The following is a 282,315-nucleotide window of genomic DNA, read 5'->3' on the forward strand; positions in this document are numbered from 1 at the left end:
AAGAGAGTGAGAGAGAGAGAGAGAATGGAAGAATGAGAGCAACCAGAGACGGAGAGAATGAGAGAGAGAGAGAGAGAGAGAGAGAGAGAGTATGATGAGAGCTAGCGGGAGAGAAAGTGTGTATGCCAGCGAGAAACGCGAATCGGTGATGATGATGATCATGATGATTATAACGAAATTTTTTCGGTGATTAAATTGCGAAGAACGACGATACGACGATTGTTTGTCGTGATGATTGTGGCAATGATTACGGTCGCGATTACAACCGGATGAGGCAACAACGGTAGGCACAATATGTTCCCAAAAAGAAGAAAAGAAGCGATTTAGAATATAGCGAGAGAACGAGAGAGAACGAACGAGTGGGAGAGAAAGGGAAAACGAGAGAAAGAGGGCGAGAGAGAGAGAGAGCAAGAGAGTGAAAGGGAGAGAGAGAACGAGAGAGAGAGAGAGAGAGAGAGAGAAAGAGTGAGATGAAAGGCGCTTCGACGCGGCCGTGGCACGCTCGTCGATCGAGATCGATTATTGTCGACTGTGGTAAAGTTGTTTTTTGATTTCGGGGTTCGAAGGGGCTTGTGTGTAACGAAACGGGGTGAACCAACGGTGCTTCGATACTATTTTTGGCCATGATTCGTCGATAGTCGTAGGAAGAAATGGTAGGCTGTTGATGGAGACGACGATTTTCAGAGAGATGATTCTAAAAGTTATTGTAATTAAACGCTTCGCGGATCCGGGGACGCGCGACGCGTGCAATCAAATCGGTATCGCCTCGAAGAGAGGATCCCTCCGGATCGACGAGAACGCGAGCCGGCTCTGGATCCTCGCGATTGATCCTGGTGTCCACGGATCCGCGAATCGTTAAGTCATATCCGCCCACAAACACGTCGAGCTAACGAGTAAGTAGTAACTATCGGATGTACGTTTGAGGAATCGAAGAAATATTTGTAGCTTAGCCCTTCGAGAGCCAAGGGCGATGATGGGCTCGGCCGTCCCGAGGAGTTAGGCTACTTTCGTTCGAAACGTATCGTTTCTTCGATCGACGAATCAGGCGGCGGAGACTCGATCAGCTCGAGCGATCACGACTGCAGGGGCAGCCTGTTTAGTTAAGGACAAGAAAGTGAAGATGATGACGATGATATGAAAATGACGATGATGAGAGAGAGAAAAAAAAAGAGAACAACAAGCTGTTCCGCCCATGCACGTGCGCGTCGCGTGTATCACATGTCGCCTCATGACGCGCACGTGCGTACCGGTGTAACAGTCAGAAAAAAAAAACGAGTATTAAATATATGCGGGGGCCGTGGAGAGGAGGGAACCTTCCTTTACTCAAGAGAAAATCTGGACGGATCGTTCGCTCGATTCGTCCGATTGTTTCCCTATATTGTCAGGCAAATGAACGACGAACAACAAAAACGAACAAAAAGAAAAAGAAAAGAAAACATGAACAGAGGAAATGCATTGAATCCGTGTAACACTTGATATTTCTCCGTTTTGAAACGCATTCCCAGCAAACTGAACAAAAACGAAACAAGACAAAAAAAAGAGTCTCGAAGTATCTTACCGTGCGTTGTCTCTCCTTCCTATGAAATTGTACCCTCCCCCCTCCCTCCCTCCCTCCCTCCCACCCGAGGAGAGCTCGCGGGCCCTATATTGCAATATTTGTACTTTTCCATGTTGAAACCTCGATATACAATAAATTATATTAACAAACTTTGATCCTCCATTCTTTCAGCCAGTCGACCGATCCATCTCTCACCTTGGGATCTTTTTTTTTTCCGACCATTATCTGTTTCCGTTGACAATAGTAAGCAAGACTTGAAAGTAGGTACACCGGAAAAACTGTTTACAGGATTAAGGAAAAAAACGCCGGGTTAACGTCGTTATGAACACATTTATTCGTGAGCCGTAGTACAATGGTGAGACTCGGTCATTTGTTTTTGTCCTTCTGAGTATAATTTAGTTCGAATGAATAACGCGAAACATTTTTATAAAGGAAACATTTTGACGGCAGCTGAGGACGACGCAAGTCTTCGTAGCAACATGAGGCTCTTGAATAGGTAAGTGTAACTTTCGCATTCGTCGTTTTGTACAAATGTACACGTAACAGAGAAAAGCGTAATATTCAACAGCAATTGTCCATCTACTTTTTATGAGCCACTGGTTTTTTCGGGGCGAATTCCAGGCCCCTTATATAATTCTTTTTAATTTGATATTTTTCTGTAACAAACAGCGATATTCGTTAGACGAGAGCCGTACGAGTATTCATTTTATAAAAGTAAAATACGTTTTCTGCTTACCAGTGAGTAATTTGTACACGTAGAGAATTTGATTTCCTTGAACGAGAACGCTGGGAGTTTTCTTCCCCGGTTCATCCGTGATTGTTGCGCTCGCGCCAATGTTTTGGCACTCCTTGCTAAACTCTTTCGAGTTTATTCCGAAAGTCTCCAAGTTGTTTACTAACGTCACCTTTAATGTAGTAAGCACATCAAATTAATTTGATCATTTTCATCTGAAATTGAAAGTAATCTTTATACCTTTTTGCCGCCGGTTCGAACGGTAACCCTCATATCGATGGGCTCCAATTTCCCCGTGTGCAACAGCTTGTTCCCCGCTAGCATAACTTCGTGCATGTGCGTCATCCGCCCTATAAATTTATTTATTCCGTCCTCCATCGTGACGGTGACTTGATCCGCTTTGGTTTTCATAATACCTGCGAGTTGTGGGTTTAATTTCAGTATCCTGCGGAAAGAACGAATTTACAAGGATCGCGCGTATGAACTAGCGGCACGCAGGAATAGTACACAGAAAACGCTCGCTCACTTTCCGTCCTGTAGATTCTCCTGTTTCACGTAATCAGTGAAACATTTTCTGATCTCAGCTCTTTTCATTACGTCTCCTTTTCTGCAATCATCGTATGGGAGTAAAATGTACATAATTCGGATCATATAATACAGCATAATGGTATATGATGTAACGGTTGTAGACTTCTGCTCTGTACAGAAAATCATTCTCTCTGCAATTATCGTATCGCGGTGAAAAAATGGTGTCTCCCTAGGCGTGACGCTGTATACTCACTCATATCCGAATTTCGACAGTATAGGCACCACGTGAGCAGTAACTTTGTAACACTCCGAGACCACCGCCGTGTTCGACACGACCGATTCGACCGGTGCCGGTTTCTCTAAAACGACCAATCTCCTTATCAGTGGGTGATCGAACTGTAACAAACGGTATTTATCAATGCTTCTATCGTTAAACCCTTCGTTATTTCTGACGACCGTTATCGAGCCGCGAGAGATCTCGTCAAAAGATAACGGCAGAGTTGACAGGAGCGTCACGGTGCAAGGACGTTACCTTAATCAACAACAGGCTCTCAACACCCTTCGTGATAGAAGTATTTATAACACCTTTCGCTTTCATTTCCGCTAGGAACACGGATAGCTTTTTATATCGAGACTTTTTTATGTCTATGTTTTTATCGGGTGGACACGCCGCCATCAAATGATTTTTGAAAAAATTCGATACCAACATCGGCAAATCGGTGGGCTTCACGGACCTCTTGCATGCTTTCAAAAAGCAGTACTCCAACAAGTTGTCCATTTCTTGTACCGGGTCTAATACTGTCTCGGTCATTTCTATGGGTTCTTCCATGGTTTCCGTTTCGGCGGATTCTTCCGTGTTCTCCTCTGCATTATTCTGCAATGTTTTGCCCAATTAATAGGTTTCAAATAAATCTATTAGCTATTAATCTACTACAAATTACCTCGCCAGCAGATTCGTGCGCAAGGTTCTCATTGGAGACCCTTAAGTCACTCATTGTATCGATAAGCGTGTTATCATTGATTTTGTTAGCTTGCCTGGTGTCTTCAATATTTTCTGATTTGTCAGCATCGTCATCGATATTTACAGATGGTCCCAAGTTTGGTCTTTTGGGTGGTTTTCCCAATTGACAAAGCATGTCTCCTATTACATGCAGTATTTCTATACATTTCCCATAACCGCCGGACATGTACATGTCTTCGCTAGATAGTGCTGTAATTCCAACAGCTACCGACGCCTGAAAGAAATATATATATATATATATATATACAAACGACTACTACGCACGTATACGCTACGTATACTACTAACGATTAATAACAAAATCATTGTGCCCACAAACCTTATTATCATCTGTGTCAACTGAAACAAGTGTACCCTTTTGCAGTTTGCCAAACGAGTACAATGTCACTGGTTCTTTGATGACCACTCCAGGCAACATCAAGTTAGCTCCGCTTGCTAACTTTGAGATCACCGGTTGTCTTGTTGTGAAGACAATCAACAAATTTGGATGCTGCCATAAGGTATATATGGTTGGCAACAGCGGCAGATGCAAGCTGTCTACTTGGAAGAACATAGGTATTTTAGCAACACAGTACAGTTTGCCCAACTGCCCATTGTGAGTTATGATTTTCATAACACTAATCGCCTCCTTTTTGGGAATTAACAATTGCACCTCTTCATCTGTCAGGGTTGGATATGCTGCCAAAATCTCTTGACACAACTTTTTCCTAATTAAAGACAACGGAGAAATGTAACAGACATCCATCAGGTATAGCTTGCTTATCCGGTAAGAATCGCTTATTACTTATTTAACTGTAAAACTTCTAACTGTAAAATATAAGTTCTCATATTTTAAATAACATTATCGTGTACTAACCTCTCTGTACCTTTCAATTGATTGTTTGACTTAACTTTAAAAGGTTTAATAAACATCCTGATTTCACTGATTATTCGCGGCCACGCGTTTATAAAATGATTAATGATTCCTCAGCAAAAATGAACTCACTGTACTTCTCAGATGATAGGAGAAATATTCAGGCTGTCCAACCGTTTAATTTTTTATTTAATTGCTTCATTGTCTCGAGTTATAAATGTAAACGCTATGCTTTGAATTTCTTTTACGAAACACTAAGCTCTGTATTCGATGTTTCTTAACAATGAACAACCGAACACCACGATTTCAGAGTATGAAAGCATTTTATAAATATATGTGTACAGAGAGGAGAGTCCTCACGCCCGGGATTTTAGTGTAGATGCAGGTTAGTGTTCGGGATTCCTCCGCTGGGTGGCGCCACGTACATGTTCCGGCAAAATCTGCAAAAAGCGCCATTACCTCGTAGTGGCGAAACGCCCAAGCTTGTAACCGATTAGTATTCACGATTCCTCCGCCGGGTGGCGCCACGTACATCTTCAGGCAAAATCTGCGAACAGCGCCATTATCTCGTAGTGGCGAAACGCCCAAGCTTGTAGTCGATTAGTGTTCCGGATTCCTCCGCTGGGTGGCGCCACGTACATCTTCCGGCAAAATCTCCAAACAGCGCCATTACCTCGTAGTGGCGAAATGCCCAAGCTTGTAGCCGATTAGTGTTCAGGATTCCTCCGCTGGGTGGCGCCACGTACATCTTCCGGGAAAATCTCCAAACAGCGCCACTACCTCGTAGTGGCGAAACGCCCAAGCTTGTAGTCGATTAGTTTCAGATTTCCATCGCCAGGTGGCGCTGGCTGCTCCACTGTCGTAACTCGGCCGGTAAAGTTTGGCTAACAGTTTGAGCGTTTTGCCGCTACGGTCTAGTGGCGCTATTTTCAGATTTTTAGGAGCAGATGATTCCTGCCGCTTATTGCACTACCACTTATGGTAATATCGGCAAGAATCATTTGTTCTATTCTTTAGGGGTTAGATGTTAACAAAGTTAAAATGAGGGTACCCACGCCCGGGATTTAATTGTCAGCGTCAGCACACTCATTTCCTCCTCTGGTGTCTCACACAAAACAACTCGTTTGCTTACACGTTTAATATTGTAATTTATTTGGTGAAAAATAAAGAATATTATTTACAACAATCAATGTGTTCTTCTTTCTCTACCCTGGACACGAATATTCCAAATTTCGTGCCACCTCTTTTGCTATAATGTTCTCCTAGTAGAAATCCGAAAATTGCGAAAAATTTCGTAATTATTAGAAAATTCTGAAAATCGAACTTTGTATTAGGAGAACATAATATCAAAGGAGGTGGCACGAAAATTCAGAAGTATAAGTCAACGACAAGCCAGACGGCCAAAATTCGGAAAAATTTCGAAAATTCCGAAAATCGAACTTTGTATTAGGAGAACATAATAGCCGAGGAGGTGGCACGAAAATACAGTAGTATAAGTCAACGACAAGCCAGACGGCCGAAATTACGAAAATTTTCGAAAATTTGAACTTTTGTATTAGGAGAACATGATATCGAAGGAGGTACCCGAATTTCAGTAGTACCAGTCAACGTCAAGTCAGACGCTCGAAAATTCTCGGAAATTAAGTGGTACAAGTCAGCGACAAGTCAGACGGCCGAAATGACGAAAATTTCGAAAATTTTCGAAAATTTGAACTTTTGTATTAGGAGAACATGATATCGAAGGAGGTATCCGAATTTCAGTAGTACAAGTCAACGTCAAGTCAGACGCTCGAAAATTCTCGGAAATTAAGTGGTACAAGTCAACGACAAGTCAGACGGCCGAAGTTCCGAAAAATTTCGAAAATTTTCGGAAAATTTGAACTTTTGTATTAGGAGAACATGATAACAAAGGAGGTGGCACTATTTTCAGTAATACAAGTCAACGTCAAGTCAGAGGGCCGAAATTTTTCGAAATTTTCCAACATTCAGTAGTACAACTCAACGACAAGTCAGACGGTCAAAATTTTCTGAAAATTTTCGAAATTTTCCGAATAATCGCAATTTCTGTCGGGAGAACATGATAGTGAAAGAGGTGGCACGAAATTCAATAGTATAACTCAACAATAAGTGGGACGGTCGGGAAAAATTGAAGGTTTAATAATAAAATACGCAGTCTTTTCAATACATTGTCTTTATTGTCGATTTTTACATAAAATGATTGCGTTAATATACAGTATAAATGTTTCATGTAACGTAGATGTAAATGTAATGTAACTATGCGCACTATTTACCGAAAAAGTAAAATTAATGATATATTTACATAAAAGCGAAAATACAGAATATTTTCAGTACAAATTCGGTACAATAAATAATAAGAGAATAGCGATTGTTGATAACGTAAATACCTATTTTATCAATGTTATTAGTTTTCCATTTTACCGACAACATTGATATCGACTAATTGTAAATTTTGTTAAATAATTTTGGACACGTTCTAACTATTAATCCATTTGGCTGTGACTCTCAGAATATTTTTCTATTCTTCAAATCGCAATTTGCGTTAATAGTGTAAAGTGGAATAGAAGACGTACTAAATATAAGAAAGATACCTAAACAAAACTGGGACAGAATAATTCCTAAGTGCATTATTCATATGACAAATTGTCCTCGATAAGATGTCTTTCGTTGCAAACCACATTGTTAACTCCATTTGACTCTCCTTATTCATACTCAAAGTCCAAGCGGTAGACAAAGTCCAGACATTCTATTTTCTTCGATCGTATGCGATGCCCGTTTATTACCAATCAATTATATGCACTGCAATAACGTACAAACCATTATAGCACACAGTTAACTGATCGAAGTTTCACTCAGCATCAAATTATAAACCATCTCGCAAAAGTTAAAACATACCAACCACTCGAAGAAACTACAAAAGGGCTACAGATCGACTAGTAGTATACGTATAGTATCAGAGAGGATACAATTGATTCAAGAATGCAAGGTGCACTGAAGATATAGTCCACAATAACGAGCAATTGAAGGAAATTGTTCATCTGGCCCATTAGCTCAGTTGGTTAGAGCATCGTGCTAATAACGCGAAGGTCGCGGGTTCGATCCCCCCATGGGCCAAATCTTTTGATTCTTTTTAAATTAAAAATTTTTCCATAACACAATTCTTTTTTTCATTTTTCCACTGCACAACATAACTATTTACCTCAAATTTTCCTGCGGAGGAATTTGTACAGGAAAGTGACTCGTCGATGTCTCTAGTTGTGCTCATCCTCAACCATCATTCAAAAATGTAGACAGAAAAGGATTATGTCCTTCCCATTTTTCTAATTACATTTCCCCACTCAAGACCTCCGTATCCGCTTCGACGGCGTCTTATCGAAACGTATGAAATCAAGCGCGGTCTAGCTGTACGATTAAGCTAAAAATTATATCATTCGCGCGTTGATAAGATAATCTGGTCGCGCGTGTCGGGTTCAGAAATACTTTGGAAAAGCCGAGGCCGTTAATCTGAACCTCTCGAGGGAATCGAGTGAACATTTCAGACGATTATATCGAGCGATCTTTATTCCAGACTCACGATCCACGGTTTATCGTTCGCTCTTACGAGAAGATAAACCCGTAGAACCGTATTTTATCCAGGCTGGGGATTACAATCAATTTTCCAGTTAATCAAGCAACGTATCGTATTGCGCAGTACCGAAACATTCGTTCCGCTTGCTCCAGCGAGCGAACCGTGTCAACAGGCTGCGTGTTTGCTGCAGCTTCGCGGAACCGCTTCCGGTTCCTCGAATCCGTCACCCGTCCGCCCCCGCAATCGGAAACGGCAGGGCGGCTATGGTTAAAATCGCATCCGCCTACACGTTCGAGTAAAAAACGACCGCATATGCGGCAAAATGGGTTTCCACGACGTTTTCCTATGACTCATTGTCGGCAGCGCATGTGCACAGTTCGCTGTGCATTACACCCCACGCGGTTTCGAACAGTGCATGCCGGTTGGACAAAAGTAAGAGTTCAACAACCAACGAGTTCCGCCTTTCCTAATTTTCAATTGATGCAGATTGTATTCCGCGCAACAGCGTGCAGCCAATCAATAAATAATATTATTAGAATAATATTAAGAGCCTTCAAATTGCGGAAATGTTTGCAGCGCTAAAAACCAGGGTCTTTTATGCGACTATGTTCGAGGAGCGTGTAAGGGGTTGAAATCTGGTGTGTTACGAAACACAGTGCGCCCCTATGGGGTGGAAATCCTGCTGGGCAAGGCAAGGGCGGCGAACGTTGCAACAACGCGTTGTGCGCCTGTCCCTCGCGTTGCATGTCCCACCCCGAAGGATATGCAGCCAAAGCGTGTTGTCACACCACCACGTTCCTGGGAGTTATCGATCCCGCCGCAAGCTAAGCTACCTTTGGTCGAATCTGACGTCAACGGACGGCCGTTGATAGGCGGCATTCAACTGTGCCCAGCCGCCATTGGCCGGGGAGCCGGTATAAACGGTGCTTTCACGGTAACCTGTTCCAGTTGTGTTGTTATCCACTCACTGTACACTTGGTAAGTAGCGTACCGCTCAGCTCCGCTTTATTTTCGTCCGTCTCGTCTCTCCGGCCATTGTTTTCCTCGTTTTCTCAATTTTCGCCACCATTTCACTCGCCAAATATTTCACGTTTCCATCGGAAGTGAAACAATTCGCACCGAAAATGTCAATGTTCGTCGCCAAACGCTGTTGTGCTTTATCGAGATTCGTCTCGATGTTTCGAAAATTCGTACAACACCGCAAGTCTCATGAATTTTGCAACCGTTTTCAAGCCGACGATTTCTAAGTGAAAACCATCGGTTCCGGTTTATGCTTTGCTGTCCATTCAGCTCTCCGGCCATTGTTCTCATCGTTTTTCGGATTCCATTCTTCGGCTGTTTCGCGTCTTCGTTCCGAATTTGCATCTGCCTCGTCCACAATGGACTCGCTCTGTCGCGCGATCGAGAGAGATTCTGCGGCCGCGACATTTTGAAAAATTCGTGCTATATCGCGAGTCTGCTAAACCCGACAGCCATTTTAAAACTTGTGCAACAACCTCGTGCAGTTCCCGAAGGGGAAGAGTCGTTCTCTCGCTTCTCCGTCAAACTATTTCGGAGTTGTTTCAGCTCGAAGCAGTTCGAGCCGACCCTGACATTGGCAGCAGTCTAGGATTTGAATTATTCGTTTCGGCGAGACGGTGTCGATAGTGTTGACATTTCCGTCTCACCTTTCTGTCATTCCTGAATATTCTATACGGCTCGCGACGACGGAATCGAGCCGTCTAAACCTCTGACGTCCATTCTCGTCGATATGACGCGCGAGTTTTCAGCTGGTTTCTACATAATAGATCAACTTCGGCGATACGTGCGTGAAACTTCTGGTCGACGCATTCAAATTTCGACGTGCACCGCCGTTGCATTCGCATTGATTCCACTCAGAGCAGTCCCTTCGAAAACTCGGTCTGCTTTGTTCTCGTTCTCGAACAACAATGTTTTCTCCGGTCTTCCTCTCGCGTTTGAAAGTGCAGGAAAACCCTGAAAATTTCGAGAATTTTATTAGAAAAATGGATCCTGTCCGGTTTCCGCATCGAGGTTTTTATTTGTAGAAACGTGAGAAACTATTTCCGAAGAAAATTGCATCGTTCGTTCGCAGGATACGGCACGCTGCACTCGGTCCGCGTCAAGGATTAATCAATATGCTCGCACCTCTCGACTGCATACTCCTGCGCAAGGATAATGGCAGGAACGTCGTTTCGCCGAGGTTCGCCGGGGATTGTTAGAAAGGCGTTTTAATTAAATGCCCGTGACACAACTCGTCGCGGATTAATCCTCGTAAATAATCAGTGTGAAAGGACAACATGTACCGAGGCTCACTTTCGATCGCGCCATCTTGCAACCGAGATAAAAACACAACACTCCTTTGCGATCCTCGCGTAACTCCGATACCTACTGCTACTAGCTTAACTACTATTTAATAGATTCAATTTTTATTTCATTAGAATAAATCACTTTGGTCTCGTGGAATTGTTTCGGTTGTCGAACGGTACTTTTCATTTTTTATTTCAGGGGGAATAGGGTGTTGCCCAAGAATTACCATTTCTTTTTTTATTTTATTATTACCATTTAATTATTATTACCATATTTTTAAATTGTTGCACACGGAGTGCAGAGTGCAGTGGCGCGGGCGCATGGCTGAATTTCGCGATCGATCGCATTGTTCGCAACGGGAGAACGTGTGTTGTCGTAGCGCGTTCTCTTCGTGGAAATCGGCGACACCGGCGGCGCGGCGTGCGAGCAGGATCGAGCTACACAATAGAAATCGGCGGCCGAAGGTTATGGCAAGCGGTTCTCACCGCGTTAAACGCTGTCGGTTTTCGGTCGAAACCGCGATCCAAAACGGCGAAACGCAACCGGTCGACGAACATGTATTTTTCCGCAGACCGCTGCCCGCAAATAGAGAAAAAATAAGTGTGCCGGTCCCGACGGTCTAAAAGCGAGATAGACTTTGTCCTAATCGCCCGAGGCGACGTCGTCTTTCGCCTCGAATCACGTGTCGTTCTCCTGCTCCGTGAATATCGGACGCGAAAATACGCCATACAGGGCCAATAGGGCGGGGACCCTGTGGGGTAATTAATATTAATAACTGTATTAATTCTACTTATTTTTCAAGCATAATTTTTTCCATTCGGATCAGTTAATATCAGTTACATGTCTCTGTTTTAATATTCAGTATGCTTTAAAAATTGGGTCCCTTGACGTATAGCCAGAGAATATCATAGGTATCGAAGGGGAATTCTATATTTTATCTGTAAATTATTTAAATTGAACGCACACAGTCGTTTCTTCTCGCAACAATTTTTCATCGTCCCGAGAACAGCCTCGGGACCGAAATAACTGGCTAGGAATATACAGTGTGTCAAAAAGGTATTGGCACGTGTGTCCATATGGGCGGATGGGCAGGGGCCCTTGGAATTAGGTCGTCCCTGGTCCAACGCGTTTCTAGCTGGTTTCTCTCCTCCGGTAAACGTTCCGAGAGGAATGCCCAACGCACGCTCTCTAAATTGTTTGTTTTGCAAGTCCATCTTCGGGTCCAAAGAATTAGGAGCGGTTCTGGCAATTTTATCTAAGAACGCAATGGCGAACTGTTTAGGGTTAACCGGTCCGGAGAGCATTACATAAGGTGTAGGCACTTCGTACACAGATTTATCAGGGGAAAAACACAGCGCGAATAGTTGTTTGGCCCGGTGTATCTTGACCGTGCGTCACGAGACACGACGATGCTATCTTCCGAGATACGGGGGACCCTGAGTAACCGGAAGAGCCGTGAACCCCGAATGTCAATGTCTCGCACGCGCCTCGTCCCGATAGCGATTGATCTCGCTGGTTCGGATAGCAGAGATCTGCCCGCAACAAAAAATAAAATCGGACCATCCTAGCCTTGGCCGTTCTCCAAACTGTCTTATAGCGCGTTCTATTTTCGCGCGTGATCGACCCGAGCCCGTCTACCCACGCGTATAAAAACACGTCCGAGACACAGCATCGTACGTGGTCGAGTATGAAAATCGACCGTGGGAAACAGGCGATTATGTGACAATAATGATTTCCCCACGCAGTCGAGCCGAGACTGTTCCTGTTACGTCACCCCGTCGTCCGCGATTCTTTCTCGCGATAACCTTCCGCGCGGAGATAACAGCGATTTCGAATCGGCGATCCGTTCGGTGGTCGTTGAACTTTGGCTAACGAAACGCGTCGCGCTGTTGTTCTCGGCTGAAAACACCGATCCGATTCTCGAGCTTCTCGGGCACCGCGGAAAATTCAAAGGAAAGTTCAAAAGGTTTATATAAATAAATATATATAAATATCCCATGGCTCTTTTTCGTGGCATTCGCTGCGGCCATCCGGAGCAGTCCTCGAGCTGCTGACTCGATTTTTCGCAGCGCTCGTGGGACAATGAAGTTTGCAAATTTTGCAGAGAAAGCTTTTCAATTCGTTAAACTATCCCCTGCTTTAAATTGCACCCACTTGTTTTCTGTCACTAGTAAATGAGGTTTGAATGAGATTTAAATAAATAGGCTTCTAATAAGACTTCTACAGACTTCCAGTAGACTTCTTCGAATCGTGTACTTCTTCGAGGTCAACGCGGACCCCCTTAGCAGACCCGATAGGCCCGATTCGAGGCCGAATTTCTCGAGACCGCGGTCTCTTGTTTGAAATCTTATTCATTCGAGGAATTATCCCCTTCGCGTGCCATCGGATCAGGGCTGTGATCGGAGAATAATGTGTGAAACGAGGACAAGGCGGGCGGAGGGTTAACGAGGGTTGAAGACGGAATGGAAAGACGACGGGCCGTTTTGAATGGGCCGGTTAATTTCGTCGTGTTTCTCACGTGTTCCTTCGATTGCTCTGTTGCAGAAGAATAGTATGTATAAAGTACTTCACAATCAAGACATCAAACACGAGTGCTCGCGGTCGGGGGGACTGCACGCGTATCCTGATCACTTCAGGGAACCTAAAAAGCTCCGCCTCTAAGTCAGCCGTTCGCTCGATGATCATTTAAAAGGTTCCTGTCCTCTGGTAGGACTCTGTACATAGTGTACATAGCGCTTTTCTAACGAAGGATCTCGCCGAGACAAGCCGAGGCAAGCTCGGTGGCTCTAACATACGTTCACGCGGGTAAACGAGAATAACAAAAGAGAGAGAGAGCAAGAGAGAGAGAGAGAGAAAGAGCGATCCACTATAACATTCCCCCACGCTGTACCCGACGCACGCACCACCCAGAAGCACACGCATCGAAGCAGTTCTCAGGCAAACGCAACAAAACCGAACGAGAACGGACAAAGGGGAACAACAGAGAGGCAGAGAGAGAGAGAGAGAGAGAAGGATATGAGCACAATGAAGCAAAACGCGCAGGACGACTTCCCCCTCTGGGTGAAGTTCTTCACCGCGGGCACCGCGGCCTGCATCGCTGATTTGATGACGTTCCCGTTGGACACGGCCAAAGTCAGGATGCAGGTAAATCGATCCCCTTCTATTTTAGGTCATGAAATTTTCACCAAACCTCCGTCCACAAACCCCCATACTCGAAAATAATCGCACGACCCTCTACCCAGCTCGTTTCTAAAGGGTGGGACCTCCGCTTTCCCACCCTCCAACGAACCACCCTGGAACGAAATCCTTTCGAGAACCCCTTCCAAAATTGACCCTCGACAACGAGGCTGTGCAGAACCAACGTCTGAACCGAGAAGCAACCTTACAAAAAATTCTCTCGAATCCAATTCTGACCAATTGCAATTTTTCTACCAAATTAAATTAAATTTTCTACTTATTAAAATTCGTTACAGTCCAAAGCTTGGTCCAACCTTGAGATTAGTTGTCTTTTTAAAAGTGCCCGAACATTACCGCGACTATATGTCCCTATGAAACATTTTACTCGTTTATGAAACTTCGTTTCATGAAAAACGGTGTATGGAATTTTGCGAATTGTAAGCGTGTGCGAATTTGTTTAGATCGCCGGCGAGGCGCGTCCCCTTCTGATACCAAGCGCGGAGGGCGCGATGCTCTCGATGAGACAGACGCAGCCCGGTCTGTGGAAGACAGTATGGGACATCGTCAGAATGGAGGGAGCAAGGTACGTTGTTCACGATCCTACGCGTAATTTAAGAGAGGCACGGGGTAGGTAAAGCATATGCAAATATACATGATTGTACATAGAGATCGTTGCGTACGATTCCACCGATTCGGATCAGTGTATACATACGATATCTATCTATAATATCTATACCATTATGAATAATAATAATAAACATATATATATATAAATATATATATATATATATATATATATATATATATGCCGGGGGCGAGTCTTTCTCAGCCCGATCGACGATTCGATTTCAATTCCCGCGCTGGCCGATTTCCATTCGTAGGCTTGCTCGGTTTCCTCCCCGTTTAACGAGAACCGACGCAAATCTTGCGATCGGAGTCTCCGCGACGCTGCTTCATTTTCTTTTCCGGCTGATTTCTTCCCCGTGATCTGCCGGTCGCCGCTAATTAGCCGATCGAGGCCCCCGTCGCTGTCGATGCCCCACTAACGAACTAATTATACTCGCGACGGATCGCGACGGGCCAAACCTCTGCAGACGATCGCGTTCCGAACCGTCCTCGATCTTCAAAAACTGCAAATCTTTGATGAAAACAGAAAAAGAGTAAAAACGATCGTTGCCAAAAAAGGAGGAATTTTGAATCGAGTACGATGTGTATTTCGAATATCCGCGGTTTGTTGAGGAAAGAATCTTTGAGCACCGTTCTCGGAGCAGAATGGCAGAAGAGAACACGCGAGACGACAATGGGCCGGCCTATTGTGAAGCGAGACAGACTGTAATCCGATCGCGGCGTAATCGTACTATCAAATCGCGGAATTCACGCGTCCATTTCGAGCACCGACAACGACGGAACAAGATCGATCGGCCATAATCGCGGTAACGGAGTCACGGTATCGGGGAACCGATAATTTGCTACCGCGCTAACCACCTTGTTCGTTTATTCTTACTTCTTTGGACAACGCTTACGGTTCAATTATCCTTTCTCTTTACATCGATTAGAGTGCCATCGACTGTTCGTCGAACTCGTCGGTTTTGTTAGCGATGGGACCAACCCGAGAACAATCGCGATCGATAGTCGATCGGAGACTTCATTGAAAATCGATGTTCCAGATATTATCGTCGCAGACAGCACGATTATTTAATTACACTTGAACGAGGAGCGATTCATTCTCCGGATAGTAATTGTATAGATAACACACGCTTGGTCGTTGTTCCACTGGAATTAATCTGACAAAGAGAATCGCGTTCTTTTCTTTTTGTGGAAGTAAAGATCATTCGTCTTTGTACATTATGATTGATTTGGTTTTTTTTTTGTTCACTCGCGATACGCTCGATCCCATCGCTAGGTCGTTGCGCGACGTCCTATCGGCCACACGTGGACGACGGCTGTTCGATTAATACGACACGTCTATGGCACTCGCTTCGCCTACTTTATCGTTTCTTTCCTCTCACGCTCGCCAGCTGCCTTTCCCGGTGCTTGTTTCAATTTTAACAGCCAATCATTATTAATGGCGGAGCTGCGATAGATTAGAGCGACAATGCGAGCGTAGAATTACATTCTACCGTTTCGTACGTGTTACTTCTCTATATATGTCGCCGAGGCCTGGACTATAACCGTCGCGGAATTATCCCCACTACCGCGGGGCGCACGATATTATTGACAATGACGACAGCAACGGAGAAAATTGGCACGTGCATGAACGCCAACAATGCAAACGGCTGGTTTCCGTGAAACTTTAAACGACCGAGAACGTGTTAATTACGCTGCTATTACGTCACCGCTATAAACACGGGGAAAAAAACGATTTTTTTTTGTCGGCGTTTTAATCGACGCTCTCGCAGCTTTCATCGCAGCTCCGGACACAAAATTAAGCTCGCAATCGTAATTTCGTTGAAGGGAAAAGCAGCACGCGATAATGAGAGAAGCCTCTCCGCGCTAGGCGAGCGGAATTTTCGTTTCTCCTTTGTCTCTGCTTATTTTTCTCTATTTATTTTGTCTTTGATCAAGCCGCCTCTTTCTTTTCGAATTAACCGGATCGCACACCGGACCGGTGCGACGCATTCTTTGGTTTGCGCTTCCGCCGCGTGCATATCCGCTCTGCCATAACCGCGAGTATGCGCAACAGCTCTCTCGTCGCAAGCTCTCTCCCGGTCAAACTCGAAAGATTCGTTCTCTTTTCTCTCGTGCTCATCCGACGTTTCGGAAGACTCGACACTCTCGTCGCATTTGATCGATGGACTGACTGTACCGACGACTGTCGGAACTAACAATTATTCGCTATTAATTGGTTTCGGAAAATTGTTCGAGAAACCCCGAAGAAACCATCGCTCCAAAATAAATCCAAACGAAATGATTAGAAATTGTTATTGTTGGTTCGTAGGATCCATCAAAAAATGTTTAGCAACGGAGGCTTTAAAAAATTACGAAATAATTAACAAGTGTGTTACAATTCCTCATTTGCAAAGCAATTCGGTTCTGAGGGTAGCTAGTAGCTTCGCTATAAATGACAAACGTTCCGAGCCTATCATACAGCAAACGATACGTCAAGAAATCGATCTCCGTCTGGCGATCGAAGCGGTATCGAGATCGTGATCTCGCGGAAAGATAGCCACAGTCCATTGATCAAACACGCGTCCATTCGCCTCAGGAAGCTCGCATGTGTTCAATCTCATCATTCGAATGCAAACGCGTTAGCGAATCGACCTAAACGCGAAAGAGAAAGGGAGAGTGAGTGAGTGAGTGTGAGAGAGAGAGAGAGAGAGAGAGAGAGAGAGAGAGAGAGAGGGAGAGTGAGTGATCGAATGTTTTGAAATAGAGCTCCGGTAAAAGTCCATTCGAATGGAGAGCGAACTAGAGAAAGAGGTTATAGAGAGAGATAAAATGAGAGAGAGAGAGAGAAAAAAAAATCGAAAGATAAAAATTCAAAAAAAAAAAAAACAAAATCTACCCTGGGATACGTATGAGGGTAAATTGTGAGGGCGGTGAGCTTGAGCGAGGGTGGTTACAGGAGCCTGTACGGAGGTCTGTCCGCGGGACTCCAGAGACAGATGTGTTTCGCCAGCATACGGTTGGGCCTCTACGACGGTGTGAAGTCACGCTACGCTGGAATCATCGACGGTACATCCAACAAACTCCTAACTTTTTTTGATTACGCAATCCTATTACGATCGAAACCGAAGTAGAGACACGCGTGCGACACGGCCACACACGTCCATCTCTCTGTTACACGAATAAGCATTGTTACGTGGACGCGTAAGTAAAGGCTGGTGGTCACCATCGATCACCAACCAACCAACCAACCAAACAACCAACCAACCACCGAGTATCTCGGCTCCAGAAGATGCTCCAGACAACTCCTACCGACTCCCGTTTTCTCGGTGAACTATGCGCTCGCGCGTTTCCTCCATTTCTTTTTCTTTTTTTATTCTCATTTTTCCGCGAACAACAGCGTGAAAGGGTGAGAGAAGCCCCGAGGGAGGGTGGCCACGTCGATCCTGAAGAATCGATCGGAGGATTTTCTAGCCGATTTCGAGGAGACACAGGAATCAGCAGCAAGCATATTTCTGGTCCGTAGACTGCGGATCTTTGTGCAAATAAAAATCTTCTGCGTCTTCTCTTATTAATTCGAATCTGTCCAGAATAATTTAATAATGGTCTCGCACTTTTCTGACGCTTTTACACTTGCGCATTTCGCCTACTTATTTCTCGCACGAATCCGCAGTCTACTTGTCCTAAATTGAAATTCGAATTCTGAAATTAACGTTAACTCAGCACCTTCTACTGCTCAACAAGAATTATTCAGACGCATACTTTTCCATCTGGACGAATAATAACATCTTTTAGTCTCTCCGAGATTTCTTGACAAATGGGTTTCCAACCCCGAGCTTTGTTATATTTTCCGCAAAATGATTGCTCGCGATCCGATCGATTCGACGAGGCGCGAGCACCCTCCCCCGCGATCTAGCGCGCCTAACTAACTGTCGACACGATTTCCCGTGGCTTCGAATTCGAGCATGCTCGTTCTCTCGTGTTTCTGTATACTAATACGGCTCTCTAACCGGTGTGTCGCCATTAACGAGCTCAGTTCGCGAGTCCGGTCTCGCGCGCGCGAACCCAGAAATCGTGACGCGAATCTCGCGATTGCATTGGTCCGCACGTTTTCATCGTGATCTCCTCGAAGAACCACGTGTCTATCTCGGGCTTTGCGCACGCGAGATCCACGAGAGACACGCACACACAAAACATATCCCCGTATCTCTCGCGAATGGAAGGCGGACTACTACATACATGGAAAAGTAAGTCGAAAATCAAATATTCTCGAGATACGTTTTCGAGAACAGTTGACTGTGTGTTACGGTGTCGCGTGGATCTCGGGTGGATCTCTCCCGAGGAGTGTCCTCTCTCGAGACACCGTTCACTGTGATCAGCAAGGTAATCAACCAGCTAATAAACGTGATTAACCGCGCACTGCGCGATCCGTCCCGACCCCCGCATCCTATTACGATCATATCAAAAGAACGAAACAAAAATTACAAAAAAAAAAAAAAAAACAAACGAATCGACCGTATCTCGATTTCGAAAAAAAAAATAAACACACAGACGCCTCGCGCGACGCGGATGCGTTTTCATCGTGGACATTTCTCTCAACAGGTAATAACCGGAGCGGACAGAAGAACGTTTCTGTGCGAATCGCCGCTGGTATCACGACCGGCGCCATGGCGGTGCTGTTTGCTCAGCCGACCGATGTCGTCAAGGTCCGTCTGCAGGCTGGTAGCAACGGACGATCATCGGTGAGGTACAGCTCGACCCTGCAGGCCTACAAGAATATCGCTGCCGAAGAGGGGACCCGGGGTCTTTGGAAAGGTGCGTCTCTCTTCCTAGCCACGTTTCCACGTTCCCCGAAGGTCGGAGTGCGTTGCAGTTCGGTGAAAAACTGGTCTTCCGATGGAACTGCAAACGATTACAGACTTTACTACAGTATTCCCTCCGTAACTGTCGCGAGAGATCTCTACCGTAACTGTCACAGTTCTGTCCCCACTTCCTGGGGGATCCCCCTGGGAACCAGTCAAATGCTGGTAACGTGTCAACACGTGTAACTCGTTAAAGAGCAATCGGCCGGCAAGGTCGACGTGTAGCCGCCTAAACGGTCAGGGTGAGCAAACACACCAGGGAGATGATTGTTTAACGATTCCTCTGTGAACGCAGGTACGATGCCGAACATCTCGAGGAACGCGATCGTGAACGTGGCGGAGATCGTATGCTACGACATCATCAAGGACTTCATCCTGGAGTCCGGCTACCTCCGCGACGGGATTCCCTGTCACGTGACAGCCGCTGTGGCCGCAGGACTCTGCACCACGTTGGCCGCGAATCCTGTCGACGTGGTGAAGACCCGCTACATGAACAGCGCGCCCGGCGAGTACAGAGGCGCCAAGGACTGCGCCGTTCGCATGTTCATGAAAGAGGGACCGGCCGCGTTCTACAAGGGCTTCGTGCCGAGCTTCACCCGCCTCGTGTCCTGGAACATCATCCTCTGGATCACCTACGAACAGTTCAAGATCCAACTGGCCAAGAAGATGAACAACAACAACAACAGCAACCAGTGAAACACTGCACGATCGTCGCCCACGATCGATCGATCGCGCTCGAAATCGAACCGCAGCTTCGTCATCTGTACTCGAACCGTGTAGCTTAGGGATGGGAGGACCGACACCCCCCCCCCCCCCCCATTATTCAGACCTTCGCCATTAGAGCTCCCCATAGAATCGTTTGCCTGCCGTCGTTCGCGGTTCCCATGATCTTTCTTCACTGCTGCGCTCTCTCTCTCGAACCGTGTTTTCTCGATCGTTTATTGTTGCTTTCGCAATTGCGTTTCTTTGAAGATCGTTTTACATTCGAGAAGCGCGGGAAAAGAGTAAATTAATCACTAAGAATTGCCAAGGATCGCAGCAGGAAAGCAACTGAAACAATATTCTCAATGTTCTCCCTGAACTGTACACCTTGAAGTGTTTCATTTTTTTTGCGGAATTTACAAGTAAAAATTCACGCGATGCTAAACTTAATCATTTCTCCTCGCATAGTCGCAGGATAGTCTGAACGCGATTACGTTTCCTCGGCGGCGTTAGTATCGTTGCAAGCGACGGCAGCCAATCCTCCCATCCGTCGTTGTGTGCTCTTCACTTTCTTTTCGTAGACGTAAGCGCGCGTGCACTCGGCGTGTTTCGGTAAACGAAGACAACGGAAAATTCTGTAGATTCAACTATTTGGCCGCGCCGAATCGATTTAACTGAGAAAGAAATTAAAAGAAAATTGAAATCAGAAGATCGGGAGGATACCAGAGTTTCGGTGACCGCGTTTCTAGAAACCCTAACTCTGAAAATGTCCGCGAACAGAGTGCACGCGCCAGTATCTTAGAAGTCTCTCGGTAATCCATAACGAAACGTTTTCGGCTACGTAATTCAGTGTTAGAGAGAAAGGGAAAGAGACAAAGAGAGACGGAGTAGACAGTAGGAATTCGACGAGAGAACGGAAAGCGAAAAGAGGAGAAAAAGAGAGAGAGGACGTTTCTCATTGAATAGCTAATTATTAAGGATGATTACGCCAGACAGACAATAAGGATACGCAGAGCATTTGTCTCGACGATGTTGATGAGCGTCTGTTGAGGAACGTACACGCAACAGCTACGGATCGTGTCCCACAAAATTCCGACCAACTCTCCGCCACGAGCTAACGAGGATCCTTCGCCGATTAGACTTCTTATAGTTCGTTAAGTTACGGCGGGAACGTCGGGGAAAATCGGTATCCCCGTCGCGGTCCTTCGTCTTTTCCGGGTCAATTAACAGGGCACAATTTTCATCGAATTTCGCGATAGTTCTTTTCAACCCTTTTACTGTGCTCGCGCGTTCTGCTTTCGAGGTGCAGTGACTTCTCCGTACGTGTCGCCGAGACCTGGATGATAAACGTCGCGGAGCTATCCCCACTACCGCGGGGTATACGGAGCACTCACTGCAATGAGACTCTATAAAATATTCTACAAAATATTTCGTTTTTTCTAGAAAAAATTATTACAGAAGCTCTTGGTATTGCAACCGAGGAAGCTAATTGCAAAGAGGAGAAGATAATAAAACAAAAGGGAGGTTAAGAACCGAATGATCGAAGGCTCAGAGCTTTTCTACAATTTTTCTCTTTGCCAAGGGAGTTGTTAATTTCTAATTCGACAGTTCGACAAAGCGCGCGTCGATCGCTTTGCTTTTTCTTGAAAGCTGCTTGCCGATCCTCGCGAAACCCGCGGCACGATCGCCGACCAGTGTTCGTCGCCGGTCACGGGTGAAGATCGTTCGATCGGTCCTCGTAGACGATATTCGACTGCCCCCGGTTCTCTCAACAGACACTGCACGCGACGACGATGCTCCCAGAAGAGTATTACCTACCATAACGTTTTCTCTCCGAGTGCTCGGAATCCCATCTCCGTTTTCCAAACGAAAATGATTCGAAACGCTCGCTCGGCTGTTAACCGTATACTCAGCAGACTCGTTAGAAGCATTATACCAACGATTTTACCGTGTTTTAGACGATAGACTGCCGGTCCAATTATCTTTCAGCGTGGCCCCCACCGAGGCTCTCCGTAGACCGACTGAACATTTGTACCGCGAACTTCGATTTTACACATTTCTAACGTCGGAAAAAGCTGTTTTACACCGAGTTTCTCCTTTGTTCTGTCCGCGGAGTCGCTCGCGACCCTCGAAATGTCGCGCTTCGAGCTCTCGAAGCCTGTCGGAACCATTTCGACCGACGCACAGTGTTTCGAAAGACGCGTATTCGATATTTGTTAAAACGAACTCCGTCACCCTCGCGCGATCTTCAACGCAATAGTTGACTTTGCACTTTGAATCGACAAACTGTGTTTCATTTACAACGTCACGGCTCAAAGAAGTACATTTCACAGCACAAGAAACCAGCGGATTTTCTGTTCACGCCGAGGAACGTACGAGGGTGTTGTTTCCATGATTTTAACGAATTGTGTCTCCATTACGATTTTACAAGTTCAATTTTACAACGCGAACGATCAGACGATTTTTACCGCGCTACTGTTCAACCAAAGTACGAGGGTGAACAAATTTTACAGAATTGTACGTCGAGTGAAATCGGTATATGTTAAGAAACTGCTCAATCCTTCAGATCCAATCTGAATTGTTAATTTCGTCCAGGTCCGTGCAAATTGGAACACTGCGCGTCTGCGAGTATGAAATCGCTTGCTAATTTAACAGACCTCGCGCGTTTTCGTCAAACGACCTTGTAGAAGACTGACTCGACCCTTGGAGGAGGTTCAAATTTTAGATCGATCCGCGTGCGCATTCTTCTTTGCTCCAAATCTAACAGAAACAATAATCTTAAATTTTGACCGTCGAATGGTTGCGCGTTCGACTTCCGTACCCTCGATTTCGGTTTGCGAGTCTCTTCTATTCGGTTGTTCGTCGAATCGATCACGCTGCGTTACGTTCTGTCCCGAGTTCATCGGATTCTATAATAAGTTTAACCACACACGGTTATGTTCGCTGCGCGTCCTTTTCTTGTCCCCGATATTTCCCGCGGCTCTGTCACGCTCAAGATCAACGTTTCTGCGAATCGATGGCGAAGATGTTTAATTACGCGTCCGTATAGCGACTGGGCTTCTCGGTTCTAGGTAGGTTAATTGTCTCCGGTAGAAACTAGCTTGACATTTGTTACGAGTTTTAAATAAAAATTCATTAAAGTGTACAGAATATCTCCGCAGCAGTTTTATTTGTTCGAGTGCCTGTACAGCCTGTTCACGAGCGAGAGCGAATCTCGAGACCCATCATCGATCCCCGATCCATCATCTTTCGCCTCTACGTCTCGCAGTCGGACTCCTCCAGCTCGCAGCTGGACGACGCCTCGCCCTCCATACACCCTAATTCCTCGGGAATGCCTTCCCCCATTGGGATCCTGAAACGAGGATCAAAATATCAGAACCACTTTGCGGCCCGCTGCTATCTACCACAAAAAAATGCGGTTTTTCAAGCCCCAATATCTTCGGAACATCCGCCGAAATTAATTAGCCCCTTCTCGCATGCAAAACGCTCCTTTAATTTTGCTCCGGTAGCTTCTTTTCTCGATATATGTCAACAATACAGGTCTTGCCACACACTATTATCCTTTGATCCACCTGAACGTCCTACCCGACCCGTATTATGTTTGCCCCTCTTTGTTACCCCTCACGGTTATACACCGCGGTAGTGGGGATAGTTCTGCGACCTTTATCAGCCAGATATTTGCGACGTATATCGAGAAAAGACTGCCCGATACCAAGAAGATTAGACAATCGCAAGAGCGTTAATAAATACTTCTCGAACTAATGGAAGGATAGAAATTTTCACTGGATGCGACCACGAAGACCCGCAGAGTCTAACAAAGAAGCACAATATCGCGTTTCTTTTCTGGAAAATGATATACGGTCGAGAATAATGCGAACGTGTGCTGGACACGTTTGTACGTTTTATCGGGCGAGCAACGCCGCTCGTGAACATTTTCTTCCCGAGAAATAAACCGATACGGTCGCAAGTTTCGAGTGGCGAATTATTGTCGAGCGGCATTGTGTTCCACGGCGATCCGCCGCCTGCGGAAAGATTAATCGAACTCGTTTTGGTACAAGCCATCCGAATGTTCGCCGGGAGGATGTTAATATTTCATCGGTCGTCAGCGAATGAATTATCCAGGTACACACTACAGGGCTCCCGCGTGGTTGTTAGGCGGTTTCGGCTGGAAAAACGGTAATCAAGCTTCACACTCGCATACGTAAATCAAACCTTGCCTTAAATCGTCTACGTATTCGTTTGCTAAGGAATCGCGGCGGTATGGAACACCGCCGGTTTGTCCTGAATGCATTTCGAAATCTTTTTCGAGTTCTCGGAAACGCATTTCTGCGGACAACAGGCTTCCTCCAGCGACCTGCGTTCAAGAATCATTCGATTAAAAAACGACGTCCCAGCGAAGCGTTGCGCAGAAGCGAGGTGAAACGAGCGAACTTGGACCCTGCCACGTCACCAACTTTACCCATAAGTTCACTGCAATTATCCTGTTAACCGTTTCTACCATACTCTACTCAGAAACTTGAATGTCCGCTTTAAAATCTGTATCGGTACAATTTTACGTCAACTACTACTTAAATTATTAGTTCTCCTATTGGAATCATTTTCTATCTTATTCGAAGCGGCAGTTACTACTTTCCGATTAGACAAAGGGTTAACCCTGTTCCGGTAATTTCTGGCCAATTAGAATTTTCTGTAGGAGAGCTGACGCATCGTCCAGACCAACGGGAAAGTTTCAGCCAGAATTTCAGCGAGAAGCAACTTTTCTTCAGCATCCCCGGCCAGGTTTTCCCTCGTTTCGAAGCAGTGGTACCTGCGGGGTCGGCAGAGCAAACAGTTTATGGCTTGGCAACGTAATTACTTGTCAATGACCCAGTCTTGGCCGCACTCGTTCATCATGGACAGGGCTTGACAGAAGTCCTGGCCGACCGCTTTCAGGTGTCTGGTGTCCAGGTGCAATCCGGCCAGCGCTCCTTGATCGCATCCGCAGAAGCTGGTCTCCATCGTGTAGCTCCTGCGAAAGCGAACAGTCGTGTGTCAGACCGGAAGGAAGCGAAATCACTGTCGCGCAAGCGTAAACGCCCGGGGATCGACGGGTCGATCGATACGATCGTCGCATCGATCCTCGGCGTCGGACGCTTCGTGTACCTTGAGACGCCTAGCTGCCGCCATATGGCTACCCTGGCGGTGGACTCCTTGTTCCTCTCGACCTTGAACGAGCACAGTGGCAACGCGAACGCCGGGGATATCCTTTGCATCAGGTGCGGCAACATCTGAAACCCAGATGCATCAATGCGGGCCAAATTCGCGAACGCTATACCACACGCGAGAGGCCCTTCAACGACCTTTTCGCACTTTCGTGACGACCGGTTACGTTAACACTAGGTTTTAATTTATGAATATTCAGATTGCAAGGATGCATCCGTGTTAATACAGTTGCAGTTTCTGGATTAGTAGATGTACAGGGTGTGAAAAAATTATATGTCACGGCCACCATAGCTTGATTCTACACCTACGATTTGGTGGAAATTGACATAAAAAACTCCCTGCAAAATTGACTGCAACAATTATAAGAAATGCAACATCATTTTTTAAGAGAACTGTTGAGATGCGACCCATGGTTTCTTTCACAAAGTTGATCGTTATGACCAGTAGAACACGATTAAACAAAAAACAAATTGTTGTTTTTTGACCTTGATTTTCAAGGTCAAGGTCAATTTTGCGGGGAGTTTTTTATGTCAATTTCCACCAAATCTTAGGTGTAGAATCACGCTACGGTGGCCGTGACATATAATTTTTTGACACCCTGTACAAATAAAGGGTTTTTGAAAGGTTTTAACACCTCCCTTAAGTTTGTCGCTGCTGATACGATTTTTGGCTCTGCCGATTGTTGTCGGCCGAAAATTACCGGCGTCCTCGGGGCGCAGCTCGATGGATCGTGGATCGCGTCGGGTAGATCGCGCTAGATCACCGTTCGCGATGCATCAAGCCCGACGAGGACGGCGCGCGAAGCGGTGGGGCGATGCGGCGTAACGCTCGTAACGCTTACGATCTAAAAATACTACAGCTAGCCGGCGATCCTCTTTCGTCCCTTACCAAATACTGCACCGGCTGGTCCGGTTTCGCCCTGTCCGCGGCGCTCCAAGAACCCGACCTTGAGCAACCGAAGAGAAACACGTTCTTCCTCCGTGAATGGCCGTGGTAGTCGACGAAAACGTGGGGAGGTCGCTGCAGCACCCTCGTGCAGTACTCCATCAGTCCCTTCGTGTGGTAGATCACCGGATGGAGCACCCGGTTCGGGTTGCTCCATCGCCTGTTCAGATCCTCGTTAGTTAATCCGTATCGATTACTGTAATCAAAAGCGAAAGTGTAACTCGTTACCGTGTATTCTGCTACGCGCGCGCGAGATCCGATGGGAGAAGCGATCATTACACGGCGAAGCCCTCGAGATCGAATCGAGATCCACGGCCAGAAAAATCGCGAGATTTTTCCCCTGAAAACCGGGCGCACGGCCCTCCTCGATCGTCCCGATCTCTTCACGCATCTGGGTGGGAAATACGACTTTTTTCCGCCTAGATCGGTCATCGGATCATTTCTCCTGATATTTTTACGTTATAATTCCAGACGAAATTATCACAGCCGTGGGGGCCGTTTGAAAAATTGCTAAACAATCGCCGGGGTCGGCAATGTGTTAGTGGTCGCCCTGCGACCCGGTCGAACAATCGATCGACGGTGTGTCGCGGCTATTATCGTCGCGTTTACACCGCTTTTTACGGTGCGACCAGCGCGAAATGAACTTCTGAGAACCGAGGTCTTAGAATTCCCCGGACGGTTCGCACGCTGACGGCGTCGCACGTTGCTGCGGGGCGAAGAAAGGCCTCGTCAGAGATCGTCTTCATTTAAGGATTCAGCCGCGGTTAGAAGGACGTTTCCGGCGGCCGGAAGTCGGTCCGGAGGAAGTGACGCCTCCGCGTCGCGCATAGCTAATGGTGGGGCGGCTACCGTGGACCCCTGGCACAACTCTGGCAACGCGTTGCAAACCACTCGGACCTTTTCTACCTGTCGTCCCGACATCGTTCGAGATGTACCAGGTGTCCGACACCTCGAATACTAAGCACCCCTCGCGATTTCCTCGGAATCGATCGAAAACTCCACCACCCTAATTGCTCCCGCCCCTGGACGGTAACGATTTAAATTACATCTTATAGTCCCGAACTCTTATTCTACGTCGTTTACAATAATCGAGCCGTTCGCAGGTCAACTCGATTAGCTCCACTTTTCGAAATATTTGAAATTCATGTGTCAAAGTAATTCGTTCAGTCATATGTACATTGTTTCATCAGATTTCTCCACTTTCTGATTTACGGAGTTAACCCTTTGCACACGAGTGGTCACTCTGAAGCACCACTAGAAATTATTGTGGCATTATTTCACAGAAATTACAAAAAGATATTACAAAATATTTGTTACATCACAAAATTTGTATTCAATAGATCACTAAACATTTACATATTATATGTAGAAATCGGATCGGTTTCGTGCGAATAAATAGAAAATAGCGCCGAGTGCAAAGGGTTAATCGACCGGGGCAAGTGAGCGGCTCAATTGGTGGAATAGTACGTTATTTTGAAAAATCGCCGAATATCGGGATGAAAATGAACGAGCGCAGGTTCGAGGGGTTAAAAATAAGACGGATCGTCCGGTGAGACGGGAAGGAGAAGTCGCTCGGCGCGGTAGATTAGCAATCGTCACACGCGTTCAGGTGGACAGGAATCGGCGATCGTTCGTCCGATCGGGACATCGGCCACGTAACAGAAACATTAGCAATTTGACGCCTCGTAATCGCTTCCGGTGTTCGAGGTGTTAGTCGAATCGCGCGCGCGACACGTCCGAGATAGCAAGCTAACGATCGATATCGTCGCGCGCGGCAGATGCCGGGGAACAATGAGAGCAACTTAACAGCAGCGTCGCGGTGACGGTGCACACCTGCGGATAATGATGCGCTTAGGCTAGCCCCGGAGGGTCGCTCCTCCCGTCGTCGCGGACGTTCACCGGCGGCATTCGCAGAAACCGTCGAAAAACAAGAGTCATCGGAGATAATAGATTTCGTCCGGCGACTCGGAGAGGAACGTGGGACCGATGAAATACGTTGAGAGAGAAAGAAAACAAGAAACCCGAAGAGAACGCTCTTCTCACTCACTCTCTCCCTCTCTCTCTTTCTCTCTCTCTGTCTCTCTGGACACTCGGACACGTCTATTGAAACGGAACGATCGTGCCGCGCACGTTTTGCGCCCGCGAACGCCATTACCAGGGAACGATAGACACGGAACTTCTCTCCGTGGACGATCCTCTAAACACGGTGCCGTTACCTTTATCTCTATTTCGAGAAGCGATCAGTGCCTCGTCACGGATCCGTTCGAGCCGACGAAAAAGTTGCCGGAGATGAAGAAACCACCTCGACGATGACTTTTACCCGAGACGATTGGCATCGCGCGAAAGCAATATCCTTCCCGTGCAACAAGACTATATTTCATTGCACAGTTTTTGTTCGTTCCATCAGGAGCAATGCCACGGGCGATCGCCTTTTTATGCATACACGCTTTTCAGCACGTCGACTTGAAACGCTAGATTATGCTGCCACTCGCGCAACGATGCCACTGGACCTGAAGGGATGCTCCCAGGTTCTCGGGAACCTCGCATTCCCCCGTGCCCTTGAGATGTTGCATGGCTCTTGGAAAATATTCATTCTTCAGTATTCCTGTGACTTTTGCATTCCTGTGACCCTCGGAATATTGAGTGCCTTTTATTTCGCGTACCTTTATTATTTCTCGAATATTTCGAGTCCCTTTTTGCACAGTCTTATTATGTGTACCCTTGGAATGTGACTGTCTAAAGTCTCCCATGACCCCTGGAATATTGGGTAGGGATTTTTTGCATTCCCCTATGACCCTCCTGCATTCTCATGACCCCTGCAGAGTATTGGCTTCCCATGACCGGCAGGGGAACTTTTGCGTTCTCGGAATAATATTGACTAACCTCGAAAATAAGTCCTCGAGCAACCTTGAAACAACGATTTGACGCAACTGTGAATAAAAATCGTTTCCGACGTGCACGTTGAAGGTGGAATAAAGCGTGAGTATAATTCGGAATTCGTTGTTAAGGGAAATGTGCAGTCACCCATCTCGCGGTGTCGCTAGCATAACTTGGAATACCAAATGGATGACCTCAGCCGGAGGTATCCATCGAGTGCCGCGACTATTACGTGAATAACTTTTGCTATACCCGGTGCGCAACTTTTCTCTTCCGAATTTCGTGTTGCTTCGGCGTGAACGTAGCTTTGCAAAGTAAACTCGAACCGTGGAACATGCTCTCCCATAAACGAGCAAAAATGTTTCGCGACTAAAAAAAAAGAGGACGCAGGTGCACCGAAATCGTGTCCGGCACGATGAACACGATTTCGTCCGGTCACAAAAGACGCGGAAACCTCAGAGAGGGGGAGCAGAGAGGCCGGGGGTCATTCACGAGCGACAATGAGACAGAACTGCACGACGAATTTCTCGGCTGTTTTATTAGCCGGCCGTTGTAATGGGCAACATCAGTCTGTGTTCGTGCTAGCGGCCGATGTCAATGACTTGAACGGAGGAGCCTTGACCGCGAACTTCTCTCACCTCTTGGGAGATCTTGTACAAATTACACTTAACCGGCCCCGCTCGTCTCGGGCCGGGGCTCCGGCACCGTGAGATTTTCAAAGGTACCGACCGGCGCTTCGCGTATCACCGTTCCCGTAAAAAACCCGGTGAATTACTCGGTCCGCCCGTTGCGTCGCGATTAATCAGCGACGATCGAGCGATTTATCGTCATAACTCGATCGGCCGTAAATCACGCGGGAAACCTTGCCTCCGGCGGCGGCGGCGGCGGCTCCATTGTCATTCTCGGACTTGACACAAACCCCGAAGAGCGTCCCTTCAGATTTCTTCAGATTCTCTTCTTCTCCGGATCTCCCTAGTTCTTCGATACAGGACTCGAAAAAAAAGATTCCTTTCATATGGTAATCTCTAATGCTACTACCTGTTACGCAGCCAATGCAACGGAAAAACCCAGCGAGAAACTTAATGCCTCACCCCCTAACCGTAATTCCAAAGTCATTAGTTTATAGATACAATCCGGTTTATTACAGGCAAATTTTCGGACATTTCGTAGCCCCCAATAATCATAAAAAGGAGACCCCACCGATCGAGTAAATTCCGAGATACCTGGAGTTAAGGTTTTATGAGTATGACCCAGGTCATCTTTCACCCCATCCGGCAAATTTCATGGCAAACTTCGTTGTCAACCAGCCTGCCAATCAACACGGAAAATCACGCTGATTAGCTGTCCGGCGAAGACGAAAATCATTCACGTTTTTTACACGACCATTCCGCGACCACATACTGTACATTAGATTTTGTTAAAGTTTGAATTATATTCTGTTGTTCAAATCAGTCTGTTCTACGTCAAACAACCTATCAGCCCTATCCCTATAACCAGTGATAAGGTCCAACGCGTTTCGCCACAACGAAGAAAATTCTTCTTCGACTTCGGAAAAGTTTAGCCGCGGACGCGTTCGCGTAACACTACCAATTACCTAGTTTTTCATCTGTTCAGCCTTTAACGACTAGAACTACCGAGCCCTAAACGTGACTTAGACTTATCCCTTTATAGTAACAGCAAGATTGAGTTTGCTCAAGTTTATGGTAACATGTACTCCAAAGAAGAGATATATCAACCCTTTGCACTCGACGCTATTTTCAATATAAAACTAAATTTTTCTTCCGTCTTGGAATATTTTCGTTTTATTCATACGAAACTGATCCGATTTCCACATATAATATCTAAATGTTTGGTAATCTGTTAAATACAAATTTTGTAATGTAACAAATACATTGTAATATTTGTTGTAATTTCTTCGAAATAATGCCACAACAATTTCTAGTGGTGCTTCAGAGTCACCACTCGAGTGCAAAGGGTTAAAGAATTTCTCGTGAAAACGTTTTCGTAGTTTCAGCAACCGTGAAAGAAGAAATCGTCCACCGGTGAATCTGACTGGTTCGGTAGTTCTAGTGTAAATAATCAAGAAGGCAACACTTTATAGAAATATGTTGCTCCCACGGTTTCATTCTCACCGTTGGGTCCCCCCGAGCAATCATGCTCGGCCGCTTCGAGACGCGTCGAAAAAATCGAAGCGGCACGAATCTTCCGATCCGCCTCGCGTGTCGGAGCGGAGCGGTTCTCCGTGTTACGTCGCGTCGTGCATACACGTTCCGCCGCCTCCCGTCGCGTCGTTCGGCGGGAGGCGAGCGTTCGCGGCTAATATTTCCGAAGCTTGTCCGATTCGCGCGCGTTCTTCGCGAGGTAACGGGCCGGGCCGGGCCGGCGCGGCGCGGCGTCGGCCCGTGTTGCTAGGAAAGAGATCGTCGATCTGCGAAACGACACACTCGAAACGTTGTCGGGTCGGTGTCCCGTTACGCATAATTTTCGCCCGGGCCGGGTCTATCCGGGAGGAAACGCGCTCCCGCCACGACACTTCTGGGAACGGGCTGTCGGAACTCGGAAAAATCCTCCGGGATCGTTCTTGCGAGCGTAGAAGAACCGAGACCCTTGTGTTAGGTCTGGGAACGACGTTTCTTGGCTCCCCTTCGCCTGATCGTCTTCCACGTATCAACCGTCTCTTCCGTGAACTTCGCCTTCGCGGGTTCGCCCCTATCTTTTGTTTCATCTGTTCTTCTCGCCTCGCGGCATTTTCTCCGAGGTTATCCGGGGGTTCGATCGCGTGGAACCCGCGGGGTCCGCTCCGGTGAACCCTCTCTCTCTCTCCTTGCCTCCGATGTCCCCCGGTGCCCCCAACGGCACCCGGATCCGACAAGAAATCCATTTCCTCCGCCACTGAAATACGAGCGTGACTGAAGCCTCCGGTTGATCGGGGCACGCCGCGTAATAGCGATCCATCTGATCGTCCGCGATTTTTCCCCGGCTCCTAGAATATGCACAACCACAGCTAGCCGGAGAGAGAAATAATTCGTTCTTGCTTCTTCCTTTTCCTTTTCTTGCCCCAGTCCATTTCCACATCTCGTTTCCGCTCTCGCCTTCCACCACTTTTCCTTTCGCGGCACTTCGCCTCGGTTCTTTTCACTTTTTCGTGTCCCCCTCTCCTCCTGCTTCGAGGATCCTCATCTCGCCGCGCTTCTGTTATTCCAACTCGCGCACGCACTCCTTGCTCGTCGTCCCACGTGATTTACATTCCACGCGACGCCGCGCCGTTCTGCTTCCTTTCATTCACTGCGCTCCTGTTTGTGCGTCCGTGCTTTCTGCACAACCCGAACACCGTTCTTTTTGTAAAATAATCCCCCGATGTTCGTTTGTAATTTCACGCGATCTTTTTCCCACTAGTTATGTGTTTCTAACATCTCAATCGCCGCGAGCTGTGCGCAGAAGAAGCTCCAGACAACTTTTCTTACAATCATTCCGGGAGAAATAAAATCTTCCTCGTCCAAACGATTTATTTCGCTCGGAGTTCGACACGTCGGAAAGAATCACACGGACAGAATAATTCGCGCGAGCGGATTGCGCAATCTAAATGCGATCTTTCTTTCACAGGACCGAAGGATGTCGTAATATTGGCGAACGTGGGCGTACTCTCGTTGGTTTCGAGATGAGAGAGAGAGAGAGAGAATAAATCGAAGGATAAATTCCTCGGGTAAAATTGCCGCCGCAGGAGCGGAGCGTAGTTTTCCTCGAAAAGGCTAACGAGGTGATTCGGTCGCCGGTGGAATCCGCGCGGCGACGCACACGCGGGCGCTAAATTTGTCGCGACACATCCTCTTTTAAGCGTGCAAATTACCTGGACGAACACCTTCTTCCCGTGGCTGTTATCTCGAGCGTGTTCTCTCGCGCGTATCGGGAGCTGCTACGAGCGCCATATGTCGTCGTCACCGTGCCCGGAGCCCCGACAAGTGCGTCTTTATGGGGAATTCGCCCAACTACGGTCATTAGCATCTCATTAACCCTGACGACTGTACCCGAACTACGATATTCGATAACTACGTTATCAGTCCTTGGGTTTCCTAGTAAATTCAACTCGGTAATTCTCCAACGAAGCAGAAAAATTTGCTGATTGCCCATTAGAATACAGTGATTTTTCTCTGTACATGTCGCCGAGGCCTGGACGATGAACGTCGCGGAGCTATCCCCACTCGAGAATGCCTCGAGAATTCACAGAATTGCGGAGACTAATTTAGCAGCGAATGTTCAGATGATAGTTGGTTAATTTCAGGGAGGAGAATTGAATTCTCGTCGAGCAGAAGAGGAAATCTCGCGTGGTGATTTCAGCCGGGACACCCTGTATAGTCGGAAAGAAGCTCGCGCGTTCGATAGCAGGGGAACTCGCTTATGGGAGAAGCGCGCGCGGAGAAGGGCCGAGTGACGTTCGTTCCGCTTGGTGCCCGGCGAAGGGCTGACCGCGCGCATTAGAATACTCGTGACCGGACCCCGATTTACATTCCTCCGCGAAACGCCAAGGCCTGTCGAGGGGGGCCGTTCTTCTTCCGCGGAGGCCAAGGGGCGGGGGCAGAGAGGGCCCAGGCGGATTCATTCGCCACGCCGCGCCGCGCCGCGCCGCGCCGCGCCGTGTCGGGGGCCCTTCTGCCCGTCCCGGACGGAGCAAGCAGTTTCTTCGAACGGAAAGCAGCCCTTCCGCGCGCTCGTTCCCGCTCGGCTCCGCTCGCCCCCGCCTTTCTGGGCCCAACGCGGACCGAACGCGCGCGGCGCGGCGAGGGGTCGCGAGGAATGCCGGGGCTTTTTACTATGGCGCGATTGGTCGCGGCGAGCCCGCGGGCCCTCGTAAAATCCGCGTTTCGCAGCACGAACGACCGGAACGACGGATTCCACGGGATTAATAAAATAGGGGGTCGCAAATCAATCCGCTGCGACATCGCCGACCGAAACGCGCGTTAAGCCGCTCCTTATTTTGTTGCCGAGATAACGTTCGATTGGAAACTGGTCATCGTCGCTTCGCTACGAGCCGCAAACCGTTGAAAACCGCGATAATCGCGGTTGCACAGCACGACAACAACGAAACACCGTGATCTTCAATTTCAACGACGAGAACAATGTTGCGCGCGGCCTGTCCTCGCGGCTGTTTCTCGAATCCCGCCTCGTCATCCGCGCGACAGACCCGTCGCGGTTGGAATTCGTGACCAAGGAAATTCACGTTTCACAGAAGCGAACCCGAGAAACACGCTTCGCAAAAACCGCACGACGAGGTCCACGATTTTGTTTTCGCGATTCGATCTGGATCTTCTTCGGGCCGCGGAGCAGGACAGTTGGCGAACGTACACACACCGGCGCGCGATTACGTGCCCACGCCTTGTTACGCCGCGCCGCGCGCATATATTTAGACGGGCCTTCTTTCTTCTTGTTCCCGCAGGATTTAATGCGAGTACCACGGGAAACAGCGAAACTCGACGCAGGGAACACGTGATCCTGCCGCGTCCTCTAAATCATTGTTGCGTCGCGGAAACCGTCGGCCGCGGTGGTCGGAGATATCCCGCGGGAACGCGTGTGGGAATTCGGCGAAACGATGCACTCGTTCGCCTGCAATTATCCGCGAAAAATTCTTGTTTTGTTTCCCTTCGCTTTCTTACGACTCCCTACGAAAGAATTGAAACGGATCTAGGCGTCGCGCGCAGAATAATGCACGCGATACGTATGCAATAGTGTACACGTTATGCAATAAAATGAAGGCGACTCGGTTCTCGTAGGGCCGCGAATGGTTGCTAAAAATAAGGGCCTCGTTCAGCGAACGAGGCAAGGGTAGAGGCGCGCGTTTTCTGGCCGATGAGAACGCGGAGGCAACGTCGGCGCCGCAGTGCCAGTGATCGCCGATAGAATGCAGAAATGGATGATAATAACAGCCGTGGCCCGTGTACGACCATTAAATGCACCTTGTGCTGCCCACCGTTTTACTTATGGCCCCTGGTTCTGTTCTTGCCGCTGTTACGTGCCCCGGCCAGGCCCAACTGAGAGTGACCTAGAACCTGAAACCGTGAACCTCCGACGTTCAGGTTGCGGTTACAGGTCGGCTACAGACTCCATTTCTCTCTCTCTCCCCCCCCCCCCCTCTCTCTCTCTCTTTCTCTCTTCGTCCCCCTCTTTTCTGGTCGTCGTTTTAATACAGCGCGTATCATAAATGCAGCGGCCCTTTAAAATTGCTGATCGCTTAACCTTTTGAAAATAAACTACCCTATAATATTGCCTCCTATCGCTTGGCAGTGCTGTGCTTGCTTGCACTGTTGGCATCAGATTGCTAGGAAAATGTAATACCAGTTTTGAACCCTATCTTAACACTGGCTTTACGGAGCACTGAAAGCGAGTATTTTACATTACTTTATGAAAATAAAAATAATGTATTTATTCAAGTTTTTAGACATTTTAAAAATAATATATACCCAAAGAAATTGTTGAGTAATTCCACGTAGATGGATCTTCACAATCTCAACAACCGTAAATTAAAAATATTAGAACCCGTCGTTTTATACGGGTCCCGTAAACCTAGTGTTAACCCTTTGCACTCGGCGCTGTTTTCATTCTAAAACCAAATTTTTCTTCCGTCTTAGAGTATTTTCATGGTATTCGTACGAAACTGATCCGATTTACACATATAAAATGTTGTATTGTAACAAATATTTTGTAATATATTTTGTAATTTCTTTGAGATAATGCCACAGCAATTTCTCAGACGTGCTTCAGAGTCACCACTCGAGTGCAAAGGGTTAATCTTTTCGAATGTTTGAAGAAGTTCGAACACTCTTGGTACTTTCCCGTTTGATTACAGAATACCAGAGCATCGATTCTTGTATCGTAGGCGAGCCTGAAGAACGGCGGCCGGTCGCCGAAATCTTTTCTCGGGCCATCCGGACGCTGAATTATGGACGCGCCGGTATAATTATGATACGCACTGTATACATATAATTGAGAGAGGAGCTGCTTTGCGGGCAGATTTATGGCGGCCCGAGCATCCTCCGGCCGGCGACGATTCGTTTTGGCGGATTCGAAGGCAGTTAACCGTCCGCCGCGGCGCGGCGCGGCGTCTTGCCGGCTCTGAAACGCGGCGAACAATTAACCATTCGCTGGAAATCATAAAGTTTCCCCCGCGGCTCGATGAGAAACGATTGAATTAGCATTCCCCGTTCATTACACGCCGCTCATTTATATTCGTGGACCATGGCCGGCCGTGATTTATATTATTAGAGGGATCTCCGCCGGTTGCGGGAAAACGTTCCAACGTTTTTCGACGACCGGAAACACCGGGGGAAAAAATACGAGAAATCTTATTTTTCCTATTGTTCAAGTTCTTTTGTCGAATCTAACAAAAATATCGTTCAACTACGTTCCCATGTGCAACTGAAATACATAAGTCGAAAGCAAGGTCGAGCGTGCGCGGGGAGGACTCGCTCTGAACTTGACAATGCATTGTCAAGGTCGTCGAAACCGGCAAAGTGGCCACGACTCGAAGCGGTTAGCGAATCGTCGCACAGCTCGTCAACCATAAACCATAACCCGAGTCCACCCGCTTTTATGGAACGTTCCAGGTAACAGGAGCTATCAATTTGCTTGATCCTCGTCCTCGGGGGCCAGTCTGTCAAAGATTCGCTTCGTTAGCGGTCCTTTTAATTCCGTCGGAGCCGGTGTCCTCTTCTTTTTCTCCCTTTGGTTCCGTTCCAGTTCCGAGACCCAATTCCGAAAGCGTTCGGCTCTCGCTTCTTCTCTGATTGGTCGTATTGTATCGTATAGGTTCTTTCTCGGTATTTGCGCCGTTTCGCAGTTGGCTAGAAAGGGTTCCAGGGAAGAGCGTGGGTCCGGGACGTCTGGTCGGGTCTCTAAATTAAATCTCGAATCGGATAGCCGCGAAATCTATTCCTCCTCCGGCTGGCGCGGCCACGCTCGCCACGGGAATCTCTAATGAAATCTACATCCCTGCGACGACGCTGCAAGGCGACACCGCGCGACTCGCTTCTTCAAAAAGCTCGGCCGGTGCACAGGCGATTTGCATACCGTCGCCGCTGGTGGTGCGCAAACGTTCGAGAATCGCGCGAAAACGGCCCTCGAATTGTTTCTTAACGCATCCGCGCTCTACCAGCGGAACACTACTGGAATTTAGGTTTGTTTCTAGCTGGCAGGATTTTGCGCACGTCACTGTTATTTCGACTGGTAAAATTCGTTTCGAACCGGAATGTAGGAACCGGAGTCGACGCCTCGAGACCTCAATTATATCACGGTCACGTGAATCCGATTTCGGCACGACCGATGACGTCTGCGCTCCTTTCCTCCGGCGATTTCCTGGTCGATCGTCCTTGAGGATACAATATTTTCGACCGTCCGAACACCGTTATCTCGTTTTTTCTACCTTCGACAGAGATTAACGAGCGAGAATTGACGAGTCGATAAAAATTCGGCGAGAGGAAACCGTTCCTCCATCATCACGCGCATGGCGTGAAAACTTGTTTATAATCGCCACGGTCAGGGATCTGCGCTCCAGAGATTTTCTCCGGAGAAAATCACAATTTCTCGCGATCACAATTTCTCTCTCTCTGTTTCGTGGCCTGTCGCGTGTCCTATCATTTTCATGGTCGGTGGAAAGCGTGCAAGGTCGTGGCGTTCTAGAGTCGCAGGGCGAAAAGCGGGTGATCCTTTCCGCGGGTCCAGCGAATAATCGTTCGATCATATATCCCGCGGCCGTAGATCGCCTCGCCTAACGAAAGAACGCCGGGCCGACTGTAATTCTTGTCACGAGGCGGGATCGCCGACAGGTACGTCGATGGAAGCGGGAATGTTTTAAAAGAGGGGGCGCGAGGGTTGAACGCGGGGCCCGGCGAGAGTCCGTGGCGTTATACCAGCGGATATATTGATGGATATCGGCTGGCCGGGCCCGGCTCGAGGGGCCAGGGGAGTCACGAGGAGGCAAGGATGACGAGGATCACTGTCCTAGAAGTATCAAAATGGAAGAGTCGATGGCGCGTCGAAGCCTCCGGGCCAGTATGGCTCCGGCGATCCACTCGAACGTCGAGGCTATTCGCGGGCTAAAACCGAGTCTCCGCGACGCGAACAGCCAACGCGATCACCAGAAAGAAAGAGAAACACAGAGAGAGAAAGAGAGAGAGAGAGGGAGAGAGAGAGAGAGACACGGTTGAAAAGGGACTAACGCGGAGAAGAAGGAACAGAGGACTCCGAGGAGTAGGGAGAAAGATAGAAAGAACGGGGGCCTTACATAGCGATTGCTGGCAGGGCCTGAAATAGACCTCGAGAATCCTCCTGTAGCATCCTCTCTTGCTTCGCCTCCTCCGCCGGTGCGCCTCCTTCTTATCCTCGTATTCTTCTTCTTCTTCTTCTTCGTCTTCTTCTTCTCTTGGCTCTTCGTCGAGCAGAGTTGCCCGCAGCTCGAGCACACAGGGTTTTCTTGCTTTTGTTTTCGCAAAAAAGGACCAAGCCTCTCTTCTTGGCTCTCGGCTGTGAGAAGTTGTTTCTAGCGTCTCGTTCGTGCGAGCAGGACCGAGGGAAATGGCGAAAGAGGACGATCCAGAGAGAAAGAGAGAACACAGAGAGCGAGAGAGAGAGAGGTTGGCCGGTGGAGGATCGCTTGTTTATCCAGGATCGAGCTTCTGCTTTCGTTTCGTTCGCCGATATATGGCCACGAGAACAGACCAGGGCCCCGTAGGCATCGCCGGACCTAAGTGCACTCGACGAGAGAGCTCACGGACCGCATTCCCGTGGGAATGCATGCGTCGCTGGGAATCCGACCTGCTAAACTGACCTGCGCCAACGTACCAGCAAAACGTGACCCACGCAACGACCCACGGGGCTTGCTCTCTCTCTCTCTTTCTCTCTCTCTTTCTGTGTCTCTCTCTCTCCGTGCGCGCCTAGGATCCCGACCAGAGCTTTCTTTTGCTCCTGCGGCTCCCCAAGCCGATAAGCGAGAGTCGTGTTTGTTAACGAACCGAACCTGGTCGCAGTAAATTCGTGAGCCCCACAACGAAGCCCGTCGTCCGCTCGAGAATCCCCGCGAAAAATAATGGCACCAGCACACCTGACCCTGAGAAGGGTCCTCCCAGCCTCGCGGGTGCCATCGGCAAAAGTCGCGCAATTTCCATTCCCTTCTCCGAGAGTACGAGCTGCTCTTTTTCCGCTTCCGATAACAGCGAAAGTAACGCGAGCAGTAACGGAGTTTATCATCCAGATCTTGACGACATATACAAAGAGAGATCACTTTGAGAGAGAGAGAGAGAGAGAGATTTGTGCCCCAATGTATACAGTAGAAAAATAGTGAGGGAGCGACGACCGACGGACGACTACCCCGAAGACGTCTCATTCAGGGGTGGGTAACGCGGTTGCGTACCTCCCGGGGTCTCGCTGTGGAAAATGAGACGGCCCCTGATCGTCGATCATCCATCTTTCGAACGCGTCTCGCGAGGTATCGCGTCGGATTCTCGTTACAGATCGAATCGATCGGCGCTGAAGGCCTCGAAGATTGCACAGGCTCCTCTCGAAGCCCACGTGCGATTCTCACGGGAGTCGCGTTCGCCTCTATTTACGATCGACGGGGTGTTGGTGTCCCATGATGAAGCACGCCGGCTCCCGTAATTCCGTGCTCGCCGCGCGCGAACCTGTCCCGGCGAGTTATCGTGCCCCTAAATCCGGACCCGCCGCGCGTCCACGCCGGGAAAATGCCGGCTCTCGGGACACGAGACGATACGGAGGGAGAGAAGAGGGTCTTCCGGATGTCACGCGAGACGACGTTCTGGCTGCTCGCGCGCAAACGACGATGATCCTGCGACGTTACAGGATACCGGCGACGAGGAGACACGGTTCTTCTTCGGTACCGGTTGCCATCGTAACCGAGGAGAAAAGAAAGAGAGAGAGAGAGAGACAAAGAGAGAAGAGCCGACCGCGGGAAGACGTATCCCGGGAGCGGGTGATCCCTCGAGCGAGAAGACGCGAGCGGTCAGAAATGAAGCCTACCTTGAGCCGCGGGGCCTTTTTGCGGCCTGCCGATACGGTCCCGCGCCAACGGCCCCAGCAAACGACCAGCTACGCCGTGGAATCTCGTCGAGAGGAGTCGGCGAACGACGGGCCGTTTCCTTAAAATAGACGGAATCGATTGGGGAAAATGTTCTCCAGTCAAAATACCTCCGAGTGCAAAGGGTTGATGGGAAACTCGGAAAAAATTGCAGGCTCCCAGTTTACCGGTCGACAACTTCTGACAAAGGGGTTCTGCCTGCGAGCCTTCCTTTAATTCTTGTTATCGCTGGAGTCCTGCAACGCGAGAGACACGTTCCACGGCATAGCGATCTCGAGTTGTGCGAAACCAAGAGCGCAGAAAGTCGAATAAATATCGTCTCGGTGTAAAAGAAAACTAACAAAAGCCTACCAGAAGCTCCCAAAATCGCCCTATTTGCAACAAAGAACGTACAATTACCGGATTTTTGCGACCGTGGCCCGGGCGGCCATATTAATAACGTGCCAATGGCGATCGGGATTCGCGCTCGTTCCCGCGAATGAAAATCGTTCGTTACGAAGGGAAGATACCTGGGATGGGAGCCTTCTCGGTATCGTAATGGCGGTCTACTCGGCCGAGATTGGGGTAATTAACGCCGAGGACCCTGAACGAACCTCCCCTTGGCCTCGTCCCCCTAGCCTCTCGAGCGCATAGCCGCGCATTAAACGCGGGAAAAATCCGCTCCGTACGCTCGCTCGTTCGCTTGCTCGCCCGTTCGCTCGCTCGCTCGCTCGCTCGGATGCGTTTAAACGATTGCGAAACGATTATACGTTTTTCTCTCGGGGGATTTCTCCGTTAATGGGGGAGGGCAGATAGAGGGCATCGGGGGAAAAAAACTAAGCAACGGAAAGAGACCGAGGAATAAGAATAGACGGCGCCAAAGGCTTAACAAGGGAACCGGTTCAAACCTCCTCGCGCATCGGCACGGCGCGAACCTGCGCGCCGACTTTCATGGAGGTTCTTCCATCGCTGCACCGTGCACCGCGATGCAGAGCGTTCGGCAACAGGTGGGAATTTAATAACAATATCAGCTGAAAGTCCGCTGTAAAATGGCGGTGACACCCGTGATATATTTTTCCAACCGTTCGGCCAAACAACACCCTGTATGCATACCGAGCGGCGCGCGCGGATCGCTCCCGTGATCGCCGTGATGATGCCTGATGATGCCTATGCCTGGCGACCGCGGGACCGTGCGCCAGCCTGTCCGAGTAATTAACGGCCGGCCGATGGAATTTATAATGTCGCCGGGCTTAGAGGAAATCCGGATGGATCCGAAGGGAGCGACGCGATCACGTCGACGCGTTCGCGATCAGCAATTTCCCGGAAAAATGCGCTGATTCCGACAGAGTAATCGCCGCGGACGGCCGCGGATCGCGGTGTTAATTAAAGGTCATCTAAGACTGTAACAACGTCGGATCCGGTGTCGTGCTCTCCTCAACTATAACTTCTATTAAAATCTGCTTCTTATCAAACTCTTCGCGTACGAACCCTCATCCGCCGAATCGATTTGATACATTTCCTTCTGATCATTACTGAAAATAGCTCTTCGTACTACAAGCTGAATGATCTCATTCTAAACTTATCTCGTTTCGCCTTAAGGTTCGATTCTCGAAAAAGGAAATTGCAAAGTTGATCGACCGTCTTTCTATTTACATTGATCTTTTACCATTGATAAGTAAAATTAATTGAGAAGTCCAGGGACGGTTCAACGTTCTTCTCGAAGCGCGTGGATGGAAATTTTATACGTTGGAAGAAATTGTTTGCGATATTGTTTGCTATGCATATGAATTTACCACTGTCGAGCACAAAAGGTATAAAATTGACACACGTTAGAGAACTGGGAAGATTCAATTCACTCGAACTTCGTGCGGTTTTCATTGTAACATGTGCTGAAGTAAGAAGGTCAATTCAATCATGTCTAGTCTAGCACTTAACACTAACCCTACCGAGCCTTAAAAGCAACTAATACATGTCGTCTTGAAATCGTTTCAAAGAATCAAAATCATATCATATTAAAATCAAATCATGTCTCGTCATGTTTATAAGACGACGATTTCCCACGAAAGCACTTTTACAATTTCAGTGATTGTAAAATAAAAAATCTGGAACGATCGTTTTGACCGACTGTGGTAGGTTTAGCGTTAAGAACCAGTGCAATTAAGAGTACTGTCAGAGACTCGCGAGGTGAACGCGTTCGAAGCGCGAGGGGAACGTCGGCGGGACAGTTCCTGAAATTTCGAAACGATGTTTACCGATCTGTGTTTCCTTTTTGGAGAAAACCGCGTTGCTCGTGCGCGATGACTTAACACGTATAAATAACGCGAACGCTGGTCGAACAGCGTCGAGGCGTCGCGCTGTTGGATGGCCGACGACCTTAACCAGCAGCTAACGACGTCGTTCGCGATCCCGAGGATTTTGAGGGATGGTATGCGGCTCGGTGCGGCAGCGCGTCCGCGGGCACGCTCAGAAATGAAGTCTACCTTGAGGCCGGGCGTCGTTTTTGCCCGGCCGGCGTCGATACGATTCCATTCAGGACGATGAAGACCGTGAAGAGACGCCGCCGAGCCGCGGCGAGATTCTACCCGCCTCTCTCGGGGCTCTGTTCGCCGCAAAAACAAACTAAATGACAGGACCACGTTATTAATAGCGTGCACCGGCACTCCGAATAGATTGGTGTTCGCGGGTTCCCCAACAAACGATCCTCGCGAGAGCTGCCTCCTCGTAAATCGGCCGCGGGCTCGCTCGAAAACGCGCTTGCCGATCTCGGATCAACCTCCTGGCTTCCATCTTGTCAAAGTCGATCCCCTCTTTCGCTTCCACGATGTCGAGAAATCTTCGATCCTTTCGATCGAGGAGAGAGAGCCTTTGTTCTCGAACTTTGGCCGGCCGAAGCGCTTTGGATCGCCGGCGAGCAAAGTTCAAGCGTACCCGTGTCAACGAACGCACCGCATCATCATCATCATCGTCGTCTCCTTCGGACGTTACAACGCGCTTGGCGTTTTTTTTTTCTTTCCTCTCTCTCTCTCTCTCTCTGACTCTCTATCTCTATCTTTCTCTCTTTGGTTTTCTCGCTGCGGCGAATCCTGCCACCTTTCTTTCCGAGAGCCGCTCTTCGGCAGAAGCAGAAGAGGAGGACGAGGAGACCAAGTCGATTACATTTCGGTTCGTCCCGTGTATCCCCGACCGGCTGTGTGTCTCTCTCGCTGTCCCACTCGTGTGCCCGCGTCCCTTCGGTGGGCTGGTTCGCTCTTCGCTCGTCCTGCTCTAGGTTAGCCAGTGAATCATCTTCAACGACCCCCTCCTCTGGGATCCGGGCAGAAGACTCTTAAGGGGGCCCACGGCGCAGCGCGAGGCCAGTCCGAGAACGCGACCCTAACACTAACATCCGGTGTATTCCGAGAGTCGGAAACGGAAACGGCTGCTTGATCGATTAATCGACACACGGCAACATGAAGATCGCTCCTCTGCTGCTGCTGCTGGCCGTCGCGGCCTTCGCCTCAGGTGCGTACCAAACATTCCGAGCACGTTATCGCTATTACCCGCGTATATCCGATTTTAACCCGTTCGACGCGACGCGACGCGCCGATCCACTTTCCGAATTCGCAATTCATTCTCGAACTCGAATTCTCGTTCAATTCGCAATTCGAACTCGAAAATATTAGAAACGTGCCGCGTGTCAGGATTCGGGAGACTTCCTCTCTCTGATAAAGCAGTGTCGCAACCTTTGACTCGTTCCAAGAACCTTTGCTCGAGCATTGTCCTACCGACGCGTCTCGGCGGTTAGGCGATTCCTTTCCCGTGCAACTGCACTCGGACCGCCAGAATTGCCTGCTCGGTTTGCCGTTTGACTGTTTGTTGCTCGATTATCTCGAGGCTTTGGACGTCTGCCAAGATAGCTTCCTCTTCGAAGGGTCCTTCGACGAGTTCGCCATACTCGTTCTAGATTATTCCTCTGGGATCCCTGGATCCGACGATTATTTCTCGAAATTCGCACTTGAAATTCCGGTCTTCGTGGCGGACCGTTGTGTTTAGGCGATTTCCATTGCGACTGTGTTGCGTGGTCGCACGGGGTCCGGTTAATTGCGGCGCAAAGTGGCATAATTCCTGAACGCGCAACAACGATCCGCCGCGTCTGGCGGCTGTCTTCTTTCGCGGGAACACTGGCCCCGGCAGACATCTCAAGGCCTTCAGGTCGTTTACCGCCACCTGCGCCGCCGGCTTCGCGATCCGGAACATTTTTACGCCGGACACGCACCCTAAGAACCACGCGCTCCGCGCTTGCGATTTTAATCCCGCGATTCCCGAAGGTTCGCGAATTAACGCGGCACTTCCTGTCGTTGTTCATTCGACCGTTTTTCGAATTTCTCGATCGACCGCGCTGATCCTTTCAATTGGCCGTTTAGCACCGCGCCAATCCTAATTGGAGAACCGTGGAAAATTAGATCTTCCTACGGAAGCTTGAAAATTCCAACTTATGCCAACCAACGGCCCTCTTCGTGCGCGAGGATTCGGAAGCTCGTATGCAACTGCACCGGAGTGCATTCTTTGCCATTCCCTGGAGAGTAGTCGGCTTGGAAAGGCGTTCACCGATTTTCTTAACGTCCGTATAGTAAAATGGCGCTGCAGTCTGAATGTTCGAGTCGTTACTGTTCGATTTATTCTCGCAAAAACGGCGATCGAAACGAGTCGGCTCGGTAGACCGGCAGAAATTCCGTGGCGAGGCCAGCGGTTTTCAGCGACAGGCAGCAATTAAGAAGACTGCTGGTCTCAAGGTTACTCGCGGGGGTCAAAACGGGTCGTAATCCACACGGGTACTGTTAACCAAATAACCGTACAAGTTCAACGAACCCTCGCGCCGGAGAGCGCGAGAACTGCCGAGTGGCCATTCCGGCTGAAACGGACCGCGTCAGTGATGTGTACACAGGCAAAGGTAAATTAAAATCGCGTTAGAGGGAATGATTCGGCGCTGCGCACGCGTCCCGTGCTCGACGGCGACTGCCACGGCCTCGCAAACAACGTTCACTACGAAAATTCGAATTCTCCGAGGAACGTTCAAATTGCAATTGTTTTTTTCTTCTCCGTCTCCTATCGAATGTTTCACCGTTTAAAAATTGTCCTAGCGATCCATTGAGCGGCGTTCACAACGGAGACGGTTCGTTCGAACGAGGAGAATTTCGTAGAGAAAGGCTCGGAAGTTATGGTTCGAAGCGTCGATCCACCGATGAGATTATTTAATAGTCGACGACGCGCGTAACGGTTCGACGGTGAAACGGGACACCGGGTAGATTAGGATTCACCGGATGATTTTTCCCGCGTCTGGGACTGCCATTTGCGGCCCGGTCGGAAGTCAACGGTAGAGAGACGTGCCTCGATGAGATAATACTCTAGGGGGTGGGGGGCAAGAAAGGAATTTCCTTCTTTGTTCAACTGTCACCGGTGGGGGGGGGGGCCGCCATCGATAGATCACTTTTGTGCTACGGTGAATCGATGGGAACACCTGTACAGATATCCTCGCGACGATGACATCACCGACGCGACGCACGAATATATGCATGCCTAATTCCGAAACTAATCATCCTTCGAGACAGAAAGTCTCCTAAATCGAATGGAACGTATATTTTCTAAGTCCAGCGGGACGAAGCATTAATCAAGAATTAATAATCAATCGATCCTTTGATATCAATAGTTTGAAAAGACTTGTTTCAGTCTTTTCTTATTACGGTTAATAGTGCGAGTAGAATTGCGCCCATAAGACCCAGCATTCTCGAAACTAGGTGTTCCACACCAGCAAGGTCCACCGTATGTAAAACTGTCGTTTGATTGCTCGGGCCTCGGCGGGTCGGCGGGCTGCTAGGAGGCAGAGTGTCGGTTTACCCGAGGGAATCGGGCCACGAATCACTTAAGACTAATTTGCAGCTCAAAGGATCACGACGATCCAGCTGGACGGCGTGCAGTACTTCGTCTCGAGGATGAACCCGTACAGTCCCGAGCTCAACTACTTCCTGGCGTACCAGTACTGTCGCTCGCTGGGCCTGCAGCTGGCCTCCTTCGAGACGAAGGAGAAGGCCGACACGATGGCGCAGTACCTGAAGAACGCCGGCTACGTGAACTACGACTTCTGGACATCGGGCAACAAGCTGGGCACGGACATGTTCCTCTGGATGAGCACGGGCCTGCCGTTCAACGCCACCTTCGACTACATGCAAAGGCAACCTGGCAACAGACACGCCGACGTTCCACCTGGCACCGAGCCTCAACGAGTTGCCCGCGAAAGGTAACCGAAAAACCCCTCCTTCGAATTCTCGCTCGCGATCAACTTAATTAATATATTAGACCATCGCATATGGAAATGTCCGATTTCTCTATCTGGACGGGGTCAAAGCACTCCGCCGCGAGACTGTAGGAGAGGTGCGGCCGGTGTTCGCACCTGTCCCTGAACTTGCGGGGGTCGAAAGCCGCCGCGCAACCGGAAGTCGGCGTCACAAGTCCGCGCGGACAAAGATGGCCGTCTCGACCGGAAAGACAATAGACCGACACGACGTCCCACCGTCACGAACACGACAATTATCGGTGTTCCCCGCGTGTCCTCGCCCGGAAACACGTGCGCCGACTCGGCGAACGAATCCCGACGCGCGTTGCTTCCGATCGAGAAATTTCGTGACACCTATCCGTGCGAGCTGTCTCGACTCTGCAACCGAGGCGTTCATTCGTCCTTCTATGCGTACGAAGTTTATTGATACATTGGTTTCAAATTTTTAAAATAGCTAAAACGCGAAACATATATTCAACTCCTATTTCTATTCTTGCAATCACCGCAGAAAAATTTTTATTTCGCGCAAAGGTCCCCCCCCCCCCCCCCCCCCCCGCCGTCTATTTATCACTCGTACTTGCGACACTTCGATCTTTAGCAACTCCTTGAATGCAAAAATTGTTTCGAACAATAGTACGGCATTTTTAGTGATGCCTGAGAGTAGTCTTAACACTAGGTTTACGGAGCACTAAAAGCGAGTATTTTACATTACTTTGTAAAAATAAGAAGAATGCTTCTGTACAAGATTCTGTTGAATAATTCCACGTAGACGGATCTTCACAATCTCAAAGATCGTAAGTTAAAAATATTAGAACCCGTCATTCTGACGGGTCCCGTAAACCTATTGTTAAGAGAATGTCGCCCCGAAGCTTCTCGATCGGGAGTGAATGTTTACCGAGCATTTAGAACCGGAAATCGCGTGGTTTTCCAGCGGCAGCAGCGGAAGCGCGGAAGGTTGCGTCGCGATGGTTGCACCGAAGTTGCTCTGGGAGGCGCAGGACTGCACCCGGGTGAAGGACTTCATCTGCGAGCAGACAAGATGCTACTACTACAACTACGGCAGCATTCCAGTCTCTGCGACTCAGGGGTAAGAGGTGAGATAATACCTGTCACAGAAATACACGAACCTGCCGAGACGGTGAGAGGAGAAGGAGAAAGAGGGGTTTTTGGAGGGGCGCACCTCTCGGAGGACCTTGGACGTAGTGTCCCTCCAAGCGATGGACGCCGATGGCGCACGGACGAGAAAGAACTTGAAATTCGAAACGAGGTCATTGCCGACGATAACGCGCGCGATAATTGCTCGCACGTTTCGCGGAGGACGTGATCCGTCGCGAGACGTGCACCTCGAAGACGGGCCTCTTCAGCGCAAGATTTCTTTTTCACCGTGCGACTCGCGCGATTCCACGAAACCCTGATATACTTGCCGCTTCTCTCTGGGATAACGAGAAAGTAAAATAGACGTTGGGCTAGTTGGGGAACGCGACGCCTCTCGGGGCGTCGCAGCTTGGAATTAATACGCTTCTCTCGCTTCTCGCAAAAAAAAAAGACGTCAGGACACACACGCGGTGGAAGAGTGTGGACACACCGCTGGACCCGCTGTCTATCAGCCAGCAGGGTTCGTTCCAGACTGTTCCCAGCGTAACGCTACTAACACCACACGCAATTAACACCGCTAACACGATCACAGCTGGCGCGGGCATGGATCCGAGGATCGAGAGCGAGTTTCTTTCGCTCTCGAGCCTGCGCGTAGACACGAGATATATTAGTCAAGGTCTGCTTCGTACTCGAAAGGTACGTTTACGTTCGAGCTGTCTGCAAAAACTTGGGGCCTGAAGCCGTGTAGAGAACGGTAAGGCGTCGACGCATTGGCACATTCGTAGATCGCGGAAGCAGGAAGAAAGAAACGAAACGAAGACTTTCTTCTTTCTTTCGCTTCTTCCCAACGTTGACATGGGCTTCTTCGCGGTTATGGTAACGCGTTCGTAATTCGGTCGAGTACATTCGAGGGCGTTTAGATTGAAGCAGGGAGCAAGCAAAGCAAAGCTTAGTAGACGAGATCGGATTTAATCGCCGCTCAACCCGAACCTTTTTCCACTAGCTTCTATCGCAGCCCCGACGTAAACGTACCCCAACGAGGCTGACTCCGGGGCCCGGAAATGCTCCTCTATCGAAAGAAAAATCAGCGCCGTTCTTCTCCCATGCCTGCGCCGGCCAGACACGCCCACTGACAGAATTTCGAAACCGTCCCCGTAAACCGAAACAAACACCAGCAACGAGCCCCCGCACACCACGAACGAGGGGAAGAAGTCTTTCCTTCCTGTTTCGTTCGAAGATCTACGGCTTCGTCGGTGACCCTCGAGCCGCCAGGCGCCTTCAGTCCTGCCACCAATTTCCAGAAATCGCAGACCTTACGTAACAACCACCTCGGCGCCAGCCAGCGACGACCAGGTCGACGACCACGTGGAGAGTAGCTCGGTGACGAGCGACCGGGCGCGCGAGGAGGAGGAGGAAGAGGAAGAGGAGGAGGAGGAGAAGAAGAAGGAGGAGGAGGAGGAAGAAGGGAACATCGACGAGTATCGAACACCGGAAGAGAACAACGGTAGCTCCGTCGTCGACGAGAAACCGTCCGAAGACCCGGTCGTCAGCAGGCTGATCACCTCCGCCGTTTCCGCATCCGACAGGCAACCCTCGAACGCTCAGACGACGTCCTCGCCGGTCGTCACCGAGGACATCCGCCAAGATCCGACCGACGATCAACTGGACAACACCAGGCCGGATCATCTGCCGGACATCGCGAGCCTGTTCACCGACAGCCCCGCGGCACCGCAACCGAGGAAGGACAACGTGTTCGAGGGACTGCAGACCCGCGAGGTTCACCGTTCGTCCCTGCGATCCTCCTCCGACATGAAGCTCGAGCATCGCGAGTCCCCGGACTATCTCGAGACTCAGTCGGAGACCGAGTCGCCGAACAACGGGCTCGAGGACGCCCACACCGTCGGACCGTACGACAGCGTGCACGATTACTATGTCAACGACCATCCGGAACCGGCGGCCGAGCTGTCCATGATGAAGGACCAGGACGACGACAGCAGCACGATCCTGCCGGAGGCGGAACCGGCCTACAGGTACAACATTAAAGTGCGCACCAACGGCAAAGTATTAGATCCTCCGTCCAAGTAACGCTTTAAAACACTTTAGGCATCCGTCTTCTCGCGTCACGATCCACGTCCCAATTGCATATCGCGCCTGCACACCGAACGCAGTGATCTCTCTGTATATGTCGCCGACGCCTGCACGATAAACTACCGAGATGCTTTAGATCTACCTGGAGATGCCTTGGAGTACATCACCTGGATGTTGCACGACGCTCTGGCGACGACATATATCGAGAACTCACTGCGGTCGAACCTTGTACGGTGGACGACATGTACGATGCGAAATTTGCCATAAAACGGGAAGTGGTGGGAGACTTCGGAAACGAATAGCTTCGCGAAATTGTACGTTTGTACTTCTGAGTACTCTGTTTGGAGAAGGAAGGAGACACGTTGTCGCCGCGACGTTCAATTGGGACGCAGTTTTCTTCGCGGATAAGTGACCGGAGAACGGTAGAGGGAGAGCCGAGAAGCTAGATGTATTATGTACGTTTTTATCATGTGTATATCGTGTCAACCCGCGAACGGTCTCGGTCGCCGACGGGACCGTTCCCGCACCTATCATCGCTCATCAATTAGTTCCGATCGAAGGAACTCGCGCGCGACAGTGCTCGCTCGGATCCCCTCGGGATCCGGCTCGGCGGAGAAGAAAATAAAAGATGTTCGGAATCGTTCGAAAAAGACGTATATCATGTTCGCGAACAATTTGCTCAAGCGTTGTATAATTCGTGAGAGACCAGCCGTGGACTCTCGACGACAGAGAGACATCGTTTCTTCTCGCAGGGGCATTTACGCGATCGATCGATCGGTCCTTAATCTTCGCACATAACCGTGGCGCTGGCGTATCATGTAAAATCTCATCGCATCGCATCGAATCGAATCGAATCGCGCGGTATCGATCCTTCTCACCTTCGGCCGGTCTTCTATCGTCGGAGTTATGGAATCTGTTATTAGCTGTTTCGCTGATTAGTAATATAGCTCGTAGGACAATTAAACGCGCGAGGACTCGTCCGCGTTTGGGATCTCAGACGTCAACGAAAAGAGAAACGCCGCGGCCGGGCGAAATGTTTATCATTAGCGTGGCTAGCTGAAACTCATTCTTTTTTTTTCTTGGTGTTGGGTTGGGAGAACACCGCCGGCGCCACCGATCATCGTCACACCTACATACACGCAAACACACACACGCACGAACACGCACACGTATCCAAGTAATCATCATGTTAGGTAACGTTCATTCGTACGTCCGCATGACGGAACGTTTCGGCGGTGGATCGCGATCCGGCCCCGGGATCCTCGTTCGGAGACCGGAGAGAGGATCGTTCGTCGATCTATCTCGTCGGTGTCCGAACGGGATCCATGGATCCCCTCCCGTGACTGGAGAATAGGCACACGGCTTGGAAACGTTTCGGTCATCCGGACGTACGGCAACCGACGCACGCGTAGTTTCGAAATGATTCTTTAACCGGTACGATAAAGCGAGATCGTGTCTCACCGTGGATCATCGGGTATCATTGCGTAAACACGCCGCGGAATGTGTAACTTGTGTAATTTGAATATTAATAAAGGTACGAGTACATTCTTACGCGCACCGGCGTTACCATTCATTCATACCCACTCTTAGATTAGAATGCGAGCTTATACGTATACTCACCAACCGTTCACCACGCCCTCGATGTTCAGCATAGGCACGACCTTGAAGACGTAGTCGTCCCGAAGGCTCGACGCGTACGCGTTGTTGCTCAACAACGCCTCCAGAGTACCGTGCATCACCCAGGAGGCGTTGCTCTCGCCCGGATGGACCCTCGACGTGAGGAACACCACCTTCCGATTCTGAAAACCAAAATGGCAAACCGTCAGTTGACAATTTCAAGTTTTCTATAAAAGATACTTCTTCTTGATAAGATATTTCTTCTCAGAAATGGAGATAGTACAAGAAACTTGCGATTCGTTGGTAGAATATGTAGATTGGAGCGGTGCCTATTTTCACCAACGGATTTTGTTTAGGAAAATGTTATATATTAGAAATGGGACATTTCATGTTCCACCGATCGTTAGATTCTAATATACTCGAGTAGGCGGTCCAACGTAGCAGCAAAGAAGAAGTGCCTCGCGGACCATTTTGTCAACATGCTCGTAAAGGGTTCGCAAAGGTACCGACCTGCACGGGATTGCTCTTGGAGTCCATAGAGGTGATGGTCAACAAAGGGCTCTCGTTCCCGTTGAGGGTCTCGCAGAGAGTCTCCGCGCGGAAGTAGGTGTTCGGAGGGACCTTTCTCGTCCACTTCCATATGTTGACCATCAGCTGCGTGTACGTGTAGGGGAAATGGTAGGCCAAATAGCAGATATCTTTCTCGTGCTGGAACGTCACCGAGAACGAGATGGTGAAGTAATTCCTCCCCTTCGCCGGCCGCTGGTAATAGTTTCGGTAGTAACAGATGTCGGCGCCGGTTCGCACCCAGCCTGGCCTACCCAGCTCAGCCTCGGTCACGCTGAACAGTATCGGCTTCATGCCGAAGTTGAACTGCGAGTTTGCCTTCTCGCAGTTGATGATGTTGAACGTGTACGGCACGTTCGCGTCCATGTTCGCCACCTTGAAGTAGAACCACTGGTGCCTGGACCCGCTGTTCACGTCCGGCGTCAGGATCAGGTCGAACTCTCTCAGGCCTATCTACAAGAGACCCGATTCGAAAGAAACGCCGCTGGTTCATCATCGTCTTTCCTATCTCCTGCGACCTCTCGACACCACCGATCGAAAACCCGGTTCAATTCATTCTCAACAGTTTTTAACGTTCTTGAAAAACTTTACGTATCGCCAGAGGCGCGCGAGAACCCGAATATTCTACTGTTCTCCGGAATAATCCTGAGAATTGTCCCGAACTCGATATTTTTGGGATCTCGCACACCTCCGGTATTGATTACGCGTCGCGAGCCATGTTTAGGTAGTGATCGGTTGTCTCGGGCAGGATCCAGGACCAGCGAGAATAGAGCCAAAGGCAGAGCTTGCTGGATCTTTGGAACACCCGCAGAATTGTACCTGAATAGCTTTCCTCAGGTTGCCGCTCTCGAAGGCGGAGAAGAAGTACAAGGACTTGGTGTGGCCGACCGGCAGCCCCACCATCACCTCGTCGTAGCTGGACAGTTGCTTCTTTTGCGCGACCTTGCAGTCATCGTTGGGCGTTCTTGTGGCGATGGCGTCCAGGTCGTACACCACCTCCTGCATCAGGGTCCCACCATGAAGGCCGCGTTCCACGCAAGTCAGAAGCTTCGCGCGACAGATCCACCTGTCCTTCTGGTTCAACGGCTCTTCTTTCCCGAGAGCATCGCCACCCACCAAGTCAGGGTAAGCGACCTCTGTGAAATCGATTATGCTCTTCACCCTGCTGGCCAGCTCTCGGTAAGCTTGCTGGTCCGGCAAGCTGTTCGGCATATTCTCGAACATTCTGATCCCCTTGGTCCCGTCCTCCAACGGGACCGTGCTCGCCCCTTCTCGCATCGCCTCCTTGATCGTGGTCCTGCTGCTCTTCGACCTCGAATTGAACTTGTTGTTGCTCTCCGTAGGTTCGCCGATGTCCAGCTTCTCCGAGGAGGACTTGCACAGCTGCGACAGGTTGCCCAGCTCCTTGAAGAACTCCGTGTACCTGCGACGACGAGGAAGATTTATATGGGACGTAGCTACTACAGTGAAACCTTGATCCAAGCGCAACTCAAGGATCTAGAACGTACTCGTGGAGCTCCTCCTCGGTCCTCTGCGAGGTGAACACGCCCGCGAAGAACTTGCTCTCGTCCACCTCGTCGGCGGTGTTCGTCCCGGTGTCGTTCGACCTTGAATTCTGGCTCTCCTCATCGTCGCCAGAGTCAAGGTCGCTGTAGAGCCTTCCCAAGGACGCGACGCTGTTCGCCTGGAATCGATTCGAGGGTTTCACACAGTTCCATCGGATGCGAAATGAAAGCAGGGTGGAAAAAATGCAGGCGTTTTCGCCCGGCCACGGTCCGAGTGTAACGTTTCACCCGTTACATCACCCCGGCCGACAAAAATACGCACCTGACTGTCGATGTCGCTGCCGCTTTCAGCGCTGTTCGGCCGGACGTTCGTCTCCGGCAACGCGAACCTGTAAAAAATCCGACGTGCATCGCGACGTTCTACCGTCGAACGGTCTGTCGCACGGGACAATCGAATTCGCGATCGAGATTCTACAGACGCCGCGGTCCACGTTGCACAACTGGTCCAGTTTTCGCGGGAGGAGGACGCCTCTCGACACACTTTAACGTATGATTAAAGACCTGGCAGCACGAACAAGTAGAACGGCTCTTCGTTCTCAGTGTCAGCGAGCCGGGTCTCTGTCGGCGTCAGGATCATCTCTAAATTCAAACTTGAACGAAACAGCCGACCAACAAATTTCGATTGTCGTAAAGCTCCGTGCACACGCTTTCGTGTCGTATAAAATCATTTCGAGACAAACTGGACCAAAGTCAAGGTTTTAAAAGAGAATTGTTAGTGGTCTTTCTTTCCAAGTGGACCGCGGATCTTTGTGCAAAGCAGACAATTTTCGACCAGCAACGAGGTAGAAATTTATTTGGCCCTGGACGGATTCGTTCACCTTGCCGGAAACATTTCGGCCACGGGCAGCTCCTTCTCCAGACACTGATTGATTATCCCGCATATGCGCGACAGAAGGCAGTCGTACGCTTTATCCTCGGGACAGTTGCAGCAGAACCGGTACAGCACTTGCAGGCCATTGTTCCACTTGATAGCCTTCCTGCCTTCTTCTGCAACGAGCAAAAAGAGGGCGGTGCGTGTAATGACCGTGCGCGCAACAAACCCCCCTAGAGACATAAATTCAGCGTGCGCGCCGTTTAGGATCGTATACCGCGGAACGTCTCCGCGTAATTGGTGATTTTCACGACTCGCGATACCAGCACGGCGAAGCGTACAATGGAATTGCGTTCGCGAACGCGCCTCGACGAGCAACAAAGATCGGATGCAAATGCACCAGCGAGAGGAAACGTCGGCGCGCTCGGGTTGATCGACGCGACCCTGTCTGGAGTTGTCTAACAAGCCGCCTAAGTGGAACACAACGATTTTAATGAAATTTATGTAGGATACAGTTTGTTGAACAATTCTAGACACGCGTTCTTTTCGTCTGAAATGACGCGTACCCTAAAGGGTGCGCAAACGGCTAGCTGGGGGACGAATACAACAAACTGTATCCTATGTAGATTTCATAAAAGTCGACGCGTTACGCTCGAGCGACGTACCTCGCACGTCGTCTTAGGATACGTTAATGTCGTAGCTGCGATAGACGTTGCAAGAGCGGCGATAAAAGCTGGTCATCTAATAGTCGACGCTGCGCGCTCGGTGCTCCGACGCTTTTATTATCAAACAATGGGGAATGCGTTTCTACGTTGCGCTCTCGTGATCGCAGCTCCAACAAAAAAACATAACCTGAAGTTGAATGAACTCTGTCATCTTCTAGCGTGAAGAGCCGCCGACATCCGGCCGGATATTGCGACGGCCGCGAGGGTGAAAGGTCGTCGCCGATAAACTCACTCGTGACGCAGAGATGTTGGATCGTGGTGACCGCGCAGTTGCAGATCTTCAGCCTCATGTAGCCGTCGTGACGCTCCCATTTGTCGAAGATTCGCATCAGCAGATACATCATCCCCAGCTTGACGAATTTCGTGCAGAGCAGCTCTAAGTGTTCAGAACGTAATCAATCCGCGTTCGTTAATCATCGGACAAAGGAGAAATTCGTTTCGGCGAAAATAGTTTCACGCACGTACTGTTCGTTGTGAAGTGTTTGAAGCACTCTAACAGCAACCTCAGTTTCAGCTGGGGCCTGTAACCGACCGAGACGAACGTCTTCTCGAACGTGCTGGCGATCCCGTCCTTCACCAGCACTTGAAGAGTGTACGCTGATGAGAAGAACAAGATTCAAGAGTCGGATCGATATACGCGTCCACGGACATTTCTATACGAGCGATAAAGTATCGATCACGCACAATTTCTGGCGAGGCTCTTCAGGATCCACAGCAACGGCATCAGGATCTTGCTGTTGTTGTAGTGCTGCCTCAGCGACGCGTGGTACACCTTCACCGTGTTGAACAGCTTCATCTTCGACGCGAACTTCGGGTCCCCCTGCGCCACCTGTGACAACAATCAGAAAATTCGATCAATCGCGGACCGTATCACGTTACTTAAAATATTGCAACTATGAAGACAATATTGATATTGAATATTGAGACTCACCTGGCCCAGTAACCAGACCACTTCCTGCGTGAGGACCTCGCTCGAAACGGTGTCCGCGTGTTGCAGATTGATCAAAAGCTTAACTAGGACTTGCGTGATGCCCAAGTTGACCAGTTGCATCACTGCCATTCGACTGCTGGATTCTGTGAAGGGTAGCAAATTAGGGGTGCTCGATCAATCGTGCTCGATCATGCAACGGTTCCAGCTAAACGCGCTCGCGAGCTACGCGAAATTGGCTTAACACCGTTCACGCTGTCCTGCGATGCACAGCGTTCTTTCCCGTGCATCGCATGCGGTGCATCGCGTTTAATTCCGCCGATTGCGATCGGTTTCGAATCACTTTTATCCGTTTTAGCATTTTAAACCCTTATCTCAATAACTACAGTTCTAATTTCTTTTTTAAAACATTCGAGGCGTAAAAATATGTGCCGGAAGGACACGTCGTTGAAGGTCGTCGAGAATTTTGGTTGCTGACATAAGGGTTGAGCGGGTGAAATCGGCTGTTGTCGGTTACTTGTGGCTTTGCTCTTCGGCACTTTGGTCTTCCCTTTGGGGATGCGGGACGCGATGCACTCGTGCAGTATGCTGGCGATGCTGTAGCTGATCACGTGATCCTTGCAGTTCTGCGGCAAACAGACACGCACGCCTGGGTAATTTCGAAAAGCTCCTCTCTCCGGTGTTTCCTCGCGGTTATTTGTAGGAGTCGGGGGATGAAAAGCGGAAACGCGAGCCAGACCGAGCCGGAGCGGCCGAATTGGCTGGCGTTTGCGAGACCGATCGAGAGATAGTTGACGCGCTTAAATGCCACAGACCATAATTAGGCCGTGCGTGCAACACTTATCAGAAAATGGAACGCGAACAGATTTCCAGTTTCGCATGTTGCGGGAAGCGCGAGCGCGCCCGTCGACCAGATAGACAACGAGGTCCCCGCACGCTTATGCGACTTAACCACGCTATTCCGTGCACGTCGTAGATCCCCGACGCGGTTGTCTGCGGTTAATTGGATCCGCGAAGTGTCGATTAAACGTCGACTAAATTCGGCGAATCCAGGACTCGATTCGCGGATATAAAAATCAACGACTGGAACTTTTAACGGATCGCCGAATAGCACATAATTTCTTTTGCGAATTCCTAGCGTGATTCGAGCAGTGATTAACGGTGGTTCGCGATGGAAATTATGGGTAAAGGGGAAGCAGGCGACGATTCAATTAAGTGCCACCCACCTTGAGCGACGCGACGAACACCTCCATCGCCCTGGAATTCTTGCGCCATAGTTTCTCTATCGTGCGGTCGCGGACTCGTCGATCTGAAAATTATAGTCGTCGCAGACTGAAAGCGTTCGGGAAAAGTCGTCTGCGGATTGCGGATCTTTAAACAAATTCTCGTGTTTCTTTTTCTTTTTCTCGGACAGTTCGATCATTAGCGATCGAACGCACAGCGAGAATTAATGATCCTGTGCAAGTTGAACGTGGACGTCGGTATTTTGTAATTTGTAGTACACGAGACGAACATCGAGCCACCGAGTTGGCAACTTTCTGCGACAAAACAATCCGTGCTCGAAAAACAAGTTAATTCGACTATCTGATTTCACGGGTACGCGTGTATTTATAATCCCGTGCGTCCCGAGAACATCGATTTTTCATTCCGCAACAGACATCACACGCCGGGTGTATTTTAATTTCAAAGTCGCGACCTTTAGCTCGAGAAGAGTGGCTGCTCTCGAGTGTCCGAAAGTCGATCGACAAAACGGCCGTTTGCGAAAACAACGGAACGAAGATGACAATCGAGCAGAAGATAAATCCCCGAGGGACTTCCCAGTGCCAAACGTTACAGCGACCCTGCCGTAATAAATAACGGGGCGAGAGCAGGTGCGGGCAGCAACAATGCTCTCCGTGCGGTACCGAGCGCGGATTGGCATAACGCGCGCGCGGCTCCCGTTTCAAACTTGACGCGAGGCCAATCGCTCCCAATGCCATGAACACTATCCGGCAAATGAAAAAACTGGACATTGAATCATTCACGCCAAATGGTATTGGCTGCCGTCGCATCACCGGTCGATTAAACGCCTCACGTTCACAAGTGATCGTGTAATTAACAATAAGCCATCCCCGAGCATCGACGCTAAACCTACCGAGCCTTGAAAGCAAACGTTGCCTCATGAAATTGTCGAGATTGAGAATTATAAGAATATGCTCTTATAGTTTCAGTAATTGTAACATGAAAAATCTGGAATCATTTCGACCGGCGGCGGTAGGTCCAGGGTTAATTACTCGAGTCGATTACTCGGCCACCAAGCCGATACGTACCGCGTCTCGGTTGCGACACGGAGCCGGCGCGACGGGTCGGTGCGATGACACCCAATAATGCAGAAATATCGAGCAGCGGGACAGAGGGCTCTTATCAATTTGGCACGAGCGCAATTCACTTCGGGACGATCGAAGCCGCGGTGGTATTGTTCGGCTTTGCGGTCCGTTGGAGCTTGTCCAAGCGATTTATCAGCCCGAACCGAAACCCCTTACGCAACCGAAGTGTGGCATCGGCTTTTTCGAAAAGAACGACCCGCCACGCTGGCTCGCACACCTGTTCGCCGGAGTCCGCTTCGCGGGGCTCCGACACCTCCTCCGCGTGCGCGCGCGCGCGAGTTCGAGCTTCCGGCTAGCGATCCGCCGCGCGATAAATAAAACCGAGGCTAAATTTACGCGTTACTGAAATCCAGTGTCGATGATCCGCTGAAGATAATCCGGTCGCGCGCGGGCGACCATACGGCTGGGACACGTTTGTCAGAGGCACGGATGCCTCCATTGTTTTACCGATCCGCGCATTCGTCTCCAGCCAAAATCAAAATCAAAGGAGTTGCTGGACGTTATCCTGAGCCTGGTTATCCCAAGCTAATAAAGATTAACCCTTAGCACTCGAATGGCGACTGTAAGGCGCCACTAAACATTGCTGTATCATTATTCAAAATATTTTTTACACTATTGTTTGTATTTCATAAATTACTGAACATTTCGGTACTCTACGAGTAAATTGCACACTATTTTCGTATGTACAGCATTAAAAAATATATATAGAAGGGAAATATTCTAGGTCGGGAGAAATGTTTCGTTTCAGAGTTAAAATGGCTTCGAGTGCAAAGGGTTAACAGAATGCGACAATCGTCGTTTTCTGGGCGATCCGGCGAGGAAAGTTGTTACGTGACGGGTCGTCGGAAGGGTTCGACAGGGTTCGGTCGTAACGGCGGAGACCGGGCACTGTTCGTGCGGCTGCGAATTAGTCCGGTTCCGATTGCGACACGGCGAACCAATTGCGAAACGGGGCCGGAAGTTAGCCGAGCAGCTCGGCGATGCCGGGTTCGCGAGACCGCAGGAATATTGTGCAAGTTTTCTGGTGATTAGTCCGGCGAAATGGAAGCCAACGTTCGCGGTAAAAATAGCGATTTAACGGCACGAGCCCGAGTCTTAAAGTGTCCAATCTGGTTCGGGACTCGTGCGGAAACTTCGCTGCCGCATTCGCGAGCTTCCGCCGCGTCCTCGCGCGAACTCCCCTGACGTGTAAAGCCCGAGTTTCCGGGCTGGGTAGTTGTAGCGTTAACGACGCGTTCCCTGCCGCCTGTGCCATTTTATTAGTTCTGAAATGAATCGAATTATAAAGCAAGCAGCAAGGTAGCGGAACCCGTGAACTATTTTATTCCGGATAAAGATCCGCAGTCCACCAATCCGGTGCCACATGAAACGGAGCATACGCCCGGCTTGTTTAAGTAATAATTCTAAAAACAGCTATTAGGTCACGTAGCAGACTTTCTGAATTTGTCTCTCTCACTCTCTCTCTCTCTCTCTCTTTGATAGAGATCAACGTAGGCCTCGGATAAGCGAGAGAATCGTGAAGGGGCGATCGTGATCCATACCTGTGGATGTGACACGCGCGTGGATCTTGGCGGCAACGTTCCTGAACGCCTCGCTGTGCGGCTTCGAAGCGCAGGTGACCAGCTTCTCCAGCAGAGCATCGTTCGCAGCCTCGTCCGTGCCTTTGTTGCTCGGTGACATCACACTAAACCGCAAAACCAAACAATGAAAGCTCAATTATAAGGGGACACGGGGCGACGGGGATGCAGGTGTCAAGCGGGCGTTAGCGTAGATCATGCGAGCAGACTGTGAGAAACAAGCAGAACAGATTTCTGGATCGTGTTCTTCGTCGACGACAAACTAAGACACAGTTCGGATCTGTCGCGTCGGATTCTGTACGTACCACGGGAAAGACGGCTGGCCCCTTCAACCTCGAGTTTACCCTAATTTCGTCGTAGTCCGACAGAATGAGCGAAAACATTGCCGAACTCGAGAGCTTCGTTGCAAGGAAGTTCGGGGTTGACCTTGTTGCTTGATCTCCACGTTGCAAATGGCTTTTCTAATTCGGCAACTCGGAACCAATCGTCGCTGCTAATTTTGATTTTAGCTCGAACCATTTTTCGAAAGAAATTGCGACGATCGACTCGAGCGATGAGAGGGGCCTGCCGGGAACCCGAACGGGGGCAAACCATAGACCATTGTGATCATTGTACTTAACCAAAGGATCGGGCCGCTCGTCCTACTCGTTTCCTACGAGACACTTCGAATCTGCGATACAAGAATACAGTAATGACGAATCGCTTTTGAAATCGAGGGAAGGGGAAAACGACTGGATTCGAACACTTCAGATTAGGCATACAAACGTCTTCCCAAGGTCTTCCCAATAAACTTCGCGCAATCTATTCAACGTGTCACGATCGTGGGAAGCAAGAGTGAAATAAAAATTGATTTCATCTCCTGATAATTTCAGTTTCAATTCTTTCCAAAATCGGATAGGAATCGACTTCCATGCCCAATTTATATTGAACTTGATCCCACCCCTAATCGACAGTCCATTGGCTTCCGGCCAGCTCTGGCATAAGGCTAGTTAATCTCCTTTCGCGAGCAGCTTGGTCGCCGACACGGCCAATGTCAAACGAGCGAGAATCGAACACGTTGGAGAGCGAGCCGTGTCGCAGCGCGGTGCGTCGCCGTCAACAGTCAAGGTCAATTAACGCGGCCGAATTTCAAGAGGCGCTCGAAAATAAAGGGCGCCGACCGCGTTCGCGTCTCACGGCGATTGGATAATTAGCGTCGCCGCTCTCCGGGAGTTAGCATTATCTCCCGCGTTCTCGACCATTTTCCATTAACTTTGAAAAACCCGAGCCCCTCGAATAGTCTGTCGACGCGCACGTGTCCTGCCCGATTTTCAATTAATTATTCGTCTCTTCTCGACGAGACTGCGACGGCTAGAACGACCAATTAATCGATCTCGTTCCGACTGTATCGAATTTCCCACGATCGAAACGAACCGCAGAATTTATCGGCTATAAATATTATTGCCGCGCGCTGTTGGTAATTTACACATCCAACAGCGTGACACGCCGTGAATTTTGGCCGGAATCGTGTCGCGGCCGTGCCAATGCAGATTTTGAAATTATCCTGACCGACCGGCCAAGAGTTTAGAGAATACTGGAACATCTGTACGCATTGTTCCTCGAAGACGCGACCGTCGTTCGCGGAATCCATTTCCCACGCGGCTTCCAACGCTTTGCACTGCCAGATCGCTCTGCTCTTGAAAATTCTTATTTTTGTAAGAACAATTTCGGTAGATCGAAAGATCCCTTAGAGTCCATAAATTCGACAATTTTTCCCTCGAGGAACAATGCTACATTCGCTTCGTTTAACACTAGGTTTACGGAGCACTAAAAATTACTATTTTACATTACTTTATAAAAATACCGTGAATGTATCGATCAAAGTTTGTAGCCATTTTTTAAATAATATATACCCAAAGAAATCAATTTGTTAAATAATTGCTCACGGATGCATTTTCACAATCTCAATATTCGCAATTTAAAAATATTAGAATCCGTCATTTTGACGGGTCCCGTAAATCTAGTGTTAATACGACTGAACTCCTTAACCCTGTTGTATTCAGCGCCGTTAATGAAGATAAAGAAAAGTTTTCTCTCTACAGAAAAATTAGCGTGAACGCCGTAGGCGAGTGACATTCTCATCGATCCGACTCTTCTGCATCTAGAAATATCGTTTGATACATCTCCAGCGTACACGGGGTGATTATGATTCGCGGTACCGTGGTTTATGATTGATTGGTTTGCCAGTGACTTGTTTAGCATAAATTAAATTTTCTGGGCACCTCGCCTGTAATTTTCGAGCTTCGAAATGAGCTGAGAATTGTGTCGTACCGATTCGTTTTTACGAGTTCATAACAATTTAACCCTGAGCACTCGAATGGCAACACTAAACATTACCGTTATTCACAATATTGTTTACATCGTTAAATTTGTATCCCATAAATTACTAGATAAATATTGTATGACGTATTATATCAATCTCGCATGCATGATAAGACAGGTGCGACACTTATACACTTTATAGTACTCACCGTGAGGAGCGAAGAATGTTTAAATCACCATAGAAAGCAATCCTTTCTCCGTAAAATCAACGCTTGTTTATTTATTACCGTTCCCCCAACACAATGAATGCATACACTCCGTAGACGTGACCGACGATTTCTGCTGCACGCGTACCTCTTGCGTTTAGAACCCCATGTTTACGCGTACCTCTTGTGTTTACAACCTTGAACTAATGCTTCCCCGTGTCCGAAGCGAAACAATACGATCACGACATGGAACGCAAATAAACAATGAAAGCTGATTTTACAGGAAACCGATTGCTTTTAAGACCTATTTACATTTTTTACTCCCCCGTGAGACCTGTAATTATCGTACCCTTTTCCCATCACTCTCTGTACACCACATAGAACGGAAATACTCTACGTTTGGAAGAAATGCAGTGAAAATAGCTCCGAGTGCAAAGGGTTAAACATCGACGACCTTTCACAGATTGCGTACGGGTCACGAGATATCTCGTACGGGTCACAAAATAAATAATGCTTCCTAATACGCGCGTATCGGCGACTCTACAAACAATTCGATCTAGTTACATGTTGAAATGTCTACAATTTAGAATTTATAAATTAAAAAAGTGCTCGTACGCATTAAAGTATTTTTCGCGCGATCAATAGCGCGCGTGCGAATCAGTTAAAAAATTGATTGTTCGAAGGCTGTTTGGGGTGAGCGATCGGTACCGCGAAAATCGTCACCCCGCGGACAAAGGGGTGAAGCGTGCGTGAATCGAGACGGCTGTAGAGGTGCGTTCGGAACGGGAACCGGAAACCGGAAACCTGACGCAGAGCTGCGGGCACACGCGCGGGACGCGGGCGCGAGCGTTTTTGTTAGTGGCGGGATTTTTACTCTTCGTCCTGGTCATCGTAGTCGGTCTCGTCGTCGGCCAGCTGATCCGCCTCCATCGGTGGCAGACTATCCTTGTCGCACTCGGTCGACGCACTTAGCATACTTTCCTGGGCCGTCTTCTTCGTCGTCTCGATCGGCACTCGCGAGAAAACGGTATCACTCGAACTCGACGGCGTTCGCGATTCAAGGCGCCATCCTCGACGCGGACGCGGCGACTGGACGGTGCTCTTTTTCCCTCTGCTCGAGGATCGAGGGACGATCACTGCCGCGATCCCGCTCGGTGATCAAAGGAACAACGCGCGAGAGACCCGGCGGCTCGAGAGAGAGAGAGAGGTTTTCCGTGAAATTCGCGGCACGATCCACGCGCTTTGCCACTCCGAGGCGGTTTGACGTTTCGCGCTGCCAAAACTATGTTTAAAAGCATAGCACGCACGCACGAGGCGCCTCTATTTATAGTGACGGCCGCTTTCCGAAAACCGCGCCCCTTTATCTCATATTTTCGATCCGACCCCCGCCCCGCCGCGCCTCGAGGTCTCACCCCCCGGTGAATCGAACCCCGTGTTCCATGACACCCTCGCGTCTCGCGCGGTCAAGGGGGAGCCAGGTAGAACGGCGTGTCCTTTTTTTGCATAATTGCCCTACGGGTAACCGTTCTTGATAATGTCGCCGGTTGCGTGCACCTTCGAGCTCTTTGTTCGTTTTCGGTTTATTTTTGTCTTGCGAGGTTTCGACGGTCTCTCGGGCCTCCAGCCTCCAAGGATGCCCGCTGCTCGAGGTACTCGTCCTTCGGGGATCGGTAGGTGATTTCGCAGAAACTTCGCCGTGATTCGTATGAATTCGGGTCGGTGAAAGATTTTGTTTACCGCGCGAGACGCGGCACGACGGAAACTAGACCCGGCTGCCAAAAAATTGAGAGAAACGATCGTTAATAACGAACCAGCGGAGTTATGAAAACCGAGGAAGAACGTGAAATATTAGCGACGTCGACGGGAACATCGTCCCGGATTTTCCTCCGACGAGGAACGCCAAGGATCTAGCGAATAGATCCACCTTCCTAAGAAAATTCTTGACGGTAACCTTCGCCTACCGTTGCTTTTCTTCGTGAAATGATTTCTTTAGGATTTCTTTCCCGCCTAGGATACTTAGGCACTCTTTGTTAGTCGCAATGTTCTAGAGGGAAAAGAACATGCCTTGTCCTCCTGTAAGCATTTTCTCTAACGGCTGAATGCTGCTAACAGAAAAATAGAATTTTTCGGACAGAGATTAATGATATAGACGTTTAATGGATTCGATTTTACGGGGCAAGAGGTTAACCCTTTGCACTCGAAGCTGTGGCAACTCCAAAATCATTTTTTGACCAATTTCCATTCCGTATGATTCTATTACTCGTATTTCCAACATATATATTTTTAGCGATTTTTTAGACACGAGCATAGTAATGTAAAAATTGTTTTAAATGTTCGATTTTTAGTGGCGCCTTAGAGTCCCCATTCCATTTTTTTTTTCCATTCCATAATTTCAATCTGAAAATATGATCTCTTAGATACAAACATAGCAATGTAAAAATTGTTTTAAATATTCGATTTTTAGTGGCGCCTTAGAGTCCCCATTCCAGTGCTAAGGGTTAATATCAACAGTTTGTATTTGGGACCTGGACGTCAATTCTAACCTAATTTCAATCTGAAAATATGATCTCTTAGATACAAACCTAGTAATGTAAAAATTGTTTTAAATATTCGATTTTTAATGGCATCTTAGAGTCCCCATTCGTGTGCTAAGGGTTCATACGAACAGTTTGTGTTCGCGAACTGGTCGTCAATTCTAACCTAATTTCATTCTGAAAATACGATTTATTAGATGCAAACATAGCAATGTAAAAATTGTTTTAAATACATATATGTCGATTTTTAGTGGCGCCTTGGAGTCCCCATTCGAGCGCCAAGGGTTAACAAACACCAGTTCGTGTTTGCAATTCCGTGACCGAATTGCCCGTCAATTCTAACCTAATTTCATTCTCAAAATACGGGATGCCCGAATTTCTTCGCGACCGGTCCTGCTGGCGTCTCTAGATTCGCGAACCACCGCACGGAGGAACCTCGAAGAAGGTGGAGGCCTGCTCGAGATGTCATAGACTTCTTGCGAGAGAAGCTGACGAAAGATGAAAAGCAAAACGCCCGCGTCCAAGGCCTGGTCCGCGGGGGAACCTAAAACTGTCAAGCGTGAAAGCACGAAATCGCAGTTCCCCTCTTTCCAAGATTCCCCGGTTCGAAGAACGAAACGTGACAAGATGGAACACGATCTCTCAAGATAAAAATCTCTGATTAAGACGAAACGAGCAGATCCGACTATCCATCAAATGCGGGAACACCGAGTCACAGTTTCCACTTGCTCCAACATACTGATCGTGGCAGCCTGAACCTCGTACGAATCACCTGAGAAGAGAGCTAACCTAGCTTCGGTGACCCATGCGTCTCCGGTCGCATGGAAGACACCACGTCTGACAAATCGAGTGTGCTGCGAAGGGGTTAGGGTGCCTCGGAGTCCTCGAGAGATCACGGGCGAAACCTTAGGGGAGGAGAACGCCGGGGCGAGAGCGTTATCAATAGAGTTGACTTTCAGGAAAAAGAGCGGAAAATATATGAGAAGGAGGTCGGTGTCCGCGGGCGAAACGGCCTTCGAACGCACGAGGAAAAAGCACACGCGAGCCAGGCGGATCCTATAATCGCGAGCCGTCGGAGGACACACCGGAGGAGAGTCGACTCGTCCTCTCGTCAGGACCCCGTGTCCGTCAGGATTCCCGTCGGTACGCGACCCGTCACGCAGCAACACACCGTCGAGCCGACGGAACGCGACTCGTCACGGAAGGGTGTCGCGCGAATCAGGTGTATGCGGCACTTGTTGATAGACACGAAGCCTCTCACGAAGCGGATTGATTAGTGGCCGCGCGAGCACCCACGAGCATAGTCGACGCCTCACGAGCCTCTCCGTCTATCGATTCCTGAAACGGCGCTCCGGTTCAAACTGGTCCACCGACCACTCCTCCGCCATTTTCCCGGCCTCGATTCCCCGGCAATTTTTACCAATTTTTCAGAGACAATTCAATCATCGAACGTCCTTGCTGCTAATATAACTTGCAAATTAGTGGCACCGTACCTCGAAGAGTCCTCGCGACATCTTTCCCAATCGCTCATCCTCCTCCGACTGTCACCTCGGCCCTGTCCGATCAAGTCTCGCCGTCGGAAGTTGTCTTTCGCATTTTTGGTCAGCCAACCTCGCGAACCATCCTTCGATAGGCCACGATCGGTCACATGAAACGATGAGAAAAACATTTTCAAATCCGCCAGGCAGCCAGCCGACGAACGGTCATAATTAACGGATTCCTACCAGCTGCACGATTCCTCCCAGACCAGAAAAAACGAGAAGGTTATCCGCAAGCGTAACCAAAATTACGTCAGCGACTGCTTGAAGTCAACTTCGAAACCGACTGATTACCCGCCGAACAGCAAATAAATTCGATATCGCGTCGCACAGAGGTCCTTACCGACAGCTGTGACCACAGGTCACAGATTCCTGGAACTGTTTACGGTCATGATATTGATGGCGCATACTCTAACACTGGGGGCCCGTCACAACGGCGGGTTCTAGTATTTTTATGTTAGAATATAATATTATTTGTATGATTGTATACCGTGGTGTTCTCTTTAAAAAATGTATTAGAGGAAAACAGATTAGAAGTTATTAATTTTCTCCCCACTTCCCGGAAGAGCTAGAACACTGTACCAGAAATCGAGTGACGATCGAGCGACGACCTTGACGCGCCGGATCAAAATGGACCCGGGCACCGACCACGCCACGGTCACCGATAAGCTCGTTTCCAATATGATTATGAACCTGGCCGGGTTCAATGTACAAAGGTACCGCAAGATTACCGATCAAAATCGAAACTGGCCGGTGCCATCACCGGAGGACATCAGAAATGCAGATTCATATTCCTATAGCTCCGCTCCCGATTATTGATCGTTCGCTGGAAACAATGAAAAAATGGTCCAAATGTAACAATCGTTCGCGGAACACTCGGATCCGCTCAACCGGGCGTCCCATCCTCCGTGTCCGCCATACTTTTTTCGCGCGACTCTCCCGTGAAAGTGGCCATGGAATATCCAGTTCCGAGCAATCACAAAAATGAACACAAAAATCACAAAACTTTGCAACCCGTAATCGCTAGTCATACGACAACCAGTTCGAATTAACAATGTAGATTGTCGATGTATGCAAAATAAAAACTGATCCCGACGAATCGAAGTTCAATAAATATGTATTTTTCTTCTTCTTCTGAGTTCCTTTTACATCGTTTCTCCTGCTTTTTGTTGTATGCGATTAATCGACAGGTAAAAATGAGAACGGTACCTACGGTACCTACAAACGCAACTATCAAAAGGTTGCACCGTAAAGCCTACTTCCGTTTCGCAGACCGGATAACGTAAAACTCGTATCGGTTTGTTCCAAGCAATGAGGAAAGTGTCACAAAGAAATGAATCGTCTGGACTGACCAGGAAAGTGTCGAACAGACTAATTTATTTATATTAGGTCCGTTCAACTTGCGTTACCTCTTTCGCGAGAGAAAAAAGAATCCGTACCAGGCACCAGGTATCCTTCGGATGGCTCGGGAGGAACCGGCGCGGACGAGTTAACGTGAACGAAAAACAAAAACCATTCACGGAGTGGGGGATTGCTCTTCAAGATCAACATATAAGCCGCGGTTAGGGCAGGAACTTCAAGTTAGCGCAGATAGCTACCCGATCCTACCACGAAGTTGTTATCACGTACCATGCAGGTAAGTCTTTTCATCGACGCTTACGAGCGAGGACAAAAGCCTCGGATTTTTATAAATAATTCCCGGGAGGAACCGTTAACTCGACGAAATCTGTTTCCGCGTTGCTTGCAATTCAACACCGTGTTCGCATGCGGGCCACGATCCTCGCGCGCCGAGTTAGTATACCAAATCAAAAGCGTCCGCGTCGTTGGTGCTGCTTCGTCATTCGATGCAGGCCGCGATCAATCTGTATCGGACTACCGCATTGTTTCCATCGTGATCTTCGCCCGGAGTGCTCCTCGAGGAGACACCCAACGTTCCTCTTCTCCGATCCTTCGTTACCCTAATCGATCCTCGGCGCACCGAGTTTTCCGCACAACCTTACGCTGCAATTGTAAGCAATTGCGATTATGCGACCCACCGTGGAGCAAAAGACGCCCACTTTCTTAGACCTATACAACGACGTTTTTTCATTTTCGAAGGTCCACGCCAAGTTGCTCGGCATCGCTGCGATCATGGTCGCGTCGATAGAGTCGAAACCGATGGTGTCTGACTACATCAGCAAAAATCATATCACCGATGACGCAGAATTGAAGGAGCCGATATTTTACGATTACCACAACATCCTCTCCGGCTATGATGTAAGAAAACCGTTCACGTGACGTAAGAGTTAACAGCAATACGGACAGTACCTCGATGACGCATCGATGCGGTTCCCGCGTGCGTTTAGTTAAAAGACTTTTGAAGAACCAGCCAACCTCGATGATCGATTTTGTTGCAGCATAATTTGATTACGTACGTTGTTCAACAATTTGGGGAACCAGAACCAACCCCTCCGACGACTACCACCGCATCACCAACGGCAGGGGATGGCCACGAAGACAAGCCGGACGACAAAGACCAGTTGAACGACGAAGACGAGCCGGACGACAGTGACGAGACGGACGACAGTGACGAGATGGACGACGAAGACAAGGTGAACGACAAAGACAAGTTGAACGACAAAGACGAGCCGAATAACGATAACAAGTGGATCTTAAAGTTCTTCTCTGTGGATGAGAGTGCCCCTCAAATTGTGCGAGAATTTCTAAACTTAGGCGCTGTTTACGTATAATTATAATTTTCTTAAAATATTGGTCAACATTTCGTTCGTTCGTATTCTCCGCGTAGCATCGTCGGAAAAATTTAATTAGCGATTAATTATCATCGGTGGACTAAACCACGGGACGTACGAACGCTTGTACGATTTTATCGTAACTCCTCATGTATTCGCTTCGATCATTAACGTATAATAAACTCGACTCTCATTTTTCTAGCTGGCAGTCGTAGAACACGGATCAAAACATTCGTCATTCCAAGCATTCCTTTTCCCAGATATATCCGATAAACGAATCTTCGGGTCGACCTAGCAACCGGGGAGATTAGAAAGTAGGCTATCCCGAAAGCAGATTATTCTTTGCATCTCCGTCGATTGCAGTAGACGTTCCTCCGCGTCCGCCTCGCAGTCGCTCGATCTTGACGCCGTTTCTATACTTAGCTATCATGTTATGCACACGGCAACGAGGGGAACTTTGCCCGGAGCAACGGCAGATAAATCGTAGGGTCAAAGATGCATCGGCAGTCTTCTGGCCGTCTTCATTCTCGCGACCGATCCCACGAAGATCGTGACGATCCACGGTAGAACGATCTCGACGACGATGAAGGGCGCGTGTCTCATCAGTGTTCTCGTGATGATCGCCTGCTTGGCGGAAACGCGGGCGTACGTGAGTTTCGATCAGGTGAATCCCGACAACTCGAGCGTGTCCCCGGACGATCTGAAGAAAGCCGCAGCGGGAACAGAGAAACCGAAGCTGATCCGCGTGCCGTTGGAGCGGCGGTCTCGTCGAGCGATCGATGGATCCCTGGCCACGATCAACGAGAACGATGGCGAGAAACCGGGCAGAGCCACGATCACGGAACGACCCGTCCCGGAAGACGTCGCACCGGACGCGCGGCAAGGCGCGAAGAGGAAGCACAAAAAGTTGAAACTGTCGCAGACCCAAGGTCGGAAGAAGTCGAAGAAGACGAAACGATACATCGGCAACGCGGCCAGGCAGCAACTAACTAACGGCAACCAGAACCGTTCGGAAACTGTGAGCTTCGATAGTCACAGGGATGAAAGATACTACGCGCAGAGGAAAGCCATCTTGGACAGGTTTCACGCGAGGAACCGCGAAATCGCCCGGAAGTACCGAGATCCAGCATCCACCATCACCACCACCACCGAAGGACCCTTCAGGTACACTCTGGGCTTCGGAGGTCTTAACACTGCCACGGAAAATCACCGGTCCCGATTGAGAACGACGGTGCAGCCGCCGAGATTCACTCCACCTCCTCGGGTACTCGCGAGCACCAAACCATCTACGATGCCAACGATGCACATCCTTCAAGGGAAAAGAAAGGCGTTACTCGATGACGATGACGCTGGAGGCTACGATGACAGTCCAGAAAACGACTCTGAAGATGAGATGGATGACCTGGTCACGAATGAACAGAAGCCCGACCGCGGGGATGCTACTACAACAGAGCCGGTAAGCGTGACAATATCTGGGTGACACAGCCAGCAAAAAAGTAGCAATAACAGTAGCTTGAAAACGTAGCAAAGAATTGTCGAATCTGTTACTAGTTGCATTGTGTTAGATCAATGGACAAGATCGTTCCACTAATATTTTCTTGAAGTGTTCTCGCTACGCGCATAGTTCCGCCAGTGGAGTAAAATTAGAGCTGCGCTTTCGTTCGAGACACAGGGTCCACGAGTTTGCAAAGAATGTCGTTCATGTTTCAGACAACAACGATCCAACCTGCACAACCAGAACACCACAACAATCAGAGTATGGGTAAATGCAAGCCCTTCGAGAGTCTGAACATGTTGTACCAGCACAACCTGGTGTTGGACTCTAAGAAAGGCATGTCGGCCACGGCAGAGATATTTATGCCGACAGAGGAAGGGAACTGCGTCGTCTGCATCGTCGCGAACAATAAGGCCGGAAAATGGCAGAAAGATACCGACCTCAAAACTGCCATTCTAAAAGTGAAGGGTGAACTGAACGCGCAGGTTTCGATTAGCCTACAATTTTACACGGCTCCCGCGAATGGTCTCCCTTGCTTAGACGTTCGATCGATTAGGTGCGAGATCTTCACGTAAAATATACTGTAACACAAGCTTCTAGAGTACAAGTTTCGACGCGTAACAGTCGACCATAACGAATAACGGATTTTATACGGTTATGACAGAAATGTGTGATCACTCTGTGTTAGAGATACAAATGTGTGACATCAAATGGAAATCAGTAAAAACGTTCAAACCATTTCTGTTACACTATTTTCAACCGATAAGAAATGAAATGAACGTCTGTTTGTTCACGAATCAATTTTTATTTTACATAAAAATCATGAAATTCATGAAATTATGCTTTCGTTTATTCAATACCCTCCTAAAGCAGACGAGAGATTTGGCGCATCAATCGTTGGAAGCTCGGGAATCGCACGGAAATAAAATATAGAAGACCAAATCCCAAATTCTGCGTCCGCTGTCTGTCCGATCTTCCGGTCCGTTCGCAAACTTCTTCCTTAGAAGAGTTGGCGGAACGAGTCTTTGCACTTCCCCGTCTACCATCGGATTCCCAGCGAGTCTCTGCATTAGGAGAATACGTGTGCAGCGATTGTTAATCGGGATAATGTGACGTCACGTGTTCTTCTCGTGCGAAGAGTCGCTGGGGGAGACTCGAGCGACGTTTCATGGTAGAGGGGGAAGCGTTTAACGGGGAATACACATCGTTTGATAACAACGCTGGTCTTGATAGACGACCACGATGACGCGAATCGGTCGGGTCTCGACGGAACCGATGCTCCCGAGCCAAGCAGCTTCAAGAATTTTTCGGCGCGGCTGTCGGAAGAGGCGGCGGGGGTACGTCGGGTACTTTCGGCCTGTCGACCTTGCCGGTGTCCTTCCTTTCTTCGTGGTAGCCGGGAAGCAGGTGTCCCGGGTCTCCGTTCTTCGGCGTGGACGCGGGAATCGGGTCGAGAGTGCCGTAGGGTTGGTAGTCGATGTAATAGGTCCCGGGGACCAGGTGAGGGTTGATTCCGCTGTACGTGTAGAAATAGGGGTCGTAGTAGAGCGACTGGTAGTTCGGGTAGAAGCTCAGAGGCTGTTCCTCGTGCCTGTTCCTCGGGCCGGACTTCGGCTGGCTGGTTTCCTCCTCCGTCTGCTGCTCCCTTTTCACCTCCGGGAAACCGGGACCCTCCGGGACCTTCGAATCCTCCGCTGCAACCTCCGATTGCATCTCGACTGCTCGGTTGCTCGGTTTCGACTCGCTCTGCGGAAGTTGCACCAGCTCCGGGCCGGGAACTTGCGGGGCGACTTGCGGGTAGTAGATCGGCGGCACGTAGCCGATCGCCGTCCTGTGGATCACTGGCTGGATCACCGGGAACGCTCGCGACGGCGACAGGTTCTGGTTGCTGGTGATCACCGCGTTGTACACCTTCGGCACCTTCAGCAGACCCGGATGGCCCGTTGCTAGGGCCACCATTGCAAGCAGGATCCACAGCTTCATCTGAAACACGTACAAGGCTTTTAAGAATCGTTCTACACCGCTGGATCGAATTACGAAACGGAAATTACTGGGAAAATGAATTTCTGGGTCAAGTGGGCTTCGATACGTCGCTTCTAGGATCCGATTCGTGTAATTCTAAAATGTCCAACCTGCTCGGTGTGACGCAACGGTAACGGTAGCACATGTAAAAAAAAAAACGATCGAGCTGGTATCTCATAGTCTCGATCATATCGACGCCGAAGCGGATACACGTAAACTGTCGTGTCGCTTGAGAAATTATAGCGCGTAGTCCTCTTAGTCCGGTACCGGTACAGTCGACACGTACACGCACGCGAATGACCCCAAATTGACACGCGAAACGGTCCCGACTGTCAACCGTGTTAACGCAGAAACGACAGATTCTGACGCAACGTGCCCACAATGCGGCTATAAATCCCTTCCTACGAGCACGTCCTTGAAAAGCGCATATGTCGAATAAATGAATCGTGTCGCCGCACGCTATCGGACCGTTTCATCTAGATAAATCTGCGCCGGGCTCGAGTCCGACCTCGAGGTCCTTCAGGAAGAACGCATGTTTAGACATTAATTTGTTTTAGCACGTTGTCGAAACGTTTCGTGGAGAGAATAAGTTTCGGACTCGAAAACTCGGCTGGAGAAAGCCCGATTTTTCCCGGAGATTTCGACAGCGCGTCCTGTTTCTGGAGCGAGGATCGCGTACAAGGATCGAGGGAACGCATACGAAACAGCCGCGGTAGAATCGTGCACGGAATATCTCCTGCGTCTTCGTCGTAGGCGTGCCTAGCGAAATTCTTCGGCTACGATTTCTGCGAATTCTCGAATTCTCGCGCAATTCACGAAGCTTCCGTATCGATCGATTGTAGCTGAAAATCTAAGAGTAACAATTGGCTGCAACGAGGCGACAAAGAAACGGAAACGGTGGCAACGTTCGCCAAGGACGACGAGCGAGAGAATTGCAAAGCCGAGGAAGGTGCGATCGTTATCGTATAACGTTCGCGATCGCGAGGACGCGCATGCCGCCATGATTCATCCCATCGACGCACGCTCGATCTCTTCCGTTCCGCAGGATCCTCGGTTCTCGGGCACGGACGACTGTGTTTTCGATCGACGCACGAGTTTCGAAATTGGATCAATGATGCTTACCTTCTGCTTTGATCGGCCTCCCTCTGCGGATGCGACTTCACACTGGAGCAAGGACCGTCGAGAAGCTGACACCAAGTAGCAAGAGAGCTGCATGGGACCGTTGTATATATGGCTCATGGGGTCCCAGGGTTCAAGTCCCCTGGCCCCCCCACTACGAACGCCACTTGGCGAAAGTACTCGCCGATCGGTAATGTAATGTTCGACTTCGGGCCCGGCTGTACCACCGGGCAACTGCATGCAGAAGGACAGTTTACCGTGTGCAGGATCCCAATGCACCGCATACGACCGGTAAACCGTCCGGTAGCTCGACCGCGAAAATCCCGTTCACCCCGACTCTGCAAGAGATAACGTTTGCTCGAATTTCTCTGATAAATATTCCAAAGTACGTTTTCGTTTACTTACACCGTTCATTAGCCCTCATTATATGGGCTGGATCTGTAGATCCACGAAGAGAAACAAAGACTGTCCGAATTAATTGCAAGATTCGGGGACTATATAGACACCCATATTTTTAACAATTTTCATGGGTTGGAAATAGCACGACGGTATATTTCACCGCTTTTAAACGTTCTCTCCGTTTTGCGGTCGATCTACCCGTTTTTATCGTAGATGCATAAAATCCGCAGTCTAGTAATATAACTCTACAGTAGCGAAAATCGGTAACAAAAAATCTAGGGTCACATAAATGCTTCGATTATAGTCGTTAGGACTCCTTTATTGTTGGGATTGGAGCGGACGGATGCAGAAGACAGTAGATGTCGAGACACGGATTTATTGGTGACAAATTACCGTACGATTCTCGGAATCCGACCACAGAGCTGACCCGAATTGATCCCAGCCTACCCTTAACAATAGCTACGACGAAAAACGCGACGGTACGACCACGAAAATTCGATCAGGTACTAAGTAGTAAGGGAATTATTTCCTCCCTCTGTTTACAAAAGAAATGAGCGACGCGTTTTTCGATCGACAGACCAGCCCAGTCACGAGTCGCACATAAATTCAAATCTTCTGGAAAATAGAAAATATGACAGCATGAATGGGCTGCGGCTGTCGGATCTTTCAATTGGTGGTTAGTAGGCGAACACGTCTGTCGTTGTGTCGCGAGACCTGGTTTCCGAAGGTAAGTGACACATTCTAATCATCCGCTCCAATCATTCATTCATGCCTCGCGAGTACCATTAATCAGGGCTGTAATTGACGCGGTTGCGCGACGAAGAAACGGTGGAAACGTTAGCGGGCGTGTTCGAGCTGTCAATTTAAACGGCGCGCGCTAATTTGGCCGCCATCGGCGTCTTTCGGCGGGATATTCGAACCGGAGCTGTCACATTTGGAACTGTCATTCAAATTTCTTAAGGTTCTGGCTTCTATCGATTTCATTTCCGATTTTACAGGACCGACAATATATCGGTTATATTATATACAAGGTATATTCTATTCTACATTCTGTATAATGTTAAAACCAATATGTAACCGTTATAGAACCGAAACCGACACCGTTATAAACCAGAACCTTTCTCGATTGCAACTGTTGACTTAAATTGTCAACAATGTATTAAATTGTTAGCGTAACAAAATGCGATCCAGGACGCGACTGGGGCGATTCGAGGAGTAGCGTCCGGTCGTACGCACACAAAAGAGTTTTTCTTTCGTGCAAACGGCCAACGTAATTTACGACTCTCGTTCGACGAAGCTATTTTTCAGTGGACACATTTTCCAGGCCTAGTCGACGCGCATGTTTATTAGAGTTGTGTCCCGAAGTCCTCAATAGCAAACAGAGACCGTCGTAAATTAAGGGACGAACTGAAGGGCACTTGAAGCAGACCCAACGGTCTATCGACACGCGGGTCAGGCGTGGGTGACCCGGAGGAAAGTCCCAGCATCCTCTCCGATCACCTCGCCGTTCCGAAAACAAACAGGCCAAGGGCGGATGGACCAGGGGTGAGACGAATAAAAAGAACAGTACTGATTGGAAGGACCCAAAGCGTGGGTTAGCCAATCAGGGTCGTTCAGGATTTTTACCAGGGCAAACGAAGGCGATGGAAGTTAGTTGTACGGAGAGTCAGTCGAAAGTCGTCGAGAGACATACGTCGGGTATTGTACAAAGACAGTGGTCGAGCGTCGTCCATAGATACACCTCGAAAATTGTAAAGACGCGAACATTAAGTGTATATATAGATTAAATCAAGTGTCAAGTGTCAAGTGCCAGTACAAGTGTCGATCATTCACAATCAGACCTTACCCACAGAGATTTTTCGCGTTTCTCGCGACAAGCAGTTCCGGGTTCGGTTAGTCGAGGTTTCGGTCGGGTCCTCGGGATCGTCTCGCTTTCGCGAATCGCGTCCCGTTACAAATCGATGTATTCGGCGGTTCGCGCGTGCCGCGGGAGTGTCAGAATGTTGGCAACGGTCGCGAATCGCGTGGCAATTTATCAGAACGTCGCGCGAGCCGCTTAGAATCCCGAAGAAAAAGCGGCCCGATAACCTCTCGCGGTCGCGCGAATCGGTAATATTCTTGGAAATACCAGGGTGCGTGGTTTAGCATACAATAGTCGGGGGTCACGGCGTTTCGTCCGGCGAACGATATCCCTAATTATGCGAATAATTTACATAGTAGGTGGGACGAACGATCGCGGCACTGCTGACGGGACGCACTCTAAACTTTATAGGCGTACTTTTGATTGCGCGCTGGAAGACCTACGACCCGTGCCTATTGTTCGAGACCATAAACGGTCGAACGCTCGCCCAGGTTAATCGCCGTGACGAGGAACGATTAATTCCTTCGTATAAATAATCCTTGTCGATCGATTCTCGCACGAAATTCTTAACAACTACGGTAAAGTAATACTCTTTACGGAATTAATAAAATAACCATGTTCCGGACTCGTTGAGCCTTCGTGATCCTTCACACAATCGACCACGGTCATATGTGACGTTCACAATCTTACGATTAATTTTATAAACTCGCTTAATTTTATTCCCCTGCAATACATCCCCGTGATGTTAGGACTTTGTGAGCGCCCTGATCATTTTCGTTTCGGTTGATCGAAATTTATGTAGTGGGTTCGCGTTCGAATTGTGCGAAGGGAGACGATGGCGGTAATCACAGATCGGTGGATTGTTCGTCATATAGACTCGATGGGAATGTAGCACATCCTCCTGAACAGCAGGATCGGGAAGTTCGGCAAGAAGACGACGAACAGCAGGACCAACGGCGACAGAAGCAGCAGGATGCTGGCGTACATCACCAGCCACCATACCGACGACATTCCCAGCACCGGATCCAACATCGTGAACGCTGGTCAATCTTCAACCAAGATCATCGTACATCCGGTTCTGTCGTCTGACGATCGCAGGACGTCTTATCCCTGAAAAGGACACTCGTTAGTGGTGAGCTCAACTACAACATTTCAAGCAGCACGCATGCATGTTTTTCTCAACGATAGCTTTTTTCAATTTCTTTCGGACCAATTCAATTTTGTTGCCTGAACTGTACAAAGTTTCACAGAATTTTTACGAACATTGTGCAACTCGTGTGCGTCTGAAGACTAATTTTTGACTATCCTCGAAGACGTGGAATATTCATAGAATCTTCCCATCGTTTATGATGGTATTGCGACAATCTGCTGGAATAAAAGTCACGCAAACTTTCCCGTCCCCAAGTGGATAATAACAGCGATTGTCTCGCGTCGCGTCGGATAACTCCGCTACCCGTCTATCCTCGGCAGACAATGGGCGTAGCGCGTTCGAGCGCAACAATGCTGCCGGGTAAATCCCATTTCCATCGTGCCTGGAAGCGCTCGCGCTTTACGAGCATACCTGCGCACTTTCAACTATCATTTCGACTGACAATTTCTCTGGGTCTCGAATAGAGGTAGTTCCCCAACCTTCCTCGTCTTCGGGGCGAACCCGTAATGAAGCTCGGCTCGAAGTCTAAGCAACCGGGAAAATGTCCTGGCCATTCGACGGCGGGCGATAACCGATAGACGGGATTTATGCGAACGTTACCGAGCCCCACCATGCTAACCTAGACTTTCGCAGGACCCGGTCACCGAAATTGAAACGGGGCTTGTGCGGCCGACCGGGCAACCTTCTAATTTTCTCTCGGCGCGTAAAAGCGTCTCGCGCTGGCTACTGGTTTCAAGGATACTTCTTGCCCGTTGCATCACGCCGGGAAAGGTGAACCAGTCTTCCGTACAGCGTGCGGAATAATGGTCGTCATATTGCGCAGCGGAGTCGCGTCGCAGGCCACGTGTTACGAATAAACCGAATGGCCCGTTGTTTTCCAGGTAGCTGTCGCGCGCGTTTCACGGCGAGGCAACGAAACGCACGCGAGCCTTCGAGCTGCTCGCTCGCTCGCTCGCTCGGTTGCGCAATCCGGCCACCGGTTCCTTTTGTAACGATTGTGTAACAGGACATCGCGAGCTTCTCGCTACCAACTAACGTTCGAGAGTTGGCGCACAGTCCTAACTATCCTGATGTCTCGGTCCCGAGGCGTTTCGCTGTCTCTGTCGCTCGGAGGTCAACGCGTGCGATCTTTAACAAGGAAAACACGGAAACATTATCCGACGACGATGATTTCGTAATTTTTGAAACCAAGGTCTTTCCCTTTAACCCTTTGCACTCCGAAAGTTTGTAAACACCTGTTAACCCTTTGCACTCGGCGCTATTTTCATTCTGAAACGAAATTTCTCTTCCGTCTTAGAATATTTTCATTTTATTCATACGAAACTGGTTCGATTTCCAGATATAATATTTAAATGTTTAGTAATCTATTAAATACAAATTTTGTAATGTAACAAATATTTTGTAATATTTTTTGTAATTTCCTTGAAATAATGCCACAACAATTTCTAGTGGTGCTTCAGAGTCACCACTCGAGTGCTAAGGGTTAAATGTCGGCCTCAGCCTCGACATAGAAGCGCAAAGGGTCAAGGGTCAATGCATACCTCAGAGGCCGGCAAGCCTGGCGGTTTTTCCCGGTTTATTTAATTCTTGAAACATTGGACGTCCCAACGATTTTACAAAGCGTCCTAAAAATGCAGTACTTGAGAGCTTCCTCAAAAATTAATGATCTCAGCGCCTTTTAACATTATTCCTTCCGCGACCGGTCAAATGACCGTTTTTAAAATTTCGATTAGAATTTCCTATATGCAACGTAATTGAGTCGCCTTTAAACTTCACGACTTTTCCTAAAATATGCGTATAATACATTTTTCAATATTCACTTCTTTTTTTGTTGTTTATTTTCTGAGAAAAATTTGTGGTCTGTCTTACCTACCGCGACCGGTCATTTGACCGGTAGAACGATTTATATCTTTTTTTTTAGACAATTCCGAAACTATAAAGTCGTTACAAACGAAAGGTAATGCAGTTGTGGCATGATTTTAGCCGAAAAGTGCCTTCCAGGGACTGCTTTACGGCACTTCAAAGTGTTTACAGTTCTCACTCGCCTATCGGCCTCGCGGTGTTTATTTGCCTGATTGATATCCGAAACGGTTCAGAACCTCGGATTTTCTTACACCGTCTTATCTACTATGACCGTAAAATAAATAAAATCATAGCCGAAGGGGATGCCTAGACGTCTTCTCACGAATTCAAATCGGTAAAGTCTTGTGACCTGAACAGAGAGCATCGAAACGTGAAAGTTACAAGGAGCATATTCGGCAGTCTTTTACTATTTTGTATTTTTATTCTATTATTATTCTACTTTTGTTTTACATCGTATTACGTGTTATAAGCGTCATTTTCAAAAAAGTGAACAAACCAACAATACTTCGTAGTAAGTTTCACATTTTATCTTTTGTTCATTTTTTTATCCATCTTGATTCACATTTTTATATTTTAGTTTTCATTTTATCCCTTGAATATTCATTCCCAAAATGTCAAGACGTTCGAAGAGTGTAAATTTATTATCGGAGAAAATAAATAATATTGATGAAGAGTGTTCCGAAGATGATCAGGAAATTTTCCATATCGAAAATGACAATGCGGAAAAGTATGATCTATTTGAGACCGACTCGAACACCGATGAGGACGAAGAGGATGTTTCGAACGTACGCAGAGGACGAAAGAGAAGGAGATTTTTAGTTAGTTCCGATAGTGAGAATGAGGAAGGGGTAATCGAAACTGCTGTAGACGGAACTGTTTGGCAAGAAGTAAAAGAAGGGTCTAATCCTGGGAGAGCACCTATTCATAATATTTTTATGGGGACATCAGGCCCAACAGGGTATAGTAAACGAAATATTATGCGGTGAAAACGAATAAAATGTACATTATATACTCCTAAATAGAAGAAACTATATTTTATACTGGCAAATTGGCTATTATCTTCATTCTATATTAAAAAATATCGGTAGGAAGGTCGCGGTAGGAACAGGTATACTTGAAGTGTCGGTAGGAATAGTGTTAAAGAAATATGACACTTTTGGGACAAATCTGTCTCGAATTAGAAGCGTGACGGGGGATCGGGACCGATCTGTAATCTGAAGTCCAACGTTCAAGGAAACCGCCGCTCGTTTGAGAAAGCACGCGTCGTCGTCCTTGCGCGCTAAGTATGATCGTGTGATAACGAGGGGACCGGTCGAGCCAGAGTGGTTACGAAAAAACGTGACGAAAAGAGTCGGGAGACCCGAACGCGGGAGCAACGATCATTCGAATCGAAATCACGGTGGATGACCGACTGGGTGAGCGCTCGATGATTGCTGTTCGCCAATGATCTCGCGGAGCACGCATCCATCGCGCTCGAATCCACGCTGACCGCGATTCCACTGCGGAAAGTGAAATTTCCACGATTGCGTAATCGTGGCATAATACTGTTATCCGGCATAGGCGGTGGGCACACGGTTACGGAGTATGCCGGCCATTAATGAAACTCCGTGAGGAGAGATGTGTAAGTACTGGAATTATGCGGACGATTACCGCTTCTCTCGACTCTACCTTCGATTCTCGACACTCGATTCTGTGAACCTTGAATCACTCTTTTCAGTGATAACCGTAGATAACATAATTGCAGAAATCTTGGCAAATTTCTAATCTCGGATCAACCAGTTGCCCAACTAGAATGGCCACAGTCTCTTTCGACAAGAACTCCACGGACAGTAAACCATAACTTTGCGGTTAATAAATATTTTTATATGAGAAAATTATGGAGCACACTCTGATATGAAACAATTTAAATACGAAAACGTTTTCGAAATATGCCCTCCCGTTTCTTGAGAAAAAATTCCCAAAAATCACCCTTTTCCAGTCTCTTGCAGATATTTAATCCTTCGAGAAATCCGTTAATCTCTGCTGCAAATTAACAACCGTTGGAAACTACTAAGATCCCGGACCTCGTCTAAGTGAAGCAAGCGTACACCGGAGACCAAGAAACTCGAAAACCCGGTCGTTTCTAAAAGACATCAAAACCTGTATTATTTAATACCGACAAACGCGCGTAACACTTTCTCTGGAGACTTTAACGCCCGCGCTTAATTGCCGCGAAAACCTCGGAGCCATTGATCTCTGGATCACGATCCGATTGCTCCGCGAACTCATCTACAATTTGCTACATCGAAGCGTTTATATTGTTCATTGTGAAATGGTACAATACCGGTACAGCGGGAACGGCGTGGACGTCGATCAGATTCGCGCGCGAAAAATCCGTTTTCCCGATCGATCGGGGCCCAACATGCAATTATTAAATCCGTCGGAACGGCGTTTCTAGGTCAAAGTAAAAGTGTGGCCGCAGGCCGGCGAAACGGACGAGATTTTCGATCCATTCTCCGCTGCGTCGTCGTCCTTGGCCCGGTAAAAATTCACGGGATCGGCACGCTCGCGCCGAAGCACGAAACAAACATTTCGACGCCTCTTTCAATTAGCACAACAACTGCAAAGTTGTAACTACGAAATTAACCAATTTCGAGCGAGGAGCAGGAAGTGACTTCAAATCCCTTACTCGTCTGCTCTGCGATTAATAGACCGGGGACCTTCACTAAAATATAAAATATAATGTCCTTACGGAAATATAATAATTGATAATCGTCCAATAATTCCCTTTACAAGAAGAAATCAAGAAATTAATCACAGCGCGAAAAGAGCAAGAGATTTGCGCGAGCAAAGATCACCAACCATCTACTGAGAGTCCTGATGCTTGGCAGCCATCTTGCCCCTCACCCAAAATTATTTAATTTCAGAGTTGGCAACGTAATTTCGTTGAAACAGGGTATCCCCGCGGCGAAAAAAAACCTCGTTGAGGATCTTCCGCAGGTCGCTCGCGAGGCCTTCGATCAGCTGGTGTCGGATCGTTAGGATGATCACCGTGGTGTCTCTCGTAGCGTCCTCGGTCCATCGAGTTTGCCTACCTTTCCACGATCCGGCACGATCCACATCACAGAACAACCGGCCGACGCTTCGGTCTATCGCGCGCGAGGGCTGCACTAGGATAGACTCTGATAAAACTGCACCGCCGTTTCCACGAATAATGCGCGATAGATCGGCGCGTGTGATCGTTTCTCGCGTGCGTTTCAGCCGCTTTCCGCGGACTGAGCGCGCGCGGCAAGCGCCCATACTTCGACGTCCCCAGTGTACTTTCCCTTTCTTTGGCGCTTCGAAACCGAGTTACGTCGGTTGAGTCACCCGGTAAACGCTTCGTCGGCCTCGGATCGATACGATCGCCACGCTACAAACAGCGAGCGATTGTCTGGATCAGCCACACTCAACCTGCCACCCGCCAAGCTCATATGTCCGTCCCGAAACACTTGGATTCATTATTGGGCAATTATTTGAACGTCTGACTACCTACATTTTTACGCTACGGTCGAGAAAAGAAGATTCAGCATGGCTTGTCTTGATCGTTCAAAATTCTCTCATACAGTCAAAGCAAGGGGAAATTTCGAATGACGAATCCAAAGATCCGTGAATAAGAATGCGAATAGTCTACCTGATCTAATGGCGAATCAATTTAAATTTCCAGAGTGTTATCGAAATTCTTTTAATTCGGAAGACGTCTATCCAAAACTGCATTATTTGAGCTTTAATTTGAGCCCTCGAAAGTCGACACTTTTCAACGGGGAGGCATTGAAATACTATTCTTTTTTTCTATTGAGAGAGAGCGTTGGATCGTCTCTTGCGAGAAAATCTAATGACGCCATCTTTGGAAGGTTGTGACAAATTCGGGTTCATTTATCGGTACCATTTGGCTAGCAGTTTGAGCGTTTTGCCACTACGTAAATTGGCGCTGTACGGACGTATCGCATTTGCCGCAAGCGGCGCCGCTATCGTTCACCTACACACGTCCAGCACCTTAATTTTTTTAAAAAATTATCAAAGTTTTCCGTCTGCAACATTTGACTACCAGTTCGAGCTCTCGGAGATTCTTTCGGTTCTCTGTGGAACTATCTAATAATTGCCGAGATGTAAAGTTTCGAATTTCGCATGTGCAATGTCTTCTCTTTCGTTCAGAAGGTTAGAGCAAAGAACAGCGATGTCATCAATTCAGAGAAGTGGCAAAAGTGTAGGTCTAAACTTTCGCGGCCGTGAATATCGGAGTTTCAGAAAAAGAAGATCAGTTTATGCAGCATGGTGCAGATCAAAATGATACGCTATCGACGGAAAATTATACTTTGCCCACTGCGATCAATCTTTGTCTCTGTACGCTACACTGTGAACAAGCTTGCACTAATCTAAAAGCGGCAGTATGTTTATCAAGTTTTTTGGCGGGACCCCGAGTCATCGGAACAACTAGTGCCATTCCAGATGAGCAATTGAATTTGCGAATTATATTTATCGTACGAAAATCGAATTTTTTACGATATCCCAATAAAATAGCTGTGACTAACATCTCGCTTCTTCATTGACCAGAATCATTTTTCTGGTACAATCTTTCTCACTAGCATGCAGTTCTACAATATAAATTGGATACTACGATTTGTTCAATAAACATAAAAATTCGAAAGACTTACACTGAACAGTTATCGAGTTAATCGATTCGAAATAAACAGAGTTTTCCTTCGTTATGAAATTGTTGGCCCTGAAAAGGGCCGTTATAGTTTGGTCGATGAACAAGGAGGAATTTACGCCTTCTTGTCGGTCTTCTTCGGCAGAAGAACAGCCTGGATGTTAGGCAGAACACCACCCTGGGCGATGGTGACTCCGGACAGAAGCTTGTTCAACTCCTCGTCATTCCTGATGGCCAGTTGCAAGTGTCTCGGGATGATTCTGGTCTTCTTGTTGTCGCGAGCAGCGTTACCCGCCAATTCCAACACTTCAGCAGCCAAGTACTCCATCACTGCCGCCAAGTAGACAGGAGCACCAGCACCCACGCGTTCAGCGTAGTTGCCCTTGCGAAGAAGTCGATGGATACGACCCACGGGGAATTGAAGACCAGCCCGGTTCGAACGGGACTTTGCCTTTCCCTTGATTTTACCACCTTTGCCGCGACCAGACATGTTGTCGAGTTAGACGGAAAAAAGATTTCAACAAAACAAAAGTAACCTCGATGTTCTCTCTGATGAGACTCGGCGAAGAATGATGCTCTCAGCCCCGAAATATCGCCTTTTATGCGCTGGCGGGGATCCCAGCGCGCAGCCAATCAGCGTGCGAGTTGGAGTCGCCGGCTGGCGATTGGAGCGCTGTTGACCGCCACGCGGACAGATGCTTCGTCGAGTTACCGCCATTTTATTTTGTAGCCAGAAAAAACATAGAAAATTGGAAATATTGAGAAAGTTAAAATAATATGACGTCGGTACTCGAAAACGCTTGTCAAACAGACCCGCGCTCTAGACAAAATATAGCAAAACCTCGTGCCGGGGTCGTTGATCTCGACGAGTACACAACAAACACACAGAAAAAGGACAGACGTACAAGTGATTTGTAAACGTTGTTCATTCACAACACCTGCGTGTAAACAAGATAGTCATTCAGTCTAACAAAAGATGTAGGTGTAACTCGTTTCGAATGACACAGAGGCGAGCAGAAGCTGCCGCTGAAATTGGCGGGAACGAGATACAGATATCGACAACGTGTGCTTCTCTTCACGTGGTCTGCATCTGTTCGTTCCCAGGAAATGCCATGAGTAAATAAAATCGACTTTCGCTACGAGAACTTATGCATTTTTGTTCTTCTACGATAGTTATATACGTAACTTCTAATATCGATCTCTGCGTATACGGACGTTCTGCTATAACTACTAAATGAACTTGCCATAACCTCCAATGCTTCTTACTTCGTTCTTTTCTATTACTATTTATTTATTCATAATAATGAATATTTTTGCTTATTCCCTACTAGATTTTCATGCATCCTTTAGACGATTGTTATATGATGTTATCAAAAACAGAGGTTTACAAATAAGGATTAAATGTCGCGGAAAAATAAATATTTGTAGGTAATAATATCGTCGGTTAACTGTATATAGTACAATATATGTATAAAGCCTGCTTTGGTACTATTACGTCTAACCTTAAAAAACCAATATCATTTATACGCAACATAGCAGAAAATGATAGATGCAGGTATGAGTAACGGGAAACGCGAAAAGAGAAAACAAAACGAAAAAGGGGAAAGAAGAACGATCGTCTAGTTGATCATTCATTCGTAACGTTGTTTTCTCGATAAAATCGTGACGAGCATACTTCCGACAATCCCCTTTTTTCTGTAAGTAGATACTTAGGTTTATACATGGAACATGAGTCATTCTAACCTATAAGTTTTAATGGCACGGTTAATATTAAAACAATTTATTTGTTCGCTTTCTTTCCAAGTAAGAATTACGTATAAAACTTTTAAACTTGTTTGGTTAGGTCTGTTACTGTTTGTTGAAACATTTCTTTGTCATCGTAAACGAATGAATCATATTGTTAAGATAACAAGAAATGCTAGAAGTTTATCTTCTCTAGTATCGTCGGAACTGCGAGAATTTTCCTGAAAAGTCATATCTTGGACGCATAATCATGCGGCGGGGGACACCTGTGGAAAAGGACAACAGCAAAGCAATCGACCGTCGTACCAGGACAATGTTGCATCTATTCTAACAACATTTCTCAACAACTAATCTCACGGACATATATGTTAGTTTACTGTTAAATGTTTCTTCGAAAACGTTCGAAAAATTCAGTTCTACATCTTAACCTTTAAAGCTATAGGATGTCCCATATGTAACCGCCTAGCAAGGACGTGAACATTTTATCTTTAGCGAAACGATGATAATGATTAAACTAAAAAACTATCCATTTAGGATACCCCACGTTTCCTAGAACATTCCTTGGACGAAAGGACTCGTCCCAGCTTAACCTAAACAGCCTCGTTAAAAACACATTAACCTATACTGATCAATTACGGTATTATGCCAAGAAACAATCCTAATGACCTACAAAGTTTTTTACTCGACTCTATCAGAATTAGACTTACTAGTTAACTACAGATACTTTTCCTAGAAGTACAAAATGAACATATCTATAAACTACATTGATTCTTATGAAAATTGTTGTCTCGAGGCTGAAATCAATATTTAAAAGTTCGAATAGAAAGGGCGCAGGGAGATATAGTTTGTGAATCGGAGAGTGTTCCTTTGTTATAGATTTTGTGGCCCTGAAAAGGGCCAGTAGCTATGAATCGTGGCGAAGCGATTACTTCTTCGCGGCAGCCTTGGCTTTCGGTGATTTGGCGGTCTTCGGCTTCGGGGTTTTCGTCTTGGCCGCTGGAGCTTTGGTAGCCTTCTTGGTTTTCGAAAGGCTTTTGGTCTGGGCAGCAGCCTTCTGTTTCGCTGCTGCGTCGGCTTTCTTGGCAGCAGGGGTCTTCACCTTCTTCGGCGATGCTGGAGCTTTCTTGACTGCGGCGGGTTTCTTCGCAGCTGGCTTCTTGGCGGCTGGTTTCTTCGGGCTAGCTGGTTTCTTCTCGACGGGCTTCTTGTCGGCAGACTCCGCCTTCTTGGCGACGCGTTTCGACGATTTGCTCTTGGTCTCGGCGGTGCCCTTAGGGGCGGACAGCTTGAACGAACCGGACGCGCCCTTTCCTTTCGTCTGTACGACCGCGCCGGAAGTGACAGCGGTCTTCAAGTACCTCTTGATGAAAGGCGCCAACTTCTCACCGTCGACCTTGTAGGTTGACGCGATGTACTTCTTGATGGCCTGCAGGGACGATCCCTTGCGATCCTTGAGCTCTTTGATAGCGTTGTTCACCATCTCGGAGGTCGGCGGATGCGACGACTTGGTGCGCTGCGGCTTCGCCTTCGATTTTCCCGCCTTTTTCGCGGGACTGCTTCCCGACGACTGATTCTCGGCGACGGCGGTGTTACCGGAGCTAGTCTTGTCCTCCATCGTTAACGGAATTCGGTAAAGTGTTTCTTTGAACAAAAAAAGAAAACAAAAGTACCAACGTTGACTACTGTACAACCGTGTGTCTTTAGCAGATGGCGCTGAACGAGCTCCTAATTGTGGTTGAGACCAACACCGGCGTATTTGTAGCGTGAGCGCGGACCACGAAGAGAGGCCCCTACTATTATTCGAATATCGCGTTGCCGAGAATCCGAGACCGTCCGAGAAACTTTCGTTAATTAAACGATTATGCGCCGCGTACCCGAATACTTTTATTCACGGAAATGATCGATTATTGTTCGCCGCGCATTATGCAATCGTTAAACCAAGAGATTCTCCCCGGTTTCAGTCATTAAAGACGTCTCGAACCGCGCGAACACATGGTTCTCTCGGGCGACGGATAGACTAATCCGAAAAATTAAGTTAAAAATGGAAAAATGTTTATTGCTGAGCGATCACACGGGTCGGTTCGGGTGCTCCAATGTCAGAGCGAAGAACTCGTGCCGAAAAACCGTCGATTTGAGCCGCAGATTTTCGCGAATTCGAAGCGTTGTACGCGGATCGAGATACAAGGATGCCGCAGATGCAATGCAAATGGACGACGTGATATTCGCTTGAACAAAATGTTTAACGAGACCGGCAAAATCGGATTTCTCCACAGAACAATGACGGCGGTTTAAAAATTCATTTGCCGAGTAAATTACGCCGTCGTAGACGCAAATATCAGACGTTCGGCAGGGAATTACTCGCGATCTGTTTCGTTCGCAATAGCAATGCACCCGTTCCCTATATAGAATAAGTTAAAACGTATTTGCATAAAAAATTTTTTACCAACTGTTCGAAAATGTTTACAATGCTTCGAAATGTCGCAAGTTGAAAGTACACGGATCAGCATAATAGCATTTATGTAGAATTTGCGTCTCAGACTTTACAATAAGGCCACAACCTATAACGTATTCTGATCACTTTTTTTATAGAACGCATCGTCAATTGATTGTAAAAAATTGTTGATATTTCTTGATAAAAGAAAACAACGTGGGAAAACTGTAACAATGTACACTTTCAACCACATGTTTTCTCTCATAGATTTCGATGAGCATTAGATGGGCGGAGATTATTAATCTGGATACGACTACGTACAGATGCGGCATTCACATAATTTCTTGGAAAGTCCTAATTGACGTTATTCATTTTTATTTATCCCTGAATCGAAGAGGCATTAATCTATAATTATTCAAGGAAATATCGATGGAGCTCTGAAATTGTAAAAGCATGTGACTTTACATACGACTTTACATTTAAAAATTCGAAAGTCTATATGCCGACTGAGATCCTGGAAGCAGTGCTGCGAAATCTGCATGTAGGTTAATCCTCGATGAGCCTAATCAACACGAAGGATAGAGAAGGAACAAGAAATGTTGAATATTATGTGACAAGTATTGAATACAAATTATTATTCGACAATTTTAAGGCATCATCGCTGTAAAAGACTCACAACAGGAAAGAGCTTCTTCTTCCAAATTGTGATGCTTAGCACATTAACGTTACATTCGTCAGACCAATGGAAACGGTATTCTTGATTGAAATTATTGATTGCTCGCTAAAAGATAAATTCTATATCTGATATTTTTATTCTATATCTGATATTACCTCGAGATGTTACTAAAAAGTTTTCGTCGGATTACTGTCTCTTTCTAATTCTTTCTCGAGAAATTATTAATAGTATTGTCGGATTTTTGTGTAGTTCTAATTCTTTCTCGAGATATGCATTGCCTAATCTCGTAGTATTTTCTATTACGGACACAGCTTTGAAAATCAGCAGGTGGTAGCTTACATATGCTAATGTATCGTTAACTACATTTTCTGAACAAAGGGAGAACACAATTCTCCACAACTGTAAAGTTAGAAAATTTTTATTCAATATACTTCTACTTGTTGCTTAACAACTAATTGTTCAGACTACCAATAAATTTTAGCATAGCTAATTTCCCTATGTCTACGAGACGAATGCTTAGTTCATCGTAAATGCATGTACACGAGCAGCGCCAGTGCGCAACAAATGTAAATGGGCATACCTAAAGAGTAAATGAGATTCCTAAAGGAGAAGAAACACATAAAAAAAAAACAATTTTGGAAGCATGAGGAATATAAGGAGGTCGTTTGAATTTTATTTTATTATTTTCGAAGATATCTGAAATCAAATTTGAAATGAACAATTGATATTCCACGTATGAATATTTGATGGCTCTGAAAAGGGCCTTTTATTTTTATATGATGACGATGATGATGATGTTTTTAACCGCCGAAACCGTAGAGGGTTCTGCCTTGGCGCTTCAGGGCGTACACAATATCTGACAATAGATATCATATAATCTCCATAATAATTCTTTAAAAATCAATTTTTTTTGTAGTTCACACGTGAGAAAACGCCGTTCGACGTCTCTCGGCTTCAATTCATACGGTACCCAATGTCCTTGCTTCTGGATCATTCCTAAAACTTTTAAACGTTTCGAAACAGTTGACTCATCTACTTGTAATGTTTTTCCAAGTTCTGCTAGCGTCTTGATCGAGTAATTCCTCCAACTTTTCGTCTTCAAATTTTTTCGGTGCGCCAGAACGTTCTTTATCCTCAAGTTCAAAATCATTATTTTTGAAGCGTCGAAACCAGTCTCTGCATGTCGTATCCGACAAAGCATTGTCACCGTAAGTCTCAACAAGAATTCTATGTGCTTCAGCTGCAGATTTCTTTTGAATAAAGTAGTGCAATAAAATTCCCCGCAAATACACTTTATTTGGCACAAAAGTAGACATTTTCAGAACTAAGAAAAAATTACTTTGTTTACACTAAAGTGAACTACCATACACTGAAATTTAAGGTTACATACACTACTGCCTTGCATGTGTGTTACCATTCGAAATTCCACGAACGGGGTACTGCTACTGCCATCTTTGAAGAAACAGCGAGAACTTATTCAAAGTCCTGACAACGTCTAACAACGTCGACTTCAAGAATCAGACAAAATACTGCACCACTCGAAAAAATACGCTTATATACCACGAGATGAGGACCCATTCTTACCATGCTCGCAGCATCGAATCGGAGGCCTTGCATCTGCCGTCCCCCACCCCATTCGACGCAACCAATCAGGAAGCTGGGCACTCCAGAGCTTCTATATAAGGCCGATTTTCTGGCTGGCAGGAAACTTATTTTGGACAACGGTGTACTTCGCTGTTAATCCCAGAATTCTCTTGGAATCATCCACGTACTTTGCTGAAGTGAAGAATGGCTCGTACCAAGCAGACCGCTCGTAAATCGACTGGTGGAAAGGCTCCACGTAAACAGTTGGCCACCAAGGCAGCTCGTAAGAGTGCTCCAGCTACCGGAGGAGTGAAGAAGCCCCATCGGTACAGGCCCGGAACCGTAGCTCTTCGTGAAATCCGAAGATACCAGAAGAGCACCGAGCTTCTCATCAGGAAACTCCCATTCCAGCGTCTGGTTCGTGAAATCGCTCAGGATTTCAAAACCGATCTGCGGTTCCAGAGCTCCGCTGTCATGGCTCTTCAGGAAGCCAGCGAAGCCTACCTCGTTGGTCTGTTCGAAGATACCAACCTTTGCGCCATCCACGCCAAGAGAGTAACAATCATGCCCAAGGATATTCAGCTTGCTCGTCGTATTCGCGGTGAAAGAGCTTAAATATCCTCAGGATATCGACAAAATATCGGCCCTTTTCAGGGCCGCAATTTTTTCAAACCAGAAATACTTCCAGTAGACTATGAATTTGGTCGAGGAGAGATTTAGCTGTTGTGAATTTCATCTACTTCTACTAAAATTTTATATTCAGCCTATTTAAAAATACAAATATGAAATAACGAAACGGATAAGAGAAAATCTCGGCCCGTGAGTACTTCATGATCAAGTAACCTTAAAATGGTTTATGGTTTCTTCTTTTCTTTATATACATAAAGATGGCGTTGAAGAGCCTGAGCTCTATCTGCCCAATACAAGAACCTTAAAATTGATTATTAATCATTTCTATCTGATCGGTATGATTGAATTAAAAAAAATGACTGTAGAAATATGTGTGCAGTCACAATAAAGCGAAAAAAAGTACGTAGAGCGTAAATCGGGGGGATAGGTATAGTCTTATGACTGCTCACCAACTTCTCAAGTGGCGTCCTTTTTCGTATTTTACAAGGCCTAAAGAACTGTGGGTTTCGACACATTTTCGAGGACAGTATCCGTTATAGAAAGTACCGTTATTGTTGACTAAGACCGCAGCAGACCCAACGTTAGGCACGCGGTAGGTTTATGAGTTTGGGTTTATGACCTGAAGAGCAGATGTTTGACCGCCCTTGGTCTTTCCCCTCGCAGGGATCGCATTTGTATTCACTTCCTTTGTTCCCACATGCAGCTGCGCTAGTCTCTTTCAGTCGAATAAATTCTTTCAGTATTAGTCGAATTGTGATCGTCGATGCCTAATGTTTGAATATAATTTCCCGTTACAGGCAGGTGTTTCTCGCGGTACATTCGATTAATTTAGACATTATTTGACAAAATGCAGAATATTGCAGGATGTACAGAAAGTATATAACTTCTACTCGCATATTTCCACTACACTCTTGAAGGTATATAAAAATCAATTCAAAAGTGAAGTATAGTCTATGCTAGGATTCGTAGCACTCGCGATCGCGACAAGTTCGTGCAAGTTTTTTCATTGTTTCAAAGACATCTGGACCGAACGGTGATCGAATTAACTACGTAAACATATTTTCTTTCTACTTCGAGTGAAATAGATTGAAATTAATTCGGGGAAAGTCATTATTTATCAATTTTCGTAACGACTGTCGTCTCGACACGATTGAGTAATCCGAAAAAGATGCATTAACGCGGTGCATTGCAGATAGGTAGCTCTGAAATATGATATGAGCTGTATACTACATGTTTATCGGTGTATATTGAAGCAACAATTTGGTCCTAGCAGGATACGATTTCGAGGTAAACGAATATTAAAGGACAGTTCGTTTAGCAAGTTCTTGGTTGCAAGCGGCGCAGTAGGCTGACAAAATGCATTGGTCTCTCTACAGGGTCCGCGCTTTTGCGTTATCAACGCGCTTCGCCATCTTAAAAATTTACTGACAAGTCTATTCTTGAGATTTACAATACTACCGCATATCGAGTTTGTCTTTTCATTGCATACAAAAAAATGGAAACCAAAGTCTCTGCTGGTTCTACTGTAGAAGGTACAGTCCTTCCGGTGAAGAAAATCGTCAAGTCCAAGTTGAAAGTGTCATCTGTAAAACCATACCATCCATCGACAGCAGACATGGTAAAAGCCGCTATCAAAGAATTGAAGGATCGTAAGGGATCGTCCCTTCAAGCCATAAAGAAGTACATATCGACCACCTATAAAACTGACGGTGACAAATTGTCTCCTTTCATAAAACGTTACTTGAAGACAGCGTTGACATCTGGTGCTGTGGTGCAGACAAGTGGCAAAGGAGCTTCTGGATCATTCAAACTGCCAGTCGAACTGTCCAGTACAAAGGCTAAAGGGCAGATCCAACGTAAAAAGCCTGTGAAGAAGGTTGGTGTCGTAAAAAAGGCTGCCGAAACTCCAGTCGCTTTAAAGAAGCCTCTTGACAAAAAACCCGCAACACTGAAAAGAAATACAAAAGCTACTACCGCCATAAAAATGAGAACAATCTCCAAAGCTAAAAAAACCGTCAAGGGAGCAATTCCGAGGACCAAGGCTCCAAAACCGAAGAAAGTGGTCGCCCGTAAATCAAGAACGATTGGCAGAAAGTACATTGGCAATAACCCCCAGCAACAGCAGTAAAAAAACTTATCTAAAATGGCCCTTTTCAGGGCCACCATTTTTTTACAACGTGGAAAACCACCTCATAGTTCACATACATGATTATGACATCGTCATAAACTCTACTGTAGTAGGAATATATGAGTAAGAATGAAATAAGAAATATAACGGTTTAAGAATTTCGACTGGGACACTTTCACAATAAAAAGAATGGTCAAAAAAGGTCTAAAGGGAAACTTTCATAATATAGAGAATGGTCAAAAAGGTCCTCCGGTACAATTACAGTCGGAAATCTCCCGAATTTTCAGTCCGGGTAGTCGCTCAAGTTATGCAACATGCAAGTAGCTTTAACAATTCTAAGAATTTTTTTTTTAAACAGGATTAACCTGGAAATTTACTTTGAGGGTTTGGGTGTTAAAGGTACCTAGAACAGAGGGCTCTCTAACCTTTAAGCATAATGGATATTTCTGGTAATCGATTGATAGGTTGTGATTAGCGTGAGCTAACATGAGGGTGAATTATAAGAAAATTTACAAAAAACTTATAGACAGGCTTGCAAATAGTTTGCGGCTTTAGGGTAAGCACAATTCTAAGAATTCATGCAATGATAAACATTTATAGATACGACATTATCATTAAAATTCTGCAACGTAGACAAAATATAGACATAAAACAGTCGTCAATACTAAAACTTTTGTTAAAAACTACTTGTAAACGTTGATATAAGTCGACCATTCTCAGAAATTTGCTAATTTATTACAAAATATTCGAACACGGTGAAAGGTTATTGTTAGGGGCAATTCTTAAGTTGGCAAGTTTCCTTCGTTTAAAAATTTGTTGGCCCTGAAAAGGGCCGATTTTGTGAACGATGATGACGGATATGGATATTTTAACCGCCGAAACCGTAGAGGGTTCTTCCTTGACGCTTCAGGGCGTACACGACGTCCATTGCAGTCACGGTCTTCCTCTTGGCGTGCTCGGTGTAGGTGACGGCGTCACGGATGACGTTCTCAAGGAACACCTTCAGTACACCACGAGTTTCTTCGTAGATCAATCCAGAAATACGCTTGACACCGCCACGACGAGCCAGACGACGAATGGCGGGCTTGGTGATACCCTGGATGTTATCACGCAAAACCTTCCTATGACGCTTTGCTCCTCCCTTTCCCAATCCCTTTCCTCCCTTTCCACGACCAGTCATGATGCTCGATTAATATGCGATCTCGACAAGTTCCAAAGAGAAACTGATGCTTTTGGACCGTTCGCCATGTGTTTTATACTCTACACGTCGTCTCCCCCCCTCTACGCGCTCAGCCAATCGGAGCCGCCCTGCGGCCGATAGTAGCGCATAAAACGAGAGCTCTCGGGCCGGCTGAATCTAATTCTCGTTGAACTACGTAACTGTACGGACATCTGTTCTTCGTGTTTCTACAACCCTTTACGAAATGGCTCGTACCAAGCAGACAGCTCGTAAATCGACTGGTGGAAAGGCTCCACGTAAGCAGTTGGCCACCAAGGCAGCTCGTAAGAGTGCTCCGGCCACCGGTGGAGTAAAGAAACCTCATCGCTACAGGCCTGGAACCGTCGCTCTTCGTGAAATCCGTAGATACCAGAAGAGCACTGAGCTTCTGATCAGAAAGTTGCCTTTCCAACGTCTGGTTCGTGAAATCGCCCAGGACTTCAAAACCGATCTGCGGTTCCAGAGCTCGGCTGTGATGGCCCTTCAGGAAGCCAGTGAAGCTTACTTGGTTGGTCTGTTTGAAGATACCAACCTTTGCGCTATTCATGCCAAACGTGTGACCATCATGCCTAAAGACATCCAGCTGGCTCGTCGCATCCGTGGAGAAAGAGCTTAATTTCTTTTTCTTGAGTTATACAAACGGCCCTTTTCAGGGCCAAAATTGGTTTAAACGTAGTAACACGCAGCAATTCAGCTATATGAATGTATACCTGTATCACCAAACTCTCGAATTCGTAGTATTCCTATTTGTATATTTAATTCTACAGTATTTCTCACGTAACATGTTTGTATTTCACGCGGGCATCGTTGTGGTTTGAGTTACCAGAGATAGAAGCCGTGGCCAAAATATTTATGTAGTTTGTGTTTGTAGACAAGCGGTTCGGTGTAATTACGACATTCATAGTTTTACTCGTTTAGTTTTTTCGTTACCGCCGCAACTGACTAACATGGAGCAAGGAACCCCGAAATCACAGAAACCTTACATAATTCAGTATTAACTGATTGTTAATCGTTAAACGTTCTTTTCTTTGAGTTATGGATCAACTAAGAATACGGTAGAATATGGCGGGCTCCACCATCATGCTTTCCCTCCAGATTCTAAAGACCCACCGCGCAGCCCTAGTGACGCATGACGATAGGGGAAGGGTTCCCGCCTTCTGCATTCTTCCGATAGTGAACAAAGAACACAAGGTTTTTGCGCGGCAACGTCAGAAAATATTTTCCGTTTCACGATTCTGAATTTCTAACCGATTTGTTTCGCAGCAGATGCAGCAAAATTTGTCGTTTTTCTAGTATTATATTGTGAATTGTTGCATTTATTTAAAGTAAGAGCTTAGTCATGATATTGGTGTCTTCGTTATGAACAAAAATGTTCCTTGTGCACACAGGGTGCATCAACGGTTTATTTTTTAAGAAAATCGAAGTCAGATAGTTCAATGCTATCTCGCTTTCGTTTAATTTATTACAGGATCAGGGTTGAGTTTTCATGGCATGTTAAAAGAACAAGCTCCGTATGGTGGCGGGCAACTCGAAATTGTGCAGACACAAATTAACACATGTGCATACTACTAGAAGTAACGTGAGACAAAGTGTCTAAATGCTTTCGAAAAACTGTTAAGCTATGTATAGATCGAATTCTATAAAAACATTCATAAAAGGTAGTTCATTTTGGATTTGTAAGAGTAGGAGGTATTCCGTATTAGTTAATCAGATGGTTTCCTTCGTATGAAATATTTTGTGGCCCTGAAAAGGGCCATTTCGAATATGTTGGAACTATTGTGTAGTTAAGCTTTCTTGTCCGTCTTCTTGGGCAGGAGAACAGCCTGAATGTTTGGCAAGACACCACCTTGGGCGATGGTCACTCCAGAGAGAAGTTTGTTTAACTCCTCGTCATTCCTGATGGCGAGTTGCAAGTGTCTCGGGATAATTCTGGTCTTCTTGTTGTCACGAGCTGCATTTCCTGCCAACTCCAACACTTCGGCAGCCAGATATTCCATCACTGCTGCCAAGTAGACGGGTGCACCAGCTCCAACACGCTCGGCGTAATTGCCTTTACGAAGAAGACGGTGGATACGACCGACTGGGAACTGCAGACCAGCTCTGTTAGAACGGGACTTCGCCTTTCCCTTAGCTTTGCCACCTTTGCCGCGTCCAGACATGATAGATGATTCGAAAAGAGTACAATCGAAACGAACTCAACGAAACTCGAAGGAGATCTGATGATGGAGGAGGAAACGCTTTTATTATATACGCTCCACATGTGTCGGGCGGCAGCCAACGGCGCGCGAGCTCGTCCCTGATTGGCCGTCGCGCCGCGTAGCGTTACGCCACATAAAGGGGGCGTTTTCACCGTTACGGCACATTCAGTATCCAACTCTCATCGAGGTGACTAGTACATCTGAACCATACAACCTAATTGACGAAGATGCCACCCAAAGCGAGCGGAAAAGCTGTGAAGAAGGCCGGCAAGGCCCAGAAGAACATCAGCAAGACTGACAAGAAGAAGAAGAGGAGGAGGAAGGAGAGCTACGCAATCTATATCTACAAGGTGTTGAAGCAGGTCCACCCTGACACTGGAATCTCCAGTAAAGCCATGAGCATCATGAACAGTTTCGTGAATGATGTCTTTGAGCGCATTGCTGCCGAAGCTTCCCGTTTGGCTCATTACAACAAGAGATCTACCATCACGTCTCGGGAGATTCAAACCGCTGTCAGGCTCCTCCTGCCTGGTGAACTGGCCAAGCACGCAGTCTCTGAAGGAACCAAGGCTGTGACCAAGTACACCAGCTCGAAGTAAACGGCTCCTCCAAGTTGATTAAACGGCCCTTCTCAGGGCCAACAAATATTTTTACGCAGAAAAAGTCGTTCACTATACCTTTCAATCCTTACCATATATTAAAATGTTCTCCTGTTTACAACTACATTAGGATAGTCGAATAAATTATTCCTCCATCTTGTACAGATATTTTAAACTGCTTTCGAAATTCATTCATGGTTCTCGGGATTTTTTAAATTTAATTTCATGTGAAATTAATTCGAACTGAAGTTCCTTATATTTCATTTTTTGTTCTCCTTGTTAAAGTAATTCTCTAAATATAGTTTGATTCTTGGCAATTCTTGCATTGATGCTTTGAGAAAACGTTGCGTTTATGTAAGGAACTTCTGTTCTGAACAGTACATTATATTCCGATAAATTGTACAACATATTCTTGGAATAGTTTCACAATTCCTAAATAGATTGAGGCTCTCGTTTCACGAGATCGTGATATTGTTCGTTTTGCATGAAATCTTAACATACATTGGGGTGACAGAGAAATGTAACATTTCGTAAAAGGGGATGTTTTTCTTTTTATTGAACGTTCATTTCACATTTAACAAAATATGATTGCAGACTGAACAAATGTCAGCTCGGTACGACCTAATTTATTCTTGACGCAGTAATATAACCTGTACATTGATATTATATAAAGAAAACAACCTTCGTAAGATTTATGTGTATTTTTCAAATATTTCGAATAAAACCTAGTCATTAATCCTAGTTATTAACCTAGTTATTATTAACACACGTTTTGGTTATAAAATTTCTCAGCGGAGACGTTAACCAAACTCGAGTCAAACAGTCACTTCAACGACAACATATTTTGTTTTTATCATACATGTCACTATGTAAAAATGAGGAACTCCTAATAAAATGACTATTGTCCACTGACACGATGTACAGATTATTTGTCATTAATGTTTACTTTGATATGAGTCATAGTCGCAAAAAATCATTACAATTTCACTATAGACGTCTGTACTGCAGATGGCGCGAATGTTGTCGTTGAACAATATTTTTAATATTACGTGCAATATATTCACAAACAACTGTAAAATCGTCACAAACTAGGATACGCGTCTCTAAAAAAATTGACTCGATGATTCAATGAACTAAATCTAAATTTTACAAATCTAAATGCACATGTATACACGCAACAACACTCTTCACCGACTGCATCAAGGAGGATGCTACCAGAGAGGAAATGGCAACTAAAAGAAAATATGCATGAAGTCGAGAAAAATCAAGGAGGTGGCGCAACCTCCGACTTATCCAAGATCGTAATTGGACATTAAGAGTGCTCATTAACTATGAATTTGAAAAAACAGAGCGAGAGATTACGAGGAATTAAGAAAGCTTTTTGAATGACGTAGCGAAAAACAATGTACTAGAAAGTTTAGATATTTCCATTACTGGAGTCGACAAGTTAAGTCATGAACATTATAACTTGTGCATGATGGCTGTTAACAATTTACAAGCACATATGTTGGAGCACAGCTTCCTACTTTCCCTTCCAGATGGGAGCACTTACCAGACAGCCGAAGTAGACCACCATACTTGAATGTGTTTATGAACTGCTCTGTTCTGTCTATTGCACTGATGCGTAATAAATGAACAATAATGATTACCCTACCAAAATTAATCACTGTTTGTTTTACTTTGAGTTCATATTGTTTATAGGTATTTTATCTTACCCCGCAATACATGTTCGGCAACGAAACTGTAAAGCACGCCAGGATTTTCACAAGCGAATGATGACGTGTCTTATAATTGATATGTTCCCCATAAGATCTCCTATGCTTCTAAAAATTTATATCTGGCCTCATTTCGAATAGATGCAGTCGTCTGTTTCGGTGCATGGACTAAATTTGCATTTTCTTATCATGTATTTTGAAAATACATACACCTGATTCGTATTAAGTATTGCAAAACCTACGATTCGTTATCTTTTTCATGATACATGTAGTCACACATTGTGGGAAATGACGACCACACCTTGGATCTACAATTTAACAATATAATTCAATATACAATATAATTCCCTAACGACGTGACTCATTTCACTATTTTATTCTTATTCCTCAGTACAGTTTCCCAGATAAACTGTAATAGAAAATATCATCAATAAATGCTAGCAATATATTTAAGTACTAATATTCCAACACTATAACATTTTACACGATAAAATATCGAAAATATAATACGCTAATAATACTATCACATAGAAGATCTGGTCCGGCAGAGTAGCTGGTTGTCGTTTTCACATAATACCACGATCAAAATTATCCAAATAATTTGTACTTTTGTTAAAAATCGGTCTGTTATAATCCAATATAAAAATTTTCATAAGAAAAATACTATTTCTTCGTTCAGCTTTATTCATCTCTGTCGTCATTTTTTCGTATAGGACATGACTGCGCAGAGAGGGAGATCAGAGAACTAAAACGGTTAAACGAAGAACAAGATTAATTATCAGCGTGGAAATAGCCAAATCTAGAGGGAAATACTACGAAAAATGGATTTCGGGTGTGAAAAAAGAAAGTTTAATGGATTCATGGCAATTGATTTTAATCCAACAACAGCGAGCTCCATGGTTTGCGAGGAACATCACCACTCGGTGAAGTTTCAACGAAGTTTTCGCTGTATCCGTCACAGGAATCGCTGCGGAAACGCAACGTAAATTAGCATCGGTTCCTTTTGCGCGATTCACGTGGACTTTTAAGTCCATAAACGTTAAAAAATCTATAAATTTTCATCTTTTTCTACGCGATGCACTATCGCACCGAAAAGAGGGACGCCAATATACGGTGCGATACAGAGTCGCACGGGCGAATTACGCCCTTAAAAAGTACCGTGATCGAAACTACAAACAAGTAGCTACAATTTGGTGCGTCGTACATCGATCTGCATAATTTGAGAGCGACGAAATGATCGTCGAAAGTCGAAGTTAGTTTACCGGTTGGTTGTTGTTAAGGATTCGCGGCGTCCGACATATTGGCTGAGCTTCTCTCCGTGGTCCGCGCTCGTGTCCTATTGGGCGCGTTCCGGGAGTTAGACACGAAAAACACTCGCATCCAGCCGATATACTCGAGCCGATTCAGAGTCATCAAGACGGAATCTTATTTCCATTAGTTACTGTACGAACATACATTGTTGAGCAACAATGGAGGACAAGACCAACTCTGGGAACGTTACCGCCGAAGCCGTGGAGAGCACCGCTACTCCGAAGAAGGCAACGAAGAGCAGCAAGTCGAAAGCACAACGGGTGAAAGCTTCGCACCCGCCTACATCCGAGATGGTGAATTCCGCCATAAAGGAGCTGAAGGATCGCAAGGGGTCATCCCTGCAAGCTATCAAGAAATACATCGCTTCGACGTACATGGTCGACGGCGAGAAACTGGCGCCATTCATCAAGAGGTACTTGAAAACCGCTGTCACTTCCGGTGCAGTGGTGCAGACCAAGGGCAAAGGTGCTTCTGGCTCGTTCAAGCTGAACACTGGCAAGAGCACAACGGAGATCTCTAAGACCAAGAAGACTAGGAGTCCTCGAAAAGAAGCGAAGAAACCAGCCGTCGAGAAGAAGACCGTAGCCAAGAAAGCTTCTCCGGCGAAGAAACCCGCTTCCCCGAAGAAGCCCGTTGAAAAGAAGGTCGCTGCCGTGAAGAAGACAGCAACCAAAGCTGCTGCCACAAAAGCCAAAGCAGTCAGCGAAGCCAAGAGCCCGTCCAAGGCCAAGAAGACCGTCAAGGCCCCTGCTGCCAAAACTAAGACTCCGAAACCGAAGAAGGCCTCCGCTGCAAAAGCAGTAAAATCCCCATCGAAGAAATAATTATTCTTCAACCATGATTCTCATTCTAACATAAAGGGCCCTTTTTAGGGCCACCAAATTTTTACACGTGGAACAATCATATTTGCTATAGAATTATGAAAAAAATTCCATATGTTCCCTAATCAATTCCCATTGCTATACATAGCAAGCAAATTCAAATGGCCCTTTTCAGGGCCAACAAATTTTTACACGTGAAACAATCCCATTTTCTATAGAATTATGAGAAAAATGCCATATTCTCCCGAGTTGATTCTCCTTATTATTTGTATAGGAAGCGAACATCTTATGGCAACTAAATTTTTCCATGCCGAACAATTCTGTTCGCTGTAAATATGAAACAATGTTACCTGTACCCTTCTTACTCCAGGTAGCCAGAAAAGTCTTACCTGCTACGAAATGAATTCTACTTGTAATAGGGGTCCCGTATCATCTGCCCGAGGGAAAGCAGTAAAGCCGGGATTCTCATAGCCGGAATTGTTTGTGACATAATAGAATACGATTACAAATGTATGAACCCCTCACTGTGGAACGGGTTTCCAGTTTCCATAGAGGGGAACTGATTTATGCTTTGCAGAAATGTACGAGAACTCGATGGTCGGAATGGATCGTGACGAATCGGCTTCTCAAAAATGTTGGGATTCCCGAACACCTAATGCTTCGCCACGTTCTTTCCTCTCTTTCCAATTTAGAATGATTCCAATATAGAAAATTTACAATTGAGAAATGTGCGACATCTACTCACAGTCTTTTACCCGAAGATAAATAAATAGAACATAGACCGTTTGTGAGAAGACTGAATTTCTTTTTACTTTTCTTCATACCTTCTCTTAGTTTACCTATCCTATTCTACAACAAACAACATATATAGTGCCAGTCTTTTCCCTGCAAGAGTTGCAGTAGTTTACAAATTTCATGCGTTCGTATAACATTTAAAATTCAATACCGTGAAATATTTAATAAAATTCAATATCTTCGGAATTTGTTAGAACTTGTAACAGGATCAGGTCGATATTCCGTTGAACGTTATTTCCACAACAAGATCTAAAATATTAAAGTTAGACTTTCTCTTAAATTATCTATTCTATTCTACAACAAACAGCACATATATTGTCACTCTTTGTTCCTGTAATAGTTGCAGTAGCTAACAGATTTCGTGTATTCATAGTACAGATAACATTTAAAATTCAGTACTGTGCAATTTTTAATGAAATTCAATATCTTCAGGATTTGATAGACCTTGTAACAGGATCAAGTCGATATTAAAATATTAAAAAGGTTAAAGTATATATTAAAATATTATGTTCAGACACGAAACAGAATATATTCTATATTTTGAAACTACTGAATATTCTCAAGCAACGCGCAATATTTGTTAATAATCATATTCGACAGCGTACAAATCATACTTCATTAACAAATTTTATGGTAGATAATATCACTTTGGGTTTGTTGAATGGCCATAATACAATGTGTAATATTTTATTTCCCATGGTGGCTCAGTAAAAGCAGATGTCAGCCATCGCCACGATAATGGCGGGAATTCAGACATATGGCCGCCACGGCGAGCTCGCACGCGATTGGTGGACTGCGGAACCCCCTAACCGATATAAATATAGGCCGCTTGCCTTGCGACAAGCATTCTAGCTGCAGTTCTCTTAGAGTGAACATCTCGAGTTCTCGAAGAAACTACAACGATGCCTCCTAAAGCGAGTGGAAAAGCTGTGAAGAAGGCCGGCAAGGCCCAGAAGAATATCAGCAAGACTGATAAGAAGAAGAAGAGGAGGAGGAAGGAGAGCTACGCAATCTACATCTACAAGGTGTTGAAGCAGGTCCACCCTGACACTGGAATCTCCAGCAAAGCCATGAGCATCATGAACAGTTTCGTGAATGATGTCTTTGAGCGCATTGCTGCCGAAGCTTCCCGTTTGGCTCATTACAACAAGAGATCTACCATCACGTCTCGGGAGATTCAAACCGCTGTCAGGCTCCTCCTGCCTGGTGAACTGGCCAAGCACGCAGTCTCTGAAGGAACCAAGGCTGTGACCAAGTACACCAGCTCGAAGTAAACGGCTCCTCCAAGTTGATTAAACGGCCCTTCTCAGGGCCAACAAATATTTTTACGCAGACAAATGTCGTTCACTATACCTTTCAATCCTTACCATATATTAAAATGTTCTCCTGTTTACAACTACATTAGGATAGTCGAATAAATTATTCCTCCATCTCGTGCAGAGATTTTAAATTACTTTCGAAATTCATTCACGGTTCTCTGGATTTTTAAAATTTAATTTCATGTAAAAGCAATTCGAACTGAAGTTCCCTTATATTTCATTTTTCGTTCTCTGTGTAAATTCTTGCATTATGCATTGAAAAAACGTTGCGTTTGTGTAAGGAACTTCTGTTCAGAACAGTAGATATTTGAAGAACGGTGGAATTAGTTTGAATGTTCCGACCATTATCTAACACTTTGCACCGGCTAAAATCTTTATATTATCGTCCGTCGTAAATACAGTATAATATCAAATTCCTCTCTTAAATAAGATTCTGACAAAAGGTTTACCAGTAAAATTTTATGACAAATTTATTTCGTTGATACTTTTTGTAACATTTCAAGAACTAGAAATTTGGTTTGGCTGAGCGAGTCAAGCCCATAAATTAGTCCCTTGGGCACCGGTATCGATTGTGGGGGGAGGAATCCTTGTAGAGGCTTTTCATGCTGAGGTTAGGTTCAGCCCTATGCCGCATTTCGTTGCCCTTTCAACCTGAGTATATATACTATGTAGCAAGCTTTGTCAAGATGACCAAACGAATAATCGGTTTGACAAAACGAATAATCGTACTGTAAACTTCATTTGATGCAGGCATCATTAATAATTGCTTCGAGGCGTCTAAGAGCGGAAAGAGCAACAATCCTCGACTGCAATATCGGTCATTGACGTAACCAACTTATATCTGGTACTGATTATTTTAGAGAGTAAAAATAACTATGCACAGAGAAAGTACTGAATGTTCATTAACGATGAGTTCGTAGTATTAGACACAAATAGAAATCTAAGTAAAATTTACACGGGATCTTTTGAATTAAAAGATCTCATTTTTAATGTTAAGACAGCCTAAGAAATCTGAACTTACACTTTTTAGTAAAATATTAAATAAACGTTTAGACAAGGAAAAGACTATTTAGTGAATGGTGAGTATCCTTCGTTAAAGATTTGGTGGCCCTGAAAAGGGCCGATTTGTAAACGATGATGACGGGTATGGATATTTAACCGCCGAAACCGTAGAGGGTTCTTCCTTGACGCTTCAGGGCGTACACGACGTCCATTGCAGTCACGGTCTTCCTCTTGGCGTGCTCGGTGTAGGTGACGGCGTCACGGATAACGTTCTCAAGGAACACCTTCAGTACACCACGAGTTTCTTCGTAGATCAATCCAGAAATACGCTTGACACCGCCACGACGAGCCAGACGACGGATGGCAGGCTTGGTGATACCCTGGATGTTATCACGCAAAACCTTCCTATGACGCTTTGCTCCTCCCTTTCCCAATCCCTTTCCTCCCTTTCCACGACCAGTCATGATGCTCGATTAATATGCGATCTCGACAAGTTCCAAAGAGAAACTGATGCTTTTGGACCGTTCGCCATGTGTTTTATACTCTACACGTCGTCTCCCCCCCTCTACGCGCTCAGCCAATCGGAGCCGCCCTGCGGGAGATCGGAGCGCACAAAATGAGGGCTCTCGGGCCGGCTGAACCTAATTCTCGTTGAACTACGTAACTGTACGGACATCTGTTCTTCGTGTTTCTACAACCCTTTACGAAATGGCTCGTACCAAGCAGACGGCTCGTAAATCGACTGGTGGAAAGGCTCCACGTAAGCAGTTGGCCACCAAGGCAGCTCGTAAGAGTGCTCCGGCCACCGGTGGAGTAAAGAAACCTCATCGCTACAGGCCTGGAACCGTCGCTCTTCGTGAAATCCGTAGATACCAGAAGAGCACTGAGCTTCTGATCAGAAAGTTGCCTTTCCAACGTCTGGTTCGTGAAATCGCCCAGGACTTCAAAACCGATCTGCGGTTCCAGAGCTCGGCTGTGATGGCCCTTCAGGAAGCCAGTGAAGCTTACTTGGTTGGTCTGTTTGAAGATACTAACCTTTGCGCTATCCACGCCAAACGTGTCACCATTATGCCTAAGGACATCCAGCTGGCACGTCGCATTCGTGGAGAGAGAGCTTAATTTGCTCAGTTCAGTTTCTAACAACCGGCCCTTTTTAGGGCCACAATTGTTTTAACGTAGTATACAACGTCACAGTTCACAAATGGGATTCCCGAAACAGTAACTACCTTGTTTCCATTTTCTATTGTTTCTTACAGATTTTGCTAAAGCTAGGGAACTCTGTTACATGATTGGATTCATTTTTATATGATTACATGTCCTGTAATGTTTCTGTCCTCAAGAATATTTTAGTAATTTTGTCAATTGAAGCAGTATGAAGAAATTGTATGAAACCTAGTGATATCGTCCCGCCAGGAACTAAAGCCATAGGCGCTGCAATACCCGAACCTAAACGCTCCTACATTAGTACTTACTTTACTGAACCACAGATTTCCTCTCTGACTGAATTACAGGGCATCCAAAAAATGTTGCATTTCCTTGAAGTAACATTTTCCTTTTCGAAATTGTTCTCCGCGGCTTTGTTAACTACAGACCAATCAGAGCGCGGCTACAGCGACTCGCGCTGAGCCTGGCGTTGGTATTGGCCAGAGAACCAGACGTGTTTCGCGCGGTGGAAGAAACACGGAGAGCGTTATTTATTTAAAAGAAACAGAGGTTTTAGAAGTTTTTAGGTGAGCAATTACAGCGCCGTTAGCAGCAAAAGTAATAAACAATTTGTATGTCCGTACAACGCTAATTCACGTAGTGGCAAAATGCCCAAGCTTGTTGCCAATTGCTTCTAGTTTCCGCTAGATGGCTGCATCCAAACTGTGCCAAAAAATTCTTGCCGGAATATACGTTAGATTTTATGGTGAGAACGGCACGGATCATTTGCGTCCGTACCGCGACACTGTCAATAGTTAACGAATAATGCTAATATTACAATAATGCAATAGTTTGTATAGGTATTGCGTCTTACACCTAGTTAGGGATCTTATGAAATTTTTTAAATTTCTCTATTCCGTGCAATCATGTCGTGGGACAGGAAAAGCATAAATGTAGTTTCAGCTTCATACTCCATTCCTGCAGTCATAGGAAGCATGGTTGATCAAGGAACAAGTTTGAAGGAACAAGAAGGAATTTGTGAATGAAACCGATTGAATAATCATAAACAACAGCTACGTTAACGTTCGGGCATTGATTCTCTCGTATCACGTAAGAGGCATCTTTGGTAGCGGCTAAAGTGTGCGAGAGAGAGAGGAGGAAAAAGAAAGGGAACGTTTCGTCCTGTTTATGGTTGCTGAGGATATATATTAGGAATCAGTGACGGATTAGATAGCAGCGGGAAAGGTGTTGACAATTTGTTCATGTGTTGGCGATGCGTATGAGGTAACCACCACACATCTAATGATATCAGGGATTCCTTCGTTTTCCTAGTTTATAGGTTAGTTCCTCGTTGTTTACAACCTTAGTTTTTGTCACGCAGATTATGTTTCTTAGACTTATATTCTTTCCGACAGATCAGTTGTATCATTGAGAACTTAACAAAATGTCGGACGACGAGGACTTGGTCTATGTCAAGAAGCAGAAAACTGTTCACTATGGATCGCTGGAAGAAACAGAGCGCGCGAGATTGGCTGCTGCAGCGGAGTCCTCCGAGGAAGAGAAAGATTCAACGAATTTGGGAGATGGTATCAGTGCCGTCACTACATTGGGAAATGTCCACATATCCAACGAGTACATGGAACTCGAGGATGAGATGTCCAAGGACAGACAAGCTCTCCTAGAAGAATTTGAGCGTAGAAAAAAAGCTCGTCAAATAAACGTGTCCACAGACGATTCTGAGGTGAAAAAGAATCTGAGACAATTAGGGGAACCGATTTGCTTGTTCGGCGAAGGCCCAGCAGACAGAAGGACAAGATTAAGAGAGTTGTTGGCTAGTCTCGGGGAGGATGCTATTAAAAAGAAGCACGAAGAAGAAGAGAAACCTTTGCACGCTATTGAAAGAGACACAGAAACCACCTGGTACCACGAAGGACCAGAATCTCTTCAAATAGCTCGTTCTTGGATATCCTGTAAGTCAAAAATACAGGCTTAATAATGTCTCGCGCTACTCCATGTACATTGAATTAATCATGGATTTGTTTCACAGCATACTCATTACCTAGAGCAAAGGCTAGACTGGATAAAGCGAGACAGGATTTAGAGCTGCCAACAGCTACACGCACAGCACGTCGCCAAGAGCTTCTGAAAAAGTTACAGGCACTGACAATCTACTGTTCACAAATCGGCGACACCAGACCGATCTCTTTCTGTCAGTTTAGCCCGAACTCTAAGCTGTTCGCCACGGCCTCGTGGTCGGGCTTGTGTAAAATATGGTCTGTACCTGATTGTACACTGTTGCGAACCCTTAAAGGGCATACTTGTAATGTTGGCTGCATTGTTTTTCATCCAAAAGCTACCATTACCGAAGAGGTGGTAGGAGACAAACCAGGACAGACCTGTGTACTGGCATCCTGTGCTTCAGATGGTACACCATTCTTTTTCTTTATGTTCTAGCGAGCTGTGCGCTAAATCTAATACATTTAATGCATTTATAGGAACAGTAAAATTGTGGAGTGGAGGATTAGGCGAGGAGCCGTTAGCTGAGGTAGAGGGTCACGAGCCGCATAGAGTATCGAGGCTCGCATTCCATCCTTCCGGTCGATTTTTGGGCACCTGTTGCTACGACGCGTCCTGGAGACTTTGGGACTTGGAACAGCAAGCCGAGGTGTTGCATCAGGAGGGTCATGCACGGGCGGTGCATTGTATTAGGTATACAGGACGAATAACGTCGTCGTAGGTCCGTTCGATGCGAAACGAGACCGTCGGATTAATATTTTATATATTTCGTTACAGCTTTCAGTGCGACGGTAGCGTGAGCGCCACAGGTGGTCACGATTCTTTCGGCAGGGTATGGGATCTTCGCACGGGGAGGTGTATTATGTTTATGGAAGGTCACTTGAAGTCGATTTTCGGCATCGATTTCTCTCCGAACGGGTTTCACATAGCCACCGCGAGCGAGGACAATACCTGCAAGATATGGGACCTGCGGAAGAGATCTTGTATATATACGATACCCGCTCACACGAATTTATTGTCGGACGTGAAGTACCAGAGGGTGGAGGGTCAGTATCTGGTGACAGCGTCATACGACAGCACGGCGAAAATCTGGTCGAACAAAACCTGGCAACCACTCAAAACGCTGCCCGGTCACGACGGTAAAGTTATGTCTGTCGATATCTCGCCGGACCATAAGTTTATCGGGACTAGCTCGTACGACAGAACGTTCAAGTTATGGGCACCCGAGAACATGTAAAAAGACTTGATCGAATAAAATGTAACTATACCGAAACCATCTCAATAATATTATTGTGTAAGGAGAAACACGATTTTATACTGTAAGAGAAACGAATAAAAAGATATTCTTTATTGCCAAGCACTTTCCACACATGTGCTTGATATTCCAATTTTTGAAATACGGAAGGATAATGGAGGGAAAGGGAAGATTCGGGGAAGGGAGGAGTAGGTCTAGGAATAAAGAAGGGGCTGAGGAAGTGGGAATAGATCCACGGACTAGGAAGGGGTCAAGTGTTCTTGTGTCGCGAGGAAATCACCGAGAGGCGACAAGATCTGTCAACGGCGTTATATTTGAAATCTTTTCGATGGTACAAATCATCTTTGCAACGGTTAAATACATGGCACAACGGTTTCATCTCAGGCTTCCAGTACTCTTTGGTCTTTCTCGGTACGGTAACGACAATATAGTTTCCTATCAAATTTAATGCGGCAGTTATCATTAAATACTTACTCTAGAAGAATGTCTTTGCTGTACAACTACTTAAAAAAATAATTTACATTCCAGCCCGATAGGGGTCGTAAATCATGTCAACAGACATTACAGAATTTTGCTGTATCGACCTCGCGACGAAGAGATTTCGTTGTGTCCCTATGAAGGTCTACCTTATTAGATTTTTGACGATCCGCGAACATTTCGCGACGAATGACCGAAGGGTGATTATTAATTCGCGGGTTCTCCTCGACGGCGACCATCGGTAACATAACCTCCGTGTCGCGGCGGTAAACGTTCCAACTTGTTCAAAACTGTTCGGCTCCGCCGGTTCGATTCATGCTGACTCGTTCAGCGGCATGGATTGATGCAGCCACACTTTGCCGCCACCTTCGGCAAAATCGGCAGCTGCGTGACCGTCGCCGTACAACACCCACTTCGTGGTCAGCAAACCATCGACACCCACCGGGCCACGCGCGTGGATCCTCGCAGTCGAAATTCCAACCTTTTCCAACAGAAAACCATTCCGTTAACGTCCCGCCATTTCACGAAACCGACACGGTTAGAGATAAGATGACTAAAAAGACGATGCAGGTTCTGGTCCAGGCTAAAAATTAGACTAGGTGGCAGCACTATACCGGGAATTCTAAAATCCCGGGCGTGAGTACTCTCATTTCCTCTCTGACTAGACTATACATTACAATGCTGAATTGATAAATAAAAGTTTGCTTGCAGCGTTAGCTTCTCCGTGCAAGATTGAACAGAGTACAAGATACGAGTCCAAGCAATCGCGAGGATGAGAAATACTGGGACCGAGGTAAACGCCACTCAGAAATCCGACCAATGGAAATTCTTCGCGAGCCCGAATGTCCCAACAGCGAACGTTTCAACGCGCGAACGGTATAAATCAGCGGGAAAGGATTGATCGGCCGAATCCCGACGCGCAATCTTCCCGTTTGTTTCGGTTTTATTTCGAATTTGGTTAGCTCCATCGTTAGGCGCGTGATGTAGTTTATGGGTTTGATTGGACGGGGAATGCGAGTGGGGGCCCGGCCCGCGAACATTTCGTTAATGCGATTCCGAATCGCGCGGTCGTTCGATCGTGTTCGATTTTAATGACTCACCTCCGCGCCAAGACCGAATCTGTATCCGTCAGAGAACCGTGTACTCGCATTGTGGAACACGCATGCACTGTCAACCTCCCTTTGGAAGTGGGTGGCCCTTTTGTTGTCCTCGGTGACGATCACGTCGGTGTGCCCGCTGCCGTATTTGTGAATATGATTTATCGCGTCATCAAGATCCGACACGACCTCGATCGTGCACTCGAGGGTGCCGTACTCGGTCCTCATGCTCTTCGCGGCTGGTGGCCCGAACGTCAACAGCTCTCTCAATTTTGGACCGGAATTGATTTTCACCTGGAATTCGAAACGTTCAAAAATATTATTACGTTATGCACTTCCCTTCTGGAAGATAGGGAATTGTTTCCCCCTCTCTACTACCAAATTTAAAACTCAAACAAATTGAAACTACTTCCCACCTCCTTTTCGGGAGTGTTCCTCCTGCTACATGAAAACCATGATATCATTTTGATTTAATTAAAATGACTAATCACAGGTCGAGGGATGCCCGTTCTCGTTAGGGAGCGGGACGCATGTCGCAGGGACCTTGGGACGACCCTAATGGGCGTCTTGGGGTATCGTCAGCCATTACAATCCATCAAAACAGTCAACTTACTCCTTCCTTTTGCAACATGTTGCAGACGTCGGTGAAGAAGGTGCCGTTCATGTGGCTCTGGTGGATGAGGAGCGTCTCCATGGCGTTGCAGGCGGCGGGGTAGTCGCATTTAGCGTCCTTGACGATCTTCAACGCTTTGGCCAGGTCCGCTTCCTTGTCGACGTACACGTGACAGATACCTTCCGCGTGTCCGAGCACCGGGATGTGCTTCGATTGCTCCTGGATGGTGCGAACCAGCTCGGAGCTACCTCGCGGGATAATCAGGTCGATGTGTTTCTCCATCGACAAGAGATCCCCGACATCCTCCCTGGTCGAGACCAGAGATATCGCGCCGGAAGCGCCCACGGTGCTCAACGCCTCCTTCACGAGGTCCATCAAATACCTGTTGGGAAGTGAAGTATCAATTCTCCGCGGACAAGAAGCTTTTGAAATACTAAAAATATTATAGAGATCTAGATCAGCGATCCACTACCCACTACCACCGATAATACTTGAAATGCGAAAACAAGAGTAGGTTGTTAGAAAACAGCAGAACTTTGGAAACTAAATGACGGTAACGGTGTGACATACTTGTTGCTGTGCGCCGCTTCCTTGCCACCCTTCAGGAGGAGGCCGTTGGCGCTGGACATCGCCAACGCTGCCACCTGAGGCAGACTGTCGGGCCTCGACTCGAAGATGACGAGCAGCACGCCGATCGGCACCGTGATCTGCTTCAGTTCCAGATCCTCTGCCAGCTTGGTCCTGCGGATCACGCGGCCCACGTTCGTCAAGGAATCGTCCGCGATTTGTCGTAGCCCGGAGCTCAGGGACTTGAGCTTCGCAGGCGTCAAAGACAATCGGGAGAGCAAAGCCTTAGCCAGGCCGCCTTTCTTCGCCGCCTCCAGATCCTGCGCGTTCGCGTCCAGGATTCCCGCTTGACGAGTCTCGAGCAGATCAGCCAAAGTGTTGATGCAGGCTGCTCGCTCTTCCGGGCGCAGTGCTTGAAGAGCTCTGCTACCCACGCGCGCTGAAAGTTCCGAGCGTCGTAGATTGGGAGAAAGATTAAATTAAATATGGCACCGAGTAATACGAGACTTTGTATTCCGTGAAGACTCGGATACTTGTCGCGGATAATTGTAGAACGGCCACGATACAGCGACCGTGAGCCGTTTCATTTATACCTTCGATAATCGATGACCTATATTTCTATGGTCGGTAGAACAAAATGACGCGGTGACCGAACCCTCGTCGAAAAAACCGTCGCGTACAGCGAAGCTCTTTTTCCCTCGTTTTCTCGCGCTTTCTTCAACGGACTCTATCGATACAGTATCGCAAATAAAAAGAGACCGTCTCTCAATCGAGCTTCGATTACCAGACGGTACGCAATCGTTTCACGATTCACGAAGAATCATGATCTAGTGTTAATTCTCAAAAAATGTTCGTTTTGAAATGGCTTACCATTTTCAGCAACGACCTCGACGGGCGTGGTGGAGCCGGTGGTCTCGGTGAAGAACGTGCCGATCTTCCTGCCGGACAGGATGTTCTTCACAGCCTTCTCTTGCATCCCGTTGCAGATGACGACGGAGACGCCTCGGTCGAGTGCCCAGAGAGCTGCGTTCACCTTGGAGTCCATGCCACCGGTGCCGACCTTCGATTTCTGCCCGAACTTGATGGTGCCCCTCAGATCGGAGCTGAAGGTGTGCAGCATCTTCGCGCCGTCCTGCCATGGCGGTAGGTTGTAGATCCCGTTGACGTCGCTCATCAGGATCAGAAGATCGGCCTGCACCTCCGCGGCCAGCATGGCCGCCAACGAGTCGTTGTCCTTGATGGAGATGCCTCTTCTACCGCCTCCACCGGCCACCTCTTCGTCGACGTGCGGCGGCGGGGACACCGCGTCGTTCGTGTTGATTATCGGTACGATGTTCAAGCTGATCAGCTCGCTGAGCGTGCTGAACAAATTCTTACGCGTCTCCTCGTTGTAGAAATCCGGCTTGGTGACCAGAACCTGGGCCAGTTTCACGCCGTACTGCGCGAACATAGCGTCGTACAGGGACATAAGGCCCGACTGGCCCACCGCTGCTGCTGCTCTAGGTTCCAACAGAGTGCCTGCGTGAACACGAGATCGGAATTACCGGACCACCTTCCTCTACCGAGCCTAAAGACGACGTCGGGTCAGTAGATCGTGTGGTGCGATGATATTGTTAGGCGAACGATCCGTTACCGGACTCTTCAGTCCGGTAATTGAGTACAAGAAAGAGAGATGATTGCGAGCGCGCAGAGTTCGAGAGAATTAAAAGCCATGTAATCGATGGGGAAGAATGAATGACTCGGAAGTGATACGCGAGGTTCCGTCGCGCCCTGGAAACGGCTCGACGCGCCGCGCCGATGGTACGCCGCGTAAATGGTTTCCGGGGAACGATAAGGAACAGGAGCGACTGCAGTACTTTCCGCAGGATGTCTGTCGATCGTGTTGGACCGAAACGAGAATTACCGCGGATGTTTTCCCGGGCAAATAGAATCTCGAAGGAATTGCCGTCTAAAAGAATTGGGCGGCTCGCGGTTGTTGGTTTAACCTACATGGGGCCGGGGGATGTTGGCCGGACATTGTCAAGCTGCCGAGGAAGCTCCGTGGATAACCGGAAGCACCTCGGGGACGCCTACCCGCTCGTGAACGTGTTCTCGATCGTTCGAACAAGGGGACTCGCTTAAATTTACGATCGCCTGTATCGATCGATCGGGTTTTACACGCGGCTGCGGTAGCCACCCGCTTGCTGATAAAAACGAAAGGAAACAGCGTTTCCTGTTAATACACGGGAATGATAATAAAACGGGAACGCCGTCGTTTACGCACGCTACAAAATGTCCGTTCGTTTCTCGAGAGAGTGAGAGAGAGAGAGAGAGCAGTATGATTGTGTCCGCGGAATGTCAGCAATTTGCCGGCCCTTTATCCAGGAACGCGCACCGCTCCCGGCTCTTTTGTCCGGGAACCGCCGCCGCGACGTAAATACTTTCAAATTTTTTTACACTTGCACTTTACACGACTCATGCCGCCAACAATCTGCACTCGAATCGTTCCGAAAGTTACTGCAGCCCTTCGCGGTCCTGCGTCCAGCGTGATCGAATATTGCGTTCCATCGAGTTTCGCGTCGAATGCGAGTCCGCGTTAAAGTTTGATAGCGAAGCTAGTCTATTTTACACGTCTAGATCGTTTCATTCTATGTGACCAACAAAGTCAACACCGCACGGTGGTTAGGAATCGTAAAGTCTGAACCCTACACAAAAGGTGGCGGTCCTTGATCATGGAACAGTTTCGAACAATCGACTTATAAGCGTAATACCGCATAGTTGAAAGAGATATGAAATTGAGCGTATTTAATTTAATGTCGAAGGGGCATGCGAGGGATGTCGGCGGATGTACGAGGGTGAGAATAATCGTGGTAACTTTCTGAAATTGCTTCGTAACTCAAATCGACCATTCGCTGTGTAATTTAAATAGAATCTGCTGAATAAGCATGCCAATACGATGTCTCTTAACATAATCGTCTCGTTAGTTCGACAGACCGACCACCGGCACAACTGCAGCGATTAGAATTTTGCGAATAGCCGTTACGTTGGAAACCGTAGAGAGACTAATGAGTTTAGAAGAGAAGTGGCTTCGAAAATATATTTACAAAAATTGTTAAACGATGCGATTCAGCCGCCCGATGGTTGAACCGAGAATATTTGAGAAAGGGCATTTATGGAAACAAGAAATCGAGGGCGTTTAAATTACGCGGACAGGTTGCAGGGTGACGCGCGGGGGTGAATAATCGCGGTAACTTTCTGAAATTGCTCCGTAAATCGATTCGACGCGGACAATTAAAATATGACGGTTCGCGGAGGAGCGGCGGTGGGGTGGGGGAGGCTCGGTGAAATAAATTCTTGGTGTTTCGCGCGGTCGTTCGTCGGCCTCGCGACACGTAATTATGATTAATTAATGGAGCACCGAGGCCCCCGGATGAATCTGCGGAAATAATGAAAGGGTACGGCGGGGCCGGCAAATGGTAAACTCGAGTAGCGCTCGCGCCATCCTCGAAACTCATTAGCGTGCGAGGTGTATAAAGAAGCGAAGATCGCGCGAGCTTTCTCGCTCGCTCGTTCGCGAGCGAGGCGAGGGCGAGGCACAAACCGTCCGGGGATCGTGTACTCCAATTTGCAGTTAGCTGATAATATACCAAAAATGAAATTCACGGTGAAACGCTGAAAGCCTAGGATTACTGTCGGCTATCTGGCTCGCGCCATTCACCGGCCGTGAAATAAGAGGAATCCCACCGCGAAACAGCTTGTTCCCACTGTCGTAATCCGCGCACAACACTCCCGGAAGTATTTCCCCTGCGAGCACAGCCACTGCCGAAAACCGCGAAGCTTCGATCGTCAGCGAAAGAAAAGAACCACTGCCCGGGAAGACACACGAAATCCCTCCTTGCTTTTCACTGGTTCGATACAGTTTCACGGTTTCACTCGGACGCTAATCGGTCTTTTAACCTTCGCGTGGACGTTCAAACTGAGCTTTGAAAACGCGACAACTCGCCTAATTCGTTTAACCCCTTTCGAGTCGGGCTCGTAAACAGAAGAGAACAGAATCTGCTAAATATTATTCCTTTCTGCAATCCAGACGGAATAAAAAGTAAAAAATATTTCCCCTCTGGGATCTCCCTCTGGGGGCATTATACTAGGCAGGTAAGACGCCGAGGGTCTATTCATGATATATACAAAAACAGGGTCACCAAATTCCGTCTTACCTGCTGGGTGTAATCTGACCCTAGAGGGGGATTATTTATTGCCACGTTTTTAGTAGCTCGCTTTCTTTTACTTTCTAGTCCGTCTTAGCTACATGTATATTAAACATTTCTCTGTATTTATATGATTATTTTCTGCTTTTCAGTCTTGTGTGTGCTGTCATGCAGTTCCGAGCTGTGTTTAAAGAAGATAGTTTTAAAGCGAGATGCGTCTCTCTGCTTGTTGCAGTCGGCTCAACAAGGTTTCATTTTGAGAGATCCGCCGGCCGGTTGGAAGACTGCATAAGCTGCGCGTGCAAGATGTTTACCGAGCGATCGAGCTTTCTGTCCGATCGAGAAAGACGCGAGGTTTTATCAGCTGTGTCTGAAAAATACCGGAGACCTTGGAGTCTCTCGAGTAAACACGACTTTCGAAAGATAATCCTCGTGGCCTTGAGAGCACAACGGGGCATACACGTAGAGTGGTATGTAGGGAGAGAAAGGGAGAGGTAGAGATAGAGAGAGAGATATCGCGGTTCGGGACCGCGATTGTTCGGTATCGCGGTTGTTATTGATTCGAGTATGAATACCTGCGTGTTCCCTGGTATGATCCGCGGGGCTCAGGGTTTCCCTCATCGACAAGGACATCAGGAGCTCCTGCGTGAGTTTCTGTTTACCAAACGCGACCGCCCCGCTGGTTACCATAATGCACTCGCGACCTTCGTTCTGGCATTCGGCGACCTGCTCGACAATGGATGCCAGCCGGCCCAGCGCCAATCCGTGTTCATCCTCCCTTGTGATAACAGCGCTGCCCAATTTCACCACCAACCGACGCGCGTACTTCAGCTGGCTCCTCTCGGAGAAGGTCGCCGCTCTTCTAGGCCGCTCCGTCGTCTGCAGCTCTCTTCGCAAGTCCACGCGGTTTCCCTGAACAGAATCGCGTCCGTCAATATGTAAGTACACACCTACGTTCCTAACAAAATTCATGCGTTACGCTAGTCCACAATTTTTCCACAGAATTATCTCAGTATAACCACCAGGATCTTCATGCATCTATGACAAAAATAAGTAAACGAAATACAAAACTAAGAAATGTTCTCGTTTCGACACGGATTTTTTTTTGGAAAATAAACATTTTTAGAAATAATTGTTCTGAACTGTAGCGTACAGTGCAAACTCTAGTGTCGAGTAATTAATAATGGTTGTTAACGGGTCGTACAAAATTCAGGCGACAGTCAACGTGTCGATAATTTTACCGGATCGAGAGTGACATATTCAATTCTTTAATTTTTTCTGTCATCGATGCACAAAATCCGCAGTCTAACAATAACTCCGTTCGTTCAACAGATCCATCACCGACAGCTCCAGCGATGCGCGGATTTCTCTTTGTCGATCGGTTGCTCGATCGATCAATTCAGAACCTTGTGGCGCGTTTCATGCAGTATTCGTTCGGTAAATTAGTCCGCATGACTTCCCTCTTAACATAATCAACCCGTTAATTCAACAGATTCACCGGTGGAAGCTGCAGCGATGCGGATTTCTCTTTGTCGATCGATTCCTCGTTACCTCGACTTAAACGGTCGCGGTACCAATTCAAACAGAATTTATTCGGCGAATCAGTCCGCGCGAGTTTCTCTTGTTGCGATTAATATATCATAGGATGACTTGATTAATCTTGTTATAATCTCCTGTTTCGACGAATTTAACCGCTTCCGGTGTAATTCGAACACGATCGACCACCGATCGCTGAAATGTCGGGCGAAATTTTTAGCAATTGTGCGGTGCAGAGCTACGGAAAGAGAACCGTAGCAATAATAAAACAATAATAAATTTCTTCGTTAAAGCGTGCGTCGGAGGATTAATATTCCGTATTTCGGTTGCAGAGGCAAGCAAGCGGAAAACGGTCCGTCGAAACGCGCTCCCTTTCCATTGAAACGTCGGGAAACGCGTTAATTTACGCATTCGAATTTATGTTTGTGCCCGGAACGGAGAGTTTCCCGGTGTAACTTTGTCCATCGGAAGAGACGGCATTCAGCGGGCGGGCGAGGGATAGTCATTAAAATTGAAGACCGGCGTCTCTCCATTTGCAGATGAAAAACCTCGAACAAGTTTCTCCGTGTCTTCCGCGGCGTTCAAAGCTCGCCGGATAATAATTGGACTTGCGAAAAGCGTCGGCCGTTTTCCTTTCATCCTCGAAGAGTATCTCGCCGGGGACAATTAGACGCGCGTGGTTGTTTATTATCAAGTTCTCGCGAACGATCCCTCTCCTCTCCGTTATCTCCTCCGTGCAACACTCGAGCCGGGAATAAAAATTCCCGTGGGCCAATTCCTGCTCGATTGCCACTCGACACACTTCGGAACGGCCACGTGTGGCCGGGGCTCTCCCGCGTGCAAGCGGTCGGTTACATAAAATCGTAGATAAGTTCGCGGGCGGTCACTATCGGGCTCGAATCGCGCGAGGCAGATTAATTCGCGCGTCGAAGACGCGGTTGCGGGAAACGGCAGAGCGCTCGGAAAAATCGCGGACACGTAATTGCGCTCGACGCCATCACTGTCGACGGAATCGCGCTGCCGATTCCGAAAACAGCTCGTCGATCAATCCCGCTCTCGTTCTGTACGCGCTGCGCCGAAGCAACGTTCTTCTGTCTCTCAATGTTATGTCAATAAACAACACACTTTTGCAGTTCGAATAGTTACGAATTTGTTGCGAAATAGAAACTTTTCAATCGTATGGAACAGAGGTCAAATGGAGGTCTTGGATCATTTCATTTCATTTGCAGTTCATTTGTGAGATTGAGAACGGTTCTTTGGTTCAGGAACCTCAAAAATTCCATAAAATCAAAGTAATTTATTGAATGAAACAAAAATTGAAAATAATTGAGTGTATGATGTTCAGTAGTCCTCCAACTTCCTTGCATTTTACGGATCCTAATCACACTTGGTACAATGGATATATTGACTTAAAAATTCATTCTGAAACCTGGACAAATAATTCCGTCGCCCACATATGGGTCACAAGGCAGACGACGTGTTAAAGGGTTGATAGTACATTGTAAGAAGAGGCCCCTAAGTGCCATTGTGTCCCAACAACGATTCGAAAGTTTCCACGCTCTCCGTCGACGGGATCAAGGTGCGAAACAATTGATTCTCAAAAGAGAATGTGCACGAGAGTTTTGGCATTCGAACAATTGACGGAGTTGCCGCGTCGCGTTTCGAGGGGTTGATAGGTTTGAAAATGTCGACTGCGCGGAACCGTTCCTGCGGAATGGACGGGAATTGTTGGAAGAAGAATCCCGTAAGTACCATTTTGTTCCCGGCACGATTGAAAAGTTTCGACCGTTCCGCGGAGCCCCATTTTACGAATGCTCCCCGAATCGTGGGAAGTTTAAAAGGCTGAAAGAATCGGAGAAATTAAATGAAGTGTGATGGAGGTCATTCTCAATTTTGATATACCCAGTCGCAGGGCAGCGAGCTCTCGATGGCATTGATACTCCATTATCTCCTGTCAGGCGGATAGCATCATCGAGAACAAGTTGACTAAAGTTGGAGATTGGTGTCTTTCCGATCGGAAGAAGCGGAGAAAAATAGAGAGAAGAGCGACTTCTAGATTATTATCTAACTTCGATTCCAGATTATTATCTAGTCCTCGAAGGTGGTTTTCTCTTCACTAAAAACCTACGACTTTGTTGTTGGGAATCGCGACTTGAAGTGTCGGCCATTTTGTCGAATACGGGGAAAGTTGGAGAGCCGATGTATCGCGCATTGACAAAAGATATCGATCATTAAGAGTTAGCTTTGAATCGAGTCGTTTGAAGGGCAGCGCGCTATCAGCTCCGAGTTATCGTCGGCGTGTCATTTGTTTGCCATCGATCTGTCAGAGAGGATCGGGATTTCTCGTGTGTACAATAAAATGGCGGTAGTGCGCAAGGACGTTCTCTGTATTTTCGTGATCCCGCAAGGGTTACCAAGACACGGAGAAACAGTTCGAATTCTGCATCCGCTTCGACGCAGATCCGAGCGGTTTCGCAACGCGAAGGTTACCGATTGCGCGTTGTAAATCACATCGCGCGGCTCTTATCTGCTGTCTAAGTCGCAGTACGCTCGAGGCCGTATCGGTTCCGAATTCTAACGCCCGCGAGCGCGCGCAATCGCGATCGTTATTGCAACTGCTCAACGTCTACCGTAACCATCGACATTGTCAACCATTCCCAAAAAGACAAGAAACAATTTTCCAAACTTCTACCTCAATTTTCCGATCTTGCTGTTACTGCTCGAATAACTGTGCTCGACGTAATTCAAACTAACAGGAAAAAAGAGAACAGTTTCCCCGGAAATGCGTTTAAAAAATTGATAAACGAAATGATCCTAAACACGCTGTGCAGCTCTCGAAAAGATTCGCAGAGCGAGGGCTAAACGAAGAATGAATACGTCATAATTGCAACCTGGAGAAGCGTCATTTCGTTACCAACATATATTTTTATGCAGCGGTAATAATTGAATTCGAGAAACGTATATTTTATGAAGGGCTCCGTTAAGCCGGCAACAAAATTAACGAAACTTTTAAGCGCAGTATTCCGAACGAAACGTTTGAGTTTTGAGCGGTGACAAAGTTGCCGATTCGGTATGAAAATTGAAGGTCACTTTCCCAGCAAGTTGCTTTCCGGAGGGGTCGAATGTCGCGGTGTCCCGAGGAGGCGCCGTTTGACGTGATGAACGACCGGTCGCCGATCCATCGATCACGCTGCACGTCGGATCACTTCATATTGCCCGTCCGAAATAATTTCTCTCTCGCGTCGGCGTCGGCGTCGACGAATTATTCCACGCGGGTTAGGTTCGTCCCCGGCGGAATATAATGGCACGCGGGGAACAACGGAACACGGGACAACCGGGCCAAGATAGCGTAGCGAGCGAACGATATTTATTTCGTTGCCCGTGTACACACATGCACGCGCGGTATCAGTCGCGATAACGTCGCGTTACATTTATTACGGCGCAGCCAATTAAACCGGCGATCATCGGCAACGAGCGGCGCAATTAGAAAATTATTGTCGCCCCGGACGACCGGGGGACGGGGCTCGTTCATCCCCCGATTCCCTTGATCTAACTCGCCCCTTGGCGTCGATTTGACACCGGCCGAAAACAGTATATCGCCTCGATTACGCTGCGCGATATATTTTCCGTGCGACGATGCGCAATTTCCGCAAAAATATGGGCAAAATTTGTATTGTAGACATGCTACGCAATGCTTAACACGCCAGCGTTTATCTCGGCACTCCATAGTTGCAATATTCCGTTGCAATATTCTATTAACTGCACTACTCTAACAGTATTTCTTTTTAGATGTCATGGAAAAGTACCGCGAGACGCTCTGAAGGATGCTGAAATAGTTCCCGGAAGTGGAGGAGCCTCGCACACGTGGGTCCGCGACACGTCGCCGGCCATGAAGAGGAGCGAGTCAAAGCGGGGCGAGCAGGTCGCGCGAAATCCGGAAGAAACGAGCGCCGAATGCTCGAGCTCGAAAATAGCAAGGATGGGATCTGCTTCCGTCCCGAGAATCGCAGGGACAGCGTGAATATTTAACCGTCTGTCGTCGTCCGTGTCGCGACGCGAGATGAAAATTCCTCGCGGAAAGAACCGGGCTACCGGGTTAAATAATTCAAACGGAAGTTCGGTCGACGTTCCCGTGTCGATCGGTTTCCTCTCTCTCTCACTCTCTCTCTTTCTTTGTCATACTCGCGAGCGTTTCTCCGGCCGGCTGGCAAACATTTAGCCGGTTAATCGTGGACAAAAGCGTCAGAGAAATAAGAATCGATCGGGCAGGGCCCGGCTAGGACAGCTTCGGCTCGAACATTTATTAATTGCGTTGGGCGAGACCGACGTCGAACGAAAAATGAAAGGAGGAGAAAAAACGCGAGGGAAAAGCGTTCCTCGAGTGGCGACAGTCGATTAAAAAAGGCCGCGCGAGCCGGTCGAACGCCTTTAAAAATTGAATCGGCCGTGGGAGTACCCAATCGTCGGTCGCGACCCTGCGATCGATCGATCCGACGATCTTGCCTGGGGGCGAAGCGAAAGAAAGAGAGAGAGAGAGAGAGAGAGAGAGAAGAATAGAAGAGGAAGCACGTACCGTTGGCTCGGGAATCCTTAGCCCCGAGGTGGACGAAGCCAATCTCCTTGGATAGCGTCCAAGTTTCGTGGATCTGAGTAGTAACAGCGCCGAGTACATGGTCGTTGGCTGTTGGTCTCCTTCGGCTGGCCGCGCTGTTCCCCGCGTGCAACACACAAATCACGATTTTCCTAATTGAACGAACGCGATCGTTCTCCTCGCCACCGTTAGCTACTTCTATCGCGGGATTGTGCGAGAGAGAGAGAGACAGATAGAGGAGGGATTGGAGGGAGAAGTTAATTACCGATTGGAAAGAGACGTCTCTGCTCTCTGAGGTGGTGGGAATCTGATAAGTGGCGGGAATTGTCGGGGAACCTCGGCGAGACTCGCAGACTCGGAGAATCCGCGCGGATTTAAGAGGTTCGAGCGGAGGGACGACGAGAAAATTGGTGGGAAAATGAGGGAGAGAGAGAGAGAGAGAGAGAGAGAATGTGGAGGGTCTGGAAGCCTGGGAACCTTGGAAGACGGGCTGAGAGGACTGGATTTGTACGTGGACCTCGGCGCCGAGGCTGAGCGGTGGCCGCGCGATGGTCAACGACACACTACTGCCTCGAGCGTCACCGAATCAACGCAGAAAAGACGACGTTATCGGTCGCGAGATTAAAAGCCGATCCTCGGGTAAACTTCGCTGGCCGAGACGGGCCTGGTGGGAGCGGAGGAGATTCCTCCTCGCCGATGGACGACCTTTAGAGCGGTTACGCACCGACGGGAAACCGAAAAGCCGCCGGCCAACCTCGCTCGCGATAATCGATAATCTTATCCCCGTGAATTTTCTTCTTTTTGTCCGTACAGAACGATCGTGTTCGTGTACGTCTCTCCTCAAGGCTGTCGGGCAACCTTCGGAGGTCAATCCACGGATAAAGCTTCGATATTCAATCGTTACGTTCGACAATGATCGATAGTTACGCCGTCAATTTTCCTCTCCTTTTCTGGGAAACGATTGTCTCCCGTGGAAGAACTCGCAGGGCAAGGGGTCGATGATAGGAAATTTTTCTGAAGGTCGTTGGCGACCATTAGGTTCAAGAGAGTTAGGATGTTACGCGTTCGATTATCGCGACAATCGATGCGTATCGAATCATCTGTAAACGTTCACGTAACAGGAAACTCGCTATAGTCTCTTCTTGCTGCTGCGATCTGCAGCGACGCAGCCCGGGCTGTCAACGGCAGCTCCGTGGATCCTCCTCGTGATCCAAGGCCACGCAAAGTCCGCGCCGCTTTGTGCAAAGATTCTAGAACGGCGACGCGGCGTGGCGGTGCAGTTCGTGTCGGTGAACTGTGACCCCGGAGCAAACAGAATCGCTATCGTCTTCTCCTCCCGTTTGACTCGTGCTCTCGTCGCGTGCGTCAGACGACGGGTTACTGGGGCCGATACGAGGTTTAACCGACGAGAACACGACGGACGATCTTCGGGTGTTTGACTTCGCAAACTTGAGTCGCCCGGGGCCAATCGGAAATGCCGATTCTCGATTGTTTCCTGGCCGATTGTTGATTCGCCGGCTTTTATTTGCCATCCGGCCTCGCTAAAACTGCGTGTCCGTTCGGCAACGTGTATCCATAGCTCGAGAGACAATGGAGCATCCCGTTCCGAGAGCAATTTCGGAAATTTTTTCCTGTCGGACAATGGCCGGAGAGAGTTTCGACCGCGCGACGTCAGAACGGCGTCCATTGTGAACCGATTTGTAAAGTGATTTGCAGTCTCTGTCAGCTTGTTTCAAGCTGAACCGAGATCACGGGCGAGTTATATAATTAATATGAACCTCTCAGTATCGACGTATCGAAACGATTAGCAAATACACATGTTTATTTAATCTCCGCACTGTCGAGACGTGCTTGTTTTGTAATTGAAATTTCTGATCTGCTATCTCGCCCTAGGATTTTTTATGCGAACATTTCTGAGAAACTTTGGGGGCAACGCCTTACGTTTTCGGCTGACAAATGCGTTCAACCTGCGCCGTGCACCGCGAGCGCATAGAATTTTTTGAAGGTACGCCGAGGTTTCAAGGGGGAAGGGATTTTGTCGGAGTGCATGACGAGGGCGGGTCAGGGGTTAAGTAAGATCGGCGCGTAGCGCTTCTGAAATGCGAGTCACGGAAGGACGGTTGCGCGTCGGAAAGTATGAAATACGGCCCGTCGTTGTGTTCTGCTACGCGAGAAGGAGTATACGGTTTTCTGAGCGGCGCGACGCGACGCGACTCGGCGCGTCCATGCCGTAATTAAAATTCGCGCGAGCACCGGCCGGATGGGAACCGTGGTGCCAGCTAAATTTCCCCGGCGTTCGTAATTCAACGTGATCGCTGTTGCTGCAGCCGACGACGACGTTCGATGAAACAGAAACGGCGCCGACGCTCGACGCCGACGACTCTCTCGCCTCTTTCGCAATACACCTGCCGTCTCTCCACCCCCGCTCGCACCCTTCGCGGAAAGCGAAAACGACACTGTCTACTTCTGGCCATTGATACGTTCTCCGACGTCGTCTTAAACGTAATATTCTGATTTATAGTCGAGATGCCGGGCTCAATTTATTCCCCGGGCTTCCTCGCCCGTAAATTGCGCCCTCGACGCGCCGCGTCTTGTCCATTAAAATGTCCTTATCAACAATTTTCTGTGTCCCGGAATATCGCCGATACGATTTCTAATTAACCGACCGCGGCTTTCCACGGAAATTCGCGAAGCGCGTTGGTCCCTCGGTTCTGAGTAAGAACAGTTATCATTTTCTCGAATTTAATCCGTAAAACTTTCATGTTTTATTCGTAACAGTATTAACCCTTTGCACTCGGAGCCATCGATTCTAGACTCGTAATGTCCCCTTAGAGGGGACATCCGAGTGCAAAGGGTTAAAGTAGAGTGTGCTCAAAGTGCGCTCAGGAATGTCTAACACTAGATTTACGGGACCCGTCAAAATGACGGATTCTAATATTTTTGATTGACGAATATTGAGATTGTAAGGATGCATCCATGAGGAATTATTTAACAAATTGATTTCTTTGGATACATATTATTAAAAATTCATGTTATTTTTGTAAAGTAATGTAAAATAGTCATTTTTAGTGGTCCGTAAACCTAGTGTGAAGCGCACAGTAAATCTTAATAGATTCGCACCTCTTGAAATGAAATTCAGCGTGCCGTTGGGGAGCATCGGAAGCTATTTCGTGGCCGCTCTGATTGGCGGGGGATCGACGCGTCACGAGACGGTGGGGGGGATTGCGCGCCGCTACGGAGGAATCCTCCGTTCCCGACGGTTAATCGTCGCGACACGTAATCTCGAGGGCCGACACCTGGCTATCTGCCGAGCCATTCGAAGGATTAGACTGTCATGCACCCATTGACAGTAGCCGGATCTCCGGTAATCTCGCAGCGTGCACGGGCCGATAGTCGCTTTGTTTCTGGCGAAGAATGCCGCTGCGTACCGACGTTTCCTCCCGAAGACAAAGCGGCGAGTGGCGAAGCGTCATTTTTTTCTCTCCGTTCCCTATTCGTTTATCTGTTCATCCGTCTCCGTCTATCCTGTAGCGCTCGCCGTGTATTTTTCCCGGGAGCTCGGCGCGTTCCGTTCGCTATCGGACGACGCGATGGAGACCGCTTGAGAAATCTCGCGTTATCAGCGGCGTTTTGTCTCCTCGCGACCTAACGTGGCATGCTGGCATACGGGAAACGTGCGCTTATGGCGATGCTGGCACCTGGAGACTGATCGGTACGACGCTGCGCGGCTCGCAACGCGTAAACAACCTAATATCGAAATTGCGGGACTCTTCGCGACGCTCTTCAAGGCGTGCAAATCCCCCGAACGGTCGAAGCAATAATAAATCGATTCGGGCCGTTTCTCGGTTCACCTAAACGCGCAGGGACTATGTGTTTTCTTCGGGGCGTATTCCTATCGGGGAACCGTTCGCGGTAAGTTTCATTTCGAGAAGTCGCTCGGTTTCCCGCGGCGAATTGAATTTTTTCGTTGTTTTAGCAGCTTTTGAATGGAGATTCGGGCGAAGAAGCGGCAGCGAATCGTTTACCGATATTCGCAGGAGTATCCGAGAAGAAGTTCCGCGATCCTGTACCACGGAACTCGCAGACGGGGAATCCTCGCGTGAAAAACCTGAAGGATCTCCGCGGACCATGGAGACCATTGGAAAAAGAGGTGTTGCCGGATACTTCCGGGACGCGTCTCGGAAAATTGTGTGGGTGCTCTCTTCTTGGTATCTGTCGTTCGCGTTGCGAATTTTCTCGCGTCCGCAAGAAATATTTCCCGACGATCAAACATTTCTCCTCGAGATATCCAATTGTTTCCTTCCGCTGTCGTCGAGCTGTTCTTAAAGCTGGGATAAAAGAGGAACGGAGAACTCCCTTTGGCGGGTTCGATCCCCGTTTTTAACCCATGGCTTCGCGATTTCTTTGTACAGTCGACCCATTTTTACATACTGCAAATTTATTGGTTCGATACGTTTTCCATCACTTCAACGCTAAACCGAATATGAAAATTTACAGAAGGTTTCAAGAATCATCGTTCGAAGAACGGCCATTTTGATCGCGCAAACGTCCCCACCAGTCTACGCTACTTTCCTCGATTAAACTCTCGAACGGAACAGCATATCGAGAGCGATTGTCTCGTCCGAGTTCGACACCGTGCAGCTCTCGATCCGAAACGAAAGAAACTTTTAATTAAAGGATCCGGAAGTTGAGGACACGTTTGGAGAAGCGGAACGCCGTAATGGCGTGGAACGCATGCATGACAGAAGTTTATTTCGAAGATAAAGTTGCGCTTGAAACATAAGCGACAGAAGCTATGCATCAACAGGAAATATGTTGGTACCCCGGGGCCATTCGTAGCTTGCTGTATCACCGAGGTAACGCTTCATAACTTGTAATGGAATCGCTGCAGCTTGTGGACGATGCGATGGCTCAAACTCCACGCAACACCGGTCTTACCGCCGCTGTCGATCGAGAAAGAAAAAGAAAAGAATCCCGGACAAAATAAATTGGTTAAACGACGCGCCATCAACGCGATTCAACGGTGCGGGTTAATTATTTTTATCGGTCGACGCGTGGGTACACCGGTCAAATCGTGCTCGGAAATATTGAAGATCGCTCATTACCAGCGGGCGGTGAATGATACCGGCTAATTAAATTCCGTACCGCGCGTCGCGCGGATAAATCTCCGTGACGAGAGGCTTTGCGCAATCAATCGAGTCGAATCGTTGTCCGCAATGACGAATAAGTAGTCCGCCAGGAACAATGGACTCGACCGAGGGAATGACAAACAGCCATGAATCGAGCTGTGGTATCGTCCGTCGACGTGATTTAGGTTCGACGAGGATTCGTCGGGGAAGAAACGCGTTTGTTACCGTGACAAATGCGGAACCGTCCCGACCTCGAGTCTCTTTTCACCGAGGGAATCGCGGCTTTCAAAACTTCGTTTCTTCTCCGCTCGGCCCTGTGACGTCCGCGCTTCATTGTGCTTATTAATACCAGCTCGGAATAAAGGTCGGTCCTCGACAATACCAAAAAATACAACAATATCTCTCGGTCGACAACGGCCACCGGTGAATTCTATCGGACGCGCAAATGTCACACGCGTCTTCGCTCGCCGAGAGTTGCCGCGGCTCTGTTTGTTCGTTAGCCCGCCGTCGTAATTACGGTCATTCAATTTCCGGCGTGCCCGTTCGAACCACCACGCGACCGGGAAATTTCATATCGAATTAACAAAATGCGACGGTTTTCCACGCGCGGCGGCCACGTTCGAATGCGCCGCCCGGGAGACTTTGTCTTTCTCATTACACACACACACATACAAATTCGTGCGCCGATCCCCGCCGTTTGAAGTTTCGATGCGAACCGGTCCAAAAATTGGGTCACACGTTCCGATCAATTGAAAAACCCTCGCCGACTGATATACACGCAATCTCCGCTCCGTTTCGTAACGCTGCTTAAACTCGAAACGATCGGCTCGATTCTCGAAAAGAATCACACGGAGACTCGAGTTATTCGATCGGCGAACAATATACATCGGGGGAGAGAATGGCTCTCGGTTCGGCTGTCCCATAATTATTCATTGTAACGTTTAAATAATAACGCGGACGCACATCGCCGCGGCCCGGTTGCGCGCGTGCAGCCTCGACGCAACTCTAATTGCGTGTTTCGCGTACACGTTGCCCGCATACTTTCGCGTATTTCACTGACATAAACATCCGCGGCCTGGTAATACGCGTTGCCCAGCCCGGAACCCATCGACTAGTCGTTGCTACCGGTTACAGGCCGGTTTCACGGTTAATCCGCGCTTCCGCGCGAGTTGCCCGTTGCGAGCGCAGCCCGTGCGCTGCGTGGAAGCGAAGAGACGCCGCCGGAAGAAAGGAACTGGGACGGTGTCGGCGATTTTTTCCGTTTTCTACATAAATTTTGTCCGTATCGTCTGAACGCGCACGGATTGTCGTTATTATACTTATTACTTTGGACCGCGAGCGTCCAATTACTGCACACTTTATTGCGCTCGGCAACGCGCGCCGCAAATGTCATTGAACGGTGGTGAGAACAACGGGGTCATTTAATAGAAATCGATGAAATTACACATATACAGGGAGGGCTGGTCCAGAAATTGTAGCATGAATAATATTTCTATAGTTTTAGTAGCTATTCCACTTGCTCACCTTTTGTTATCTGTTTGACAGGACGCGAAAGACGCCCGAGGATCCGCGTGCACAATAGCGTGAAACTGCGAGAAGAATCATCATCCCCGGAGAATTCAACAAAAATTCCGTCCACTCGGGACGCGTGTCCGCGTGTTAATTTTCGGCTGAAAAGCTTCGGCTATTTCGTTTCAATGTCCGCCGTCGGCCTCAAAAAGCGATCAATCTGGCACGAACAGGCAGGAGAGAGAAGAGGGAGGGGGCGGGGGTGGCGCCGAGCATTTAAAGCACAGTAATTCCGGGCCGTGGCGGGCGAAAAAACTTTCGAAAGCCATTTAAAGTTGCCCCGAGGGGGTCGTTCGTTATTCCGTCCGCCTTGCGCCCGTTCGAATCACTTAAAATTAAGGAAACGTCGGCCGTTGATAGGCGAGGATCGCGCTCGCGATGATTCCGTCCGCTCCGGTTGTCCGCTCGCGAAACACGATTCGCTCGAGATGATCGCGAATGGGAGCGGCACGAGAAAAGAACCGACTCCGATCCTTGGCTCTCGGCGTAACCCACAGGTAGACAAGGAAGAAGAAGAAGAAGAAGAAGAAGAAGAAGAGGAGGAAGAAGAAGAGCGAGAGAAGTGCGCACACCTTCGTTCCCCGGTAAATTCTATCTTGATCCGTATTGTTTGCGGTGCTCGCCAAGAAGAGAGCCCCGGAACCGCGTCTGGTTAGACGACCTCGCGGAACACAAAGGGCACGTCGAGTGATTACGGGGCGAAAAAGGAGGCTCGGCCGAGCCCGGCGTTCCCGGAGCAAAACCTTTTCATTTTCCGCTCCAGCCGAGCACTTTATTCCTCCCCGTGCTCGCTCGCCGGCCGCGCCTTTAATTCGCGCAACCGCTACCGCCCTGCCATGCCGCGCCGCGTCACAATGTAATAATTATTACCGAAAAGAACAGCGAGACCGTCGCGGGGAACAATACTTCCGGCAGCATAATCACCCGACGCGATAAAGGGAAACGAACGCCCCGGATCTTCCCTCGCGCTCTCCTCTAGACCTTCCAATGTAGTCGACAATTTTCCCGCAAAATTTGGCCGATGTCGAAAAGGAACAGTTTTCCCATGGAATCCGCGGGGATTTTTATGGAAAATTCTCTACACAAAAATTGCGAGAGGCTAAATAGGCTTTTATTCTCTTCCGTCCTCCTCCGTCACCTTTATTGTTATCGCGCGGTGTTCCCTCACCGAACACAAAGCGTTATCGGGACGATTATTGTCGCGAGAGAATACGAAGAAACGACGCTTATCGCGCGTGTATTTTCGGCGAGAGAGATTAGCGGGCGGGGATACCACGATAAAACCAAGAGATTGCCGCTCGGACATTGTCGCCGGTCAAAGTCTGCCGAATTCGAGCTCGCCTGACCCCGAGTCCGTTAATTCTTTTGCAAATTCACCCTTCTGCGACTCGATCCCCCGCGATCCGAAAGATCGCGTCGCGGAGGATTGATGGCAGGGGATGTTAGAGCGACGGGGGGTGGCCAAGCGACACGGCCGTAACAATTCCCCGACGGCGTGGAAGGGACGATTGATTAATACAGGCCACAATAGAAATCAGAGCAGCGGCGTCCCGCTCCGTCGTTCGCGCGAATCCATTTTTTTTACCACCCTTTTGCATCCCGAACGGGTCCACGCCAGCCGTAAAAGTTCCTCCGATGGGAGTTTTACACCGGTCGCGTGATGTAACTCCGACCAATTCGGTCAGCCAAATTCTCCGTGTCCACCAGCGAACGTAAAACTTTTATTCGATTTCTGCGGCCGCGTCGTCGGACCTTTCGACGGGAACGCGCGGAATCGGTTTTGGCTACGGCGGAATTACGCTCGCGAGCCGTGCTCACCGAGGTACAACTCTAATCGGCTATTTAGGGCCCGCAGGTGAAACGCGGGCCGAGGATGTAACCGTGGGATCCAGCCCGAAGCCGAGAATCGCGTTGATTTTAGAGTTACACTGATTCCTCGATGTATGTCGCCAAGGCCTGGGTGATAAAAGTCCCGAATATGTCGGTCACCGACAACCACAAGCATACCGCTATACCGCAAGCATAGTGCTCGTGTATCTCAAAATAGCAGTTTTAAAACCGCTGGGGTTAATTGAACCCCACCTGGTTCGCAGAGGCTTAAGCTCTAAGCTTGTTTGTGTACTTTGGTGTGCTCGCGGAAGGGTTAGGTGCGTGTCGTGAAACTGCGAAATACTATAGCTGTTTTTGATGCGATAGAAGGAAGAAATACGTCGGAAATTTTGAGCAAAATTTGTTTAACACTTCATTTTCGAGAAGAACGGTCTTGAAAATTCGCCAGGTTCTCGTGCACTCGCAATAAGTAGAATAGGTAGGTCGTGGTCAGACGCATCGTTCAACGGCACGCGTGCTCGACGAGCAATTCGAATTTTTATAAAACAATCAAGAGTTTTGACATGCTCGTAAAGATCATAGCGTAGCAGTTGCATAAGTTTCGGGGTGTACGGGGGGCGTCGGAGGTTTGAATAAAAACCGAGGGAGGTTGTCCCGGCCGTTGACATTTCCATCAGGCTTCAAGGTCATCGATATCGCGTACCATTTCCTAAACGATCGCTAGACGGTAAATACGAGCGAAGAAAACAAAACAAGCAACCGCGAGAAAGTGGGGAACGAGGGAAAGAGGGGGACGACGAAGGCGCAGGGTAGATGGGTCGAAAAGGGTTGGCGGGAGGGTGGGGTAACATACGTTTTCTCGAAAACACATCGTGCCCGTTCCAGTGCCCCCTCTGGTGGCCTCTTCCTCCTTTTCCCTCGGCCCGTTTTTCCCAATTCTGGCAGCTCTACGAGGAGAGTTTTGTTGGACAGGGGGGATTCGCGCATGTGCCACAGGGGTGGCAGCCTCGAGGACGGTAACAGCGCCGGAGACAGCGGGTGGGAACGAGAGAAAGAGAGAGAGAGAGAGAGAGAGAGAGACCGTGGATTTCAAATAGAGAGAGAGAGACTCCGAGAATTTCAGAGCGAGAGAGAGAGGGTTGTGAGGGGGATGCAGCGCCGGCGGAAGAAGGACGGCCGCCTGGTGAGATACGTGTGAGAGTACCCTGAAGAGTGGCGTCGGTAGTATACCGTGGGGGGTGGTGGGACGGCGCGGCGTGGCGAGTCTCGACTCTACTGGGGGGGTGAGACGGGGGTGTCGAGGGGTGCGGGGCGACCGTTCACGTCTTTTCGACGTCGACGCAACCCCGTTGGCGCAGAATAGCTGCTCAGTGCTCGTCGAACGGCGCTGTGTTGCGACGGGACCATGCCGCCGCGCCCTGCACCACCGATCCAACGATCTCAGGTACGCGAGATTCACTATCATTCCCCGCGATAATCGGCGCGCCGATTTTCATTTCTACGAATCGCGCCGGTCCGGTCCGCGTGCTTTTCGCGTTCTTCGTAGCGAACGCGTCTTCCGGCGGGCCCGAGATGAATCTTCAGGCTCTTCGCGCGTACCCTCTTCTTCTGGCGTGTCCCACCGAACGAAACACGCGATCACTGTGATTGTCACGCGACACACGACGCACGACGACGACGACGACCACGTTCGCCATCGTCGTCACCGTCGACGAACTCTGCAGGCCCCGTATATTAATCAGTGCCCTCGCAACGACCATGAGACAAGGCTTCTCTCGCCGGGTCCTTCGATCGTCAACGAGGACTCCGGGACCGAGTCCGTCGAGGACCTCTAGATTGAAACTGGATCGCGCCGCGATCGACCGGTTATCGATTAATTATAAAAAGGCGACGCCGGAGAGGAAAGAAAAACCGGGACTCGGGGGGAGGAAGCTATTACCGTGGGACGTGTCCCCGGTGTCCTCCTTTCCCATAGAGCCGTTCGATCGCGATGGATCGCGCTCGAAGCGTCGCCGAGTCAACCACGAAGCAGCGTGTGCCGGGGCGCGTGCTGTCGGTGCTTGTGCTCTCGTGGTTTCACGGTGTGCGACACACGACACGACACGACACGACACGACACGACGGTCTTTCGCCACCCTCTCCCTTCGTTAGGGGCGATTTGTGTACGTCCCGGTGTGAAACGATTAAAACGCGGCCTCCGCTCCGGCAACCCGCGAGAGAACCCTCCGTTTGTCGGTCGTCGCGCGTCGCAGATCAAAGGCGTGAAGATATCGCGAGGCGGCCGGATATCCAGCGGATTCGGAGAGCGACGCCTTTGATAATGGTGCCGCGCGGCGAGGCTCTCCTTTGCCTAGCTCTGGGGTTGCGTCGATCTTCTCCTCGCTTAAAGGCTTAGAGGGCCCGGTTTGTTTGAGCGTCGCGGCGCCGCGCGTGGTTGCAGCCGGCTTCTCAAACCGGCGCTCCGCTCCGCACCGCTCCGCACCGCTTGGCTCGCGTTAATTAACGCCAGACCACGCGCGGCCACGTTTCAAATATGTGCTCTCTCTCTCTCATCACCCCCTTTTTCTCTCTTTCCCTTTTTCTTCCTCCTCTCGTCACTCTATTCAGCGGAATCGTATTTCGAGTCCACCCCTACGGTCGCATTCTCGCGAGACCGTTTTTCTCGAATTACGGTTCTCCCCGGTTTCACGGGGGGGGGGGGGGATGATACGGGCAAGTTTTTAGTGGGTCGGCGAAAGGTTATCGAGAGCAGCGCGCCCCGTGCTCGTCTCCTCGCGTAAACGGTTAATAGATTTTCGCGGGACGTAAAACCGAGAGCGGAGTCGCCGTTTTCTCCGAGCAATCGAACTTTCCGCCCTTTCTCTTTAACACCGATCGTAAAGATCGCTCGGATTCCCGCCGGTTTATTCGCCGGAGTTGAAAATTTCTTACGGCCGGGTCCGCTCTCCTCTCGTCGAACTCTTCTGGTCCTGAGAAAGCTGAAGATCCCCGACCTGTAGGGCGCCAACTGCTAGGCGAATGGGTGTGTTCTGATTTTCGGTTCTTCCTCCGAGGTTTCCGCCAGAAAATCGAGGATCCGGTCGGCACGCGTGCATCGGGAGAAGGGAAAGTGCTCGGTAGTGCGCAGATGCAACGCGTGCCCGAGGATTTTTGAATTTTGGCAAGCTTCGACCGAGGAAGTTGCACGCTACGATTTCTGTAGGATTCTTCCGCGAGGATCCCGTTTAGCGTACTTCGAAACTCACCCTTCCATTATGCGTAAGCGTGAGAACAAACTTCTAGAGTCTTCACGCAAATTCAAGGTAGGCTGTTGGTTGAAAAATTTCGCTTCGGCACATTCTCATTAAACTTCGATTTCTATCTCGCATAAAGTACCGCGAGCATCGAGGAAAAATTGCAAACACGGGAAGAAATTTCATTTTGCAAGGAGGACCGCGCTCATTCCACTGATCAAGTTGGAGTAATTTTTCCAAGACAAGTTAGGCGCTCCCTTTTCGCAAATATGGTTTCGCGCAAGACGGGGCAGAGCGGGTTCGTGCGCACGGGGTTTCGGTACGTGGGTAATTACATTCGTTTTAATCGAACCCCGTATCGTCGCGCTAACGCCTGCATCCTCCCGCGCGATGAAAGAAAAGCCTCCTCGCGAAATGAATTTTCGCGTTCGTTTCCTCTCTCCGACGTGTTTCTAATCATCCCTTATATCGCGGACCGTAAGGGAATTTCGCACGGTCGGATCTCGGCCAGCGCGAAACTTCATTTCCAAGTCCGAGCGGACAATTCCGTCGCCGGGAGACCGGCGGCGTCAAAGCAGCAGCCGGTCTGTGTGTGTGTGTGTTAAACATTCTAAATAAAACGCGCCCGTTCGAGCGGAGCGCGTGTTCCCAGGCGAAATGACGCGGACAGGAGAGAATTCTAGAGAGACGAGGAGAGCGGTGATCGTCACTGTTGCTGCGAAACTATCTCTCGAGTGTTTCGTCCCGTCCTTGATCTTTTCCGCAGTTCGAGCACCACTCCGGAGGAAAGCGAGAGGGAGCGGGCTGGATCGCACGGTTTCGATTCGGAGAAAAAAAAAAAAACGAATTGGCAATTAAAGCCGCCCAGCCTGTTCACGGTTAACCCTTAAATGCATGAGTGGGGTCCGCAAAGGATGTTCGATGGTGTTGGATTTTGTGTTGACATTTTTAGCCGCGCCATTTGTGAACTGAGAGAGTTCAGCTATTTTTGCTTCTGTCAATATTTAGGTTACGTTTAATGTGTTTACAGAAATAAATTGTTGCTGTAATCAAAGTTAGCAAGGAATTAAGTAAGTGGGGTCCTCAATGGTCCCCATGTATGCATTCGTGTTCTTAATATTTAGTTTACCTGTGCAGTTAAGGGTTAAGGGTCGAATTATACCAGGCAGCTCGGGCCCTGAGAGCGTATAAACGCTAGACACAAAAACAGGGTAAACAAATACAGAATTTGGTTACCTTGTTTTTGTATCCAGCGTTTATAGACACCCAGCGTCTGAGCTGCCTAGCATAATCTGACCCTAAAGCGGGCAGAAAGGGAAGGCCAAGTTCCGGTGCATGAAAGAGAGAGAGAGAGAGAGAGAGAGAGAGAGGGAGGTAGAGGAACAACAAATGTCTAGAAAACAACGTCTTGCTGTTTTTCTTTTTCGCTTCGTTACGGAACAGCGATACATGGCTTGCACGAGTATCTCGGGCACGGCAGAGAATACGATATTTCATTGTTACGGGCTGGAATATTTTTCGCTGACAGGAAATAATGCTCGTCCCGTCTTGTCTCGTTAGGAGGATTCCTGTAGCTATTCTTGCACGTCGGCCGGCGCACTCGCTCGCTGTTGCACGCGCCTTTATGCAGCCCGCGCCCGCGCCTTCGTCCGCACCGGCGCGGCGCGCCGCGGCGCCGCGACCGGATTAATGGCACAGAAACCAACCACACGAGGGGGTTCAGAGAGGGATACTTTTCGGTCGGACGGCTTTCCGAAACAAAGTTCAGTTTCGCGACGTCGCACGGAATCGCGAAAACCCGGACGAAATTCCGTGTCTCCGTTAATCGCGCGTTGTTAACCCTTTTTACCCGAGGCCGCACGCCTTCCAGTAGTCGTGACTCGGTTTGCTCGGCCCACGGGTGTCGCACTTCCGATCAGGTCTGCCCCCAGAAACATTGTCCAACGAAATCCGACGAAATGACTGGGTCTAATATTTTTTAACCCTTTGCACTCGAAGCTACTTTCATTCCAAAACGAAACATTTCTTCTGACCTAGAATATTTCCCTTCTGAATATTTTCTTCGTGTTGTATATACGAAAATGGTGCAATTTACTTGTACAATACCGAAGTGTTTAGTAATTCATTAAGTACAAACACATTTAATAATGTACAAAATATTTTGACTAATGATACAGCAATTTTTAGTCGCGCCTTACAGTCGCCGTTCGAGTGCTAAGGGTGAAATTATTTACCAAGTCTCGAAAGTAAACTTGTCTTCTGAAAATGACGAGATCGAATTTATTTGGTTTCGGTGCCGTGCAAATCGCGTCTTTACGATTTACGGTAATTGTAAAATAAAAAATCTGGAACCGGTAATTTTGATTGGTGGTGGTAGGTTCAGCGTTAAGAACGAAAGTCACCGCTCAAAAACTGATCTGCGATTTTTTGTCGCTATTTAAAATTGCATTTCAAGTCGCCGGAAGCGCGGATAAATCATCTTTTTTCGCGGTAGAAAATTCACCCTCTCCACCCCGGGGGGGTGGAGGGTTGGAGGGGTATATGATCAATTACGTCCTCACCTTGCCGCGCGAACCAGAGTGGTTCACCTGTCCCCTCCCCCGTGGTATTTTCATCCCCCACCCGGGCGGCAAGAAAGCACGGCCCAGGGTATCGGTGAAATAACTATTATATCGGCGTTGATAGTGGCGCGAGAGACTTCCGGTCGTGCGCCTGGCTCGCGACGCCTCGGTTTCATCTCCCGGCGTGTTTCATCGGAAGGGGATTGCGACACACGCCGAGTATTCTCAGGTAACACGCAGGTTATTGTTCGGGGGTGAGCCGTGCTTCTTTCTTCCGCACCAGTACAAATTCACCGTCGCGACCGACGAGCGCGCGAAGTGTTGTTCGCGGCGACGACGATTATGCGACTTGTGCGTGCCGCCGCGAGATGATTCCGCCTTTATTCACGCGTGTGATCTCACTTGTCCGGAGAATCGTCGAATCGAATTTGTCACCGATCGAGGGACGTTTAAGTGTGCTACAAGTTCGGAATGTTGCGTTCAGAAAGTGGTTTTTATAAAATTATTGTGACAGCACAGACACACCGTAGTTGAGATTGTTACAATCGTTGGACAGTTTGTACACGATTGTTTGAAACTGCAATCTTCTGGAGATTTATCGCAGAAAGCCTACAGACATTCAGCAAAAGTTATTTAGTCCATCCACCGTTGACGAGAGGTATTGTGATTTTTGTGAATGTTTTCTGCCGAAAGATCGTAAACTTCACGCGATCGATCTTGCCCTGTTCGATAGATCGTATCTTCGGTCAGTTCTCGTATTTTTCTCGGTGAAATGTTTTTAATAACGGTCAAGGGTTTAGTTGACATTCAGAGATCCCTTTGTCCGCTCGATCCCAGAAATTCGAGACCGTTGTTCCAGGCACAATGGGAGCTCTCGAATAAACTTTGTACAACTCGATTCTTTATGTATCGATACATTTTTCCCGTTGTTTTTCCTTTTCGAATCGGCGACGCAATCGGGAAAAACACGACAGAAAGGTTGAACAATTTTAGGACCTTCGCTAATTGTTTTCCCCGGTTTATTGCCGCGCTCTTTTACAGCTATTCTGAAATATTCCGATCGTCATTTTTACGAAAGGTTAGTTATCCGTTTCGATTAACTCGACACAGGACCGCTGATCGATTATTCTCCAACAGCAATCTCGATCGTCGATCCCAGTGGCAGTCTAACGAGCAAAACGATCTAATGAAACTTGTCCGTTGAAAGGGAAATGATCGAGTTGCTTTTCAATGAAGCGCGCAATCATCGCGAAACGTATTAATAGTGCAGCGGTGTTAATTGGACGGTACAATTAGCGCGCCGAACGCAGCGTTGCACCAGCAAAAAACGCAAACTACCCCAACAATTGGTAAGAACGGCTTGGGATTCCGGTTCCCGTGGAAACAGCACATAAAATCACTGTCGTTGCTCCAATTACTATCAGCATATCGTTCGCATTACGAATGAGAGGGGGTGCGTCTTCGAGCTACCCCTTTACCACGAAAGAATAGATTTCTAAGCCATCGGAACTTCTTTACAACCCATTTCACCCGGTTTTACGAAGTATATAACTCGTCCTCGGCGAAACTTTTCTCTGTAACACTCGGGGGGGGTGTCTCGCAACCCCCCTGCCTTTTATCACCTCTTATCATCCCCCTGTGCCGGCATTGATAGCCTTGTCTCGGTTTAACGCGGTTCTTGTTTATTAGTCGACGCGATCCGGCGAAACTTTTGTCTGTGACAGTGGAGGGGGTGTGTTTATTACCTATTCTCACCCCCCCCCCGTGTCCCTTGTGCCCTTTGTGTTTCTTCGGCATTGATAGCTCGGTCTCGGTTTAACGCGGATCTTGTTTATTATTCGGCGTAATCCGGCCGGCTAATAATTAACCGTTTTCGTCCCGCGACGCCCTGTTTGCACCCCTAAACCGATTGGGGAAGGGGCGGCAGGACTCGCGGCGCGTATCCTGCGCGTTATTATTTAACACTAGATTTACGGGGCACTGAAACTGGCCAGTTTGGATTATTTTATAAAAATACCAAGTATACATATATTCAGCCAGATTTTTAGCAGGCTTTTACTATAATATAGGTTCCAAGGAATAAATGTGTTGAGTAAATTTCCTATAAATGCATTCTTACAATCCCAATAATTGTAAATTAAAGAACATGAAACCCGTCGTTTTGACGGGTCCCGTAAATCTAGTGTTAATAAACATTCTACCCCGCGGGACGTCGTGTTAACCGGGTGAAAAGGGGTTGAACAGGTATCTGGCGATCTACGACGCGGAACTTATCGTTCCTCCGGCGGCAGGACACGCTTCGCGAATCGTCGAGCGAGTTCACGCGCGGTTTACATTTCCCATTCTCTCTCTCTCTCTCTCGCTCTCTCTTTTGGACCGAGCACACAGGCTCGTCGATGAAATATTCCCCGGTTGAACCGTTCGAGGGAGGGTTTTGCAAGTGTTCGGAGGTGTTGGTGAATTTTCGCCGCGCAACGGAGAACGGCACAGGTTATTGATTATCGTGAATGGCTTTATAAATAACCGATCGTTGTAGGAGCAGCCGTCGGAGACGCGTAAATATCGCTCGCTGGCTGGCTGGCGCGCGATTCTTTAAAAATCGGCCGGGGTTCCCCTCTCGCTTTTTCTCGTTCGTTTCTCTCTGTATCTGTCTCCTATTTTTTTTTTTTTGGTTGTCATCCAGCCTCCGCTCGCGCGCGTGCACACGCCTCTGGCCTCGGCGCCCACCGACGAAATCCGTCCGCGTTTGATCGATGCCCTGGTAATACGCCACGAATTCTCATTTTCGTTCTATTATTCGGGAACGGTCGCGCATTGCCGGATAGGCCCGCATAGGAAAATCATCAGGGGGCCGGCCGAAAGGTCACAATTTTCCGACACGCGCCTCGCCGCCGGGCTGGAATCGGGTCCTCGTGCTGAAAGCCCGCGGAAAATGCGAGCGAAGCCCTCGATCCCTACGCCGCGAAACGTCATCGAAGCCTCGGCCGGCCCTTCCAGCCCTAAACCGCGATCTCGATCACCCCGATCCTTGACTCCTGGTCCGCAACATCTGGAAATCGTTCGGATAACAATTATTTAGACGCAGGGACATTTTATACAATTTATTTGCAGGTCCATCGTTGCTATTAACCCTTAGCACACGAATGGCGACTGTAAGGCACCACTAAAAATTGCTGTATCAATATTTAGAATATTTTTTACATTATTAACACTGGGTTTACGGGACCCGTCAAAATGACGGGTTCTAATATTTTTAATTTACGATTATCGAGATTGTGAAGATCCATCCACGTGGAATTACTCAACGAACTTATTTCCTTTGGTATATATTATTTAAAAAATGGCTGAAAACTTGGTTAGCCGCCTTCCTCTTATTTTTATAAAGTAATGTAAAATACTCACTTTTAATGATCCGTGAACCTAGTGTTAAATTTGTTTGTATTTAATAAATTACTGAACATTTCGCTATTGCACGAGGAAATTGCACCATTTTCGTTTGTATGACATGAAAAAAATATATAGAAAGGCAATATTCTAGGTCGGAAGAAACGTCTCGCTTTAGAGTTAGAATAGCTTCGAGTGCTAAGGGTTAAGTCGCTCAATTTCGCACTGCAGCGGCGGAAAATGCGAGCGAAGCCCTCGATCCCTACACCGAAACGTCATCGAAGCCTCGGCCGGCCCTTCGAGCCCTAAACCGCGCTCTCGACCACTCTGACCCTCGACTCCTGGTCCGCAACATCTGGAAATCGTTCGGACAACAATTATCTAGACGTGGGGATACTTTATACAATTTATTTGCAGGTCCATCGTTGCTATTAAGTCGCGCAATTTTGCACCGTGTTCGTCGGGACGCCGCAATCGTGCAGAGTGCTCGAACGACGCGTTCGAGAAGTAGCATCGTTAGCCAGCAATTAGGAGCAGCGTGATCGAGTAACAATAACAATGATCGTCGCGCGCGCCGCGCCGGGCCTGCAATAATTTAACGGCAGCGATCGATACGGTGGGAGAACGCACACGAGGAAGACAGAAGTACGCGTAATTTACGATTGCGATATTTAAAAGCGGAGTGCATAAATCCGTGGGAGAAGCTGATTTACGGGTCGATGACGATGATGATCACATAGAATTTGCTTGCTGTTTCGACGGGGGGAGAACGGCGTTTAGCCGAGTAAGCAGGTCAACCGTGGAGACCACCCCTCTGTTTCTGTTCTATTCTTTCCCCGACGAGAGGGGATCGCGTGAAAAAGAATCCAGAGGTTTTCGGAGACCCCGACCACGGTTGCGGTGACTGCCGCACAGCCGCAGCCGCGTTTTCAACGCAAATTCCCTATTCGTTCGCTCGGCCAGCACCGTAAATCCGCGGGCAAAGATCTCCTCGCGTTCCCACGGGTTATTTTCCCTGTTTTCCTTTTTTTTTTCTCGCACCCTTTAAGCTGCTCCGGATTAGCCGTGCGACCGCGATATTAAATTTCTCCGACCGGCATAAAAAAAGAAATTTCTCTTCTGCACTTCGGACGACGAAAAGGCAAATTCTCCGCTCTAAGAGAATCCTCGCCTCTCGGCCGCGAACAATACGCGAACGTTTCTTGCGACCGAAGACTTTGTGTGCTCGAACACAGGAACAGCGATGACTCGGAATCATGATGACGATTTTTATTCCGCGCAAAAATCCGCGAGTTTCCTGGTCGGAGGAGTTTACGGGGACCCTGTTTTTCGCACAGGTAAACTCTGATTCTATCCTTTGTTATTTACGTAACGAGTCTCGGCGCAGCGGCCAGCACTCTGTGCAGCTCCCCGAGAAATAAGGACGTAAATAGTGGCGTGTTTTGCATCGGTTAAAATAGCTTTAACAAGGCAAGTGGTAACTCGAGTGTCTCATCGGCAGCAGCCGGTAGATCGTCGATTGTACTCGAGGCACAACCACTTCCGTGCCAGTGATTTTCATTCAGCCCGTGTAAATAGCGAAAAACAAATGCGTGTGAAGCGTCCCCGGCCGCCGCCATCGCCGCCATTGCCGCCATTGCCGCGCGTACCAGCCCCTAGCAATTATCGTAGACGATTTCTCCACCAGAGGTGTGTGTGTACACGGTACAACACGGTGTGGTCCGTTGAATTTCGAAACTGCAAGCAAATTTTCGACCATAACCACCGCCGTGTAATTCTATTCGTTCGCATTCCTATGGCCCACTCGTTAACACGCTGAATACCTCGTCGGTCATATTTACGCGACACCGTGGCTCGTTTCACCTCCGAAATTCATTTTTGCTGGCCGGGCCAGTACCTGTCGATAAAATCCTCCAAACGAATTGTACATTTTGTTGCGTTTTTTTTTGCAGTCGGATAAGTTGCAAACGGGTTAACTCGTTTCGACGTTGGTAATTCGCGCGACGACATTCTCTCATTGTTATCGAGAATTGGGGTGACCCTCTCGCTTTTTTCGTTTTTGCTCGCGTGTCTGTTCCCCTTTCGTTAATTATTGTAACGGTATGCATAAAAGCTGCAGCGTCGCTCGTGTTTTTTCCCCCCCGAGACAAAAGCGAAGTTCATTGTTCGGCGGATAGAATGTTCGAGGTGATAAAATGTTTTCGAGCGGCATTGTACGCCGATGCGACACGTTTGCAACCATACTAGGTTCGGTGAAGAATTTTCCCGTCTTCGGAAATCTATATAGCAATTTTTGTCCGCATTAACCCTTTGCACTCGAAGCCATTTTAACTCCGAAACGAAACGTTTCTTCCGACCTAGAATATTTCCCTTCTATATATACATTTTTCATGCTATACATACGGAAATGGTGCAATTTACTCGTACAATACTGAAATGTTTGGTAATTTATTAAATACAAGGAAATTAAATAATTTAACCCTTTGCACTCGAGTGGTGACTCTGAAGCACCACCAGAAATTATTGCGGCATCATTTCAAAGAAATTACAAAAAATATTACAAAATATTTGTTACATAACAAAATTTGTACTTAATAGATTACTAAACATTTAAATATTTTATGTAGAAATCGGATCAGTTTCGTGTGAGTAAAATGAAAAGATTGTAAAACGGATGAAAAATTTAGTTTTATATTGAAAATAGCGCCGAGTGCAAGGGGCTAAAAAATATTTCGAATAACTATACAGCAATTTTTAGTGGCGCCTTACAGTCGCCATTCGGTGACTTTGATGCACCACTAGAAATTATTGTGGCATTATTTCAAAGAAATTACGAGAAATTTTACGAAATATTTGTGACATTACAAAATTTGTAGTTAACAGATTACTAAACATTTAAATATTTTATGTAGAAATCGGATCAGTTTCGTGTGAGTAAAATGAAAAGATTGTAAAACGGATGAAAAATTTAGTTTTATATTGAAAATAGCGCCGAGTGCAAAGGGTTAAAAAATATTTCGAATAACTATACAGCAATTTTTGGTGGCGCCTTACAGTCGCCATTCAAGTGCTAAGGGTCAATTAACCCTTTGCACTCGAGTGGTGACTCTGAAGCACCACTAGAAATTATTGCGGCATTATTGCAAAGAAATTACGAGAAGTTTTACGAAATATTTGTGACATTACAAAATTTGTAGTTAACAGATTACTAAACATTCGAATATTATATGTGGAAATCGGATCAGTTTCGTACGAATAAAATGAAAATATTCTAAGACGGAAGAAAAATTTAGTTTTAGAATGAATGTGGCGCCGAGTGCAAAGGGTTAACATCGAATCTCGAAACAGTCTGGCCTCGGACGAATTAATTTAATTAATCGATTCGCCGGGAAGTTGACGGTCGGCGCCTTTGACGGGTTCGATCGGCCGCGGTGTCAAAAGTATTTTCCCCGCTGTCGAGGACACGGGCCGGAGCAATTACTTGGCTCGGATTTGTTCGAGGACTCCGGGCTTTCTCGTTTGAAAAATGTCCGTCGGGTTCTCTCTGTTTCCACGGAGCGCGGCTTCGGCGTCGGCGGCTCCCTTTTATAAATTAGCCTCCGTATAATCGAAATAATGAACCATCCTCGAAAGTAATTCGTTTCTTTCGTTGGACACAACGATTTCGCTCGGAGGAACTTCAGCAAACTAGCCCGGACGAAGACAAAGGCAACGAGGAAAACGGTGAATAAAGACGCGGGTTTCATTCACGGGCAAATATTTACTGCAGAGTTACGTCTGCTCTTTTCCGACCCCGTCGTCCCAAACCCCCCACCACCGAGTCATTGTGCAGCGAAGAACTAATGGGAGAGTGGGGGAAAACAAGAAAAAATATCAAACTTGATTCGTCTTTTGTTACCGTCGACTCCCGTGCGATCCTTGCCCGTCGATAGATCGATCGGTTCTCGCGCGATTCATCTTCCCCGGTGGATGCCCGCCATCTTCTCGATCTCTCCGAAAAGGGAAGAAATATTTAGTTTCGTTTGCATAATTATTCGCGGGCAGCGCAGCTTCGACATTCGGCCAGGAATTCGGTGATTTTCCAGGATGTCGTCATTCTGAATGCACAAGACAACAATGGAGTCCGGCGGCCGGTTTCATAATGGAGACGGAGGGCAGAGACTTAAGGATGACGCGAGCCGGAATTATAGTACGCCCGGCGTAAACAGCACGCGCCGGCACCCGTTTCGCTCGATTATAAATGTGCAGAGAACTCCGCCGCAATTTGTACCTCTCAGGGTCATTAACGCGCGGCAGAGTGTGTTCCGTGCACTAATATCGTATTAGCTGAAGTAATCAACGCGTGAAACAATGCGCGCGCTCGCGCGACAGCGTTTTTATTCACGGTAACAGGCCGAGCAAAACGCGCGCACAATGTGCACAGTTGTTCGCTCGCCGGAAGATCGGCGGCAACAGCTCGTGAAACGAGATTATCAAAAAATAATTGGCCAACTTCTCGTTTTTGCATCGCCGAAAGGCCTGACGGGGAAAAAATACAAAAAAAAAAAAAAAAATCGGGGTAACGAGCATCGACGGTGTCCGGCGGTCGACCGATCGATCGATTCGCCGACGGGCGTACCTGCGCGTTCGTTAACGCGAAAAATAGGCTATCTAAATTGTCAAATCAGACGGCCGGCGATATTGAAATTTTCAGGATAACATATTGCCTATTCCTTTAGGCGAAAAACAATGGGTTTCCAGGATCCAAACAGTCCCCTCTCTCGCTTTCTCTATTTGTTGGGAATAACTGTAATACCATCGCCTCTTTCCGATCGATTTTGCAATAGGAGTTGCTTAACACTTTGACTGGCAAACTGGAAACCTCGAAAATTCCATAAAATCGAAGTAAGTGATTTAATGAATAGGACTCTGAGTAGTCCTCAAACTTTCTTGCATTTTACAGACCTTCATCAAATTTGGTACGATGAATATATTAACGTAAAAATTGATTTTAAAACCTGGACAAATAATTCCGTCACCCACATATGGGTGACACGGCAGTGAACCTGTTAAACCGTTCGGAGAAATTCCCGGAGATCGAAGTGTCGAGGGGAAAAGCGAACAATCGACTCGAAATTTATTCTCCGTGCCGATTTTCGCGTTCACTCGATGCGTCGCGCAGCGTTTCGAGTTCGTTTCTGCGCCATCCTCAATTATTTCGTAGAATTTCCGATACTCGCTTCGGAAAATTACTATGGAATGTCGAGAGAAAAGGAAAATGGATTCTCCGCGTACGGAACCGATTTTTGTCTTCGACGATATCAGCGCCTGATCTGCTTAAACGGTTCGAAGCAATTTTTAGGAATTAAAGTGTCGAAGCGAAATTTATTCTCTGTATACGGAACCGATTATCGCCTTCAGTTAATTTTATCCCGCGTCTCAATTATTTAGAATTTCCAATACCCGTATCAGAGCTTAAACTGTTCGAAGAAATTTTTAGAGATTAAAGCACCGAAGGGAAAAGCGAACGTCGAGCGGTAATTTATTCACCGTACTCGATTATTGCCTTCAGCCGGATGTTGCAGCGTTTCCAGTTAATTTTCGCCGCACCTACATGCTCGATTATTTCGTAGAATTTCCAATAATCGCCTCGGATTCTCGGAAAACCTGCGAAGAAATGATTACCGATCGAGAAGGCGAGGGGAAATTTATTCGCTCCGCGCGGATCCGATTTTTCCGACTTCGCTCGACGTCGCGGCGCGTTTCGACTGAATTTTTTCCGCTTCCACAATCTCAATTATTTCGCGAAATTTCCGATACTCGTCTTGGAGTTGCTTAAACTGTTCGCGAACGGTTTGACGAAGTTTTCCAGGGATCGGGACGTCGAAAGGAAAGGGGGGAATAATCGGGTTGAGCGAAATTTATGCTTCGCAGTCGGAACCGATTTTTACATTGAATCGATGCTCGAGCGTGTTTCGAGTTAATTTTCCCCGCATCCAGAACCTCAATTATTTAGTAGAATTTCCAATACACGCTCTCCTCCTCGGCAGTAGTTTAAATCGTTCGGGAACGGTTTGATGAAATTCCCGAAGATCGAAGTGTCGAACGGAGAAAAGGGAACAATGGGTGTCGATTGAGATTTATTTTCTTCTCACGGAATTCTTCTTACGCGATCGATTGTTGCTTTCAATCGGTACGCCGCCGCGCCGTGTCGTTTCGAGTTAATTTCTCGATTATTTATCGGAACTGTAGCTTTTTCGCTTTCGGGGCGGAGCGAAAACACCCGTTAAATATTAATGTCGATCCTTCTCGTCGTTGAACATGTTACGATACTTACGAGCTTATACACGAACCAGGAGTATGCTTAGATTATTTATTCTTTCAGGCTTAAAGAGGAACACGGTTTCGCAATAATTGCACGTATTACCTCGCACTCTCCTTCATTCAATCATATTCTTATGGACGGACTCATCTACTGCTCCCAGTATCTCTAATTTGATCATTTTCCCCTTTCACGAAGCAACATAAAACGAACCTCGCTCTGTATAATTAAGTCTCAGTTTGATACTGAATCTACCAGCGCCGGTTAAACGAGCGGTTCCGGATTTTTATTTTAGAGTTGTCGAAATCGTAAAGGTATTTTCATAGAAAATGATAACGCGTATTTTAACAGAGACCAAGGCCTAAATAAATTCGATCTTGTCATCTTTGTAAGACAGCCAGTGACTTTTAACCCTTAGCACTCGAATGGCGTCTCCAAGGCGCCACTGAAAATTGCTGTATCATTATTAAAAATATTTTTTACTTTATTCAATTTGTTTGTATGTAATAAATCAGTCAACACTTCAGTATTGTACCAGCAAATTACACCATTTTTGTATGTATAACGTGAAAAACTATATATATAGAAGGAAAATATTCTAGATCGGAAGAAATGTTTCGTTTTCGAGTTGAAGCAGCTTCGAGTGCGAAGGGTTAAGGGTCGGTAGGTTCGAAGGGAATTGATGGTATGCGCATTCAGAGGATTCTCTTGGAAATCGTGACGACGAGTCAGGCTCGATGTTATGGCGCAAGTGGTTGAGCGTTGTTTCGAGCACCACTCGGGCGAGTTCGTGTCACGCGGGCTTCATTATGAGAACCGTTTCGCACCGGTCCCGAAGAAAATAGTAACAGGGGCGGGAGGGAGGGTGGACATTAATATTTAAGGCGGAAGTCGGCGGAGAAAAGATGGCGGGGGGTTCTCGAGGAAGTTTCGCTAAGCCCGGGACATTCGGGCTACCGAAAGTTCGTTTATTAGTCGGCGAAGTTCACGGGCCCGGGACGTCGATGACTATAGACGACCGTGGTGACTATAATAGGGCTGACTATATTCTTATCAATCGGCCGGTGTCGTCGGATATGCAAACGGGCCGGGGGTCGTCGCGGCTTTGCCTAACTCAACAAGCGGTCGCATAAATTCCCGGTAATGGCAGGCAATTACAGGATAATAGTGCGTTCGCGCCTCACTCTCTCCGGGCTCTCTCTCTCTCTCTCTCTCTCTCTCTCTCTGTCTCTCTCCGTCTCTCGCGTTCCCGCTTGCAACGCGTGATTACACGGTTAAGAAAATGTAGTCCCCCGAAATTAAGTGGCGCGTTAATCTTTCTGCGCGCGACCGTTTAACAAGGTCGAGGAGACTCCTCCTCTTCCTGCGAGCTCGTTGTCTCCTCGGGAAAACAGCCTCGTTGCAACTCCTCGGCTTCGTCCATGGTGAATGGAACTTTTCGAAACCCACGCGAATTTTTCCCGACAACACGCGGAGCGCTCTCAACTTCCGAACGCGCGGGACACATTCCCAAAGGTGCTCGGAACTTGTCCGTAATTTTTTCGCTCGCTCGGAACTCGCTGCCGGTGTATCAATGCGAAATTATTTACAGCCGTCGAACACGCGAGTGCCGCAACTTGGCTTTCGCTGCGCTTTTTCCCCCTCTGGTTTTATCGGGCGTTTTATCCATCCGCAATTTGTTCGAAACGAAATTTGTTTTTCCGTTAAAGGGGCCCTCTCGCGTAACGACGGCGCAAACAAGTGATTTTTAAAAATTCTTTTTGACCTTTTTGCAACAGAGGCTCGAAGTACCACTGTTTCTCTAAATTAAATCCTTATCATCCGTCTTATTAAAACTCAGAGCCGTGTTTCGTCGTGGGAAAATTTTCGCGCGTGCCCCGGCTTCTTTTTAATTTGAATGCAAAGTTGTTTCTTCGACTTTGAGCCGGTTTGCCCCGGCGCGATAATGCAGAGTTAATTACCAGCGAATCGGTCCCGCGGCCTGATTAAAAGTCGTTTGTACATCTTCTTCTCCGGCCCCATTTATTTTCGCAGCTCGCACGGCTCCTCTCTGTTTCGCGATGACACAGACGACCGTACAGCGAACGTGTAGTGGTGCAGAGCTCGATGCGAGATTTCCCGGGTTGCTTTGCGACGATAATCCTGTCGCTTTGGAGTTTCAATCGAGCGTGATGCGGCTGTACGCGAAGTGATTAATTAGAGTGCAAGGAGCGAGAGCACGGGGTCGCGCTGTCACGCGGGGGGATGTTCCTTTTAACGAAAAAACCGCGCGCGTACACGGTCCGGTTAATTCGCCTGTTCACAGCCCCCCCCCCGGATCCGTTTTGCGTTTGATCGCACGCCGCGTCACCGCAATCGTCCGATTCTCGCTGATACACGCGGTGTAATGGATTGCGAATCTGTGTCTCGGCGAAAGTCGTTTCGGTGACCGTCATCGATTCTCCGAATTGTTGCTTCGAATCGTCCTAGAAGCGAATCATCCCCGAGCGAATTTTTCTCAAGTAATATGTCACAGAAATTTCTATTGTTCTAGTAAGTTCGTAATATGCAGTTTTCCGCTTGGAAAGGAAGGAAAAAGTGGCACAGTTCAATTCCTTCCTGCTTGCGTAGCGAGCTGCACGCGAAATCAAAATTTTCCGCATTAAAGATTGTTTGATTTAATAATCTCAGTGGGAGGGGAAGTAATCAATAGACACTCCTCTTTTAAAGCTTACTATCTTTTCAAATTGCAGTTACTCAGTTTCGTCATGAAAGCGCCGAATCTCGTGATCTCACTAGTGATCGCAGTCTAGTGATCGAAGTGGTAGATCCTTCCAAGATCACGCAGCTATTTCTACGAGGAGCACGGTGTAATAAACTTCGCAGCGCATCTCCGTCGATTTCAGCATTTCGAGACGGAAGAAAAACGGGAAAAAGAAGGAAGGAAAAGGGAACCGCCGGAAATCCGGAATTTCGCGCGGGAGATTTAAATCTGCCGGGAGGTGAATGAAAATCGGCGGTCGCGCCTGTTTCAATTAAATGAAAGCATACGTGCGCGGCGCGGTCCGTTCCCGCTTTGTTGCGTTTAATCGTACTTCCCGTAATTAAAATGATCTTTCTGTTGTTTAATCTTCCGCCGGGGTCCCAGACACCGAGGCTCGAGGACTTTGTCGCCGGGTTCGCTCCACTGCTCTCCCGGGTGTGGTCTCTCTTCCTTTTTTCCGAGGCGGTCGTCTCCCGTTTGCCTTTCTTCCTTTGGCCGGATCTCGAAGAAGCCGGTCGAATTTTCATTAAACTCGTTCTCGCCCCGGCGAGAGAACGGCCTCGCGGGTAATTTTATGCAAACGCGGAGGCATGTGCTCCGTCGCTGATAACACCCTCTTCAAAATTGCCGGCGGCGGTAACCGTGCGCACCGATGGCGGCTGATTGGCTGGAAGTGAGCCGTCTATTGTCATCTCGGGACGCTCTCTCTCCCGTGAAGAATCTCCCACGGCTCCCGGGGACGGTTCGCCGATTGTTGTAAAATATCCTTCTCCTCGCACCCTTATTTCGCGACACCGCATCCTCGATCCTGCGAGCAGAGCTCCGCGCGGAATTACCCTCCGTTGCTCTAACAACAACGCGGCGAGAATACGCCCGAGGAAACGAGACCCGAAAGGAGACGACGAATTCGGAGGAAGTAGCGTCGAAATTGATCGGCGGATGCCAACATTAAAGATTTTCCACCGCTTCCGGGATTCACATGTTTCCTCGAATATTTGTCTCGAATTTATTTCGGTTAGGGTATCAGTGGATTGCGGATTTTATGCATTTATGATAAAAATGGGTGTAATTTGGTAGGTCAAAAAGAATTTAAGGATCCGTGACGTACGCTCATTATTTAAACGAGCGTAACATTAACCCTTTGCACTCGGCGCTATTTTCATTGTGAAACTAAATTTTTCTTCCGTCTTAGAATATTTTAATTGTGTTCGTACGAAACTGATCCGATTTACACGTATAACATTTAAATGTTTAGTAATCTATTGATAATATAATTTGTAATATATTTTGTAATTTCTTTGAAATAATGCCACAACAATTTCTAGTGGTGCTTCGGAGTCACCACTCGAGTGCAAAGGGTTAATATTTATAATTGCCTCGCTTCAATCCCCCCGTGTTTGATTATGTCAGTCCTGTATCATGGAGACCTACGCATATGATTTTCGAGTTTACATATTGACGAAATATTGCCTAACGGCATCATCGATTGGGTTCTGCTTTATTAAAATCGCCGATACACATTCCGCTAACGACACTTGACCGATTCTCTGCGGTGACCAAAATTTATCCGTATAAATCCGTAAAATAGAAACTGTATTTAGTGTGCGTTATCGTCGAAAACGTGTGTCAGCAATTTTAACGTATAACCCATTGAATTAACCATTTGCGCTTGTACGAATGTACGAGTGATAGAATTCTGTGTCCTATTTTGGGAATTAATTATGATCGCAGTATACCCGAGCGTGCCGAATTCAGTTACTATTCATGCGGTTCAAAACGCTTAAAAGAGAGCACTATGATATACGCGCAGCATTGCGATTTCGGTTTTATTGACCAAATTACTTTGTAAAATACGGATCGGGTCGGTTAGGTTCTCCGTTCAATTTCCAGTCTCTGTAAATTAATTCTGCGGAGTGTTTAGGATCGCGGACGCGCGACATTCGAATTAGGTTGAGAACCGGCGTCGCAAGAACGGCAAAGGTGTTTATCGCATTAATATTTCCATGCATAAAATTACGCTTATTTACGCTGCGTGTTGGGGAGAAGTGCTGGACGACACCGTGCGAATATTTCGTTACCGAGGACGCGTCGGATAAAATTTTCGACACCCATAAATATTCCCGGCAATCGGAGGTACAATAGGAAACGCGTATATCCGGCGTCCCGAAAATGGCGGAGCGTCTGATCAGATAACAGCAGGTGGGGACCGTCGCGTTTCTTCGTGAAATATCGCTCGGGAGTTTCTCCAGAAAACCCGGAGATTCTCGCGGCTGCTCGGAATCGGTTGAACCGATTTACGAGGACTCTGTCGGTTATGATAATACGCTGGAAAATTACAGCGGGCTCTGCGACCGAATCGATTTCAGACGTCGACGAGAGGAGAGACGAAACTGTTCTTCGCCGATCCGGAGGCCCGTCATTATCGGCCGATCGAAACGTCGGGATCGGCGTCTCGAGGAGCCGTTATTCGCGGAAAAGCTCTCTCCTCCCGGCTCGGTATTGAACCGCGGGCTCGCTTTCCATTTCCCCGAGTGTTTAATCGGCCGGAAATGAATCGCGATATTCAATCTGTACCGGTCGATCGACGGATTTAAAGATTGCCGAATTATACCGTGCCGATGGACGCGATAATGACGACCGTCGTTCAGCCCCGTCGAGCCTCCCCATGATTTTTATTCATTCGTATCGGGAAAAACAAACTCCTCCTCCGCGAAAATACGGAAATGGGCCGGCTCTCGATATGAAATAATACAGTGACATCTATGTGTACGTTCGTTGCACCGATCGTTTACAAACGACTAAATCGCAAGGTTCTCATTCGTCGGGAAAAATTAAGTACTTATTCGCGAGAAACGATAAAGGAAATTCGTTGGACGAGCACGGAAGTTGACGGAAGCGATTAAATCGGTTGGAGAGAGGAGTTTTAATTGTTGGGAAAGTGGAGGGGCTAATTAGCACAGGACGGTTCGAGGAACGAAATACCTCGAGATGCCGGAGCGGAGATTCGAAAAAGACGCCCGGCTACGGATCACCCGGATCGTTTTCGAAGCTCTCTAATTATGTAAAGGCCTTTGGCTATCTTGCCAGGTGGGCGGCGCGGCGGGTGGGATCCCAGGCAACGAGCATCTCCGGGCTCAAGTTCAAAGCGTCGATTTACAAACACCCGACGCTGAAAGGGTAGACACGGGATTTAACTTTGACACGTCAGGTGTAAGCGCGGAGACGTCAGGTGAAGCGTCCCTGGCTTCTGCGGAATATTTTCCGAAAACAAAGACACGGTGAACGCTTCCCAGCCGCTTCTATCCTGCAAAAGAATTTTGCGACCTCCGAGTATCATTACACAGAGATTTTCTCGATATATGTCGCCCCGAGGCCTGTGCGATAAACGTCGCGGAGCTATCCCCCCTACCAAAGAGTTTACCCCGTGAGAGGCACCGAATATCGAGGAGTGTAAACGTAACACGGCTCTTTCACGATACTTGACTCTGGCAAGACCCGTGTCGCCGACATATATCGAGAATTCACTGTGTTAAAATAATCTCCAACTCCGTCGGTTGTGTCGAGTAACATTTCAAAGGCTATAAGCTTCGGTTCTGCGAAATATTTTCTATTTTTGACGTATCGATTGTGTGTCGAGACACGTTACACAACCGTGGATCACCTTCGATCCCGCGAAATGTCGTCGTCTACCTTTAACTTATAGCCGTTCGTTGAGTCAAGGAACGTTTGAAATTAAGTATGTCGCTCCGGAAGCACTCGGGCGGATGCAATTTGATACTTTACAGGTTGTTTTGCCCCAATATACCGTGAAAAGCTCTCCGAGGTTCTGCGTCAATTAATTTCCCTTTGATCTTCCAGCGAACCTGTCTGATTATCGTTGCAACTCGAATGCGTTTCACAACGTTCAATTTTCGCGAATTTTTCAACTCCGCGTGACTTCAACTTTCCCGGAAAAAATTGCCCAGAAACGATCCGTTCTTTTTGCGATTTAATCGAAGCGCGTTTCCAGAGTTAAAAACTGAAGCGGATTATCGAACCGGCGTGCCTGCAATATTTTTTAACAAATAGTTTGGCTCCGCTTTCGTGTACGATCAGATCCAAAAAATTATTTTTCGACCGAAAAAAATCGGGGGGTTGTCGAAAGGATTATCGACGCAACTAAAATTTGTCCGCGATAGGGTTCTCTCCCCGCAAAAACCATATGTTCCATACGATCCATATGTTTGCTTCTGGGAACAATTTCTCTTTAAACAAATCTGATAGGAAATGGTGGGGCGCGTCGGGGCGCCCAGCATCGTAATAGCGGCGTCGGTGTGCAGTGTCAGAACGGCGGTATTGATTCGCGAGATATCTCGTCGTGGGTCGCGAAGGAGTTATGGTCTACCGGTGGATGTCGAGGGTATCTCGGCGGGCCGGACGCGTCGCTCGATGAATTTGAATTAAGAGTCCGGGATAGTTCGGAGCAAGTATGATCGGCTTTCAGGTTGTCTTTGCCGCGATATATCGCCGCGACGTGTCGCAGAGCGACGGGTGAAAAGTTGTTTCTCGAGCGTCGCTTATCTGTCGTCCGACAGGCGGGAGAGTTCCGTTTAAGGAAGACGCCGTCGAAAGTTCGCCGCGCGTTATTAATTATTGAACAGGGATATACCTGGTTCCCGACAACCGCTTTCCGAAAGAAAACAACAGCGGCCCCGCGAACGTTCGCCAACAAGCCGCCCCCGTAATGCGTTCGTTCCGGCGGACCGGTTTTTGCTTTATCGTTCCGCGCTATCTGGAGAGGATAATGGCGACTGGATGAACCCCGATGTCCGATAAAACGCTCTGTTAGCGAACGCTCCGCGATAGCCTCGAGATCGATCGCTCGATCCGAGCTGTTGCAAGCTAAGAGGACGGATGCTTTCGGGGCGGAGGATTTTAGGAAAAATTGCTGATAAAACCCACAAGTGGTAAGGTTTTAAATTGCATTGATTTCGTCGGGGGGGGGGGGGGAGATTTTGATCAGCCGGAATCACAAGCGTTAAACCACAGCGCCCCGACGGCAGAAATTTCGGAGATAGAATTTGCCGGGAACTCTCGGTTAACTTAAATACCGAACTTTCTGCGATAATAACTGGCCGACCTAACTCGATCAGGGCACGTGCGCGGCCATGCGTGCGCGAGAGCGAGTTTAACTTGTAGCTTCGTCGGGTCCCGTCGTTGGTTCGTCTGTGCGCCAACCTGAATCTCATTCATTAGCCGGGCATGTCATCAATGGGGAAAAACGTGTTTGCCGACGGCGAGACGACCTATCCGTGATTTTCCGTTCGATCCCGATGGAAAACGGTAGCAAAACAATGGGAACAGACCGGCGTTCGGTACAGTGTGTGCCGGATCGAAAACATCGGGATAAAGTTGTTTCCGAACGAGAATCCGGTGACACGGCATCCTTATTCCGGTTGTTCGCGTGTCGAAAAACCTCCTCCATTGTCCACGTTCCAGGCATTATTAGACCTTCAGTCATCCTACCTTCGGAGATTAGAATTGATTAGAATTGATTAGAATTGATACAGTGTTGTCGGAATTTGGTGCATTTGTGGAGAAAATGAGCAGACGCAAAATAGAAGAAACATTCCTGGTACATTATTTGCAACATATTAAATTTTAAGAGAAGAAATGGAAGAAATCAATTTTTATGTAACTCTCTTGTAATCGATGCCGACAATTTTTGTGCGAGATAAAAATTGTCGTCAATTGCAGGAAATAACAGCCGTACATAGAAGCTTCTCTTACTCTAAAAATAATTATAGAAATGACTTAACCATCCAATGAATGTAACATTGCCGGTACATTATTCGCGACACACTAAATTTCAAGAGAAGAAATGGAAGAAATCAGTTTTTATGTAACTCTCTTGTAATCGATGCCGTCAATTTTTGTGCGAGATAAAAATTGTCGTCAATTGCAGGAAATAACAGCCGTACATAGAAGCTTCTCTTACTCTTTAAATAATTATAGAAATAACTTAACCATCCAATGAATGTAACATTGCCGGTACATTATTCGCGACACACTAAATTTCAAGAGAAGAAATGGAAGAAATCAGTTTTTATGTAACTCTCTTGTAATCGATGCCGTCAATTTTTGTGCGAGATAAAAATTGTCGTCAATTGCAGGAAATAACAGCCGTACATAGAAGCTTCTCTTACTCTATAAATAATTTTAGAAATAACTTAACCATCCAATGAATGTAACATTGCTGGTACATTATTCGCGACACACTAAATTTCAAGAGAGGAAATGGAAGAAATCAATTTTTATGTAACTCTCTTGTAATCGATGCCGGCAATTTTTGTGCGAGATAAAAATTGTCGTCAATTGCAGGAAATAACAGCCGTACATAGAAGCTTCTCTTACTCTATAAATAATTTTAGAAATAACTTAACCATCCATTGAATGTAACAATTCTGGTACATTATTTCCGACATACTAAATTTCACGAGAAGAAATGGAAGAAATCAGTTTTTATGTAACTCTCTTGTAATCGATGCCGGCAATTTTTGTGCAAAATTGTCCTCGTACGGAAATAACAGCCGTACATAGATAGATGCTTCTCTTACTCTATAAATAATGATAGAAATGACTTGAAATAATTTTATTCGAACAACTGAGCCACCTTGCACGGTACAGACTCGTTTTCGCCACGAATGCGGAAAATACGCCGGAATAAAAAATGCGTGCTCACGCGACTGGTCATTTCTCCAGGATAAAAAGATCGAGATAAGGGTTGAATGCTGTCTTATTGCCCGGGACCGGGCTGTTCGACGGGATCGTTTCGTTTTCATCAGGAAGTTGTCTTCCGATGGGACAGGGTCCCGACTCTATATCCGGCTATCAATCTCGATTCCCGTGGCCTGGTTTCTCGGTTTCGGCTCGAACGGACACGCCGGGCGTGTACTTTCGACGCTTCTTGTTTCTCCATTTGTCGAATAGGTAAGCCTCTTACTGGTCCTCGGTTCGATCTTGATCTTCCTCCTTCTTTCCGATCCCGGGTGTAACGAAATCGTCGCGAAACGGAGTGTCGAGCGGCCCGATTCGGATTAATCCGGGCCCCTTGAAACGTTGCAAGATTGCATTCGCCGTTGCGAGACTATTGCTTGCTTAGTAATGCCACCTGGTAGTCGCGTGGAATCTACGGTTAATGGGTTTTGCGGGCTGATTGCCGTTTCTGAGCCACTTAGCCGAGCCGTTTCTCCGTCTCCGACGATCTCGTGCCGGATACAAAATTGTCTTTATTCGATTCCGACGATTTGAAATTGTTCTCCGAAACAATGGGTTGCTCGACTGACGCGTGTCGTTGACTCCGATGATTTCGAGGGAAACACCGGGGAGAAAGTCGGGTCGTCGGCCATTATGAAATACTTTTCCGCGGAGAATTATGGAATACGAAATAGCTCGCGCGCGCGCGTTAGATTACAAGGATACTTTGTGGAATTAATGGCGCGGAAATTAATTACACGCCGGGACTCGTCTCGCTGAAACGCCGCGAGTTCTCCGTGAAAATTTCGAAATTCGCCGGAATTTTCTCTGTAAAGCTTTTTACCTCGGTGTCCCGCTCCTCGATCTCGTAGCTTCCGGTTTCCTTTTCGCGTCTTTTCCACCGGCGCGTCCCCCAGGAGGAAAATCCGTTGACGATTTCACGTCGAATTTTCATCTTCAAAGGGAAAACCAGCCGGAGCGGGCAACTCGCTTTCTCGAAACGAACGAGAGAGAGAGAGAGAGAGAGAGAGAGAGAGAGAGAGAGAGAGAGAGAGAGAGAGAGAGAGATCGTCTTGGGCGGAACTTCGTTTGCGTTTACCAAGAGCGAGCGAGCGGCGGGAAGCTACTTCTTTTCTTCAAAACACAATGGCGTGAGCTCATTACCGTCCCGATTCGCGACGACGGGGCTGTCTGTCTCGGTTCTTGAAATTCCTCGGCGAGTGGAAGCATGTGACGCGAACACCGCTTGAAACATGATTGCCGGAGCGGCGGACGGTCGGTGTAATAGGCCATCTTCCGCCGAAGAATTCGCCCCGGTGATTCCAAAAGGAGAGACGAATTAAATGCCGGTCGTCATTGTCTTCAATCTTTTTCCCCGTCGGATTGAAAACGTTTGCCATCGATCCGAGGAAATTATCGGGGCAAGCAACCCTTCCACGGATTAGCCCTTTCTTTTTTCGCTTGAACGCTGGTTTCAACTCTTCCGAGTAAAATCCGAGAGGCCCGAGCTCTTTTAATACAATTTACCTCTGAATACCTTTTAATCCTCCAGGAAGAAATTCGTAGAAATGATTCTCCACGAGAGGAGGGTTTTAGTACAAAAAATCGTGACGGCTCAACGAAGGGATTGTCGATGCGACCAAAATTTGTCTGCAATGTCGAATCATGCTAGAACACGTGGCAAACATTTATCGAGGCCTGCATCCTGCAGTTCTCCTGTAATAAATTCCTTAACCCTTAAATGCATGAGTGGGGTCCGCAAAGGGCTCCAGTGTTGGATTTTGTGTTAGCATTTTTAGCCGCGCCATTTGTGAAGTGAGAGTTCAGCTATTTGCTTCTGTCAATATTTAGGTTATGTTTAATGTGTTTACAGAAATAAATTGTTGCTGTAATCAAAGTTAGCAAGGAATTAGGTAAGTGGGGTCCTCAATGGACCCCGTGTATGCATTCATGTTCCTAATATTTAGTTTACCTATGCACTTAAGGGTTAAACCTGTTATCGATTTAACGAGTGCCTATTTTTGCTGTTAAAAGCTTGAAATAGGAAAGAGTGCTTGCAGATCTGTTCGGGAATTTTTCGTCGGTCGTCAGACAGATAGCAGAGGACAGGAGAAGAGGCTCGCCGGCCTCGAAGTTAACGTGTGCTTTCCATTACGAAGTTCCTCGGCGGGTTGATCTTCCGAACGATCGGTTCGCCATCGCCGATAAACTTGTTCGCCGCAACTCAAACAATAACGTCGTTAACGGGCTTCCCTCGCGCGGGGAAAAAAATAGAAAAAGAAAAAACGCGCGCGTCAATTATGCGAAACGCGAGCGACGGCGAAATAAAAATTGAAAGACCTCCGGCCGCGCTCTCGCGGCTGTCCCCGTTGAAAAGCGATGCGTTCCGGTAATTAGAATGATAATTCCGGTTAATGAGTGCGAGCGGCAAGCGACAATTTTTCCACGCGCGCGTTCCTCGTCGCTTCGAAAACCGGCGTTTCTTCGCTGCCGTTTAACAATTCGATTGGAACGTGTCGCACGCCCCCGCGAATTGAATAACTTTCTTGTCCGGAGGAGAGCCACAGCCAGTCATTCGTCATTCCGCGAGTCATCGACGGCGGCGTTCCATGCATCCGACGTTTAACGATCCTCCGGCGAATTGAATCGTCCGTGGCGTGAATCGATCGACGATTCGTCGCCCGGTGGTTTTTCCTCCGCGCGAGTCGATGAATTTATTGAAACTTCCCCGCGATCCGGTTATTGCACGGGAGAAAACGTCCTGACCCACTTTTCCCGACACCGTTTAACGTTCGCGGGATAATTAATTGAACGAAGACGACGGGGATTGGTCGATTTTGGACCTCGTTCCCGACGAAGAATGCTAATAAGCGAACCGCGGATTTTTTGCGCGCGGACTCGAGCGAACGTATCAAATGCAAAACCGTGAATATGTTGGAAAAGTTTCGGAATTTCATTTAACTTCGATTTGGGAAATTGTGATTCTGCTGCAGCGATTGCTCGTGATATATGTCACGAAGACCTGGCTGATAATTGTCGCTTGTTACCGCGGCGTCGCTGACACGTATCGAGAGGTCGCTGTAAATGCGAAAGGTTGAAGCATCCATCGAGCGGTGAAATGTCAAAAAATTCGAGGGGCGATTAATCGATTAGGCCAGCGAACGGCTCGAATGACAATACACGCGCGCAAGTGGAACGCGTGAACGGTTAACAAGCCTACTCTCGCGTCCAGCGGCAATATCTTGGTCGATTGTTCGTTAAGATTCAGCGTGATTAAAGGTTAATCCATCTCGTCGATAAATGCCGACATCAAAAGGCCTATAATTAGGCTTCCGGGTAGAATGCCGTTAATATCGAGTTTGTACCCTCACGAGCACGGAACGGCCGTGTCGCCCTCGTTAAATTCTGCTTCCTTTGTGCCGCAATTTTTATGGCGCGCCACACGTCCAGCCCCGGCCGGCACCTTCTCGTCGTAGAACATTTAATTATCGTATAAATATTTCGAAAATAATTCTGTCCCGGTCCGCATTTATTCAAGAATAAACCAGCCAACGAATCGAACCGCTCCAGGCGATCTCCGGCTGAAAAATGAACCGAAAACACCCGCGGAATAACATTTTTTACTGCCTGGCCTCGGTTTCCGAGGAAATCGAGTTTGAGAATTCGCGGAGGCTATTCACTAGCGCGCTTCTCGACCAATTTTCAAACTCGATTTTCAGGAAAACCGAGCCCCGAGCCTCGAAAAAACATTATCGATAACTCCCGGTACCTGCACGCTGCCACTTTGCCTTAATCATTAATTTTTTCTTTCGAATACTTACGGGAATCGCTCTGAGGACTTGGGGGAAAAAAGCCGAGAAATATTCAGCGATCGACAGCGACGAGAGTAACAATTACGTTTCCCGTGGGAAATCCGAAAGACTTCCTTAAAATTCCTCCACAGATGGTTGCCCTAACCGGTGCTGTAACGATTCGGCGAATGTTAGCGGAAACCTTGTAAAATGGAAGGAGAGGAAACGTGCGCGCGCGCGCGCGCTATTGTCGCGAGAATGGCGCACTGTTTATTCGCGGAAAGGTTTCCGCGTGCGAAAACGCGTTCCGGGGACTCGGTCGTTGGTCCTCGAACAAAGACGCTTATCGCGAACGACCCGACGCGACCCGACGCGACCCGGCGCTGCGACAGGATCCCGTATAAGTGTACGCGCCGCACGGTTACTAATTCAACGGGGGGAAGCGAACTTAAGCAAATGGCGCTAAAACGAGCGCGGATGGAACGACGGGTCGGCCGTTTCGAAAAACGAGAACAATCGGGAGATTCTCGTTTCGATAAAATCCATGTTGTTGCACACGGTCTCTTTATCGTCGCCCGGTCGCGTCGCTCCTTTCTCTCGCTACTCGTTTCCGTCTCTCGTTTTAGCCTGGAACCTGACCGACACCTCTTCGGCCCGCTGTATTTTTAAAGCAGCCTCTATTCTCTCCATTATTCTCTCCCTCTTATGCGCCGTCAATGCCGCTATAAAGTCGGACGCAGTCCCACCAACGGACCAGCCTGGCAAAGTTGAAAGATCACCGGCTCCGCGACCAGAGAAACGCCGCACAGTGGGCAATTTGGAGAAAATCGGATTCAAAATCAAGGAACTTTCGATAGGAATAGAGCGATGAAATTTTGTTTAAATGAAAGCTGCAACTTTGTAGAATATGGGAAAAATAGAGAGATCGTGGTACGAACGTTTTTTAACCTCGAGAAAATTCGTTAAACGCGCACAAATTCAAGAAAATTTTAGTTTTTCCAATACGACGCGAGGAAAAAAATTTTTTTTTAACATGCTATATATCGTTTCCCATAGATTTTTTCACGCTGATTTCAAATCTGGTCCCAAAATTTGTCTACGATCTCAGGATTTTGCAAAAAATAGATTTTTGTGACAAAAACTAATGAAATCATTTTTTCGTTGAAATGATTGGATGGTAATAATCTCCCTATTTTTCCGATATTCTACAAAGTTGCAGCTTTCATTAAAAAAAAATTGCATTGCAAAGTTCCTTGATTTTGAATCCGATTTTGTCCAAATCGCGAGAACCTTTGTTCTCCACCGACATGGTTTTCCTGGAATTCGAGGAGTCCTCGTTTCGGATTTTTCGACGGATCTTCTATGGGGATTTTCTGCAGGACGAAGTATTTTGCGATCTAATTACCCGGACGCGTCTCGACGTGGAAGCGATGCGACCGCGACTTCAAAGAAGAAGATCCGCGAAGTCAGAGAAGACGTCTGCTCGAGTCGCGAAGCGACGCAGAGCGACGCGAATTTCCCGGTGAATTTATCCTAAAGAAATAAGGAAACTAGCGTTTAATCGATTGATCGATACACGGCACGCCTCGCGAACGAAGCCCGCCTGAAACGTCTCCGCCATTTTAGACGGAAAAGGTTACCAACCAGCGGATTTTAAACATTATCCGCGGTCTATCATATTAATCACTGTGGACACACAGATTTCCCGCCGAACCTAATAAAATACGAAAATTGTCGGATAAAATCGCGTACAACCATCGGATAAAATCGCGATATAAAATGGTGACATTCGTGAAAATTGTCGTAAATAAAATCGTATATAAATACACATCAAATCGTAACATAAACTGGTGACATGTACGAAGACTGTCGTACATGAAATCCTACACAGGAACGTGATATATAAAATCGTAACGTGAAATCATAACATAAAATGGTGGCATGAAATTGTCCACATCAATTGCGAGAAATAGGAGCCGCGCGCGATTTCATTCTTTCTTTCTTCCCTCGATTTTGATGACTCGCGGGTACATCTATAATCTTTTTATTTTTGTCACAGACACGTAAGAACCGAAGTCTACTTTATGACTGTCCCGGTTCAGACGAAGCAGCAACGAGCGAAGTTGATAAACAGCGGAAAGTATGACTGACTCGTGTAGCCGGAGGCTTCGAAGCGATAGCGCCCCTAATTCATTGAAACCACCTGATCCTTCTGTCGCTCGGAAGACAAATCGACTCGCAGCCGAGAGCCGAGGAGACGCGCAAAACTTTTTGTGGGAGAGGAGAAGAGAGAGAAAGAGAGGAGAGAGAGAGAGGAAAGAGATATCGATCATCGTTCGCTTTTTCGTTCGAAGCCCGTTTGTCTCCGGAAGGAAGCACGCCGGATGTCCCACGTGACACGTGAACGTTTTCGGGGAGTCTCTCAGGAGACGATTTTTTTTGGTCGATCCCGTAGAGAGGGAAGAAAGAGTAAACGATAGAGAAATAGGGATGATTCGGACGGGGGCTGCAGCAAAATTTGCACACCGATCACCACCGCGAAGATCGTTGGGCCTCTTTGCGAGTCCTGTTTCCGTCAAAGCGGGAATTTGCACAGAGATCCGCGGCAATTGTGTTTGCTTCCGCGGATGTTTTTCCGTGATACTGTTTTTCGAGTTTCCGGACAGGGCGTTTTTTCAAAAGAGAAGCGAGGAAACGTGTTTCGGATTTCAAGAACGTTACCCGGTTTATTAAAACAAACGGCGGGCTCGGAACTTCCGTCGACGTTGGTCGTTGTTGTTTCGCCGTGATTTTGACGTTTTACAAACCGTCTCGTTTCTACGCCGATATTTCATTCCATAAAAAGAACTTTATGGCGGTTCAGAGAGAACCGAGAGCATTCTCCTTTTATTCGGAAAGTTGAAAGCCGGGGGCAAAATCTTTCTCGCGCCGGCAGACGAACGGTTAAAAACAATCTGCGTTTAGGTTGTCGTTTCAGGCTATCGACGACACGAAACACCGTAATCCCTTCCTGAAAGTTACGGGAACAGACTTTTCAAATTCGCCGGGCTTTTATCGTCGCAACGAACATAAATGAATAATTCCGTGGTCTCCTCGGAAAGCGCGCTTACATCCCGAGCGACTGTAAAAACCTGTCTAAAGTTGCTCTTCATTGTTATAGACCCGGTAAAATAAAGCTTTTAGTGTGCCACCGGGTGAACAGGTGAAACACATTACCCCTAAGCGAAGAAACCGTTGTACACGGTTGTCTGAAGCTGTCACGAGCCCCGTAAAAACGTCGCATCGACACAGCGGAAGAAGCGGTCGACGCGACTCTAAACCTAAACGCGTCCTAGAAGCCGACTTACTTTCCTTTTCAATTGTGCGACTTCGTTACACAAATTCGTACAAAAATTTCCATACATCGGACGCAACATCAACTTTCCGTTTCTTTCGGTAACAGATTACAGATTTTTGCGAAATAATTCGGCAGACACAAAGCAATAAGATTTCCATAGATTACACACGGAAATTCATAAATCTATGAATTACACGGAAGTTAATTGATAATTGTTTAATTGAGAAGTTAAGGTACAGTTATACACGGAAATTCATAGATTACACTCGAAATTCAACTTTCCGTTCGTTCAGTAATAGATTACAGGTTTTTGCAGAAATTCGGCAGTCACAAACAGTAAGATTTGAAAGATTACAGACGGAAATTCATAGTAATTCATAGGTTACACTCGAAATTCAACTTTCCGTTGGTTCAGTAATAGATTACAGATTTTTGCAGAAATTCGGCGGCCACAAAGCAATAAGGTTTGCATAGATTATACGCGGCTGGATATTTTCGAAATTGAACTTTCCGTTCGTTCAGTAACAGATTACAGATTTTTGCTAAGGAATTGCGCAGCCACAAAGCAATAAGGTTTGCATAGATTATACGCGGCTGGATATTTTCGAAATTCAACTTTCCGTTCGTTCAGTAACAGATGACAGATTTTTGCTAAGGAATTGCGCAGCCACAAAGCAATAAGATTTGCATAGATTATACGCGGCTGGATATTTTCGAAATTGAACTTTCCGTTCGTTCAGTAACGGATTACAGATTTTTGCGACGAAATTCGGCAGCTATGAGGCAATAAGAGATCGGAGAAAGTTCGGAATATTTCGCATAAGCAGTCTGACAATGGAATCTCGGGTGTCCAAAGTTCCCTAGGAGCCAAATCGGCGAAGCGATTCGAACATTTCGGATGTTGGCCAGCGGAATTGAGCAATTATCGTCGAACGGGCGCGCGTCGGACATTAAGTAGTGACGGTATGGCGAGGGGATTTGTCAGACGCAAGTAGTAATGGATCGTCAATGTCGGACGTCCCCAGGTTACAGCGTCGAATATGTCACGTGGCCGGACGTCGTCGAGGGACGTATCGCGTGACGTCGGGTTACTGGCCGTTCATCACGAAACGATACTCTTTCACGGGTCGGTGTAAAATTCGGGCTCCTCCTGACGAATTCATGGGCTTCTTCATTGTCATCGCCGCGTTACGCAGATGGCCGCTTTAATTTTTGTTGAGGGGTTATGTGGAAATAATTATACGGGAAGACGGTGGAAGAAATATATTTAAACGGAAGAAGCCGTTGTCGGAGGTGTCTACAAGACGAGCGCACAGTTAGAACTAATGCTCAAACGCGAGGGCGGCGATGCGTACCTTCATACCTGAAGTGACGACGACCTTCAATAAAATAACGGGGAATCAGGTATTTCCCAATAACCATAGGATGTGGGGTTTTCCACAGGGTACGGTAAAAGGCGTAACGTTTTACTTTAACAATTTTGTCTTTCGTTGCTGCTGCGCGTTGACATAGAAAACCCTGTAGATTTATAGTTCCTTGGATAATTGTAAATAGCCTGCGCGTTTTGTGCGTTTGCGACAGAACTGCGAGGCTGTAGATTTCCTCGGAGATTCCTCGGACATTCCTCGGTGCATCTCGCAGGATTTTCAATTCCCCTGTTTGTCTCTCGTTTCTTGGCACGACGATCCGTCATAATTGTCTCTCGAGCTGCGAACCGTGAACGGCTACAGCGTGACCGAACTTTGCAGAAAACGTCGAGCATCGGCATCAGGGTTAAACGAGCTGTCGTCGCAGGGATAATTAGAAAGTTGCGACGTAATTTCGCCCGGGGAAGACGGTCCGCGAATTCATCGCGAGAACGGACCACGCGATAATAATTATTGCACCCCGGATCCTTTGTCCGGCGGAAGCTCTTCGGTCGACGGCGGCGGCGCGCTTTGAAGAGTTTATAATTCAACGGTCGAGAGTTTCGAAATGCACTCGGCAGCGGAATCTCCGCGAGGAAACTTTCTTCGTTCTCTTTCGACCGACTTCTCGTTTGTTCTTTTTCCCCTCTTCCGCCCCCCCTGCCCCCGCCTCCTCGCCCCTCGTCCCCGCCGTGTTTTTTGTTGGTTCTCGCGCGAAGTAGACCGAATGACTAATTAATTGGATTTATGGGACACGCGGGGCCATCGCGGAAAACGCTTGTTCCCCGTTGTCGGTGGTCGTGTTTCCGCGCGCCATCGCGGAATTGTATGTCTCGCCTCCATTTTTCAAAATCCAATCTCCCGGCTGTCTGCGACGTCGCGAAGAAAACGTGTCCTCTCCGGAACAAAACGAGGCCGTTGCATTCTTCAAAGCCGATTTCAATTATCCAACGGGACACTCCGGAGTCGCGCCCGCAGGATCGGCCGCCGCCATTTTCGCCCGTTTTCGTTTTACTCGTTGCGCGTCCCTCTCCTAAACAACGTGCCGCGAATATTAGATACTGTTTCACCGTTTTCCACGGACCGGCGAATGCTAATATTATAACAACGATTCCCGGCCGGCGGAGAATATAAATTGAACGCGATCGGACGCGCGCGTGGAGTTTATGCGTGCGTGCCAGCACCCTCCGCCATCTTGCTTCCAGTATAACCTGCGAGCGACCACCGGAAATCCATAAAAATGGACGTAAAATACCACCGGGATACAAAGCCCCAGTTTTTTTAAATAAACATATTGCATATTGCATATTACGAGCGTTTAGAGTACATCGTCGAGTATCGGGATCGGATGATTAACATTTTGACAGCGTGGCTGGGAAGCGTAATCGAGAAGATGGAGCACGAGGCGACGAGGGCGGCGGGGCTGTGTGTGTGTGTTTTCCTTTCCGGTTTTCAATTTTCCCGAGGGCCTCGTAAAATTGTTTCGCGAGGGGGCTAACGAAATAATGAGGTTCCTCTGTGCGCCCCCGTCGGAGGGCGGTTTCATGAATATAAACTATGCGGACAGTATATTTATACGGAACAAGGGAGGGTGGGATCGAGGGGATTAGAGGGGTGGTTTTTCGCGCGACCGGGAGAACGGTCGAGAATTTTCGGTGTAAGGAACGCGCCGAAAAATTGATAAGCCGTGCGATATCCGGCTGCGAGACGCTCATCCGACTCTTTTATGGTCGGCCCGGAAGAAATACGGGGTTCGGAGCGGTGCGGAGCGGTGCGGAGCGGTGCGGAGCGGCCCGCGACCGTCTGTTTTCTTTAGGTGCACTCGATCGGACGAAAAATTGCACCGGCGGAGTGAAAAATCGTATCGACGCTCGAGAGCGAGCGGATCGAGGGTGGCCCAGCATATTCTCGCGTTCCTCGCAAGCGGAATCTCGATGGAGGAAACCGAATGGAAAAGGATCCGCCGCGCCGGCGAGCCAACTTGTTTGTTCGACTATTCCTTATCCATTATGCTCGCTACGAGATTTCCGAATTGCCGGCAACAACGAGCTTTCCCGTATCGCGGAGTACCTCGACAATATTTCCTGTTATGCAAAATACCGCAACGGAAAATCTGCCAGACGAACACGACGCGCTTATGCAGGTGCTCTGGTTTTAAGATCCAAGATGCGGATCCCGGATGCGAAATAAATATTTTGAAAAAGTTCCTCCTTTCTTCGGTAATTTAAGCCAGCTGAAAATATTCGGCTGGCGTCTCGAGAATTATCCGCGTTTACTGGACGAAGCGAGTTTCTTCTCCGCATACTAATTTATCCGGCTGAAAGGGCCTAGCAGGATAAGAATGGTCCCCAGTACGATTTTTATCGGTATTGGAAAACAATGGTTTTAGGTTGAAAGATAATCCCCCAAAATTTTAAGTCGCTAACCCTTCATTTAAGGGTAATATCAGGGTAAATACCCTTAACTGTATCATTTTTTTTTCTCGGTTGTTAATCAAGATATTCAGATGGAAGAAAAACGAAAATATTCGAACTTACCGCCTTCATATCATATATTTTTTTCACGATTGTGATCAAATTACTAAGGGTAGGAAAAAATTATTTAATTTAAAAAACCGACATTAAATCGTCGGTTTGATTCTCGGGGCGTAATCTCCACGAATGTAACACACGAGTGACACACGGGGTACGTTCCAAGACTATTTTCCGTCCCTTATCTGCGCGCGTTCCCTCGCGGCGAAGTTTTGCTTTCCCGGGGAAGATGTGATTCTACGCTCGATAAACGAGTCGTGTAAACTCCCGGATCTTTAGAAGCTGCGCGCTCTGTATGTCGTGTTAGGCGATCGCGTAACTTTCCGGGGGTCGCGTTTGTGTCGCTGAATTTTCGGTAGGGGGTTAGAAAAATTTCCAAGCCGAGTGCATCGGCAGCCGACGCCGATATTCACCGCGTCTGTTTGCGTTCTCGGGTAAATATGCTCGAAGAACGAGCCCCGAGAGAAAGAGAAAGAACGGGAGAGGAAAAAGAGTGTGCGATTGCGCGCTTCCGGAATGGCAAACAGGGGGACGAATCCGACGCCGCGAGGGGGATCCCGCGAATATTTGGGAATGGAAATATCCGTCTGCGTGTCCCCGCAGCGTCGCGACGCCGACCTTTTTCCCTTTGGACCTCGCTGACGTCGCCACCGCTGACGTCGCCACCGCTCCTCTCTTCATCAACTGCTCGCACTCGGTCACTTTTCTCTGCTAATCACATCAACTGTTCAGCTCTTTATTACGTCACTCGAATAGGCACTGGTTTGTTTCTACCGTTTGCAAATGATTTTCCATCGGGGGAGTGTCGGAGCAAGCGGAAATCACTGCTACTGAAATCCCGTTAATATTATGCATTCGACGTTCGATTCACAAGTGGAAGGCAAGCATCGGTTCTACCATATTCGAATATGATATTCACGAATGGAGAAAGAAAATGCAAATGCTATTTTATCAGTGTCCTCCTCGAACTGTTATACTTGTCTCTCATGTTAACTCAACGGGAATTGATCCGAGTTTATCCCGGGCGAAGCTGCTTGCCCGACAACGTTTTATACTGGTAGTATACTGGAAGCTATAATGGAATATATGCAGATACAAATAGTGAACACTTTGAACGCCAAACTAGAAACCCGAAAAATTCCATAGAATCAAAGTAAGTTATTTAATGAAATAAAAATGGCAAAAAATTAAATGTACATACGATACTGAGTAATCCTCCAACTTTCTTGCATGTTACAGATCCGAATTAAGTTTAGTACAATGAATTACGTAAAAATTCATTTAAAAACCTGCACAAATAATTCCGCCAGCCACATATGGCTGACGTGGCGTCCAACGTGTTAAAGTTGCGTTCCAAGAATTCTGGAGTATCTTGAAGACTAGGTGTATGGTATCTACGAATTATAAAATTGATGTCTCGTAAACTATTTAGTAGCTAATATTCCATGTACGTGATCAGGGACACGCACAGGGTCGTCCCAATAAAAAGCTCATTAAGTCAATGATGCTGGGGCTGTTACCTCGTTAGAAACGGTCCAGCCCGAAGGTTTGAAACCGTCGAAGGCGTTCGGAATCCGCGCAAGGTGTTTCGGATCCGGGCGAACGGTTTCCGCGGATCGATAGCGACCCGTCGTAAATTCGCGACGCTATTATTATCGTTCTCCATTATTGTTGCTCCGGTTGTTCCCTCTCCGACTGTACCTCGGTCGCTCCCTCTCCTTCTCTCTCTCGTTACGCTCATTAAGCTCTCTCAAAACACTCCGGGGGCGAAACTGACTCTCATCACGCGCCGGCTGCCCTTAAGGACTCTCTCTCTCAGCCCTTCGCCGCGGCCCTCGAAGCTGCGCTCTTCACCGCGTGTAAGCGGGTTCGGTAATCGATCTTTACGGCTGTAATTAAAAGCGCGCCGCGCGCTGCCATTTTCGCCGCCGGCGACGCTTTTTAACAAACTGTGCACACGCTCACCTGTTCGACCTGGCGAACCACCTTTCTCAATACTAAACCTACTAAGGTCAGAATGACCGGTTTTCTGTTTCACAATTATTGAAACTATAAGAACGTTTTCACAGGAAGTCATTGAATTGATTTCTTCGTTTAAGCACATATATCATTTATTGATTCCCCTCGAGGTTACAATACGAATACACCTTCCGCTCTTAGCTTAACTTAATCATAAACTTAACCTACCTTAACCTAACTTAAATTACTACCGCGAGAGAGAGAGAGAGAGAGAGATCTTACAATTAGATTATTCCGCGCTCTCGTTTTTCCTCTCTCACACACACATTCATTTAAGCACATATTATCATGAAAATCGTAGGTTTAAGTAAATAAAATCTTCCCCCTTCTATAACATGTTTCACTTTTATATGTTTTGTGCTTGGTAGGTTTAGTGTTAACGCTGTTTTCTTGTAAAAATATCGACGCGTCCGCCGGTACACTTATCAGTTGAAAGCACTGTTCTAATTGCACCGGTCTGTAACTACACCTGCCAAATTGCAAACGCCGTTCTCAAAGTTTGGAAATTCCCCGAAGTTCAAGTTAAAATATACTACTAGTTTCAGTTGCGAACGCGTCAAATCCGCAGTCCTACGCATAATGAACCTGTAGATCGCAACAGTATTTCTCTCGGGTGCGCTACAGCAACAATTTGTCTGCCAATTTTGCGTTTAACTCTTGACATCGGCCGTACAGATTAAACCAAATTTCCAGCGTGCGTCTTCCTCCCGCGATTCTTGCGCTGTGTGAGCTCGAGAAGGTATTCTCGCGATAGCGTTAATTGAAATGCAAAGAAGACGATTCAATTACACCGGTTGAATTAATCCCGTTATCAGCCGGAAGTTCCCCGAGTCCCACACGGAGGGAGGAGGGTGCTGCGCTTTTCTCGACGACTCGAGTTTTCTCGTCGCACGGTAGCGCGGGAGGTTATCGTTCGCATAACCGAACGGAAGATTCGATATCGGGAAGAGCGAAGGACAACGAGTTCCTTATCGGGTCTCCAGGAAGCGAGCCAGTGTCCTTCGCGTGAGATCATACGGCTTCCGGCTGTTTAGGGGTGCTTTCGGCCGGGCGAGCGTTCCCGAAACTCCCTTAACGAAACACACACCCCCACGACGGGAACTCGATTGCTGGGAAACTTGGCTCTGGTTTTTCGTTCCCTCGGTGTCCCAGATCTTTCCGGGAAAGGGAATGGAACAGAGAAAGGGAGCGCGGGAAGAAAAAAGCGCGGCTCACGTATCTCGGTGAATCGTGAATGAACGTCTTAGACGGTCCACCGTTTCTACGGTTTTCCTCCCTGTTCCGTAAATAATAAATCAGGCGTTCGTCTTTGCTGTTACGCCACTCTTGTGTTCGGAGAAGTTTCGCTCGTGGTGTCCGCCACGTTCCCCGCGTTTTCATTTGCGGCTTCCTCCTCTTCCCCTTGTTCCAACCCCCTCGCGACGAGTCCGGAAATCGAAGACTCCCGACTAGAAAATTCCCGTTATACTCTTAAAATTATTAGAAATCATCAGTAGGTATTAGAAAAATATTCGACGCGTGTTGAAGGGGTGGAAACAACCCTCGATATTGAGGGACTGTAATAGCACCGCGAAATTTGATTAAGAATTGCTTGTCAGAGAAGTGGTGAGTCAGAAATATCAGGATAGATAATTAGGTTATTTGTTTAACGTGGTGAAAACTGGATCTATTTTCGTTACTGTATTACTTTTCAAAAGGCGATTTCTCTATTTCCTAATTCGCTGGGGATCCATTTTCGTTTCTTTATTATTTTTCAAAAGGCGATTTCTCTATTTCCTAATTTGTTGAGGATCCATTTTCGTTTCTTCATTATTTTTCAAAAGGCGATTTCTCCATTTCCTAATTCACAGGGGATCAATTTTCACTCCTGTATTATCTTCCAAAATGCGATTTCTCAATTTCCTAATTCCCCGGGGATCCATTTTCGTTTCTTTATTATTTTTCAAAAGGCGATTTCTCCATTTCCTAATTCCCAGGGGATCAATTTTCACTCCTGTATTATCTTCCAAAAGGCGATTTCTCAATTTCCTAATTCCCAGGGGATCCATTTTCCTTTCTTCATTATTTTCCAAAAGGCGATTTCTCCATTTCCTAATTCACAGGGGATCAATTTTCACTCCTGTATTATCTTCCAAAATGCGATTTCTCAATTTCCTAATTCCCCGGGGATCCATTTTCGTTTCTTTATTATTTTTCAAAAGGCGATTTCTCCATTTCCTAATTCCCAGGGGATCAATTTTCACTCCTGTATTATCTTCCAAAAGGCGATTTCTCAATTTCCTAATTCCCAGGGGATCCATTTTCCTTTCTTCATTATTTTCCAAAAGGCGATTTCTCCATTTCCTAATTCACAGGGGATCAATTTTCACTCCTGTATTATCTTCCAAAATGCGATTTCTCAATTTCCTAATTCCCCGGGGATCCATTTTCGTTTCTTCATTATTTTTCAAAAGGCGATTTCTCCATTTCCTAATTCCCAGGGGATCAATTTTCACTCCTGTATTATCTTCCAAAAGGCGATTTCTCAATTTCCTAATTCCCCGGGGATCCATTTTCCTTTCTTCATTATTTTCCAAAAGGCGATTTCTCCATTTCCTAATTCACAGGGGATCAATTTTCACTCCTGTATTATCTTCCAAAAGGCGATTTCTCAATTTCCTAATTCCCAGGGGATCCGTTTTCGTTTCTTTATTATTTTTCAAAAGTCGATTTCTCAATTTCCTAATTCACAGAGGAACACATTTATCGTTTCCTAATTCACAAAGGGCACATTTTACAGGGTTAACGAGCGCAGATAAATTAGCTGGTACGGCCCGTTGGGTGACGGAAAGAAATCGCGGAACATTACTTCGTAACGAGTTTTCTCGAAATCGGTTTGCCTAAGTGGAACATGTTTTTATCGGTAGGGGCGGGCCGGTTCGCAAGATCTCGTTCAAGATCTGGAACGAACGTAATAAATCCCGATTGCCGCCGCTTTTAATCCTCCCCTGACCCCCCGGGCTCGTTTCGATATCGGGCTGTCTTTCTGGCTCGCATAAATAACTACTATACTCGCGAGCGGCGGATGCTGAGTTTCTTCGGTGGAAGTTCGGCCGAATTTCATTCCCGGCTCTCGAACGCGAATAGCCCCGGTCATCGTTTATTAACCGGGGGGGGGGGGGGGGTTAATTGGTAATTCTTGCGCGCTCCTTAACGAGCCTGCCGTGTGCAATCTCGTTAGGGGATTTCTTTCTTCGTTTTTGCGTCGACTAATTTACGTTGCGCGAAACGAGCCTACGCATGTCGGTGCTTCTTGCTGCGAGCATTGTAATTACAAAACGGGCGCTGTGCTGGAGAGGATACTTTTCTCTGTCGGGGCAGCTACTTTTCTTTGTTAAAGAGCTACTTTCGCCGCTGGGGGACTGTTCTCCATGGAAGAGGAGGGACACGTTTCCCCGTTTAGGGGAACAGGTTTTTTCCCTCGCGGATGCTATTTTACCCCGCTTGGGAAATCGGTTTTCCCCTTACTCGTACCTGAAGAGACGTTTCCAGTTACTTTTCCAGTCGACGTCCTATTTTTTTCCTTTTTTCAACGACAAGGCTATTTCCCCCTATAAGACATCAGTGCTCCGACGACGAAGCTATTTTCTCCGCAATAAAGCCAAGTTCTACTCGCATGATAGCGGGCGTGCGTATCCCCGACATGTAAACATTCCGTGATAGAGGCGCACGAAACGAGGAAATAGCTCGGAGCTGTAGGACAGCCTCGCAGTAAACCCGACAATCCCATAAACCTGGAATTCGGTTCGGCGTTCAACAAAGAGCATCAACGGGACGCCTAACACCTGCGTTAGATTCCCTTTCGGTGCACTCGCCACTATTTTTGGAGACCGGTGGCGAAGGGATGCGGTTTAGGGCTTCGTCGAGTTTACGGCGGATCAAATCTGACCGGTACGTCCCGTCGGGTCCCGTCGGGTCCCGGCTAAGATTTCGGGCGTGCAATTTATTCCGCAGCACCTGCGGCGGGTAAGAGAGCCGCTCCGGAAGTCGAGTCACGTAGAGAGCCCCGTCGTTAAAATGTATTCATCCCCGGCCCACGGGTCTCTCGTTAACGAATTACAAGTCATCAGTCGAAGCCCCCAGCCGCGGGAACATCCGTGCCGAGCGGCAACCATGAGCAGCAGGCCTGCGCATCCGGATAATGGATGCGGAGCACACGTTGCGAACCCCCGGGTCTCTCGTCGACAAACTTGCTCGCACCGGATCAACGTTTCGGATCGACAACCCTCCTTCCGGAAGATGACGATCGACGGGGGTCGTCCCAAGGTCGACGATTGCTCGCGGACTTGCCCGGTCTCCATTAGAGCTCGGCACGGTGGTTCAATATCGGCGAACTGCGAGCCAAGAATTTCATTTTACCCGTGGAACTTTGCCAGGGAGCACCGCGGCCCGCGTCGGCCCGAGTCGGCCCGAGTCGGCCCGACTTTTCGCACCCCGCTCCGATCCGGCCGCGCTCGATCCTCGCGATCTTTTCCTGCGGAAACTACGGGTCGTCCGAAGGTTTATGGGGCTTTGTCGCGTCGCGGATGTAAAGAGATTTTTTTATTTCGCTTTTATTAATCCGAGTCCCGGTGCTCTCGATCTTCGCGATTTTTTCCTGGAGAACGTGTGTAGGTCAAAGGAGAGCGACGGTTCGTGGGATTTATTGCTCCGCGCGTGCAGCACAGGTGGAAATATTTTTTAATTTCATTTTTATTCACTCCGGTTTCTTGGTGGGGAAAACACGTTGCGTACGCGACTCACCCGAGGCGCACGGTTTACGTCGTCGTCCCGGATACTCGATCTCCCGCGATTTTGCCCCGACGGAAGTGTAGATTAACGATAGGAACGGTTAATAGAGGTTTTTACGCCGCGAACGGCAGGCAGGCAGGTTATAAACGGATTTTTTCATTTCATTTTTATACGTTGCTGGCCTCGTTACGACGACTGACGCCATAAAGAATTCAATTCTCGGCCGACTTCTCTCGATCGATCTTGCAATCCCTTGCTTCCCGAGTCTATTTACGAGTACACTGGCACCAACTTTGTCTAATTAATTTTGCACGACTCGCTGTTTTTACGAAGCAAAAGTGGAGATGATTCCGCGAAGCGTCTCAGTTTCACAGCGAGACGACCACGGTACCCCAATTTTACTCGCGAGGCTTGACAAAAATTAAAAATCTCCTTTTCTACAGGGTCATCCGTTTTTAAACGGCCAAACGTCAACCAGCTACAGAGGACCCCAAATGGAACAACTTTCACCCCTAACACTTGTTTTGATTCGAAGTTATTTCATTCAGTCTCCACGGCGTGGCCCATGTCAAAAAAACCAAGATCCAAAGGTCGTACAAAAAAGTTGACTCAATAAAAGAGATGCCCCTATTTATTTTAAACCAAACAAAGGAAAAATCATCAAGATACGTAATCGCAGTCCTGATATATTTAATCTTAAGTGAACGCAAAAAATGACGGGTTTTTGCAATTATCTAAAAATCAAGACCGAATAAAAAAAAAAAAAAAAGTGTTACGGGTGAAAGTTGTTTCATTTGAGCTCCTCTATAGCTGGTTGACGTTTGGCCGTTTAAAAACTGATGACCCTGTATACATATTTTGTCATGCTGTACATACGAAAATGGTGCAATTTACTCGTACAGTACCGAAATGTTTAGTAATTTATTAAATACAAACAAAAATTTAATAATGTAAACAATATTTTGAACAATGATACAGCAATTTTTAGCGGCGCCTTACAGTCGCCATTCGAGTGGTACGGGCTAAATAATATTTTCTAATTGTCTGCGATCGCAGATTTGCTCCGGGCGAGAACATCCTGCCTGAACATCCTTGCCCTAATCTTCGTCGCGTGGGCGGGAATCGTCTGTGCGCCTCGATTACCGGAGAGAGACAGAGAGAGAGAGAGAGAGAGAGAGAGAGAGAGAGAGAGAGAGAGAGAGAGAGAGAGAGACAGAGAGAGAGAAAGTTATCGCGTGCGCTACCCCTCTCGCCCCGTGTGTATATCACCTTTATTGGCCCCGTTGTATCTGCCCCGATCCTGATCTCGGCCCCGCGCGAACGTAAATAAGAGACCTGCCCCCTCTCTCTCTCTCTCTCCTGGGGAATTTATCGTCGCGGTTGTTTGTAATTTCCCATGGTAAAGTTTGAGCGTTCGGCCCCGGCATTGTTAGCGAACTCGACGGTGGGAAGTCGGTACTTTCGGATCGGCGCGGCCGGGACAAAAGGCGGACGTTTACGTTATTACGCGAGCCAAGGGTACAACACGGGTACGCCGCCGCTAATCGTCAGAAAAACACGGGACTGCCAGCGGGGACCAACCATGATCCGGGGGTTGTTTCGCTGGAGGGGTTTGCGAAAGTGATCGAAACTCGCATTCCAGTTCCGCGTTCCGGTCCGTGCAGTTGCGTGTCGCTCGGTGATTTATTGTTTCTTAGCGAGAGCCCGTGTTCGGCGGAGGGGCTGTGCGAGAGGGACGTTGTTTGTTGGCCAGTGTGTTTGGCAGGGCGTGGAACAGCATTGCAGGACCACGAGGTGAGAGAGAGAGAGAGAGAGACTTGTAATTTTACTCGACTTTTGCTCGAGTCGATGTAAATTGCGATTTTATATAGTGAAAGAGGTGTAATAATTTTGGAGGAGGTGGAAAACGCGTGTTAGTTTTGCCTGGTGTTTGTGCAAACACACCTTGAGAACGCGACAGAGTGGAGTTACGCATGATCGATCGTAGCTCGTGTGCTCGAATGACAGCTCGTGTGCTCGAATGACAGCTCGTGTGCTCGAATGACAGATCGTGTGCTCGAATGACAGATCGTGTGCTCGAATGACAGATCGTGTGCTCGAATGACAGCTTGTGTGCTCGAATGACAACTCGTGTGCTCGATCGTAGCTCGTCTGCTTGAATGACAAATCATGTGCTCGATCGTAACTTGTGTGCTCGATCGTAACTCGTGTGCTCGAATGACAACTTGCGTGCTAGATCGTAGCTCGTGTGCTCGATCGTAGCTCCGTGTGCTCGAATGACAATTCATGTGCTCGATTGTAACTCGTGTGCTCGAATGACAGCTCATGTGAGCTGTCATTACAGATCGTGTACTTGAATGACAGCTCGTGTACTTGAATGACAGGTCGTGTATTTGAATGACAGCTCGTGTATTTGAATGACAGGTCGTGTGCTTGAATGACAGGTCGTGTGCTCGATCGTAGCTCGTGTCCAGCTTGTGTGCTCGATCGTGCCTCATGTGCTCGATCGTAGCTCGTGTGCTCGATCGTGCCTCATGTGCTCGATCGCAGCTCGTGTGCTCGAATGACAGCTCGTGTGCTCGATCGTGCCTCATGTGCTCGATCGCAGCTCTTATGCTGGATCGTGAAAGGAGCGTTTCGGGAGCGTGTTCGGGTCGGCGTTATTGTTTCTGTTCGCGGTGAATTAGGCACGGTATTGGAAGGCGGCGGGCCGATTCGCGGTTGAATCGCGCGGTGCTTTAAAATCGTCAAAAGGATTCCATTTGCCTGCCGCGATGGCCGGGCGTCGGATTCAATATCTGCGTGGAGAGTCGAGGTGCGATTAAAATCCATTTTTTGTCTTTGAATTTTGTCTTTCCGCGGCAGGCTAGACAGCCGATGCAGGTCAGCAGCGACGGCAATAATCCACGTGCGCGCGCGCCATTGAGACTCTCGTGCATCGACTCGGTTGTGCACACAGAGAAATGGTTAGCATTTCGCGATGAGACCCCTCCCCCCGCGCGACAAATATGACCGGGTTTAAATGCATCGTGTAGGGACTCTGTCTGGGTGACATCGTTCCGCGTAATAGCTTTATCGTGTTGTTGCCAGCGCCTCGCTGCAGTCTGGCTTCCCGGCGCCAATGAAAGCGTTACATTTGCACGGAAATGTTGGTCCAATAGAGTACACCGGCCGGGGTAAGGCTGCGACAAAAGGAATATACACGATATTATTGATTCCACGCTCGATTTGCTCGCGCCAACACCGGTTCGATCGCGATCGATCCTAGCGCGCGTTGCGAAACGAAGTTTCCCGGATTCGAAGCAGTCATTTAACAATTATCGCGTTCTCCGTAGATTACTTTTTTCTCTGGCCAAATGTGTCCAGGTACATCGCATCAACCCGGTCTCCTCCCCTACTCTGTTCGCACAGTTGATACAGGGAACGGAGAAGGAAAGAGAATTTCCAGCGAGCGAAAAGCTAATCAAACTTTTTCGATCGTCTCGTCTCCAGACCAATCGACGAATCCGTTCCCGTGACGAATTCAGGACAAATTAAACCCGACGGAAACCCACCCCGTTTCGCCGACGCGTGTTCGCGAGAGACCGACCTGTGTTGTCCGAGAGATGACGTCCACCGGATATCAAAGAGAATTTTGAAATAAGGCGGACGTCTTCCGAGCGCGTGGATGAAACGCGTTTCTAGGCTATTCTCTAAGAGGATTCGAGGCTCCCAGGCTTTAGGCCCTTTTGATCCGCGTCCCGCTCTGGTAACGTCGTCGGTCAATTTCACTCTGCACACGAACGCATCCCAGACTACCCGAAAATCCTCTAGTGTTTCTCCCAGGATCGACGGGAACCGCTTCTCGACTAATTGCTTCGGTTGCGTCGGTCGTTGTGCTCGAAAGCTGTCGAACGCTCGGGGATTCTCTGCGGAAATTACCGCTCGGTAACTAACCTTTCGTAAAACAGGTTTCAATCTCGCGCGAACAAACGATTACATCGTTAGAAGAATTTCCCGACGATTTTAGACGCGCTTCGGTTGCTAGAATTTTCCAGAATTACTTTGTCCTCGGTTTCCCGACGATTTTAGACGCGCTTCGATTCGTAGAATTTTCCAGAATTATTTTGTCCTCGGTTTCCCGACGATTTTAGACGCGCTTCGGTTGCTAGAATTTTCCAGAATTATTTTGTCCTCGGTTTCCCAACGATTTTAGACGCGCTTAGATTCGTAGAATTTTCCAGAATTATTTTGTCCTCGGTTTCCCGACGATTTTAGATGCGCTTCGGTTGCTAGAATTTTCCAGAATTATTTTGTCCTCGGTTTCCCAACGATTTTAGACGCGCTTAGATTCGTAGAATTTTCCAGAATTATTTTGTCCTCGGTTTCCCAGTCGTTTCGATAGGAACAGGGGTGGTTACCCGTGAATTTTATTGTGCTCTTTCTCGAACAAGATTATTATTAGGTTGTCGCGCACGAAGCGTCCAGCAATACTAGTAGATTATTTTGGAAGATACAATTCAACACGTTGAGTGCCACCTCACCCATACGGTCACCCATACATGTGGGTGACGGAATTATTTGTGCAGGTTTTAAAGTGAATTTTTACGTTGTTATGTTCATTAACACTAGGTTTACGGAGCATTAAAAGTGAGTATTTTACATTACTTTATAAAAATAAGAGGAACGTGTCTATCCAAGTTTTCAGCCATTTTTTAAATAATATATATCTAAGGAAGTAAGTTTGTTGAGTAATTCCACATAGATGGATCTTCACAATCTCAATAATCGTAAATTAAAAATATCAGAAGCCGTCATTTTGACGGGTCCCGTAAACCTAGTGTTAAACTTGATTAGGATCTGTAACATGCAAGAAAGGTGGAGGATTACTCAGTATCGTACGTTAAATTTTTTCAATTTTTATTTCATTAACACTAGAACTACCGAGCCCTAAACGTGACTCAGACTTATCCCTTTATAACAACAGCAAGATTGAATTTGGTTTCATACGATTCTTATGGTAACGTGTGCTCCAATGAAGAGATGTATTAAAAAATTTCTCGTGGAAACGTTTTCATAGTGTCACTAATCGTGAAAGAAAAAATCCTCCTCCAGTCATTTTGACTGGTTCGGTAGTTCTAGTATTAAACAACTTACTTTGATTTTATGGAATTTCTAGGGGGTTCCTAGTTGGGCGTTCAAATTGTTAACCCGAGTTAAATAATTTAGCGGCGAAAGTTCGGTGGACGAGGACGAAAAGAGTCGACCTTTCGACGGATGCGAAATTTCTCGATCCGCGTGCGACAGGTCGTCGTGTGCAGAAAAATGTGAAACCGTGATTCCCGTCGGGTATTCAACATTCATTTCGGCGATCGTGATTGCGGGACGCGAGAGGACGATCTCAAACAAACAAAAAAAAAAAAAGAGAGATAGAGAAAGAGAGAGACAGGAAAAAAACGAGCAAATTGACAAATCGTATGGGGAAACGATATATCGGGAGTGTCCGGTTCGCGGGTGGGACTCCCCTCTCTCGCACGTGCGATGCTCTCGCGCGTCGAAACACAGTGATTTCGCACGTTTCGCGTGCTAGGCGAGCGAATTTCGAAATCGCAACAACGATGTTTGCGTTAACCGGCAAACGATGCGCGCCGGTTCCGAGGTACACACGTTTTGGCAGTCGCGTAGCATCCCGAATCGAATCGAATCGAATCGAATAGAGTCGATATATCCGCGCGACGGTACCACAGGACCGACTGTGCGCCGCGAAACAAAATTCCATTTGCCTGCTCGTTTTATGGATATTCCGCGGATCCGCTTTGATTAATCGAATCGACGACGCCGGTAATAGAAAATTTGGTGCGTAAACCGGCCGCGCGCGTTCCCGATACGAAACGAATAAACAAACCTGTGTGCCGGTCTCGTCGACCGTTTGATAATTTATTTGAACAACACGGCGCCGCGCGCGTATCGGTCGCATTAATAATCAGCCTGTTACACCCGCAAATTGGATTATTTGCGTGTAATTAGTCGACGTATCGATTCACCCCCAGTCACGGCGATTTCTGTTTAATCCGGTCGCGCTTATCTTTTCATCGGTATCGAATTAATTCGTTCGTTCGAGGAACTTTCACGGAGAAGTAACGTCGGACGTCGTCGTCGAGGATTCACTCGGACGTCGCACGGTTTACGAGGATCCGATCGGACGTTCGATTGCACCGTCGACGCGCGTGTCCGCTCGTAAAGGGACTTCCGGGACTTTCGAGTCTGACACGGCTGTAAAACGCGAGCGGAAATATACCGGCTGCCGGCGCGCACGTAATCAGAGACGATTTTCGACGATCGTCCCTTCGCAATCCATTTGCTCCGAGAAAAGGATCGGCTGCCGAGGATCCCGGAGGATCCTGTTAAAAACCTCGTTACGCCTCTCCCTGTTTCGCCTCCTTTAATTCCAATCTCTTATCCCGCTGTCGCTCGGTGTGTACTCTCTTCCGTTCACGAAGATGTCTTCCGTAAAATCGGTGATACACTTTCACGGTAGGACGCCGCGCGGCGGGATCACTATGGCAATTGATTATTCGGCGAGTGCCGTGCAACAGATCCTCTCCGGATTACGGACGAAATGCGACGACATTACGGATGCGTGTCATACTTTTATAAATACCCGGACGAGAAGATCAATCTTAATCCTTTCGCACGCGAGGATCGTTATTGGGAGACGTTCGTCCCGCGTGGAGCAAAGTCTCGGTTAATATTACCGCTTTGTAATCTTTCGTCTTAAGCGAGGAACATTGCCACATTTATTACCGCAAGATTATTAACGCGAACGTCCTGGGGATCGTCGAAATGAACTATACTACGGAGTAAGGTGCCAGCTGCATTATCCGGTAACATAAATAACAGTTTAGTAAGCTGGAGAAAATCGGGCTTAAATTTAGCAGGATGCTCTTTATAAAATAAAATATTAAAAACGTCGAGCTCACAGAAGAAAATTAACTATCGTCGTCGCGGAAGGGTTGAGGAATTATATCAAAAAGAGGGAGCCTAAGGAAACTCGAAATTTGAACACCCTAGACTCGAGCAGCCGTCAATGAACATCAATGCCGCCATATTGAAAGAGTATAGTCCCGAAGGGACTCCATGCCTGCTGCGTAGATCCGGTTACAGGTTGTCCGGAACGGTTTTCCGATCGAAATGAAAAGCATAGTGACAGAGTCGCGGCGAGCCTGACGAGATTTCGCGTTCGGATGATTTCGCAGCCGCGGTAGAGAGTTGTCGGCCACCATCTTTTTCTCCCTCGAATGCGTTTGGTTTTGCGGGTACGAGCCACTTCGACACGTCCTCGTGCCGGATGCAAAACCGTATCGACGGTCGTTTCGGGATCCTACTCGGCGAGCATTCTTCCGGAACTGGGTTAAGACCCGAATTAAATTTTCCCTCGCCCCTGCCTGCGCCTCCTGGCCCTTCCCGGCCCTGGTTGGTACGTCCCTGCACGGCTTGGCCGCCGCGAAATCCTATTCGGTTGCATCGGGGCCGAAGGCGAAACGAAATTTCCGAGCCACTGGCGTAGAAACAGCTCGACGTCGTTCGCCGATATATATATATATCTATATACGAAACTACGCTAAACCAATCGCCTCGGTAAACTTGACCCTGATCGGACGCGCTCAGATCCTGTCTCCCCGTAACCGGATTCTCGGCCATTTGTTCGCCAGCATCCACCAAACTCGCTTAGAAAAGTTCCACCGGTGTTTGCCATCCTGTTGTTCGACCAGGCTCTTCACTTTTGAGCGCCGGAATTTTCGAAACACGCTCGCCGGAATTTTAGGGAAAAGACGGAAACGGTCACCGGCCCGGAAACTCGGCCAAAATCCCTGTTGCGATCTAGGGAATAGATCCGGGTGCTCCTTGAAATCGTCAATTTTGCGAAACTCAGCCAAAATCCCTGTTGCGATTTAGGGAATAGATTTGGAGGCCCCTTGAAATCGTCAAGTTTGCGAAACTCAGCCAAAATCCCTGTTGCGATTTAGCGAATAGATCCGGGTGCCCCTTGAAATCGTCAATTTTGCGAAACTCAGCCAAAATCCCTGTTGTGATCTAGAGAATAGATCTGGGGGCCCTCGGAAATCATCAATTTTGCGAAACTCAACCAAAATCCCAGTTGCGATCTAGAGAATAGATCTGGGGGCCCTCGGAAATCATCAATTTTGCGAAACTCAACCAAAATCCCAGTTGCGATCTAGAGAATAGATCTGGGGGCCCTCGGAAATCATCAATATTGCGAAACTCAGCCAAAATCCCTGTTGCGATCTAGAGAATAGATCCGGGTGTCCCTTGAAATCGTCAATTTTGCGAAAATCAACCAAAATCCCTGTTGCGATCTAGCGAATAGATCCGGGATTTTTCATTTCACTCGCTTGACATTCATCATCGTTCCACCATTAAATTACAGATTGTCACAAGACTGCTGCAAACATCGTCGTTAAACATATAGATAATGTGCAACATTGATTTACCGTCGTAATACGATACCTTATTATTTATTAGGGCATCGGTTTACAGTGATTTACGCTTAAAAACAACGATTTTTCACGTCCAGCGAACGTTGATTTACCCGTTGTTGTTCAAAACTCGGCAAATTCTGATAAATGAAGATATTCCTCGTATTTGTTTAGTCGGAAATATAAAGTCAACAACGCGAAATTGTAAAGTTCGTTACACCGTCGAGAGTGGAGAGTAATTTATATTCACAAAATTTATCGCTGGATCTGCTTATTGCAATACTGATTAGTGCGCCTCTGTGACGTGCACACTATGGACACCGCTGTCGGTCGGGTTGCCGCATTTCAGGCGAATTTTAAATTACCGATAACTGAAAGACGGAGCCGAAATCGCAAATTTTTTATTCTTCGTTATCGCCTCGTATTGCCACGGGGAACCGTCCCCTAAATTTTCTGCCACCTGTGGTCGACACCCCCGTATATTTTTAACTTCGAAGATGCGAGATGTTGTTTGCGGAAAACTGTAAGTGTCAGGAGAGGGTTAAGAGAATCTGAAAAGATAGTTGGTGGCTGATTCGCGGACGATTTCTCAAGGTTGCCGTTCTGTTTTCGGTTTGCGCAGGCGACATAATCAGCGGTAGGAATTGATGATCCGCCAGGGGCCACGCAGCCGTCGAGCCTGACCCGATCGAAGGGTCCGATTGCCGGAAACGGACGAGCAGAACCAAAAATGTGACGCGCGGCGCGGCGGACACGCGACACTCTCTCCCTCTCACTTTCTCTCTCTCTCGCCGGGGCCCCCGCACGAACAGAACAGGAACAGAACAGAGAGAGTGAGAGAGACTGGACTCGACAATTGAAAGCGCGACGCCGGGATTCACCGTGAGTATTGTCTGCGAAAATGATTTCCTGTCGGCGAGAAGACTCCGCCAGAATGAAAAGAAAGTGTCCGACAGTGGATAGGGACTCGCGAACGCATATTGAAATGCAGTCGGCGTCGCGTCGCGTCCCTGGATTCCCTGTAATTACGCAAATGGTGACAGAGAAGTCTGAACGCGTCTTCAGAAAACAGACTCCTCCTCCTTTCGCCGCAAATTTGTTTGAACGTTCATTAAGAGTGGCGAATTCTCTCCTCTTTTTCAAACGGTTTTCGCGCGCTTTTCGGTGACACTTTCCTCGGCTCACTCCGCCTCGCGAACGGCATTTATTTGTTTGTTATACGCGGGAAATAATTGCTCCGTTTAAAGGGGTATTATTCGGGGCGATTGATCTTGGAACGTTCGATAATCACTCAATCTTCCGGCAGCCTCGTTCTCATTCGACACGCGAGAAGTTCATTCGCTTCGTTGCTTCGTTACTCTCCTCATAAATATGCAAAACCGATCGTCCGGTTAATCGGCGGCATTAGCGGCCGTGATTAACCACACGCTGTTTCTTTTTCAACCGTGCTTTTTCGTCCTGCTTGTGCTTTTACTCTGCGCAGATTACCCTGCCTCGACTTTTTTATCCCATCAATTTGTTACGGGCCGCGTACCCTCGAACCATTCTACAACGGGAAGGAATCAGAAATGGACACAAAATGAATTCGTTGAAATGCACAGTAACGTTCGCATAGTTCGCATAGTTCGCATAATAATTCAGTGATACGGTCCAGGAGCGCACCGTGTATATCATTATCGATGCCGCCATGTTTCTCGAACCATTTTACAACGAGGAGGAATCAAAAATGGACACAAAATTAATTCGTTGAAATGCACAGTAACGTTCGCATAGTTCGCATAATAATTCAGTGATACGGTCCAGGAGCGCACCGTGTATATCATTATCGATGCCGCCATGTTTCTCGAACCATTTTACGCCGAGGAGGAATCAAAAATGGACACAAAATTAATTCGTTGAAATGCACAGTAACGTTCGCATAGTTCGCATAATAATTCAGTGATACGGTCCAGGAGCGCACCGTGTATATCATTACCGATGCCGCCATGTTTCTCGAACCATTTTACGCCGAGGAGGAATCAAAAATGGACACAAAATTAATTCGTTGAAATGCACAGTAACGTTCGCATAGTTCGCATAATAATTCAGTGATACGGGCCAGGAGCGCACCGTGTATATCATTATCGATGCCGCCATGTTTCTCGAACCATTTTACAACGAGGAGGAATCAAAAATGGACACAAAATTAATTCGTTGAAATGCACAGTAACGTTCGCATAGTTCGCATTATAATTCAGTGATACGGGCCAGGAGCGCACCGTGTATATCATTATCGATGCCGCCATGTTTTCCCTGTCCACCGGAAAAATCCTATTTTTCCCGTCGCGCCAAAAAGACCGCGATCCATCGATCCCGCAACGTTTTCGAGCGATTCCGGCCCGGTGGAAACAGCCCGGCGACCAATCAGGCATAAATTATTCCGAAACGACCGGGGCAATTGAAATATTCAGGACAATTCGAGCCGGATCCTCGTCGCTGTTCGATTTTTTTGTTAGCCTGTCCCCGACCACCGGAATTCGATGTTCACGGATTTTTTTTTTTTTAACCGAATGATTAATCGTCGTGAGCTATTTCTCATTCAGTTCAATGTTTCGAGGCACGGCGGACCAGAATTCCGATATTTCATTTAAAAAATTTGAAAATGTTTTCGTATTACGAGAAAAAATGTTGTATTTGGCTGCTGCTTGTCGCAGTCGATGAATTTTTATTTTGCCCGAGCGGAATTTGAAAAATTTAACAGTCCGAATATACGATCATTCTCAATCCGGTAGAATCGATAAAGAAGGATCTCTATCTCTTGCAAACGGCGCGGAAAGTATAATGTTATCGCGTCCACGATCGAGGAGAGACCTAACTTCGAATTTAATGACATGAAAATTTTGCGGATTAATTCCGGCTATTTTATGGAAATGGCCCGACTGCGGGTGAAACGAGGGTGAAAAAAGGAAAGAGGAATCGTTGCGGCGGCCGGTTGAAAAATTCCCGTGATGCTTGACCGCGCGTACGGTCATTAATCGGCCCGGTAATTGGAGGTTTAATTCGTCAGTTTGAGCGTGGATAATGGACCGCTGCATATTCGATGATTTAAATCACGGCAAGCGCTCGTCACGGTAACCCGTTTACACGGGCCATTGTGCGACCAATCGTCCATATCCAAGCCGACGCGTTTCCTCTCCCCCGTTTCCGGTGACAGAAGTATCCACTTCCGGTATCGCGAGAACATCATCGACACTTTTCGTAACGATCATCGGACACGATCGACTCGTTTCAAAGCGCGGAGAATGCCCCCCTTCAATCGCGAAGCACGGCAATTTCGAGGTTGCCGAAAAAAGAAAAATGGCGAGCGGGCTACATTCGGCCGAATCGTATTTTTTTGTTCAGAGATCAGATTTCTCTGGATCCTCCGCCCCGAGCGTGATGGAAAACCGCGCCGCGCGATCCAGTTACCGCGGAGGGCGCGTTTTCCCTCGGAAAATTTCGGGACAGTCGAAACCGTGACCCGGTTTGTCGAGCGGCGTGGGAGGGTCGGAGATGGCTGATGTAACGGCGAAACGTACGAATGCTCTCGGCCTCTCATGTTCGAGTCAATTAAGCTCCATCGATTGCCACGGCGACAAAGACAAACCCGGGCCCGCCCGAACGCCGCTGTTCCCCCTCCCCCCGCGTGGCCGACGCTCATTTTCGCTTTATTAGAGAATCGATCGGCGAATTAAGCTGTATCGTTCCTCCCGGCGACTGTGCTCCCTTTTCCGAAACTACGCCGGGAAACCGATCCAACACCGTTCGCAAATAACCACGACACGTAACAACCGTCTTCGGTTGGCGAGTCTTGCCGTCGGACAGTTCGAGACGCGGCTCGATTAATCACGCGACCGACGAAACAATGGTCGAACTCGCGAAACGGCTTATCCACCGCCGCGAGAAATGGAATGGGAAATTAATTAGTCTCGGGCCAGGTTGGATAGCTGTCACCGCGCTGATCGTACCCGAAGCTAATTTTCTCGATGGTTACAACCCTCCTGGGAGTAGCTGATTTTGGGATTTTTTTCGGGGATAATTGCTGGAGGAAAAATTCTCAATTTTGCGGGAGCTAGAGAGGAAGCTACGAGCTTTCTAACTGAATTTTTTGAAAGTCGATACCTCGTATAATGGCGGAGTTATTGGATAAATTGTTTAATGTATTTTTTGGGGGATGCCCCGATATACTCGGGTTTCCAAAGTAGCTTTGGGAATTTTTTCGCGAGTAATTGCTCAACGAAAAATTCCGAGTTTTACAGGGATTGTAAAGGAAGCTTTGAGCTTTCTAACACTATTTTTGGAAACTTGATACCTCGTCTAATGGCGGAGTTATTCGATAAATTGTTTAATGTATTTTTTGGGGGATGCTCCGATGTTCTCGGGTTTCCAAAGTAGCTTTGGGAATTTTTTCGCGAGTAATTGCTGAACGAAAAATTCCGAGTTTTACAGGGGTTGTAGAGGAAGCTTTGAGCTTTCTAACACTATTTTCGGAAACTTGATACCTCGTAAAATGGCGGAGTTATATTCGGTAATTTTTAATCAATTCTCCGGGGGGTGTGCGATATCCTCGGATCCCGTAAAGTAGTTAAATCAAGGAGCTTTATTCGCAGACGATTATTAAATAAAACTGCTGATTTTTTAAAAGGTTTCAAAGGCAACATCGAGCTCTGGGTATCGCAGTCTTCAGTTTTAGCCGGCATTAATTATATCGGCGTTGGTTCGAAAACAGAGTTGATTTATTTACACGTAGCTCACTTGTTTGCCTGCTAATTAATTGGGTTTTCCTTCGCTTATCGCGGTCGCCGTTGTTGCCTGTTCATTTCCGTCTTTGCTTTCCAACATCGGCATTTTACTATTTTTTCGCCGTCCGGCAAATACAACGCGACTATTTGTTTATTATTATCTTTTCGGGATTTTCCCGTGTTTCTGCGTACGTTCGATTTTGCACGGTTTTTATTTTTATTCCGACAACATGGTATTTAATTTCTCTCGTGTCTATTCTGTGCGGTTTTTATTCTCCGAGCACCGGTTTACAGTGAATGTGGCGCCAGTATTTTTATGGTGATACGTTTCGGTTTTCTGGCTCTGAAGAGTTAAATCGATTCCACGCTTTTTATTTACAAACAGCACCGTATCGAATTCTCCCTCGAGGCTAAGCGTATTATCATCTTAACGCGCACACATAAATCTTGGGACATTTATCAGTCGCGGGGATGTGTCGTCTACGGGAATATCACCCTTCCAAATACGAGCCGTAGCAACTCCCGACTCAAACTACCATCCAATAAAAATTCAAGATGGCGGAGCTTGAAGCATCGCCGTTGCCAAATTCCAGCTACCACCCCTCCCAAATTTAAATTATTATTCCTTTCAAGTTTAAGCTACCACCCCTTCTAAATTCGAGTTATCATTCCTTTAAAATTTAAGTTACCACCCCTTTCAAATTCGAGTTGTCACTCCTTCTAAATTTAAGCTACCACCCCTCCTAAATTCGAGTTGTCACTCCTTCCAAATTTAAGCTACCACCCCTCCTATATTCAAGCTATCACCCCTTCCAAATTGAAATTATCACTCCTTGTAAATTTAAGCTACCACCCCTCCTAAATTCGAGTTGTCATTCCTTCCAAATTTAAGCTACCACCCCTCCTAAATTCGAGTTGTCACTCCTTCCAAATTTAAGCTACCACCCCTCCTATATTCAAGCTATCACTCCTTCCAAATTTAAGTTACCACCCCTCCTAAATTCGAGCTATCACCCCTTCCAAATTTAAGTTACTACTCCCCCAAAATTCGAGCTATCACCCCTTCCAAATTTAAGCTACCACTCCCCCAAAATTCGAGCTACCACCCCTTCCAAATTTAAGCTACCACCCCTTCCAAATTGAAGCCACCACCCCTTCCAAATTGAAGCCACCACCCCTTCCAAATTCGAGTTACCTAAATCGCCAGAAGGAGAGATGAAAGTTCGGAGGCACCATAATTTCCAAACAGAAGCTATCGCTCCGAAATTGAACTCACAGGCGAGAAAGAGAGCCCGAACCAAAAAGCATGAAGCCATCAGCATTGCTGAATTCGAGGTACCATCAAACCATTTCGATCTAACCGTGGGAATTCGGTGTCACGAGACTGGACATAGTGGTGACCGGAACAGATAAAGTGTGCTAAATGAAATTCGTACCTAGGACCATAACTGTTTTATTCGGTTCGGCCATGATTCCGACATGTCCCTAGTGCGTTCGGGTTTGAGGGGAGTGTCGTTCGCACGCTCGTCCATAATTTCACTCGCGCCGGAGGACCGTTTTCGAGAAACGCTGACGTTCGGAGTTCCAGTGAAAAGCGATGGAGTACCGGTCGAGGCGGGTCAACGCATTTACGTTTTTCCCTTCTCCGTCTCATCCGTCTTCGTTTCGTCTTTGTCCGTTCGGCGAGGTAAGGGTTGCAAGGGGTGCGAGAGAGGCGCGATATAGAGGAGAGGAGAGGAGAGAGGGGGTCGAGTTTCTCGTGTTCTCGCGTGCTCGCCCGGAGGAGTACGCGCGCACCCTCGAAGCCTTGTCCCATTTTTCTCCCCCCCCCCGAACAACCCGCTTTCTAATTCTCCGGCGATACGCTGACTTTCGAGTTTTTGACTGTGGAAGACCACCCTTCCATTCGACTCGCTCTCTCTCTCTCCCTCCCTGCACTTTCGGTGAATGCTGCTTATCCGATTTAATATTCTTCCCCGGCCGGTATTAAAGGGGATGGAACGCGGGACGGGACACCACCCCCGAGAAAGGGTAAATTGAACTTCTTTAAGGAAATATGTGTACACGGAGTATTTCGGTCGTGGGTCCGATATTTCAGCAATGGGACGAGAAATTATCGCGTCGAGGGAATACTCATTTTCCACGGTCCTATCGGTTTTTATATTAAGAGAAAACATCGTGTTTCAGGGAAGCGGGGATGAGAAGGCCTTCATTTCCCTCGTTGCAAAAAATATTCTGTCGGTGTTTCACCTCGTTCCGAAATATTTTATGATTCATAAATCCGGAACAACGCGCAGTTTACCCGGCAATGAGTTTTATATCCAAAGATGGTAACGACGATACGCAAACCACACATTAATTTCTTATCGATCTTCTTTAACGCCTAGAATCAATTCGAGAGAGGTTCGTTAACCGTTTTCTGCTTTTTTACATTTGATCTACTCATCTTTATGCAACAGCGATGGGTACGTTAATTCGGAATCGATATCCCACAAATAATTTTCCGATTTCGAATCAATTACCATGTAATTTGAATGGTAATCGCGCTTTCAACACGTTACAGCACGTTATGCAGCGTCGATATCTCTTCTATTCAAAGTCCGAATGCGATGCAATGCAAAAGCACGAGAAACTATTCAAATCATTATGTATGCGGTAATCGAATCCTCAGTTTTCATATCTCGCATTTTACTTTCAAACATAGTCCATTCCGACGTCGATCATCCGGTGTTCTTTTTATTTCGATGAAAAGAATTTATCGCTACGCGGTGACGCGTCCGGAATATTATTCAGATTCAATTTAGCAAAAAATTGTTGGCAAATTGTTGAAACAGCCCCCGACAGCTGTGTGCGCGGCGCGCACAGATTCCCCTCGGTTCGCCTAACCGCCCCGACGTTCACCGTTCCATGTAATCGACGGTGCACGTTGTATCGATCCTCTTATAAATAAAAAGCTCCGGTAGAACGGGTCTTTGGCGGGCTGTGCGCGCGTTGTTTACGGGCTCCTTCGCGTAGAAACACGCTCGCGCGCGCGCGAGCCCGCTCGGTGCCTCGGCAAACGATGCTCTCTTTCATCTAGGAACTCTCTCTCGCGGCGGCGGCGGCGGCGGCTGCTGAAAAATTCAGTTCACAATCCCGGACACTTCAAAAACGGCGCCGCCTCTGCACACGGCGACTGTCATCGCTGAAAAATGATACGAGCCTGCGCGAAGAGAGGAGGGGAATCATCGGGAGAGAATACGCGCTTTTGGAATCCAAGCGACCACTTTGCGCGCGTACCGACGCCTTTGTCGCTTTGCCGTGTTTGCTATGCCGTTCAAAAACGCGTTGCCCGGGTTAAAAACCAGAAGTATCCTCGAAATCGGCACTTTCCTTTTTCGCGAAAGATCTCGCGACGGGCGGTTTCGCTTTGACATTTTGCCCGTTGTTTCGCGCCACCGCGGCTTTGTGAAGATGCCGTTTGTGGATTCGGAGTCGTTTGGACGCTCTACTGAGAGAGTCTTAACCCTCGGCACTCGAATGGCGCCACTGAACGTTGCTGTATCATTACTCAAAATATTTTTTACAATATTAGATTTATTTGTACTTGAGGAATTACGAATCGTTTTAGTATTGTACGAGCGAATTGCACCCTTTTCGTATGTGCAATATGAAAATTGGTGATTCGTCAGAGACTTTGTTTTTAGGATCTTAGGTGATCTAGAAAGACGACGGGTGGATGCTAACGATAGCATTGCTGTATCATTACTCAAAATATTTTTTACAATATTAGATTTATTTGTACTTGAGGAATTACGAAACGTTTTAGTATTGTACGAGCGAATTGCACCCTCTTCGTATGTGCAATATGAAAATTAGTGATTCGTTAGAGACTTTGTTTTTAGGATCTTAGGTGATCTAGAAAGACGACGGGTGGATGCTAACGATAGAAGTGTGTCAGGTTTTGTAGAGAGAATGTAACTCTCACGTAGAGAGCATGTCTGACCATGGCTAGGTGTTTCTACTTACAGTGTACTCAGGCACCTTACCGCCGGGTAATTATGTAAGACACTATTAACAGAGTCAATATATGTATTTAATCAATAATTCTGTATAAATCGCTGCCCCTCATCGGTGCGAAGAATATTTTAATATTGAATCTAGTAGAACGAAATATTCGAGAATCGGAGATTCGGAGTCGTTTGGACGTTCTACTGAGAGAGTCTTAACCCTCGGCACTCGAATGGCGCCATTAAACGTTGCTGTATCATTACTCAAAATATTTTTTACATTATCAAATTTATTTGTACTTGAGGAATTACTAAACGTTTTAGTATTGTACGAGCAAATTGCACCCTTTTCGTATGTGCAATATGAAAATAAATGTGTGGCCGGACGGGTGGTACAACCGGGCAGGGGATGATTCTACGTGTAAAAATAAATCGGAAAAAACCGATTTGTAACCCTTAGCTCTCGAATGGCGACTGTAAGGCAACATTAAAAATTGCTGTATCCTCATTCAAAATATTTTTTACATTATTAAAGTTACTTGTATTTAATAAGTTACTAAACATTTCAGTATTGTACAAGTAAATTGCACCATTCTCGTATGTATCACATGAAAAAAAAATATATATAGAAGGGAAATATTGTAGGTCGGAAGAAATGTTTTGTTTTGCAGTTAAAATAGCTTCGAGTGCAAAGGGTTAAAATGCAGAGCAATTATACGTATGTCATCAGCTAGGCATCGTCTGACGCGTCTGACCATGGCCAACCAATTCTACTTGCTGCATGTACTGAACAGGCGAAACCAACAGGATCTTGAAACTCGATTTTCTCGAAAACCAGGCGTCAAACGAAAAAATGTTATTCCTTTCTTTCGACTTAGTTTTACGTGTAGAATCATCCCCTGCCCGGTTGTGTACCATCCGTGCGGCCACACCCCGTATAGAAGGGAAATTCTAGGAAATTCTAGGCCGGAAGAGATGTTTCGTTTTGGAGTTAAAATAGCTTGGAGTGCAAAGGGTTAATCGTAGTGAAACTGCCCTTCTTCTTGGATCCAGGACCTCTCAATGTCCTTCTCCTCGTTTCGTTACGCCTAATCTAGCACATTCGCCTATTCTAGCACGTTTAGTTCGAAATCTCGGTGATCGTGGTGGGTCGGAGGTTCTCGCAGTAGTTAGCTCGCAGTTTTGTCGGGCGAGCCGGTCGCGCGGTTATCTTAGCCAGAGCCCAGGCCTTGTTTCGTGGCTAGATCCTCCAGGAACAATGTTCTCATTTCTAAAGCCGCGTCCTCGTCGGCTCGGCTCTGCTCGGCTCGGCTCGGCCTTGCCGTGCCGTTTGCCGTGCGGCCTAAAAAGCTGCTATCTCGCCGGAGCAGCAAAGCGCGCCGACAAAAAACCACGAAGACCGGGGACAGGGCTTAAAGGGGTAGCGGCGCAGGAAGGGGTGTGCTGTGGTTAACATTCGGAAAGTTTGGCCGGGTCCCTTTACCCAAGAGTCCACCGCGACTAATAGACCCTTCGCAAGATGAATAGCGCGCAGTGTGGCACGCGCTTTCGACGCTGACCTTAAGGGTGCCTGGCTTGATACTCACGCCTGGACCGTCACAGTATTATTTTAGGATACCAGGGAAACGAGGGGTTGCGGGGCCATCCGAACCCTCTAGTTAGAGGGATTCGCTGATCCGTAATGACCAACTCGTATTTATGGAATACCGGAGCGCGCCTTCTCGCAACAGCCCGTTCCGATTCGTGCGCTCCTCGAGCTAAATAATTCGTTGGTAATTAGCAGACGGATTTTATGCGTTTACCACGAAAATGGGTAAGCACAATTTAAACCGGTGGACATATTAAAAAGATTTCAGGGCACCAGCCTCTATCGGTTTTAGCTTAATAAAGTGATTAAAGGAAGGAAGAAATTTCTATTTCGCTCCTGTGTCTCGCAATCGATGCAAATATTTTTTATTTTGCATGGAGCAGTCTGGTAATTAGTGATTCGTTACAGAGTTTGTTTTTAGGATCTAAGGTGATCTAGAAAGAGGTCGGGTGGATGCTAACGATAGAAGTGTGTCAGGTTTTCGTAGAGAGAATGTAACTCTCACGTAGGGAGCATGTCTGACCATGGCTAGGTTTTTCTACTTACAGTGTATTCAGGCACCTTGTCAACTTACCGCTGGGTGATTATGTTAGACACTATTAACAGAGTCAATATATGTGTTTAATCAATAATTCTGTATAAATCGCTGCCCCTCGTCGGTGCGAAGAATATTTTAATATTGAATCTGAAGAACGAAATATTCGAGAACTTGCATAATTCGTCTGCGCGTTAAAAATTCAGAATCGAGCGAAACAGAGATTTTCCTTTGGAGGGAGAGATCTCAAGGGGATATTCTTTTAGATTCTATGGGGGATTTTCTTTTAGATTCAAGGGGAATTCTTAGAAATTATCGGCGGTTCACTTTGAATTTAAAAACATCGAGCAGGAGGGCGTATAAAATGGCGTAAGATCAACTTGCCAAGGAAAATATCCGCGAGATACGTTCACGAGGACATTTCCGGGGCGTTTCTTGGCCGGTGGGGCCATCGCCGAAATTCGCATTTGCTCGTGGAGCCGCCGCACAAGGGAGACCGTGTGGTCGTCGACGGAATCAGGCGGTTTCCTGGCGCTGCGGCGGGCCAGCCAGGCTCCGCAAACGCAATTTAGATAATACACAATTTCCCGAAAAGAGTGGACAGATACTTGGCGTGGTGGCTGAGACCAGGGGCGGCCCGGGGGTGGCGCTTTAGAAAAGATTGCCGGGCTGGCGAATGCATTTCCCCGGAGCGTCCGCGCGCGATCGTTTCCGGGGGATCATCCGGGTCGTGAAGACGCGACGTGGGTGGCTCTCTCTCTCGTTGAAAAAAGGAAAAAGAAAAGAGAAAAAGATCGGGGGCGAGTTTTCCTCGGCGTGTCTCCCTCTCTCGTAAAAAAATTGTTGCTTCCGCGTGTTTGCCCGAGCCGGGCCGGGGCGGGCCGGGCCGATTCTGGTCCCGCGAGCTTGTGCACATCCGCCCTCGCGCCAACTCCTGCTTTAACGGCCGAGGGAGCGCAAGGAATACGAAACTCGGCGGAAGGGTTTCTCGTGCCGCGCGCACGTGCGCACGCGTGCGTAATTTCGAAACGATGGAGACGGCCCGGAGGACCCGTCTCCGGAATAAGAAAAGAGAAGTTTATGGTCCGCGTGGCGTCGATGCGCTGACTCGAAGCAACCCGTGCCACGCTCTTTCTATCTGTTCGCTTCCGTCGACGTTTTATTCGTTCACGTTTTTAAACGCGAATGTTTTATGAAAGTCGCTCCTCCCGAGGAATTCATAAAGCCTGTGCTTGTTGTGCGAGACCCACCGCCATTATTCGGTGGTTTCGTTCTTCCCCCGGGAAAACGAGACATCAACCGAGAGAGAAACGGACCCGTCGAAACGCTTCTTGTCGCGATCGAGTTTTACGATCCTCGGCAATGATCGATCCTCTCCTCGGTTTTATCACCCGGCTCTGCCCCTTTCTCGTTCTCCCGCTCGTTTATTCCTCGTCTCTCCACCGACAAATCGTCCGGCTTTTCTCGTCCTCGGGGTGGACACCCCCTGTCTTCAGCGATTTCACCCCTCTTTTGGTCTCTGCTCCCTTATACTGTCACATTCGCGCAAAATTGTTCTTTCAACAGAATGTCGCCACTGCACTGTGGTCCACAAAATTGTTTTAGCAGTTCAAGAGTTTTACTGGTACGCAGAATTTCTGGACAAATGAAACACGGTTTCTTTTCTCAGTATTTAAGCAACAAACTCGGCTCCCGGCGTGACGGTGGAAGAACGCGAGGACGCGCTCCGGAACGGTTTGGAACCGGTAAACTCGAGAGGATCTACTCCCGTTCGCGACGAGGAGGAACTTTTAATCTCTCTCGGTGGAATCGTGTAGGCAAATCGTCCGGCCCGGACGGGCGGGTGCGAGAGGGCGGAAGAAGCTGTGGGAGGACGCGTAGCAGAGCAAACAAGCGGCGGGAGAGGAGCTCGGGCCGCGATACGGAAAGTTCGGCTGACACACGCGAAATCTGTTAAAAGTACGATAAATCACGTCGCCGGCAGCTGCAAGAAGTTCGGTAACTTGGCCGGGGACCATTATAAACTGTGCAAGACAGTCGCAATTCCCGGGCGCAACAGCGCGAGGCACAGATGTTCAAACGTCCAGGGAGATCCCGGGAACACGGGGATTTGCAAAAATCCGACGTGTCTCCTCGTACGTGTCCCGAAAACCTGTTCTCCCGTCCGGACGATCTGACGTTCGTGGAACCGTGAATTGTTGACGAATAGCCTCGCCTCGCCTCGGGAAAAGAGTAAACGGAGCCCCGGGGCTAACAGGGAAATAAAAGAGGAGAGTGGGGCGCCGAGTGTCCGAGGATTCGCGAAAGGATCGCGTGTGTATCGAGAGTAACGAAATTTCTCGACGAAAGCCGGTATCCTCCCTTTTCAACCGGACTCGCTGCTCCAAACCCTTTGTCCCGCTCCCTTTAACTTGTTTGGCTGTTACCGTACCTCGTAAATAACTTCTATTCCGCATTTTAGCGAGAATTCACCGAATTCAGCAACTTTCCCTCTCGCGAGACTGCGAAACTTGCCCGGTTCATTTAACACTAGGTTTACGGAGCGCTAAAAGTGAGTATTTTGCATCACTTCATGAAAATAACAAGAACGTGCCACCCAAAATTTTAGCAATACTTTTAAAGTAATATATACCCAAAGAAATAAATTTGCTAAATAATTTTTCATCTATGTATCCTTACAATCTTAGTATTTTTAAATTAGAAATATTAAAACCCGTCATTTTAACGGGTCTCGTAAACCATTGTTAAATTCGTTGTCTCCCCGTTGCGATTCTTTTCGTTGTCGACAACTCCTTGCGCATAATTTTCTACTAATCTTCGAGGTTCGAGTCGGTGTACCTGTGTGTAGTACGATAGTTTGCTACGTGTTTCCAATTTGGAAAAACATTCGGGAAACACAACGGTGCGAGAATCCTGAATTGGAAGTGTACACACCGACGAGGCGAAGGTGAAAGAAGGATTTGAAAGGGTCGTGCACGCGCGGCAGGTAGCTCTCGGCCCATCTATTTCCGCGCGCGGGATTGAGTTTCTGTAGTGTTCGACTTGCGCGCGCGCGCGCGCGCTGTGGAAGTCAATATCTAACATTCGCGGCGATGTTCCTCAGGGTCTCGGTATATTTGGCTTTCCCGCCAACTGCGATTCTCCGCAGTTGATCTTGCTCTAGTCTTCGGATGTTGCCTCTTCCGTCCTCCCCCGTGCTCTTCGGCCCGGATCTTGCCGCGTTTCCCACGCTCCGCGAATTCTCCGTACCCTTCGCACCTCGCGCGCCCCGCCATTATAAGATGTACACGTTTCTCATCTCGACGGTGTGCCGCGCTTGGAAAATCAAGCTGAACTTCTACGTCCTCAGACGCGGCGCGGTGTATCGCCGAATGTGAAATGTAAACGTGCCGAAATAACCGACAGTAGTCGTTCGCCACGCGAATGAGAACGCCCGTCGCTTTGCACGCGACAATGCCGACGACGCACGGGCAAGGGGGAGGGGGACAGTCGCTTTTGTTTAATTTAAGTTGGCCCGGAAAAATTGCCGCGCCAAGAAAACATGAAGCAACCAGCGAACCAGTTATTCAGAGGGTTGCAGGGGGTTATTAAATATTTATTAGACGCCGGAATAGGGCTGTGGCTCCTTCTGCGATCGCGGCGCAAGTTTTGTCGCGATACGCGTTTGCATATTTACGATATGCAAGCGGGTACACTCCGTGTAGAAAGACCGGGGGCTAGCTTCACTATTTTAAATGGAACACGGTGCGTATTTTTATATATTCGAATAGCTCTCGCGAAACCGAGCAACTTTTGTTTAAGAAGTTCTTCGATATCTCGCGCGGTTCAAAAGTTATAGCGGTCCGAACTGTCCGTATTCGATGCGGCTACGCGGTCACGCTGACGGTCAGGCGCGGTCAGACGCGGTCACGCGGTCATGCTGACCGGCGCCGCTGGTCCAGGAATTTGAAACCGCTATAACTTTTGAACCGTGCGAGATATTGAAAAACTTTTTCGGCGAAAGTTGCTCGGATTTTCAAGATCTACGCGAAGGTATAGAAATTTACTATACAACTCGCTCGAAAGGTCGGTGTAAATTACATCGAGACGTTCCCGGACGCAAGTAATTCGGTGAAACAGCTCGGAGAGTGGAATTCTTTTATCGAATCGTGCAGTTTCGTCGGAAGTTGGCCCAAATTTCTAGGGAACGCGTCACGACGCGACGGTCCGTGGTCACGGCGAGGTCTGTTAGGCGTACGACGACGAGACCCAGCGCAGGTTGTTCCGCCGTTAATTGCCGTGCTTGCGAATCCGTCTCAATTATGCCCGGATCGGTAGAACGCGGTGCAGAACACGGTCTCGCGCGAGCACGCGCTCCGCGGAGCGTGAGATAAGTCTGCATAATCAATGCATTCCATTTCGCGTGGCCTGGCGTGATATGGCATAGCATGGCGTGACACGGGCAAGTATGTTTCTGCATTCATGCGCTTTCGAACGTGATTCTCGGGCTGGTTGCGAGGGTCACGCGGAGAACTTGGTCCGCTCGCTCGCTCGCAGGCTTAGCGCGCGCGCGCGCCTCGCGGAAATTTTCAAGGACTGCTCGAAACTTTCCGAATCCCGGGGCCGGGTTTTCCTGGCTCGCGCTCGGCAAGTCGTATTAAGAACTAATTACGACTCGGCCTCTCTTCCCGTTGCGTTTCCTTGACTTGCGAACACGGTCACGGCTACGCCGGAAGATATTAGTTTACCCTATCGATCTTCCCCGGCGTGACAAGGCATTAAACTATCGAATGAGAAGTATCGCCGTTTCCTTCGGGAATACTCCCTCTAATTCCCAGCCGGTTGCGATAATTGGATTGGATAATAAATATCGGGTTGTTGCGAACGGTACACCGACCGTTCCTCACGATTCGAATCTCCCGCCTTTGTAGGTTAATCATTTCCTCGCCGGACCATCGTTTCGCGTCGGTATCGCTCGAGAAGCACTTCGGCAAATTGTATTGTTTTTCAACTAAAAAAAAAAAAGAGAGAAACCTCTTTTCCTCGGTCTTCAATTGCGTGCTCCTTGCAAAAAGGCAGTGTTTATATCGCGCGATGGGAAAAGCGCGTTGAAGTTGACGAAGGGTGTTTTAAATTCGCCTGAATAAAAGGTCGAATTAAAAGTTTAGAGACCACCCGTGTTTCGCATGCAGCCTCGGTGTAACGCTAACTTGAATGGCTAATTTAAATCTCTTAATGCACGGGGATATTAACGCCGGAATTTCGCTTCCCGGGATATTTACATCTCATCTCATCTCTCCCGCTTTGTGATCTCGAGCCGGAGATTCCAAACCGAAATTAACAAACGCGGACGCTGTTTTCCACTCTGCTATACTCTTTAAAGGAAGTGCGAATTTGTAATGACCGCAAACGAGTGAAAAGGTTCTGTAAAAATTTCCCCATTTCTCCGCGTTATTTTCCGAGGAGATATTGTCAAAAGTCGGAATTGCTGATGCCATGAAAATATGCTCGAAAAGCGGAGGGTTAAATATAGAGTGGCTCGAACGACGAGGCTAGCCGACAAAGGGGCGGCAAGGCAAGGGGTTAACAATGTAAAAGACTTTTCTCGCCGGAGACGACTCAAAGAGGTACGCAATTATTTCTGTACCGTTCGTTCTTCAGAGAAAGATATCCTCGGGGCGATACAAAGGATTTCTGCGTTTCAGGGGTGGCTCTGTTGACGATATAAAAGAGCTCGGCAATGTCACACCGAGCAGCCTAATAGCGGAATAGTACAGCTGGATCCGAGCAAATGTTCGGGATCTGGTTAATCTGTGTGTGGTTGTAATCGCGGAGCGTGGGCAAGTTGGCTCTCGGGCTGCTCTCGGTGTTCGGTGCATGCACCGGCGGCTTTGCCACCCCCGCAGGATTACCTACACGGACAGGTTGACAGTGTAAGGCTCTTGTACCGCCAAGGCAAACTGCGGTGCAACGTTGCGCGTGGGTCGCCGGACGATTCTTCTTCGGCTGCAAAGCTGACGAAAATTTTGCTAAACCAGCCGCCGGCCCACTTACATTCCGCTCGATCCTGGTTTCATTTTAATACCAGCGCAGTCTCGGGCTTCAACAAGAGAACCCTAATTGCCCGGCATTTAGCGCTGAAATATTTTCTGTTGATGCTGTTCTGCTATTTGATCGCGTGCCACCGGACGAGAAGTAATAACTCGCCCCAAGGGAGCAGCTTCTCCTCCGGCTCCAGGCAAATAATCCAGGACCAAACAGAATCGTTAATGAAGAGACTGATTAACCGGCGGAAAGTTCTTTCTCGACGTCCGGGGAACGTCAAAGTGAATTTTCCAACGGGACGAAGAATCGATCAGGAAGAATTAATGGGAGACTTTTCCCGTGGCGCAAGATGGCGGCGAGATGAACGTTTCGCGAAGAGACGATTCCTCGGTTCCGAAAAAAAGAAAGAAAAAATGAAAGAAGTCGAGCAGCGTGGCGGGGGCGAGCATGAGGCTGTCAGCGCGATCGAAACGATCGTCCTTGAGTCTTTTCTGGCTTCTCAAGGGACTCATTAAGCGGGCTCTTGCTCGGCACGCGAGTCCCCCGGATGAGATTACGCGATAATTAGCAAACTGCCCCCGCGAGTCGGAGGTTTTCTTTTTGCACGGCAACAACGACGATAGATCGCGCAGAGCCATTATCCTGAAATTACGTTAAATAGACGTCGTCCGTCGCGAGCTAATTTCCCCGACTGCGAAAGAGTTCTCTCCACAGTGTACCCTTTGTGTCGTCAGAGAAGAAGAGAGAGAGAGAGAGAGAGAGAGAGAGAGAATGGCAAGAGAGCGACATCTCCATTACGCCGACAGGCGTTCCCACGAAAAGAAAACCGTCCTAATAATGTCCTCTTCCTGTAATCAATCTCGATGTGGACGTCCCTGCCGACAGCCCCTTGGGCGTCTTAATCCATTCAGGTAATATTACTTTCTAATCGAAGGAGACTTTTCCGCTACGCCCCGACGGGATGCAATCCAGTTATTAATGGAAGAGGAGAGGCCCCCTCTTCCTCCGCCATTTGCAAACATTAAAATTAATAACGTCCCGCCGAACGAGCCCGATGAAAGAAGCACAAGGTGAAGGGACCGGTTCGACTTTTGCCAGCGAGCTTGCGCCTAATATCCACGGTACTTGCAATCTGTTCTCCGTCAATTCTTCAAAAACCGGTTTTTGGTTGCATCGACAAGATGGTTGCCCGAGGAAACATGTGTTATCTTAATCAATAGAAACGAACGACGTGCGAAATGTACAACGGAACTGTGTGTGCAACCAAACACGCTACGATAAATCGAGAATATGAAAGGGATAAGGTTTCCTCGCGTACAAGCACGTTTTCGAGGAAATTGGTTGAAAAAGCACATCAGGATCGCCGTGTACTCCGGTATCAAGAACCCGGACAAGTATTGTTCTAACCGGTACAGCTGTAGCAGCTTCAATTTCAGTTGCGAAAGAAGTTTCCCTATGTTTTTAGAGTCAATATGCACCATTCTCGGGGAGAACCGTATCCCCGAAGAAAATGAACGGTGTCTTGCGAAGTGTTTGCGGCGAAGAGTTCTCAAGCTTTAAGCACCAGGTATACGAGCAGACCAATCATCGTACGGTGTTTCGTGTATCATGTTATACACACGAAGTAAAAAGGAAGTATATGGAATATTCACTTCCCGGTAATATTAATATTCACTAATAGTTTTCACTTGAATTTTCCACTGTTTTCGTTTTGCAGTTCAGGAGTTGCGTAGCCAGCAAAGTTAGTAGAACTACAATTCGCGCTCCACAGAACTCTAAGCGGCTTTCTTTGTCATTTCTTGCGAGCATCTTCCACGTTCAGTAGTCTCTTCGGGTACAACGTCTTCAGATCGATCCTCAGGAAGAGAAGCACTCGTCAGCATTAGAAACGCCACATACTACGCTATATTAACTTGTAATTTATTTGGTGAGAAATAAAGAATATTAGTTACAAGAGTTAATTTGTTCTTCTTTCCACACCCTGGACTCGCACCATATACTCCAAATTTCATGCCACCTCTTTTGCTATCATGTTCTCCTAGTAGAAAGCCGAAAATCGTGGAAAATTTCGGAAATTCCGAAAAATCGAACTTTGTATTAGGAGAACATGATGTCAGAGGAGGTGGCACGAAAATTCAGTAGCACGAATCAACGGCAAGTCGGACGCTCGCAAAATTTTCGAAATTAAGTAGTACAAGTCAATGACAAGCCAGACCGACAAGCAACATTTTCGAAATTTTTCGAAAATTTAGTTTTGTATTAGGAGAACATGATGTCGAAGGAGGTATCCGAAATTCAGTAGTACAAGTCAACGGCAAGTCAGACGCTCGAAATTTCTCGGAAATTAAGTGGTACAAGTCAACGACAAGTCAGACGGTCGAAAAATTTTTCGAAACATTTCGGAAATTTTAACTTTTGTATTAGGAGAACATGATATCGAAGGAGGTATCCGAATTTCAGTAGTACAAGTCAACGGCAAGTCAGACGCTCGAAATTTCTCGGAAATTAAGTGGTACAAGTCAACGACAAGTCAGACGGTCGAAAAATTTTTCGAAACATTTCGGAAATTTTAACTTTTGTATTAGGAGAACATGATATCGAAGGAGGTATCCGAATTTCAGTAGTACAAGTCAACGTCAATCCAGACGCTCGAAAATTCTCGGAAATTAAGTGGTACTAGTCAACGACAAGTCAGACGGCCGAAAATTCGGAAAATTTCGGAAATTTTCGAAAAATTTTAACTTTTGTATTAGGAGAACATGATATCGAAGGAGGTGGCACAAAATTCAGTAGTGTAACTCAACGACAAGCCAGACGGTCGAAATTTTTCCGAAAATTTTCGAAATTTTCCGAAATTCAGCAGTACAAGTCAACGACAAGTCAGACGGTCGAAATTTTGCGAAAAATTGAGATTTTCTATTAGGAAAACATGATATCGAAGGAGGTGGCACGAAATTCAGTGGTACAAGTCAATGACAAGTAGGAAGTTCGGGAAAAATGGGGTGTACATTAATTAAATACGCAAAAACGTCTCATTACAATGTCTTTATTTATTCATTCTTGATTGTTACATAAAATACAACATGAAGGTTTACATGTAGTATGAATTGCGCGCGAATAAATGTAATTATACGCAATATTAACCAGAAAAGTACCATTGACATTGGTGTATCGAAGAAGAAGTCGTGTTGGACAGTATTATAAGCTGGAGAAGCGTGCGAGTGCCATCGGAAACATAATTAATTCGTTCCCCTTAGATTCTGGATGATGGTACCTCTTCCGGTACGACTGGACGGCTGGAATTTTGACGATAATCGCGTTTCGATTGTGTCTGATCGAAAAAATATTTACCGTCGAGGCGAGGGGGTCGGGGGCTCCACAGGGAGGACAATTTCATCGTTATTGCGATTTGATTCCGGGGAAGTTTCGCAGCAGAGATACCGACTTGGAAGCGGGTCGATCTGTTTCATTTGTTCCGGGGGGTAAAGTTTCCGCGAATCTCGGGAGGAATCGCGCGGGCCGCGGTTGCTTTCCTTTGGTTGCCGCTTTCCTTCGGTTAAATTTAGTTATCGATGGGAGCCGGTCGAACTCGGAAATTACGGTTCCTTAATTAAACAGTCAAATTATACGGTTCGCGTTCGCTCCGCCGCCAACTGAAACGAAGCTTCTGCCCGGCCGGGAATTTACCCCGGAACTTTCTCTAATTTCCTTCGGACTCGGTCCATTTTCTGCTGTTTTTTTTCCCCTCCGTTTCTGACGACCGAAACGCAGAGTTTCGGTAGACAGCCTCGGCCGAGGCGTGCGCAGAAGCCATCGAGAGGCCGGTATATTTCCGTGTACGGTAACTCGATTACACGGAGTGTAACGCAATTTCAAGCCTAAACCGTCGTGACTGCTATCGACGCTAAGTGCAACGGACGCTGGCTGACTACTATCGGGCGCGCGCACTAACACTAAGTAACTCACCGGAGGAGCGCCGGCTTGCAATTATTCGAGCTGCTTTACCGGTCTATCGAACAAACGATTACCTAAGTACTTGAGGACCGGCCCTGCTGCGTTACCCAGAGTTTTCATACTTAACCGGTGGTGGTCTTGCCTTCTAATAACGCGTCGGACACGCGACACGCAATTTAACGCTAAGCCTACCCCGTTACGTATACGTTGTTTTATAAAAATTACGAAATTACAGTGGATTTAGATCTTCCGTGATTTTGATAATAACGCGTGTTTGAGGAAAGAAACGTACACGTAATCAAAACAGGGTCTCAAAACAGTAGATTACGCCCAATATTTGCTCCCTGCAGAACAAACAGATTTAGGACTTGCGTCGCTCGGCAAACAGAAAGAGAGCGAGAGGGGGAGATGCTCCGGCAACAATAGGGTGGGTTCGTTTGATCCCAGCTTAGGCATTATCCGAGTAAACAGTACGAAAAATAATCGTCGAGATAGTATGCTGTCTTACACAATTGTACGTTATTTAATACGTGTCTCACCAAATCACCTGGATTCGCATAATTATTGTAAATCAGGGCGGTAATATCCGGTGAGCCACCCCGTAGAACTGACGGAGCTCTGACACAGGAACAAAAACTGTTCCGACGAACGTCGGGGACTTCGGAAGAACAAACTTGCACAGCCAAAACTCGCGAGAAAACGATTAACAAACAGAACAGAATTTGAGAACGTTTTTACGGTCTTACGAAAGCAAATTTGTGCTCGGAATGTGGGGGCAAACAGGAGAAGAGTATCAGAAAGCTTCTCTCAGTGCTCGGTCGGATCTAGCGTTGAGACGATAAATAATATTTCTAATTACTCTGCAACTCCGAGTTTGTTGCTATTCAATTGTAGGAGACAAACACAGCTTATTTTCGTCAGCGGTCGCACATATCGCACAGAGAGTGAATTGCGGGGGCGTGCGCGCGTGTCACGTCGGCTTTTCGGTGATCCTGTTTTCGCCGACAGTCAGTCGCGATCCAGTTCGCTAGGATACGCGAGACAAGAACGCCGGTACGAGTGTCCTGCACGCAGGACGAGAGCCTGATTGATTCATAACGGCGGCCCGGCCGCGATAAATCAACACGAACAAGCGGCACGCTCGACGACGATGTTTAATTGCTCGTGTCTCGCAAATAGTTCGCGACCCGACGCGACGCTCTCGCCTACGCTAGCCTAACCGCGGGAATTTCATTTCCGCGTCGCCGTGTCCCGGTGGAGCACACATCGAAGCCCGCGCGCGAGCAACCCGCCTCCGGCAACGATCCTCTCTCTCTCCTCGTTTCTTTTCGACGAAAACTCGCCTCGGGCCCTGACACTTCCGCTTCCGGTGTACCTGTGTCGCACACCTGCGAAACCTCTGCGAGCGTGCCCCTCGCTCGCGACGCCTATGGGAACGTGACGCGCCTGAAATCAGGCTACACGTGCGCCGGTAAGTGTAAAGTTAGGTGTCCGGGAACTAGCTGCCAGTTGATTGTAGAAGAACCAAGTGTTGTACAAAGATGCTGGGACACGTCACGTAAACTCGTTGTCTTTAACGTCTTCTCCCTGCGACAGAAATTATTACATCATTATTGAAAATATTTCTGCTGTGGAATATTGGAAATATTGGAATACGTGGAGCATGTGCAATGTAAGAGACTAGGATTATTACAAGAAGATAGAAATTTCTGTTTGCCCCCTGTCCCTCGTAACAAACAATTTTAATTTAAAATCCACAGTCAATTTAGAACGAAATGTGAACGACACAAATGCGTCCGAACGACTTTCAAAATTTCGATTCCATTCCACCGACAATGCAGTGCATAATCCGGAATTTTAGAAGCGCTTATTGTAATCGCGAATGACACATGCGTTCCAGAAATACATTAAAAAATCCGGGAATAAATATGTAAAACTCATTTTGAATTGGATATGTATTGCGCATGTCTGTAGAACAACATGGCGGATTGACAGTTGATAACAGTAGAGAGAAAAGCGACGCGCATTGCAAAATCTAATTCATTAGGATTGTCACTTTCTTACATAAATCTTTGCGGAATAATAGCTTTTAATGTCGTTTCTTGTGTTTACAGATAAGAGTGTAACCAATGTAAATAATCTACATAATTGTAAATAGGGAATAAAACTTTAATCTTGTGTTTACAGTGAAACTCGGTTTGGTTATTGTTTCTTCAAGATAAATCTTAAAGAACGAAAGGATAAACTGATTATAAATATACTTTTTATTTCGAGTGGCCCAACAACGAAAAAACATTTCCGTATTATTGTCTCTACGAGATTTTTTAATCGACCGTGTGCGTCGCGACGGGAACGAAAGCGTTTCGTAATTCGCGTAAGCGCGCCCACTTTTTCGAGCGTGCGATTCATCGCTTCGTAGCGTGCGAATACTTTCGCGGCCGCGCCGATAGTTCGCGTAATGGTTGAAAAGCTCGAGAGGAGGACTCGCGCACTCGTAATAACGCGGGTTTACGTGGGATGATTTAATCCGGTCCATTGATTCGATCCGCGTTGTTCATTTTCGGGTATCGTTCTCGCGGTATTCACGGCGGCGCATTGTTGGTTTTCGCGGGCATTGTCGGGCTCCGATCAATTACGGTCCCCGGCCGCAAATTCCGATCGATTCATCGATTATACAAATGAATATTTCGCGTGGCGCGCGCGCACGGTGCTTCATGATTTCGGCGTGCATACTCCGCGCTGCGTTTGATGGACGTCGATTCCGTCGGAACCCGACAACACGCCATTATTCTCCGTGTTAACGCATATTTAAGGTGTGACTTTCAAGCCTGTCATTCCGCGAACGAATTCTGTTTTGGCGGGCCGTGCGCGTACAACTTCCACTTACACGGACCTAATTGCGTGCTAATTAAAGCCTGCCCGGAGTTTAGCCGCCGCGAACACGTTCCCGTTAACTGGCGGCCGAGAACTATGGATAGTCATCGGTGATCATCGCTGTCGAGAACTATCGATAATTTATTTACTCTCGACAGTTATCTATAGCTATCCGACGCTCGAATTGCCGGGCACTGGACGCGACCGATTGTGTATCACAATGAACGCTTGTGTATCACGTTTCACATTGTGTACTCTTTGTAAGAATAGAAAGAGAGGCAGTCTTTCTCTCCTGTACACGATAAGTAGAAGAGGTAAATAATAATCAGCCGTCCCGAAAAAATGGCACTAGGCGACGCCGCGGATCCGGTGCGCTATTGAAATTCAATTATTTGGAAGCTCTAGGGCCACGCTGCGAGTAAAATTTCATTGCAATTTCATAGCAACCGAGTCAACCGAGAGATTTAGTATGCCGGCTATTTCCGATTCTGCGGCCACAGAAAGCAGTCAAAAATACGGAATAGAATTTGTTGGAGCAAGAGAAAATTGGTTTTAAAGATTCGTTAGACTCGCGTGCATTGCCATTCGGTTGTAACATAAATTCTTTCCCCGGAAAATATAAGTATGTTCCACTTTCAGCGATTTTACTTACGGACCAAGTGGAATAGTCGGCGCATGGTCAGACGCATCCGACCGGTCCAACAGTACGCGTACTTGAAGTTCGATTTTCGAGAAATTCTATTCCACATTTTCCACTTATTCTTCCATTTCCGGTTGCAAAAGCAGACCGGAAGCACTCCGAAGATTTACAGTCGGAACCGATGTCGTTCGCGGACGAGCCTCGCTCTCGTGATCGATACTAATTAGGAACGAGCGTGCTCGATGCTCGGCGGAAGACGTAATTCTGCGGTCGAATTAAAAGAGCTTATAAAGTTGGGGACGTTATGCGCGCTGTGGGGTTGCATTCGGCGGGCCGCCATGCATAATCATTTGCCGGACGGTGTTTACTGCTCTTTAGGACGGTAATAACGTTAAATTATTTAGACGCGCCTGAGATGTAACGGGGGGAAAAAGGTCTCTTTGCTGGCGAGCTATTTCTCCACTCTCTTTTTATCCCGCTCCCCTAATCCCTCCTGTTACCTGTTACGCGGAATAGTTTAAGTCGCGCCGGTAAAAGCGTAGGGGAACAAACGACGGTGCTTTTCATAATTTCCTTCTCGCGGGGGATGCCACTATTCGCGAAATTAGGCGAAAATACCTGTCTTCTGATCTTGGTGTTAGTAGACTTTGAAGGTCGATGGCGAAAATAAATTTTTGCCACAATAATGAATTCCCTCGGTTATAGGAACACTGACTTATAGCAATTCGATGATGGCCCGCGAAACAAGCTGTATAAGAACAATTTGAAAAATGCTTTGGCAGTGAAGAAGTATTGTGCAATAAACAGGCACGATTTCAGAGGAATTGCGGGTACCATTTTAAAAGCTTTCTACTATGTTGTGCCGAATGTTTTGTTGTTGATATCGTGCACACAGTTTGCCACTCGAAGCGGAATTTTTCCCGCGGCGACATTTTCATATCGAAGCACCAGGTATTTTTCGGCGACATTTTCTACGACGTGTTCTATTATAATACGCAGCGCGAAATTTCGAGGACAATGCGTACACGATTTTTTACCGATTGTTAGAGGGCCGGAGAGCGTTACCGCTCGCGGACAAAAAATGCCCGTACGTTCGTTTCGGTCGATGTTTATGCAATTCGCAGTTTTTACAAGCAAATTCTCCGAGGCACGAATTAACTTTCCGTGTGTGTGCAATTTTCCGCGCAAAAACGGCGAGCGGAAATTCCGACGCGGTCGAAATTAACATTCTCGAAAGCTGAAGAACTTCTCTTGCCGATCTCTTTTCGATCGTTTCTCTCGCAGAGGTGAAGATCTCTCTGCGAAATGCTGAGAGAGAAATTCGCACACGCAAATTCCTTGCAATTCTCCGCCGCGTCCTTAGGTCGCGCAAGAGAATTACGCGTTCTTCTATCCAAGAGCGCAATATTCAACCGGGTTTTTATAAAGCGAAGGGAAAAGAAATTGCACGCAGTCAGCCCGAGATTTTCCCGCGCAACAAAATTCGCGAGCACACCGGAAACATATATTTCTTGTTTACAACATTCTCCAAAGGATTTTTTTTGTTTCCGGACGGGGCGAATAACGTGCTGCATATTGCACGGTGCAACAATTTGCACTCGGTCACTTTTCTCGGATCATCTTACCGTATCTTTTCACATAATGCGTGCTGTATCGTTGGGAATGATCGCTTTATGCACCGCTAACCGAGCACAAAAGGTACCAAAGTGAAACGCCTTACGGAAATGAGAAAATTGGTCAAACTTCAGTTGAGGAAACCGGAAATTTTCGACTTTTTGTTATGTAATCCTGCAGATTTTCGCGATAGAACGCCGCGAATCCAAGTTTCAATGTCAGGAGGTCTTTATCGATGCAGCGAAACTAAAATTTCAGACATTTGACGGAATGCTGCGTGCTACGATTACCCGCAATCTTTCCGTGTCTGCAAGGACATGCGAGCTGATTGATGATGTCCCGTTGGTCGGTCGAGTGGAAAGGGTTAAAAGTTGGCGTAGCGCCCGATCGACGGGAACAAAATGGTTTGCAATCGACCGGAGCCGCGGAAACGTGCGTGCCGCTGTTGCGAATCGAACGTCTGCTCGCGTGCCCCGGGAGTGTTACTTGTTTACCAATTATTCGGCAAATGGGCTTCCGAATACGGTAATTGAAGCTTTAATAGATATCAGATTATCAAGCACGATCTCGCCGGAAAGTTTCCACGCGTGTGATTACGTTAAACCCGCGATTCGGGTAATTAAGCAGCTCTGCCCGGGCCAGATACCTGTGTTCGAACTTGCCTAATGGAGAATCAGGGTAGGGCTGGCTATGATCGTGTCCCTGACTCATAATCAGCGGGGAGCGCAGTTTCTTCCAGGATAATTCGCTCGTTAAACCTTCCAATTAGACGACGACGAAGTCGCTGAAGCACGAAACAGCATAATCGAATTTAGAATTCGTTTCCGTAAATTTGTTGAAAGATCGGCGAACTTTCGAATGTTTTATTTTAGATTAGGGGGGTTCATTTAAGCCAATTATCGGCCTTTCGAGATACAAATTCAGCTTTGATTTCGAACAATCAGACTTCAATCGGACAGAGAGTTTATATTATTCAATTTTAATCGGACAGAGAGTCTATATTACTCTGCGAAATTTCAGCAATTAAGCTTTGTTAAGTCCAGTCGAAAATAATACAACGACGTTCCTAAATTCTTGTATAATAGGATTCTCGTAAGGATTCCTGCTCCTCGAAGAAAACAAAGCGTGGAGGGGTTTTTCCGAAGGGAGACTATACTATAGTCCGCGATAGCTCGAAGGGGAGAGCTCGAAAAGCCGCGGGGGACCTTTAAAGAGCCTCACAAACGGCCTAGATGCTTCTGAGAAGGACCCTTCCGGTCTTTAGAGATCGATCGGGAATCCTCGGAGGTCGTCGCAAGCTCTTTTCAGAGCTTAGAACCTTGCCGAAAGCGTTCCAACAGGTATCGGTGACCTTTCGAGAGCCCGGCCCATTCTTTGCTGATCGATCAAGAGCCGCGGTTTCACTCTTACCCGCTCTTCCAAGTCTCTGTCGTGAGGATCCTCCAACTTGATGACGGCTTCCTCGCACCCTAATTCACACCTACGCTCGCCGATTCTAATTACTCGTCCGTCCAGTGGATCGTTAACGCGGTAAATTAGGGGAGAGAAACGATCCTTGGATTTGCAGAACCTGGAATCCAATCGGGGATATATTAATGCTGGAGAACAACCGAGCGACTAATTTGTATTGAGCTTTAACTGTTCAACGGAGTTGAATATGGACGTTCTTGGATACTTTGAACTTTTCTGCTGGGTCGAATTGCGTCAACACAGTTTCATTGTGAATGTATAAAATACGCAGAAGTACCATCAAGAAGACTATAATATTCACCGAGACGTTGCACGATTACTGCACTCTCAATTCTAGAATAACGGGTTTTAAAATGGGCAGAAATCGGTAAATATCTCAATAAATATTTCATTGTTACTCTGGTTGCGTAGTGGAAGTGGGATAGACCTGATCAGGCAAATATATTACGAACGTGAGAAATGTATTGAGGCTGAAGATTAACTATTAGGTTGTCCCGAAAGTTTGTTTCGTTATTCGATTAATGCATTCGATGCAGATTCAGACTAGTTTTTCGAACAGACAAACGGCACGACTGAATGTGAAGAAACTTGTGAAGTAACGAAACATTAATGAACAAATGATTGAGGACTCAAACGAATTAATTGAGGAATGAAACTTTTGTGACAACCTAATACATTTTTGATACTTTTCGTACAGTAACGTGAAATATTGACTTTCCCCGGGCCCAGCGTGAAAGCGCATAGAGGCAGCTGCGAGTCAGCAGAATCGGTTCAAAGGCGAGTCAGAAACCGGCGGCGAGACTTAATGGAATGAAGTTTCGCGAAAAGTGACACAGTCATCAGAAGCCGGTGTCGACTTTTCCAATATTCCGCGGCGGCCTCTGCGAAACAGAGTTTGATCGATCATTGGCAGTAATTACGCGACAAGATGTCTCTCGTTTCAACGGGGCCAGCGACGAAACAATGAACTAATTTCGCCGTGGAAAATGAAACGACAGCGCCGGGGCGGTGCGCGGTCGCGGGCCGACGAGAATTCCGTTTATTTCCACAATGACGATGAAAATCGGGCCTCCTCGCATCAGAAATTAATTTCCCGGTGGCGCGAAAAGTCGTCGTCGGTGTTTTCGACCGGTCGAAATTTCATTTCCTGTTTGAAATCCGATGAAACCCGACGAAACCCGCTTGAAACCGCGCCGCGCGCACGGTAATGGATTCGTTCCAGGCTCGCGGCCGATCCTCGCCGTCATCGGCATCGTCATTCGCGTATATCGACGTGTTGCGATCCGGAGCCGTCGATATCGCATGCTCGGATCGATACCCCGTTTGCCTCGACACCGCGACCAAGCTATTTACCATCGAGGCACACCGAAACGCCAGTAAATTAGCGGCAGATCTGAAATCTGCAACGGCTGACACCGGGCTCGAACGCGGCCGGACTGTTAATATTAGGTCGTCCCATAAGTCCTGTCGTTCGTTATCGCGACTCGTGTGCATAAACGTCCCGCGGCGGTCAGTTTGCCCCGAAAATGCAAACCGAATCGAAACGGAAAAGTGTCGTCGGTCGGCGGGACCTGATTCAATGAGAATTCTCTGCTCCGAAAGCGAAATAGAAAAGCCACGCGGAAATTGATTTCACCTCTCAGCACATTTTACTAGACTCCATGCAATTTTCGATTTTTCTAGACAATCTTAAGAATGCGGAATCGCATGGAATTTTTATTTCAGTGATAACAGCCTTTCCAGATCCAAAATACATAAACATCGTGCTGAATTCTATCGAATTTTATGTGCTCGGATCTTTTCAACATTTTTAGAAGCCATGAAGTTCCGCAGTCTACACATTACCTACGAATATTCTACCATTTTGAAAAGTCTAGAGTTGAAGAATTTTCAACGGATCCGTCACTCCCGGTGACGCGGAAGGAGAGATTAGATTACACTTTCGATATTCGCAAATTAAAAATATCAGATCCCGTCAACTTGGACAGGACTTGGCGAAAATCTCCTGTTAATAATTACGCCAAGGAAGCTCAACCCTTTGCACTCGAAGCTATTTTAACTCCAAAAGAAAACGTTTCTTCCGACCTAGAAAATTTCCCTTCTATATATTCTTTTTTCATGTTATACATACGAGAATGGTGCAATCTACTTGTACAATACCGAAATGTTTAGTAATTTATTAAATACAAACAAATTTAATAATGTGAAAAATATCTTGAATAATGATACAGCAATTTTTAGTGGTGCCTTAAAGTCACCATTCGAGTGCTAAGGGTTGAAACCCCTCTGTTCAATTATAATCCCCAGCAAATTGTTAGAAGACGTGTACCGGGGCACATTGCCGTTGAAGGATCCATTAAACAATCTTTCATCGCAGACTTTTAACCCTTAACGGACCGATGCCGCCACACAAGCGGCATGGCACAAATTTAAATCATCTTGTTATCCCATTACTCTGAATATACGGGGTGCGGCCGGACAGGTGATGACAGGGGATGATTCTACACATAAAACTCAGTCGAAAAAAAGGAATAACAATTTTTCGTTCGACGCCCCGTTTTCGAGAAAACCGATTTCGAAAATGCAGCAAACACGCACGTTATCAGCTAGGAGTCGTCTGACGCGTCTGACTATGGCCGACCAATTCTACTTCCTCCGCGAAACCGACAGGATCTTTAAACTCGATTTTCTCGAAAACCAGGCGTCGAACGAAAAAATGTTATTCCTTTTCTCCGACTTATTTTCGCACGTAGAATCATCCACGGTTGTGCCACCCGTCCGACCACGCCCCGTATATTAATAAATCTTCACTGAAATAAAAATATTCTCCTTCCCATACTCAACATAAAAATGTCGAGTCCACACAGTTTCTCGCATGGAAAATAGCTTGGTGGGAAGTAAGCTCGGAATACTTCCGGACGGTTAAGAGTTAAAAATGGCAACGCGCGCGCGCGCGCTTCCCGTTGGATAAAGCGTTAAGCGGGTGACAGCCTTTAAAGTCCCGAAAGGCTGTGCTCTTCGAGTGCAAAGTTCGCACGTGGAGCGATTAATGGGTCGACCTGGTATATCCGCCCGTTCCGAAAGTTCGTCGAGCCGGTATTCACGGGTGGTGCGCGTTCGATGCACTTATCGGATTCGCAGAGCGGTGCATCGGCGCATCGACAACGGGTCGCGTGCACAGACGCTATCGTCGACGCCGCTACAATTACGCTCTCTCGAGGATCTCGAGTACTCGCGTGCAAGCTCGAAATCGACGACCGATCGGACAACACGCTGTACAGGGGAAGCTATAGAGTCGTTCGTCGGACTTTCCCAAAGCGAATCCGACGCGTCGACGACGGAGAATCGCTCGCGGAATGCCGAAGAGTTTCTTCTTCTTCTTGGCCGGATATCTGGTCCGAAGGAGGATTCTCTCGAGGGTGCGCGGACAACTTTCCGCGCGCAGTGCATCGTCGCGTGGAAATGGGATCGCACGATGAAACTTCGCCAAGTTCGCTGCTCGAGATATCGCGCGCGCACTGATTGGATAACAGGTGTGTGCGCACCTGTGTCGTCCTACTTCGAGACGCGCGAATTAACCGTTGCCGCGTGCTTCGCTGCGGCGAGACAATCTTGTTTCGAGAAAATTCCGTCGAGATTCACCAATTATACAGCTCGATGACAGGCAATGAAGTCCTGCAACAGATGATCGTGCCGGACGATTCTGCTGAAGTCATTTCAACTTCCCTCGGACTTCGCCGAGCAGTTTCCGGTTCGTTATTCACGTTTCTCTTCAGGGAGATCTTGTTCTTAGGGGACGTTCTAAATTCAATTGTGTAAGATACTCGCGCCCCCCCCCCCCCTGTCGAGCGGAAATCCTATTGAAACCGGTTGCACAATGCGGGGAATTCTTTTGTAACAATTTTAGGGTCCATCAATTGCTTCTCGGTTCATTTATCGTGCCTCGAGACAAGCTGCTGGCTTCGTTACTGAGATAGTTACACTCTTTCCCGTTTGCCCCTTCTTCGACTAAAATCCTAAGAGAACCGATCGAAATAAAAACTGTGCTCTATATTATATATGTCCACTTTGCTGTAATAGACGTCCGATAGTTTTCAGGCCATTCCTTATGCTTTTCTGGAAAGGGGAATGTTGTTAGCTCGTTTCTGGAGTGTCTATAAAATTCCGCGAGAACCGATCGAGATATTAGGTCGTCCCATAAGTTCGTGCCGTTTACTCTTGTACCATCTAAATTCTAAAAATAAAATATGTAATCACCCTTTCATTCCACAACCTCTTCTGACCTATTTGGCAAAGATTTATTAAATCTCTGCGGTTCTTCATTAAAATACTTTTCAACGGTGAATAATATAAACGTATCCACGGCACGAACTTATGGGACGACCTAACAAAAACTGTGCTCTATATTATATATGTCCACTTTCCCATTCGGTACATCAAATAGTTATGTCTAATAGTTAGTCATATTTAATCTAATAGTTTTCAGGTCACTCCTTGTGGTTCCTGGAAAGGGGAAAGTAGTTAGCTCGTTTTTGGAGTGTCTATAAAATCTGGAGTGTCTATAAAAGTGTGCTCTATATCATATATGCCCAGTACCCATTCGGTACGTCGAATAGTTATGTCTAATAGTTAGTCAGATTTAGTCTAATAGTTTTCGGGTCACTCCTTGTGGTTTTCTGGAAAGAGGAAAGTAGTTAGCTCGTTTCTGGAGTGTCTATAAAACTGTTCTCTATATCATATATGCCCACTTTCCCATTCGGTACGTCGAATAGTTATGTCTAATAGTTAGTCAGATTTAGTCTAATAGTTTTCGGGTCACTCCTTGTGGTTTTCTGGAAAGGGTAAAGTAGTTGGCTCGTTAATGTCTATAAAATTCCGCGGGAACCGATCGAATCGCAAGTGCGCCATCTTCTGCAGCCGCTTTGGTATTCTTCGACGTTCGTCAATTAGCTCTCGGTTCATTCGGTACGTTTTTCCGCAAGATTAGGCGTCCGTTTCGGAGGTGTCTGCTACTTCCAGCAAAGTGTTTGCACCCTCTTCAACCGAGATCCTGGAGGAGCCGATCGAACGCACGAGTGTGCTATCTTTTCTAGCCGCTTTAGCATTCCGCCGAAGAATACGCGAGCACGAACGCGCCGGAGAGCTGGCCGACGCGGTCATACCCCGAATTTCTCAAGTTTTTTCAAAGTCACTTGGTATTCATTGCACGCCGACCATCTTCCGGTTCGATGCCTCTCTGGTCGAATTCTTGCGAGCTATCTCCCAAGAACCGTTCTCCACTTCTTCTCCAGAATAATGTCCCTGGAAGATTCAAAAATCGAATATGTACGATATTTTAAATAAGACGTCGTGCGCGCGCGCAACGTTAATTGACTTTTCTTCGTATTACACAGAAAATCGTGGGGGTCGCACAAGCGCAACGCTGCCAGGGAATGTGCTAATGAGGAAAATCGCGTACACAGGGTTAATTGAACGTCAACAGTTTCTACAGGGTGTAGTCGTGAAACGCGTGCGAACATCAATCGCAATGCAACCGGATTCTCGAGGTACAAACAAACGGTCGCGGTATCCCGACGATGATTAAACGGTACCGGCATCGTCGTCTACTCGAAACCGTTTCGTTTTGTTCTTACGTTTCCTCTGGAGTTGCTCGGCCAACCGGAAGTCCTCGATATCGATGGTCGCATTCTTATCCACCGAGGAATGTAATTTTCACAAGACCGTTTCCGTCGTTGGGACCGCGATGAAGTGGGAACGGGTTCCTTTTCAAGTTGCGCGGGGCACATACACGGAATGTTCTTTTAATTGTACATTGTTCCAGCGCCGCGTTCGCGAGAGAGCGATTCGTTCACGTTCGATTTCACCTGGCGTCTCTCTCCCCCTCTCGATCCTCTCGCGAGCGAGCTCCAAACAATTGTTTACCCGTTCCTCGAACTCCAATCAGCCTATCAGCTCCGCTCCGCTCGGCAGCTATAGAAGTTCGTAACGCGCGCATCCATTCGATCGATATCGAGAAACCGCTTCTTCCGCTCATTACCATTTTAAGCGCTTCAACCCCCGGCCACCCCCGAGCACTCGTTAGTGCGTTCGGTATTGTCGGTAGCGCGACACCACACCGAGCCAGGGACACAGAAACCAAACCCCGGTGACGTTTAATCCCACGGTACGTCGATGACGCCGAATTTTCTTCGGTTCGACCTCTCGATCGAACTATCTCGATCCCTTCGACGTCCAACCACGCCGACACACCCTTGTTCATCATCCAGCAATCCAAAACACCGGCTCCATCATTGAATAAACACTTCTTCAATCTTTTCCACTCTCGACGCCACTTTCCAGCGAGGCGTCGCACAGTGGGCAATTTGGATAAAATCGGATTCAAAATGAAGGAACTTTCGATAGGAATGAGGTAGAGCGATGAAATTTTTTTTAAATTGAAGCTGAAACTTTGTAGAATAGGGTAAAAATAGGGAGATTATTACCATCCAATCATTTCAACGAAAACATGACTTCATTAGTTTTTGTCACAAAAATCTATTTTTTGCAAAATCCTCAGGTCGTAGACAAATTTTGAGACCAGATTTGAAATCAGCGTGAAAAAATCTATGGGAAGTGATGTATAGCATGTTAAAAAGAAATTTTTTCCGCGCGTGGTATTGGAAAAAGTAAAATTTTCTTGAATTTGTGCGCGTTTAACGAATTTTCTCGAGGTTAAAAAACGTTCGTACCACAATCTCTCTATTTTTCCCATATTCTACAAAGTTGCAGCTTTCATTTAAAAAAAATTTCATCGCTCTACCTCACTCCTATCGAAAGTTCCTTGATTTTGAATCCGACTTTGTCCAAATTGCCCACTGTGCGTCGTCTCTGTCGTCGACCAGTACTACTTACTCTTCGCGAACAAATATTATCTTCAAAAATACTGATCTCCAGGGTGTGTAAGAAGCGTGGAGTAGGTCGCAGCGTGATTCTCTGGATCGGTGGATGCTTGCGACAAAGAAGAGGCACTTGCAGAAATGTCCTTGAGCTTCGTTCTCAAGGTGAAAATTGTATTTCATCGCAATTCTTGAATCTCCGCGATAAATCCATACAATTTAACACAATTTGTGACGATCAGCGGTCCAGAATTTTGTCAAGCTTCCGATCGATCGTCGATCCATATTGCCGGCCCGGTGGCCTCCGGGGTGGGTTAATTTCGAATGGCTCGACTAATATTTGCGCGACTGATTGCCTGCAGGCTCGCTCGTGGTCCAGCCTCGGGACGATTCCCATTTTATTTCGCATTGTTGTCTATACTTTCTTCCGATATTCCTCTGTTCGGACCTCCGTAAATAATTGTTACAAAAAACGGTTCGAACACGAGACAGTGAAAACGTCTGAAAATGCAGCGAACGCGTGCAACTTTTATTTCGCATAAAAATCCCCGGGTCTGCCCGTAGCCAATCGTCGTGCACAAAGCACCTGTCCAACAATGCTGGAAAGGACGTCCCGTAAAACGTCCTGACCAATTTATTTGCCATGCATCGCAACTTCCAACTGCAATTATCAATCCTTTCCAGCACAACCCGAATAGAAAGAGCGATCTGAAAAGAACCTAAAAGAGAATCCTGACCAATTTTTATACCGTCGCAAAACGAGCATCAGCGTCGAACGTACAGCCTGGCCACAGGCTCGTGGGTAAATGAACGTGTGCGGTTCACAGGGAGCCATTATCCCTCCGGAAACAGGCAACAATTAGTGCAATGAATCCCGGAGGAAAAGGTGGCAGTTATCCCGGTCTCTGTAAAACAGGACTCCGTGAATCGCTCGGTTTAGGGCAGTTAACCACCCGGCGGAGTTATGCTCTATTCCGAAAACGAGGTCCTGGACGGGCGAAACGAAACGATCGAGTCGAATTCGAGAACCGTGTCCCGACCCGACCCGGCCCGAACCGGCTCGGCCCTTCTTCGGATCGTTGCTCCCGAGAAACAGAAAGGCTGTTCGCCGGGTTTATCCGTTTGATTCGATCCTCTCGGTGTTCCCGAATTCGGGAGAATCTCTTCGACCTTAGTCCTCGTTCCTCGTTCCTCGTTCCACCAGAGTCGATTGGTTTCTCCGAGCTTCCGTGTCTCTATCGACTGACCTCTGCCCCGAATGCCCGCGTTTCCCCTATCTCCCGCATTTCCTGCGAACCCTGTCTCTCCCTCCCTCCCTCCCTCCCATCCCTGTAACAGTGTATCGAGTATAATTGAGGTGCACCGAATTTCCACCCTCGGGGAAGAAAATTCAGTCGATTTTCCTCGCGAGAACACGGTTTCACGGAGTTTGTCGAAAAATATTGTGCTTTTCGGGAGTTTTCGATTTGTCGAAACCCAAAAAGGAATCGGGGGACACGAACTTTTGCACCGATACATTGTACATCATTGGAACGAGTACAATGCGCTATGGACTAGTTGCAACGTTGCATCGCCCGTATTCCATTAGTCAGAATCCATTTTCAACAATAGCGTATTAACATTCTATTACTAGAATAAATTAGTTCAACTCGTGCTGTAACTGCACGGACGATTACTGTTTACGCGAGAATTAATCTAAATGCATTAATGCGTCCAGAACGATGTTCTGTACGGTAAAAAAAAAATGAAAGAAACAACGCGAATATGAATTATAGAAAATAATTGATTCAGTGGAATGAATATGTATGTTAAGATGACAACGAACGGGTTGCGGTTCGATTTGAACACACGTCGATTCGTTTTCGAAACGTAGGCAACAGAAAAAGTTGACAAATTCGAGACTTTTGACAGGTTAAGTGCAGTTAAAGTTGAACTAATTGGACGCTCGGAGACTGATCCAATTGGGCTGAGCAAAGCAGAGGCTTCACATTTAATTGGCAAAGGGACTGCTCCGGGAACCAGTTCCGGCTGTTTAATTTGTTGCTTTCGCGACTCGTAGGGATACGTTATGTTACACGAGGACGCGGCCGCGGTATTTGTTTAATAATTAACGACGATTTTCGAGTGTCCGACGTGTACGCCCGAAACATTTTTCAACCGCTAATTATCGCGTGCTGCGTCCAGGTTGATTGGGAACATTATAACATTTCGATCGATGCACATTGTCAATTTGATCTCATTCGCGGCTCATTGGATAAAAATTGTGAGAGATAGACGCGAGAGGAGGGTTCCTAGATTATTGTAAATTTACTGGAAAATCAATGCGCGCGTCCGAACGCGTCTCGATAGTGCTCCAAGGATGATAATCGAGGGTGGTTTAATTGCTCATTAAATAAAAGCCGCAAAGGGAGCAAGCTATGGCGCGGCGTCTCTAATTTATAGATCGGAGGATTCTCGGAGTCTCTGTGCGGCCATTAGGGTATTAATCCGTCAGGGATCGCGGCGATGTATCTCCGCGCGGGATCTTTGGCAGCGGGCAAAGCCCGGGCCCGAATAGATTTTTTCCGACAAACCGACGGGCACGATCGGGCCGGGAATCGCGTATTTCATTTTCGCACTCCGCCGGATCCCACGAATATTGCCATGAAACGTGTAACGAACGACAGATGGAATTTAGCCGTGTCGGGTTGTCGCGTATAAATATTGCCCGAAAATTCCGGATATCGTATCGGGGCCAGATATCTCGGATACCGGATGAAATAAAGTTGATAAGCACGCGTAAAACACGCGACGAAACGAGCACACCCGATTTTTATTCATTACGAGCCCGGGCCATCAGCGCGAACAAAGATGGCCGGCGGAACGAATGCACAATTGCGGCCCCGTTTCTCACCCCACTTTACCCCCGAGCAAATTCCGTAACATTCATTTGGCCGTTCGACAATGTTCATTAAAATAGTTAAATTAATGTCCGCTGAATAATTGACGATTAACGATTGCGGGGATTCGGATCATTATGCAGATTCCCATTTTCGTGGATTACCCGTGCGTTCGTTCGCGCACTTGCCAAACAGAGATTTGTGTCTTTTGTTCGAATTTTTATTGGATCGCCTAAAAGTTTACGACTCGCTGCCAGGGATTTTTGTAATCGTTTTGTTCAGTTATCAGCGAACACCGTTGATCGCATTTGACGGTCAATTTTTTAATCTCTCTAACTTCAAATCGCGGTTAATTAAGCTAAATAGTTAATCATCGGTTTGATCGATGATGAAATTAATTAAATCGCCGGTTGCATTAGCAATTAACTATTCAAATCCATTTCGTCGCGCGATAAATATTTGAATACGTGTTATATCGTTGTTGTTAATAAACACGTTGTTAGCATTACGAAGGGTAAATCGTAATTAAAATCTCAATTCGGTAGGAAAACTATCAGGCTAACGATCAACGGTTAACATTTTTACTCGATGATAAATCACGATTATTCCCTCCTAAATTAGGAGTCCTAATCGATTGAATCAATATCAATCAATGAGAGTGAACATTTCAATCAATTAAAGTCCAACTCTGCTCTCGTTACCCGTATAATAGAAGTACAGGACAAACGAGCTTTCCAATTACTCTAAAATACCCTACGACCGGGTCAGAGAGATTAACTCGTCGCGCAAAATGGAAGACGGTGAAACACGTTTCAGACGCTACATTTAATATTCGCATTAAAAATAACCTCGTGTCTTCGGTGTCTGCGTCGACGAGCCGCGAGTACAAACTTAAGTCCAGAATGTTCGGTTTCGCGAACAATCGTGCCCGCGTTCCAGCGAGTATCGTTCAGCAGTCGTCGGTCGAGAATAAAATCGATTATTCATCGAGTCCGATTGATTTCGCCGGCACCGTAGCCTCCAAAGTCGGCCGGCCTTCTGCGAGAAGCTTGCACGAATGGATTTAAATACGAAATTCCCAGGCGCAAAGAGGATTTCCTTATTCCTTCGCGCCTCCATCGCCGATCTGCCCTGGAAAACCGATTTTTAAATCACCGTCTATCGCTGAGACAATATTAATTCAGTGACAAAAGCTTTTCCCACGATTTTTTACATGGTCACATGATCACATGGTCACATGACCAAATGATCAGATGACCATATGACCACATGACCACGCGCGACATCGTTGAATATCGTGACAAATTTTTGGTCACTGACATCGAATGACCACTCGACAGAGAGTTCCTTGGAAATATCGCGACGGAGAAACTTGAACGGAAGTTGCCGTGCCCGCCCCGTTGTTGATACGGTCCACTAAGGGGCATCGATCGGTTCGAAAGTGGGTTCGAAACTGTCGGCGATAAATCCGGTCGAAATGGAGATACATTCGGAGTTGTCCGGGGATTACTCGCGCCGATTTATCTCGGCACCGCGGGATCCACGAGAGACCATCAAGGCGGCTCCAAGTGTCCGATTAATTCTCCGACAACCGCGGTGCCGGGAACTCGGTTCGCGCCGCGTGCCGTTCTCGAGAAGGTTCGCCGAAAAATTCACTTTCCTTTATTGGATCGCAATATCCGGTGTTTATGCAATCCGGCAAGATTGATCCGGCTGCAGCGGGCGCAGCTGGTGACGGTGATACGAAATCGGGCTGACGTCCGGGTATATCCGAGGATTACCCCCGACTTATCAGGCCACCGGAAGTGGCTTCAACTGTCCGATTGATTTCGCACCCGTCGAATTCCATTTTTCCCGTCGCAGAGGATCTCGCGCGAGCAGCTCCCTTTATTTCCGAAATTCTCGGGAAACGGTTCCCGCTTCTGTGCCGGTGACCTTGGGTCCATTTAGACCCCCCTTTTTGTTCTTTCATATCTCATTTCACGGTGATTTTAAAAACGTTGAGTTACACAGTATTAAATAGCGTCTGGATCTGTTTTGGCCTAAATGGTGGTTAACGCTAGAACTACCGAGCCCTAAACCAGATGTACATTGCTTTACAACAAGATTGAATTTATTCAGATTTCACAGGATTTTCATGGTAAAGAAAGCATTCCAAGCAGCAGCCGTCGTATAAATCAAGCGAAGTAACGCGGATCCAAGAGTACCGGCTACCTTTATCTCAAAAACAAAGCCCCGACTTTCCCCGAATAAAGGAACGCCGGCCCGAACGCTTTTCGGATCGAATAATACCTTGATTTCACATTCAAAGTTGGAGGCGGCACACCGCCGTTTCGAAATCCTGTTTTTCCTCGTTCCTTTTTATCCGATAAAATATTTGAAAAGCTCTTTACATCGTACGGAATATATGTTCGCTTTGACGCATGGAAATACCGTTGCAGAGATTCGCGCGGGTCGAATAAAACATTTTGCTATATCGAAGTCGGACGCGTGGAAACGGTATTTCAGAGATTCGCGAGCGTCCACAACGAGATATTTCATTCTCGAAAGTTTGCGGGGCGAGCGCGTGCGCGCGACCCGAAACCGAGCGGATTGTTCGCGATTCGAAATGGCGTTTCAACGGTCGCCGATCCGGTTTCGGGGGCGAGAACAACCGGCGGTGATCATTTCCATCGTAACCGAGATATAGCCTCGTTGAAACGCGCGCGGAGAATTCAATCCGCGCTGTAAGATCGAGAATACGATATCGCGCGCGGCAACATTAATGGAGTACGGGTGCCACGTTACGTTTCGATCGATGCGCTAATGCTACCGGGCCGAGGCACGGCCGTCGGCAAACAATCGGAAAGCACTGGACTACAATAGACGAATTTCAGAGTGGCAAGAGAGAATTAACACTAGGTTTACGGAGCACTAAAAATGAGTATTTTACATTACTTTACAAAAATAACATGATTGTGTCCGAATTTGTGGCCATCTTTTTAATAATATACACTAACGAGCAAAACCGAGTCTACACTGTTCGAAGCAACGTAACTTTTTAAAAATTAGATCAAACGATCAAAGCCGATCCAAATGAAGGATCTAACACTTCTAACTTCTCAATAGAATTCAAGTCATTTGATCCAATTTTTAAAAAGTTATGTTGCTTCAAACAGTGTAGACTCAGTTTTGCCGGTTAGCGTGTATCGAAGGAAATCAATTTGTTAAATAATTCCTGATGGATGCATCTTTACAATCGCAATATTCGTAAATTAAAAATATTAGAATCCGTCATTTTGACGGGTCCCGTAAATCTAGTGTTAAAAGAACTTGAAGAAGCCAGTATATTAGGTCCGAAAAAGTTTCCTCCGCGACGATCTCCCTGTCCGTTGACGATTATTCGCCGGCAGGAGAAACCGGGGCGAATCGAAGGTCGGTCGGACACGCTTCGAGGGGCGCTCGCCTAATCGGTGGAAACGGCGAATCGTTCTTTTTACAAGCGAGCGGATAAGAACAGGCGCGGAACACGGAATGCTCGACGGGGCCGGAGTTTATCCAGAAATTTCTATCGTTCCGCAGCGTTGATTTAAATTTCTAATGACCGCTGGTCGAGGGAGTATCACGCGCGCGCGCCCCCGAGAGAGATTGCATAACTAAAGGGGGTTGTTGCGAGAGTAACAGTTTCGCGCGGCGTTGTGTGTTGCCGCATCGAGTCGAATGCCGCGGAATTTCTACGGTGAAAACGGGATGGAGGTTGGGGAAAAGAGAGACAGAGAGAGAGAGAGAGAGAGAGAGAGACCATTCGATAAGGCGCTCGCGAATTTCATGGTAACCGCGCCGTAACCGCCGGCCACTGTGTGTTACGCCGCGCGAGACCGCAGGGAGCACTCGCGCGCTGAAACGGCACCGACAATCGTTTAATCCCCTTTGAACAGCGTACACCGCTTTCGAATCTTTTGTTTTTCAAAGCTGATTACTCCGCCGAACCGTTCCCGCTCGAACGGCATCCCCCGGGAACGCCTTCGCGTCGTTCTCCTCTCCCATGCTTTCTTTCTCCACTTGCATTATTTCGCAGTCCGGTTATTCCGCTCTCCAATTAATTTCGTTGACCTAACAGCGACCACCCCGCACACGATTCTTGCACGCAAAATTCCATTACAGTATCCTTTCCGTGACTGTCGCACATCCTCCGAGCGACAGTTCCAGAATAGGTGCACCGATTTCTCTACAGTCAGTCCTACAAGTATTCGTACGCTCTTAAAAGTCGCATAAATTTGTCAATATTGGACTATATTGCTTGAATTTTTTTTTTTTGAGAAGTTAGAGCGTACGAATGCTTATGGACGGTAAACCCCGGATTAGCGTGCCCTTTAATCAACGCGTCGCACGAGTTTATACAGCACAAGTAAAAGTATCCTCGGGGCTCGCCATTCTCGTCGTGGAAAAACTTGAGGAATTTCGAGCCACTGCGAGAGAGCGAGAGAGAGAGAGAGAGCGAGAGAGAGAGAGAGAGTCCCGCGAATTAGCTGCGGAATGTATGCGTCGCGTGCGGCTTCTTGCGCGCGGATGCTCGGGCTCGGGCTCGGGCCCGGCCCGGTTTGTAGCGAGGACAAATATTTGAGAGAGCACGGTTTTCGCCGAGCTATTTTGAACACGATTAAATTCCCCGAAGGTAATTAGCCGGAAGACAGGCGTCTTTCGAATTTTCGCTTAATTTGCGACCGCGCGACTTCAGGCAGCCGTTTTCGTCCCGTACCGCCGACAGCGACCCAGATAACGAACAAAATGAAAATTTAACCACTGCCCTCGATGGTTATTAATTTTATAATGTAATGAATAAAGTAGAATTTCGACTCCGGGCTTTGTAGTCCATCAATTTTGAACCCGTAACTCTCCAAGTATTAATTTAATCCTATCGGTTCGGACCCTACGCCCTTTCGGGCCCTGAATAACGAATGTGAACTTTATCCCCCAGCTTTCCGGGGGCTATTAGTATTATCAATTTGGTTTCTGCGACCTTCCGGTCCTTAATGAAGTAGAACTTCAAACTCTCTATTGTTTTATCAATCTCCGAGTTCCCTGAGCCCTTCGGTTCGAGAAATGAAACGGAATATATCATCATAATATCAATTCTGTTTCCACGCTCGGCGGATCTCTACGCAAACCGATAAAATGGACCTTCAACCCTCAGCTTTGAGAGCTATTAATTTGACCCTATCGATTCGGTTACCGCGCCCAAACGGGGCCCTTTTAATACTGCTTTATCAATTGCATTGCCGAACCCTCCGGGCACTTTGCCGGCAAATAAAATGGAATTTCCCTAACCCCGAGGGCCATCAATTTTGTTCCTACACCATTCGAGTCCCTGGTACAACGAATAAAATGGAACTTTAAACCGCAGTTTCGAGGGCTATCAATTTTCCCGGGAACTCCCTTCATCTCCCCTTCTTCTTCGATAATGGCGGCTCTCGATTAAAGTGTGCGAAAAAATTCGTTTATTCACCCGTCTTCGTTCCCCTCGCAATGGACACCTACCATGTTTTTAAAGCCGTTAACACCACCACAGTCACAGATATGTGACGTCCGCAATCTCGAAATTTACTCCGCAGTTTGGTTCCTTAGGAAGTTAGTTCCTTTGCTGAATTATCTCAATATTTTGTAAAGCAGGAGCGTTGCATTTCGACGTTCCGACATCGACTGACGTCACACAATCAGAAGCAAGTGGAACGAACAGAAGATTAATCGGACCACCCAGTTAACCCTTAAGTGCATAGGTAAACTAAATATTAGGAACATGAATGCATACGTGGGGTCCATTGACGACCCCACTTACCTAATTCCTTGCTAACTTTGATTACAACAACAATTTATTTCTGTAAACACATTAAACATAACCTAAATATTGACAGAAGCAAATGGCTGAACTCTCAGTTCACAAATGGCGCGGCTAAAAATGTGAACACAAAATCCAACACTGGGGTGCTTTGCGGACCCCACTCATGCATTTAAGGGTTAAAAACCGAACTGAACCATCAATTTCTCTCTCAGTGACGCTGACAGAAAATTACTAGGTTTAAAATTAAACATTACTTTCCACGCTGCCGGGAGTATAGCACCAATTCGAAAAACGGACTCGGAACTCGGTCGACCAACAAGAAAAGATCGACTCGACGCAGTCGAGGGTTTTTTTTTAAAATAGCGATGGCACAATTGATTCTCTCGCTGTGCCGTTTAATCGCGAGGAACGCGTTTAATTTCCAAGCGTCGATCGCGAGCAGGAAGAAAACCTCCATTTCCCGTCGCCGCAAAGTAATCGCCGGCTTTGAGCAGTTACATGGAAAATAATGGAAATAGGACGGGGCTGGGTTTAAGTGGCACGCAAGTCCCGGCCGCATATTTTCCATTCACCAAAAGACCTCCCCCGGGTTTTCCGGGTTGCGCGAGCACAAGGTCGCGGGATTTCTCGCGCGGCGGATCAAAGCGAGCCGGAGCCGAGCCGAGTAATCCTTGATCGGGGTGACATTAGAATTTCGGTGGTCTCTCTCTCTCTCTCTCTCTCTCGTTCTCTCGCCAGCGGGATTTATGTCCGGTTTACATCACCGGTGCCATTTAACGTGTCGCTACTGCGAATGGCGCACTCGTAAATCGTCCCCTGGCGCATTCGCTCCCTCTATATTACAACCATGTAAGTTCCGCGCTGTCTGCTCCGTTTGCAAGATGTTTCGGATCGCTATGAATACGAATCCCAGCGTTAATAAATTACCTCCATCCTCCCAAATCCGGTTATCCTCGGTAATCACGATCTTTACGCGAGGACAATACGCGTTCTCGCCAGAATTACATGCTACAGGAAACGTTTAGAAGCGGTTAATGACTGGGACGATTTCTCTCAATTTTATTATATTTTCCACCCCAACTCCGAGGGTTGTTTCCACCCTGATCGTCGGAGAGAAGAGGGAATCCGGTCTCCCTTTGGCAGAATCGAATAAGGATATCGGCGCTCGGTTCATGACAAACGCGACCTTCAGCTTGGTTCAACCCTTAGCACTCGAATGGCGACTTTAAGGCGCCACTAAAAATTCCCGTATCATTATTCAAAATATTGTTTACGTTATTAAATTTGTTTCTATCCAATAAATTATTAAACATTTCAATACTTTACGAGTAAATAGCAACATTTTCGTACGTATGTAAAAGAAATACGATGGAGATTATGTAAATTTATCGTATTCCTTTTAAAACTCATTTTGAGTTTGATCTGTATTGCGCATGTCTGTAGAACAACATGGCGGATTGACAGTTGATAAGAGTAGAGAGAAAAGCGACGCGCATTGCAAAATCTAATTGATTAGGATTGTCGCTTTCTTACATAAATCTTTGTGGAATAATAGCTTTTAATGTCGTTTCTTGTGTTTACAGTGAAACTCAGTTTGGTTATTATTTCCTCAAGATAAATTAAAGAACGAAAGGATAAACTTATTATATGTATAGCATGAAAAAATATGTACAGAAGGGAAATATTCCAGGTCGGAAAAAATGTTTCGTTTCGGAGTTAAAATGGCTTCGAGTGAAAAGGGCTAACACTAGAACTACCAGTCAAAACGACTGGTTCCAAATTTTTTCTCTCGCAATTACTGAAACGATAAAACTGTTTTCATCAGAATGTTTTGAATGATCTTTTCCATCGAATCACATGTTAAAAATAGAAACAGTATTAGATTCGAATAGACGTAGTCTTGTCACGATTACAAAGCAATATTCACCGGTTGTATTTATAACTCGGTTAGTTCTAGCGTTAATTGAGAACGATCGCGGTCCGGATCGATCGCTAACGAGCGTCCATTGTTCCAGGGTCGGCCGTCGGGCAGTGCACGATGAACTCTAGCGGCGAGTCCGGGGGCACGATGACCGAGGACTACGAGGTGTCCGGCTGCGGTCCTCCGGAGGAGGAGACCGGTTCGAATTTGCCGGTGTGGGAGGCCGCGGCGGCCTCTTTGACCTTGGGCTTTCTGGTGTTGGCGACGGTGCTGGGCAACGCTCTGGTGATCCTGAGCGTGTTCACCTATCGTCCGTTGCGTATCGTGCAGAATTTCTTCATCGTGTCGTTGGCGGTGGCGGACCTCGCAGTGGCGATCCTGGTGATGCCGTTCAACGTGGTGTACCTGTTGCTGGGCAAATGGATCTTCGGCATCCACCTGTGCAAACTCTGGCTGACCTGCGACGTGCTGTGCTGCACCGCGAGCATTCTGAATCTGTGCGCGATCGCGCTCGACCGGTACTGGGCGATCACGGATCCGATCAATTACGCGCAGAAACGCACGTTGAAGCGGGTGTTGGGCACGATCGCTGGCGTATGGATCCTTTCGGGGGCGATCAGCTCGCCGCCGTTGGCCGGTTGGAACGACTGGCCCGAGGAGTTGGAGCCCGGCACGCCTTGCCAGCTGACCAGGAGGCAGGGTTACGTGATATACTCGTCGCTCGGCTCGTTCTTCATACCGTTGTTGCTGATGAGCCTGGTCTACCTGGAGATCTTCCTGGCCACGAGGAGGAGGCTGCGCGAGAGGGCCAGACAGAGCCGATTGGGCGCGGTACAGTCGACGAGGCACCGCGAGGCCGACGACAACGAGGAGTCCGTCAGCTCCGAGACCAACCATAACGAGAAATCGACGCCCCGCGCGCACGCGAAACCCTCCCTGATCGACGACGAGCCGACCGAGGTCACGATCGGCGAGGAGAGAAGACACGCGACAACATCCTCCTCGAGGAGAACGGCCGGCAGCAGCCGAACGGCACCGACAACCACCACGGTCTACCAGTTCATCGAGGAACGACAGAGGATCTCCCTGTCGAAGGAGAGACGCGCCGCGAGGACTCTCGGCGTGATCATGGGCGTCTTCGTCGTCTGCTGGCTGCCGTTCTTCCTCATGTACGTGATCGTGCCGTTCTGCCCGGCCTGCTGTCCGTCCGACCGCGTCGTCTACTTCATCACGTGGCTCGGTTACGTCAACAGCGCCCTGAACCCGCTCATCTACACGATCTTCAACCTCGACTACAGGAGAGCCTTCAGAAGGCTGCTGCGCATACGCTGAACACCCCCGGCCGATCAACTCTCGCCGGCTCCCTTCCCTTGTCTCGAGGAAACAACAATCGTCTCTCTCGGTGGCTTAGGAATCTCTTGTCACTCGTTCTCGTTCGTGCTACCCTCGCGGCCACGGTCGACGACCATCGATCCCTCGGCGACTACAGAAACGCGGTACGAGTTAGGGTACCTTCGGCTCGGAGATAGAGATCATCTTGATAAACAACCGGAGATCGGACGGAACCGTAAAAATACGTTACATCGTAATCTGAGGAAGGCGTTTGCATCGAAGCGGGAATGACCAACTTGAATTATGGGAATTGGAGACTGACTGCTCTCTGATCTGGTCACGATCATTCCAGTTTACGTCGATGGAACGATCGCGTGGTCTTCGGGGCTACCATGACCGGCGCAAACCAAATTACCGGCAATTTCAATGGAACCCGGCTCCGCTCTCGGATCCGCGTTTATTTTCGACGAAATCCTCGTGACCGCGGTCGTACGATCGTCACCGAGCGTATCGATCGATCACAGCGTCCTCCGGAACGATCGAGATTTGAATTTCGTTGAATTTCGAATCTCCGGTGAGAAACAATCGTCTCCGAATTGCACGGTGGCCGTGAATGATTGATACCGTTTTAATGGGGTCACATTGCCGGCCCCGGGAAAATTGGTTCCTTCCACTCGTCGAACAATTAAGTTAAATTAAAAATGCCATCGAGGTTTTGTTCGAGAAATAGATGGGAAGAATTCGGTGTTGCGAGGATTTGATCGAGTAAACATGGCGACTAGGCGAATCCTGCACGATTCCCCGGGAAATTCGAAAATCTATTAGAAGGGAGACAGTGTATCGATCATTCGCGTCCAGCTTGCAAAATCTTTTTACCGTCGGAATTTCCGGCGGGTTTTTCGTATATTTCCGCGGCTATTACGTTTTTCGATTGTTTTATTATTTCGGGCGTCGTCGCACCGGTGCCGCAATTTCCAGAGAGACGCAGTCGGAAAAAACCCGCAGGATTTTTCATCGTTCTCTTTTTTTATCATTTCAACTTAAGTTTGCTAATCCAGCTTCGACGGGCGCCGGTTACAAATTCGCGTCGCGTTAGAGATTAACTGCGACGACAGGCGACGCGATAGTCTAATTTCGCAGTGGCACAGCCGCGAGAGCCCGGTTTCATTAAAGTTGCTCCATTAATCCTGCGAGCTGACTGAGGAAACAAGCCGCACCGGATACCGGATCTTAAGGAAATTGAAGCTGCGACCGCGCCGATCGTTCCTCGTCCCTCTCGGCCCTTGATCACGAGAGCACTCGGCCGGAAGCGTATCGTTCTCGATCGCCGAGGAAAACATGGATCGTTCCGTCCGCCGTGGGTCCTGCCGAGCTGTCGGCGATTAGGCGAATCGCCGGATCAGTCCGTCGAAGACGCCGAAAATATCCGAGGATGTTCTGTCCGACAACACTCGATCCTCGATCAGTGATCTTTGGCCCTTAGAAGCGAAAAGTTGTGGACGAAAATTAACACTAGGTTCACGGAACAAAAAAAAAATGAATGTAATCAAAATGACGGGAATATTACTATACAAATTTTCGGCCATTTTCTTTACAATAATCGCGAAGTAAAAATATTGACGCTAAACCTACCACGGTGAAAATGACCGTGGTTCTATATTTTACAATTTTTGATCCTATAAAAATTCATTTATGGAAAATAGTGGAATAAATTTCCTTGTCCGAGCATTCTATTGAAAATTATGGACAATCTCAATAAATTTGTGGTTGCTATTTTCATAAGGCAATATTTACCAGATACTGTTAATGCTTGGTAGGTTTAGTGTTAACCCTTTGCACTCGGTGCTATTTTTATTCTAAAATTAAATTTTTCTTCCGTCTTGGAATATTTTCATTTTATTCATTCGTATGAGTTTCGTAACTGATCCGATTTCCACATACAATATTTAAATGTTTAGTGATCTATTAAATACAAATTTTGTAACGTAACAAATATTTTGTAATATTTGTTGCAATTTCTTTGAAATAACGCCACAATAATTTCTAGTCACCACTCGAGTGCAAAGGGTTAAAACCCGTCATTTTGACGAGTCCCGCGAGCCTAGCGTTAAAATCCTAGAAATTGAGGACATGACACCGATTAGGGGTTGAAAAAGGTGTTTGAAAAAGCCCTCGAAATGTTGGAAATTTGTTGGCGGGGGTTTCGTCGTAGACTGGGTGCAACGAAGATATTTACGGCATAGTCTTCGGCGACTGGTTCGAGATTCGAGGACGTTTGTCCAGGAAAAGAACCGGAGCACCGATGGCTGACAGAAAACGATAGTCAGCGATAGTTCGCGCTGCCAGCCCCCCACGAGCGGAGCCGATTATCCGCTTGCGTTTACGGATAGGAAATTTTCTACGAAATCGACCAAGACTCCAGTTAAGACACGTTGTAGAAGTTAGATCTCCAAAGATACCGGTGTATCGCGCGCGTGTTGCATACACGTCCAGTCGACCGGCTGGCTCTTCTTCGGAAGATGGACAACACGCCCTAACGACACAGTCCTCTTCGAAACGAACGGGGATTTATCCGTGGAACAATGGGGATGGTTACCCTACTACCAGCGAGGCCCGGCTCCGAAGATTCTCCTCGAGGAGTAAGAAGAACGTCTTGTTTGATGTCGGCTATCCGATGCTTCGAGGTCTCCAACCTCCCCCGCGCCCCTCAAACAGACTTATGGTCGCAAGGCCGTCGAAACGATTCACGGTCACCTAGCCGATCAATCGTCTCCGTTAAACGGAGTCAAGGCTGCGTCTTTAACCGCAAACGTCTCCGGACGGAAACGTCCCTGTGTCCGCCATTTCCTTTTCAAACTCTTTTCTGACACACACCCTCAATTCCGAAAATTAAACGTGTCGAAAATATCAGGGTTACAGTATTTTGTGCAGCTATTCTTCGGCACGTCCGCTACCACTGTCACCAATTTAGTTCAATTATTTTAAATTGTTTGAATATTTCGCAAAATAAGGAGAACACATTTTAAGGTTAGGACAGACGGTGGTAGCGAACGTGTTAAGTTGCAAAAATTTTTGATTCGACAACCCTTTCACCGTTCTCTTCACAAATCGGAGGACAAGTAGTCACGGAGGGACTGTTTCGAAATTTTCAAAACTCGACAGGAACGAACGCTTTTTCTCGAAAAAGCGAAATGTCGAACGCGTTGCTAATTTTTACGGGGACGTTTGATCGGTTCGCAGGGCGTCGCACAGTGGGCACAGTGGGCAAATTGGACAAAATCGGATTCAAAATACTTTCGATAGGAATGAGGTAGAGCGATGAAATTTTATTTAAATGAAAGCTGCAACTTTGTAGAATATGGGAAAAATAGAGAGATTGTGGTACGAACGTTTTTTAACCTCGAGAAAATTCGTTAAACGCGCACAAATTCAAGAAAATTTTACTTTTTCCAATAGCACGCGCGGAAAAAATTTCTTTTTAACATGCTATACATCACTTCCCATAGATTTTTTTCACGCTGATTTCAAATCTGGTTTCAAAATTTGTCTACGACCTCAGGACTTTGCAGAAAATAGATTTTTGTGACAAAAACTAATGAAGTCATGTTTTCGTTGAAATGATTGGATGGTAATAATCTCCCAATTTTTACCCTATTCTACAAAGTTTTAGCTTTCATTTTAAAAAAATTTCATCGCTCTACCTGATTCCTATCGAAAGTTCCTCCATTTTGAATCCGATTTTGTCCAAATTGTCCAAATTGCTGTGCGTCGTCGCGAGTGTCATAACGGCGCCCGAGGGTGCGAATCGGCGTTAATTGTCGGCGACATCAAACGACCGATCTCAAAGGGCCGGGCGTAGGGTTGGCCCTCGAGAAACGGAGCCGAGGAGCGTTCGGTTTTTCCCACCAGCGGTGGACGGTAGAGCCAGCCCGTTCATCATCAATCGCGAATATTATGGTTGTGAATATTAATAACAAATAACGCGAGCGAAGGTAGCGCCGCCTTTGCGTGCCAGTACAGAGGGTGTCCCGTGAATATCAATTTAAAAAGTAACAGACGATTTCTCCGCGGAGAAACGCGAACGGGTTTCCGAAGGAGTTTCAGCTCGTTTTTCCGATGGTCGCCGGGACACCGTCTCTCGGCAAGATGGCCGACGTCCTCTTTCCTGCGAGACAACACACAGAGAGATCCTGCATCGAACGGATGCGTTCCACGCGAGCGGAATACAAAGATTCAATCTCCGTGCTCCTCGACGTGCGTCGACGTTCATCAAAGAGTCTTTGACGTCGATCCGAGCGTGCAGAGACTCCGCGCGCGTTTCGATCTTCAGAGAGGGTCGATAAACTCTGTTTATCAATCCCCTTCCGAAGAGTCCGATCGACTCTTTTCGGCTTCGGCGCAGCCAACACCCGCTCGAGGTACTCGTAGGAACAAGGGGAAACGCGTCCGGAACGTGTTCCGCTTCCGATGAAAAGTTTCCTCGGCGCTCGCTCGCTCGCTCCTCTTGTTACAGTTATTCCAAGTATCCTCTCTTCTGTCACGCTCTGCACGCGCCGCTGTGAAAAATTACCGCGTGGAAACGTGGCGGCCGGATGAACAATCGTTTCGAATGTTGGGGGAATTGGTTTCGGTGCTGCGGATCGCGCACCTTTTGTGTCTTAAGGGCTGCAGAGTGGAAAGCAACCGCGAAAATAACAAAGACCGGAGAGAAATGGCTTCGGCGGATAGAGCACGGGAATGCCTGCTGTATCGTCCGCTGTATTGTTTTCCTGCAACACGCTACCCTTTTTAAATCGCGGCGAAACAGAAAAGGGTGCAGGGTCTCTTTAAATTTTGATATTAGAACAGTCCTGTATTTAATGTACTGGTTTCCTGTAATACTCTTTCCAGTTTGTGCTCAGCCACCAGTCCCAAAAATACCATGAAATCAAAGTAATTTATTGACCGAGATAAAAATTGAAAAGTTCAGACGCGCGGTGCTAAATAATCGCAGCGAGACAGAAAAGGGTGCTGGGTCTCTTTGAAATTGGACATTAGAGCAGTCCTGTATTTAATATACTGGTTTCCTGTAATACTCTTTCCACTTTGTGCTCAGCCAGCAGCCCCAAAAATACCATGAAATCAAAGTAATTTATTGAACGAGATAAAAATTGAAAAGTTCAGACGCGCGGTGCTAAAAATCGCGGTGAAACAGAAGACGGTCTCTTTGAAATTTCCACTTTAACCCTTTGTACTCGAAGCAATTTCGACTCCAAAACGAAACATTTCTTCCGACCTAGAATATTTCCCTTCTATACATTTTTCTTTTCATGTTCTACATACGAAAACGGTACAATTTTGACTCGTAAAATACTGAAATGTTTCGTGATTTACTAAATACAAACAGATTTAATAATGTAAAAAATATTTTGGATAATGATACAGCAATTTTTAGTGGCGCCTTACAGTCGTCGTTCGAGTGCTAAGGGTTAACACTTGTGCTCAATCGGCAACCTCAAAAGTTCCATAAAATCAAAGTAATTTATTGACCGAGATAAAAATTGAAAAGTTCGGATAAGTGGTGCTAAAAATCGCACAACGTTCCGACGTCATTCACCAGTAATTAAATTTCCAATATATTTCCAATTATAGAAAAAGGACACCGTCAATATTTTTCCGAACGAAACAGGGGTGTAAAGCGATACAGAAAATCTGAACAAGGGAACCCTTTCCTGCACCGTTGTCTGCATAATTTTCCCGCGGAATCCTTCGCGGAAATATTCGCAGATTCTTCGGAAATAAATTGCGAGACTTTTCGAAGCTGCAGCGGCGGCCGACCGGATGCGAGCGCGACGAAACGTTTCCCCGGAAGTCGTTCGACCAATCGTGCCGAGTGCTCTCGGATATCCGCTCGCTGACAGAAGAGGCCGGAAACGACGATCGACGCCGCGATCTCGTTTGTTTCGAGGCGCGAGATCGACGCGACTCGTTACCGATTTACGAGGCGATCACCGGTTTTTCTCGCCTGTGAACGAAATGCGCGAGGAAAGAGGACGCGGCGAGAAGACAGGCGGACGAAAAAGCGCAACGAGAGGGAAGAAGCGAGTCACGAGAGAAGCGACGCGACGTCACGTTCGAGCAGATATCGTATCGCGTGGCGACACGTGGATACCGTCGAGCTACCGCGAGAAAGTGCCAGAGAGAATGAGAGTGAGAGAGAGAATTTGTGTGTGTGTGAGCGTGTGGGTGCGAAGAAGAAGAAGAAGCGCTAGGTATTCGCAAGAGAGAAAAAAAAGGAAAAACGATAAAAAATAACTCGAGCTCGCCAGCAGGGCACTCTATAAATAAGGTTGTGATAAGGTTGTGAGAACACGTTCGTAGCCGTGCTACGGGCAAAACACAAGATTTTTAATTATTAGGATAGACAAATGAGAACGTTACTTTATTCGTGGCACTGTCCAAAACCCGACGCGAGCTCCCGTCCAAGAAGGGGACCACGCGCGCGACGCTTCGATAGTTTTAGGCGAACGTGAAAGCCGACCTCGCCTGTCCAAACGGCATCCCTTCATCCCTTCCCAATCGCAACCCTTTACTCCTTCTCCTTCCCCCCCCCCCCCGGAGAGAGCAACGGTGGGAATTAGTTATTCACAGAGCCTCGAACCTATTACATATCGATTTCCCTGGCAAACCGGTGTCGGTTCTGCGAACGGCAGTTTCGATTGACAGCTGATCGAACAAATTCAATTTTGCGAGCAACCATAGTTCACGAATGACAAACAGATCCAAGTAGTCCACAATTCTCACAATATGGAAATATGGTTTATACACCACCGTACAACGCGATCAATCGCATACGTCGTCCTCTCCATCAGGAAAAATTACTACAGTGATTTCTCCCCTTTTATATGGCGCCAAGACCGAGACGATAAACGTCGCTGTCGCGAGGAGCTCGTTCTCCGTTTTTCCTCGAGCTTACCAGGTAGAAACCGGAGCGAGCTCCTTGGCCAGCCCGATAAATAAGCGCATCAATTATTCATTCGAATAAAGTGTTATTCGCATAATGGCCGGCACCGTCGGAAAGGGTACCATTCTCGGCCACGAGCCGTTTCTTTTACGAGCGGCAAAGTCTCTGTTAACACGGCTGTGAATATTTACGCTCGGCGCCGCGCAGCGCCGACTCGAAATTCGAGCTTTACGGTTCCTCCGGAGCGATCGTAAACTTTCTCCCGCGCACCTGGTTCGCCAGAGCCCACCCCCCACCCCCACCCCCTTTCATCCAACGGGTTCTAGAGTTCGTTCATTTTTATAGGGCCGAGGCAACGGAGCCGACCGGAGCCCGAGTTAATGATCGACGATTAAGGGCGGGCCAATTAGTCGCCGCTCTCTCGAGCGCCGGCGTTTAGCTGTCATTAGAGCTGTTCGGGGCACTTAGGCTTGCTCCCACGGGGAACCGAGAGCGGCAGCCACCGTTGAGGAACCCCGCAGAACCCTGGGAAATTGTTGGCGACCTGTCGGAGGCGCGATATTAACAATTGCGGTGACGTTTCGATGGACGATTGTTAATCACGTAAAAGAATAACAATCAAAGAATAACGAAGAAGAGGACAATATTGCAAAGGGTTAAGGGGGCCGTGAGGCATTTGGCCTTGACTGTCTATGTTACGCTGTGCCTTTTTTTTCTAGACATTTTACCTCTTAAATAAGCAAGTAATCAATTAACACTTTGAACGCCAAACTAGAAACCCGAAAAATTCCATAAAATCAAAGTAAGTTATTGAATGAAATAAAAATGGAAAAAAATTAAATGTACGATACCGAATAATCCTCCAACTTTCTTGCATGCTACAGATCCTAATTAAGTTTAGTACAATGAATACATCAACGTAAAAATTCATGTTAAAACCTGTACAAATAATTCCGTCAGCCACATATGGCTGACGTGGCGTTCGACGTGTTAAAAATGTTAAATCTCTCGAAAATAAGAGAATCTCTCTGCAATATACGTATACGAACTTGCAAGGGTCAAAATCTTGACAAAAATTGACGCTTCAATATTGCAATGAGCAGTTTAAAAGTGGTCACTTTTGTTTCTAAAAAGTCCAATCTACGTCTGTGCAGAGCACAAATTGCGAATTTCTACCTGATCGTGGAGTAATTTGTAATATTCGGCAGAAAACGCTTTCTGAAGCCAGTATGACGTCACAAGATGGCTGCCGCAGAGAGATTCTCTTAATTTCGAGAGATTAAGTGTTCGAATCGAAAAGAAGGCTCTGGACGGACGTAGCAAAGACATGTACATAGAAACACGGTGGAATGATTTTTATTTAAGAGACAAAATGTCTAGAAAAAAGGGCACAGCTTAACGTAGCGTGGCAGTCAAGGCCAAATGCCTGCCGGCCCCCTTAACAATATGGCGTTTCGATGGACGATTGTTACTCGCGTTGGCCTCCACGCGTTGAAAGAAAAGAATAAAGAAGAAAGGGAACGTATTGCAAAGGGTTAAGGGCAGTTGACCGCGACGTCCGAAACGCCTCGTTTTTCATCGGGTAATGTGCCAAAACGAGGGGAGAAGGGTTCGCGAATTCCAGGACAGTGCACCGTCGCATCGAACCGTGTGTCCCGCGTCCCGGCGAACGATCAGCGAACGGGAACGCGGATCAGCCCGAAACACGATTTTTATTTTCACGGTAGGCCGCGTTTCACGGCTGTTTCGCCCGGAACGAAGTTTCCATCGACGAGAACAACCTGGCAGCCGGCCAACCAGCAACCAACCAACCACACACCCCCGACGTTACACCGGTTACGTGGCGCCGAGCAATTAAGGTGTTTCTCCAAAGACACTAGCCGCCACCGCTTCCGCCCGATTACTTCCGGCCGTCATCCGACACGCGTTTCCTCCCGTTAACGCGACGACTTCCGGTCCACCATCGCACCGACACCACCCACACACACCATCCAAGTAATTTTAGAACCGAACATTCTCCATCGACTGTTATCATTCAACTTATTTTCGCGACGACACGTCGCAAATGAACCTGAAAATTTAATACAGTATTTGTACGTTATATACGAACGAAAATTAAACTTTCGATATTTTTCTAGTACTTACAGATACGAAACAAAAGACTCGCCGATTAATTGCACTCTTCGAGGCAACCCTCGTCGGATCGTCGACAATCCCTTCAATTTTTCTCGACAGAAGATTTTATAATTTTCTAGAAAAAAAAAAAACGAAACTTTATGGACAATTAATCGAGGAAATTTTGCATAATATGAAACTAAATAGATCTATTTATAATTTCTCAATATTTGAAGTTACTTGATAGATTCTACGCGAAATAGAGTGGGAATATAGTGAATTCTCGATATACGTCACTACACGAGTCTTACCAGCGTCGTTTATCGTGCAGGAGACACCCTCGGCGTCCAAGGCCTCCCCGCGGCCCCTCACGTGGTATACCCCGCGGTAGTGCGGATATTCCGCGACGTTTATCTCCCAGGCGTTGGCGACACATATAGAGAAATCACTGTATCACTATCACTATCACTTTTAGCACGATTTCTTGATCGTGGCACCATGATCTACTCCCGCGAACAGTTAAATGAGCACTGACTGTCGCAACGTAGAAACAAATTCAGTGACCCCAGACAGAGAAAAAACAAAAGCCGCGTGTTTACCCGCCCGTGGCATCCCGTGCATTGTTATGCGAACAGTATCGGCGTCGCGACATAATACCGTGGGAGGGGCGCGATTAAGGGTCAGATTATACTACGCAGGTCAGACGCTGTGGTTCCATAAACCAGGGTCTGCACAAAAACAGCGTAATCAAATTCTATTGACAGAATTTTATTATCCTGTTTTTGAATCCAGGATTTGTACCCCCCCCCCCCCCCCCCAGCGTCTGCCTAGTATAATCTGATCGTAATTTTGAACACAATGAAGGAAGGGAATAATTGAATCCTTGATGAACCGTCGTTCTGTCACCCTTAACCCTGAATTTGGTACCTTCGAACGAGCCCTGTACAATGTCCTCGCGATAAACGAACGAGCAGTTATATATAATCTGACCGTAAGTTTGAACACGATGAAGGAAGGGAATAATTGAATCCTTGATGAACCGTCGTTCTGTCACCCTTAACCCTGAATTTGGTACCTTCGAACGAGCCCTGTACAATGTCCTCGCGATAAACGAACGAGCAGTTATATATAATCTGACCGTACGTTTGAACACGATGAAGGAAGGGAATAATTGAATCCTTGATGAACCGTCGTTCTGTCACCCTTAACCCTGAATTTGGTACCTTCGAACGAGCCCTGTACAATGTCCTCGCGATAAACGAACGAGCAGTTATATATAATCTGACCGTAAGTTTGAACACAATGAAGGAAGGGAATAATTGAATCCTTGATGAACCGTCGTTCTGTCACCCTTAACCCTGAATTTGGTACCTTCGAACGAGCCCTGTACAATGTCCTCGCGATAAAGCGGCATATCTTGCGCGATCATTTTCAGAAAGGATGTTTCCCGGGATCGAACGAGCTGATGGTGACCCTCAGGAAGAATTCGATGTCGTGAAAGGAACCCTTTAGAACGGCCTCACGGTAAAATCGAGCAACAACTCCGCCCGTTTCCCGAGTTGTCGAGGGAAACGGGGCTCGGGAGTCTGCGACCGGGTTTCCGGGATGACCCGGGGATGGCCACTCGAACGGTTAAACCCACCCTATCACGCCATGGCCCGGAAATCGAACCGACGACCGCCTGTAGATTCTTCGATTCGCCGGAGCACGTGACTGCTGCTCTCGACCCAGTTTTTCCCGCAGTTTTCCGGCGCCGTTTCCGGTTTCGCCGGTCATTTTCGCAACGGGGCTGTTTTTCCCTCGCGTGTCCTCGGTCGACGAATTGATGCGCTTTGATCGAGATCTCCCCTGCCCAATCCAATTAACGCTAAACCTACCACCGATTCCGGATTTTTCATTTTACAATTACTGAAATTGCAAAGATGATTTCGTGGAACTAATTCAATGAACATATTTAAATCCGAATAAATTCAATCTCGTCGTTTTTAGAAGACAACACGTGTTAGTTACTGTTATGGCTCGGTAGGTTTTGCGTTGAAGCTATAAAGTATTTATATCAAAGTATTTAGTGTGAACTGCGCGGCGGCCACTTCCCCTAATTATTCGACCCGTGTATCTCGCATGATCCCCATAGTTTTTGCCGATCTTTCGTCCTCGCGTTCGCCCGACCAGCTGATTATAATATTGCCGGGAACAATGAGCGACGCAAACGTCTCGCTCGAAAGAGCGTACAATGTCGTTTTCTTCGCCCGCTGCAAAATGGCCTCCCCCGGTTAATTATGCATGCGGCATTTGTTGCTATCCGGTGGGCACCATCCGCGAAAGTTCTCCCCGGTTTGCGGGACGCTCCTAGAGCGTCGAGCATACCCCCGCGGAAACTCCATTAATTGAATCGTTACTGTTATTTTTACTGCACCGACGCGATCCTGGGAAATTCAACTTCGCGGAACGCCCGCGGAACTGCGGAACCGTAATATCCTCGACGACCCGACCGTACGTTTCCCTAATAAACGTTCAACAATGCGGACAATGGGGAAGAAGATCATTGGGTTTCGAATCGTTTGTATTCGACTCCGTACGAACAAGCACACGATGAGATTCCACGGATTACAATGGAGATTGTTCCTTTTACGATCATTGAGATCGTCGGGAGATAACGGAACACGGTAGAAATGCTTGAAAGTTGGATCACTGTTTTCTTCTGTATAATTAATTAATTTCGCAGTCTAGGACCTACTAGTGGGGTTGATCGGATCTTAGGAAAATTTCGAACCGAGCGTGCAGGTGTTAAGGGAGCAAAGATCCAGGTGACGCAGAACCCACCCCCTATGTTTGCAGTGCCACCGAAAGCTCTCCAACCCCCGCCAACCCCTACCCCAGCGAAATTGGTCGGACATGTTGTGTCGAACCCTTGAAGGGTGGAGGAGGTCGCGCTTGAACCGCCGCAACACGCGACCTTCACGGGCCTTCTTGGACAGGAGGCTCGGGAGTGCGTAGATATATTATTGTACTACATGATATGATACATTATACACTACACTAACTACATCCGCATCGGCAGGAGTTGATTTTCCGCGAGGAGGACGCCCGCGGATCTTTTTACGCGCGCGGCCATTCATCCCCCCCCCCCGTATCTTTTCTATCTGCGATCATCCTCACCGTCGTCCCTCAACCTTTCACAGTGCTCCAACGACTAACAAATTACTAATTTAACGCTGCCACATCATTTGAATAACCACGCGATAAAACCACCCCCGACTTAAATTCCTCAAGGTAAGCTTCGCCGAAGGATATTAAACATACCTTTACCTAATACTTTTACCTAGATTGCAATACACGGTTTTTTTTACGACACAATAAACGAGGACACAAAGCGTCTCGTTACATATCGATCGCGTCGTAACATTATTAAGTCGGAAATTGCAATGTTGGTTCTAACGAACGCTGACAACGACGAAGAGGAGCCATATCAATTTTTTCAGAATCAATTTCCAGTGGAAATTTTCTTTTCCGGAGCACTGCGCAGGGTTGACGGAGAAAATATTTTTGGAAAATCCCCCAGACTCCAAGCCGCGGATTTTCTCGCGTTTTTGTACGTTGACGCGCGATCTAGATCCGCGGGATCACCCGAGGATCCACGTGTAAAAATTCAGAGAACACTGTGTACATTGGGCCTGGTCGCCCGATCCAGAGAAACACTACGCTAGAAGTACACGTAACGTATGTATTGCAAAATATATTATATAAATATATATATATACACACGTCTAGCTATTAAATTAAATACTCCGATGGTTGTGATTTACAAGTATAGCAATACAGGGGCTCGAATCTCGCGACCTGTGTCGCGCACAGAGCAAACCCCCTCCGATGAATTTATTACGTTAACACAAACAAACAAACAAACAAACAAACAAACAAACACACACACACGTACACGGACACACATCCAGCTGCATGAATTTTCCGGGGAACGGCCCCGGTTTCTCAATTTTGAAAACCTTTCAGAGAGTGGGAGAGAGTGTGTTTCTTTTCGTCTGTGAAGCAAGAATGCACCTGTGTGCATGCTGCATTCAGCGATTGTAACGAGCGTCGTGCGACACTTGCTTTTTTCGGGAGATGCGACTCTGTTTTGTTAATTGCCGAGTGTGTGACACTCGACCCGAGGCGGAGCCTCCGCCGGTGATAATTTCGTTGCGTTTATTATTATGCTACTGCGGATTTTTGTGCAGTTGCGGCGCGTGTAAACTTGTGAAACACCGAAGAGAGAGAGAGAGAGAGAGAGAGAGAGAGAGAGATCGTTTCCATGAAAAGAGATTGACGGTATTTTCACTCGGTCCCGACCGCGTACACAGGTCTTTCAACGCGTAACATTTCTCGGTTCTCCCAACGCCATCAACTCTCCATGGAAACGGGAATCCGCGCGGAGGCTGCCGGGATTTTTACCCGGGAACAATTTCGGTTAAGAAGCGTGGCTCTCCGTTTCTGTTGATTGCCCGGTTCGGCGCGTTTTTCGTCGGCGATAATTTCGTTAGGTTTGTTACCAGACTGCGCGGATTTTTGTGTAGATCCGACGTGTTTGAACTAGCAAAACCGCAGGAGGTCACTGGCGTTTCAGGACCTGTACAACTATGGCGAAAACGGGAATTTACACGAAGATCCAGTCCGCTAGAAATAATTTTGTAACTCTGTTAACTAATCTTTAAGCGCGTTGTTCGCCCCCTGCTGCTGAGGTAGACTGATGCTGCCAATGATGATTTTATCGTTAGACTGCGGATTTTTGTCTGATATTTTGAAAAATGATTGACGACACGTTTCGCTTTACGTGGAATTTCTGAAAATTGTTTCTGAGAAAGCTCGCTTCAATGAAACTTTAATGATCGTCGGTGTCGCGGCGCGTGGCCGTCAATCCGAATTTCGGAAACTCGATGACCGATCGCGCGGGTCCGACAATTAATAAATTCCCCGCGAAACTCGTTCGTTCGGACACGTCGAACGGCATTCATTAATACAGGGACACAAAGAAATTTCCATCGGCTGCAACCGCATTCCAATTATGGAAATCAATCAGCCGTCGCTCGGAACACACTCGAGCAATCAACAGCCCGGTTCCCTGGCCGCTCCAACGATTTTTACATCGGCAAAACAGAGAGAGAGAGAGAGAGAGAGAAAGAGAGAGAGAAAGAGAGAGAGCACAGGTTTCACCGGTTTCGAACTTCCCGCGCTTTCCGCGAAACCTGTTCACCCTTGAGTGGGCCACTCTTCGTCATTGCGGGCGGATCTAATTATTTTTGCCTTTTCAACGATGCAGATTGCGCGGATGCGCTTTTATCCGGCCGGTATCGCGATCGAGTAAATTCTGTTTAATTGCTTCTCTATTCTGGACCGCTGTCGCGACCTTGGAAACGCAACCCTGTTTGTTTTATCCTCGACTGGCGAGGTCTCGTGGCGGTCAATAAACGAAAATGAACGATATTTTCACCTCTGCTCCGTAATACGCAATTCCGGCGGAAAATTGATTCCACGAAGATCCGCCGCCTGATAACGATAATTTAATTATTTTCGTGATCTACCCCAGCAGCTCAGGGTTAACGCAGACTCTTATCCGACACGTATGCGACGATGTCTTCTGACTCTTAAGTTGCAAAGCTGTTGGCGAAACAATTCGGAGGAGAGAAAAATTGTCGCTTTCTCGCAAAGATATTTATTTCGCACGAGGATCGGCGAGTGCAGCCGACAAGGCGCGAGAGGGTTGAGGGCTAGATCCTTCGCGAGTTCGAAGCCTGCGAGAGATTTCGAGCGATCGTGAGAGCGGAGTGAGAGTGTGCGAACGAGAGATCGTGCGAGAGTGTCTTCAGATTAAATAAGACTTGCGCGTTTAGTTTAACCGATACCAGAGACTATAATAGTGTTGCGAGGATGGTTGCCGACGGGTGTGTCGGCCCTCCTCGGTCAAGAGATTTCTAAATCGTTCGCGTAGCTCCGATTTCCGGCGTGGAGATCCGTTCATCACAGTGTCTCTCCGAATATGTGAAAGTCCACGCGACGAACATTCTCGACAGTTTCGCGTGCCAGTGTGAGAATCCCGCGGAACGCTAATCTAACCGACACACACACACGTCGATCGAGAAGTCGCCGGGACGTATGAAAATTGTAATAAGCGAGAGAGAGAGAGAGAGAGAGAGAGAGAGATCGAGAGATCAATCTGTACATCCGGTGTCCGAGCGAGCCCCCGTTCCGAGTTTCGTGCGACACAAAGCTGCTGCTGCGAATGATATGTCAGAAAGAAATAAAACAAACAAATCGACAACAACAACAAACATACCGTTCTATATCTATATCTATATCTATGCATATACATATACGCACGTGTGGTACCAGTAAAGTGTGCAAACCCTTTCTCGGGGCGTGATTAATCTCCTGATAAGCACCTATCACTCATTTATTCTCCCGCCAAATTTCGCAATTCGAACTTGCTCTCGTGTCAAAACTCGATGGCTCGGAATCTGGTAATTTTTCGAAAAGTTCGGAGAAGTCAAAGCACCCTGAGGAACGAAACCCTTCTCGGTTCTGGATCTAATTTTCCTTTACATTAATTATTCGGAAAATTTGTATACGTTCTGTCACATTACTCAAATTTTTTCAGTTCCTTTTGATTAAAGAAATTGCTTCGTTGACAGTCGATAGCGTTTACCGAAAATTGCGGTTAGATTTCGCTGTAGAGAAACTCGCATACTCCCACGCGAAACTTGCTTGTATCGATCGAAGGAAGAAATTTGTTGAAGTTTGCGTGGAAATTTCTGCCCTAAAATCTTAACACGCTGAAACGTACGGATACGCTGAATTTAATTGTCCTTCGAAAATTATCGGCGACGAAAGAGATTCTAATTGCCGGAGCCGCGGAGGAAGTTTCCGTAGTGAACGTTTGAGATACCTTTTAAAATGTAGGACGGAGCGGAGAGCTTCGAGAAAATTTATTCGAACGATAGAACCTTGAATTTACGGGGGCTCGAGCCACGATGCAGCTGGCTGCATGCTAAACTAATATTCGGAGAGCTTCTTCAAACGGGAAATATTTAGAAAAGCCGTCGAATCTTACGGCTTCGATTTAAATAGAATCTCACGGCGCCGAAAATAATGGAAAACCGTATTCTCGCCCGTGTAAACTCGATTTCAATATCAGCGGGTCTCTACAGAACTGTGCTTCGCATATTTTCATTTTCATTTGGCTTGTACGAGCATGAGTTAAGGGACGACACCAGCCTGCAAGATTGAACTATCATTCCTGAAAGGGGAACGTACGTAACCCACATACGCCAGTTTTCGTGAAATTTGCCGGATGGATTTGAAATCGAGGAGAGAGGATGAAAAGCCTGGAAAATTCGGGGTGGACAATTTCGAAAATATTGCAAACTGGAGTACGCGGAGATGAAATTTTATTTTTCGTTCGCGTTCTCCGTGTACGCGCAGGTTTTTCTAGAACGCGAGGAAAAGAGATAAAACACAGCCCTCGAGCTCAGGGGTTGAAGCTGCGATTCTTAAAATATCTTCAAAACCACGGGATACGGGGTAGAAGAGACGAGCACAGCCCCGGGAGCTTAGGGGTTCAATTTTTAAAAGATCTTACAGTGGCTCGGATCTGTTCTAATCCGTTTCAAAATGGTGTTCCGCGTTCCCGGCAGAGATGCGCAAAGCTCCGCAATCAAGCGATCAAAGAAAAGGCGCGACAGAGGGATGAAATTGATACAATTCCGACCAAGTTGCAACCGGAAGCCTGTCCAAACACAAGGGTTTCTGTATAGGGTGATCATCCGTCTGTTCGCGAGGGACCTGCGGCGTCGACGACGAATTCCATGGCTGCCGCGTTTCAACTCCGTTTACATCCGGTTTCAAAGCGGGAGGAAGAGGACCGGCCGGGACGAGTCACCGGGAAAATGCCCGGGACTTCCGGTAATCCCGACGGGGCCGATTTGTCAGCGATTCAGCTTCGTGCTCGATTCGCACGAGAACTTGAAAAACGGGAGACCGAGCGAGCAAAAATTGCGGTCGCGTGGCCCGAGATCGCTTCAATGAGAATTGGATCGTTCAATCGGAATTCGAATTTTCGCCAACGGAGCTGCGAACGTATCGATCATGCCCGCACGGCGATTATGCCGCGATTTTAACACTATGTTTATAAGGAGCATTGAAAGTGAGTATTTTACATTACTTTGTAAAAATAAGAGGAACGTGTCTATCCAAGTTTTCAGCCATATATCTAAGGAAATAAGTTTGTTGAGTAATTCCACGTAGATGGATCTTCACAATCTCAATAATCGTAAATGAAAAATATTAGAACCCGCCATTTTGACGGGTCCCGTAAACCTAGTGTTAAAAGGAGACTGGAAAAGTTGTGGAGCGTTTTGATATTCGGGCGATTGCAAAAGTTATGAAATTCGTCATTTAATTATTCACTTGCCGACACATTGATTAAACAGCTGCAGTATTAGGATCGGGTTAGGGTTAACTACAAACACAACTTGTACCTTCGAGGTACCTTTGCGTTCCTTCGTAAACTCACTACAATATTAGGATCGACTAACAAGGTCAAGCACTAACAGTACATATCAGGTCGTCCCATAAGTTCGTGCCGTGGATATGTTTATACTATTCACCATTGAAAAGTATTCGAATGAAAGACCGCAGAAATTTTATAGTGACGGTACGATGTCTTTGCCGAAAAGGTCAGAAAAGGTTGTGGAACGAAAGGGTGATTACATATTATATTTCTAGAATTTAAATGGGAACTTATGGGACGACCCAATATTTTTAAAAAATTGATGAATAAATATAGTCCTGAAAATCGTGGGCTAGAACGGTCCGAGGTTGAAATAATTATGCGTTCGCACGAACGGATTAGGCACCGTTGGACCGATCTGTACGGGAAACGCCTAATCCTTATGGGGAACGCATAAATTGGTAATTCGTCTCCGTCGGAAGAACGTTCGCCGCGCAGCAATGTTGGTCTATAGCAAACGAGGTCGCTTGTAACTCACTTTTATCAGGATCTCGGCCGGCCGAGTAACTTTTCATTAAGATCTAATGAATAAATATGAAAGCGAAATTTTTATTGGTGTCGTAATAATGAAATATAAATAGAACGTAGATGAAGCGAGAACGTAATAGCGAGATAATAATGCAGCCGGCAGAACGAGCACCCATAAGTAAACGCGTGTTTCGCCGTTGTTGTACTCGCTGGTTCAGCCTGTCAGACACAGTCGGGAGAAATTAGTTTTTAAATCACGCGGCTGCACGAATATTCTTTTTTCTTTTTTTCTTTTTTTCGTGCTATTCCGCGGATGATTGATCGCCGCTATCCATTGTGGCAACGTGGAAAGATTGCCGAAAGCTCGGCCTCGCGTGTTCATTGGCTCTCGAACGTGCCACGCTCAGCGGAATCTCGAAAATCTTGAAAATTATGCTCTTATTCTTCGTATTATATATTACTTTCAACAGGTTAAAATCGTCAACGAAAGAACTCTCTATTCGATTTCTACTTCTCGCCGGCTGAAAGTTTTTAACTTAAGCAACTTTATAGCTCCGATCATTGTGGAAGAAGAAATCCTGAGCCAATTGTTTAACTATTCAGGCTAGTATCTAATTAGTTGAGTTTCACGAGCAGACCCGAAGGAGAATAGTTGAACGCCAGCGTTTTCGTTTTGAAAAATATGAATCACTCGGCTCGGTTGATTATTTATGCGCAAATGGTGCCGGCGACCGACAATACACCGGATTGGCATTGTTCGGGGGCCGGGAATCGGGAATCTTGAAACGGCCACAATTAAATCCATTCGGCCGGCGAAACAAAAGCGAGGGCATCGATGCTCCCCGCAGATAGGCGCGATAATAAATGGTCCGTCGATACGCGAGTACTAAACACGATAATATAATTCGGTATGGCCGCGGTGCCGTGTAATGGATGACCCTAAACACCGCCAAATTACACGGGTTCGGTTAAAAACGTAGCCCCGGAATCGCTAATCGTTTCCTCGATGATATTACATCCCCTTCTTCCTTGCAATCGCAGAAAAACGATCAATTAACGCGTCAAAGACGCAGGAAAAATTAGAAAGAGAATAATTGCTCCAGAAATTGTAATAACTACTCCTAACAAGTGATTGAAAAATCGTCGAGGGAGACACGGTATAAAATTCCGACCGGGACACCCATTAATTAACAATTAAATCCTCCAGAAAGAGGGACTCGCTATAAAAAAGAACTAACGGAAACCTCTTCGGAAGATATAAAAATGAGCATCATAACTCGAACGGGACCCACCATAGCGTCTACCATTTTTACGGATTAATCCGGGAAAGTCGCGTCATCGCGAATGCACGTCGCTGCATCGGCAGTAAATCGAACCGAGGCAATTAATTACCAGCGTAACGACCGAAATTCTCGGGGACGCGCTCTCTCTCTCGCAATATTATAATCCCATTTATTTATATCCCGCGTCATTTAGCCGCGAAACAGAGAGCTCGCTCTCGGGCGCATTAAAAAATTCAAAGCGAACGCGCACCGTCAAAGGATTTCCGCGTAATCAACGGGACTGCGAGTGCATCGCGCGCGCGCGCGCCGGAGCGGGCATTGCATAAAATTTCATCTCGCGGAATTTTTCCTTTCGTGTGCGAACGGACCGGGTACCCTTAACGAAGTTACGCCATTAACGCGAGCCAGCCTGCTGGCCAGGGGGTTGCGCGCGGGGGGTGCACGCTGCCAGGGAAGATTTTATCGCGAGCAACAATATTAGTAATGTTTAAATAAGTCCGCGGCGCAGTTCGTTCCACATCCCCCACTCTCCCTCTCTCTATTTCTCTCGTCTTCTCTCCGTTTATTCGCCGTCCCGACGGGTTTTCAACGCTCGAAATTTTCAACCCCCTTCCCTTGAAACGTCGCGTCCATTTTCCCGGGATCGTTCACAGTTCTTTTTCCACCGGAAGTAGGGAAATACGCGTGGCCCAGTCCCGAGGAGTCCCGACGAAAAATGCATAACGCCACCCGGAACTTCGTCGTCGAGGTAAGTTGTGAAACCCCATAGCGGCCCCATAGCCTCTAGCCCGTATTAATGGCCGACGCTGCCAATGATTTTAATTCTTGCGGTGTTCATAGCATACCCGTGAAATTATTGTTTGGCGACGAGTGTACGTAACACTGTTCTTTGCGCTCCTATGTCGAGTGTGATATTCTTGAATTGTCAATTTGAATATGTATTATACGCATCCGTAAAATATGAGTACCAGTCGAAAATCATTTGGCCCAAATTTTAGATAAAACGCTGAACGCAATAGGGCGCCGTCGAGCGGAAAATTGAAGGAAAAAGTGCAGCGCGAAGGGCCAAAAGAGAGTCCCTGGTCCTTCGTCACGCGGAAAATCGGACACCGTCAATTTTCCGTGAACAATCGCCCGGTCGACGGTCGAGTGATTGCAAATTGTATGCAAACGGGTCTGATAGGGCGTGAAGGTGTTAACGAGTGTGTCGTGGCAGGCGCGGTTTTTAATATTCGGTGCGCTATCGCGTCGGCTCTCGGGGCGAATTAGCATAACACACACGCGGGCCGTCTCTTCTGGACGCGTTTTATCTTCGTCGGTTCCGCGGCCGGTGCATATGCAGCGCGAGCGTCGAGTATGCAGTTTTCCGAGGAGCGGGTATGAATTTACCCGGCATCTCATTCCAGGAATTGAATGGGAAACTCTAGGCCCTGAAGAGCCGGAGCACACCGATACCCCATTTATCCCGACGGAAGCTCTAGCGAACCCTAAAATCCAGCGGGAACCAGGGGAGCCGAGGAGAGGAGAGGAGAGGAGAGAAAAAGAGGAATACGCGAGAGAGCCAACGCCCGGCCTTGACGCGACCGAGGGAACAAACAAGCCAGTTAGGTTCGGGAGTATGTCGCGCGGAGAGGCCATCAGCGCGGGGTTAATAGCTCTCGCCGAAACAGCTTGAGACACTTCACGTGCTTCAGCGTTATTACCGCAGATTTAACACTGGAACTACCGAGCCCTAAACGCGACTTAGACTTATCCCTTTGTAATAACAGCAAGACTGAATTTTCTCAGATTTCTCGTGACAACGTTTTCACAGTTTCAGTAATCGTGAATCATTCTGACTGGTTCGGTAGTTCCAGTGTTAACACTAGCTTTACGGAGCACTAAAAATGACCATTTTACATTACTTTACAAGCACCGCAGATTTAACACTGGAACCCTAAACGCCCTAAACGCGACTTAGACCTATCCCTTTGTAATAACAGCAAGACTGAATTTTCTCTGATTTCTCGTGAAAACGTTTTCATAGTTTCAGTAATCGTGAATCATTCTGACTGGTTCGGTAGTTCCAGTGTTAACACTAGCTTTACGGAGCACTAAAAATGACTATTTTACATTACTTTACAAAAATAACACGATTGTATCTCTCAAAATGTATGGCCATCTTTTTAATAATATATATCCAAAGAAATCAATTTGTTAAATAATTCCTCATGGATGCATCTTTACAATCTCAATATTCGTAAATCAAAAATATTAGAATGCGTCATTTTGACGGGTCCCGTAAATCTAGTGTTAATAAAAGCTGCTCATGCCCGTGGAACCCGAGCTAAGGGGAGTCCCTAGAAAGGGAAAGGGCTGCTCAAGAGCGTTCAAGCGATTTATTCAAGCGATCCCGTTCACTTCTGTCACCCAGCAACCGAATTTGTAATTTGTCCGATACAAAATACCTCGCGGTGACATTTTTATTTCCAAGCGTGGGGCAAAGATTGTCACACACATTCGCGGTGAAAAAATCGTCGGGTTCTTCGGGTCTTCTTCAGCTTCTTCAGGACTTTTCGAGCTGTTTGAAGCCGGGCGGCGGTGGCACATGGCGTTTGAAGCGTTTCGCGCTCGCTCTCGGTTGTAAAAGAAGCGGGGTCGGGTCTCGGGCGCCGCGTGGGAGCCCGGCAAACGAATTCGCATTAACCCGGTGCACCGTGTGCACGGTGAATGGGCATTAAAGGGTCCGCGGAACGAAAATGAAAGGGCAACCGCTGCCACGCACCTATCTAGATCTCCGGGGAAAGTTTCATTAGGGGAACTGCATCGCGCGAAAACACCGCCGGCAGAAAAGTGCGCGGCCCAGAGCACACGTGGTTGCCGTTCCTGTTCCTGTTCCTCGTTCCCTGTTCCCAGTTACTATCGCGATTTGCACGTTCGTCCTCGCTCGCGTGCCACTCGAGTTGCCTAATGGCCGACATCCATGATTCCGCGGACCACGTGTGCGCCACCTGATTTTACCTGGACACATCGTAGATTGACCCGTTTTCGAGAAAAATTCTCCACGATTCGCCCTTCGAATTATGATCGCATACATCATGTCGAACGCAGTTTTTTCGATATATCGACACCGAGGTATAGCAATTTATCCGCCTTTTTTTTGGTATTTTTGGAATACTGCTTTAGGAAATTACGTCACGATGTATGCTTGCATTTTTATTACGCTCTGGTATGTTCAGGTGACTCTCTCCGACAATTTTCATATATCGGCCGTTGCGCTCGAAGCAATTTTAATTAACAAATCGGGACATTCCTTTCCACGTAAGCTCTTTTACATTCTGCGGATGAAATGAAACCTGTTTCATTTATACAGACGAGTTTAATGTTATTGAAACTGTTTTTGATTAATGGTACGGTAATTTTCACCGGCCCTTTGAACCTTTCAGAGACCCCCGCGCACCGGATAAAATACCATAAATTGTAGCCGATGCATCGTATTTCCAAGTATGTTCGCGAGAAAATATTGAACAGTTGTTCTTCAAAAATTCATGAATAGAGCAAAACTATTTATTCGCCGTCGATGTTTCACTTGTGTTTCAATTTACATATGTCTGTATGACATATAATAATCGAAGAAGCGACCCTAATTTAGTACCCTAAATTCGCCAAGGCAACGTTACAGAATCGTGTGGAAGAAGCAGACTAATTGAAAAAACATATTCGCAGAATCGTGTCAGTGAATCAAGCAACGAGCGAGGAGCGACGTTTCATTGTCTGTCCCGAGCCGAAAAACGGAATTAGTCCCGAGGAAAATGTTCCATCCAATTTTTCTTTTTTTTTTTTCACGTGCTGCGAGCTGAATTACGAATCGTTAGCGTGTATCCGGGATACGACCTCGTTAAGCGGCGAGCTCCAAGGAGCGTCGAAAAGCTCGAAAAAGTCTCGAACTGTGGATACGCTTCGAGATACAGACGCGAGCCTCAGTTTTCCACCAGGAACAGAGAAGATGGCGCCAAGGAAAGTCCAATTCGTTTGCTTCGAAACATTTCTTCGTATCAATATTCCTCGAATTTATATCGCTTCCTAAAAATAATAAAATTGATTAAAAATCGCAAATGGAACGTACATTTGAAGGTGAATATTTCCCAGGGAAAAAATTACTTTTCCCGAGGGAAATTCGATTTAGTAATTTCTATATTTTTCTCTCAAACGTGCTTAAAAATCCATGAAATGCGATCAAAAATTGTTCAACCAACGATTTCCTTTCGCGACCTAAAAAATCCAGCTCGCTAATTTGAACGAATCAATATATTGTAAGCGAATCACCTCGAAGAGACAATACATTTTCGATGTTTGATCAATTGTGAGGTAATGGAACTCGTCGGTTCAAGAGTTCTGGACTTCTCTCGGTTTGCCTGGAAGCCTGAATAAATAAATTCTGAATGGAGGGCCGGCCACAGTGCGTCGTAACGAGTAAACGAAAAACCAATTACAGAGAATTAGTGGGGCGACGGGGCTGCGTCGGTTGAGAAGACGCTCCGACGTCGAACTTGACAGCGAATCTATTTCCGATAATTAATCGACGGATCCGACATCCGGTGGGAGGAGCCGGCCCGTGTCGATCCGAATTTTCCCGGATCTCTTTCGCGAGAAGGATCGATTCCCGTAGAATAATCGCAATAAAACGGCATTACACGGTAATTACGATCTCGTCGAGTATCGGGTCGTTATCAATTTCAAGCCGACGCGACGAACGTACGATTGCCCGACGGTACACTGCTCTTCAAAATTACAAGACAGCCTGCAAATCATCCGAGCGTGGTTCCGGAAAGCGCGTGTTGCACTGTCAAAATGACAAAATTGAATTTTCTCATGCGAGCTTCCAATCAATTCCAATAAAAACTCCAGGAGACATAAAAGAAAATATATGGACATCTGAGAATTTTAATACTGCGTTCACGTTAACATTCGTGCACAGCTTTCAGGAACTGAACGAATAAGAACTGTGAATATGAAATGAAAAATATGTAAGGAAATAAGAACTTGTAAGAATGACAACATTGAATTTTCTCATGCGAGCTTGCAATCAATTCCAATGAAAACTCCAGGAGACACAAAAGAAAATATATGGACATTTGTCCGAGAGTGTTCATACTGCATTCACGTTAACATTCGTGCACAGCTTTCAGGAACTGAACAAATAAGAACTGTGAATATGAAATGAAAAATATCTAGAGAAATAAGAACTTGTCAAAATGACAAAACTGAATTTTCTCATGCGAGCTTGCAATCAATTCCAATGAAAACTCCAGGAGATACAAAAGAAAATATATGGACACCTGAGAGTGTTAATACTGCATTCACGTTAACATTCGTTAGCTTTCAGGAACTGAACAAATAAGAACTGTGAATATGAAATGAAAAATATCTAGAGAAATAAGAACTTGTCAAAATGACAAAACTGAATTTTCTCATGCGAGCTTGCAATCAATTCCAATGAAAACTCCAGGAGACACAAAAGAAAATATATGGACATTTGTCCGAGAGTGTTCATACTGCATTCACGTTAACATTCGTTAGCTTTCAAGAACTGAACAAATAAGAACTGTGAATATGAAATGAAAAATATCTAGAGAAATAAGAACTTGTCAAAATGACAAAACTGAATTTTCTCATGCGAGCTTGCAATCAATTCCAATGAAAACTCCAGGAGACACAAAAGAAAATATATGGACACCTGAGAGTGTTAATACTGCATTCACGTTAACATTCGTTAGCTTTCAAGAACTGAACAAATAAGAACTGTGAATATGAAATGAAAAATATCTAATGAAACAAGAACTTGTAAGAATGACAAAATTAAATTTTCTCATGCGAGCTTGCATACAATCAAAAAACTCCAGGAGACATAAAAGAAAATATATGGACATTCGTCCGAGAGTGTTAATATAGCTTTCGCGTTAGCATTCGTGCAGAGCTTTCAGGAACTGAGCAAATAAGAACTGTTGTTCCGCGAGCATTGTTACATGCAATTTAGAGCCAGTTATTTCATTGTGCTCGGGAACAGAAAGCTAAACACTGTTAATGGCTCTCTCTGTTTCATGCTAGCCGCGTTTTAACGCGAATTGGACAGGCCCCGGTAATTTTCGCCGCGTCTTCGAGTTTTGTCGAGCAGTGTACACGCGCGCATCGGCGAATTTAATAAATCGTCGCGCGTCGTGTCGCCGGCGATCAATTTTTCCACACTTAACGTTACGGGCCTGGCCACGCGGCATCCAGATAAAACGGCTGGCTCTCTCGCCGGGGTTATCGTTGGCTTCGCGGCGGTAATTCCACATTATATCAGCAATTTATTGCTGTGTCGCGGCGGCTCGTTCGAGCTCGTTGTTGCTGCCAGCCGCGTTTTTTCACACGCCCCTATCGTTCCCGCGGAATCGAACCACGCCGGCAAAAATACCGGAAGCTAGAACCATGGAAAATTCACGCGAAACCGTGTCCGACCGCGATCTACCACCATCGTTGAATGAAAATTGCGCTCGATGCCACACCGAGATCGAATAATTAATAATTTGCACCTATCGTGCTCGAGTTACCGGAGCCGTTATGCTAGGCTTCCGTACCGCCGTCCACTCTCTGGACATTTCTTCACGAACATTCTTTTCAGGAACACTTTTAAGATTAATTTCGTTAATATGTCCAAACATTTCTCGTGAGAAGGTTTCTCTAATTTTAATATTTGTGGAGAGGTCAGAAACAAACAATTTTGCATTGCGCTCGATGCCAGACCGAGATCGAATAATTAATAATTTACACCTATCCATCCACTTGAACATTTCTTCACGAACATTCTTTTGATTTTGTGGAACATTTTTAAGATTAATTTCGTTAATATGCCCAGACATTTCTCGTGAGGACGTTTCTCTAATTTTAATATTTGTGGAGAGGTCAGAAACAAACAATTTTGCATTGCGCTCGATGCCAGACCGAGATCGAATAATTAATAATTTACACTTATCTATCCACTTGAACATTTCTTCGCGAACATTCTTTTGATTTTGAGGAACACTTTCAAGATTAATTTCGTTAATATGCCCAAACATTTCTCGTGAGAAAGTTTCTGTAATTTTAATATTTGTGGAGAGGTCAGAAACAAACAATTTTGCATTGCGCTCGATGCCAGACCGAGATCGAATAATTAATCATTTGCACCTACCTATCCACTTGAACATTTCTTCGCGAACATTCTTTTGATTTTGAGGAACACTTTCAAGATTAATTTCGTTAATATGCCCAGACATTTCTCGTGAGAAGGTTCCTCTAATTATAATATTCGTGGAGAGGTCAGAAACAAATAATTCTGAGCAGTTAGCGACAAGCGCGATAATGTAGGCTTTCCGGCAGAAGCGTCGCGTTGAGAAAAGGTCGAGCGTGGCATGGGTAATGACTGGCGTGAATAATACGTATCCAGCGAGGCTTAAGTAACAAATGAACCGAAGCCGAATCCCTGAAATCTACCACGGACTGTTTAATTTAAGCGATGACAAGGGGCCGCCGTGTTCAAACGGCAGGCATCCTTTGTCAAAGTAATTCCCCCCGCGCGTTGGAACAAGAACCGCCGGACAACAATGACAGTGGCTGCCGCGAATTTCGCAATTGGCAACACCGGTCCCATTGTTGCGGTTTACGTGGAAACTCGGCGGTCGGTTTATCAGAAGCGAGTATTATTAAATACTTAGGATTCACGCGCGCGGCCCGGTGGACGGGTTCCAAGAATGTTCGCTCGAAAATTATGCTGCCGAGGCCTCGGCCCGAGGATAGTTTGCGCTTCGATCGCGCACGATTTTCCGCACCATATGCAACGGATCGAGCGCGAGAATTCTACGGATTGCTGCGCGATCGTTTCTGCCTCGGGACATTTTCTCGATCCACCGAACGAACAAGGATCTTGTTCTACACGCGTCTGTTAGGGGAAATCTCGAACTGCTTCCCTTGGAATTGTTCGATTTAATTTCTCGATTATTTCACTTCGTTGAAAATCTTTTCGGAGAACACGTCAATCCTCTCAGCGTGTCGGGAAATTTCAGCCGCCACGTTTGGCATATTACTGATTAGGAGTGTTATCGGGAACTATCGGAGAAATTTCATTTTTGCGCTGCGTCAAAACGGAAGATTTAATTTCCGGCGGCCGGAGTAATCCCTTCCGGGCGATTCGATCGCGAACTTGCTCGCGCCCTTTGAACGTCAACTTTTTCTGCAAGTAGATTCACTGACATTCGAATTTCTCAATCGAATATTAATTCCGCGTTCCAATCTATTTTTACGGCCTCCGGACAAAGATTTTGCCGTTCAAGATCGATTGAAAAATGTCCGAGGAAATTCTCGGGTTCAAAAAGAATACACTGTTTGATCCAGAATTATTCGCATAACCTTCACACAGTTGAAGCAGAAGTTCCCGGAGTGTTCGTCGTCTCTTCCCTCAAAATTGGATTTCCCAAAGAGCGTGCGTGACGGGGAAAAACGGTTTTTTATCAGATTTTTACAGCGGGGGTGGACGAGAATAGAAAAATTTTTTTTTCCCCGACAAGTGTTAGTTATTCGTAGGATCTGGGCCGCCATTTTTCTGCGTCGGGACACGAGTCGGGGTTTCGATAACGCGCGGCCGACAAAGAAGCGGGATATGCAAACGGCCGAGTATAAATCGACGATAATAATGGTCTTTATTTCCATAATTGTTACTGGGAATAAGCATGCCACGGTCGCGCGATCGCCAGATATCAGATTCCCGCGTTCGCCGCCGCAGTTCCCCGTGGAAATTACGTAATTTTCGCGAATCGTTGATAAGGGCCGACCCCCGCGACGAAACTTTCTGTCGGCCCTTCGTGTCGCCCGGGAGCGTATGTAAAAATTGAGCGAGCGAAATGCGACACAAGATCAGCATGGTTCCTCCTAGCGTTTAAACTGACAAGCGCACAGAGAAAAAACGCACCACTGCCAGTCGCCTAACCGCACCGTGCCCTTTATCCTCCGCGCGCGCGGTATTCAGGGCTCCATCAAGTGTTTTATTTCGGTATCGCTTTGTACTCGGAACCGTTTTCCTGGAATGTCCGAGGTTGCTTGAATCTGGAAAAAAGCTGGTCTGCGCGAGAAAACATTTTTAAAACTCTGTGCAGAGCATATGGGAGGAAAAAATGTTTTATTAAGGGCCGCGGAAAAAGTTACGAGCGTTCGCCTCGGGCCGCTTAACGCGGGAATATTCACGGGGCGCCCTTCAATTTGTTACGACGCGTGCATTTGATTAGTCCGGGAGCCTTTGTTCGTCGTGCAACGCGTGCGCTAAATCTGCCGGTTGAAATTTTAACCGCGCAACGGGTCGAATTATATTGAAATTTTACAAGAGCGACGCCCACGTGGTCGTTTAAATTCTGCGGAGAATTAAACGATACAGCCGTATGTTTCGTGGAACTGTTTAACAGCGTTAGATCGTTGAAACGCCGGAGTTTCGATTATATGCAAATAAATTGCATATAATTCTGTCGAACAACCACAGCATTCCCGCAATTACTTCGCGTCTCGCGACCAGTAAGTACTCGAATTCGGCTAACCGACAGTTAAACGAATTACGCGTCTCTTCAGTGAAGTCGCGGATAACGAGGGGAGGAGCCTCGGGGTCCTTTCGGCGAATTGAAATTCAAGGCGAGTCCAATTAATCGGTTTCGATCGGCGCGCGGGAACGAAGTGCCGACAATTGGAATATTATGCGTTACCGGGAAAACGTGCCGAGTCGAACGGCGAGCCGCGTCGACAACCACGCTGCTGGTTGGCCACTTAAAAAATTCATAACTTTCGTCGCGGTCATAATGCGCGTTCGGAATTTCGCGCGGCAGATTGTATCGCGACCCTGGGAAATTCGAAACGGACCTCCAGCGATCTAGATTCCCACCCGCTGGCCTACATTCGATCGCATCGACGAGCAGTCCGCGAACAGCCATTTTTTTTTTTCGCTAACATTTTTTAACACCCCCGTATTAACCATGTGAGTTTCATTCCTCTTCGCGGCGAATAAAATTTTCAACTAATCGGTAGTAAGTCACCAATGATTTTCTCGATCTTAGGTAGACTTGCCACGGTACGAGAGCTCTCGTACGCGAACACAACGGCCGAGCATTGTCGATCAATTAAAGCCAGGGAAAACTAGAATCCAAGTTCGCAAATCGAATCGTAGAACCGCGAATGCCATTCAACCGCAACGTCACGCGACGAAGTTCAAGATCAAAACACTCGGTCGACGAGAACTCGATAAAGAACACGCGGCGCTGCGAAATTCTCGCTTAACTTCGCTGAAACCTAAATTACACTGTTCGGAGTCGGTTTTCCTCGATTAATATCGTCTCGGAACTGTGAACCGAATTGGTTGATCGCCTGGCAGTGACCCCCGTGATCGCTAACCCCAATGATCATTTAGGTCAGTGACCTACTGTTCCATCTATCTCAAAGGTCAGTGATCGGCGTGATCGTTGATTTGAATAATCACAGAGGTCAGGGACCACGGTGACCATCGTCTCAATGGTCACAGAGGTCACTGACCCTTCGTTCTCTCCGTGGAAACGGTATTCTATTCGAAATAGTAGTGGTGTTGAAAAAGGGGAAACAAATCCCGATTCTTCGATTGCGCTAATGGTTCTAGCGGACCTTTTACGGCGAGGGAGCATTCGATCTCGGGGCTGAATTCGATGGAGAGAGCACGCGAGCACCGCGAAATTGCGGTGCATTAACGCGACTGAAACCAAAATCGCATTGTCCCCGCCGAGTGCAATATCATTCCACAATTAAGAACTATCCTGAAAGGGTCGAGAGCGTTCCCCGAGGCCTTGATTTCGGTGTCCCTGGTCCACCGAGGCTCGAATAGACGGGCGACCGCCGACCGTAGACAATGTCGGCACAGCTCGGTGGAAATCGAAGTGTGCGCGCGGCCCGGCCCGACAAACGTATCTCTGTACATGTGTGCGTCAAGGCGCCCCAATTTGCGTGCGAATACGCGGTAAAAGCTCGCCCGGTGATTTACAATACACCGGCCAACTATAGTGTCCGGCATCGCCGGGAAGGGAAATACTTTGTGCAGCAAAAATGGGGGACGAGAATGGAGGAAAACTAAAATGGACGAGAGAGAGAGAGAGAGAGAGAGAGAGAGAGAGAGAGAGAGAGAGAGAGAGAGAGAGAGACAGTACCTGGTCTGAGCGAGAGAGAGAGAGAGAGAGAGAGAGAGAGAGAGAGAGAAAGAGAGAAGGGTAGGCAAGCTTTGACCGTGTCATCCCCGCGGCAACCAGTGTGGAAACACAAACGAACACGAGGACCGAGTCTCTCTCCCTCTCGAAGATTTACTATCACCTCGACGCACGCCACGAACGGTCCTTCCTTCCACCCGTCGAAACTTTCACGCCAACCACGCGATTTTCAACCACCGACGACACAAAATTCGCCGCCGCCATCCGCTCGACGAGACCTTCCGGAAATTAGGTTTGTTACAATACAGCTTGTCGGGGGGGAACACCGAGCATACTCGCTAAGATTTTACGGGCTTTCAGAGATCAACAGGATTTTCCACTGAAAACGTTCAATCGTTGCTCGCTCGACGAAGTTTCACGCTTTCCGCGGTGCAAACGTGTTTGCTCGCTCCCATAAGTCGCGTCGCCTTTTCACGCTTGCATTTCGAAAATGCTCCAAATTGCTCGATGAAAAATTGCTCGATGTCGCTTGCGAATTTAGAACCATAAAACGTGACAGTCAAAGCGATTTCGAGGAAGATTCTTCGTCTGTGAGACAGCGACGCGTTTTTCGGGTTATTCCGCGGTCCGTTTCTTCCGCGCTAAAACCCATAATCCAATTTCCAGGTGGCGTGGTAGGGGTCACAACAGTTTTTCGGGTTATTAATCGCGGACAGGGGTTACCGCGCGCGCAACGCCGATATTTCGAGCTGGAAAAAACAACGGGCGGTTCGGGGTGGGTCCGGTCGCCAGTGCCGAACGATAAATTTACGTCGTTAATTCTCCGGCAAAGCCGAATTGCTCTGCCTTTGTTGCGCGCCCGGCTGCCAACGGCGATAAATCTACGATTCCGATATCGGTCCCGCTAAAAGGTTACCCGACGAATTAATAACTGATCGCGTCCTATAGATAAGCCGGAAGCGAGACGTCGACGAGCCTCGCAATTATATCTCATATAATTCCACCCCCTCCCAATTCGTTAAAAATTCACCGGTACCGATTGACCAATTACGGAGGGCCGCAGTAATCCCAACTTCCACACCCCCCGGATACTGTCTCGCTGTTTCCTCTATTTAACTTTTATTTTAATTAAGATTAACCCTTTGCACTCGGCGCTATTTTCATTCTGAAACTAAATTTTTCTTCCGTCTTAGAATATTTTCATTTTATTCATACGGAACTGATCCGATTTCTACATATAATCTTTGAATGTATAGCGATCCATTAAATACAAATTTTGTAATGTAACAAATATTTTGAAATTTCTTTGAAATAATGCCGCAACAATTTCTAGTGGTGCTTCATCAATTTCTGAGGCGCCATTAGAAAGTATCGTTTACAGTATTAAATTTGTTTGTATATTATAAAATGAAAAAGAAAATCATAATTTCAAAGTCCTACTGAAAAAGACAAATTTCAGTTCCACTGGGTGTACTTATTGGTCCGACGGCTCTTGTGTACATAGAATGGAAATATTCCAAGTCAGAAAAAATGTTTGGTTTTCGAGTTAAAATAGCTTCGAGTGCAAAGGGTTAATACAGAATCTCAGGCGTTTGCCAGGGGAATGCTGAAGGGAACAACAAGCTGCAGGCCCTGTCGACCTGGAGCGGACAGTAGTTTTTCGTTGGACAGACGTGAAAGGGACACTTGTACGTCAGGGTTTCTTGGAAGGGCGTTTCTGCGTTCGCGTTATCTGGCCCCGTCCGTTCCTCGTCGCATTAATTACCGAAAACCCGCGGCAAACCAGGTTTAGCCGCGAAATTTATGGGATCGCAGCCGTGCCAGCGATAGCGATCAGAGTTCCGTATAATGCACGGCCGCAGTTCCGAAGATTAATAATACCGTAACCGCGGGATTTGTCGTTCAAAGTTGACGGCGCGAGCAAGGGGAGGAGAAGTTCGCGCGATTCCCACCGAGGATCCCAGCAAGCACTTCGGGCCGTCGCTGCACGCGGTAAATGCATCGACGTGCTTTGTAAATTGAATGTAACAAGTCGATTCTCCGCGCCGGGATCACCGGTGTTCCCCTATCGGATCAATTAATAGCAGACAAGACGAAGCCCATCCCTTCATTCAACAGAATTACGACCCCGAAATTAGCAAGGTTTGATCGGCTAAGCAATCGATTCTCAATTCCTCCGAGTTAACCGTCTTTAAACGAACGAATTTTTCGAAGGCAAATTGTTAAATATAGACAAGCATGATTTGATCGTAATTTGAAAGTCCCGACTGCCCAGGTGCAAGTGGAACAGATCGACGTTGGATCAGACAGCGTGCCCAAAGCACTCGCGGTAATTCTATCCGTGATCAAGCGATAACATCGTGACCATTAGCGAGAATAAGGGGTTTCAGACACGATCAACCGATAGCAAAATGAAGGAGCATCCGTTCATTCAACAGACTCTGTTGCCACTATGTTCGAAGCAGAAAGTTTGACGCTATCGTGTCGATTCGCGTCGAATTCCCGGTGTAAATTTCCTCCGAATGAAAATGAGAACAATTAGATCACGGTAAACCAGTTAGGCGAAAAGTTCCGACTCCTCTGGTGCGAGTGGAATAGATCGGCGCTGGGTCGGCCAGTGTTTCCAAAGCCCTCGCGGTAATTGTATCGGTACCTAAACGATAGATCGTGACCAGTAGCGCCAAAGGGGACCACAGACGTTGGGACACGATTAATTGACAGTAAGACGAAGCAGCACCGTCCCCGGATTCAACGGAATTACAACCTGTACCACAAAGTTCAATCGATTCGCAACAACTTTCATTTTCTTCTTAATAAACAAATTGTTTTCCATGAAAAGTATATAAAAAATTCGCTGCGATTCCACAATTCCTTGTTACAGACGAATCCGCCTAATTTTATCAGAGCGAGCAGATTAAAAGTTCCGGCTCTTCAGGCGCAAGTGGACTAAGTCGACGCCGGGTCAGACATCGAAGAATTTCGCTCTGTAGCCGGCTTCCGCTCGACTTAGGTGGCCGAGGCGTCTTCGGGATAGAGAAACCCATTGTTTCGAAAGCCCTCTCCTGTAATTGCACCGGTAATTAAACGACAGATCGTGACCATTAGCGGGAAAAATGGCTCGATAGCCTTCGGGACACGATAATCCGGACTTAGCCGCGATCTACGACCGCGTTCTCATATTAGCTATGTTTTCTGAATTATGTAGCTCCGCGCGGGGGTCCGGCGACCATAAAGCCCGTCGCCGGAGGGGTAGCCCGGACAAATGTAAGAAATGAGCAACGCCGCGAGGCCGGTATATCGAGCGGTTACGGGAATCGGTCCGCCGTACGTCATGTACAATACCAGCACTGGCAGTTTTTACGGATATTGCATCGATCTGCTGAACGATATTGGATTCCTGGCGGGGTTCGATTACACCATCAGGAAATCGCTCGACGACCAGTATGGGTTCAAGGACCCGGGAAACGGCAGCTGGAACGGTATGATCGCCGAATTAATCAAGAACACGTCGGACATCGCCGTCGGCCCGATATGGATCACATCCGACAGATCCAAGGTAAAAATATTGGATCATGAAGACGCCGGGAGCGGTGAAACTTCCTCTAGGCTGACCGTCGGATCGATATCCGTCGAGATTCTCTAGTGACCCCGTTAATACGGCTCTAACTGATTCAATTGCTTTTGAATGACCTTAATAGTCAGAACTATCTGTGATCGTCGCTTAGAATGGTCATGAATATCAGTGACCGCCGTGATATTCCCTCTAAACGGTCACTCAGGTCGGTGACCCTCCTCACCATAGCTCCAAGCGATCATACAGATCACCGACAGCGTGATCAGCCATAGGAATGGTCAGTGACCGCCGTGATATTCCCTCTAAACGGTCACTCAGGTCGGTGACCCTCCTCACCATAGCTCCAAGCGATCATACAGATCACTGACCGCGTGAACAGCCATAAGAATGGTCAGTAACCACCCCTCTTTCTCTAGGTGGTAGACTTCACGGTCCCGTATCAGGGAACGAGCGGTTTCACGATAATGATGCTGAAGAAGAGGAAGCAAGTGCCGTTCCTCCGGTTCTTGACGATCCTGGAGCTCGAGATCTGGCTGTGTCTGGCGCTAGCTTTCCTCTCGACGATACTGCTGCTGTTTATACTGGAAAGGTATTCACCGTTCAGCTATCGGAACAATCGCGCGAGATATCGGGACCAGCCGGACGATCGATTCTGCACGGCGAGGGGCTGTTTCTGGTTCGTGTTCACGTCGCTGACACCTCACGGCGGCGGCGATATTCCGAAGAATTTCTCGGGGAAAATGGCGGCAACCAGCTGGTGGCTGTTCGGGTTCGTGATCGCCTCGGCGTACGCGGCCAATCTCGCGGCTTACGAGACCCTCGGGAGACTCGAGAAGGATATCGGCTCCCTGGAGGACCTCGCGAAACAGTATCGGGTGTCCTATTCCACCGTGGCCGACTCCACCGCGCACAGATACTTCCGGGCGATGAAGAAGACCGAAGAGACTCTTTACGGGTGAGCCAGCTCCCTCCTAAACACCCTTTCGATTCGAGCCGATCGATCCAACTACTCTTCTTCCTCCTGAAACCACGCACGTGTCCAATTTACCTCTCCGATAGAAAATACTCGGTTAAAATAGCGAGCACGACCGATGAAACATCATTCGGCGACGCATTAACACATCGATCACGCCTGAGTGACACAATCTTCCGTCCATCTTTGGTCATTCTTGTTTCATTGTCTGCTTGCGTCGATATTTAATTCGGACCTGTGGAATAGGATGATTGAATCGTATATTAATATTTTCTCCCGTAATGTTTATAAGGAGTTAGGATCGAATCACTTTGACCGTCGATGCTTCCGACGTTAAACAGGGAATTCGCGTGTTCGAACAGTGTCTCGGAATACTTGTCAATAGTTAAGCAGCTCGTAGTAGGTAGCTAACGATCAGATTCTCTGCAGCTGAGCTTCTCTCAGCAGATGATGAAATTACAGGGTAACCGGTTAGCAAATATTAATAGCCGGACACCGAGGGGATCTTCACGAAAATTCCTCTTCTCATAAATGTTTTCACGAAAGTTGGAGTGAAGCAAACAATTCCCTCCTCAAAAATTCTGACCGAGATGAAACGTATTAATCTCTCTTAATCCCGACGTTTATTTAACTCTTGCTAATTCACCGACGTCGCGAACGCACAAAGATTCGCAATTTGTTAATGACATTTCCGCTCTACTTCCCCCGGTGGAAATATTACTGCGGACGCGTTTCTCCCTTCTTGGCAAAAGAACCTATGAAAATCCTTGTATATGAGACGCCAACGTAAACAGTAAACGTTGCCAGAGGTACGTCGGGAGAACGCGGAGAAAAATATAACGTGGGAAAGGAGAATTGTGCGCGGACCGGAAACGATATTGTCTTACACGTGTACATTTTAATAAGGCCTCCGGTTTCGAGTCACCTGGCAACGTCTTATCGCGCATGGTGTAAGCTTTCAAAACCAAATATCACATCCTCGAATCGCGCGATTCGCATACTTTATTCGCGGACATTCTTGCGGAGCAGGGAAAAGCTTTTCAAAAATAAATACCACCGGAGGTTTGCGAACTTGTGAAATGTAAAACGACGGAAAGTCATTCTTTTTTCTAAGAAATAACTGCTGCTCCTAGAATCGCTTCAGAAAGTGTCCTCGGTCTAATGAGGTTTATAATTGTTAAGATCGAATGAAAAACCGAAGAACAATGCCAGGCTTCGACAGTCCGAAATACAGAGGCGCGCGGTGCTCGGCTTGAGAAATAGGATGGCACGGCGGGAATCTGCGGCGAGGATAACATCTCGCAGTGATTTCTAGCAGGAAATTACTTCCCTGGCGGCTTCGGGATAACCTCTCGTACGTCACCTAAACTTCGGGATCCGTGCTCGGCTCGATATCAAAGCGACGCTCTCGCTGCGATACATTATTAGAAGATCCTAAAGCTACGGCTATACTGCGCGCGTTTCCCGGCAGGCACGTCGGAACGATCGAATAACGTCGTTACACTGTTCAAGTTACACTGCGTGCGCTCCTCGAAAGTCGCGCGACACATCTGCGAATTTTACGCGATCATAAGGAGAACGAGTTGGTGGAGCACAAAACTTTCAGAACATCCGAAGAATATGCCCGAAATATTTTCGAACACGTCCGGGCAAAAATTGGTATTCTTGAATCATTTTAACACTAGAACTACCGGACCAGTCAAAATGACTGGTTCCTAATTTTCTCTTTTACGATTACTGAAAATGTAAAAATGTTTTCATCGGAACTGTTTTATCACTAGGTGTACGGAGCATTAAAAGCGAGTACTTTACATGACTTTATAAAGATAAGGAGAATGTGTCTAGCCAAGTTTTCAGCCATTTCTTAAATAATATACACCTAAGGAAATAAGTTTGTTGAGTAATTCCAGGTAGCTGGATCTTCGCAATCTCAATAATCGTAAATTAAAAATATTAGAATCGGTCATTTTGACGGACCCCGTAAACCTAGTGTTAATGAACCTCTTCATTGAAGCACATATTACAATAGAAGTTGTATGAAGTCTGAATGGGCACAGTTACAAAGCAATATACGTCAGTCCCATTTATCGCTCGGTCGTTCTAGTGTTAATTTCTCTACTGTTTCACGCGATTTTTATCGCGTAAGATTGAAAATCGTGTGCAATTTGTTCGAAGCGTATGGCGACGAATAACGCAGGACGGGAATACGGAGGAGTGGAACAGATCCGAGTACGCCGTCTGGGATTATCCCCTGGAAGACAAGTTCACGAAGATGTATTACGCGATGGAGCAAGCGGGATTTGTTCGGAGCGTCGAGGAAGCGGTGAAGACGGTCCGGAAAGTAAACCGCACTTTCGAGTTCGCTTTTATAGCGGACGCTATGACCATAAACTACCTGATCCTGACGAACTGTGACTTCAGACAGGTCGGACAGCAGTTCAGCAGGAAACCGTTCGCGTTCGCCGTGCAAAAGGATTCGCCGTTCAAGCGGAGAATCGACGACGCGTGAGTCCTCAACTTTACTGCTCTGTTCTATCCACCTTTCAACCACTTTTCCTGCCGATTCTCGCCGCCTTTTAACACTGGAACTACCGAACCGGTCAAAATGTCTGGTGGATGATTTCCTCTTTCACGATTACTGAAACTATGAAAACGTTTTCACGAGAAATTTTTCAATATTCTTTGGAGTACAAGTTACCATAAAAATCTGAGAAAATTCAATCTTGCTGTTATTATAAAGGGATAAAAGTCTATGTCACGTTTAGGGCTCGGTTGTTCTAGTGTTAAACGTTCCGATCGAGTCTGGCTGTTTTGCAGGACGTTTAGAATATTTCGGGTGTTTTGACTTTTTTCCAGCTCTTTTTATTTCGATAAAGTTCCATCACTTAACACTAGAACTACCGTTCAATAAATGCGACTGACGCATTGTATTGCTGTATTGCTTTGTAACGGTGACAAGACTGTGTCCATTCAGACTTCATACAACTTGTATTGTAATATGTGCTTCAATGAAGAGGTTCGTTAAAAAATTTCCGATGAAAACATTTTTACAATTTCAGTAATTGTAAAAGACAAAATTAGGAACCAGTCATTTGGACTGGTCCGGTAGTTCTGAACGTTTCTTAATAATGGTTGCAATTTTTCAAGCTTCCACAGGAGCATTGCCGGTTTCATTCGATAACGTTCCACCGTCGTCCGATCGATCCGTGTAATTATACCGGCCGCTCATATTTCTCGCAATTTTTATTCATCTTGATAATGATCGAAATCTTTCGAGCTTTTTCAAACTCGCTTCTATTGGATCGACGTTTCACTCTTCATTGAATGAACTTCTCTGCGATTCAAGCACCGCCCGTTTCATTCGATAACGTTCCATTATCGTCCGATCTCGATTTATTTATGTAGTCCTTTTGTTCGGTGCTGAATAAAATCTGCGCAACGATTGTCAGAAACTATAGATCGTATTTCTTTTTCCTGTGAGAAACTCTGTGATTATCTTTATATTTTGTTTCGTATATCTTTTATCCTGAACTTAATCTTAATTTTTATCGTGAATAAAACTAAGCCATTACTCTCCGGATTACTCTACGCAATCGCTCGCTTTGATTGAACTTCGAGAAGTGCCTCGGATAACTTACACCGCGCCGTCTAACATAAAGGAAATGTTGTAAAGATGATCCTTCTGGTTTCCCTTAGCTTCCAACTTGATCGCGAAACGGTGCAAACTTTCCATTCGCCCCGATATGAAAGTTTGAGGGATTGGAAAACTGTAGGAGCCATTGTTATTGCGTTGGTCGTGCGGCGCAGAGACTTTTTCCCGTGCTCCAGTTTTCCCGTCGCGGGTCCGAGACGAAAATCTAGCTGCTCGTCCACTGAAAAATCAATTTTCTCTAATCAATATTCACCGATTACTGGCCTCTGTCGCTTCCGAGTTATAACTCGGCCCAGTTAGCGTACATTTAATCGTATCGTTCGCAATTAGCACGCGATTTCGGGATAATCGTGAACATTTGATTGCAGGATCACGCGGCTGGCGATTCTCGGGAGATTGAAGGAGCTGGAGAGAAAATGGTGGGACGAGAACCCTTCGAGGGCGAATTGCCCGTCGGAGGCGGACTCGAACGCCGGCTTCGGCCAGGACAATTTGGCGGCGGTGTTCTCGCTGATCCCGCTCGGGCTATTCCTCGCCATTTTAATATTATGCTCGGAGTATTTCCGGCGGTCCCGTCCGCCCGACGTGCCGGAGAGAAAGAAGACGCTAGTCTTTGCGAGGGCCGGACCTGCCCCGGCAGCCGATGAAACGTCCGAAATCAAAGAACACAGAAACGGTAACCTCCGCCCCGTCTGCAATGATTTCCGTTCGGCTCGGTTCGCGTTATTTCGCGAGCAGGCCGGAAACTCGCTGCGAGACGTCACCAGCCACGGGAAATAACCGAGGGAAATGGAAAGATCGGGAGAGCAGGGACGCTAGGCAAAAACCATTGTTTCCCAGGGAGCAGATTTCCCGTTGGTTCGTCGGATTAACTTGTCACCGGCTGACAAACCGACCAAACACTGTCCCCGCTCCAGAAAACGCCGACGTTTGTCGCGGCAATTAGCTTAATCTGTTTTCTCGTCGCCCCCATGCTTTTTTCGGATCGACGGAACACCTTCCCGGTTCGATGCGAAAATTGAAAATTCTACAGGGCTTTGAACGTTGCTTGCTGTTTGAATTGTTTAAACGAGCGTTGGCTCGCGGGGACGGTAAACGCGAGCTCGTTTAGATTCAGCGTCATTTTGATCGGAACGCGTGCTCGAATAAAGAAGTTAATCGCTTTCAACTAGAACGCCTCGATTAGCTGAATACTTGTAAAGCAATAAATCGGTAATAAATGCGACCACAATTTTCCAGTGAAACACTGCAACAGGTATCGTTGTATTCATGAGCTGTTTGTAAGATTGATGGCAATTAAATCCAGAATACGAAAAAATAACCAGAGGTTCGCCAATTAGAATTCTCTTTCCCGGTAACGAAACATCGTGTAATCCTTCTCCGTTCACCTTCGCCCTTCCAGGACCTTTATCGCCACGGAATCCACTGAAATCCCGCGACCTATCCCACTCGAGTTCGACTTCATTAAGAAAGGGACACCGACTACACCGAACCCCACAAAAGAGGTGTCGCAGTGCTAATTGATCCTGGCCAGATACTCGGATTCGCAATCGAGGAAACGTTCGATCCGCTGTTAACGTAAATTCGTTCGCTTTGAGGTGTTAATTCCCGATACGAATATGCACCGAGCGATTTGTTATTGTAACGAAGACGAAAACATCGATCCGAACGGTTACGAAGATCAGTCACCTCCATGACCGACCCTCTAAACGATCACAGTGGTCACTGACCAAATTTCTTCTTGTGTTTATATACGTAGGAACGATCACAGAGATCACTGACCAAATTTCTTCTTTGTTCATATACGTAGGAACGATTACAGAGGTCACTGACCAAATTTTTTCTTGTGTTCATGTACGTAGGAACGATCACAGTGGTCACTGACCCAAGTTTTTCTCGTGTTCATATACGTAGGAACGATCACAGAGGCCAGAGACCAAATTTCTTCTCGTGTTCATATACGTAGGAACGATCAGAGAGGTCACTGACCCAATTTTTTCTCATTGCACAAGACTGTTTCAAGCTTTTTCTTTTAATAAACAGACCACAATAGCCCCGAGAATGTACAGCGATTTTTCTGGACTAATATTCCCATTTCTAACCAGCCGACTGCTAAAATATTTCCTCCCCAATCGATTCGATATCTTCCCTCCGCTACCGGCGTTGATAAAAATTCTTCGAAAGGTCAGCGATAAATCGTACCTTTCGTTCGGCCAACACACAAATGAAATACAGTGGAGGTAATAGCTACGGAAATAAACATGAGCCGAGCGATTTGTTACCGCGATGATGACGATTTGCGTGAGAGTCGAGGGGATCGTTTGCGAAGTTTACACGACGCCGAGTCACGTCACGTCACGTCACGTCACGGGGCCATCGAAATGAAAGTTTCAAGCGTTGTGCCACGGAAAAAACGACGATCGACCAGGAGGTCAATTACAAGATAGCGAGATCAGCAGGCACGCGACGACCGTCATGCAAATTCGCGGCGGACCGTCGCGGTCTTCGCGGTCTCCGCGGGTCTCAGAGTCTTCGAGGTCCTAACGAGAGCGATTTACCAGGAAGTTTCGAGTAACGGGAGCCTGGTCGGACGAAAAAAAATGGGAGGAGGACAGTCGCGTAGTCGCGGGAAATTGATTAGGTCATCCCCGCGGCAACCGGTGGGCAAACACGAATGAAATAGAGCGAGCCACCCCTGTTGTCGCTGCGTTTCGAGGGACTCAGTTGCTTGACCGATTTCCGCGTGTTCCGCGCTCGTCTAACGCCTCGTCCACGTCAATCGCTTTCGCTACAACGAGTGCTCGACGCCGGATGTGATTTTTGCGAGCTGGTGGTGCTTCGGACATGAAACTGTTCGTTCTGGCCGCTCTCTGCGGCTTCCTCGGACTCTGCGGCCAGTTTCCGGTTCATGGGGAAGATGCCAGAGACACGATTGATAAGAAATCCACCGCTAAAACGAGGCCCGTCAACATCTGTAAGTGTTTGAACCTAACTTTCCACGTTACCTTCGAGACTGGCTTTTCAACGCCGTACCAGTACCTCGCAAAGTTCTAATTTTGCACGTACCGGGTTGTGTACTTTGTGAAGAGTGTCCTCTAACGGCCTCCTTTTCACCCAGTCATCGTCAACGACGAGGACAACGAGATCGCCAACAAGAGCATACTGGCCGGTCTGAAGACGCTGAAAGAGAAGTACCCGACGTACCTGGGCAAAGTCTGGATGGTTCAGATGAACAAGACGACGGTGAACGCCACTCTGGACATGATCTGCGACCTCTGGGACTCCGTGGTGGACGGGGACGACCTCAGACTCCCGGACGTGGTCCTCGATACGACTACGGCTGGTCTGTTGTCGAAGATAACTGGCTCGTTCACAGCAGCGCTGGGGATTCCCACTCTGTCCGCCCAGTACGGCCAGGAGGGCGACTTGATCTACTGGAGGAACTTGAACGAGGATCAAACGGGTTACCTGGTGCAGGTGATGCCTCCCACGGATCTGATCCCGGAGGCGGTCAAGCAGCTGGCCGTACAACTGAACATAACGAACGCGGCGATCCTGTACGACCACAACTTCGTCATGGACCACAAGTACAAGAGCCTGTTGCTGAACGTGCCGACGAGGCATGTGATCAACGAGGCCCCCCAGAAGGCGTCGGAGATGAGGAAGTACCTACCGAGACTGAGGGACCTGGACATCGTCAACTACTTCGTCCTGGGTGACACGGACACCATGAGCATGGTCCTGGAGGCGGCCGAGTCCTTGAACTTCACCGGCAGGAAGTACGGCTGGTTCCTGCTGACTCCGGACAACGACGCGTGGCCAAAATGCAGCTGCAGGAACATCAGCGTCCTCTTCATGCGTCCCGATCTCGACAATCACAACAATCAAGCTGTCGAAGCTGATCTCCCGAAGCCGATACTAACGTCCGCTTTCTATTACGATCTGGTTCAGCTGGCGGTCAGGGCGATGAGGATGGCGATAGAGGACGAGAGCTGGCCCAAGGTGCCTAAACACATCACCTGCGATCAGTACAACAACACCAACACGCCCGAGAGGAGGCTGGACTTCCTGGCGAAGCTGAAGACGGCCTACGCCGCCATGACGCCGACCTACGCCGGGATTCGTTGGGGGACCAAGAACGGAGAGCACAGGGCCAAGTTCCAGATGTCCATTCACCTGGTCACCATCGAGAATGGAGCTATGTCTTCGACGGTCGACAGCGGAGCATGGAACGCCAGCATCTCCTCGCCCTTGCAGGCAAGTTAGGCTTACAATCCCTTTTTGCCTTTTCAAGACACTTGTCCCCATTGCCAGCGGATTCCTTCCGCTCTTCAGAGTCACTTCTGCGGACGCTTCGCTGCTGGAACAACAAGATAAATACTTTATTCAGCGAGATGCGTGGATATTAAAAATTCGGGGGAGAAAATATCTGCACTCATCTTTTGTCATTTGAACAGCCGAATTGCTTGTGGAGATGTGAGCCAATGATACTCGTCCTCGGCAGGCTAGCATTTTTAGTACGGTGATTTTGCAGTTCGGAGAATGTATGTGTCGCAGGTGCATTCCAGGAACGAAGTTGTTGCCGTTCGTACGTGCACAGGTCGGTGATTGCAAAATGGCAGTATCGACGACCGGCACCGCGATTCGTTTAATTCTCCGGGAAGGGTACTTTAGTATTTATTGCGCACGAAGACGACCGATGGAGGTCTGCGCGTGACATTATCGCAACGGGAAATTGGGTCGGTCTATTGATCTACGAAAAAATGGTGGTTTTGAGTCACGCGAGAAACGAGAGGCCGCGATAATCGAATGTCACGGCTGAAGACAAAAACTGGAGAGCGGCCGCCATTTTTCCGCAGCACGGTCTGCGATCGACAGCACAAAAACTGTAACACAAAACGTTCGATCATGTTCTCTGCTGTTCGCACGCTCTGCCATTAGACCCGGTGACAACAGTTGAATATTTTCAAATGAACGTCCGACCGCGAAATTTATTATCCCGCGCTTGATCAATGGCGCGAAACGTTCGATCATTTTCTCTACCGTTCACGCATTGGACTAGTGGCTATTTAAATATTTTTACTATTATCCTGATCAGTGGCACAGAGAGGCCAGTGAAATCTATTTTAAAGGAAATTTTATATTAAAAATTATTTCAATGAAAATTTTATATAATATTGAGCTTTTATAGTAAAAATTATTAGGGAAATTCTCGAATATTCTCGAATTTTTTCGCGTGTGTTCGTCCCGCGGCGATGCTATCGTTTTCAACACGTTGTTATTTAAGAGAAACGATTCTCGCTGCTGGGAATAATCGAGGAAATTACAGCTAAAACAATTTCTTGGCCGTGACCCCTGACCGGGCACGCTGGCCGCGTCCTTGACGCACGACCACCGCATTTATTTACACCTGTTACCGGTACCGATAACGATAACGAAGCGCGCTCTGATGAAGATAGCACATGCAACTTCGTTTGTTTATCGAGTACACGCCAGCGAAAACCCTTCGGCCACGTAAACGTGCTCCGGCATTCGCGGCGTTTGTTTCGCGCAAATCCGACACGCGGAATTCGCTGCGAGGACTTCTGTCAACTCTTCTAAACTGGAACTTGTGAGCTAGATGTTCAAATCAAGCTGTTTAATTAGCGACGTGCCTTTCATATTTCGGAGAGACGAGACACGGAAATACAGGGCGCGGCCGAATAACATGTACAAGCGGACACGTGGTGATTCCTTCTGAAAAAATAAGAAAAAAATGTGGAATCAAATTTGTTCATCCGAAGCTTCGTTTTCGAGAAAATCAAGTTCGAAAATGCTAGGAATCGTCTGACGCGTCTGATCGTGACCAACCAATTCTACTTCCTGCATAAACATGCGAGCCCGACGCCATACGACGGATCTTTAAACTTGATTTTCTCGAAAATGAGGCATGAGACGAGAAAATGTTATTGCTTCTTTTCAATTTATATTTACATGTAGAATCAGAATTATTCGGCTGCACCCTGTATAATCGCTTTACTTTCTGTCCGCTTCATTTTGCAAAAATATGAAACGGAGCTAATCGTCCAATTTTCATCGATTCTTATTGATCTCGATCCAAAGACCGAGAGAGGTCGAAAAATAATTTCCGATTCTGCGAAGGTGACGAACGACGGGGTGATGAACGCGACAGCGGTGAAGAGCTACAGGGTGGTCACGGTGATCCACCCTCCCTTCGTCATGTTCGACGAGAAGAAGAAGGAGTACTACGGGTTCTGCATCGATCTGCTGAACGAGATCAAGGAGACGGTCAGGTTCCAGTACGAGATCCGCGAGACGGAGGACGGGCTGTACGGGAACCTGAGCCCGAACGGCACCTGGAACGGTACGTCGTGGTGTTTCCCTTCAATTAAAATTAACACTTAAGACCAATTAGAACGTACGCCGACTCCCAACGTTAAAAATGCAACGTCCCCTACAGGTATGATGAAGGAGCTGATCACGAAGCGAGCGGACATCGCGTTAGGCTCGCTCTGGGTGACCGCGGAGCGCGAAAGAGTGGTGGACTTCACGGTGCCGTTCTACGATCTGGTCGGTCTGTCGATCATGATGCTGAAGACGAAGACCTCCACCTCCCTCTTCAAGTTCCTGACGGTGCTCGAGAACGAGGTCTGGTTCTGCATATTGGCCGCCTACCTGTTCACCAGCGTCCTCCTCTGGATGTTCGACAGGTGGTCGCCGTACAGTTATCAGAACAACCGGGAGAAGTACAAGGAGGACGAGGAGAAGAGGGAGTTTAATCTGAGGGAGTGCTTCTGGTTCTGCATGACCTCGTTGACGCCTCAGGGGGGCGGAGAAGCGCCGAAGAACCTGTCCGGCAGACTGGTGGCCGCGACGTGGTGGCTCTTCGGGTTCATCATCATCGCCTCTTACACCGCGAACCTGGCTGCGTTCCTCACCGTCTCCAGGCTCGAGATTCCCATCGAGACCCTCGAGGACCTCAGCAAACAGTACAAGATACAGTACGCGCCGATCGTCAACTCCTCGGCGTACACGTACTTCAAGAGGATGGCCGCCATCGAGTGGAAGTTCTACGAGTGAGTCTCCGTTCAATTACCGAGAAAAGAAATCATTAAATTACTAAGGAAAGAAATACATTTGCCCTGCTAGGGTTAGAAGTTCAACACTTTGAACGCCAAACTGGAAACCCGAAAAATTCCATAAAATCAAAGTAAGTTATTTAACCCTTAAATGCACGAGTGGGGTCCGCAAAGAACCCCGGCGTTGGATTTTGTGTTAACATTTTTAGCCCCGCCATTTTTAGTTTACAGAAATTTTACAGTTCTACAGAAAGTTTACAGAAATAAATTGTTGCTGTAATCAAAGTTAGCAAGGAATTAGGTAAGTGGACCCCATGTATGCATTCATGTTCCTAATATTTAGTTTACCGATGCACTTAAGGGTTAATGAAATAAAAATGGCAAAGAATTAAATGTACGATACCGAGTGATCCTCCAACTTTCTTGCATGTTACAGATCCTAATTGAGTTTAGTACAATGATTAGATCAACGTAGAAATTCATTTTAAAACCCGCACAAATAATTCCGTCAGCCACATATATGGCTGACGTGGCGTTCAACGTGTTAATGAAAATAGGAGTCTAGGTTTTATTTCGGTCAGCCCGGAAACTTTTCAAACGCTCGCCTCGTCCAGTTGTAGTTCCGGCTTGGGACTGTAAGTTTGATCGAACGCTGAGATTATGTGCGCTCGCAGAATCTGGAGGGAGATGAGCCTGAACGACAGCCTGTCGGACGTGGAGAGAGCGGATCTGGCGGTCTGGGACTACCCGGTGAGCGACAAGTACACGAAGATGTTGCAAGCGATGGAGGAAGCCGGGTTCCCGGCCTCCACCGAGGAGGCTTTGCAGCGGGTTCGACGTACGAATTCGAACAACGAGTTCGCCTACATAGAAGACTCGACGACCATCAAGTACCTCACCATGACGAACTGCGATCTGGTCCAAGTGGGCGAGGACTTCTCGAGGAAACCGTACGCGATCGCGGTGCAGCAGGGATCGCCGTTGAAGGACCAGTTCAACAACGCGTACGTAAACCCGTCGATGCACAGCCCGCCTCGGGGATTTATTTCTCCTCGAGGCGTTCGAGGATTCGCCATTTTGCTTTCGAGAGGCTGCCTCTACACTCGCTTTCCAACTGAACTTTTCTAAAATTGCCACTGATCGGAAATTGTATGAAGTTTCTGTTTTCCAACGTGACAGGATTCTGATACTGCTGAACAAGAGGAAGCTGGAGAAGCTGAAGGACAAATGGTGGAAGAGGAACCCGGAGAAGAAGGACTGCGACGCGGAGAACAGCCAGAGCGACGGGATCAGCATCCACAATATCGGAGGCGTGTTCGTCGTGATATTCCTCGGGATTACCTTCGCTTGTCTGACGCTGGTCATCGAGTACTGGTACTATCGACACCGCGCGAACATCACCAAGATCAACCGGAGCAGCCCGCACAAGGGCAAAGTCACCAAGGTCAAGCCGCTCAGGTTCCACCTGCAACCTCCGCCGGCTCACAGCTTTCAGGCCGCGCAGTTCAGATCGAGATTCTGAGATCTTCGCCGACCGCGTCGCAAAACAATGTACATACTAAACGACGTCGCTGTTCGAACAAAGCTCTGAGCAATTGTCACGATACAAAAATGAGAAACACTGTGGGACCAAACGACTGCGTACTTGTTTCTAATGGCGGAACAGCGTACGATAGAATGATAGAACAACAGATCTATAATCTATCTGAAGCCAATTCGATGCTGCATCACCCCTCTTATGACAAATTTGTTGCGTCTCGAATGCTTTTCTTGAATTCATTTATAGCCTCGGAACAATTTTGGATTTTAGCGGATCTAGGATAGAATGGCAGACAGAATAACAGATCTATATTCTATCTAGCGCCAACATGACACTCTGGCTGTTCTTACCAGACATTGTTCTATCCAAAAAGCTACTTCCGGGGGTTAAGACAAATTCTTGCGTCTCGAAAGCTTTTCTTGTATTCATAGGGCTGCAATAGCCTCGGAACAATTTTGGATTTTAGCAGATCTAGGATAGAATGGCAGACAGAATAACAGATCTATATTCTATCTAGCGCCAACATGACACTCTGGCTGTTCTTACCAGACATTGTTCTATCCAAAAAGCTACTTCCCGGGGTTAAGACAAATTGTTGCGTCTCGAAAGCTTTTCTTGAATTCATTGAGCTTTATAGCCTCGGAACAATTTTGGATTTTAACAGATCTAGGATAGAATGGCAGACAGAATAACAGATCTATATTCTATCTAGCGCCAATATGGCACTCTGGCTGTTCGTACCAGACATTGTTCTATCCAAAATGTTATTTCCGAGGTTTATTGGACCAGATTTGGATCGGCTCTGGACGGATTGTCATGGATTCTGGAGGGTGAGAATAAGACAGAAGAGGCGTTGATCGGGTACGGCAAATAATAAACGTCGTCAGCGTTTGCAATGCCTTTATTTGGTTACTCCCTTCGCGTACATGATTTCGCGCAGAGAACACATACTCTCCGATTTGTTCTTTCTATCCTCTGGCTTTCATTCCGTCGCTTGGCTGGCGCGGTCCGTTCGTCGTTTTCGTGAACGACCCACACGTTTGAAACGTGACTACTCCACATCATCAACATCCTCGCAAAACACACGCCTTCGCGTACTATATTCATCCTGGTACTCTCTTTTTTCTTTTTATATCGTTTGAAAGGCATTTTTCGTTCTCTAATAACGTTCCTTCGTTCGCGCCTCCATACGAACGGCGGGGGCGCGGGCGTTTCGTTTCCTCTCCTTCTCATTTATCTTTACTTTTCGGTTCTTTTAATTTATGCGTTTTTTTTTCTTTCGTTTTAATCCTGTTTCTCTCTCTTGTTCACGTGTACGTTCATATCTCTTTCCCTCTTTCTCACGCTCACTCTCTCCCTCTCTTTCTCTCTCTCCCTTTCTCTCCCTCTCTCTCTCTCTCTCTCTCTCTCTCGCACAGTTATCCGATATATTTCCTCCGAGGGAGCACAGGAAAAGCATTGGATGCTGCTGGGGGCTCTCGGTTTCCATCGAAACACGGGATCCGGTGGATAAAAGGAGGGTGTGGGAAAAACGGGGACAATGGGGGCCATTAAATCTTCTAGGGAGTTAAATTATAATTAGGGGAAGATACAATTAAGATAATCCATTAATAATTACGAAAAGAAAACAACAAGAAAATAGAACAGTACTTCGACGATTGTTCTTTCTTTTTTTTTTTTACGGTTCGATAGTCGTGCGGCACTTTGTCGTCGTTTTTTTTTTTTTATTATTTTCTCTGCTTTTCTCTGTCTCATCCGTACTCGGTTTCTCGTAAGTACTCTCTGTCCTCGAATCTGGCCGCTTTCTGCATTTCGTTTTTTTTTTCTTCTCGATACGGCGCTCTTCGTTTTCTTCATTGAGAGGGATTTTTCTTCGCTACCGACGTTTCTACTTTCTCTCCTTTCTCCTCTCTCTCTCTCTCTCTCTCTCTCTCTGGTACTTCAGCCATTATAAATTTGCAATGCACCCAATGAGACTCGCACAGGACGTCTGTGCGTCGGATGAGAAACAGACAAAAGGAAAACTCTCTGCTCTGTACTACATCTCTAACAGAAAAATCAGCGCACTAATTTTTTTTTTTGCGTTTGTTTCTTTTTCTTTCTGCATACTCTCGCTCGTTCACTCTCTCTCTCTCTCTCTCTCTCCCGCTCTCTCACTCTCTCTCTCTCTCTCTCTCTCTCTCTCTCTCTCTCTCTCTCTCTCTTACTCTCTGTCTCTTTCGCTCTCGCTTTCGCTCACTCGCTTCCCACGAAAGTTCACGTAAAAGTATTCAACAAGCTACAAAAAAACGAAATCTCATGGACTACGTTCTCTCGATACAATTCTTTTTTTTTTCGTTTTGAATTTTCTTTCTCGCTGGCGCGGCGGGCGTGCAGCACGCGCGCGCGCACACGCACTCGGTGTCTCTTCGTGGGTTTTTTTTTTTTGTTTAAACACTGGCGTAACATATACACTGTACGTTTTTTTTTTATACTTTGCTCCATTTCTTTTTTTTTTTCTCCTTTACTTGTCAAAGTGTTAATAATAATTATCTAAATGAACGTTTAATATTTCCCTTTCTCGTCTCGCTATCTTTCACTTTTCTTTTTTTTTTTTATTCTTTCCTCGCTTTGTTTCGTTCGACGACAACCGGGGGATACTTCTTTATTTATTTTTTTTTTGTCGTTTACTTTATTATTATTACTATTATTTATTATTATTATTTTATTTATTATTAATAGCGCCGTCTTGGATACATGCATAACAAATTCCACATGCCAAGAGGCCCCCCCCATCTGTGTCGTGTTCACGTTCTAAACGGTTTGCGTGTCTCCTCGCCATTTTCGGGGAAAAAAAACATGTACATAGTTATTAAACCTTCGGATCTCCAGTCGTCAGAGCGTTCTTTTCATTATTAGTTTCGTTTGTTCGCTGTACTTGTTTCACGTATCTTTTTAGCTCGTGCGAGTGTGATTTTTAGAGTTGTTTACATTAAAGCAGCTCGTTATCTATCCGGCTCATAAGGTCAACGGACGCAAAGTCGTCAGAGGCTGGCATCCGAAGCTGCTACTGTGCCTTCTACCGAAAAAAACACATTAAACACGTTAAAGGATTCGTTGGAAACACGGCTCCCGGCTAAGTACTCGGACCGTATGTACACGCTACAACAAACGCTACGCTACGTCACGCTATCCCGAGAGGAAACTGGACTTCTCCGCAGTATCGCAAACCCAATGTAGAATTTCCCACGGTTCAAGCGTAATCATCTTCGGGGATGATACTTTAATTTCGCCTACGCGTCGCCGCCACGTGCCACGCTATCGATTACGCATACATCATACATGTGACACGTACGTGTACACCGGGTGTCACAATATTCGGAACGGTTCTCCGTGGAAAAGTAAGTGAAAAGTATAGAATGAAATGTTCTTTAAAAAAAATCGAGCACAACCGCAGAGAATTCAGTCTCGCGTCAACAAATTTGATTCTATAAATTTCTCTCTTGCTTCTCCATCCTTTGTCTGATCGTGCCATAAACACCGTGACACCCTGTGCGCACTGTATATACTTTCTCAAAGTTACAATAGAAACATGAACTTTTAAGGAGTCCTGCTCTACCAATTGGAAGAATTTAGTAAAAAAAAAAAAAGTAAAAAGAAAAGTGACTTGCACCTCGATCGTTTGAAGTAATGTAATGAAACGCCGAATAAAATTAAATCGTTCGTTTTTGTCCTAACGCGGGACAAAGCCAATTTAGTGTTCAAGGTCGTAGATCATGCGTAACTTCGTCTCCGGTCTGCAGAACGCACGGCGCCGTTGAAATTCTTGGCAGAACCTGTAGATAGCGCGACGATTGCTCGACGACATGACGCGAACGACCTTGAAATGTCATTTGTGCTTGTCCTTGATAAACTAAAGGTATCCGCTCGTTAACGTTTGCGAATCGAACCTAAAGGTTAAACGCTGTTTACCCGGCAAACAGATAAACTCGCCGAGATTCACGCTCAAACATAACAAAAAAAAAGAAAAAAATAATAATAATAATAGAAGCATACTTCCGAAATTTCTACGACGTCCTAACGATTAACAAATATAAATTTTGCTTCGACTAATTAGCCAATCAGTCTTTGGTCTAGTAATACGCTCCGTACCAGCGACGGACATGTTGTTTCTTCTCGAATTCGTCGAAGGAACAACGTTCAACAATAAAAAGAAAACAAAACCTAGTCCATAGTTTCCCAACCGCGTCTAGCTCGCACAACCCCTGAGTTTTCAATTTTTCTTTTTTTCTCTTTCTGATTTCCCAGTCGAGCTGCGCGAGTAATTTTAGAACGCGTCAAAGCTTTACCTACCGGGAGCCAATTAAAAAAAGTTCGTTAACACCTTGCACTACGATTTTCTGCGGATCTACAATATAGTTAGACCTTTGTCGTTCAGCGTAAAAAGAGTTAGACAAACAAATTAAAAGAAAAAATCAAAATAAAAAGAAACTGAAATCGTAATGCCTCTAGATCTTCACATTGAGAAACTATGAGACCCAGCCGAGAAAGAAAACGGTCCAGAGCGTGTACAAAATTAAAAAACGAAAAAAAAAAAATTAAAAAAAAAAGCCGTGAACAACACCGTGAGTTCTCTATAGTTGATTACCTTTTCCTATCATTGTGCAGAGGTACGTTAGATCGTACCCAGCCCAGTTGACCCAATGCATAGCAATCTTTCTCGACTTTCTCCTCTTCGCGAATAACAGTATCTTCTACTCCGACCGGAGTATAATGGAAATGATCCTGTTCGGAGAGAATTCTGCGTTTGACCGGAGATCGAATGGGCTCGGTTTGAACGCACTTGTCACACTGACGCACCCTGAATTTCAACGTTAGATTCGACGATACCGGAGGAATCGGTGAGTCGCCCTCCCGGTACTCCATGTACGGGCTCTCACCGCCAGGAAGATACAACAAGTTCCCCGACTCGGATCGGCGATACGCGACCCGCTCTAAGGTATTGTTTACAGGAAACGTAGTCCCGTCGGCCCACTGACCGTCATCCTTTATCGGACGAAAGTGTGTGCGAGCGGAAGTGAGCAAATCCTCGTCCGGTTCTGGCAGGCTGTTCACCTTCAGATTTGAACGAGATTCTTTGCGTGTTCCTATGGGTGTTTTACGGGGTGCGACTGGAAAGAAGCAGCTACCTGTCTGAGGACTGTGGCCCAAGGCAGTCAAATTGCTGCCGAGCCCTTTCCAGCACCAAGATCCATCCATAGCTGAGTCGGACCAGTTTACGTTACTCTCTGAAATGTTAGAACATCACAGATACGTTTACTCATAACACGTTTAGCGCAGTGTCAGCGACTAACTTAGAAACACACGATAATATTTAACGAAAACGATAATGAAAGAGACACATTCGTAGCACGACACAGATATAGCGATCTACGTCTAAACTTAGTGCGCATACCATTTACTTACATTTCCGTTAGATCTCTCCTATCCGTTAGATATATATATATATATACTTAAGTCAATATTACTATATCGAGATACTCGTTAGATAGTGTGACTGCGGTTCCAAAGTACCAACCTGATTTATTCTTGTTACTACATTCGTCCGCGTAATCCTCGATGCTGATCAAGTCGATGTCCCACGGAATGAGCGGCGAGTCGTCAACAATTGATTCCTGGTACGGTGTGTCAGTAGCGTAACCATTGTCCGAGGTGGATAAAGTAAAGATTGTCTCGGTAGTGTCTGTCGGCCAAAGAGGTCCTGAAGGAATAGAGAGAGTGGGAGCCGCCCAGATAGAAGCCGTATCCTGTGCATTGCCCGGTCCTGAATCCCATAGTGCCTCCAAGCTTTCGTTGAACTTTGCTTGCAACTGTGCCAACCTCAGCTGGTCCAACTCTAATTCTCGTTCCTTTTCACGTTCGCGCTCCATTGACTTGACAAATCCAAAGCTTTCTTTTTCCTCCGATCTCCGTGGCTCGATACTCTAAAGAAAAATGTGTTTGAAATGTATTAGAATTTTTCATCACCCTCTACGACTACTATAAAAAGCCTCTACCCGGAAATACTTACAATGGACATTTTAGTTTTCTTATTGCGAGTTTTATTATTGTTCTTGTTATTGTTATAGCTAACCCCGTTGATTTTATTGTTACTGTTGTTGTTGTTGTTGTTGTTGTTCGAGATGTTATTGTTGTTGTTGTTTCCTAGACTTCTCTCCTTTCTCTGAGAAACTTTTTTTAGACTTGTCGATTGCAAAGCAGGGAACGCTGCATAGTATCTGAGAGCCCTATCGCGAGGTGTCAGCGACTCTAAGCTTGTCTTGGTTTCGCCATCAGATTTCTTGGATTCGTCCTCTTTCTCGCTCGAGCCGCCTCCTTCCAAATCTCGTAGTTTCATGCATAACTCGTCGACCAGTGTTTCTACTCCACATTTCTACAATTGACACCAAATAAACAGATTTTACAGATAGATCTTAGAACAAAATGTTATTACTCGAGATAACTTTTGCCCAACTCTGTAGCGAGCCTAATTATCCGAACTCGATTATCTGAACGGCATTGTCCCCGGATCAGTTCGGATAAAGGGGGTCCCCTACTGTGCTGTATCGCAAACATAGATAAAGTTAGTTGATCCTCACATTATCGGCAGCGCTTGTTAGACATTGCACAACAGCACGTCTCTGTTCCCTGTCCCCTTGCGTTGGCAGCTTGACTTTGGGTCGGGCACGTATGCGACGTCCTCCGTTCCTCCCTGTGCCCACAGCTTCTTCTGGAGGACTTAGGGCCGAGTCGGGGCGGCGCAGCAGGCTGAGCACAAACCGCGAGTACGCAATTGGGTCGATTCCCAATTCGTCCAGGCGCGTCTCCAGCCACTGTCGCAACTCCTCCTCGGCCCTTGTGCCGAACACTTCACCTCCTCCAGGGGACGCCGCTATCCCGACCAGATGCAGTGCCGGGTTCCTCATTTCCTCTTATTAAAGTTCCTCCTGGACCCGAAAACTTTCACAGACTCAACTACCTCCAGGGTGATCATCTTCTCTTCTAAGAAAGGACAAACCGCTCGAAGAGATTCAAGATTTTCATGGTCTGGCATCATACAGTTTATCGCTGCTCAGGCTTCCTGGCGTAAGCCATGCCCTTTTGGAATTATTTCTGAATGTTTTGCAAGTATTGCAGCTAGCTTTGACAAGGATCAAAAGACACACTGATACCGGTGTGTGTCTGTGGTTCCCCCCTACAAAGGTAGTCACACCTGCAAGCCTCAACAGTGATAACCAATTAAGTTGAAGCGCAATTTAAAATGATCGATCATGGTGAAGGAAAACAAGAACTAGACTTACCTTTATAATAGAGTTACTGTATTATATTATTGTCCTTTAATGTTTCAATTTTACTGGATCCACCACCTTGACGTTTATTTGCTTGATAAATGTTAGATTGTTTTCTTCTTCTCTTAGTTACTTGTAATTTCTTCAGTTTAATTACATAGCCCACAATTGGTGGTAGTATTCCTTGAAATTTTAGTTACGTCGATTAGAAATTATTTGGTTCTTGTGCACAGGTGGTGGATGTTTTGTAGTAATGAGGCTGGCAGGTCTTAGCGAAGGATAACAAGTTTAGTTTCCTTCCCATTTTGACGCTGAAATTACAGAATTTCATCCAGT

At 47.1% G+C, this 282,315-nt stretch overlaps 25 protein-coding genes, 1 long non-coding RNA gene and 1 other non-coding gene across 35 annotated transcripts in view; 16 read left to right on the top strand and 11 right to left on the bottom strand.

Annotated features, from left to right (window-relative positions):
* Positions 1 to 1,874: 1,874 nt before the first annotated feature.
* Positions 1,875 to 4,983, bottom strand: Eif2d (eukaryotic translation initiation factor 2D). Its single transcript, XM_076802640.1, has 9 exons — positions 4,697 to 4,983; positions 4,160 to 4,547; positions 3,761 to 4,054; positions 3,352 to 3,693; positions 3,073 to 3,215; positions 2,818 to 2,898; positions 2,532 to 2,736; positions 2,295 to 2,463; positions 1,875 to 2,214 (listed from the first exon to the last, which is right to left on the bottom strand). The coding sequence occupies exons 1-9, from the start codon at positions 4,750 to 4,752 to the stop codon at positions 2,138 to 2,140; spliced, it is 1,755 nt and encodes a 584-aa protein (XP_076658755.1). The 5' UTR covers positions 4,753 to 4,983; the 3' UTR covers positions 1,875 to 2,137.
* Positions 4,984 to 7,751: 2,768 nt separating this feature from the next.
* On the top strand, positions 7,752 to 7,825 carry Trnai-aau (transfer RNA isoleucine (anticodon AAU)). The gene has a single exon. It is a non-coding gene; the product is annotated as a tRNA-Ile (tRNA).
* Positions 7,826 to 9,107: 1,282 nt separating this feature from the next.
* Positions 9,108 to 21,794, top strand: LOC143362578 (dicarboxylate carrier UCP2). The gene is made up of 6 exons (XM_076802868.1): positions 9,108 to 9,257; positions 13,131 to 13,730; positions 14,225 to 14,346; positions 17,329 to 17,438; positions 18,972 to 19,184; positions 19,527 to 21,794. Exons 2-6 carry the CDS (start codon positions 13,602 to 13,604, stop codon positions 19,925 to 19,927), a joined length of 975 nt encoding a protein of 324 aa, XP_076658983.1. The 5' UTR covers positions 9,108 to 9,257; positions 13,131 to 13,601; the 3' UTR covers positions 19,928 to 21,794.
* Positions 21,795 to 23,030: 1,236 nt separating this feature from the next.
* LOC143362565 (cytosolic carboxypeptidase 1) lies at positions 23,031 to 66,533 on the bottom strand. Of its 7 annotated transcripts, XM_076802844.1 has the most exons (20): positions 66,428 to 66,533; positions 66,197 to 66,327; positions 59,627 to 59,769; positions 56,946 to 57,028; positions 56,237 to 56,345; positions 55,723 to 55,865; positions 55,476 to 55,620; positions 55,257 to 55,388; positions 55,024 to 55,167; positions 54,074 to 54,242; positions 53,518 to 53,584; positions 53,199 to 53,374; positions 52,510 to 53,113; positions 51,634 to 52,143; positions 51,127 to 51,305; positions 26,024 to 26,276; positions 25,076 to 25,200; positions 24,789 to 24,941; positions 24,151 to 24,287; positions 23,031 to 23,285 (listed from the first exon to the last, which is right to left on the bottom strand). In XM_076802844.1, the coding sequence occupies exons 2-19, from the start codon at positions 66,232 to 66,234 to the stop codon at positions 24,176 to 24,178; spliced, it is 3,285 nt and encodes a 1,094-aa protein (XP_076658959.1). In that variant the 5' UTR covers positions 66,235 to 66,327; positions 66,428 to 66,533; the 3' UTR covers positions 23,031 to 23,285; positions 24,151 to 24,175. The 7 variants fall into 7 exon arrangements, with proteins under 7 accessions (XP_076658959.1, XP_076658961.1, XP_076658956.1 ...); XM_076802846.1 differs by lacking the exon at positions 56,237 to 56,345; XM_076802841.1 differs by lacking the exons at positions 66,197 to 66,327; positions 66,428 to 66,533 and adding an exon at positions 63,044 to 63,941.
* Positions 42,939 to 48,839, top strand: LOC143362707 (uncharacterized). Its single transcript, XM_076803099.1, has 4 exons — positions 42,939 to 43,514; positions 45,930 to 46,287; positions 47,255 to 47,417; positions 48,720 to 48,839. Exons 1-3 carry the CDS (start codon positions 43,463 to 43,465, stop codon positions 47,412 to 47,414), a joined length of 570 nt encoding a protein of 189 aa, XP_076659214.1. The 5' UTR covers positions 42,939 to 43,462; the 3' UTR covers positions 47,415 to 47,417; positions 48,720 to 48,839.
* Positions 48,022 to 50,043, top strand: LOC143362616 (uncharacterized). Its single transcript, XM_076802960.1, has 2 exons — positions 48,022 to 48,114; positions 48,691 to 50,043. Exons 1-2 carry the CDS (start codon positions 48,022 to 48,024, stop codon positions 49,501 to 49,503), a joined length of 906 nt encoding a protein of 301 aa, XP_076659075.1. The 3' UTR covers positions 49,504 to 50,043.
* A 2,782-nt stretch (positions 66,534 to 69,315) lies between the features above and the next one.
* On the top strand, positions 69,316 to 71,305 carry LOC143362694 (uncharacterized). Its single transcript, XM_076803067.1, has 2 exons — positions 69,316 to 70,426; positions 70,681 to 71,305. Exons 1-2 carry the CDS (start codon positions 69,554 to 69,556, stop codon positions 71,038 to 71,040), a joined length of 1,233 nt encoding a protein of 410 aa, XP_076659182.1. The 5' UTR covers positions 69,316 to 69,553; the 3' UTR covers positions 71,041 to 71,305.
* Positions 71,306 to 71,514: 209 nt separating this feature from the next.
* On the bottom strand, positions 71,515 to 73,895 carry LOC143362420 (uncharacterized). The gene is made up of 2 exons (XM_076802557.1): positions 73,610 to 73,895; positions 71,515 to 72,448 (listed from the first exon to the last, which is right to left on the bottom strand). The coding sequence occupies exons 1-2, from the start codon at positions 73,844 to 73,846 to the stop codon at positions 71,762 to 71,764; spliced, it is 924 nt and encodes a 307-aa protein (XP_076658672.1). The 5' UTR covers positions 73,847 to 73,895; the 3' UTR covers positions 71,515 to 71,761.
* Positions 73,896 to 75,751: 1,856 nt separating this feature from the next.
* On the bottom strand, positions 75,752 to 82,151 carry LOC143362487 (uncharacterized). Its single transcript, XR_013083646.1, has 2 exons — positions 81,954 to 82,151; positions 75,752 to 76,976 (listed from the first exon to the last, which is right to left on the bottom strand). It is a non-coding gene; the product is annotated as an uncharacterized LOC143362487 (long non-coding RNA).
* Positions 82,152 to 83,615: 1,464 nt separating this feature from the next.
* On the bottom strand, positions 83,616 to 84,139 carry LOC143362384 (histone H2A-like). Its single transcript, XM_076802477.1, has one exon. It carries the CDS (start codon positions 84,036 to 84,038, stop codon positions 83,664 to 83,666), a length of 375 nt encoding a protein of 124 aa, XP_076658592.1. The 5' UTR covers positions 84,039 to 84,139; the 3' UTR covers positions 83,616 to 83,663.
* A 2,040-nt stretch (positions 84,140 to 86,179) lies between these two features.
* On the bottom strand, positions 86,180 to 87,001 carry LOC143362435 (uncharacterized). Its single transcript, XM_076802606.1, has one exon. It carries the CDS (start codon positions 86,904 to 86,906, stop codon positions 86,217 to 86,219), a length of 690 nt encoding a protein of 229 aa, XP_076658721.1. The 5' UTR covers positions 86,907 to 87,001; the 3' UTR covers positions 86,180 to 86,216.
* Positions 87,002 to 90,111: 3,110 nt separating this feature from the next.
* LOC143362436 (histone H3) lies at positions 90,112 to 90,786 on the top strand. The gene has a single exon (XM_076802607.1). It carries the CDS (start codon positions 90,187 to 90,189, stop codon positions 90,595 to 90,597), a length of 411 nt encoding a protein of 136 aa, XP_076658722.1. The 5' UTR covers positions 90,112 to 90,186; the 3' UTR covers positions 90,598 to 90,786.
* A 1,239-nt stretch (positions 90,787 to 92,025) lies between these two features.
* On the top strand, positions 92,026 to 92,740 carry LOC143362617 (histone H1-like). Its single transcript, XM_076802961.1, has one exon. It carries the CDS (start codon positions 92,108 to 92,110, stop codon positions 92,738 to 92,740), a length of 633 nt encoding a protein of 210 aa, XP_076659076.1. The 5' UTR covers positions 92,026 to 92,107.
* A 721-nt stretch (positions 92,741 to 93,461) lies between these two features.
* LOC143362437 (histone H4) lies at positions 93,462 to 93,962 on the bottom strand. Its single transcript, XM_076802608.1, has one exon. It carries the CDS (start codon positions 93,918 to 93,920, stop codon positions 93,609 to 93,611), a length of 312 nt encoding a protein of 103 aa, XP_076658723.1. The 5' UTR covers positions 93,921 to 93,962; the 3' UTR covers positions 93,462 to 93,608.
* Positions 93,963 to 94,105: 143 nt separating this feature from the next.
* Positions 94,106 to 94,623, top strand: LOC143362696 (histone H3). Its single transcript, XM_076803070.1, has one exon. It carries the CDS (start codon positions 94,165 to 94,167, stop codon positions 94,573 to 94,575), a length of 411 nt encoding a protein of 136 aa, XP_076659185.1. The 5' UTR covers positions 94,106 to 94,164; the 3' UTR covers positions 94,576 to 94,623.
* Positions 94,624 to 95,679: 1,056 nt separating this feature from the next.
* On the bottom strand, positions 95,680 to 96,174 carry LOC143362374 (histone H2A-like). The gene has a single exon (XM_076802444.1). The coding sequence runs from the start codon at positions 96,116 to 96,118 to the stop codon at positions 95,744 to 95,746; it is 375 nt and encodes a 124-aa protein (XP_076658559.1). The 5' UTR covers positions 96,119 to 96,174; the 3' UTR covers positions 95,680 to 95,743.
* A 146-nt stretch (positions 96,175 to 96,320) lies between these two features.
* Positions 96,321 to 96,931, top strand: LOC143362392 (histone H2B). The gene has a single exon (XM_076802488.1). The coding sequence runs from the start codon at positions 96,385 to 96,387 to the stop codon at positions 96,754 to 96,756; it is 372 nt and encodes a 123-aa protein (XP_076658603.1). The 5' UTR covers positions 96,321 to 96,384; the 3' UTR covers positions 96,757 to 96,931.
* A 2,907-nt stretch (positions 96,932 to 99,838) lies between these two features.
* On the top strand, positions 99,839 to 100,775 carry LOC143362681 (histone H1-like). Its single transcript, XM_076803053.1, has one exon. The coding sequence runs from the start codon at positions 99,941 to 99,943 to the stop codon at positions 100,604 to 100,606; it is 666 nt and encodes a 221-aa protein (XP_076659168.1). The 5' UTR covers positions 99,839 to 99,940; the 3' UTR covers positions 100,607 to 100,775.
* A 1,474-nt stretch (positions 100,776 to 102,249) lies between these two features.
* Positions 102,250 to 102,705, top strand: LOC143362682 (histone H2B). The gene has a single exon (XM_076803054.1). The coding sequence runs from the start codon at positions 102,301 to 102,303 to the stop codon at positions 102,670 to 102,672; it is 372 nt and encodes a 123-aa protein (XP_076659169.1). The 5' UTR covers positions 102,250 to 102,300; the 3' UTR covers positions 102,673 to 102,705.
* A 1,121-nt stretch (positions 102,706 to 103,826) lies between these two features.
* On the bottom strand, positions 103,827 to 104,298 carry LOC143362655 (histone H4). The gene has a single exon (XM_076803011.1). The coding sequence runs from the start codon at positions 104,181 to 104,183 to the stop codon at positions 103,872 to 103,874; it is 312 nt and encodes a 103-aa protein (XP_076659126.1). The 5' UTR covers positions 104,184 to 104,298; the 3' UTR covers positions 103,827 to 103,871.
* A 20-nt stretch (positions 104,299 to 104,318) lies between these two features.
* LOC143362654 (histone H3) lies at positions 104,319 to 104,860 on the top strand. The gene has a single exon (XM_076803010.1). It carries the CDS (start codon positions 104,428 to 104,430, stop codon positions 104,836 to 104,838), a length of 411 nt encoding a protein of 136 aa, XP_076659125.1. The 5' UTR covers positions 104,319 to 104,427; the 3' UTR covers positions 104,839 to 104,860.
* Positions 104,861 to 105,686: 826 nt separating this feature from the next.
* U4-u6-60k (U4-U6 small nuclear riboprotein factor 60K) lies at positions 105,687 to 108,235 on the top strand. Its single transcript, XM_076803006.1, has 5 exons — positions 105,687 to 106,201; positions 106,278 to 106,832; positions 106,910 to 107,287; positions 107,358 to 107,571; positions 107,656 to 108,235. Exons 2-5 carry the CDS (start codon positions 106,307 to 106,309, stop codon positions 108,113 to 108,115), a joined length of 1,578 nt encoding a protein of 525 aa, XP_076659121.1. The 5' UTR covers positions 105,687 to 106,201; positions 106,278 to 106,306; the 3' UTR covers positions 108,116 to 108,235.
* A 192-nt stretch (positions 108,236 to 108,427) lies between these two features.
* P5cs (Delta[1]-pyrroline-5-carboxylate synthase) lies at positions 108,428 to 121,928 on the bottom strand. The gene is made up of 7 exons (XM_076803005.1): positions 121,181 to 121,928; positions 115,647 to 115,983; positions 111,758 to 112,405; positions 110,891 to 111,326; positions 110,321 to 110,702; positions 109,711 to 110,001; positions 108,428 to 109,091 (listed from the first exon to the last, which is right to left on the bottom strand). Exons 1-7 carry the CDS (start codon positions 121,277 to 121,279, stop codon positions 108,924 to 108,926), a joined length of 2,361 nt encoding a protein of 786 aa, XP_076659120.1. The 5' UTR covers positions 121,280 to 121,928; the 3' UTR covers positions 108,428 to 108,923.
* Positions 121,929 to 181,800: 59,872 nt separating this feature from the next.
* Oct-tyrr (Octopamine-Tyramine receptor) lies at positions 181,801 to 227,287 on the top strand. The gene is made up of 2 exons (XM_076802862.1): positions 181,801 to 181,896; positions 226,050 to 227,287. Exon 2 carries the CDS (start codon positions 226,073 to 226,075, stop codon positions 227,285 to 227,287), a length of 1,215 nt encoding a protein of 404 aa, XP_076658977.1. The 5' UTR covers positions 181,801 to 181,896; positions 226,050 to 226,072.
* Positions 227,288 to 260,787: 33,500 nt separating this feature from the next.
* On the top strand, positions 260,788 to 268,041 carry LOC143362618 (ionotropic receptor 25a-like). The gene is made up of 5 exons (XM_076802962.1): positions 260,788 to 261,410; positions 261,845 to 262,383; positions 264,577 to 264,906; positions 266,422 to 266,729; positions 267,968 to 268,041. The coding sequence occupies exons 1-5, from the start codon at positions 261,126 to 261,128 to the stop codon at positions 268,039 to 268,041; spliced, it is 1,536 nt and encodes a 511-aa protein (XP_076659077.1). The 5' UTR covers positions 260,788 to 261,125.
* Positions 268,042 to 268,839: 798 nt separating this feature from the next.
* On the top strand, positions 268,840 to 274,738 carry LOC143362581 (ionotropic receptor 25a-like). The gene is made up of 6 exons (XM_076802872.1): positions 268,840 to 269,027; positions 269,172 to 270,310; positions 272,195 to 272,417; positions 272,514 to 273,129; positions 273,807 to 274,136; positions 274,312 to 274,738. The coding sequence occupies exons 1-6, from the start codon at positions 268,898 to 268,900 to the stop codon at positions 274,652 to 274,654; spliced, it is 2,781 nt and encodes a 926-aa protein (XP_076658987.1). The 5' UTR covers positions 268,840 to 268,897; the 3' UTR covers positions 274,655 to 274,738.
* Positions 274,739 to 275,555: 817 nt separating this feature from the next.
* LOC143362607 (uncharacterized) overlaps positions 275,556 to 282,315 on the bottom strand; it is an 8,364-nt gene continuing 1,604 nt past the window's right edge. Inside the window, exons 2-7 of one of the 3 annotated variants that reach the window (XM_076802932.1) lie at positions 281,992 to 282,290; positions 281,290 to 281,692; positions 280,722 to 281,084; positions 280,230 to 280,635; positions 279,300 to 279,939; positions 275,556 to 277,730 (exon numbers count right to left, since the gene is read on the bottom strand). In XM_076802932.1, coding sequence (XP_076659047.1) covers positions 277,670 to 277,730; positions 279,300 to 279,939; positions 280,230 to 280,635; positions 280,722 to 281,084; positions 281,290 to 281,616 — 1,797 coding nt within the window. In that variant the 5' untranslated portion in view covers positions 281,617 to 281,692; positions 281,992 to 282,290 and the 3' untranslated portion in view covers positions 275,556 to 277,669. Of the gene's footprint in view, positions 277,731 to 279,299; positions 279,940 to 280,229; positions 280,636 to 280,721; positions 281,085 to 281,289; positions 281,912 to 281,991; positions 282,291 to 282,315 lie in introns of all 3 variants that reach the window. The other 2 variants (XM_076802931.1, XM_076802929.1) reach the window with 2 other exon arrangements.

Source organism: Halictus rubicundus, chromosome 17 (genome assembly GCF_050948215.1).
Source record: "Halictus rubicundus isolate RS-2024b chromosome 17, iyHalRubi1_principal, whole genome shotgun sequence".
Taxonomy (NCBI): Eukaryota; Metazoa; Arthropoda; class Insecta; order Hymenoptera; family Halictidae; genus Halictus; species Halictus rubicundus.

What these genes read in the sequence shown, in the direction of transcription:
- Eif2d (XM_076802640.1), bottom strand. Translation starts at nt 4,752, where the DNA reads ATGTTTATTAAACCTTTTAAAGTTAAGTCAAACAATCAATTGAAAGGT. An exon ending in CAATTGAAAGGTACAGAGAG is followed by an intron (nt 4,548 to 4,696) that starts GTTAGTACACGA and finishes GTCTTTAATTAG; the next exon opens with GAAAAAGTTGTGTCAAGAGA. An exon ending in AGAGCCTGTTGTTGATTAAG is followed by an intron (nt 3,216 to 3,351) that starts GTAACGTCCTTG and finishes CGTTTGTTACAG; the next exon opens with TTCGATCACCCACTGATAAG.
- LOC143362578 (XM_076802868.1), top strand. Translation starts at nt 13,602, where the DNA reads ATGAGCACAATGAAGCAAAACGCGCAGGACGACTTCCCCCTCTGGGTG. An exon ending in GTCAGAATGGAGGGAGCAAG is followed by an intron (nt 14,347 to 17,328) that starts GTACGTTGTTCA and finishes GGGTGGTTACAG; the next exon opens with GAGCCTGTACGGAGGTCTGT. An exon ending in GACCCGGGGTCTTTGGAAAG is followed by an intron (nt 19,185 to 19,526) that starts GTGCGTCTCTCT and finishes CTGTGAACGCAG; the next exon opens with GTACGATGCCGAACATCTCG.
- LOC143362707 (XM_076803099.1), top strand. Translation starts at nt 43,463, where the DNA reads ATGAAGATCGCTCCTCTGCTGCTGCTGCTGGCCGTCGCGGCCTTCGCC. An exon ending in CGTCGCGGCCTTCGCCTCAG is followed by an intron (nt 43,515 to 45,929) that starts GTGCGTACCAAA and finishes ACTAATTTGCAG; the next exon opens with CTCAAAGGATCACGACGATC. An exon ending in CAACGAGTTGCCCGCGAAAG is followed by an intron (nt 46,288 to 47,254) that starts GTAACCGAAAAA and finishes GTGGTTTTCCAG; the next exon opens with CGGCAGCAGCGGAAGCGCGG.
- LOC143362616 (XM_076802960.1), top strand. Translation starts at nt 48,022, where the DNA reads ATGGATCCGAGGATCGAGAGCGAGTTTCTTTCGCTCTCGAGCCTGCGC. An exon ending in GTCTGCTTCGTACTCGAAAG is followed by an intron (nt 48,115 to 48,690) that starts GTACGTTTACGT and finishes TCGAGCCGCCAG; the next exon opens with GCGCCTTCAGTCCTGCCACC.
- LOC143362565 (XM_076802839.1), bottom strand. Translation starts at nt 63,059, where the DNA reads ATGACCAGGACGAAGAGTAAAAATCCCGCCACTAACAAAAACGCTCGC. An exon ending in ACCGAGGAGGAGCTCCACGA is followed by an intron (nt 53,114 to 53,198) that starts GTACGTTCTAGA and finishes TCGTCGTCGCAG; the next exon opens with GTACACGGAGTTCTTCAAGG. An exon ending in CGGCAGCTAGGCGTCTCAAG is followed by an intron (nt 24,942 to 25,075) that starts GTACACGAAGCG and finishes TCGCTTTCGCAG; the next exon opens with GAGCTACACGATGGAGACCA.
- LOC143362694 (XM_076803067.1), top strand. Translation starts at nt 69,554, where the DNA reads ATGAAGGGCGCGTGTCTCATCAGTGTTCTCGTGATGATCGCCTGCTTG. An exon ending in ATGCTACTACAACAGAGCCG is followed by an intron (nt 70,427 to 70,680) that starts GTAAGCGTGACA and finishes TTCATGTTTCAG; the next exon opens with ACAACAACGATCCAACCTGC.
- LOC143362420 (XM_076802557.1), bottom strand. Translation starts at nt 73,846, where the DNA reads ATGCAGTTGCCCGGTGGTACAGCCGGGCCCGAAGTCGAACATTACATT. An exon ending in GAGGCCGATCAAAGCAGAAG is followed by an intron (nt 72,449 to 73,609) that starts GTAAGCATCATT and finishes TACGTGTTTCAG; the next exon opens with ATGAAGCTGTGGATCCTGCT.
- LOC143362384 (XM_076802477.1), bottom strand. Translation starts at nt 84,038, where the DNA reads ATGTCTGGTCGCGGCAAAGGTGGTAAAATCAAGGGAAAGGCAAAGTCC.
- LOC143362435 (XM_076802606.1), bottom strand. Translation starts at nt 86,906, where the DNA reads ATGGAGGACAAGACTAGCTCCGGTAACACCGCCGTCGCCGAGAATCAG.
- LOC143362436 (XM_076802607.1), top strand. Translation starts at nt 90,187, where the DNA reads ATGGCTCGTACCAAGCAGACCGCTCGTAAATCGACTGGTGGAAAGGCT.
- LOC143362617 (XM_076802961.1), top strand. Translation starts at nt 92,108, where the DNA reads ATGGAAACCAAAGTCTCTGCTGGTTCTACTGTAGAAGGTACAGTCCTT.
- LOC143362437 (XM_076802608.1), bottom strand. Translation starts at nt 93,920, where the DNA reads ATGACTGGTCGTGGAAAGGGAGGAAAGGGATTGGGAAAGGGAGGAGCA.
- LOC143362696 (XM_076803070.1), top strand. Translation starts at nt 94,165, where the DNA reads ATGGCTCGTACCAAGCAGACAGCTCGTAAATCGACTGGTGGAAAGGCT.
- LOC143362374 (XM_076802444.1), bottom strand. Translation starts at nt 96,118, where the DNA reads ATGTCTGGACGCGGCAAAGGTGGCAAAGCTAAGGGAAAGGCGAAGTCC.
- LOC143362392 (XM_076802488.1), top strand. Translation starts at nt 96,385, where the DNA reads ATGCCACCCAAAGCGAGCGGAAAAGCTGTGAAGAAGGCCGGCAAGGCC.
- LOC143362681 (XM_076803053.1), top strand. Translation starts at nt 99,941, where the DNA reads ATGGAGGACAAGACCAACTCTGGGAACGTTACCGCCGAAGCCGTGGAG.
- LOC143362682 (XM_076803054.1), top strand. Translation starts at nt 102,301, where the DNA reads ATGCCTCCTAAAGCGAGTGGAAAAGCTGTGAAGAAGGCCGGCAAGGCC.
- LOC143362655 (XM_076803011.1), bottom strand. Translation starts at nt 104,183, where the DNA reads ATGACTGGTCGTGGAAAGGGAGGAAAGGGATTGGGAAAGGGAGGAGCA.
- LOC143362654 (XM_076803010.1), top strand. Translation starts at nt 104,428, where the DNA reads ATGGCTCGTACCAAGCAGACGGCTCGTAAATCGACTGGTGGAAAGGCT.
- U4-u6-60k (XM_076803006.1), top strand. Translation starts at nt 106,307, where the DNA reads ATGTCGGACGACGAGGACTTGGTCTATGTCAAGAAGCAGAAAACTGTT. An exon ending in GGCATCCTGTGCTTCAGATG is followed by an intron (nt 107,288 to 107,357) that starts GTACACCATTCT and finishes ATGCATTTATAG; the next exon opens with GAACAGTAAAATTGTGGAGT. An exon ending in CGGGCGGTGCATTGTATTAG is followed by an intron (nt 107,572 to 107,655) that starts GTATACAGGACG and finishes ATTTCGTTACAG; the next exon opens with CTTTCAGTGCGACGGTAGCG.
- P5cs (XM_076803005.1), bottom strand. Translation starts at nt 121,279, where the DNA reads ATGTACTCGGCGCTGTTACTACTCAGATCCACGAAACTTGGACGCTAT. An exon ending in CGAGGTCGTTGCTGAAAATG is followed by an intron (nt 111,327 to 111,757) that starts GTAAGCCATTTC and finishes CGGAACTTTCAG; the next exon opens with CGCGCGTGGGTAGCAGAGCT. An exon ending in GAAGCGGCGCACAGCAACAA is followed by an intron (nt 110,703 to 110,890) that starts GTATGTCACACC and finishes ACTTCCCAACAG; the next exon opens with GTATTTGATGGACCTCGTGA.
- Oct-tyrr (XM_076802862.1), top strand. Translation starts at nt 226,073, where the DNA reads ATGAACTCTAGCGGCGAGTCCGGGGGCACGATGACCGAGGACTACGAG.
- LOC143362618 (XM_076802962.1), top strand. Translation starts at nt 261,126, where the DNA reads ATGAGCAACGCCGCGAGGCCGGTATATCGAGCGGTTACGGGAATCGGT. An exon ending in AAGCGGAGAATCGACGACGC is followed by an intron (nt 264,907 to 266,421) that starts GTGAGTCCTCAA and finishes ATTTGATTGCAG; the next exon opens with GATCACGCGGCTGGCGATTC. An exon ending in AATCAAAGAACACAGAAACG is followed by an intron (nt 266,730 to 267,967) that starts GTAACCTCCGCC and finishes TCATATACGTAG; the next exon opens with GAACGATCACAGAGGCCAGA.
- LOC143362581 (XM_076802872.1), top strand. Translation starts at nt 268,898, where the DNA reads ATGAAACTGTTCGTTCTGGCCGCTCTCTGCGGCTTCCTCGGACTCTGC. An exon ending in CCCGAACGGCACCTGGAACG is followed by an intron (nt 272,418 to 272,513) that starts GTACGTCGTGGT and finishes CGTCCCCTACAG; the next exon opens with GTATGATGAAGGAGCTGATC. An exon ending in AAGGACCAGTTCAACAACGC is followed by an intron (nt 274,137 to 274,311) that starts GTACGTAAACCC and finishes CCAACGTGACAG; the next exon opens with GATTCTGATACTGCTGAACA.